The 283,244-nt window shown below is 45.0% G+C and overlaps 7 protein-coding genes and 1 pseudogene across 9 annotated transcripts; 3 read left to right on the top strand and 5 right to left on the bottom strand.

Annotated features, from left to right (window-relative positions):
- Positions 1-11,599: 11,599 nt before the first annotated feature.
- Positions 11,600-11,714, top strand: LOC139326216 (5S ribosomal RNA; annotated as a pseudogene).
- A 2,290-nt stretch (positions 11,715-14,004) lies between these two features.
- Positions 14,005-29,097, bottom strand: SRM (spermidine synthase). Its single transcript, XM_070956161.1, has 8 exons — positions 28,904-29,097; positions 27,063-27,183; positions 24,910-25,002; positions 22,176-22,329; positions 20,418-20,501; positions 18,141-18,286; positions 17,088-17,210; positions 14,005-16,371 (listed from the first exon to the last, which is right to left on the bottom strand). Exons 1-8 carry the CDS (start codon positions 29,053-29,055, stop codon positions 16,354-16,356), a joined length of 891 nt encoding a protein of 296 aa, XP_070812262.1. The 5' UTR covers positions 29,056-29,097; the 3' UTR covers positions 14,005-16,353.
- Positions 29,098-31,267: 2,170 nt separating this feature from the next.
- EXOSC10 (exosome component 10) lies at positions 31,268-57,278 on the bottom strand. The gene is made up of 25 exons (XM_070956119.1): positions 57,075-57,278; positions 53,898-54,034; positions 52,745-52,868; positions 52,521-52,625; positions 51,656-51,824; positions 50,883-50,994; positions 49,345-49,420; positions 49,128-49,238; positions 47,553-47,696; positions 47,041-47,231; positions 45,831-45,987; positions 44,511-44,659; positions 42,879-42,929; positions 42,625-42,736; positions 41,706-41,756; positions 40,602-40,680; positions 39,461-39,570; positions 38,491-38,583; positions 38,054-38,128; positions 37,811-37,895; positions 36,038-36,126; positions 34,989-35,154; positions 34,366-34,427; positions 33,347-33,423; positions 31,268-31,470 (listed from the first exon to the last, which is right to left on the bottom strand). The coding sequence occupies exons 1-25, from the start codon at positions 57,189-57,191 to the stop codon at positions 31,440-31,442; spliced, it is 2,673 nt and encodes an 890-aa protein (XP_070812220.1). The 5' UTR covers positions 57,192-57,278; the 3' UTR covers positions 31,268-31,439.
- A 2,681-nt stretch (positions 57,279-59,959) lies between these two features.
- On the top strand, positions 59,960-148,088 carry MTOR (mechanistic target of rapamycin kinase). Its single transcript, XM_070956221.1, has 59 exons — positions 59,960-60,044; positions 61,343-61,535; positions 63,023-63,131; positions 63,942-64,174; positions 64,767-64,967; positions 65,158-65,292; positions 66,310-66,585; positions 68,539-68,647; positions 69,769-69,955; positions 70,648-70,776; positions 72,367-72,611; positions 72,706-72,921; positions 73,760-73,965; positions 75,005-75,127; positions 76,225-76,314; positions 76,462-76,554; positions 78,723-78,857; positions 79,102-79,231; positions 80,210-80,460; positions 82,636-82,677; positions 83,650-83,736; positions 84,766-84,933; positions 86,261-86,373; positions 86,550-86,712; positions 88,265-88,357; positions 89,878-90,024; positions 92,136-92,278; positions 94,226-94,388; positions 95,551-95,696; positions 109,328-109,403; positions 110,713-110,852; positions 112,906-113,006; positions 114,443-114,558; positions 118,118-118,195; positions 120,309-120,416; positions 122,000-122,125; positions 122,299-122,430; positions 123,542-123,657; positions 124,576-124,693; positions 127,162-127,368; positions 127,474-127,574; positions 127,718-127,814; positions 128,545-128,643; positions 128,741-128,863; positions 130,054-130,236; positions 130,913-131,047; positions 131,158-131,332; positions 132,907-133,042; positions 134,257-134,404; positions 135,902-136,024; positions 136,273-136,355; positions 137,632-137,704; positions 138,506-138,580; positions 140,247-140,382; positions 142,050-142,115; positions 143,159-143,239; positions 144,576-144,656; positions 145,578-145,683; positions 147,603-148,088. Exons 2-59 carry the CDS (start codon positions 61,416-61,418, stop codon positions 147,616-147,618), a joined length of 7,608 nt encoding a protein of 2,535 aa, XP_070812322.1. The 5' UTR covers positions 59,960-60,044; positions 61,343-61,415; the 3' UTR covers positions 147,619-148,088.
- Positions 97,158-105,240, bottom strand: ANGPTL7 (angiopoietin like 7). The gene is made up of 5 exons (XM_070956166.1): positions 104,868-105,240; positions 103,271-103,371; positions 101,848-102,042; positions 99,705-99,903; positions 97,158-97,382 (listed from the first exon to the last, which is right to left on the bottom strand). Exons 1-5 carry the CDS (start codon positions 105,238-105,240, stop codon positions 97,213-97,215), a joined length of 1,038 nt encoding a protein of 345 aa, XP_070812267.1. The 3' UTR covers positions 97,158-97,212.
- A 427-nt stretch (positions 148,089-148,515) lies between the features above and the next one.
- Positions 148,516-153,135, bottom strand: LOC139326099 (F-box only protein 44-like). Its single transcript, XM_070956222.1, has 6 exons — positions 152,864-153,135; positions 151,295-151,472; positions 150,683-150,778; positions 149,796-149,859; positions 149,667-149,735; positions 148,516-149,007 (listed from the first exon to the last, which is right to left on the bottom strand). The coding sequence occupies exons 1-6, from the start codon at positions 153,099-153,101 to the stop codon at positions 148,687-148,689; spliced, it is 966 nt and encodes a 321-aa protein (XP_070812323.1). The 5' UTR covers positions 153,102-153,135; the 3' UTR covers positions 148,516-148,686.
- Positions 153,136-161,106: 7,971 nt separating this feature from the next.
- On the bottom strand, positions 161,107-168,642 carry LOC139326006 (F-box only protein 44-like). Of its 3 annotated transcripts, none has more exons than XM_070956086.1 (6): positions 168,569-168,642; positions 167,201-167,472; positions 166,262-166,442; positions 164,642-164,740; positions 162,991-163,123; positions 161,107-162,248 (listed from the first exon to the last, which is right to left on the bottom strand). In XM_070956086.1, the coding sequence occupies exons 1-6, from the start codon at positions 168,637-168,639 to the stop codon at positions 162,129-162,131; spliced, it is 876 nt and encodes a 291-aa protein (XP_070812187.1). In that variant the 5' UTR covers positions 168,640-168,642; the 3' UTR covers positions 161,107-162,128. The 3 variants fall into 3 exon arrangements, 2 of the variants coding, with proteins under 2 accessions (XP_070812187.1, XP_070812188.1); XR_011601130.1 differs by having other exon boundaries at positions 162,158-162,248; positions 162,882-163,123; XM_070956087.1 differs by lacking the exons at positions 161,107-162,248; positions 162,991-163,123 and adding an exon at positions 163,576-164,189.
- A 1,758-nt stretch (positions 168,643-170,400) lies between these two features.
- UBIAD1 (UbiA prenyltransferase domain containing 1) lies at positions 170,401-181,279 on the top strand. The gene is given in 5 exon segments (XM_070956126.1): positions 170,401-170,564; positions 172,670-172,831; positions 175,765-176,309; positions 177,832-178,133; positions 178,135-181,279. Coding segments are annotated over 3 exon segments (990 nt in total). The 5' UTR covers positions 170,401-170,564; positions 172,670-172,831; positions 175,765-175,807; the 3' UTR covers positions 178,321-181,279.
- The last annotated feature ends 101,965 nt before the right edge of the window (positions 181,280-283,244 follow it).

Raw genomic sequence — 283,244 nt, forward strand, 5'->3', positions numbered from 1 at the left:
TTTTGACTCGTGCAGTAGACAGGTCCTCCATGGAAGGCAGGTTGGTAGCCATTGTTTCTTCTGCAGTTCTAATTATCCTCTGAAGTCTCTGTCTGTCTTGTTGGGTTGCAGAGCCAAACCAGACAGTTATGGAGGTGCAGATGTAGAACTGGATCAGCAGCTCCTTGGGCAGTTTGAACTTTCTGAGTTGTGGAACAGTGATGGGTTTCAAAAAATTTTTACTACTGGTTCTGTGGGTGTGGCTTGGTGGGTGTGGCTTGATGGGCATGCCAGGGGAAGGATACTGTAAAATTTCCATTCCGTCCCCACTCCAGCGGAAGGTTACTGCAAAATCCCCATTTCCTCCCGATCAGCTTGGGACTCAGGAGGCAGAGAATAGATGGGGGTGGTGGGGCCAGTCAGAATTTTTTACTACCGGTTCTCTGAACTACTCAAAATTTCCGCTACCAGTTCTCCAGAACTGGCCAGAACCTGCTGAAACCCACCTCTGTTGCATAAGTAGAAGACTGCCATCATGTCTCCACTGGGCCTTCTCTTCATTAGGCTAAACATACGTACTTTGCTTAGTCATGTATCGGCATGCCAGGACATGTTATGGCAGAAGTCGTGGATGGGAGAGAATAGGGTTTAATGCTTCTCTTCCTTCCATTTCCAACCTTCGCTGCCAAGTTCCAACAAACAAAGGGAATGGGGAAGCCAGCAGGAGGTAACTAACGGCAATCACATGGCCACTGCTGTGATGCGATTGCACACAGGATTTGCCTAAGAGTGACAACTGGGATCTGCGGTCGTATCGGTGCAGTCGCCTGATGGCCTCACTTAGTGAGGGCCAGTCCCAATTACCACAGTTAAGTGAGGATTACCTGTAATAGTTATAATAAATAGTTATGAGCCAGGGTGGCGCAGTGGTTAGAATGCGGTATTCCAGGCTGACTCTGCCCACTGCCAGCAGTTCGATCCTGACCGGCTCAAGGTTGACTCAGCCTTCTATCCTTCCGATGTGGGTCAAATGAAGACCCAGATTGTTGGGGGCAAACAGGCTGGCTCTGTTATCTGCTTAGAGAGGGCTGTAAAGCACTGTAAAGTGGTATATAAGTTAAATGCTATTGCTGCTACTCCTTCCTTCCTTCCTTCCTTCCTTCCTTCCTTCCTTCCTTCCTTCCTTCCTTCCTTCCTTCCTGTTAGAATGCAGTATTGCAGGCTACCCTCTGGAACGAGCTGCCCCCGGAGATACGGCGGATCCCGGATCTGCACACTTTCCGCCGTGCCCTAAAGACGTTTCTGTTTCATTAAGCTGGGCTGACCTGACCTAACTTTTTAAATTGTTTTAATTTTAAACTGTTAAATTATTGGATTTTAATATAGGGGTTTTAACTGTGGGCCAAATTAATTTAATTGGATTTTAATATTGTTTTAAATTTTGTATTTTTTGTATTTTGTCGCCCCGAGTCCTTCAGGAGAAGGGCGGTATACAAATATAATAAACATAACATAACATAACCTAATTCTGCCCACTGCCAACAGTTCGATCCTGACCGGCTCAAGGTTGACTCAGCCTTCCATCCTTCCGAGGTGGGTAAAACGAGGACCCAGATTGTTGGGGGGGGGGGCAAGAGGCTGACTCTGTAAACCTCTTAGAGAGGGCTGAAGCGGAATATAAGTCTAAGTGCTATTCCTAATAACAAAATTACAGGGGAGAGTGTGTATGTATGTATGTATGGAGAGAGAGAGAGAGAGAATGAGAATACAACAATTGAATAGGCTCTGCAGTTCCATACACACACATACACACACACAGAGAGAATACAACCATTTAATAGGCTCTGCACTTCCATGGGGTCCCCAGCCCCCATGGCAAAAGCAGGTTTTAAGTCCTTTTGGGAGGCCCAGCAGGGATGGTGGTGGGTGGTGGTGTCACTCTCCCCTCACAATTTAGAGGCCATTTCCCTCCAAATGACTCTGGCCAGCTGACGCTAAAAAAAGCCGAAACAATCCAAGAGAATGAAATAAGGCGAGGAAAAAAAACACCCCAATGAAGACACGTCGTCGATGCTTTTAAGAGTCTACGAAGCATGCTTTATTGTGGGTTTATTTGTTTTTTTCCTGTTTAGAAAATCACACACACACAAAAAGGGGGAGGGGGGGAATCCCGTGTTCCTCATTTAAGATCCCCAGATCGTGTGGGAAAACAAAGCTGGCGTCGCAGTCCATGAGAAGAGTCGTGCGTGGGAAAGGCAGCATCCGACATCCCACATCGTCAAGCTGATCGGTCGATTTTTACGAGTTCTTCTTCCCCAATTTTTCAGAAATCCATTTGGTGCCTTTAAGTATTGCCTCTTTTCCATAGTTCTTAGTAGCTTCCGCGAAATCTTTTATTTTGGTCCATAGGCTTCTAGGCTTTTAATGGGAAAAAGCCAGGTGTTAAAATTGTATTTCGCAGCCTTCTCAAATTTCAAAACCTTTCAGGTTAAACTTTCCTGCTAGATTTCTCTCTTTGAAACAGACCAATACACAAGAAATAATATGTAATTAAGTCACATTTCGCTTCAATGTAAAACGGTTTTGGGGGGAAGAAAAAAAAACACACCATCGCCCACTTTACTTGTTTTAAAATAAAGAAGAAAAAACCCCACGAACAAATCGTTTTATTTCTCTGGAAGGGAAGAACCAAGTTTTATGGATGTCTTTAACCATCCTGATATAAGTTCCTGGTATTTCTAGGCAGGAGATGACCAAGGATATTATTATTAATAATAATAATAACAGTGATTAGAATGCAGTGTTGCAGGCTAATTGTGCCAGCTGCCAGCGGTTTGAATCTCACCAGGCTCAAGGTTGACTCAGCCTTCCATCCTTCTGAGGTGGGTAAAACGAGGACCCAGATTGTTGGGGGAAAGAGGCTGACTCTGTAAACTGCTTAGAGAAGGCTGCAAAAGCACTGTGAAGCGGTATTCACAGTGTCACAGTATTTACTCACTATTGTCTAAGTGCTATTGCTATTATATGTTTCCCAAATTCTGGTTTTATTGCTGCACATGGATATGAGTGCGTAAACTGGCGCGTGCCAGTTTATGAGATTACAATTTCATGCAGATTCCTTCTACGGTGGGGGTGGGTGGGTTTACCAATGCGTTAGAAAGGTCTATGCAGAGATTACTCACTATTTGTGCACACCAAAAGACCCTAAAGCCAATCCTAAACATGCAACTAAGAAATAAACAAATAAATTAGAGGAATTTGATGAGCGATCTTTCAAGATGGGCTGGGAATTAAAAAGAACCGTTTCTTGCAGACCTGCATTATGACCAACTTAGGTTTTAAATATTGGCTGAGAACAGAGAAAGACATAGACCCATGAACTCAACGAAAAAAGAATACAGCTATTCCTCAACTTACGATCACAATTGAGCCCCAAATGTATGTTAAGTGAGAAATTTGTTAAATTTACAACTTTTCTTGCCACATTTGTTAAGTGACTCGAGGCAGTTGTTAAATTACCGTATTTTTCAGAGTATAAGACGCACCTACCTTTTTTGGTGAGGAAAAGAAGAAAAAAGAAATCTCCCTCCGCCTCTGAGAAATTTTGCCTCGTTGCAGCAAACAGCCTGCTTTACTTTCAGTTTCATTTTCAGCATAGCTTGATTAGCAACAGGGGAAAAAAAAAATTTGCTCCCAGCAATTTACCTCTTTGCAGCAAGCAGCAGAGCCCTGCGCAAAACAGCTGAGAGCAAATCAGCTGAAAGTTGGGAGGCCGATCCAATCAACTTGTGCTAATTAGGCTGTGCTGAAGCTGAAAGGAGCTGTTTTTTCCTTGCTGTTTGCTTGCAAGGAAGTAAATTGGAGAGGCCAAAGGGTGGAGGCCAGTGAGTGGGCGGGGCTACATTCGGTGTATAAGACGCACCTAAATTTTCACCCGCCTTTTAGGGGGGGGGAAAGGTGCGTCTTATACTCCGAAAAATACGGTAGTAATATGATTGTGAAGTGAACCTGGTTTCCCCATTGATTTTGCCTGTCAGAAGGTTGCAAAAGATAACCGTCATATATACAAGTCAATTGCCAAGAATCCAAAGGTTGATTGTGTCACCATGGGGACGCTGTAAGGGTCATAAGTATGAAAAATAGCTATAAGTATTGTACGTTGAGGACTACTTGAAATGCCAGTCTATCTACCTACCTTGTTTTCATCATCATCATCGTCATTTCTCGACATTTCATCAGATTTTGTTTCGGATTGTGCCTCTGTCCCCTCAGTTTCCATCATCAGGACCAAGAAGGCTACTCCTAGGAGTAGAGGCAGTAACTTCATGGCAGATAGGAAGATCTGGAATCTCTCAGGAGAGTGGAAAAAGCCGGCTCAAACAGAACATGTGCAGGGGGCAAGTTCCTTATGTAGTCTTGGCTACACTCCGTTGGCCGACCCTCCGCCTTTTCCTGGACTAGAACCAAATGCAATTTCGGAATACAAACTCGAGTACTTGCTGAGCTCGTTTTATGGAACGTTGGCTGTACTGCATCCCATGTACTGCTCCGTAATGAGTCCATCTTGCAGCCCTTTAGGAACAGATGTAAGATTAGTTGGGGAAATATAGAAACAACAAATGACGAAAGGAATATCTGGATGTGACTTCCCCAGTAAGGACAAGAGTTGATGCAGGGGTGAAATCCAGCAGGTTCTGACAGGTTCTGGAGAACCGGTAGCGGAAATTTTGAGTAGTTCAGAGAACCGGTAGAGGAAATTTTGAGTAGTTTGGAGAACCGGTAGCAGAAATTTTGAGTAGTTCGGAGAACCGGTAGCGGAAATTTTGAGTAGTTCGGAGAACCGGTAACGGAAATTTTGAGTAGTTCGGAGAACCGGTAGCAGAAATTTTGAGTAGTTCGGAGAACCGGTAGCAGAAATTTTGAGTAGTTCAGAGAACCGGTAGAGGAAATTTTGAGTAGTTTGGAGAACCGGTAGAGGAAATTTTGAGTAGTTCGGAGAACCAGTAGCGGAAATTTTGAGTAGTTCGGAGAACCGGTAGCGGAAATTTTGAGTAGTTCGGAGAACCGGTAGTGGAAATTTTGAGTAGTTTGGAGAACCGGTAGCGGAAATTTTGAGTAGTTCGGAGAACCGGTAGCAGAAATTTTGAGTAGTTCGGAGAACCGGTAGTGGAAATTTTGAGTAGTTTGGAGAGCCGGCAAATAACCCCCCTGGCTGGCCCCAGAGTGGGGTGGGAATGGAGATTTTGCAGTATCCTTCCCCTGGAGTGGGGTGGGAATGGAGATTTTGCAGTATCCTTCCCCTGGAGTGGGGTGGGAATGGAGATTTTGCAGTATCCTTCCTCTGCCACGCCCACCAAGCCACGCCCACAGAACTGGTAGTAAAAAAATTTGGATTTCACCACTGGGTTGATGTCTCATTGAACTCCCAACTCTGCTCCCCCGCACCCCTGGAATGTGGTCTTCCACTCTGACTCCCTTCCCATCTAAGAGAAGGGGGAGGTCACAAATTGGGGATCACATGACCAGTGGGTGCTGCAACTGTGCAGGGGTTGCCTAATGATGGCAACTGGGATTGCCACATCTGCCGTCATTAATTGTAGCAGTCCCGTGACCTCATAGCAATAGCAGTAGCACTTAGATTTATATACCGCTTCACAGGGCTTTACCGCCCCTCTCTAAGTGGTTTACAGAGTCAGCCTATGGCCCCCCAACAATTTGGGTTCTCATTGTATCGACCTCGGAAGGATGGAAGGCTGAGTCAACCTTCAGCCTGGTGAGATTTGAACTGCCAAGTTGCTGGCAGCCGGCAGTCAGCAGAAGCAGCCTGCAGTACTGCACTCTAACCACTGCGCCACCACAGCTCATGTTTTATGACTGCATCACTCAGTGAGAGCCAGGCTCAATTATCGAAGTTAAGCAAGGATTACCAATAATAACAAAATTACAGGCGAGAGTGCAAATATATATAAAGTAAAGGTAAAGGTTCCCCTCACATATATGTGCTAGTCGTTCCCGACTCTAGGGCATGGTGCTCATCTCTGTTTCAAAGCAAAGAGCCAGCACTGTCTGAAGACGTCTCCGTGGTCATGTGGCCAGCATGACTCAACACCAAAGGCACACGGAACGCTATTACATTCCCACCAAAGGTGGTCCCTATTTTTCTAGTTGCATTTTTTCGAACTGCTAGGTTGGCAGAAGCTGGGACAAGTTATGGGCGCTTGCGCCGTTACGCAGCACTAGGGATTCGAACCACTGAATTCGATCGACAAGCTCAGCGTCTTAGCCACTGAGCCACCGTGTCCCTTGTGCAAATATATATATACATATATATATATACACACACACACACACAGATTATAAATATAATATAGATTATAATAGATTATATTATAAACTATTCTAAAGACGCTGAGTTTGTCGAGCGAAAGGGAATAAATACAAGCAAAACACAAGCAGAGGAAGGGAGTTTCAGTTTCAGTTTTGAGCAGCAGACTAGTTTGCAGCTTTAGCACAGACTCAGAGCTGCAGACCTAAGTCACGCCCAGGCTCCTTGCTGTCTCCTTTCTTGTTGCTCACACAGCAAATACTGTTTCAGTTTCCAAACAGCCCTCAACTCTCTCACACACTGACAGGACGCTAGCCAGATGGATGCTGGTAGGCAGAGGCAGATTTTTTTTTTCTTATTTTTCTCCCCAAAAACTAAGGTGCGTCTTATACTCCGGAGCGTCTTGTACTCTGAAAAATACGGGGTATGTTGAATATGGGAGGGTCGTTTCTGATATGTTCAACTGTCCACGTGATCAGTTGTACGCTTTGTACTCTTTGTTTACGATCCGTTTGACCAGTAGGTACTTCCTATTGAAAGAAAGAAAGACAAAAATAATAATTACCATGCTTTTTAGTCATGAGTGGGTTTCCAGATGACTTCTTCCTCTTTAAATACAGGCTGTTAATTCTTGCTCTGCTCCATTAAGCATCTCTGATTCAGTTGAAGAAGCAGAAACGGCGTAAAAACGAAGATTCTTCTTTGAGTTGCCCTCTTTGGCGTCATCTCCCCCCCCCCATCCAGGTTCACCTGACAGCTCTTAGACACAGCAATATTACCTAGACTGCTGTTTTTATTTCAAACAATACCGATAAAACTGGAAAAGAAATACTTTGAAAACTTGAACAGAATGATATTGAAATTTATATGGCAGGGGAAAAAAGGTGAGAATTAATATGAAAATGTTAGATGCACGACTAAGGGGAGGATTTGGCCTACCAAACTGGGAATTATACTACCAAACAGCAGCTTTATCTTGGATAAAAGAATGGATTGTGCTAAGAAATACGAGAATATTGGCTTTGGAGGGGCACGATTTACAATTGGGTTGGCAGGCTTTGTTATGGTATGGGAAAAATAAGATGCATAGTTATTTTCAGAGGCATTATGTAAGAAATGCAGTTCTCATTACCCTGTTTCTCCCAAAATAAGACACCCCCTGATAATAAGCCCAATCGCCCAATAAGGCCAAGTGCTTATTTCAGGGTTCAAATATATATATATATATATATATATATATATATATATATATATATATATATAAAACAGGGTCTTATTTTTAGGGAAACAGGGTAGCATGGGAGAAGATTAGAGAAAAAACATTATTTGAAAATACCAACATGGCTTTCAACAAAGGAAGCATTAGTACATCCAAATATTATTAATACGGAAACATTACAAGAAATAAAGATATTTTATCAGCAACAGGAGAATTGAAAGCGAAACAAGAACTAGATGAATAAGAGATTGAAATGGAGTGGTATAGTCAGCTGCAAATACAATCGAGATATGAAAAAGATGCAAAGCTATGTGGTTTTTACTTGGAAATGACAGTATTCGATGAGATACTCACAGGAACAGATGAGAAATTGATTAGGAAATTGTATACCGTGTTTCCCTGAAAATAAGACCTGTCATATTTTTTTTTTTGAACCGTGAAATAAGCACTTGGCCTTATTTTCGGGGGAGGTCTTATTATTTTGGGGTGCGTGGAGCAAGATGGGTCTCCTCTTGCCATCTTACCTGATTTCCAGTTCTGTCTTTAAATATTTTCGGGGAGGGCTTATTTTTGGGGGAAGCTTATTTTAATGCATGCGCCCAAAAGTCCGATTAGGCTTATTATCAGGGGATGTCTTATTTTCAGGGAAACAGGGTAGTTATTTACTTGGGGTAAAGTTGGAAGAAGAACCAGTTAAAGAAACAATGATAGCATGGGCAAAAAATTATGGTTATTCAGTTGAGTTAGATAAATGGCAGCAATTATGGGAAAGAAATTATAAATTAACAATGGCCACAGCATATAAAGAGAACTTGTACAAAATGTTCTATAGATGGCACATGTCACCAGAAAGATTGGCAAAAATGTTTAAAGATAAATCAGCTAAATGTTGGAAATGCCATCAGATATTATCACATGTGGTGGACATGTCCAGAAACGAGAAATTATTGGGCAAAAATTAGAATATGGTTAGAAAAAATGATACACCAACATATTGATTTAAAACCAGAACTGTTCCTGTTGGGTATCCTATCAGAGAAGAATAGTAAAGAAAATATATATTTGATTATACATGTAATAACGGCGGCAAGAATGGTATTTGCACAAAATTGGAAAGCAGAAAAAATTCCTACAAAGGGAGAGGTAATTAAGAAAATATTGGAATGTGCAGAAATGAATAGATTGACATTGGCAATTAAGGGGAAAGAAGAGTCGGAGTATTACAATATATGGGGAAAATTTCATCAATGGATAGAAAGTGAGTACAGATAATAATGTAAAAGTAAGAATTTTGGGAGGAAAATGTTGTAGTACGTTAACATTAAAAGAAAGAGGAAAGATAAATGTATGCATTAAGAAAATGATGATAAATGTTGAAAATGATGGCACAAAAATGTTGTAGTTAGATGATAACACAGATTGATTAATGATGTACGGGAATGATAGAAGAGATGTAATTATAAAGCAAAAAAGGATTTGAAATGAAGATGTATGTAAATAGAAAATTGGGGCTGGAATTGAAAATGGAAACAACAAGGGAGTGGAAAAGGAGAGGGGAGTAGAGAGAGGGAAGGAGGGGAGTAGGGAGGAAAAGAGAGAAGGATAGAAGAGAGGGAAACGGAGAGGAGGAAAAGGGAGGGGAAAGAAGAGTAGGAGAGAGGGTTAGAAAGGGAGGAAGGAGAGAGGAGTGGGGAAAGGGGAGTGGAAGTAGAAAAGGGAAGGATAGGAGGAATGAGGAAAGTAGAAAGAGATAGAAGAAGGAAGAGAAGGGAAGAGGAAAGGTGGTGATAAAATAAAGGAGAGGAAATGGTAAAAGAGCAGTCCCGAACAATTAACAAATGAAAGTAAAAGGATAAGATGAATGATGAGTGATGGATAAGAGACTGTACATTCAAAAATGTTTATGAAAAACAAAAAGAAAAGGCTTAAAAAAGAAAAAGACGCAGCGAGCTGCCCCCTGTGCATGCTTTCTCACTGAAGAGAGCAGTCCAGTCCAGGTCAGGAGGTTCCAGGAAGGAATGGGCTGTTGGAGAGGAAGGTTCCTCCTTGTCCCTTTTCATAGCCATTGCCTCCCAAGTTGACCAAGACCAGAAGCCCTGAACAACTAAAGCCAAATTCTTGCAGGAGGCATAAATAAAGGTAATGGCCCAAGACAAGGAAGGGACACCAAGCCTCCTGATTGACCTTCCTATCCCTGACTCTTGAGTCCTTAATGTTCTCGAGAAAGTGCTCCATGGAAGAGATCACCATGTATCTAGCAGCTTGTTCCCTTGATCAATGAAGAATGGATTCTAAGATCAAGATCTCTTTCTCGGTGTTTTGAGCCATGCTTTCGGACCAGGCTGGGGTGTCCGAAGCTTCTAGGACAGCTGTGACTTTGTACCCCATTGAGGTGCACCAAGAAGTCTCCAGCACCAGCATATTCTTTTCCTGACCTCCTGACCAACTCGTGCTGAACTGCAGCAGCCCCACAACTCAGGCCTGGCTGATCTAGTCCTCAGGAGACCTCCCCACTCCCATGTGGCACTCCTGCATTCCTTTCCCGAGACTCCGTCTATTTCTCACTCAGGGACCCAGGTGCAGGGGTGAAATACAGCAGGTATTGACAGGTTCTGGAGAACCGGTAGCGGAAATTTTGAGTAGTTCAGAGAACCGGCAAATACCATCTCTGGCTGGCCCCAGAGTGGGGTGGAATGGAGATTTTGCAGTATCCTTCGCCCAGGAGTGGGGAGGGAAGGGGGATTTTGCAGTATCCTTTCCCCTGGAGTGGGGTGGGAATGGGGATTATGCAGTATCCTTCCCCTGGAGTGGGGAGGGAATGGAGATTTTGCAGTATCCTTCCCCCAGGAGTGGGGAGGGAATGGAGATTTTGCAGTATCCTTCCCCTGCCACGCCCACCAAGCCACACCCACAGAACCAGTAGTAAAAAAATTTGAATTTCACCACTGCCTAGGTGTTTGGAGTTATGATGTCAGCTGGGACTGCAATGGGTCATGCTTTACAACCATATCGCTTAGTGACAAAACTCTGGTCTCAATTATAGCCCTAAATCAAGGATGACCTGTGCAGTGCAATGGAGCTAGTGAAATCTTGACATTCTTGGAATTCGGCCTGAGGTAATGCATAGGCCTGCCTTTTCTTTTTTCTTTTTTCTTTTTCTTTTTTGTTTCCAACCTTGTGCATACATATCTACAGCTCAGCTTGTATCTATGGAGATTCTCAGTCATCCAGGTCATGGTTGTCCGAAAGGAAAGGAAACGAAAGGAAAGGAAACGAAAGGAAAGAAGGAGGAAGAGGGAAAGGAAAGGAGGAGGAGGGAGAGGAGAGGAGAGAAAATGAAGATAGAAGGACAGAAAGGGAAAGAGAAGGAAAGGAAAGGAAATGAAAGGAAAGGAAACAAAAGGAAAGAAGGAGGAAGAGGGAAAGGAAAGGAGGAAGAGGAGAGGAAAGGAAAGGAGGAGGAGGGAGAGGAGAGGAGAGGAGAGGAGAGGAAATGAAGATAGAAGAAGGACAGAAAGGTAAAGAGAAGGAAAGGAAAGGAAAGGAAAGGAGGAAGAGGGAAAGGAAAGGAAAGGAGGAAGAGGGAAAGGAAAGGAGGAGGAGGGAGAGGAGAGGAGAGGAAATGAAGATAGAAGAAGGACAGAAAGCTAAAGAGAAGGAAAGGAAAGGAAACGAAAGGAAAGGAAACGAAAGGAAAGAAGGAGGAAGAGGGAAAGGAAAGGAGGAAGAGGAGAGGAAAGGAAAGGAAAGGAGGAAGAGGGAAAGGAAAGGAGGAGGAGGGAGAGGAGAGGAGAGGAAATGAAGATAGAAGAAGGACAGAAAGGGAAAGAGAAGGAAATGAAAGAAAAGAAAAGGAAGGAAGGAAAGACAGAAAGACAGAAAGGGAAGAAAGAAAGAAAGAAAAAGAAAGAAAGAAAAGAGAGTCCAGTTGCCTCTTGAACTGCAGGGGAGTCACCCTGATTGGATGTCCCTGCACTGACCTTCCGTATCTTTTCTCCAGCAACACAGAGGCAGCCTCACACTTAGACTCTGCCCCACTTCCGTCACTATTCCTGACCCAGCCAAAGGCTGTTTTCACCTAGCGCTCAACCTGAAAACCCCCGATCCCGTCTGATCTTGGAAGCTAAGCAGGGTCAGGCCTGGATAGTACTTGGATGGGAGACCGCCTGGGACTACCAGGTGCTGTAGGCTTAATTTTTATTTTTTGTCCTTCAAAGGTGGCTCAGTGGTTAAGATGCTGAGCTTGTCGATCAGAAAGGTCAGCAGTTCGAATGCCTAGTATAAATCTGGGTGAGTTGGACTAGATGACTTCCAAAGTCCCTTCCAACTCTGTTGACTGATGACTGAATTATTCTATTGTCTTATTTTGCACAATAGGCACACATAAAAACTAAGCATGTTAGTGTATGCAGCGGTTATTAATTCCCTCTCCTCCCCAATAACTGGTGTTATGCAAACAATTGATTTCTTTTTTGGAGGGTGGAAAAGAAGAGCTGCCTTTCAATCATTCCTTCCAATTCTGTGGTTGGCATCTAAGGATGTTTTTAAAAAAAAAAAAAAAAAGTGACCAGAGGACCAGCAATTTCAATTCCAGTCTGATCCAAAAGGGGGCAGCACCATCTACTAACTAACACGCCCGCCTAGGCCAGGATCTCAACACTCAACTGTTGCAGAATGGCACCCTCTGGTGGTGATCTCATGGGTACTGCCTTTGAAGTAAGGCGTGGGGAGCGGGAATCCTTGATCCAACTCAAAAGTCAAATAGATTTGCATTTTCAAATTGAACATTATCTGTATGTGCCGAGGCCCTCAAAGCTCCGAGCCATGTCTTAAACTTCCTCAAATTATTTCAAGATACCTCCCTTGCTGTGTCAAATTAATTTGGCAATTGGGTTGACAGGCTGAATTGCCTTGAAATTGGTCCTTCAAATCAAATATTTGCATACCCTTAAGAAATGGAAGGTGGGATCGAAAACGATGAAATGGGAGGGGTTTTTCCCCCCCCAGCAATACCACACTAGTTACACAAACAAAAGTTACGCATTGTGCATAATGAATCTTTCTCCCTTCAGTTTTCAAAACGGGGAACAATATCTTCACTCCCTCCCCACTCCAAAATCATTTTATTAAAACACCGGAAGGAAGTCAACGGACACAAAATTGCAGGGGCATTTAAAGGGTTTACTGGGGAAAATAAATACGGCTCTGCTGTTTTTCTGCTTAGAAAAAAAAAATTGTAAGTTAGTTCCATGTTTACATTTTAAAGCCTTTAGTTTCATAGCCACGGAGGCGCAGTGGTTAGAAAGCAGTATTGCAGGCTTATTCTGCCCACTGCCAGCAGGTCGATCCTGACTGGCTAAGGTTGACTCAGCCTTCCAATACACTTGGAGGCTGAGGCTGGTGCCTTCGGCTTCGGGCCTGTGTGAGCAAAGCGTGATCAGAGCTGCCGTCTCTCTATAAATACTGGTGGGGAGGTGTGGGGTGCTGGCTTTGTTGCTGTGAGCGGGTTGGTTGCCTGTTGTTACATCTTGATTAGTTGATGGAGTTGATGTTTGCACAGAGAGACAAAGACAGATATGATTGATTGAGATAATAATGATTGATAGATGAATGCTATGGTAGTGCATTGGTTAGAATGGCATATTGCAAGATAACTCTGCCCACTGCCAGGAGTTCGATCCTGAACGATTGACGGTTGGCTCAGCGTTCCATCTTTCCAGGATCGGTAAAATGAGGACCCAGTTTGTTGGGGGCAATAGACTGACTCTATATATGCTGCTTAGACTGCTGCAAAGCATTTATGAAGCGGTGTATGACTCTTAAACTCTATCGTTTTTGCATGATCAAGGGGGGAAAAAAACAACTTAATCCGAGAGATCAAACCTGTAAAATATTTAAAATAATTGGTCTGTGATTTCCGTACAACCTGACCCCATTTGCCTTGGCCAAAAGACACGAACGACAGTTCTCACCCCACGGAATTCTACAAAGCGTTTGCTAAATCCCAATATTAACACAAAAGGCCACAAGCTTTTCTTTTTTTTTGCTTAAAGGTAAAGGTTCCCCTCGCACATATGTGCTACTCGTTCCCGACTCTAGGGGGCGGTGCTCATCTCCGTTTCAAAGCCGAAGAGCCAGCGCTGTCCGAAGACGTCTCCGTGGTCATGTGGCCGGCATGACTCAACGCCAAAGGCGCACGGAACGCTGTTCCCTTCCCACCAAAGGTGGTCCCTATTTTTCTACTTGCATTTTTTTTTTACGTGCTTTCGAACTGCTAGGTAGGCAGAAGCTGGGACAAGTCACGGGGGCTCACTCTGTTACGCGGCACTAGGGATTCGAACCGCTGAGCTGTCGACTGTTCGATCGACAAGCTCAGCATCTCAGCCGCTGAGCCACCGCGTCCCTTTCTTTGCTTGCTGTGCTCAATTCCCCCACACCCTCAAAAAAAGAGACAAAATCCATGTTAGATATTTTTTTTTTTTTTAAAAAGGAAACAAAATCATACATACAGACAATACCCTGCTGGCCTATACTGTACCTAGGCACAATTTTCCCACAAGGCAGAATGAATGACACGGGGGACTGGCTAAAATCAATGGTCTCCTTTCCTCCCCAGATCTTTTGGGCTGCAGCCCCCAGAATCCCCAGCCCTTGGCCCTTATTTCGAACCAGGAGGACCAAAATCTTATCTCGGTCATTTGAAAGGAAGATGGGCACAGCTGGGTCAAATGGCGCCGGCTTTATCAATCTCAAACTGGGAATTTGGACACTTGTAGCTCAAGACACTCCAAGAACAAGCGGCTCAAGGAAAGGTATATGTCATTTTGCAAACCACGGTTATCTTCTTTAAAAGGGGAGACAGTTCCCCACGTTTGTACAAAACGTGCTTCTGGGAGGGATAGTCATTTTCATTTTCCAGGCTGCCCTGGCTTAACAAAGATGCATGATTACAACAGTTAATTTGGGAGCGGTTTGGTGTGGAAAAGGCCCAGACTTGTTGTCGGTTGGAAATTCTCCGATTATACTGACGTTTCCGGCAGCACAAACGAAGAGAGTTTAAAATGCCTCTTCTCTCTTGATAGCAGGCTGGCAATGTTGTGGTCCGCCAGCAGGCTGTGGAGCTGGCAGTGGAGTCGGACAGTGAGGAAGCTGGGGAGGACAATGGGCCAGTCCTGAAGTCTAGGGAAGGCCCGGACGAGAGCTCTGCGTTGGAGGCAGAGATGGGGCCAGGGCCATCTGGGAGCGATGCGCAGACTCCGGAGCCCCCGGATAGTAGAGAGGCAGAGGAACAGGAGGAGCCTGATCCTAGTGCGTGCATGCGAAGAGCTGCCAGAAGGCAAGAGCAGCTAAAGCAAAAAGGACGACTCGGGAGTAAGGCCAGGAGATGACTGGCCCCTCCCAGAAGGCTTAAAAGAGCAACAACGGCTCTTGGGATCTTTGTAGGAAAGCAACGTTGCTAAATCTGTTTCCAGTCACCGTCTCGTTTCTGAACTTTTGCCAAGAAAAGCCTTTGGCAGGGTGCCAAAGTAGACAAAGGTTGGTGATAAGGCCGAAGGACTGTTTACGAAGAATTTGTTTTGGAATTAATTTGGACTAAGCTGAGAATGAAGTAATTCTCAGCTGTTCTAATAAAATATGTTTAGGACCGATTGTGTCTGGTAATAACTACTTGGGCCTAGGTCACAACAGGCAAAGCTGGCAGATGCTTCTTCGGTCAGCTAAAAAGGGGTTTCTGGGAGCAGAGCCCAAGCCAAGGGAAGGGGCAAAATATCCAAAGCAGTGAAATGGAAGGAATTGCTTCTCCTATGGAAGACGAAGATGGGGGGGGGGGGAGATGAGAAGTGGGCGTTTGCTTTTAAAACATCACTGTTCGGGGGTGGGGGTTGCTGCCAAACCAGGCCCCTCTACTGTTGTGGCCCACCGGCAGAATCAGACAGTGAGGAGGTTGGGGAGGAACTTGGGCCAGTCCTGGAGCCTGGGGAAGGCTGTGATGAGGGCTCTGCGTCGGAAGCAGAGAGGGAGCTAGACAGCAGTGAGGCAGAGGAACAGCTCGAGCCCGTTCCCAGCGTGTGCATGCGGAGAGCTGCCAGGAGACAAGAACAACTCAGAGAGCAGGGTCGACTCGGGAGTAAAGCCACACCTTGGAGGTGATTGTCTCCTCCCACAGGAAATAAAGGAGGAGCGAAGGGGGAGTGGGCTTTTGCAGGATAGAATTCATTCGTTCCGTGACTCTGTGCCAAGTTTGGCCTTGTGCTGCAGTTGGAAACAAGTTACGTGGCAGCTTGCCAAACGAGATAAGGTCTGTGTTGATAAATATTCCTTTGAAAAACTGTTTGGACAGGCCTTGGCTGACTGTGAATGAACATAATTCACAGTCGTGTAAATAAAAGACATTTTGCCGGGATCAATTCCTGCCTCCTGCTTGTTAAGGGAGCCTAGGTCAGAACATCTGCTGAGTTACCAGGAGGGGCGTGTGGGGGGGAGAGGGAGGGGGAGGGGCATCAGAAAAAGAGCCTTTGGGGGAGGGGAAATATTCGTTAGCTATAAATACAGAGCCATGAATCGGGGCAGTTAAAAAGGAAACGCCGACTGGGTTAATGCTCAGTTCTGGAGGAAGGAGCCACCTCCAAGCAACACAGCCTGTAAACAAGGCCTGAGTAGACATTTTGGAGTCTTGCCAGGGGGCCCGAACGCCAAGTCCTTTACATTCAGCAAGAGTGCCCGGACTTGTAGACGGGAGGGCCGAGCCATCGCCGGAGAAAATTTGCTGCTACGGTGGTGCCGCTTCGAGATGAATCAAGGGAAGAGGCCAAGCTGTCCGGTGCCATTTTTACACGGTACTCAGTGCCTGGGGAAGGGAGGGGAAAGAAGGGGGTGGAGAGGAGGAGAAAAATACAGCGGTTACAGGTGGGTAAAGCATGGGAAACATTCTGCCCTGAACGAATAAAATAATTGTGTTAGGTGCTTATTCAACAATTGCTTCTTCTGGGGGCAGCGAAAAAGGGCACACAGCAAAAGGGATAAACCAGGCCCCTCCCACTTTTCCCAGGCTTTTGCTCCCGGAGGAGGGAAGGGACAAGGTGGGAGCCTGAGCCAGCCAGCCAATACACCTAGGGCAGTGATGGTTAACTTTTTTTGTCGTTGTGTGTCCCCACCGTGTGGCCCGTTTTTGGTCACAGGAGGCCTGATAGGCTCAAAAAGGGCCACGGAGGGGGGAGTGTCGCCCCGTGCATGACCCCCCCTGGCTCCCCCTCGCATGCGTGTGCGACCCCTCCACCCCCCGCACATGTGCACCCATCTCCCGCATGTGCCCGCCCAACACATGCACGGCAAAGACCCGAAAATCAGCTGGTTGGCGGGAGGCGCATGCGGGGTGAAGCCGAGCTGGGCAACAGCTCATGTGCCCGCAGAAAGGACTCTGCATGCCATCACGGACCTAGAAGGAGGTTACGGCAACCCGGTGGGCCCGTTCCAAGGAAAGGGAACCACACCGGCAATGGCAGATATATAAATATATATATATATATATATATATATATATATATATCTCCACGCGTGGTTTACCTTTCGTGCAAACTCTGGCAAGACGAAAGCTGCTCGGTGGACGTCCGAGTTGTAATACTTAAGGCTCATGTTTTCCACTTGTTCCTGAGAAAGTAGCTGGATCGGTTCCCTGAAGTTCGTGTTCTGCAGAAGATTTCACACGATGAAATAAATAAATAAATAAATAAAATAAATAAGAACCACACAGCCGGGTTTTATTCGTCCGCGGCCCTTGGAATCAATAAGTGAAGCTTTTCCCCCTCCAGAAGTACTCCTAGACTTCTCTAGCATGGAGTTGTGAGCGGGCAAGACTACACTGGACATTGGAAAGGAAGGCCACCCGAGAAGCCAGAAGCTCCAACTCAAAAGCAAAAGGAGCCATGTTCTGACTTAGGCTTCCCAAGAGCACGAAGCAGACTCTTTGTCCTGACAAGTTACTGTGAATTCCTCTCATTCACATCCAGCAAAGTCTTTCAAGGGTGAATTTACAGTCACCGAGTTTATCTGGCTTGGAGAGCTGCCAGGCCGATATCTTCCAAACGTGGCAAGGAGTCACGAACCAATTAAGTGAACTAATTGTCTCCTGCAAACTCCACTCCCCTTTCGCTCCTCTTTTATTCCCTCTGGGAGTGGCCATTCATCGTCCACCTGGGCTTTACTCCTGAGTCGACCCTTGTTCTTTAGCTGCTCCCTTCGTCTGACAACTCTGTGCATGCGCACACTGGGAACAGGCTCCAGCTATTCGTCTGCCTCACTGATGTCCGACTCCGAAGGCAGCTGATAACTGACATACGGCCCTGGTCCCCTCTCTGCCTCCGATGCAGAGCCCTCATCAGAGCCTTCCCCAGACTCCAGGACAGGCCCATGTTCCTCCCCAACCTCCTCACTGTCCGAATCTGCTGCCAGTTCCACTGGCAGCTGGCGGGCCACAACAAGCCATTTGAGGTCTCCCAAGGACGAACAAGGCCGGCTCGTTCACCTCCTCTTCTACCTCGCCCCATACACAATTACACTGACTCACTCCGTTAATGCAAATTCAGGGAGAGAGGAAAAAAAAAGGCTCTTGGTCCTTACTGGATTTTTGCTGCAAAGCATGAAGCCAATCTGGCCGCTGGGATACGTCGGGATGGTGCAGTAGGCGTACTCGACCACCGGAAAGAGAGATTTACAGAACTGGCGCATCTCCTTAATGAGGTCGAGGTGCAACCATTGGCACTCCCCTGGTGAAGAGAAAGAAAATGAGAGAGGATCAGGGGTGAAATGCTCCCGCTTTGGACCGGATCGCCCGATCCGGTAGCGATGGAGGTGGGTGGTTCGGAGAACCAGTAGCAAAAATCCCTGCCCTCCCCCCCCATGCCCAGCTGGGCCGCACAATCATCAGAGGTTTTTTTTTTTTACTTTTAAAAGCATTTTTTCTACAACCTCCTCGGCCGAAAAAATGCTTTTAAAAGTAAAAAAAATAAAGCCTCTGATGATCGTGCGGCTCAGCTGGGATCGTCAGAGGCTTTTAAAAGCATTTTTTTCTATAACCTCTGAAGAGGTTGTAAAAGCCTCTGACGATCTCAGCTGAGTTGCCTGATGGGCAGAGGCTTTTTTTCTTTTAAATGCCTCTGACAATCCAAGCTGAGTTGCCTGATGGGCAGAGGCTTTTTTTCTTTTAAAAGCCTCTGACGATCCCAGCTGAGTTGCCTGATGGGCAGAGGCTTTTTTTCTTTTAAAAGGCTCTGACGATCCAAGCTGAGTTGCCTGATCGTCAGAGGAATTTAAAAGGAAAAAAAAAGCCTCTGCCGATCAGGCAACTCAGCTGGGATCGTCAGAGCCTTTTGAAAACATTTTTTTACAATCTCTTCACCGAAGAGGTTGTAGGCTTTTAAAAGATAAAAAAATAAATTAAAAAAATTGCCACGCCCACCCAGTCACATTACCCCCCCCAAGCCACACCCACAGAAACGGTAGTAACAAATTTTACATTTCACCACTGGAGAGGATGGTTTTTTCCCCCCGTCTGCCTGGCCCTGGTCTTTTCGCGAGGCAGAATCAGAGACGTCCTTTTCCTGCAAGCCTCATCGTGTTTTTTTCTTGTTTTTATAAAAGCACCGTACCAGTTAATTTGTGACTAAATAAAACCCGTTTTTCTGAGTTTGTACATGCCTCCGGCTCTTAAGCCAACCCAGAGATCTGGGTACGCACAAAACTGAGACCAGCCATAAACCAACCGGCAAAGCAAGATTAAAAATAAATAAATAACCACACTGAACCTATTTGGCAAAGTCGTCCTCGACTTGAGGCCGCAATGGAGCCCAGCATGGATGTTCCTAAACGAGACAGTTGTTAAATGAAATTCGCCCTGTTTTACGACCTTTCTCGCCACGCTTGTTAAGCGAATCCCTCCAGTTGTTAAAAGCCAGCAAGTCGGTTGTTCAGTGAATCTGGCTTCCCCCATTGACGCTGCTTGGCCGGAGGTCGCCAAAGGGGATGGCGTGATCCCCGGGACACTGCAACCGTCATAAATATGAGTCAAAGTGGCCGAGTGTCTGAATCACCTGACCGTGGGAATGCGGCAATGGTCGTGAGCGGAAAATGGTCATAAGTCATTTTCAGTGGGGAAATCCATTTTTTTTTTACTACCGGTTCTGTGGGCGTGGCTTGGTGGGCGTGCCCTGGGAAGGATACTGCAAAATCCCCATTCCCTCCCCACTCCAGGGGAAGGATACTGCAAAATCCCCATTCCCTCTCCCACTCCAGGGGAAGGATACTGCAAAATCCCCATTCCCTCTCCCACTCCAGGGGAAGGATACTGCAAAATCCCCATTCCCTCCCCACTCCAGGGGAAGGATACTGCAAAATCCCTATTCCCTCCCCACTCTAGGGGAAGGATACTGCAAAATCCCCATTCCCTCCCCACTCCAGGGAAAGATACTGCAAAATCCCCATTCCCTCCCCACTCCAGGGGAAGGATACTGCAAAATCCCCATTCCCTCTCCACTCTGAGGCCAGCCAGAGGTGGCATTTGCCGGTTCTCCGAACTACTCAAAATTTCCGCTACCGGTTCGCCAGAACCTGCTGGATTTCACCCCTGGTCATTTTTTTCCCAGTGAGGTGGTAACTTCAAACCTTCGCTAAACGAATTGTTGTAAACCGAGAACTACCTGTGCTCACGTTTGCAACTGACTTGGGTTAACCATGCTGAGAATGCAGAGCCCGGTGGGTTCAGACTGCTTGGGAGGGGTGGGGGGTGTTTCTTTAAGGGGGATCTTAAAAGCAAAACGGCAGAAAAAAACAAGGCCGAAGAGAGGTTTAGCTCAACGAATGGGGAACTGGACAAGACCCGACACTCGGATCAGGAATCACCTTGGCAACACAGAATTCCGTCTTCCCGCAAGGCGGTTTTCATCAGCTGGTAATAGGATTCCTTAAACAGGCTTTCTGCTGGACCTGGGAAGAAAACGGGGGGTATTAAAAGAGCTTTGTAAGGTCAACGCATCAGATTAAAACTGGGGAGATGTGGATCCAAGTCTCCCTGGGCTTGAGTGATCAGAGAAGCTCGGGTGGGCTTCAAAAATTTTAGCAAGGGGTTCTCTGCCTGGTTGCTAGCTGGGCGTGGCCATGGTGGGCGTGGCCAAGTCAGCCTCCTGCACCATAGTGGTGGGGGGGAAAGGGGCGTTTTTGCCCTCCCCGGGCTCTGGAGGCTTTCCTTGAGACTCTGGGAGGGCGAAAACGGCCTCCCCAGGCTCCAGAGGCCCTCCCAAACTTCTGTTAGGCTCGTTTTTTGCCCTCCCTGAGCCTCTGTGCGCCCCCTGCACCAAAAACGGGCTGCGTGGGGGACTCCTGGGAGGGGAGGGGCGGAGTGGGCGGGGCCAGCCAGGAGTGGGATTTGGCGGTTCTCCGAACTGCACAGAATCTTAGCTAGAGGTTCTCCCGAACCCCCAGCAGCCCATCCCTGGTAGCTGTCTATGGAGATTCTCGGTCATCCAGGTCATGGTTGTCCCAAAGGTGCTTTTTCCAAGAGGCACCTGGACTTTCCGGTTTTTTCTTTGAAGACGTTTCACTTCTCATCCAAGAAGCTTCTTCAGCTCTGTCTGGATGGCGGGGAACGGAAGGATTGATGCTCCTTACAGACAGCCGGTCATTTGCGTTCTTTTATAGAGAGCCTTTTATAGGGACACGGTGACTCAGTGGCTAAGACGCTGAGCTTGTCGATCGAAAAGTCGGCAGTTCAGCGGTTCGAATCCCCAGTGCCGCATATAACGGGGTGAGCTCCCGTGACTTGTCCCAGCTTCTGCCAACCTAGCAGTTCGAAAGCACGTAAAAAAAAAAAAAAAACTGCAAGTAGAAAAATAGGGACCCCCTTTGGTGGGAAGGGAACAGCGTTCCGTGCGCCTTTGGCGTTGAGTCACGCTGGCCACATGACCACGGAGACATCTTTGGACAGCGCTGGCTCTTCAGGCTTTGAAGCAGAGATGAGCACTGCCCCCTAGAGTCGGGAACGACTAGCAAATATGTGCGAGGGCAACCTTCACCTGTGATAAGCCATTGACGCCACTTGGAGGTTTATCTGTGTTCACCCTGAGGGACACCCTGCCATTTCCCGCCATCCGGTCAGAGCCGAAGAAGCTTCTTGGAGGAGAAGCGAAACGTCTTCAAAGAAAAAAAACCAGAGACAGTCCAGTGAAAGTCTTGGAAAAAAAAAAAAGCACACCTTTGGGACGATTGGAGTAGCTGCTTTCTCTCAACCTTGGTAGTACAGTGGTCTAAAGCACCCTGTTATTAAGACCAGCTGCCTGCAATTACTGCAGGTTCGAATCTCGCCAAGGCTCAAGGTTGACTCAGCCTTCCGTCCTTTCTAAGGTAGGTAAATTGAGGACCCAGTTTGTGGGGGCAATAAGCTGACTTTGTATAAAATATACAAAAGGATGGAGGCTATTGCTTAGCGCATTGTAAGCCGCCCTGAGTCTCCGGAGAAGGGCGGCATATAAATCAAATCAAATAAAAAAAAACCTGGCAGGGTTCATTGGGAGGATAAAACGGGGAGAAGGAGGCCTTAACACCAAAAGCGGGAAAAAGGCAGATTGGGAAGACTGCAGGTGGGGCCAGGCTCCCCAGATTCACCCATGGGGTCAGACGAATCGGTGATGATCACATCAAAAGCCTCTTGGTTCTGCTTCATAAATTCAAATCCGTCTCCAACGTGGAGCGTCAGCTTGGGGCTGGAGTAGCCCACGGCCATGCCGGGGAGATATTTCTTAGAGGCCTGGATCACGTCCTGGAACAGAGAAAGTCCCTTTTACGTCACATGTCACACCTTTGTGAGAATTTCAAGCCAAAAGTTTTTCCTAGCTCTGCCTGCGGAAGAATCAATCTCAGCCCTTCGAATGGTAGTGGCACAGTTGCTTAGAAATCCTAAGTTGCATGAACAGAGGGAGACAATGAAGATCGAGGGAGGTACTAATACCACTCTATAAAGCCTTAGTAAGACCACACCTAGAGTACCGCATCCAGTTTTGGTCACCACACTATAAAAAAAAAAAAATGTTTACACTCTAGAAAGAGTGCAGAGAAGAGCAAGAAAGATGATTAGGGGATCGGAAGCTAAAATATATGAGGAACGGTTGCAGGAACTGGGCATGTCTGAAGTGAAGAGAAGGACCAGGGGAGACAGGATAACCAGTCTTCCAATATCTGAGAGGGTCAACCTATTTTCCAAAGCACCCGAAGGATGGAAACTGACCAAGGAGAGATTCAACCTGGAGATAAGGGAGAAATTTTCTGACGGGGAGAACGATCAACCCATGGAACAGAAGTTGCCTTCGGAAGTTGTGGGAGCTTCATCCCTGGAAGCTTTCAAGAAGAGACCGGGACTGCCATCGGACGAAAATGGCATAGGGTCTGCGGGGGTGGACTAGATGACCTACAAGGTCCCTTCCCAACTCTGTGCATCTGTATCTACCTGTATCTACCGCTAAACCACAGGCAGCCCTTCTGTTGCTTAATCCTAAGGCATTACTTTTCATATGGTCACAACACAGCGCTAGTTAAGAAGCCCCTCTCTGCGTTTTTTTTCCAATTTACCCCAACCCTACCTGCTTTACTTCTTCCTGCACCCCCCAACACCCCCCCGCCAACCCCATCCCAGGCTGTGCCCTTGAGTCCAATAAGGACTGCATGATATACAGGCTATTCTTCAGCTGACCATAAATTCAGAAGTAAACCGCCCGAGAATAAATCCTAGTAAAGAGCCTTGGTGGCGCAGCAGATTAAGTGACACCAGCTGCCTGTAATTACTGTGAGTTCAAATCTCACCAGGCTCAAGGTTGACTCAGCCTTCCATCCTTCCGAGGTAGGTCAAATGAGGACCCGGATTGTGGGGGGCAATAAGCTGACTTTGTATAAAAAAGAACACTGTTTAGGGGGGGCCGAAAGCCCTACTAAGCAGGTATATACAAAAGTATGAAGGCTATTGCTTAACGCATTGTAAGCCGCCCTGAGTCTCCGGAGAAGGGCGGCATATAAATCGAACCAATAAATAAATAAATATCGTATTAACAAATCGCAAGGGTAACTTTTATAGGAAACGTAATTGGACGGCTTGCTGAGTTTCTCTTTGTTTTTCTGCCTCCCAACATCTGGGAACTGCGAGGTTGTTCGAGGACTCGGGAGGGAGTAAATCCACTTGCCAGAACATTCCTGCCCTGGAGTTTGATTTTCACCGGGGGCATTTTTGGGGAAGAACATTCTGTTCCAGGCTAAGCACTTCAGCCTCCAGTTGGGACAAGCAGAATTTTCTGCCTCTTGGGCCTCACACCTTTGAATTTCCTCTTCCACCCAACTCTGGAAGATTCTGCCAGTCGGAATTCTCCTCCCCTTGATTGAAATCTAACCAGGACAATGTTCCATTAAGGGAAAAACCAGATGCTGCCCCCCCGTTTGTGGGGACAGAGAAGAACTATTTATTTATTGGTTCAATTTATATGCTGCCCTTCTCCGGAGACTCAGGGTGGCTTACAATGCGTTAACCAATTGCCTTCGTACTTTTGTATATACCTGCTTAGTAGGGCTTTCGGCTTAAAAGTCAGTTTATTGTCCCTACAATCCGGGTCCTCATTTTACCTACCTCGGAAGGATGGAAGGCTGAGTCAACCTTGAGCCTGGTGAGATTTGAACTCGCAGTAATTGCAGGCAGCTGGCAGCTAAGTGCTACTTAACAGCACTTTAGTCCGCTGCACCACCAAGGCTCTTAACTAAAGACGACAGTTCTGGTCCCAGATCTGGCTGGCTATTTTTCCCATCCAAACAGGGAAACTTGCGAGGAGGTGGATTTCAGTGAAACAGTGGAATAAACTTCCTAAGGACAATAGACCTCGGCAGTGTCCGGAGATGTATGCAAAACCCGAATCTTGCACAGTTACTGCAAACCTAGACACGAGAAAAGGGATTGGATCTGGCACAGCCGTTGCTGAGAACGTTGGGAGTTGAAGTGCAAACATCTGGAAGGCGGGTTTCAATCATACCCACGCAACCCTGCAATTTTTGCAACTCCGCTTCGTGTTACCCTGTTTCTCCCCAAAATAAGACCCAACCAGAAAATAAGCCCTAGCATGATTTTTTTCAGGATGCTCATAATATAAGCCCTACCCCCAAAATAAGCCCGTTAAAATTGTCAGCCAGATAGATGCATTTAGTACCGTATTTTCCCCAAAATAAGACCTAACCAGAAAATAAGCCCTAACACGTCTTTTGGAGCAAAAATTAATATAAGACCCGGTCTTATTTTCGGGGAAACACGGTCATCTCCCATGAGTTTTAGTTCTACGAGTCCATCAAGTTTTTGCAAATCAAGGCATACCTCGTCGATTTCACACTGTATTACCGACTCAACGGAAGGATGCTTCACCACTTCTCTTAAGACTCCGCCATCGCCACCACCGATAATCAGAATCTGGACAAAAAAAGGAGAAGGTGCTGCCTTAAGCTACAAGCCAAATTTCCATCAAAGCCTTACGTGGATTTAGAGGCCACCCGAATCCCTCAAGAGAACTTACAGTGTTAAAACTGTATTATTATTTGTATTTTTTTTTACTGTAAGCCGCCCAGAGTCCCTTGGGAGTTGGGCGGCATAGAAATTCGATAAGTTAAATTAAATTAAATTAAATGCAGAAAAAAGGCACAGACTGGAGACCAATGCTTGGATGTAATTCTACAGGGCTTGGCACCCACACTCCTTCCAAGGCCTGGGGGAGCAGCCAGAGTTCCCACAACTTTTTAAACATCACCAAGTGTTCTGCCCCAGCTACGGACCCCAAAGAATGCAGCCCACACAAAGTCTGTACAAACCTTAGTTTACTAAATTAAATCAGTTTTTTTTCAAATAAAGGCTGTTAATTAACTTTCTTAACAGCCTACAAGAATCCAAAGAAAAAATAATCGTAATCTTACTAGGGTTGGCAGAAAGCCCAGAAGCAATTTGCAGAGAACTAAGATCAAGACACGAACGAAGTTGTTCCCTGTAAATTGCTTCAGTTGGCGTTCCTCCTTAAATAGGCTAAGGGAGTGGCCAATTAGCCCCAAGCCTTACTCTCGAGGAGACCTCCTCCTGAGGAACCACTCCTGCTTTTTGGCAGCTCTGTGTGCCTGTGCATCAAGAAGAGGCTCCTCCTCTTCGTCCTCTTCACCCATGGGAGCTTCTGAAGGCCTTGGCTGAATCCCAGCCTCTGGCACCACATCTTCTCCAGCCTCCTCATTGTCCGACTCGAGTGCCAGCTGCACAGGCTGCTGGTGCAGCACCACACCAGCCTCCTCACTGTTGGAATCAGCTACTAGCTGCACAGGCCGCTGACGGGCCACAACACCAAGATGGGGACCCTATGGATCTCGTGGGCGGAAGGGGGGGATGTTAATGCTACAGAGTGGGCATTGCACCAGAGATTTCTCTCCATGAAAACTAGATGTCTACGGAGATTCTCAGTCCTCCAGGTCATGGTTGACCCAACGTGCTTTTTTTCAAGAGGCAACTGGACTTTCTGGTTTCTCTTTGAAGACATTTACCTAGAAGCAGCTTCTTGGATGAGAAGCGAAACGTCTTCAAAGAAAAAAAAAAGCTCCTTTGGGACATGAGGACTAGATGCGTGAACACATAATCAAAACGATCGCAATTTATCACTTGTTGCTTGCATGTACACCGAGAGCTTATGCACCGGAGACAAACTCCTTGTGTGTCCAATCCCACTTGGCCAATCAGGAATTCTACAGTCTATAAAAGGGACGCGGCGGCTCAGCGGCTACGACGCTGAGCTTGTCGATCAGAAGGTCGGCAGTTCAGCGGTTCGAATCCCTAGCGCCGCGGAACGGGGTGAGCTCCCGTGACTTGTCCCGGCTTCTGCCAACCTAGCAGTTCGAAAGCACATAAAAAAATGCAAGTAGAAAAATAGGGACCGTCTTTGGTGGGAAGGGAACAGCGTTCCGTGCACCTTTGGCGTTGAGTCATGCCGGCCACATGACCACGGAGACGTCTTCGGACAGCGCTGGCTCTCCGGCTTTGAAACTGAGAGAAGCATCGCCCCCTAGAGTCAGGAACGACTAGCACATATGTGCGAGGGGAACCTTTACCTTTTATAGTCTATATATTCCATTAACGATCATCGGCTGGCATTTGAATGCTTTAAGTGTTTTTCCGGTGTGAGCAATCTATCAGGGCAACCTGGTCTACCTAAATATGGGACGGAGCATACCGCTTTTGCCTTTACCTTTAAATTTAACCTTTTAATGCTTTGTTGACCCCCAATCAGGAGCAACTGTGACGAGAGAAGAAGTCTCCATGTGGAAAGGCTGCCTGCTCCAGGACACAGCAACACCAAGAGAAGATGCTGGGCTCCAGGGACACCATCTCCTGGTATGTCTGTCAAGCATGGCCAGACACCCCGCTGCTGGGGCCGTCCCCCCAACCCAGGTAGCCAACAGCAAGCAAAGCTCCGGCTCCTGGCGGAGCTGAGAAACGCTCACCTTCCGAGGGTTCGGATGGCTGCACAGAGGGAGGTTGGCGATCATTTCCTGGTAGGAGAACTCATCTCTCTCGGTGCACTGGATGACTCCGTCAAGAACCAGGACGTTCCCGTAGGTTTTGCTGGAAAGGAGAGAGGGTCGAAGGATCCCGCTGAAGTTTTAAGCGGGAGGATTCAAAGGGAGGCGATAAGATTTCTAGATAGCCTGGCTAGGCGGCTCAGTGGCTAAGACGCCGAGCTTTGTCGATCAGAAAGGTCGGCGGTCCGAATCCGTAGTAATAGGTCTCCTGCGTGAGCTGGGGGTTGGACTAGATGACCTCCAAGGTCCCTTCCAACTCTGTTACTGTTTAGACTTTGGGCCACCTTTGCTGTCCCCGAGGATAAAACTCACCCACCGCATCTCTCCATCCATCCATCCATCCATCCAACAAACACGTGACGATTTCTGCTTTGATCAGCACTCTCTCTCTCCTTCCCCTCCGCTCATTCTCCCTTCCAAAAACCACTTTTCCCTCTCCATTTTTTTCTCGTCCAGTTTCGGCTGACACTTCTCCCCATCCCAGCTGCCTATATTCCTGGGCGAGGAAGCCTGTCGGTGCCCGGTGGAGGTTTTTTGGCAGCCCGAGCCAACTGGATCGGAGTGCCACCCAACCAACCGGGTTTGGCTCCCCCTTGGGCGAAGGATGCCTGGCAAGCGAGCCCATTGGTTCATTGCATGCAAACGCCAGCCGATCTTCGCTTCTTAGGATCGAGCGCACAGCGGCTCCTTTGGGACCCACGGAGATTCCCATTCGCCCTTTTGAGACCCACGGGACCAAATCCACCCTGCAGATCGTTACCGGGGGGGGGGGGAGGGGGGAGGCAGCTCCTTTCCTGCCCCGATCAGCCTTGCAGGACTAGTTGCAGCTCCTCCCTCCTCCCTATCTTCCTCCCTCCCTCCTTCCTCTCCTCCCTTCCTTCCTATCTTCCTCCCTCCCTTCCTATCTTCCTCCCTCCCTCCCCATTCCCATCTCTCCTTCCTTCCTTCCCTTCCTATCTTCCTCCTTCCTTCCTATCTTCCTCCTTCCTTCCCTCCCTTCCTTCCTATCTTCCTCCCTCCCTCTCTCCCCATTCCCATCTCTCCTTCCTTCCTTCCCTCCCTTCCCTTCCTATCTTCCTCCCTCCCTCTCTCCCTCCTTCCTTTCTCTCTTCCCTTCCTCCCTTCCCTTCCTCCTTTCTTCCTTCCCTCCCTCCTTTCTTCCTTCCCTCCCTCCTTTCTCTCCTCCCTCCCTCCCTTCCTCCTTCCCTCTCTCCCCATTCCCATCTCTCCTTCCTTCCTTCCTATCTTCCTCCCTCCCTCCCTCCTTTCTCTCTTCCCTTCCTCCCTCCCTTCCCTTCCTCCCTCCTTCCTCCCCATTCCCATCTCCTTCCTTCCTTCCTATCTTCCTCCCTCCCTCCCTCCTTCCTTTCTCTCTTCCCTTCCTCCTTTCTTCCTTCCCTCCCTCCTTTCTCTCCTCCCTCCCTCCCTTCCTTCCTCCTTCCCTCTCTCCCCATTCCCATCTCTCCTTCCTTCCTTCCTTCCTATCTTCCTCCCTCCCTCCCTCCTTTCTCTCTTCCCTTCCTCCCTCCCTTCCCTTCCTCCCCATTCCCATCTCTCCCTCCCTTCCCTCCTTCCTTCCCTCCCTCCATCTCTCCCCATTCCCATCTCTCCTTCCTTCCTATCTTCCTCCCTCCCTCCTTCCTTTCTCTTTCCTCCCTCCCTTCGTTCCCTCCTCTCCTTCCTTCCTCCCTTCCCTCCCTCCCCATTCCCATTTCTCCCTCCCTTCCCTTCCCTCCCCTCCCCTCCCTCGGTGGGAGCCTGACCTGCGGAAGACCAGGATCTCCTGGAAGGGCGAGCGCTGGTGATGCAGCACCTCCTCCACCTGCAGGGAGAGCGCCTGGCCGGGCCACAGGCTGCAGGTCTCGCGGAACCAGCCCTCGGGGGAGACGGCTCCTCCGGCCCCCGCCGCCTCCATGGCCGCCCGGCCTCCCTCCCTCCCGGGGCCGCTGCGGAGGCCCACCTGCCCACCTGTCCGCGCCGCAACCCAACCGCGGGCCCCCCGGGAGGCGTGGCCGCAGCCCTTCCCAAAGGGCGGGACCAATGGGAAGCCGCGCCTGCACGGGAAGCCGGGCTCTCATTGGACGGGCCCTTCCGGAGGCGGCGAGTGAAGTCAGCGAGGTAGGTTGCGCGTACCAGGCCTGGCCACGTGGGGCGCGCCGGAGCAGCCGGGCCCTGATTGGCTGGGAGTGGAGGGGGGCGGGAAGGCGGACGCGGAAGCGAGGGGCCGTCCCTCCACGTGGCTTGGCTGGGCTGGCAGCTGCGCTGATCGGAAAGGGCCCTCGGAGGTCATCCAGCCCAACCCCCTGCTCAGGCAGGAGGCCTCTGCCAATTCCATTACCTGCATAGGGACGATTCTTTATACTTGTGTACATGAGGTACAATGACAATAAAGGCTATACTATACTAATACTAATTCTATACTTATACTATACTACACTATACTAATACTTATACTATAGTGATACTATACTAATACTTACACTATAGTATAATAGTACACTATTATAGTACACTAATACTACACTATAGTATAAGTACTATACTATACTTATACTATACACTATACTAATACTTACACAATACTAATACTATACTATATTTATACTATACTATACCACACTATACTAATACTATACTAATACTTATACTTACACTATGCTAATACTATACTAATACTTATACTATACTTACACTATATTACACTATACTAATACTATACTAATACTTATACTATACTCTTACACTATAATAGTACACTATAATAGTACACTAATAGTACACTATAGTATAAGTACTATACTATACTTATACTATACACTATATTAATACTTATACTATACTATACTACTATACTATACTATACTATACCACACTATACTACTAATACTATACTAATACTTATACTATACTTATACTACACTATACTAATACTAAATTAATACTTATACTATACTAATACTTATACTATACTAGTATAGTAATACTATAGTAATACTAATACTATACTACTATTCTAATACTATACTAGGGACGCAGGGGCTCAGTGGCTAAGATGCTGAGCTTGTCAATCAAAAGGTCGGCAGTTCAGTGGTTCAAATCCCTAGTGCCGCGTAACAGGGTGAGCTCCTGTTCCTTGTCTCAGCTTCTGCCAACCTAGCAGTTTGAAAGCACGTAAAAAAAAATGCAAGTAGGAAAATAGGGACCACCTTTGGTGGGAAGGTAACACCTTTGGCATTGAGTCATGCCGGCCACATGACCACGGAGACGTCTTCGGACAGCACTGGCTCTTCGGCTTTGAAATGGAGATGAGCACCGCCCCCTAGAGTCGGGAATGACTAGCACATATGTGCGAGGGGAACCTTTACCTTTACCTTAAAAGTAAAAAGCTGAGGTTTGATGTTATCTTATTCTACTGTACCAAACAGAGTCAGAATTCAAAATCTTTTCTTTCATTTTCCTACGCTTTTCCCTTCCCTTTTTCCTAATCTTTTGTATTGTTGTATTTTATATGATAAACTAATAATATATATATATAAAGCAAAGTCAATGGGGCAGGCCGCGTTCACAACAGGGTTCCTAACTTATCGACTGCGGTGATTCCCTTAACGACTTGTGGCAAGAAGGTAGGTCGTAAAACGGAACAAAACTCACTTAGCGCATTTCTCAACAGCAACTTTGGTCTCAGTGGTGGTTGTAAGTTGAGGACTACCTGTATACGATCCCATTAGCTACTGTGAGTGCCTTTCTTGCCTTCTGAGAGGTTTGCTTGCTTTCCAGTCTTACAGCCATGGGATCACCTGGTGGTATCCCATTCATAACTAGCCAGGCCTTCACTCATGACCTTTTGGAGGTCAGTAGGGAGTGCCAGTTAGTTTAATACTGACTCTTTTAGGGTCAGGTGTCCCTTGGGGAGCACTTTTTATCAATATTTAAGAGGCAGTTGCGCTCTGCACCTGCTCAGAAACTCTGGAACCATCTTAACGCGTTTATATGTTGAATTTTCCTCTCCCCTCCCCGTTAGGTCAACGGACTTGACTGTTAATTTGAATAAAGCTAATTTAAACTATAATAACCGTGCAGTGCATAAAGAAGCAAGAGAAGCAAAGCAGAAGCCAATGAACCATCGCTTAATTTAAACTTGCCTTCCTTTCCTTTTCAGAGGTGAAAGAAAAGCATTTTAATTGTTTTTTTTTTAAAAAACAAAACATCGAAAACAGGTTATCCATACAAAAAGTGGCAGGAGTTTTTTTTTTTGCTCTTCGATTCTCGCGTCTTCCAAGAACTTCCTTGGTCTGTGTGTTATCTTTTTGGCCAGTTGTGCCGAAAACCCCTGCGTGAGGAGGATAAAAAGGTTAAGAAATGGTCAAATGGTCGCCGAATAGTGGCATGACATATTATGGACTAGAGCAGTGATGGCTAACCTTTTTTTGGGGGGGGGGTCGCACGCATGCATGCCCACACCCATAATTCTATGCACCCCGGCCCCCTGCTTTTGGCCCGGTAGGCCTGTTTTTTGCCCTCCCCACGCTCCAGAGCCTTTCTAGGAGCCTGAGGAGGGCGAAAACAGCCTTCCCCACACACACACACACACCCCGGAGGCCGGAAACAGCCTGTTTGCCAACTTCAGGTGGGACCAGAAGGCCCGTTTTTTTTGCTCTCCCCAGGCTCCAGAGCCTTTCTAGGAGCCTGAGAAGGGCAAAAACGGTCTCCCCCCCCGGAGGCCGGAAACGGGTCGTTTGCCAACTTCCGGTGGGACCGGAAGGCCCGTTTTTTTGTTCTCCCCAGGCTCTAGAGGGCCTCCGGGGTGGGATGGGGAAGGCCATTTTCGCCCTCCCCAAGCTCCTAGAAAGGCTCTGGAGCCTGGGGAGAGCAAAAAACGGGCCTTCCTCAACAGCCCTCCCGGACTCTCCGGAGGCAGGAAACAGTCTGCTTCCCTACTTCCGGTGGGGCTCAGAAGGCCCAAAAATCAGCTGGCGGAGCTGAGCTCGCGTGCCCACCAATATGGCTCCGCATGCCACCATAAGTTCGCCATCACGGGACTAGAAGCCTTGTAAGTCTTATCTGCCAGGTACAGGTAGTCGAAATTATAATGGCACTGGAAAAAAAAATGTAACAACCATTTTTCACATTTAGACCTGTGGCAGCATCCCCACAGTTGCAGAATGGGGCAAACCTCACTTAACAAATGTCTCGCTTAGCAACAGAACTTTGGGGCTCTATGGTGACCGTAGGTTGAGGACTATCTGTAGTTCCAATATTCCAGCTGTTTTACTTTATATATACGGTACTTTTTGGAGTATAAGACGCACTTTTTCCCGCCCTTAAAAGACGGTGAAAATTTGGGGGCATCTTATACACCGAATGTAGCCCTGCCCACCCACCGGCCCCCATACTTCGGCCGTTTTGGGCCTCCACGCGCTGTTTTAGACCTGTTCCAGGCGGCGTGGATCGCCACAGCACATCGCCGCCTCCGTGCCTCGTGCTTTTGGCCTCTGCGCATTGTGTTTTTGGCCTCTGCGTGTCGCATTTTCGGCCTCCGAATGCTCTGTTTTAGTCCCGTTCCAGGCTGCGTGGATCGCCACAGCACATCGCCACCGATCGCTGCCTCCGCGCATCGCGTTTTCAGCCTCCATGCGTTTGGTGGCCAAAAACGCGGGGCACGGAGGCAGTGATGGTCTGTGGCAATCCCTGTAGCCTAGAACAGCTGATTGGGGGTATTCTGGGAGGCCGCCAATCAGCTGCTCGTGCTGAATCAGGCTGCGATAATGTGCTGAACCTGACCTAGCTGTTTGCTATTTGCTGCAAGGATACTAGCCAGATGTTTCTTTCTCTCTCTCTCTCTCTCTCTTTCCTCTCTCTCCGTATGTGTGTGTGTGCGTTTCGCCTTTCAGCTCCAACCCAGGAGCCTTCAAGCAGTCGCATTCACGACAAACCATTTTATACCAAATTTATATTGGTATATTTTAATCTCTCCCCTGGCTCAAGCTGATAGAGAGGAGAACTTGTGGCTCAGAGGTTAATACAACTGCTTAACACGCAGGCAGCCCAAGTTCGAATCCGAGTAAGGGTATGGCTAGCTGATGAGAGCTAAAAAGCTTGAAATAGATCTATACTAGTCTCCCTTTATTTCTTTATCAGCAAAATTTGATATATATATGTATGTGTGTATGTATGTGTGTGCGTTTATTTGTTATAACTGTACCTACCTGTTAGATTTTCCAGCTGTGAAAGACATGCTTTTCATTCCTGCTGCCTGCTGTGATTTGCTGGCTCCTGAAAATTTCTGCAGGTTGTTTTTTTTGAGGGGAGGGAGAAAAGAGAACAGGGGGAAAAAAAGGATGAATGGTCTGATTGAAACTCTTGATAATTCTATTTTCCCTTCCATAACAATAATTATTAGAAACCCATCTCCTGCTTACAATACTTGTGTGGCCAAGCATCGCTCTCACCCCCACTGAGCCACCTATCACAACACCCCTCTAGGTTTCCCCACATCTGAAAGAGCCACAAGACAACACAATGCACAACACACAGCAGCCTGATTTTTGTGGTCTATAGGCTGGGCTGAGGAGAAGGACACGGAAAAGCTGCCCAGAGTCGTTGGATACCACATGGCTGGCAAATAAAATTCATTCATTCATTCATTCATTCATTCATTCATTCATTCATTCATTCATTCATTGTTTGTGCTAACTTTCTCCTCTGAAGCAGCAAATGAGTCGAGGAAATGAGCCAGTTGGGTCTAGTGGTTAAGGCACTAGTCTAGGAGTCGGCAAACTTAAATACTCAAAGAGCCACAAAGGTCCTAACCGGGAGCCCCTGTTCAATTCTGGAGCTGACTGGAAGTCCGGTTACCCCACCATAGTGTCTCCTCCTAGCATGGCCTCCTTTTTCTTCTACCTGTCCTAACCGAAAGCCCTATCAAGTGTGGAGCCGACCAGCAACAGAGAGCAGCAGCAGAGGGATGAAAGAGCCACATGCGGCTCCAGAGCTGCAGGTTGCTGATCCCTGCCACTAGGCCAAACACCAGGAGGTGATGAATTCTAGTCCTGCCTTAAGCATGAAAGACAGTAAGTGGTCTTGGGGCCCCTCCCTTTCTTTCACCCCAATCCACCTCACAGGGATGTTGTGGGGAAAACAGGAGGAGGCAGGAAGACGGATGTACGTTCGCTGCCTTGAGTTATTTATAAAAAATAATAAAAAAGTGGAAGGATAAAATACATACCTTGTTGCCAGAGGCCTGGATGGTGGGATTAAATTGTCGTGGCGGCTTGGATTTGCTACTCCCTGAAACGAAAGGAAAAACCGAAAGGGATCTTCTTAGGAAGGAATGTCGGTGCCAAGCTACCGAGTCCAAAAAGTAACAGAAGACAAGAAAAAAAATACCGAAGTTGCTTGGTGTTCAGCAACCAAGGGCACAATTGGGCAGTAGCTGAAGAAGCATGGTAAAAGGTAAAGGTAAAAGTTCCCTTCGCACATGTGTGCTAGTCGTTCCCGACTCTAGGGGGCGGTGCTCATCTCCGTTTCAAAGCCAGAGAGCCAGCGCTGTCCGAAGACGTCTCCGTGGTCATGCGGCCGACATGACTCAACGCCAAAGGCTCACGGAACACTGTTACCTTCCCACCAAAGGTGGTCCCTATTTTTCTACTTGCATTTTTTTTTTTACATGCTTTCGAACTGCTAGGTTGGCAGAAGCTGAGACAAGTCACGGGAACTCCCCCCATTATGCGGCACTTGGGATTCAAACCGCTGAACTGCCGACCTTTCGATCGACAAGCTCGGCGTCTTAGCCCCTGAGCCACCGCGTCCCTTTGAAGAAGCGAAGAAAGGGCGATTTTTTTTTTTTACCGGCGAAGACTCGGAAATCGGATTTGCTGTAGTCGAAGGGCGTGAATTGGCTGGCGGCAGCGTCTGCTTCAGGCTGAGGAGTTTCAGGTTTGGCCTTTTTCCTCTTGGGGGTCTCCGTCGCAGGATTCTGGTCTTCTGCCTCCCGCTTTGGGGTGGCGTGTTCTTGCTGGAAACACAACCAAGGAAGGCATAAAAATCTCCGCATGGTTTCCAAGGAGGCAGGACAAAATCCCGTCCCCAACTTCCAAAGCAGAATCTGGAACGCGACTGCAGCTACTTCCAATTGTAACATAGGAGATCCATGTTGGGGAGGAGTCTTCCCAGAAAGGATCAACGGGTTTCGGATCCTTTCCATCAGTGGTGAAATGTAAAATTTGTTACTACCGGTTCTGTGGGCGTGGCTTGGTGGAGGGCGGAGTAATATGACTGAGTGGGCGTGGCCAACTTTTTTTTTTTTTTTAACTTTTAAAACCATTTTTTTCTACAACCTCTTCGGCTGAAGAGGTTGTAAAAAAAATGCTTTTAAAAGCCTCTGACGATCCCAGCTGACTTGCCTGATCGGCGGATACTTTTTATCCTTTTAAAAAGGTTTTTTTTTATAACCTCTTCGGCTGAAGAGGTTGTAAAAAAAATGCTTTTAAAAGCCTCTGACGATCCCAGCTGACTTGCCTGATCGGCGGATACTTTTTATCCTTTTAAAAAGGTTTTTTTTATAACCTCTTCGGCTGAAGAGGTTGTAAAAAAAATGCTTTTAAAAGCCTCTGATGATCCCAGCTGAGCCGCGCGATCATCAGAGGCTTTTTTTTTTTTACTTTTAAAGGCATTTTTTCGGCCAAAATGGTTGTAGAAAAATGCTTTTAAAAATAAAAAAAAAAGCCTCTGATGATTGCGTGGCTCAGCTGGGCAATGGGGGGTGGGCAGGGATTTTTGCTACTGGTTCTCCGAACCACCCGCCTCCATCGCTACCGGATCAGGCGATCCGGTCTGAACCGGAAGCATTTCACCCCTGCTTTCCATGCTTCCAGATCTCCCCCAGCGTTGACACTCACCGCGGCTAACTGGCGAACAGAGACGGCCTCCGTGTCTTTGATCTTGGGCTCCTTCTCTGCACCTTTCGGGGCTGCCTGGGGAGTGGAGGCTGAGAAGGAAAGGAAGGAAGGAAAGAAAGGAAAGGACGGAGAGATTCAAGCCTCGGCCAAACAAATCTGGACACAGGGAGCTTTGCTGGATCACCGCTCAAGATCATTTCACTCGGCTTTGGTGGAAATGGATCACTAACACAAAGCTTCTCCCCCCCCCCCTTTCATCCTCCCCACCTCACAGGAAGCAACTGCCAAAACCAGAGCTGTTCCTACTGGGAATCCTCCCAGAAAAAATTAGTAAAGAAAATATTTATTTGATTATACATGTAATAACGGCTGCAAGGATTGTTTATGCACAAAATTGGAAAGCAGAGAAAATACTTTTGGAAGGAGAAGTCATTAGAAAATGTTTAGACCGTGCAGAAATGAATAGATTGACTTTGATGATTAAAGAAAGAGAAGATTCAGAATACTTTTAAGATTCGGAATCAAGTTTACCATTAGTTAGAAAAGAGATATAATTAAGTAAATGAATAGTTATGTATAAAAAATGCTACAATTAGAATATTGTGTTAGTGATGAACTGTCGTAATGGATTTGGCGAGAATGAAGATAGAAGAAACACCAAAAAGAAAAAGTTTTGGAGATAACACCGAGATGTCACATGGAAGGAATGATTGATTTATTAAATGTTTGTTTGTCTAAAAAAAAAAAAAAAAAAATTAAAAAAAAAAAAAAGGAAGCAACTGCCTACCGCTTGGTTTGACTGCAGAATTTACTCTTCAAGTAGGATGAGCATTGATGCTCACTTACCTATTCTAGATCAGGGGTTCCCAAACCCCGGGCTGTGGCCTATTCAGAATTGGATCACACAAGTGGCTGGCTGGAGTGCGTATGTACACAGCTCACCTTGTATGAGCGGCGGGCCGGTGGGCACTCACATGCATATGTGCTGGCCTGCCACTCGTGCAAGTTGTTTTGACCTAGGCTTCCCCAGCAGCACGAAGCCGAGTCCTCGTCCTGATAAACCCCTTTTATTTAATTTACAGTGACTTCCTCTCCAACAAAGTCTTTCCTCTCTCACAGTCTTTCAAGATAGTTCACAATTACCGACCTTTATCAGGCTTGGAGAGTGGCCAGGCCGATATCTTTCATTGGCAAGAATGCAGGAATGAACTAATTGTCTCCTGCAAACTCCACTCCCCTGTCGCTCCTCTTTTATTCCCTCTGAGAGGGGTCATTCATCATCCACCTGTGGCTTTACTCCTGAGTCGACCCTTGTTCTTTAGCTGTTCCCTTCGTCTGGCAACTCTCCGCATGCGCACACTGGGAACAGGCTCCAGCTGTTCCTCTGCCTCACTGATGTCTGACTCCAAAGGCAGCTGATAACTATCAGAGGCCCTGGCCCCCTCTCTGCCTCCGACGCAGAGCCCTCATCAGAGCCTTCCCCAGACTCCAGGACTGGTCCATGTTCCTCCCCAACCTCCTCACTGTCCGAATCTGCTGCCAGATCTGCTGGCGGGCCACAACACAAGTCCAGCTGCTCGCCCATCCCAGTTCCCCTATCTCCCAATCCCAGCTGGGCCACAAAGTTGGGGACCCTTGTTCTAGATTACTACCCCTATGAGGTAGGACTTCTGACCTCCCCCTCAGGGGGACTCTGCATCAGAAGAAGGACCGAAAATGCTTTTGGACTCACATTTTTACGAAGTGCCCACCAACCAAGCTACTCAGCCTCACCTGCCTGAAGTTTCTGCTTTGCAGATTCTTTCTTGGCTGCCGCCTGGAGCTGGGCCTGGCTGAGGAGCTTCCACCGCTTACTGATCTGAAAGACACGACGCTGCCATTGAGAAGCCATCTCCCGGTGGCCAAGATCAGCCCTGGCTTCCTCTTAGGGCAGAGAAGGGACAGAAGGCCACTGGAAAGTCCAGGGAGCCTCTCGTCGTGACGGACTGGTCGTTGGTTATATGAAAATGTTCTCACCTCGTAGATTTTTGAGGACGGGTCCGACTTGGCAGCCTGAGAGATGTGAATCGGATTGAGCTCTGCTGGCAAATACTAAGGGAAGTAAAAAACAAACAAACCAGGGACACTTTAGTTAAGGCAAGAGTGTGTGGACACACCAACGGGCTGGGTTATCAATTAAGGCAGCAACTCCCAATCTTTTGGGCACCGGGGAACTGTTCCATGGAGAGAGATTTTTCCACAGACTGGAGGTAGACGCGGTTTCGCGTGCTGCCTGCATCTCGCGGATGGGGCTTCGCTTGTTTGCGCCGCCTGGTTTCTGACATGCCACAGCCCAGTGCCAGTCGACAAACCAGAGGTTGAAGCCCCCTGGATTAAGGGATCTATTTGCATCTTCTTTAAATGCCAAATAGTAACAGCTCGGGGGTGGGGGAAGCGGGGAGAGTGATTTTTACCATTCGAAATGGGTTCTCGAACGACTCCATGATATGTTGAGCTTTCTGCTGGGCCACGGTTAAGTTCTTGCCTTTTTCGTCCTCTTCGGGCTCCTGTGGGAACAGCAGGGGAAGTTGTCATCAGGCCTAACCTGTTTTATGAGCCGCGGTGACGCAGTGGTTAGAGTGCAGTACTGCAGGCTACCTCTGCTGCCTGCCAGCTGCCTGCAATTTGGCAGTTCGAATCTCAGCAGGCTCAAGGTTGACTCAGCCTTCCATCCTTCCGAGGTGGGTCAAATGAAGACCCAGATTGTTGGGGGCAAACAGGCTTAACTGCTTAGAGAGGGCTGTAAAGCACTGTAAAGTGGTATATAAGTCTAAATGCTATTGCTGCTACTCCTTCCTTCCTTCCTCTCATATTTCCTTCCTCATTCTCCTTCCTGGTAGCCCAGTGGGTATTGCAGAGTGACTCTGCCCACAGCCAGGAGTTTGATCCTCACCGGCTCAAGGTTGACTCAGCCTTCCATCCTTCCAAGGTCGGTAAAATGAGAACCCAGATTGTTGGGGAAAAAAGGCTGATTCTGTAAACTGCTTAGAGAGGGCTGTAAAACATTGTGAAGTGGTATATAAGTCTAAGTGCTATTGCTATTTTCCTTCCTTCCTTCCTTCCTTCCTTCCTTCCTTCCTTCCTTCCTTCCTTCCTGTTAGAATGCAGTATTGCAGGCTGACTCTGCCCACAGCCAGGAGTTCGATACTGACCAACTGGCTCAAGATTGACTCAGCCTTCCAGCCTTCCGAAGTGGGTAAAATGAGGAGCCATATTGTTGGGGGCAAAAGGCTGACTCTGTAAACTGCTAAGAGAGGGCTGCAAAGCACTGTGAAGCGGTATATAAGTCTTAAGTGCTATTGCCAATCCTGATGAATCGATCCAGCTCCCTCCCTCTCCTTTCCCCCCGCAGACAAAATCCTTCTCCGCTTGCCCAAAACTCACGTTAAAAACACTGATGCTAGCTCTTAATCGGAGACACAGCGGGGACTGGCCCGTCTGCTCTGACTGAGGCTCCACTTCAGAAAAGAAGTGCTCCAAAGGCAGCACAGGGCCTTCAGGGTGGAAAAGAAGAAAAAGAAAATTAGGCAAAAATAATAATTTACTTTTTAAAAAATATTTTTTTAAAAACAAAAATCCATCTCTTTTTCTCCCAGGAATCTTTGTCCACGATTCCCCACTCCAGCTTTTTTTAAATCGCCACACTTTTGATCAGAGTTTTGGGGAAGATGATATAAAGGTAAGTAAAGGTAAAGGTTCCCCTCGCACATATGTGCTAGTTGTTCCTGACTCTAGGGGGCGGTGCTCCTCTCCGTTTCAAAGCCGAAGAGCCAGCGCTGTCTGAAGACGCCTCCGTGGTCATGTGGCCGGCATGACTCAATGCCAAAGGCGCACGGAACACTGTTCCCTTCCCACCAAAGGTGGTCCCTATTTTTTCTACTTGCATTTTTTTAAGTGCTTTCGAACTGCTAGGTTGGCAGAAACTGGGACAAGTCACAGGAGCTCACCCCCGTTACGCGGCACTCGGGATTCGAACCGCTAAACTGCTGACCTTTCGATCGACAAGCTCAGCGTCTTAACCACTGAGCCACCGCATCCCTTTAAGACTATATACAATTGGCTAATTTTGGGAGGCGGTGGGTGAGAGGGAAAGGGGAGACCACAGGAAAAAAAAATAGGAGGCTCACTCCATCGTTTGGGTTTCTGCCTTGCCCACCAGAGGCTTTGCATCCATGCGTGGTCATGATCTGACCCCCTCCTCGGCAGTGGTGGGTTTCAAAATTTTTTACTACCAGTTCTGTGGGTGTGGCTTGGTGGGCGTGGCAGGGGAAGGATACTGTAAAATCTCCATTCCCATCCCACTCCAGGGGAAGGTTACTGCAAAATCCCCATTTCCTCCCGATCAGCTGGGACTTGGGAGGCAGAGAATAGATGGGGGCGGGGCCAGTCAGAATTTTTACTACCGGTTCTCCGAACTACTCAAAATTTCCGCTACCGGTTCTCCAGTACTGGTCAGAACCTGCTGAAACCCATTTCTGCTTCATGGGCTAATAATGCTTCCTCCCCCTCACTTTCCAGAATTTACCGTGATCCAAATAGTTGAGTTTCTCATCCTGGGCACTGTGGGAGCTGTCATGAGGCCCGAACAGAAGGTTTTCTGGCTTCTGTCAAAACCAAAACACAGAATAACAGAGAGTTGGAAGGGACCATCCTTTGCTTCTTGTCCTGCCTTCAGGTGCTTTGGAGAATAAATTGAACCCCCCCTCTTCTTTGTGGCAGCCCCTCAAATATTGGAGCACGCAGTCATGTCCTCCCTAGTCCCTATTTTCACTAGGCTGGACATATGTACTAGACACTGAATAAGCTCTCAAAAGAAACAAAGGAATAATAAGTTTTTAAAAAATGGGAGTTAGAGATTCTGGGAACTGAAATTATCCAAATTTGGAAGGCCTCAGATTAAAGAAGAGGCAAATCTAGAAATACCAAAGGCATTTAAAAAATCAAAGTCAGGCTTCCGTGGGGCATTTTAATTTTGTTATCTTCCTGGACCTCAAGGCAAGAGGCAAGGCCCCCATTAAAACGACTTAAAATTTCAGTCTCTCTGCAACCAAGGCAATCTTAAATTCAAAAGAGCTTACATGGGGTCAACACAATTAGTTTCCTAATCGTCTGGATGTTTGTGAGGGAACCCAAATCAAGTTACGGAATAATTGGAAAGAAGGCAATCACATAACAGTTTAAAATGATAGCTTTGACTAGCCTATAGGCCATATCAAAAGCACAAGGTGCGAACACATATCGCCAATAAAATCTTATACAAACAATTTAAAATAAGAGTAGGGTAAAATACAATAGTTATAAGATAAGATAAAGGTAAAGGTTCCCCGCACACATATGAGCTAGTTGTTCCTGACTCTAGGGGGCTCCGTTTGAAAGCCGAAGAGCCAGCGATATCTCCGTGGTCACGTGGCCGGCATGACTCAACGCCAAAAGCGCACGGAACGCTGTTGCCTTCCCACCAAAGGTGGTCCCTATTTTTCTACTTGCCTTTTTTTTTTACGTGCTTTCAAACTGCTAGGTTGGCAGAAGCTGGGACAAGTCACGGGAGCTCACCCCGTTATACGCAACGCAAGGGATTCGAACCGCTGAACTGCCGACCTTTCGATTGACAAGCTCAGCGTATACGTACCTCTAAATTCTGAAGAGGCTCTTTCCTTCTCACGCCAACCGCACATTCTGACTAAGAGGGGACCCAAAAATAAATAAATTAATCAATTAATTAATAATAATAAGGAAACTGACCTGGAAAAGAATTCAAACGAAAAAAAGATTGCCTGTATGAAACACTCACTTCCTCCCTCCTTCCCAGTAAAACGCCCATCAACATTGCTCAGAGAAACTGCGCACAAAAACAGTCATTTAGATGACTGTGATGGTGAACCTATGGCATGCCGGAAGTGGCACACAGAGCCATCGCCCGACAGGACTGTGAGGACCAAAAGGGACCGTCCAGCGAAGGGGATATCGGCGGTGATCCTGGAGCTCCAGGATCTTCCGTCCGTGCCGTAGCGACGTCAGCTCCTCCCCGCCCAAGCGTATTCCGGTGCGCATGCTGGGAAGATGATCTACCGCTTTCTGGCGCGCGCATGCACATCAGCCACCTGGTTTTCCAGTTTCTGGCGTGCATGCATGCGCAAAGACCAGCTGCACACTGGAACCCGGAAGATCATCTTCCTGGCGTGCGCATGCGCACCGGGCGGCTGCTCTTCTGGTTTACGGCACGCGCATGCACACGCGGTCCCGAAAGGTTCACCAACACTGATCTAGATCAACACTCCCCAACGTTTTGGGGCACCAGGAAGCGGTTCGGTGGAGAGAGGTTTTCCCGTGGACCGGAAGGGGCGCGGTTTCGCGTGCTGCCTGCATCCCGCGGATGGGGCTTCATTTGTTTGCGCGGCCCCATTTCTGACATGCCGCAGCCCAGCCCCGGTCCATGAACTTAGATAGAATTTAAACGCAGGGTTTCCAAACATTTTTCTTCATTTCGGCCAGCCCCTCCGCTCCGTTATTTCAACGAAAGAGGCTCACCTGGGAGGCTCATCCCTTACCTTTAACAGTGGCATTTCTCGCGCCTGGCATATTAGGAGATGCATTTCATTCAGCTGCTGGCGGACTAGAGGTGGAACTGGGTTACAGCAGGCAACAATTCCCTGGGGTTCTCTAAAGGGGCGGACAAGCAGGAAGAGAAGGTTTGGGTGAAGGAACCATTTTATTTTTTTATTTTACTTACAAAGGGAAGAACATCAGTCTTGAAACCCCTCATCTCCCTCAAAATACCTACTTGTAGAATCAAGAGACTTACTTGGGCAGCTCCTCGGCTATCTTTAACAACATGTGATTGGGAAGGATGTATCTGCAGAAGAAGTCAAGACAATTCGGATTCAGATTCACAGAGTTGGAAGGGACCCTGTAGGTCAGTGATGGCTAACCTTTTTGCCATCACATGCCCAAAGTGGGGGGGGGAGCATGGGGGGGTTGAGCGTGATGTGCCCACACCCATAATTCAATGCGCCCCCCATGCATACACACGCAACCTCCCCTGTGCGACCTCGCTTTTGGCACGTGATGGCACGGTGGGCCCGGTAGGCCGATTTTTTTTGCTCTCCCCAGGCTCCAGAAGCTTTCTAGGAGCCTGGGGAGGGTGAAAACAGCCTTCCCCACTTCCCGGAGGCCAGAAACGGTCCGTTTCCTGACTTCCAGTGGGCCCAAAAGGCCCAAAAGTCAGCTGGCCGGTGCATGCATGCGGGCTGGAGCTGAGCTAGGGCAATGCTCGTGTGCTCAGATATGGCTCCGCGTGCCACTTGTGGCACGCATGCAATAGGTTCGCCATCACGGCTGTAGGTCATCTAGTCCAACCCCATCTAGTCCAACAATAAATAAAGAGTTAGTTGCTTGTCTCGGGTGCCTGTTGAGGTCTTGGTCAGAGTCCACATTTGATCAACTGTGGCTAGAGCAGACATCTTTTAAGCTGGTCCCGATAAAATACAGGTAGTCCTCGATTTATGACCACAGTTGAGCCCCAAAGTGTCTGTTGTTCAGTGAAAGATTTGCTAAAGCGAGTTTTTGCCCCGTTTTACGACCTTTCTGGCCACGGTTGTGAAGCGAATCCCTGCAGTGGATAAGTCAGTAACCCGGTTGTTAAGTGAATCTGGCTTCCCACTTGACTTTGCTTGTGAGGTGGTCGCAAAAGGGGGACCACGTGTCCTCGGGACACAGCGACAGTCATAAATATGAACTGGCTGCCAAGAGGCGGAATTTTGATCCTGTGACCGTGGAGATGCCGCAACGGTCATAACTGAGAAACGGTCATAAGTCACATTTTCAGTGCATTCGCGTGGAAAAACCAGAGCTGGTTTAATGTCAACTGTCCGACTAGCACGTCCAAAACAAATAAACACTCTTGGGAGCTTTGAATTCCCAAAAGTAAAACTTTATTGGGTACACCATTTTGGTACTGAAGAATCAAAACCAGCTCTGATTTTCCCACGCAAAGGCTTGTCTAGTTAAACAATAGCTTCCCTTTCTCCCCACCTCTGGGTGATCACACTGTCCAATTATGAGACGTCCTTTTATTATGGGAACAGTCCGCCTCCTTCTCAAGCACCTGCAGTCGTGACCTTGATGGTTTCCAGGCTCTCACAATCCGTGCACACATTCTCAACGCTCTCTCCCCCCAGTTCATTGGCAAGTCACATAGTGAGAAGGTTTGAAAGAAGCAAAGCGGTTCAAGGTACCGACAGTGCCATCGTAACTTTGGTCGCTAAACGAACTGTTGTAAATCGGGGACTACCTGTATTTGCTCTGCTGGGGGAGCGAGAACCCCAACTCCCCATGGATCTCACCAAGAAACTTTCTCTAATGTAACTAAAAAGTCAAAGCAAAACTGCTGGTTTGGTAGAACCCAAGAGAGGTGCCCAGCGGCCATTCTCCTCACCCTGTGCTCTCATCCTCTTGGCGCGCCATCTTGTCCCTCCAGGCGAAGAGCAGCCGAAAAGCTGTGAGTTGCTGGGTGTTCAGGTGCTTTTTTTGCTTACGATAAAGTTCCAGGTATGAATCGTCTGTGAAGATGGGCTTGGTATATTTCTAATTGTGAAGAGATCAAACACATTTAGTCCGGGAAACATCCATGGTTTTCCGCTCGAGAGAGCAGGCTACTGAATCACAACCCAACCAATCCTCTGGAAAACAAAAAGAGAGAAGGCCTTCTACATACGCACCCAGTATATATATATATACTATCTGATAACCCAGCATTGCCCATGTATTTATAAACCCTTTGTCTGACAGGGAGCCATTGAGAGAGGCCTTTCTTCCCCCTACTCCCATGCCCATCACCCCTGCCCTCTCCCTTCCCCCTCCCATCTGCTCCTCTTTCCAGCCCTGTCTACGATCCTGGCACTTTGCCCCAAATCCATCAGGCGCTTCCCCATTAGTCCACTGGAGGGTGAACCTCATGGCTGGCTTTCCAGAGGAAGCTGCGAAGGAACTGACATCACAAACAATTGCCGCTCTAGGATGCCGCACTCGCTCTCCTTAACAGCCCAGGCTTTCCAGAGTTATGCTAGAACACACACACACACACACACACCCAGGTGTTGTGGTCCGCCAGCAGCCTGTGGAGCTGACAGCGGAGTTGGACAATGAGGAGGCTGGGGAGGAACATGGGTCTTACAGCCCAGTGTTTGTTTCCAGATAGTAAGTCATCTGTGTATCAAGTTTGGTTAAAATTGCTCGAGGCGTTCCAGAGTTATGCTGGAACATACATACATACACATGCACACCCATTTATTTATTTATTTATTTATATATATATAGGTGGCCGTGGCCAGCTGAACATCACTGGTGTTGAGGCCATCTCTGGCGGCCTGAGCACTCTGCCAGCAAAAAACAGGCTCCCAAGCTCTGGTTTCGGCTGCGACAGCCTCCTGCAACACTGCCAGCAAAAACGGAGCTCGGGAGGTCCGCCCATGGCCTTCACGAGCTCCATTTTTGGCTGCGACAGCCTCCTGTGACCCTCTGTTAGCGAAAATGGAGCTCGGGAGGACCGCACACGGCCATCCAGAGCTCCATTTGCGCTGGCAGAGGCACTGCAGACCAGTCCTTCGCTGTTTCCAGGGTGGCACTGCGGGTCAGAACTAAGCACCCCGTGAGCCAGATCCGGCCCGTGGGCCTTGAGTTTGACATCCCTGCTTAAATGCAACGGCTTCTCTCCCCTGCTTGAGCCTAGGGGTAATTCTGCTTTCTCCACCCTCACCTTTAAGCAGATGCCCTGGCTTCGCTGCCAAACCACTTGGAGTTGAGCGGGCTGCTCGTTGGCCATTTCCCAGAGTGCCTCCCTCACTCTGTCGTAGATATACAGCAAGTAGTGGGTGTCCTCGCGGGCATAAAAGACCATTTCCTCCGGCAGCGGACTAGAAAACAAGGCCAGAGAAAAACAGGGTTGCCCCAAGGATCATACATGGATTCTCAAATATTTCTACCCCTGGCCTGTTCCTGAAATACTCATGTCACATTTGAGCCCAACCGTATTGGCCCAGCTGTGGTCCAAGCAAAACAGTGAATTTTGTCCCGTTTTACAACTGTTCTTGCCATAATGTGAATCACTGCAGCCATTAAGTTAGGAACATGGTTGTTCAGTGAATCTGACCCCTCTCCCTCCCCCCACCCCCCGGTTGACTTTGCTTGTCAGAGGGTTGCAAAAGGGGATCATGTGACACACACCCCTTCGGGGACTCTGCAACCGACATAAATATGACTCAGTTGCCAAACGTCTGAATTTTGATCACGGGGAGGCTGCAACGGTCTTGAATATGAAAAAAATGGTCATAAGTATGTGAGGCTGTTTGGATACTGAAGCAGTATTTGCTGTATGAGTAACAAGGAAGGAGACAGCAAGGAGCCTGGGCGTGGCTTAGGTCAACTGTTCTAAAGCTGCATGCTGTGCTGATCTCTGAAACTAAAACTGAAACTCCTCTCCTCTGCTTGGGTTTTGCTTGCTCCTGCAAACAGTCCTTGCATCAAATAGCGAACAGCCAGGTCAGCTTCAGCACATTATCGCAGCCTGATTCAGCACGAGCAGCTGATTGGTGGCTGGATCGGCCTCCCGGAATACTCCCAATCAGCTGTTCCAGGCTGCAGGGATTGCCATAGACCGTCGCATCCTCCGTGCCCCATGTTTTTGGCTACATTTGTTGTATAAGACGCACCCAAATTTTCACCCTCTTTCGGGGGGTGGGGGGGAAGTGTGTCTTATACTCCGAAAAATACGGTAATTCCTGCAACCGTTCTTCATATGTTTTAGTCTCCAGGCCCTTAACCATCTTAGTTGCTCTTCTCTGCAGTTTTTCCCTAAGTCTCAACCATCTTTTTTCTCAGCTAAAAAGAGCAAAAGGGACCGAATGACTTAAGAGGGGACCCTGCATTGGAAAGCCTGCTCCTCCCACAACCACAGGGACAAATATTACCGGATCCTCCAGTCCGCCAGCTGATATTGCTTCTTGGCATCCACGTCGCAATAGAGCTTCAGCAGATGATGCAGAGAGTGGCGTCCGAGGTTAAGCAGCCGAGCCGCCTGGTGAGTGTCGAAGACGTTCACCAGATAGAGGCCAAAGTCCCTCTGAAGCCATTCCACATCTGAATCAGCACCGTGAAGGACCTGCAGAACCCCGTCAAGAGAACATAATCTTAAAAGGCCACATCTCCTCGCCCCGATGAGGAATTGATGTGGAAAGTCAACATCCAGATGTTTGCACAATCAGAAGAAAGGGATGCTGATGTTCCCGGGGGGGCATGAGTTCCCCCATCTTTGCAACCCTGATTTTTGGCCACCTTTGGGCCAAAACTCAGCGGGCTCAGTGGCAGCTTCCCAGGAAGCCCAGAAAGGTTTGATTAACTCCTTAAATCCGGCACTGGAGAGGGAACCTGTCTGCATCAAATCTGCCTCGTTCGCTCATCCCTAACTGCCTTCTCCTTTCACCTTGACAATTGCAGGGTCAGTGAAAGTTTCGTTCAAGATGTACAAGTCGCTGCGTAGCTCTAACGGGTCAATGATGAAGTCTTCCGTTCGGGTAGAAATTTGCATCAGGCAAGTCATCCCCAAGAAACTCCGATAGGAATGGTGCTACGGGACAGCAGGAGAGAAACAAAGTAGGTAATAAGATAATGTACCTATGCTCGACAACGTAGGTAATAAAATAACAGGTGAAACTTTGGCAGCTACGTGCCTCATCATTTCAACTTGCCATTAGGGGAAAGCGGGGAGGTGTTGGTTACAAATGGGCTAACTAGAGAAACGAAACTTCTACAGTTCCACTAAAGCTTGAGAGAGTCTGAAAACCTTTCAAGGACGTCTCAACAGGTGTGAAGAAGAAGGCAGATAGTTCCCATAACAAAGAGAACTTGTTTACATGGTCTGAGGAAGCCTGGGGGGCTTTGGCTGGGAAAACCATTGTTTAATACGATGAATTCAGACCCTGACGATCTCAGAGTTAGTTTTACCTTGACATTACTATGCCATGTATTCAATAAACACTAAGCCAGTGATGGCTAAGCTTTTTGCCATCACGTGCCAGGAGGGCGGGGGGTGGGTGGGGGTGGGGTTCGCGTGCATGTGTGCCCACACCCATAATTCTATGTGCCCTGCCCCTGTGCATGCGCACATGACCCCCCTCGCTACTGGCATGCGATGGCCTGGTAGGCCCGTTTTTCTTTCTCAACTGGCTCTAGGGCCTCTCTAGGAGTCTGGGGAGGGCGAAAACAGCCTTCCCCACCCCCCGGAGGCCGAAAACGGCCCGTTTGACAACTTCCAGTGGGACCGGAATTTGTTAAACGGGCCGTTTTCAACCTCCAAAGGTCCTCCATGGGGGGCGGGGGGGAGGCCATTTTCACCCTCCCCAGACTCCTAGAGAGGCCCTGGAGGCTGGGGACAGCAAAAAACTGGCCTTCCGGTCCCACTGGAAGTTGTTAAACGGGCCGTTTTCACCTCCGGGGGACCTCCGGGGTGGGGGTGGGAAAGGCCATTTTCACCCTCCCTAGACTCCTAGATAGACCCTGGAGCCAGGTGAGAAAGAAAAACAGGCCTTCCCTACCCTCCCAGGCCCTCCGGAGGCAGGAAAGAGCCTGTTTCCCTACTTCTTGGGCCCAGAAGACCCAAAAATCAGCTGGCCGGCGTGTGCATGCGCCGAGCTGAGCTCGCGTGCCCACTGATATGGCTATGTGTGCCACCTGTGGCAGCGTGCCATAGGTTCGCCATCACGGCATTAAGCTTTCCAGAAACGGAATGGTCCTGGACTTTTATTGAGACGTTGACACATACATATCCTGCTTTTTAGAGTAACACCTTTCCCAAAGCAGGGATCTTCCCCGCAAAGGGAAAAAAAATAATGACAAATGGAGCACTTTGAAAACACTTCCTCAGTTTAAAGTCCCGCCAGCATTTCTCAATTTTTGAGAGTCCAACTCACAAGCCTCTCATTTTTATTTTTATTTCTATTTTGCAAGCATCGAAGAAAAAGAAGCCACACCAAAAAAAAAAGAAAAAAAAAAGGCTCACCTCCAAATCCAAAGCGAACTCTTTGCAGCCCGCCAGCTTCTCGTTCAGGTCCACCAACTCCTCCAAGGTGGAAATGAAGTGGCAGGGAGTCTCCGTCAAGGGTCTGAACATCTGGCCGGAGAAAGAAAAAAAATATATGAAAGAAGCGTCGTATAGTTTCAGCTGCAGAGCCCAGAAGGAGCTGGAAGAAGGTGGGAGGACTTGGCCCAACGCTCACCTGGACCTGAGGCTTTTCGAGAAATTCTGCTGGCACTGAAAAATGTTCCAGTTCATACCGATATGGATGAGCAAACCTACAAGAATCCGGAAGGACAGTACGATCAGGAACTAAGGTTGTGATTCTTAACTAATGAAGAAACCAGCAACCGGTAGCACCAACAATAAATAGAAGACAACCGAGGCGGTAGGTTGATCCTCAAACTTTCTATCAGGATGTCTTGAGACTAAAATGTACCGTGTTTCCCTAAAAATAAGACCAGGTCTTATATTACCTTATTTTTCAGAGTATAAGACGCACCTTAGTTTTTGGGGAGGAAAATAAGAAAAAAACTGATTGGCAGGTGGATCGGCCTCCCGGAATACCCCCAATCAGCTGTTCCCAGAGGTGAATTTTAGCAATAGGTTCCTTGGTTGTGAGCTCTGTGCCTTGCTTTTTTTTCTGCCTCTGAAACTTCTGAAACTCTGTTTCAGAAAAAACTTCCTTTTCTGCCTCCGAAACAGCTTCAGAAAAAAAGCCTCTGAAAGCTCTGTTTGGAGGCTTTTTTTCTGAAGCTCCGTTTGGAGGCTTTTTTTTCTGAAGCTCTGTTTGGAGGCTTTTTTTTCTGAAGCTCCGTTTGGAGGCTTTTTTTCTGAAGCTCTGTTTGGAGGCTTTTTTTTTGAAGCTCCGTTTGGAGGCTATTTTTTCTGAAGCTCCGTTTGGAGGCTTTTTTTTCTGAAGCTTCGTTTCTGATGCTTTTTTCAGCCTCTGAAACCTCCGTTTGAGAAGCTGGGCGGGGCCACATTCAGAGTATAAGGCGCACCGAGATTTTCACCCTCTTTTTTGGGGGAAAAAGGCATGTCTTATACTCCAAAAAATACAGTAATTTTTGCTCCAAACGACACATTAGGGCTTATTTTCTGGTTAGGTCTTATTTTGGGGGAAATACGGTACTAAATGCATTTTACCCCACAAAAATATGGGTCATTTTAATCAAACTCCAGATTGTGGGCAGAGTTAGCCTGCAATCTTATATTCTAACCGCAATAGATTATATAGCAATAGCACTTAAGACTTATATATCACTTCACTGTGCTTTTATAGCCTTCTCTAAGCGGTTTACAGAGTCAGCCTATTGCCCCCAACAATCTGGGTCCTCATTTTACCGACCTCGGAAGGATGGAAGGCTGAGTCAACCTTGAGCCAGGATCAAACTATTGGCATTGGGCAGAGTTAGCCTGCAATACTGCATTCTAACCACTGGGATGGAGGATGGATGGGAGGGAGGAAGGAAAGGAAGATAGCAATAGCACTTAAACTTATATACTGCTTCACAGTGCTTTACAGCCCCTCTCGAAGCGGTTTACAGAGTCAGCCTATTGCCGCCAACAATACGGGTCCTCATTTTATGACCTCAGAAGGATGGAAGGCTGAGTCAAGCTTCAGCTGGTCAGGATCGAACTGCCGACAGTCTGCAGTCAGCCAAATTAGCCTGCAATGCTGCCTTCTAAACCGAGTCTCTAACCGATTAAATAAAATTAAAAACTTCCTGTCCTTACATGTCCTGCTCCGACTGCTGGGTTCTCTGCTGGTGGAGGAAGTCAGCCAGGGCAGCAGGGACATCCAGATCTTCCGGACGCTCCTTCCGCTCTTGCCGGCTTTTCAGGAGTGCTGGAGACAGGGAAACCAAGCGGTAAGACCTGTTCTGACCTAGGCTTCCCCAGCAGCACGAAGCCAAGTCGTCGTCCCGATAAACCCCTTTTATTGAATTGACAGTGAATTCCTCTCCAGCAAAGTCTTTCCTCTCCCACCGTCTTTCAAGATTGTTCACAATTGCCGACCTTTATCAGGCTTGGAGAGTGGCCAGGCCGATATCTTTCATTGGCAAGAAAGCAGGAATGAACGAATTGTCTCCTGCAAACTCCACTCCCCTGTCGCTCCTCTTTTATTCCCTCTGGGAGGGACCATTCATCGTCCACCTGTGGCCTTACTCCCAAGTCGACCCTTATTCTTTAGCTGTTCCCTTCGTCTGGCAACTATGCACATGTGCACACTGGGAACAGGCTCCAGCTGTTCCTCTGCCTCACTGATGTCTGATTCCGAAGGTAGCTGATAACTGTCATGCGGCCCTGACTCCCTCTCTGCCTCAGACGCAGAGCCTTCCCCAGACTCCAGGACTGGCCCATGTTCCTCCCTAATCTCCTCACTGTCCGAGCCACAAGACCCACCCACCTTGGTGCTCTCAGGGTAGCCAATTATCCCCAGCCTGTTGGAAACAGCCACAGTGTAGATCTGTCTGTCCAACCCTGCAGTTTTCCCCCTTCCCTCGCACCTTTGGGCAAGGGCCTCAGAGCATTGGGCTTGACGAAGAGTTTGGGCACGAACGGGGTGTTGGAATTGTCCACCTTCTCGCGGAACTTGAGCTGAGGACGGACAATGTTCTTCGCATGGAGAAGGCGGAACGTCTCCAGATTCGACCTCGTGTTGGTGTCCCGGTTTTGCTGGGAAAAGGGAAATGGGAGGCCAAGATGAGACTTTCATCCAGTTAGATGCTCTTGGGAAACTCCCAGCTGGTAAAAGCCTGAATTTCTTTCCCCACTAGCTCAGATTTGAAAATACATGGCTTTTGAATCACAGACCCAATTAACATACCATACTTCATCTAACCCTGTTTTTAAAAAATTCTGCCTGGTCAAATTGTCAGCTTGGATCCCCCGCAGAACTTAAACTTTCCATCTTCCCCGAACTAAAAAGGTAAAGGTTCTCCTCGCACATATGTGCTAGTCATTCCCGACTCTAGGGGGCGGTGCTCCTCTCCGTTTCAAAGCTGAAGAGACAGGGCTGTCCGAAGATGTCTCCGTGGTCATGTGGCTAGCATGACTCAATGCCAAATGCGCACAGAACGCTGTTCCCTTCCCACCAAAGGTTGTCCCTATTTTTCTACTTGCATTTTTTACGTGCTTTCGAACTGCTAGGTTGGCAGAAGCTGGGACAAGTAACAGGAGCTCACCCCATTACGCAGCACTTGGGATTCGAACCGCTGAAAGCGTCTTAGTCACTGAGCCACCGCGTCCCACTAAAGTACCTGGAGATGAACTGTAACCTACAGAGGTTACCTAGAGAGAAGCAGTTTAAGGGAAAGTTGGCCTAGAAGGAAACCCTGCACTTTAATACGCCGAGCAAAAAACGAGTCTCACCTTGCGATTCCAGCTAGAGACGATGGTCTTGGGAGGTTGCAGGCCTGTGGGAAGGACCGGCTGCTGGTTCTTGTTTACTCCGGCAGCTTCGTCCAATAACATGCCCTGAAATTTCAGAGAAGGAAGTTGTGGGGTCTGTCGGGCGGATCACAAGAACGAAAAGGGAGAGAGAACCACGGAGTGATCCCTTGGGAGCCTTCAGGGAAGGGTGCGGCTACGCTCACCACTCGTTCTAAGATGACATCATTGGCGTCAACCAGCAGATCAAATTTGTCCTCCAACTCTGTGACCTTGCTGTGGTCTTGAAGGTGGCTCCGGCACCCGTGGTACTGCATCACTTTACTCATACTAAGGAGAGAGAAAGAGAGAGAGAGAGAGAGAGAGAGACGGAGACAGAGAGCATGAAAGAGAGAGGCAGAGAGCGTGAAAGAGACAGAGAGAGAAGGAGAAAGAGAGAGAGAGAGGCAGAGAGCATGAAAGAGACAGAGAAAGAGACAGAGAGCATGAAAGAGAGAGACAGAGAGAGAGAGGCAGAGTGTGAAAGAGAAACAGAGAGAGAGAAAGAGACAGAGTGCATGAAAGAGAGATAGAGAGAGAGAGAAAGAGACAGAGAGAGAGGGAAGGAGGGCGAGAGAGGGGGGAGGGAGAGAGTGTGAAAGAGAGAGACATAGAGAAAGAGAGAGGGAGAGAGACAGACAGCATGAAAGAGAGAGAAAGAAAGAGAAAAAGAGATAGAGAAGGAGAGAGACAGAGAGCATGAAAGAGAGAGAAAGAGAGACAGGGAGCATAAAAGAGAGAAACAGAGAAAGAGAGAGAGGGAGAATTTAGACAGCCATTAATCACCAGTTAGAACAGGGGTCAGCAACCTGCGGCTCTGGAGCCGCATGTGGCTCTTTCATCCCTCTGCTGCGGCTGTCACTCAAAATATGCATCGCAACCGCCAATATGCGACACCCCCCAGCACACCATTTATTGAGCTTTTCAACCTCCGATAGGCCAACCATGGATAAATCCAAGAAAAGGAAAGTTTCAGAAGAAAACAGAACGTTTAATTCAACTGCATATGCTAGTTTTGTGGCCGCTCAAGAAACAGTCAGGCACGGGAAGGGTTTTGTGGCTCCCGGTGTTTTCTTTTCTGTGGGAAACAGGTCCAAATGGCTCTTTAGAGTGTTTAAAGTTGCCGACCCCTGTGTTAGGAGGAAAGGATGCTCTGTGCAGGAAGACAAATGCTTCCTGAGCCATGCAGGGCAATTTGTCTTCCTCTCTGGATTTCATGATGTCTCTTAATCTGGGCATTAGACCAAATCGCCTGCAGACAGAGCTCCCTTTCTGTCCCTCCTTCGCGTCCGGCGCTGGAAGCTACTTGTAGAGACTCACCACTGCAGCAGCCTTTCTCCTTGCATTTCGCAGTAGGCCTGGAACCCCGAGAAGCTGCGGTAGAAATCGTACTCATCTCCGGGCTGAGGGAGGCCAGACGAAGCCTTGGTAGCCGAGACCACCGTGCCGAGGGCATGCTGGAGAAGAATGGGACAGTTGCAAGAGTCAAGCATGGAATATTTAGAATATAGAATAACAAGAGTTGGAAGGGGCCTTGGAGGTCTTCTAGTCCAACCCCCTGCTTAGGCAGGAAACCTTATAACATTTAGAATTAGAATTAGAATTAGAATAGGGAATAGGAAAGGATAGAATAGAATGGAATGGAATGGAATGGAATAGAATAGATTAGAAAAGAAAATATGGAATGGAATAGAATAGAATAGAATAAGGAATAGGAAAGGATAGAATAGAATAGAATAGAATAAGGAATAGGAAAGGATAGAATAGAATAGAATAGAATAGAATAGAATAGAATAGAATAGAATACAATACAATACAATACAATACAATACAATACAATGAAAAGGAAGAGAATAGATTAGAAAAGAAAATATGGAATGGAATAGAAAGTGGAGTGGAGTGGAGTGGAGTGGAGTGGAGTGGAGAGTGGAGTGGAGTGGAGTGGAGTGGAGTGGAGTGGAGTGGAATGGAATGGAATGGAATGGAATGGAATGGAATAGAATAGAATAGAATAGAATAGAATAGAATAGAATAGAATAGAATAAATAAACAGAGTTGGAAGGGACCTTGGAGGTCTTCTAGTCCAACCCCGTTCTCAGGCAGGAAACCCTACACCTCTTCAGACAAATGCTTATCCAACATCTTCTTAAAAACTTCCAGTGTTGGAGCAATTCACAACTTCTGGAGGCAAGTAGTTCCACTGGTTAATTGTTCTCACTGTCAGGAAGTTTCTCCTTAGTTCTAAGTTTGCTTCTCTCCTTGATGAGTTTCCACCCGTTGCTTCTCCTCCTGCCCTCAGGTGCTTTGGAGAATAGCTTGACTCCCTCTTCTTTGGGGCAACCTCTGAGATATTGGAAGACTGCTCTCATGTCTCCCCTAGTCCTTCTTTTCATGAAACTAGACATACCCAGCCTATTTCACCAACCTGTCTTTTTATCATCATAATCGTTTGGCCTTTTCTTGCGTGCGTGGGTGGACCTACACAAACCAACCTTTCTCCCACCAAGGCAAATCCACCTCCCACAGGAACGAAAGAAACTATAGGCAGTTTTGGACTCACAACCGTTCGTTTAGTGTCCATTCGAAATTACAATGGCACTGGAAAAAAAGTGGCTGAGGACCGTTTTCAACACTTAAAAGCATTGGGCATGTCATCAACATTTAGGCCAGGGGTGAAATTCAGCAGGTTCTGGAGAACCGGTAGCGGAAATTTTGAGTAGTTCGGAGAACTGGCAAATGCCCCCTCTGGCTGGCCCCCGAGTGGGGTGGGAATGGACATTTTGCAGTATCCTTCCCCCAGGAGTGGGGAGGGAATGGGGATTTTGCAGTATCCTTCCCCCAGGAGTGGGGAGGGAATGGGGATTTTGCAGGATCCTTCCCCTGCCACGCCCACCAAGCCACACCCATAGACCCGGTAGGGAAAAAAAACAGAAAAGATGCAGATCGTAGGAATGAAAGTGTGTACACTGTTTTTTATATATGTATATATGTAAATAAATCAATATTAGAATTACATGCATAAAGGATCTGTTGGAAGAAATCTCCTTCTAGGTTCTGCTCCAAGTGGGGAAACAGACACTGGAAACATGGAGACTGCTTGGAAAGATGGTTTAATGGTGGATAGGATCACATGGCTTGAGTTCCTGAACAGAAAAGGGCAGATACAGTAAATCCTCAGGTTTTTATGCTCTTTTTGGCTTTGCATTTCTTGGGGCCCCGAAAGAGTATCCTGATTGGTTGTCAAGACTCCCAGGGGGTGGGGGTCTTAGCTAGCCTTGCTGGCTGATGGTCACATGTGCTTCCCAGGTCACATGTGGTGAGTTTTGGTTGCTAGATGGGGCCCATTGTGTTAGTTTCTGTTGCTATTGTGTTGCAAATGTCCTTTGACAAAGGATTGGGTTTTCTGCCTCTGGTCAATTAACAAAGGGTGGGGAGGGGGGCAGGAAGGTGGGAGCTGCTTTGTCTGTAAAATATGCTTCTCCATTGCTCATCCAGGTGTTGGAAGAAATCTCCTTCTAGGTTCTGCTCCAAGTGGGGAAACAGACACTGGAAACATGGAGACTGCTTGGAAAGATGGTTTAATAGCGGACAGGATCACATGGCTTGAGTTCCTGAACAGAAAAGGGGGCAGATACAGTAAATCCTCGGGTTTTTATGCTCTCTCTGGCTCTACATTTCTTGGGGCCCCGAAAGAGTACTCTGATTGGTTGTCAGACTCCCAGGGGGTGGGGGCCTTGCTGGCTGATGGTCACATGTGCTTCCCAGGTCACATGTGGTGAGTTTCTGCTGCTATTGTGTAGAGGGCTAATCCTATCTTTGTTGGATCTTTGGCAATTCCTACTATGGCTCTGTCTGAAGGAGGTAGATCTTTGTTATGTAGAATAGACTGGCCCAGGCCTTAATGGCCCATTGACAAAGGGTGGGGGGGCAGGAAGGTGGGAGCTGCTTTGTGTTAGAAGATATGCTTCTCCATTTCTCATCTAGGGAAATATAATATTCTGCCTTTTTCATATTTCCTAAAATATTTCACTCTTCCAGGAAAGGGGTGGGTGCTAACTTCCTACAGATCAATTGAAAGAAGGGAGAAAAAATGTTCTGCGTAAGAAACGTTTACTGATACGAAATGGTTGAAAAAGAAGAACATTGTATAAAATTCTTTTTTTTTTTTGCTTTCCAAAAAAAAACAAAACCCGTTTAATAAAAATTATTTTTTTTAAAAAAAAGAGAGATAAGTTTGTCCCAAATTTCCTTATTTCATTGCAGAGGTTTGCAAAAAAAAACAAAACAAAAAAAACAACAACCCTGGTGTGTGTCTGCTTAAGCCCACTCCGTCGGCCCATTTTAAATGTTATTATTATTTTTTTTTTTTACTTTTAACCTACTTTAATTTGGCCCTTTAAAAGTTAAGATTTGTAGCTGCTGGCAGTGTTGAAACTACAACTCCCGGCATGCTCGGAGAGCCAAAGGCGCATGCGCACATCCCTCCCCCTCGCATACCTTCACGAAGGAATCGGCGTCTCTAAACCCCGGGAGCACCGTCGCCGCGCCGCTGTTTTCCACCGCCGGCGCCTCGGAGGAACTTCCTAAGCCCTTGCCGTTCTCCGCAGCCGCCATGGCCCACCGAGGTCGAGGCCCACCGCGCTGACCGTCACAGGCCCCCTGCGCAAGCAGCCACCATACTGGGCAGCGCAGCCACAGCGATTCCCCCCTGCACGGGCGAAATCTCGCGTTCTCTCGCTCTCACTCTCTCTTCCTCTCGCGAGATCTCATCCCGGCTGCGTTCAGAGCGCAAGTGTCTATGGCAGGGGTGGGCAACTGTGGCCCTTTTACAGCCTGTGGACTTCAACTCCCAGAATTCCTGAGCCAGCTTGGGCTATCTCAGGAATTCTGGGAGTTGAAGTCCACAGGTTGTAAAAGGGCCACAGTTGCCCACCCCTGGTCTATGGAGATTCTCAAGTCATCCAGATCCTGCTTGTCCCAATAGTGCTTTCCCCCCCCCCCCCCAAGAGGCAACTGGACTTTCTGGGTATTTTTTTTTTCCTTTGGAAGACGTTTCGCTTCTCCTCCAAGAAGCTTCTTCAGCTCTCAGGATGGTGGGGAATGAACTGAAAAAGCTTCTTGGAGGAGAAGCGAAACGTCTTCAAAGAATAGAATGGAATGGAATGGAATGGAATAGAATAGAATAGAAAATATGGAATGGAATGGAATGGAGTAGAGGAGTAGAGTAGAGTGGAATGGAATAATGAATAGAATAGAATAGAATAGAATAGAATAGAATAGAATAGAATAGAATAGAATAGAATAGAATAGAAAATATGGAATGGAATGGAATGGAATGGAGTAGAGGAGTAGAGTAGAGTGGAATGGAATGGAATAATGAATAGAATAGAATAGAATAGAAAATATGGAATGGAATGGAATGGAGTAGAGGAGTAGAGTAGAGTGGAATGGAATGGAATTAATGTGAATGGTGTAGGAATACTACAGGGTCAGCTATATGAACACTGAAGGACCCTCTTTAGTCACATTATTATAAGGAAGAAATGTGCTTGTTCAGAGATTACACTAAATCAGATAAAATTCCATTCTTGGTAATATATATCTTCTGAGGGGCCTAGTTGTCAAGGATGCAAGGACATCCATATGTAATATATATCTTCTAAGGGGCCTAGCTGTCAAGGATGCAAAGACATCCATCTGAAACTAGAAGTTGTCATGAATCTACGCATCAGCAAACACAGAATTGAGGAAGGTTGTTTAGCTAAGATAATCTTATGAACTAGAAAATAATGAAAGAATTTAGTAATTAGAAAGTGTCAATTATAATGTAACAAATGTATGTTAACCATATATGGAAAACTGCTGTGCCTGCAAAATCCTTTGTCTTGAAGATGTATAAAAGCAGTTGTATCAGAGCTCTTCTTGGTTCAGAATTGCAGATACAAATCTGGTTCTGAAACTGCGCAATAAAACTGTCTCTGGCTGACCCAGGAATGTTGTTTGGTCCCATCATTCCACAACAGAATGGAATAATGAAATGAAGGAATAGAATAGAATAGAATAGAATAGAATAGAATAGAATAGAATAGAATAGAATAGAATAGAATAGAATTCTCTATTGGCCAAAGCAAAAGTTAGAATATTAGAAAATTAGAAAGTTAGAATAGACCCCTCACATTCTGGACATAAACTGTATCAACTCTTTCTTAATAGTTTTTAACTTCTATATGTATTTGTATTTATTATGGCTGTTCACCGCCCTGAGTCCTTCGGGAGTAGGGCGGTATACAAATATGAAAAATAAATAAATAAATAAATAAACTCCTATATCATCTCCTGTATCATCTCCAAAACGAGGCCGTAGAGCACTGCACACCAGACAATTCCAGACAAATGGCTGTATCTCTTTCCTAGAGATACTGGAGGTATTTCAGTTTAATCCATCAGAATAGAGCTGGAAGGGGCCTTGGAGGTCGTCTGGTCCAATCCCCTGCTCAAGCAGGAGATCCTGTACCATTTCAGACAATGGTTCTCCGGTCTCTTCTTAAAAGCCTCCAGTGATGGAGCAGCCACAACTTTCTGGTGGCAAGCCGTCCCACTGGTTAATTGTCCTCACTGCTAGGAAGTTTCTCCTTAATTCCAGGATTGCTTCTCTCCTTGATTAGCTCCCATCCAGTAACAGAGTTGGAAGGGACCTTTGGAGGTCATCTAGTCCAACCCCCCTTGTTCACGCACGAGGGATTCGAACCGCCGACCTTTCTGATCGAGCTCAGCGTCTTAGCCACTGAGCCACTTAGGGAGCCAACCACAATCCCAGGAGAAGGGAGGATTTACTAGTGTTGCACTAATTTCATTACATTTAGCTGAAGAAATGAATGTGGATGGGGACAATTTTTTGTGTGTGCGCGTGAATCTGGTAATTATGGTAAAAACGGGGGTGGTCTGAAAAGCAAAAGGGAGCCGCTCTGTGCCGCCCGATCAACCATTGAGGTGCTTGAGGGAGGGGGGCTCCTCGCGCACGCGCAATCCTAGCCCCGAATGCCATTTGGGCGGAAGCATTGGCGGCGTGACCTCACTCGGCGTCCAACGCTTTTTTTTATCCCGCTCTTGTTGGTCCGCTCCAGGTATCAATCCTCTCCTCCTCTTTCCTGATTGGGTCAATCCTTACGCCCTCCCCTCAACCCCCCTCCCCCGCAGCCGCACCGTAAGGAAAACATTAGAGGGGAAGACGAGGAGAGCGGAAATAACTTCCTGTCATTTCTCCCTTCCCGCCCTTTCTATTGGCTGCGCCCTTGTCCGTCTTTGTGTGCCGGCAAGAGGATTGTCCGGATTCGCCGGCGATCCACAAAAGGCGGGATTAAAAAAAAAAAAGTGGAGGCAAGAAAAAGGATGGCGGAGTCGAGCGGGCCGCGAAGAGGGAAGATGGAGGAGTGAGGCGGAGGAGCCGGTGGAGGATAGGCCCGAGTCGTGAGTGTCAGGAATCCCCCCCCCCTCAGCGCCTTGTGAAAAAAAAACGCCGCTCTGCAGCTTCTGAGGCGGGTTTTGGCGCCTCAGTCGGCGGCAATTAACCTCGCTTCTCCCCTCAGGCAATAGCCCCGCCCACTCCCCAGGCCCCGCCCACTTGTTTTCAACCCCCTCTCGTTTCTTGATAGGCCCCTCCCACTTATTAGGCCCCTCCCCCTCCCAGTTTGAACGGCACCCCTCAATCATGCCCCCCCCTTTCCCAGCTCCCTATACAGGACTAGAAACTTGAGTAGGTGAAACTGGCTAGGAATGACACGGGGGGGGGGAGAGGGGGAGGTGTCATTCCAAGCCAGCTCCACCTACTCAAGTTTCTAGTCCTTCCTGAGGTAGATTTGCCAATAAATAAATTAAGAAAATAAATATATTAAATATAATATATAAATATATTAAGAAAAAGAATGAATGGTTTAAGAATAAAAGAAGACAAATATGTATAAATAGTAAAGTTAGAATTTAGGGATAAATGAAGAAGGTGGTTATGTACGCAAGTATAGAAATACTGAGGTATATTCCAAAAAAAAAAAGAAAAAAAGGAAAGGGGGGGGAGACGATATTGACAAAAATTGTAATTGAGTAAAATGTATTTGAATTTGTCTAATTGTATAAGATAAGAAACGACCAACACTGTTCAAAAAAAAAAAAAGAGAAAGATGTGGCTGAAGGTGGGAGAGGAGAAAAGAAAAAAACCAATAAAACTTGTTTTTTTTTTAAAAAAAGATTAATTCCTCTGTGGAATAATCAAGCTCAAGGGCTGATAATAATTAGTTTCCTCCAATACAGGTAGTCCTTGACTTACAACAGATTGTTTAGTGACCGTTCAAAGCTCCGACAGCATCGGAAGATTTGACTTAACACCCGTTTTTTCACAGTTTACATCCTTTGCGGCATCTCCCGTGATCAAAATTTAGATGCTTGGCAACCGATTCGTATTTATGACCGTTGCTGTGTCCCAGGGTCACGGGACACCCCCCCACACACCCCTTTGCGACCTTCTGACAAGCAAAATCAATGGGGAAGCCAGATTCACTTAACAAGCGTGGCTTCTAATTTAACCCACTGCAGAGATTCACTTAACAACTGTGGCATGGAAGGGTGTAAAATGGAGGCACAACTCGCTGAACCACTGTCTTGCTTAGCAACATAAATTTTTGGGCTCAACTGTGGTCATAAATCGAGGGCTACCTGTGCTGTAGAGGAGATGGGTTGATTTGAATGTTTCTCTTCTCTTTTCTCCTTCCTAGGTTGCTTCCGGATAAGATTTGGCTGTGTCTCCTCCTTCCCCCGACGTCAAAACCAGGAAGACTCAATGCTACCATGTCTGGGACGGTCATTATCCTCCAGCAATTTGCTGGTGGCCTCAAGAGCCGTAATGAAGAGACCCGGGCGAAGGCGGCAAAGGATTTGCAGCATTATGTCACCATGGAACTTCGAGAGGTGAGTTTATTTATTTTGTTCAACTTGTATGCCGCCTTTCTCCAAAGACTCAAGTTGGGAAGACCCTTCATAGCACTGATGATGTTACCTAGATTGGGTCATGAAACGTCTGTAAGAAAACCACCAGGCTCAAGAGAGCACCAAGGACTCCTCATGTCAGCCCTGAGCTACAAATACCCTTCCTTCCTCCCTTCTTTCCTTTCTTCCTTCATTCCTTCCTTCCATACTAGCACTGATGATGTTACGTAGATTGGCTAATGAAACATAAGAAAACCACAGCTCAGAGAGCACCAAGGATTCCTCATGTCAGCCCTGAGCTACAAATACCCTTCCTTCCTCCCTTCTTTCCTTTCTTCCTTCATTCCTTCCTTCCATACTAGCACTGATGATGTTACGTAGATTGGCTAATGAAACATAAGAAAACCACAGCTCAGAGAGCACCAAGGACTACTCATGTCATAGGACCTGGGTATTTGCGGGACCGCCTTCTGCCGCCGATAACCTCCCACCGACCAGTACGCTCCCACAGAGAGGGACTCCTCAGGGGGCCATCAGCCAGGCAGTGTCGGCTGGCGACCCCCCCAGGGGGAGGGCCTTCTCTGTGGCAGCTCCTGCCCTCTGGAACGATTTGCCCCCGGAGATACAAAGGATATCGGATCTCCGGGTCTTTCGCCGTGCCCTAAAAACTTTTCTTTTCCATCAAGCAGGGCTGGCGTGAACCCCCCCCTTTTTTTTTTTAGTTTTTTAGCTTTTTAAATTGTCAGTGGGTTTTAGTTTTCAATGTTTTAAATTCTGGGCCAAAGTCATGTAATTCTTTTAAAAATTTTAAATTTTGTATTGGTATGTGTTTTAGTTCTGGCTGTGCACCGCCCTGAGTCCACTAGGAGAAGGGCGGTATACAAATTGAATAAAATAAAAATAAATAAAATAAATAAATGTCAACCCTGAGCTACAAATACCCTTCCTTCCTTCCTTCCTTCCTTCCTTCCTTCCTTCCTTCCTTCCTTCCTTCCGTACTAGCACTGATGATGTTACCTAGAATGAAATGTAAGAAATTCCTGTCCTTCAGTCTCGGAGAGCACCAAGGACTACTCATGTCAACCCTGAGCTACAAATACCCTTCCTTCCTTCCTTCCTTCCTTCCTTCCTTCCTTCCTTCCTTCCTGTAATGAAACATCTGCAAGAAAACAGCCAAGCTCAGAAAGCACCGAGGACTCCACCGAGCTACAAATATTCTCCTTTATTAGACCCTTTATAGTGTGACTATGGGACGGGGAAGTGATCTACGGCTGGACCTTGAAGCTCATTTTCTGCTCTGAACTTTGCTTTCTTCAAGGGAAGCAAACCAGAACTTTTTTTCCCTCTCTCTCTCCTTGAGTTAAAGATCAGACATATTTCTTACGTGTTTCGTTTCATTCTTTTCCATTAAGGTCTGATAAAAAGGTTTTGGGTAATTCGCACCCTCTTTTTTTTCTCCTGCTGCACAGATGAGCCAAGAAGAATCCACACGTTTTTACGATCAGCTGAATCATCACATCTTTGAGTTGGTCTCGAGTTCAGATGCAAATGAAAGGAAAGGAGGCATTTTGGCTATAGGTGAGTAGCCAGATAGATTCATCTTCTTTTAAAGACCCCTGTAATCCCTTGCATCAGGGTGGAGCCTGGGCAACTGAATGGAGCTGAGTGTTTACTGGCTGGATGCCCTTCCTGTGACCAATGCGGAGTTTTGTTCAGCAGATATATATTCTCATTGTGCCCAGAGAGAGAAATATCAGCCTCTACCTAGGATCGAACTCACAGCCTCCTGATTGTGAGGCAAGAGCTCCACCTCTAGGCCACCGCATCACTCAATAGCCAGATAGATTGCCTAGAGAATATTGGTGGAGAGATCTGTGCCCCTTGTTTGTGAAGTGTCCCCCAAATGTAGCAGGAATACAGGTAGCCCTCGACTTACAACAGTTCCTTTAGTGACCGTTCAAAAATTACAACGGCATTGAAAAAAGTGACAGGACCATTTTTTCACAGTTATGACCGTTGTATCATCCCCATGACTTACTTTCGAATGCTTGACAATTGGTTCATATTTATGACAGTTGTAGTGTCCCCGGGATCATGTGACCATCTTTTGTGAGCTTCTGACAAACAAAGTCAATGGGGAAACCAGATTCACTTAACAACCGTGTTACTAATTTAACAACTGCGGTGGATTCACTTAACAAAATGTGGCAAGAAAACTCGTAAAATGGGACAAAACTCACTTAACAAACTTCTCGCTTAGCAACATAAAGTCTGGGCTCAATTGTGGTCGTAAGTTGAGGACTACCTGTATCCAGTGAATTGCCCCTATTAGTCCTTTAGCAGCTCTGACACTTTTAAGTATTTGCTGGTGTTTTTTCTCTTCCTCAGCAAGTCTCATTGGTGTGGAGGGAGGCAATGCCACACGCATTGGCAGGTTCGCCAACTACCTAAGGAACCTTCTTCCATCAAATGACCCTGTTGTCATGGAGATGGCCTCCAAAGCCATTGGACGTCTTGCTATGGCCGGTGATACCTTCACCGCAGAATATGTGGAATTTGAAGTGAAGCGGGCTCTGGAGTGGCTGGGCGCAGACAGGAACGAAGGACGGAGGCATGCAGCGGTAAGAATAGCTATGATTCAAGCTGCCTATGAGATTCTGGCACTCGGTGGCTTATTTCTGAGAAATACACTGACTTTATTCCTTTTAATTCCTCCCACATCCATCGTGAAGTCACAAATGGATGTTTTTTAAAATGTTGACTCATTGTTAATGCTTTTATATATAACTAATTGTAATGCTGATGTATGTGGGACGTGGTGGCTCAGTGGCTAAGACACAGTTTCTCGATCGAAAGGTCGGCAATTCAGTGGTTCGAATCCCTGGCGCCGCGTAACGGGGTGAGCTCCCGTTCCTTGTCCCAGCTTCTGCCAACCTAGCAGTTCGAAAGCATGTAAAAAACGCAAGGAGAAAAATAGGGACCACCTTTGGTGGGAAGGTAACAGCGTTCTGTGCGCCTTTGGCGTTGAGTTATGCCGGCCACATGACCACGGAGGCGTCTTAGGACAGCACTGGCTCTTCGGCTTTGAAACGGAGATGAGCACCGCCCCCTAGAGTCGGGAACGACTAGCACATATGTGCAAGGGGAACCTTTACCTTTAATACTGATGTATAAAGCTGCTATTATTGGTAATCCCTTTTTTTTTTTACTCAGGTCTTGGTTTTGCGGGAGTTGGCCATCAGTGTTCCCACGTTCTTCTTCCAGCAAGTTCAGCCATTTTTTGACAACATCTTTGTCGCTGTGTGGGATCCGAAGCAGGCCATCCGGGAAGGAGCCGTTTCAGCTTTACGAGCTTGTCTTATCTTGACCACTCAACGCGAGTTCAAAGAGATGCAGAAGCCGCAGTGGTACCGAGTAAGGAAAGGGGCATTTGGGGTTTTCTTTCCGAAGCCATAAACCCATTAGGTCGGTTGAAATAGTGGGAAGGATTAGAATCTGATTTTGAGGCTTTTGAAGATATGTGGGATTATCATAGATCCCATCAAGCACAACTATTTTGAGAGGTTAATATTCCATTCTAAGCAATTAGTCTGTGTTGTTTCAGCAAACCTATGAGGAAGCTGAGAAGGGTTTTGATGAATCTGTGGCGAAAGAAAAGGGTGTGAACCGGGACGACCGAATTCACGGGGCATTACTGATCCTCAACGAACTGGTGCGGATTAGCAGCATGGAAGGAGAGGTGAGCCCCTCAATTGAGGTGGGGGGCATATCGCTGTAAAACATCCCTGTCCTTCAGTGTGGATTAAAAACCTTCAAATAAATAGTGACTTGGACAGCCCGGTGAATGGGACCAGCTGGACTGAGTTTTTCAGAGTAGAATCCCATGAACTGCAGAAAGACATGTGCTTCTACGCCATCATTGTTCCTATATGCTAAAATAAATTTTTGCCCAACAGAATTGGAACAATTGAACAGCTGCTGCCATTAAAGGCTACAAGTGGATGTGATAAGCAGTTGCTTTGATTCCATAAAGCTGTTGTGACCTAGGCCCAAGTACTTATTACCAGACACAAATCAGTCCTAAACAAACATATTTTATTAAAACAGCTGAGAATTACTTCATTCTCAGCTTAGTCCAAATTAATTCCAAAACAAGTCCTTCAGAAAAAGTCCTTCCGCCTTATCACAAACCTTTGTCTTCTTTGGCACCCTGCCAAAGGCTTTTCTTGGCAAAGCCCCACGAAGTTCAGAAACCAGAAGCCAACAAGAAACAAATGTAGCAACGTTGCTTTCCTACAAAGAGCCCAAGAGCCATTGCTGCTCTTTTAAGCCTTCTGGGAGGGGCCAATCATCTCCTGGCCTTACTCCCAAGTCGTCCTTTTTGCTTTAGCTGCTCTTGCCTTCTGGCAGCTCTTCGCATGCATGCACTAGGAACAGGCTCCTCCTGTTCCTCTGCCTCTCTGCTATTCACCTCTGGAGATTCCGGAGTCTGCGCATCGCTCCCAGATGGCCCTGGCCCCATCTCTGCCTCTGACGCAGAGCCCTCGTCCGGGCCTTCCCCAGACTCCAGGGCTGGCCCATTGTCCTCCCCAGCCTCCTCACTGTCCGACTCCACTGCCAGCTCCACAGGCTGCTGGTGGACCGCAACAAAGGCTGCCCTTCTCTACTTCCAATCCTGAGGCACCAGCCTGACCTACAGCTCATTCCCCCCCCCGACCCCCCACATCTTAATTCTCTGCTTCCTCTTTCCATTTAGCGTCTCAGGGAAGAGATGGAAGAAATCACCCAGCAGCAGCTGGTGCATGACAAATACTGCAAGGATCTTTTGGGCTTCGGCACTAAGCCCCGTCATGTCACCCCCTTCTCCAGCTTCCAGTCGGTACAGCCTCAACAGTGCAACCCCTTGATCGGACTGCTGGGCTACAGCCCCCACTCGGGAATCCTGGGATTTGGGGCGTTGCCGGTCCCAGCCAAGTCAACCTTGGTAGAGAGCCGATGCTGCCGAGAGTTAATGGAGGAGAAGTTTGACCAGGTAAATTTTTCCCCTTCCCAATTGCAAGTTAGTTAGTTAGTTAGCTTTATTGATTAGCCTATAGGCCCATGATGGTGAACCTATGGCACACGTGCCACAGGCGGCACACAGAGCCATGTCGCCTGGCACGCCAGCTCAGCTCCGGTGCGCATGTGTCGGAGTCTCTGGAGGCCGGGGACAGCAAAAAAGTCACTTCCTGCCCAACCAGAAGTTGGGAAATGGGCTGTTTCAGCCTCAGAGGGGTGGGGAAGGCTGTTTTCACCCTCCCCAGATGCATAGAGAGGATCTGGAGCCAGGTCAGAAAGAAAAACGGGCCTACCGTGCCATCGTGTGGTAGGAGTGGGGGGGAGGGGGGGGTCGCATGCGCGGGGTAGGGTGCATAGAATTATGTGTGTGGGCATACACACACACGAACCTCCCCCGCTCCCCCCCTTCCTGGCACGCATGGCAGAAAGGTTAGCCATCCCTGCTATAGGCCATATCAAAGCAAAAGGTGCAAACACATATCATCATTAAAATCTTATACAAACAGTTAAAAAATAAAAGTAAAGTAAAATACAATAGTTATAGGATTAGATATAATATACCCTGTTTTCCCGAAAATAAGACATCCCCTGATAATAAGCCCAATCGGGTTTTTGAGTGCATAAGCTTCCCCCTGAAAATAAGCCCTCCCCGAAAATATTTAAATAATGCGCCGAATAAATATTTATTCGGCACATTCTAAAACCTTTTCTATCGCTTCTTCCTCTGTTGGCGTTTTTCCCTGTTTCCAATTTTGTGCCTATGTTATTCGTGCGGCTGTGACGATGTGCCGAATCCAATATTTTATTTCTTTGGCGTACGTTCTTGTGAATATTCCTAATAAGAATGTTTCCGGCTTTCTTTCTTTCGATTGGTCTACTATTTTTTCTCCCCATTTCTTTATATTTGTCCCAAAAATTTTTTTGCTGCCGGGCACGTCCACCATAGATGGTGTCAGCCTCCGCTTCTATATTGCTTGCTTGCTTCGGCTGCCATTGTAATGGGCAAGGAAGAGAGAGCTGTCTGGGTATTTGGGAGGGGGAAAGCGAGCTGGTGGAGATGTCTCCTAACAGGGAGTGAATTGGAGAAAGTTTTTCTCAGTGTTTTCTCTGCAGCTGGGAAGCGTGCTGAGGTCAACCGTACTGGCATACCAGAAGGATGGAGCCATCTGAAGCTGCACCCCACATGACTCCTTGGGGGGATGTGGATTGGATAATCCTGACTGGACCCTTGGAGGGAGGGTTTTGGGGATGCTTTCTATATGTGATTTTCACGCCTATTGCCTCAGCCCTTGCTTTTTTTGGGGTTGCGTTCAGTTCATACTCAGTAAAAGTACCTTTCTCTATGAAAATGGAGTCGGGGTTTTTTCCTTTCTTGAGTTGTGAAAGGAGACATACCTGACAGACGGTATAATATGTTCCATGAGTTTTCTTGCACTTCCAACAGGTTGAGGTATTATTTGGGAACATCTTTGCCAGTCTTTGTTATTTTAAAAGAGAAAATGCTTGGGAAAGCTTTCTCCTTTGGTCTCCCTCCCGGCTTCCAAGCTTTCCTGTCTGTCCCCCAGCTGAGATTTGAAGTGGTTTCCTTGTTGTTTTGGGGGCACTGCCCAGAGGTGGGTTTCAGCAGGTTCTGACCAGTTCTGGAGAACCGGTAGTGGAAATTTTGAATAGTTCGGAGAACTGGTAGTAAAAATTCTGACTGGCCCCGCCCCCATCTATTCTCTGCCTCCCGAGTCCCAGCTGATCGGGAGGAAATGGGGATTTTGCAGTAACCTTCCCCTGGAGTGGGGTGGGAATGGGGATTTTGCTGCATCCTTCCCCTGCCACGCCCACCAAGCCACGCCCACAGAAGCGGTAGTAAAAAAAAATTTGAAACCCTCCACTGGTGCTGCCTCAGCTATTAACGGAACCTCTTTCACTTTTAAAGGTGTGCTATTGGGTCTTGAAGTGCCGAAGCAGCAAGAATACTTTGATTCAAATGACTGTCCTCAGCTTATTGCCGCGGCTAGCTGCTTTCCGCCCTTCCGCTTTCACAGGTAAAGAGCAGGGATTGAGGTTGGTGCTTGGGAATGAGACGCCAGAAATATTTCGTTTCTTTTTGCGTATTGTTTCTTTTCTGTGGAGGATATACAGAAGTATAGAACAAAATGTTCTAATCTACTCTAGATTGGGGGTTTTTTTTCCCCCTCTGTGTAGAGCAGGGGTCTCCGACTTTGGCAACTTTAAGCCTTGTGGACTTCAATTCCCAGAATTCCTCAGCCAGCAAAGCAAAGCTGGCTGAAGAATTCTGGGGGTTGAAGTCCACAAGCCTTAAAGCTGCCAAGGTTGGACACCCCTTGATGTAGAGCATAGGGCAGGGGTCGGCAACCTTAAACACTCAAAAGAGCCACAAAAGTCCTAACTGGAAGCTCCCCATTCAATTCTGGAGCCGACCGGAAGTCCAGTTCCCCCACCATAGAGTCTCCTCCTAGCGCAGCGTCCTTTTTCCTCTTCCTGTCCTAACTGAAAGCCCTATCAATTGTGGAGCCAACCTGCAACAGGGAGCCGCAGCAGAGGGATGAAAGAGCCACATGTGGCTCCAGAGCCGCAGGTTGCTGACCCCTGGCATAGGGGGAAATGAGGTACGTTCAACTGGATGGCAGGTCACTAAGCAGTTGAAAGAATTTGAGGGTCCACTGTGCCAGCACCCAAGAGCCGTGATGGCCCAGGGGTTAGAATACAGTATTGCAGGCTAATTCTGCCCACAACCAGGAGTTCAATCCTCACTGGCTCAAGGTTGACTCAGCCTTCCATCCTTCCCAGATCGGTAAAATTATGAGGACCCAGATTGTTAGGGGGCAAGATGCTGACTCTGTAAACCGCTTAGAGAGGGCTGCAAAGCACTGTGAAGCGGTATATAAGTTTAAGAGCTATTGCTATTTCTGATTAGTTTAATTCAGGAAGCCATTAGAACACATCCTTCTCCAGATTCTTACAATCTTAAAAGGAATGACCTCTTGTCTTGGGCACATGTGAACTGTGTCCCGTTCATCACTAATTATCATGTTGGTACTCTGCATTTTCTTTTGAACATGTCTGAATCCTCTGAATTAGCCAACCGTGTTTTCTTAATGAAAGCGTGTGATTTTTACTCTTCCTGTTGCTGTTGGGTGACCAGCTGACCACTATCTTCCTGATACCATGAGCCACGTCTTGAGCTGCGTGAAGAAGGAAAAGGAGCGAACGGCTGCTTTCCAAGCCCTGGGTTTGCTCTCTGTGGCCGTGCGGTCAGAGTTCCAGGTTTACCTGCCCAAGGTTCTTGAAATTATCAAAGGTGCCCTTCCGTTGAAGGACTTCACCCACAAGTAAGTGAGGGTTTCCAGACATTGCGAGATTTTTCAGGATTATGCATCGCCGTTTTAGTGGGAATGACAGCCCTCTGACCGTTGAAACAATTCCGAACGCTTCTTGAGCGTTGATGGTTAATTAACACAAATGGATGTTCACTCTTCATTTTGGACGGAGTTGAAAGCCATCAAAAAAAGATTCCGTAAGAGCTTTAAGGCTCTCTCCAGCCCTGAGCCCATTGCCCCAAAAAGCTACTTCCTACATCAGGTCTTTGGATGTTGAAGCTCATGAGGTTACAGTCGCAGCTATTTTCCCACGTCTGTCACCTCTAAACTTGGAGCCTTGGTAGTACAGTGGTTTAAAGCACCCTGTTATTAAGACCAGCTGCCTGCAATTACTGCAGGTTCGAATCTCGCCAGGCTCAAGGTTGACTCAGCCTTCCATCCTTTCTAAGGTAGGTAAATTGAGGACCCAGTTGTGGGGGCAATAAGCTGACTTTGTATAAAAATATACAGAAGGATGAAGGCTATTGCTATTGCTTAGCGCATTGTAAGCCGCCCTGAGTCTCCGGAGAAGGGCGACATATAAAATCAAATTAAAAAAAAAAAAAACTTCCTGTTAGGTGGGGCGAGAATTGCTATATGGCTAAGTTGCCATTGTGTATGAAAGGTTTGGCTTGCTTAAAGTAATGTAATCCATGCCTCCTTAGGAGACAGAAATCCGTGCAGGTGGATGCCACTGTTTTTACCTGCATCAGCATGCTGGCACGAGCAATGGGTCCCTCTATTCAGCAAGACATCAAGGAACTTCTGGAGCCCATGTTGGCTGTGGGGCTGAGGTAGGTCTTGCATTCACTCCAGCAGCCTCCTTGTCTTCGGCTTTGGGCCTGCATTTATCTCTCTGAATCACCAGACATTGTTATACTTTCATGATAGCTGAAAGCAGCCTCATGTTCAGTTGTGTAACAAACATTGTAAGGTGTGAGCAGCTGCTAACAGCAGCTTTTAGTGCCTAGAAAGCACTTGAGATTCGAAGCCTGGGAATTGGTTGGGCCAAAATCCACTGCGTGTACCCCCCTGCTGAAATAATAAGATGATCTTTATTGTCACTTTTTCCGTGAACACGCTGGCCCACATTAAAAATGAAATTCTGATGCCCGCATATACACATACATGCATACACATATATGTATAGGAGAAGTAGTGGTGCAGTGGTTAAAATGCTGCCAGCATTTCGGCAATTCGATTCTCAGCGGCTCAAGGTTGACTCATCCTTCCATCTTTCTGAGTTGGTAAAATGAGGACCCAGATTGTTGGGGGTGAGCGGCTGACTCCACACACAGAGTCCATTTTGAACACATAGTGAAAAAAGAGTCTTGAGAGTTAACAAGGTTGATACTTTAAGGTACAAAGCTATGATAGAATCTGGATGTTCTGCTTTGGATCCTCCCAGAAGGTAACAAGGAAAACCAGTCACGGAGAGGATGTGTAGTGTCTGTGACAATACCCTGGTCAAGCATCGCTTATATGCCATGATCCGAACAGAAAGAAATGAACATCCAATAATCTTTTCTGCTGTCCTCACCACTCTCTGCACAGCCTTCCTATCTGAAACGTTAATACATCCAAACCACAAAGTACTGTATTTTTCGGAGTATAAGACGCACTTCACCCCCACCCCCGCCCCCTAAAAGAGGGTGAAAATTTGGATGCGTCTTATACACCGAATATAGCCAAAAACGCGAGGCACAGAGGTTGAGATGGTCTGTGGCAATCCCTGCAGCCTGGAACAGCTGATTGGGGGTATTCCAGGAGGCCGATCCACCCGCCACTCAGCTGCTCGTGCTGAATCAGGCTGCAATAATGTGCTGAACCTGACCTGGCTGTTTGCTATTTGCTGCAAGGACTCAGAGTTTGAGGCAGCAGTCGCATCCAGAAAGCACACACAAGTAACTGTTTCAGCAGGATTCAATAACTTCTCTTTACATATAATATAACGCATAAAGTAAAATATACAATACAAAAAGCAGGTTTTCCAAGCAAAACACAAGCAGAGGAGAGGAGTTTCAGTTTCAGTTTTGAGCAGCAGACTAGTTTCCAGCTTTAGCACAGACTCAGCTGCAGAGCTAAGCCACGCCCAGGCTCCTTGCTGTCTCCTTCCTTGTTGCTCACACAGCAAATACTGTTTCAGTTTCCAAACAGCCCTCAACTCTCTCACACACTAACAGGACGCTAGCCAGATGGATGCTGGTAGGCAGAGGCAGATTTTTTTTTTTCTTATTTTTCTCCCTAAAAACTAAGGTGCGTCTTATCCTCCGGAGCGTCTTATACTCTGAAAAATACGGTAATACAATATCTAGGTAAGGGTCCGGCAAGGATCGCAAGCCCTAACTAACAGTTTATCAATGGCCTCTGTATCTTGTCCTCAGCCCTGCCCTGACAGCTGTCCTGTATGACCTGAGTCGCCAGATCCCACAGCTGAAGAAAGAAATCCAGGACGGGTTACTGAAGATGCTTTCCCTTGTGCTGATGCATCGCCCGCTGCGTCACCCGGGCATGCCAAAAGGGCTTGCCCACCAGCTGGCTTCTCCCAGCCTCACCAACATTCCCGAGGCCAACGACGTGGCCAGCATCACTCTCGCCCTCCGCACCCTGGGCAGCTTCGAGTTTGAAGGTAAGCACGCAGGAGAAAGAGGCAAGCAGACATCCAACATCAGGGTAAGAGAGCTGGACAAACCTCCCCGTATCCCTTTGCCCGCTTTCCTTAGGGCATTCGTTGACTCAGTTCGTCCGGCACTGCGCGGATCACTTCCTCAACAGCGAGCACAAGGAGGTGCGCATGGAAGCAGCCCGTACATGTTCCCGCTTACTCACGCCTTCCATTCACCTGATCAGCGGCCACGCCCATGTGGTCAGCCAGACCGCGGTCCAGGTGGTGGCCGACGTCCTCAGCAAACTCTTGGTGGTTGGGATCACAGACCCCGGTAAGCATCAGGAACCAGGGAAAGGGGGAGGGGGAGTTTCTGGGCACAGGATATAATCGCTCGGTGGTATCTTCCTGGGGAAGGGGATGCTTTTCTAGGAGAATTTGCATAATAGGGGTCCAAACTAGGGGTGAAATCCAGCAGGTTCTGGAGAACCGGTAACGGAAATTTTGAGCAGTTCGGAGAACCGGCAAATGCCACCTCTGGCTGGCCCCCAAAGTGGGGTGGGAATGGAGATTTTGCAATATCCTTCCCCTGCCACGCCCACCAAGCCACACCATGCCCACCAAGCCACGCCCACAGAACCGGTAGTAAAAAAAATTAGAATTCCACCCCTGGTCGAAACATTTATTTCTTGCTATCTGCAATGAAGATAACTTAGCGGCAGATGATGAGAAATACTTGATATAGGTAGTCCTCAATTTACAACCGTTTGTTGAGTGACCATTTGAAGTAACCACAGCACTGGAAAAAGTCACTTATGGTCACATTTACAGCACCCCATTGGTCACGTGATCAAAATTCAAAACGCTTGGCAACTGACTCGTATTTATGATGGTTGCAGAGTCCCGGGGTCACGTGAATTCCCTTTTGCGACCTTCTGACAATCCCAACTCAACGGGGAAGCCAGATTCACTTGGTTGTAAAATGGGGCAAAACTCTTGTCTTGCTTAGCAGCAGAAATGTTGGCTTCCATTGTAGCCGTAAATCAAGGACTACCTGCAGTCCATGCAGATGGCACTGGATCAAGCCAAGGTTCAGTGGACTTGATCATATTGCTCCCTGCTTGAGTTGTCCTTTATTTCCAAGCATCCGCTTACGAATCTGCCCTCTCCAGACCCCGACATACGGTACTGCGTGCTGGCATCCTTGGACGAGCGCTTTGATGCCCACCTGGCGCAGGCGGAGAACTTGCAAGCGCTTTTCGTTGCTCTGAACGACCAGGTGTTTGAAATCCGTGAGCTGGCCATCTGCACCGTGGGCCGGCTGAGCAGCATGAATCCGGCATTTGTCATGCCATTCCTCCGGAAAATGCTAATTCAGGTAATGGTATTGGTTGAAGTATTGAGCCAAACCCTCTCCGCCCTGGCAATGCCCCCAAATGTCACTTAATTGTAGCTCGGAGGTGGATGGGACCGTTTTGGTTTTTATTTTTTGTCTTTGTAAACGGGCTAACAGCTCCAACGTTTATAGGATTTCAGAAATTCTCCCTTTTTTATTTCATATTTCATATTTTATTTCATATTTCCATCTCCCTTGGAGATTCTTTCTGCCCCGAAGCAGAAATTATAGAAAATGGGAGGCAATTCTGAGTGGATTCTTGGTGGCGTAGTGGTTAGAAATGCAGTATTGCAGCTGACTCTGCCCACTGCCAGGAGTTCGATCCTCACTGGCCCAAGGTTGACTCAGCCTTCTGTCCTTCCAAGGTCAGTAAAACGAGGACCCAGATTGTTGGGGGCGATAGGCTGATTCTGTAAACCGCTTAGAGAGGGCTGCCAAGCACTGTAAAGTGGTATATAAGTCTAAAGGTACAGGTTTCCCTCGCACATATGTGCTAGTCGTTCCCGACTCTAGGGGGCGGTGCTTGTCCCTGTTTCAAAGCCGGAGAGCCAGCGCTGTCCGAAGACGTCTCCGTGGTCATGTGGCCGGCATGACTCAATGCCAAAGGCGCACGGAACGCTGTTCCCTTCCCACCAAAGGTGGTCCCTATTTTTCTACTTGGATTTTTTTAACGTTCTTTCGAACTGCTAGGTTGGCAGAAGCTGGGACAAGTCACGGGAGCTCACCCTGTTACGCGGCATTAGAGATTCGAACTGCTGAACTGCCGACCTTTCGATCGACAAGCTCAGTGTCTTAGCCACTGAGCCACCATGTCCCCATATATAAGTCTCAGGGCTACTGCTAATGCGGGTACATCAGTAGTGATAAGTAACAGGTGTAGAAAATTCAGAGGAATATTTTTTGGCCCTTTGAGGAATAAGGACATCAAATTCACACAAATCGGCCTTTCACTTCTGAGCTGAATTTTTTTTTCTCCCTTCTCTTGCTATTAACCTGGAACCCATCCCCTTCTCCCTTCCAGATACTGACCGAACTGGAGCACAGTGGCGTGGGCAGAATCAAAGAGCAGAGTGCCAGGATGTTGGGACACTTGGTATCCAATGCCCCCCGGCTCATTCGCCCCTATATGGAACCCATCCTCAAGGTAAGGCGGCCGTGGAGCATGGGGGTGACTTCCTGAATCCCCAAATAGATCCCTTCGTTACTGCAACGTCCTTCCCTTTGCCCTCCAGAGTCATCAGCCTCCAGTGGCTCTCCTCCGCCATTAAAGATGGATTTAATGATTGCATCCCTTCTCTCTCCTACCGAGGGGAGAGCTTAAAATGTCCTTTCCTCAATAGGATGAGAAAGAAATGTGTACAAGTAGCTCTCGACTTCCAACAGTTCATTTTAGTGACCGTTCAAAGTTTACCAACGGCACTGAAAAATGTGACTTAGGACCAGTGGTGGGATTCACCGGATGTAACAACCGATTCGATTCGCGTGCCCTCCGGAGGCCGGAAATGGGCTTGTTTCAAGACTTCTGGTACTTCCGGTAGGCCCGCTTTTCGCCCTCCCCAGGCTCCAGAGGCTTTTCTGGAGCCTCCAGGAGGGTGAAAATGGCCTCCTCCGGGCACCATTTCTAGACTTTTGGTAGGCCCGTTTCCGGACTACTGGTAGGCCCGTTTTTTCGCCCTCCCAGGGCCTCTGTGCATGCCCTGCACTTACCTGGCATCCAAAACAGGCTGTGCGGAGACTCCTGGGATGGGCGGGGTGGGGTGGGCGGGGTCAGCCAGTCCTTGGAACAACTGGTTCAGCGAACCAGATTAAAATTTACATCTGGTTCTCCCGGTTCAGTGAACCGGCTGAATCCCCCCCCTTTGCGTATGACCGTTTTTCACACTTAAAACCGTTTGCGGCATCCTCATGGTACGTGATCAAAATTCAGATGCTTGGCAACTGACTCATATTTATGACGGTTGCAGTGTCCCGGGGTCACATGATCCCCTTTTGCGACCTCCCGACAGGAAAGTCAACGGGGAAGCCAGATTTGCTTAACAACCAGGTTACTAACTTATCAGCTGCAATGATTCATTCAACAACTGAGGCAAGAAAGGACGTAAGCTGGAGCAAAACTCACTTAACAAATGTCACACTGAACGACAGAACTTTTGGCCTCCATGGCGGTCTTAAGGAGTACCTGTAATTTATGTAATCCTTTTTTCATGTCATTTTTGCCTTGTTTTCTGTGCCATTCGACAGGCATTGATTGTGAAGCTAAAAGACCCAGATCCTGATCCAAACCCCGGTGTGATCAATAATGTCTTGGCTACCATCGGTGAACTGGCCCAGGTAAGTTGTGCTGGTCGTCTTTCAGCAGCCGCTCAAAAAAGAGTGAGAGTCCCTTCTTTCCCACCGCGGCATCATTCACCATCATTCTGCCCTTTGCATTCCGGACTTTGCTATTTTTCATAGATGGATTTTTTCCTCTCCAAATAGGTGAGTGGGCTGGAGATGCGAAAGTGGGTGGATGAGCTTTTCATCATCATCATGGACATGCTCCAGGACTCCTCCTTGCTTGCCAAAAGACAGGTGAGTGGCCTGCGTGTCATGTTTCGTTACTATCTCAAAATAAATGAATTTCCAAACTGCCGATCTTTGAGGAAATTTTCTCTTTATTGAGCATAGTGATCTGTCCCTGGCTCTTTCGCGGTCAGCACTGACCTTTGCCCCCCAATCCCTCCCTTTCCGATCCCCAAATCTCTGCGTCTCTTTGGCTATCTTCCAAGCCACTCTCCTCATCCCACCTCCGTCAGATCACAGGAATGTCCCCCCCTCCTCCCATCTCCGAGGAAACAGAATCTTCAAAGGAATTAAGTAGGCAAAAGTTCAAGCTTCTCCTCTCCTTTCAATATGTCAGTGCTGGAATGCTGACACCGTGGAGGTGATGACCTGGTCCACCTCCTTGAACCTGAGAAATTGTCCCCCCTCTCACACACACACTTTTTACGTCAGGGATAATCTGCTCTGCTTATGAGCCCCCTTGAGATTGAAGGGGAGTTCAAGGCCTATTCTCTCCTCCTGGGCTGAATAACTGAGTTGGAAGGTGTTGTGACCTAGGCTTCCTGAGTCATTAAAGCACACGAGTAGTCCCAAAAACCTCTTTTATTGCAATAGCTGTGAATTACGTTCATTCACAGCTGGGTCCCAATTAGTTGCAAAAAGTTCTTCAGGAGAAGTCCTTCGGGATAATCACCCACCTTTATCTCCCTTGACACGCAGCCAAAGACCTACTTGGCAAAGCCACACGGAGTCCAGAATCAAATAGAGATGCCGACTGGGAACAGAGTTAACAATGTTGCTTTCCTGCAAAGGGCCCACGTGCCTTTGCTCCTCTTTTAAGCCTTATCATCTCCAGGCCTTACTCCCGAGTTGTCCCTTTAGTTTTAACTGTTCTTGCCTTCTGGCAGCTCTGCGCATGCGCGCACTGGGAACAGGCTCCTCCTGTTCCTCTGCCTCCCTGATGTCCGACTCTGGAGGCTCCGGAGTCCGTGCATCACTCCAAGGTGACCCTGGCCCCATCTCTGCCTCCGACGCAGAACCCTCGTCCAGGCCTTCCCCAGACTCCAGGACTGGCCCATCTTCCTCCCCAGCCTCCTCACTGTCCGACTCTGCTGCCAACTCCGCGGGCTAATGGCAGACCACAACAGAAGGGACCTTTGGAGGTCTTCTAGTCCATCTTCCTGTTCAAGTAGAAGACCTATACCATCTCTGTTCACCTGTTGTGAAAGTTCTTAAATCGGTTCTGTTTGTGCGTTGTTCACTTTTTGTTTTTTTTAATTAAACCACTTTTGTGTAGAAATAAAATCGGTGTCTGCTAGAGCAGGGATCACCAACCTTTCGGACCTCAGGGACCACTAAATTCATAATTTTAAATCCCAAAGACCACTAATACGATCTGCCTAATGACCGGCTGGGTGGGCGTGACTAGGTGGTCATGTGACTGGGTGGGCGTGGCCAACTCGATGTCACTCACGTCAAGGGGCGGCTCGCTGGCCTCTACTTGCCCCTCCCTTCCCAGCCACTCCTTGCCTCACCGCCCAGGCTCCTTAGGGCCCCACCAGGAAGCAGTTGTTGGAGCTAAGCAGCCACCACGAGAAAGAGTTGGCAAAACAGCTCAAATTGGATCTGACCAAGAAGGAGGCTCAGCAGAAGCACCTCATTGAGGACTAGGAGCATAGGCTTTCCAAGCAGAGGGAAGACCTGCGGGAGTGCAAGGCCAGGTACCGGCGCCCGGAAGCTCAGCAGGCTGAGATGGTCAGCCAGTTCCAGGCCATGATGCAGTCCCACTGGAACGAGGCCCTCCGGCTCTTCGCCACCAGTGGCACTTCCCTCCAGCCTTCGCCCAAAGCCCCACACCAGGAGGCTGAAGTAGACCCCAAGTCGGAATTTCTGCCCCCCTCCGACCCACACAAAAAGACCCCAAAGGGGGAGACTCTCTGCAGCAACACAAACTTAGCATTGTGCGTATCTGTCCCAGGGGCCATAGTTTGAGGACCCCTGATTTAGCGCAATATAAGAAATGCAAATAATTTTAATAATTTTCTCGCGGACCATCAGTTGGTGACCGCTGTGCTAGAGAAGCTGACCTGCTGTTTTTACTTCTCTCCTAGCCCCTTTAGTCACTGCAGCCGAACAGTTGTCAAACTATTTAGATGGGGGCTGTAATTCTGTTTTCTTCCGTGGTGGATCTTTCCCAGGTGGCTTTATGGACCCTGGGACAGCTGGTAGCCAGCACGGGCTACGTGGTGGAACCCTACAGGAAGTATCCAACTCTCCTTGAGGTGCTGCTGAATTTCTTGAAAACCGAGCAGAACCAGGGTACCCGAAGAGAGGTAGGCCTCTTTGCTCTCTCCGCTTGGCAGGCTGAGAGCGGGGAGGGGGGGGAGAGACGAGCTTTGGAAAGCTCCCTGGAGTGTGTCAAATGAAGATGAATTTGCTTTATCCATCTTTTCACGCCTGCAAGATCCTTTCTCAGGAGAAAGCGTGCCCAAGGAAACCGATTACGCCAAATCAAACCTTCCCCTTAACGTTGTTGTTTTATTTTATTTTTTTTTTTATCCCCATTTTCACTGTTAGGCTATTCGCGTCCTTGGCCTCCTCGGAGCTCTGGATCCATACAAACATAAGGTGAACATTGGTATGATAGATCAATCCAGGGATGCTTCGGCTGTGAGCCTCTCGGAATCCAAATCGAGCCAAGATTCTTGTAAGTGAACTGAGGAACGAACGTTCTGAGTCAGCCTCTTGTCAAAAAAAAAAAAAAAAAAAGTCATGTTATTTAGTAGTTCACTGTTTTAAAAAAAACAGAAAGTAGCTCTGAGCTTGGGTAGCAATAGCAATAGCACTTGGACTTATATACCACTTTACAATGCTTTACAGCTCTCTCTAAGAGGTTTACAGAGTCAGCCTCTTGCCCCCAACAATCTGGGTCCTCATTTTACCGACCTCGGAAGGACCTTGAGCCGGTCAGGGTCGAACTCCTTGCAGTGGGCAGAGTTAGCCTGCAATGCTGCATTCTAACCAGTGGGAGGGGAGGAAGGAAGGAAGGAAGGAAGGAAGGAAGGAAGGAAGAAAGGAAAGGAAAGAAGGAAAGGAAAGGAAAGGAAAGGAAAGGAAAGGAAAGGAAAGGAAAGGAAAGGAAAGGAAAGGAGGAAGGAAAGGAAAGAAGGAAGGAAGGAAGGAAGGAAGGAAGGAAGGAAGGAAGGAAGGGAGGGAGATAGCAATAGCACTTAGACTTATATACCGCTTCACAGTGTTTTACAGCCCTTTCTAAGCGGTTTACAGAATCAGCCTTTTGCCCCCAACAATCTGGGTCCTCATTTGACCCACCTCGGAAGGACGGAAGGCTGAGTCAACCTTGAGCTGGGCAGGATCGAACTCCTCGCAGTGGGCAGAGTTAGCCTGCAATACTGCCATTCTAACCGCCGTGCCACCCTGGCTTTTCGTGTGGCACGGGATGCCTGGAAACAAAACCATTGCATGGCTAAAATTGGATTATCGGAATCTAAATTCAAAAGCAAAAGACCATTCAGGGCTTCCCGTGCATTTGACGATTAGCTCCATCCTTCTTTAAGGTTCTTGCATCTCAGATCCATAAAGTCATTACACACAGTCCAGTTTCAGCTTGCTTTGGATGTTGGTCACCTACTCTGCAGACGTTGAATGGAGGGTCTCTCTTTTCCAGCTGACTACAGCACCAGTGAGATGCTGGTTAACATGGGAAACCTCCCGCTGGACGAGTTCTATCCCGCCGTCTCCATGGTGGCGCTCATGAGGATCTTCCGGGACCAGTCCTTGTCCCATCACCACACCATGGTGGTCCAAGCCATCACTTTCATTTTCAAATCCCTCGGGCTCAAGTGTGTGCAGTTCCTTCCTCAAGTGATGCCCACTTTCCTCAACGTCATTCGGGTTTGCGACGGGGCCATCCGGGAGGTGAGTGCGCCCCTGCGAGGAGTGGCTCCTCTTTCTCCTGTCCCCAGAAAGCAAAAATCGCTTCAAACATATATATATGAAAATGTGGCTCTTTTGAGAAGGGAAGGGACAGAGGCTGGCTGAGTTATCTGTGCTGCCAGCGGGCTGAAGAAGTGAGTGAACGTTTCCATTCCCTGGGGGTGTTTTTGTTTGTTTGTTTGTTCCCGTTGGAACATGGCACGATGCCAACGTTCTTCTCTTCTCCATCCTAAAGTTGGCTGCTCTGTGACTTCCTTTTTAATGGCAAATACTCCCCAGTGGAATCATTCACCTGCCGAGAGAAATGAAACCTGTTCAGCTCAGTCCAGCTGTTCCTGATGTGCTTCAGCCCAGTTGTTGTTCTCTATAACAACTCAAGTGTTTCACATTGTCCTCTTCACAAGAGGAGAATGTGGCCCATCCCTACCGGCTAAAGTTCTCCCAGCTCCTGGCCCACCATTGTTAATTTGCTACCCTTTAAGTATCTTATTTTGCCTAAGGCTCACACATTCTGGGTTGCCCTAGGCCATGGTCAAAGGAGACCTTGATGTAACTCTCCCAAGAAGCCATCATCATCTGCAAAGTTCTGTTGTGCTTCTCATCGTCGGTCATTTGAAGATGTGTGGACTTCAACTCCCAGAATCCCTTGGGAGCTGACGTCCACACATCTTCAAATAGCCCAGTGTTGAGAAACACTGTCCAACAGTGAGTTTATTGTAACTGCAGGTGGAGATCTGTGGGGCAGAGAGAGAGAACACCCCCGTTCCTGGCCAGCCACTAGGTTGATACTGAAAAAACCCAGGTCTCGGTTTATCTCTTTGATCAAACCTTGACTGTAACTGCAAGAGGCAGAATGCAGCCCAGGGAAAGAAAGGGGGGAAAAAAACAAAGAAAAAAAAAGGGACGGAGGGAAGGAAAAGGAGACAGAAGGAGGAGGGAAGAAGAAACAGAAGGAAGAGGGAGGGAGGGAAGAGACAGAAGGAAGAGGGAAGGAGGGAAGAAGAGACAGAAGGAAGAGGGAAGGACGGACGGAGGGAAGAGACAAGGAAGAGGGAGGGAGGGAAGAAGAGAGAAGGAAGAGGGAAGGAGGGAAGGAAAAGGAGACAAGGAAGAGGGAAGGAGGGAAGAGACAGAAGGAAGAGGGAAGGATGGAAGAAGAGACAGAAGGAAGAGGGAAGGAGGGACGGAGGGAAGAGACAAGGAAGAGGGAGGGAGGGAAGAAGAGAGAAGGAAGAGGGAAGGAGGGAAGGAAAAGGAGACAAGGAAGAGGGAAGGAGGGAAGAGACAGAAGGAAGAGGGAAGGAGGGAAGGAAAAGGAGACAAGGAAGAGGGAAGGAGGGAAGAGACAGAAGGAAGAGGGAAGGAGGGAAGAAGAGACAGAAGGAAGAGGGAAGGAGGGACGGAGGGAAGAGACAAGGAAGAGGGAGGGAGGGAAGAAGAGAGAAGGAAGAGGGAAGGAGGGAAGGAAAAGGAGACAAGGAAGAGGGAAGGAGGGAAGAGACAGAAGGAAGAGGCAAGGAGGGAAGAAGAGACAGAAGGAAGAGGGAAGGAGGGACGGAGGGAAGAGACAAGGAAGAGGGAGGGAGGGAAGAAGAGAGAAGGAAGAGGGAAGGAGGGAAGGAAAAGGAGACAAGGAAGAGGGAAGGAGGGAAGAGACAGAAGGAAGAGGGAAGGAGGGAAGGAAAAGGAGACAAGGAAGAGGGAAGGAGGGAAGAGACAGAAGGAAGAGGGAAGGAGGGAAGAAGAGACAGAAGGAAGAGGGAGGGAGGGAAGAAGAGACAGAAGGAAAAGGAAGGGAGGCAAGGAAGGAAGAAGAGAAGGAAGAGGGAGAAAGGAAGGCAATAGAGAGGAAAGGAGGAAGGGAAGAGGAGAAAGAAGGAAGGAAGTCCAATCAGAATCCATCTGGACTCAGCTTCAGCATTTCCTGGAGCCCTGAATAACGTCATAGCTGGGAATCATGGGATCCCTACAGAGCACAAGCTGTGCCCTGGGTGGCAGCCATTCTAAAGAAGTTTTTGTAGACCCACCTTTCTCCCAGAATGAAACCGCCGAGTGGCTGCCAAAACCCACATTTTGGTAATCCGACCTTTGTTGCGTGACCAGACCTGGGCCTGCCTTTTTTGATGCACTTTGCCTACTGTCTTTAAAAATTTGCAGGTAAAAGAAGATGGTGATAGTGTGCTGGGGAGAAGAGCCGAGGTGGGTACGCTTGGCATTTAAGTGCCCCAAAAAGGCACTTCCTGAGTTGGCTACAAAGCTCCTCAAATTCCTAATCAAAGAAATTAAGTGCTCTGGGCACCTTTTTTGCTACTTCTTTTTCACAGCACTCTCTCACTAATTTCCCCCAAACTGGTCCTTTTCTCTCTCTCTCTCTCTCTCTCCTCTCTTTTGCGTTGTCAAGGTGGATGATCAAGTGGATCCTGATTTGCACCAGTCCCATAAAACCTCTCTCTTGAGCACTGGATTCTCAGCCTGAAACTTTAACCGCCTCTCTTTTTTTTTTTTGCAAACTGCCTCGGGTTTCCTGCTGTCACTTTTCCTCTGGGCACACCGAGAGGAAAAGTTCATGGATGACAGGAAAAAGTTGTGTGTGTGTGTGTTTGAAGGAATTGAGAAAGGAGCCTGGATAGCTCAACAGACTAAAAAGCCTGTTATTAACATTCAGCTGTCTGCAATTATTGCATGTTCGAATCTCCCCAGGCTCAAGGTCGACTCAGCCTTCCATCCTTTCTAAGGTAGGTAAATTGAGGACCCAGTTTGTGGGGGCAATAAGCTGACTTTGTATAAAAATATACAAAAGTATGAAGGCTATTGCTTAACGCATTGTAAGCCGCCCTGAGTCTCTGGAGAAGGGTGGCATATAAATCAAATTAAAAAAAAAAAGGGGCAGAGTTGGGAAACTTTGGGGGCTCTTTTGCTTTCTGGTGTTTCTATTTTGCATGCCTGAAACTTCTGCGCTTGCCTAAATGCTCCAGAGTGCTTCTCCCTGATATTCCACACAAGCACACAGCAGCATCGGGAAAGCTGTGGTTGTGAGCCGCTGAAATTAAACGTGTGCTCGTGGAGACATCATAACACCAAAAGCATAAGGAAGACATGAAGGGGAGGCGGGGTGAGGTTTGAAAGCCCCCTCAAAGCGCACCTGCCGTTTTGCTCTCTCTCCCTTTCTAGTTCCTTTTCCAACAGCTGGGAATGCTGGTGTCCTTTGTGAGAAGCCACATCCGACCTTACATGGATGAAATTGTTACCCTCATGAGAGTGAGTGCCAGCCTTGAATATTTACACGAAAAATTCAACTCAGAGGAAATGTTTTAAAAGAGGGAGATCTCTGACTTCTGCGGCCCAGGGGTGGGCTTCAAAATTTTTTAGCAAGGGGTTCTCTAAATGGGCGTGGCCATGGTGGGCGTGGCCTAGTTGACCTCCTGCACCACGACAGGGGGGCCTTTTTGCCCTCCCTGGGCTCCGGAGGCTTTTCTTGAGCCTCTGGGAGGGTAAAAACTGCCTCCCCAGGCTCCGGAGGCCCTCTGGAGGCCGGAAATGGGCCCATTTACGGCCTTCCCGAACTTTTGGTAGGCCCGTTTTTCACCCTTCCAGAGGCTGTGTGGGGACTCCTGGGAGGTGGTAGGCGGGGCCAGCCAGGAGTGGGATTTGGGGGTTCTCCGAACTGCACAGAATCTTAGCTAGAGGTTCTCCCGAACCTCTACGAACCCCCAGCAGCCCCACCCTTGCATCTGTGGTATGAATTTCCTTAATGAAAGGCCAAATGAAAAAGGCAGTGGCACAATGCATATGTTGGGGTTAGTTCATAAATACGGAATCAAGAACAAAATTTGCTCAGCTGATTTGCGATATTTCCCTGGCTCTTCTGTTGAGAAAACAAAATTCCAGCTTTTGGACACATTCATACCCGCCTTGCTGGAAAATGTATTCAAGAAGGGTGTCCAGGAAAGGCAGGAGAGGGGAGGCATTTTAAGGCGGTGTAGAAGTTTAAAAAATAAAAAAAGTGGAAGCTGCTATCAAAGAGAAATTTTTGTTCTCATCTGTGGGGTGGGTGGGTGGGTGGGGAAATCCAGTCTCAGATGTCTGCAGAGATTTGTCTTGGTCCACCGTAAGATTTTGAACATAAAAGAAAAATCTCCAGCTTTCCGAGATGGAACTGAAGCTTCTGATGCTGGCGTTAACCTTCGAACCGCTTTAACCTGTAATGACTGTAATTCTGAGTCAGTTCTTTTTTCAGGCTTTCTGTCCTAACATTGCTCCCTTTCCACCTTTTCCTCCCCCGTCCAGGATTTCTGGGTAGTAAATAACTCCATCCAGAGCACGATTATCCTCCTCATCGAGCAGATCGTGGTGGCCCTCGGTGGGGAATTCAAGCTCTACCTTCCCCAGCTCATCCCGCACATGCTTCGTGTCTTCATGCACGACAGCAGCAGCACCCGCAACGTTTCCACCAAGGTGAGCAGGGGGGGACACGGGTGGTTGCATCCCACACCCTGATCTGATTTAAACGACGGATCAGCCCTCAGAATCCTGGCCTGCTGCAGGCCTGGATAAGTTAATTGTCTTGGATACGTGCAGGAGTGGGCTTCAAAAATTTTAGCAAGGGGTTCTCTGGGGTGGGTGTGGCCATGGTGGGCGTGGCCTAGTCGGCCTCCTGTACCACGGCGGGGGGAGGGGGCCCTTTTCCCCTTCCTGGGCTCCAGAGGCTTTCCTCGAGCCTCCGGAAGGGTGAAAATGGCCTCCCCAGGCTCCAGAGGCCCTCTGGAGGCCAGAAACTGGCCCGTTTCCTGCCTTCCCGAACTTCCAGTAGGCCTGTTTTTTGCCCTGCACTTACCTGCATCCAAAATGGGCCGTGTGGGGAGTCAATGGGTGGGGCAGGGTTGGCGGGGCGGGGCCAGCCAGGAGTGGGATTTGGGGGGGGGGTTCTCTGAACTGCACAGAATCTTAGCTAGAGTTTCTCCCGAACCTCTGCGAACCCCCAGCAGCCCACCCCTGGATATGTGTCTTTTGTTCCCAGGAAGACCTAATTCAAACTCAAGGCCCGTGGGCCAGATGTGGCCTGTGATGTGGTCAGATCCGGCCTAGGGGCTACCCTGATTTACCCAATACGAAGAGGAAACATGCCAGCAGTTTGGGGAGTGGTGTTAAGATGGCCACGTCCACCCACCCGGCCACCTGAGATCAACCACAGCCCTGAGGCGGCCCTCAATAAAATTTGAGTTTTGACACCCTTGACCCTAACGTCATTTGTTTCAGTTCTGCTAAATGTCAAGTTTCGAGGTCGTCTCAAATAAATTGCATTTCAAACAAAGTCTTTGAAGAAAAACTCCTATTTATTAAGCACGACATTCTAACCCGACTCCAATCGAAGCCAACACTTGACGTCCAGCCCCAAAACCCTCCCTTTCCGTTCCCCACTCCCCTGCACTCATTGGCCATCTTCCAAGTCACTCTACCCCTAATCTACTGCTCCAGCTCAAAGGAATTTCCCCCCTCCCATCCCATCTCCTAGGGGATATTATCTCCAGGGAAAATAAGTAGGTGAAAAGTCAAATGTCCCTTTCCAGACGCCTCCGCTTCTCCTTCTTATGCCAGCACTAGAGTAAATGCAGGTTGAAGTGCTGACACTAAAAACATGGAAGTGTGTGTGTGTCCCAATTGCTATATACTCACTTAAATAAATAAATTAGGATTAGAACATATGCCGGTGCTTAAACCCAGAGTGGCTGTTTTGAACCTTGCCCTTGGTTCTTATCGAGTTTGCTTTCCCGTCTCTTTCCAGCTGCTGAATGCCATCCAGTTGTTTGGAGCCAATCTGGACGATTACCTGCACTTACTGCTGCCTCCCATTGTGAAGCTTTTTGATGCCCCCGATGCCCCCCTGTCTGCTCGCAAGTAAGGATGGATGTTGTCCACATATGCATCTTCGCCCTTTTACAGGCTTTTAACAAAAGATGCTTGCCAGCACTATCCAGATACTTAAAAATTTTCTCGCAAGGACATCCAAACTTGTCCCCCGTTTATCAGGGTCCAGTGTGCGTTTGTAATTGCTGTGCTTTGTTTTCTTCCAGAGCTGCTTTGGAAACTGTGGACCGATTAACGGAATCCCTTGATTTCACGGATTACGCTTCGCGGATTATCCATCCCATCGTGCGAACGCTCGACCAGAGCCCAGAGCTTCGCACGACTGCCATGGACACACTCTCCTCCCTGGTCTTCCAGCTGGGGAAAAAGGTAAAAAAAAAAAAAAAAAGCATTTTTTTCCTAAGGAGAGAGATCCTGACTTCGCTGAATTTATTTATTTATTTATTTATTTATTTATTTATTTATTTATTTATTTATTTATTTATTTATTTATTAAATTTATATACTGCCCTATTCCTGAGGGAATCAGGGCGGGGAACAGCGAACGATAAAAATACATGTAATACAAACGTTAAAAAAAAAAAACAATTAAAATATACTAAACACTCTGGTCCTAGATAATTCAAGACATCCCAGTTTAAAATAAAATCAAAAGCAATATAAAGGGAAAGTTAGGCCAGGCCGGCCTGCTGAAACAGGAATGTTTTGAACAGGAATTTAAATCTTTTCCTTTGAAACATACAAAGAACAGTTGCAGGAACTGGGTTATGTCTAGTTTAATGAAGAGAAGGACTAGGGGAGACATGATAGCAATCTTCCAATATTTGAGGGGCTGCCCCAAAGAAGAGGGAGCCAAGCTATTCTCCAAAGCACCTGAAGGCAGGACAAGAAGCAACAGATGGAAACTAATCAAGGAGAGAAGCAACTTAGAACTAAGGAGAAATTTCCTGACAGTGAGAATAATCAATCAGTGGAACAACTTGCCACCAGAACTTGTGGCTGCTCCAACACTGGAAGCTTTTAAGGAGATGTTGGAAAGCCATTTGTCTGGAATGGTATAGGGCCGTGACGGTGAACCTATGGCACGCGTGCCAGAGGTGGCACACAGCTCCCTCTCTGTGAGCATGCAAGCCATCGCCCCAGTTCAGGTGTACTGTGCATGCATATGTGCCTCTCACCAGCCAGCTCGTCTTCGGGTCTCTGCCGCACATGCACGGGGATCGGGATGCATGTGGGGAGGCCGCACATGTGTGGGGCTAGCAGGGGGCGCATGAGGGGGCGGGGTGCATGCGAGGAAGCTGCACACGCATTGCATTTTGGGGTTGGGGCGCATGCGTGCTTTGGGCCCTCGGTCCGGAAAAGTTTAGCCATTAACAAGTTTATAAGGTTTCCTGCCTGCGCAGGGAGATAGACTAGAAGACCTCCAAGGTCCCTTCCAATTCTGTTATTCTGTATTCTGTAAATAGTTCCTTAGGTGGTCAGGGAAGTGACACTGTAAGCCTGAACTTTTATAATGAGACATTAGATCGTATAGGTTTAAATGAAATGTTGGCTATTTCCTCCAGGGGTTTTTTAATTGCAAAATAATGAAACTTACCTCTTTAAACGGATCAGTGGCGCTTGAAAATTTAGAAGGTTGCTTTGGCCTAAAAATGAACACAATGACAAGGAGCTGTAAAAGATTCCACAACTGAAAGAAAAACTCCGTTAAATGTAACCATCTAATTATTTAAAAATTTTAATGATTTTCCTCAAGCTGTTTCCGAAAGAATGTATCAGACGTGATTTGTTGGCTCTCAGGACTGCATCCCTGTGCAGATTTAATTTTTTAAAAATGTCACTCATGGTGTTGGTTCAGAGTTGCTGTTCTCTTCCGTTGTTTTTTAACCCCTGCTAACTCTTCTTCCTCTCACCCCTGCAGTATCAGATTTTTATCCCAATGGTGAACAAAGTATTGGTGCGTCACAGAATAAACCACCAACGATACGACGTCCTCATCTGCAGGATTGTGAAGGTCAGTGACTCCTCAAGAAGCCGAATGAGATGGCAGGATAAAAGCTGTTCATTTGAAGGACACCTGTCTCTCATCTGTGCTCCTACTCTGAGCTTTCACTTTAATTCCATAATGTTCCTTCATTTTTATATACATGTATATATATATATATATATATATATATATATATATAATTTGTTTATTTATTTATTTTTATTTTGTTCTTTTTAATTCATAGGTTCAAATGTATATATATATATATTTGAGAAAGGGGATGGGATGTGGTGGCGCAGTGGCTCAGATGCTGAGCTTGTCGATTGAAAGGTCGGCAGTTCAGCGGTTCAAATCCCTAGAGCTGCGTAACGGGGTGAGCTCCCGTGACTTGTCCCAGCTTCTGCCAACCTAGCAGTTCGAAAGCATGTAAAAAAAAAAGCAAGTAGAAAAATAGGGACCACCTTTGGTGGGAAGGGAACAGCGTTCCGTGCGCCTTTGGTGTTGAGTCATGCCGGCCACATGACCACGGAGACGTCTTCGGACAGCGCTGGCTCTTTGGCTTTGAAATGGAGATGAGCACTGCCTCCTAGAGTCGGGAACGACTAGCACGCATGTGCGAGGGGAACCTTTACCTTTACCTATGAGAAAGGGGGGAAAAAATCACATCCTTCCAGTCAACATCCAGCTTGATAATGCAAATAAAAGTCCAGGATCATTTTCTTTTCTGAAAAACTTTACTGGTTTATTGAATACATAACCTGAGAAGGCTGAAGTAAAACTAACACTGAGTTTCTCAGGCCCCAGTACATAGTTTCTTATTAATCAATGTTTTCCCCAGCCCGACACCTCCCCCACTCCAGGTTTCCATGTAGACCAAGTAAAGTTCCCGTTGTTATGAGAACTATCTGTCTCACTTGCACACCTGCGAAATTGTCCTTGAAAGCTTCCAGTTTCTCACAAACTACAGTGGCATGACAGTTTTGTTTTCTCTAGTTAAGCCTCCTCTAACAGACACCTAAATGGGACGCGGTGGCTCAGTGGCTAAGACGCTGAGCTTGTCGATCGAAAGGTCAGCAGTTCAGCGGTTCGAATCCCTAGTGCCGCGTTAACGGGGTGAGGTTCCATTCCTTGTCCCAGCTTCTGCCAACCTGGCAGTTAGAAAGCACATAAAAAATGCAAGTAGAAAAATAGGGACCACCGTTGGTGGGAAGGGAACGGCGTTCCGTGTGCCTTTGGCGTTGAGTCATGCCGGCCACATGACCACGGAGGCATCTTCGGACAGCGCTGGCTCTTCGACTTTGAAACGGAGATGAGCACCGCCCCCTAGAGTCAGGAACGACTAGCACGTATGTGCGAGGGGAACCTTTACTTTAACTGACACCTCCCCCCCTCTTCCTCTAATGACAAGTTGAAACGATGAGACACATAGATGCCAATGTTTCACTCTGGACTCTTCTATTTGGCCGCAAGTACAAACCACAGCAGTGCTATACCCAAATATAAAGCTAGGTTTGGTTCCGATGAACAGCTGCTCTGCTCTGCCTTAGGGCTACACTCTCGCTGACGAAGAAGATGACCCCCTGATATATCAGCACCGCATGCAGAGGAGCAGCCAAGGAGAGCCCCTCGTCAGCGGCCCGGTCGAAACGGGGCCCATGAAGAAGCTGCACGTCAGCACCATCAACTTACAGAAGGTAAACATTGGGGATGCGCTGGGCAGGGACACGCTTCTCCACATTAGCAGCAGTTTTCAGCAACAGGAGTTTCTGATGCTTTGTGGCATCAACGTTTTCCTGGACCAGCTTGTGATGATCTAGCACAAGGGGTGTCGAACTCGATTTCATTGAGGGTTGCATCAGGGTTGTGATTGACCTTGGGAGGCTGGGGTGAGTGTGGCCAGCTTGACATCACTCCTGTCAATGGCACCTGTGATGGCCAAGTGCTAAGGCAGGACTTCCCTCACTCTCATTATAATCTTCCTTCCCTTCCTTCCTTCCTTCCTTCCTTTTCTTCCTTTTCTTCCCCACTTTATTTTTCCTTCCTTGCTCTCTTCCCGTCTTCCCTTCTTTTTCTTTGCCTTTCCTCGTTCCCTTTCTCCTTTCCTGTCCCTTCTTGCATGCTCAAAAGCAAAAGGGGAAACATTTCTCCTTTTGTTTTAGTTTGTTTCGCTAGCCCTCTGCCAGCGAAAACGGAGCCCAGGTGGCCCCACAAATCCCTCCCCCCAAGCCCCGTTTTCGGCTGCCATGGCCTCCTACAGCCCTCTGCCAGCCAAAATGGAGCTGGTGTTTTTTTTATTATTATTATTTCATTTTTTAAATTTGATTTATATGCTGCCCTTCTCCGGAGACTCAGGGCGGCTTACAATGCGTTAAGCAATAGCCTTCATACTTTTGTATATTTATACAAAGTCAGCTTATTGCCCCCACAAACTGGGTCCTCAATTTACCTACCTTAGAAAGGATGGAAGGCTGAGTCGACCTTGAGCCTGGCGAGATTCGATCTTACTTTAATTGCAGACAGCTGGTGTTAAATTACAGTGCTCTGTCTGTTGAGCTATCCAGGCTCATCATGGTTTTTGCTGGCAAAAGGCTGTAGGAGGTCATGGCAGCCAAAAAGGGGGCCCAGGAAGATGCGCATGGCCCTCTCGGACTCCGTTTTCACTGGCAGAGGCATTGCGGGACGGTCCTTTGCTGTTTCCAGGGCAGCCCTGTGGGCCAGATCTAACCACCCTGTTGGCTGGATTCGACCCGTGGGCCTTGAGTTTGATACCCCTGATCTAGCAGACTTCATGTCACTTTCAAAACGGAGGCAGCATTTGTCAGACTGGTTTTCCCACGTTCGAAGAACTTTAAAAAACGAAGCTTCCAGGCAACTGGAGAAATGGGGATGGCTGTCCCTATGTAGACAGTTTCATGGAGGATAAGGCTATCAATAAAGTATAGAAAGTTATGACCATCTTTTAAACCTCAGGCAGCATTAAAACTTTAAATGGTCGGGAAGCAGCATCAAATGAGCTCTCAGTTCCCACCAATAGCCTCCCACTGGCCAGTATGCTCCCATAGAGAGGGGGTCCTCCGGGTGCCGTTGGCCAAACAATGTCGACTGGCGGCCCCTAGGGGGAGAGCCTTCTCTGTGGGGGCACCTACGATCTGGAATGAGCTCCCCCCGGAGATATGGAGGATCCTGGATCTGCGCACCTTCCGTCGCGCGCTTAAGACTTTTTTATTTCATCAAGCTGGCCTGGCCTAAATCTTCTCCCCTTTTAAATAGAAATTTTAATTTGTTTTAAATTATGGGGTATTTTAAATTCAGCCAAATTATTTAATTCATTTTTAATCTATTTTAAATTTTTGTATTTACGTGTTTTATCTTGTGGCTGTTCACCGCCCTGAGTCTTTCGGGAGAAGGGCGGTATAGAAATTTAATAAAATAAATAAATAAATAAATCAGTGCAAGCTTGTGAAATTCAAATTCATCCAGTTATTCAATATGAGAGCCAGAATGCTTGGCTGGATAGGGCTGAGAACTGGCTGGGGAATTCTGGGAATTGAAGTCCATACACCTTCAAGTGGGTGAGCTTGAGATACCCATACGTACGGTTGTGTGACCATCTTCCAACTCTTCGTGCCATCACAAAGCGGCCCATTAAAACGCCAGACATTTTTCACTGAATTTCAGCAACATGATTTGGGGGGGGGGGGGCTTTCAGGAGTTGGGGTCCCGTGGCCCCCCCATGCTGTCAGTTTCTCTGGCCCTGACGAGTAGCTGATTGCAGCAACCCATAGAAGAGCCCTTTCTATTCTAGGCCTGGGGTGCAGCCCGAAGAGTTTCCAAGGATGATTGGTTGGAATGGTTGAGGCGGCTGAGCCTGGAACTGTTGAAAGACTCCTCATCGCCCTCACTGCGCTCGTGCTGGGCCTTGGCTCAGGCCTACAACCCCATGGCCAGGTAGAAATTCAACATCAATCCAGGGAGAAGACCAAGAAGTGTCCACTTGGTTGTTTAATGCAAGTGTAAAAAAAAAATGTTTAAGGGAAGTGTGTGTGTGATAGGAGAAGTGTTTTGGTTTGGGGTGCGAATCCCAAAAGTGTTTTTTTTTTCAAGAGTCAACTGGACTTCCTTGTGGACTCCCCAAAATCCACAAAGAAGGAACTCCACTCAGATCAGTTGTCAGCGGCATCAATTCTGTCACTTACAACTCTCAGGTGTCCAGTCCCCAGGCCTTACGAACGCCAGAAATGAACAAGCTCTGGAAATGGTTGGTATGTCAGCATTCTAATGCTGCCATAAAGAGAAGACGAGGCTTGACTTTTCACCTACTTATTTTCTCTGTAGATAATATCCCCTAGGAGATGGGATGGGAGGGGGGACATTCCTGTGGGTTGAAGTCAGGAGCTGGGGAGACTGACTTGGAAGATGGCCAATGAGACGCTGAGAATTGGGGAATGGAAAGGGAAGGGTTTGGGGTCAGAGGGTTAATATTGGCTACGACGAAGTCGGGGCCAGATTGTCATACTCAATAAATGGAAGATTTCAGCAAAGATTAATTGTTTGGGAATGCAATTTATTTGAGATGACATCGGAACCTGACATGGTACTTGTTTATTCAAACCTGAGGCCAGGCACAAATGAGTTTTGACAGTTGCAAAGTCAGCGCTGGGAGCAACTGCCTCCCAGTGCTCTCTCTCTATATATATAGGCAAGACCACGCCCCGTCCCACCTAGTAGCATCTGGCATCAGCATTTGGTTTCTCATCAGCAGTCCACCATCTGGTGCCTGCGCTTCCAGTCTCCGTCTGGTCTCCGACCGCCAATCAGCTGGGCTTCGGAGATCTGCCAGTCAGCTGTGTGGGTGGCGGGAGAACGCCGCTATCGGCCTCGTGTTCGTGACTGCTGCGATCAAAGCCGACGACGCTCCAGCCGAACATATTGTTACCGCCAGGTCATTGCTGTGACTTCCCTCTTCACCTGCATTCCACAAGAAAGTCCAGTTGCCTCTTGGAGTAAAAGCATCTTTGGGAAAACCATGACCTGGATGACTAAGAAATCTCGCTAGACCAGGGATCAGCAACCTGCGGCTCTGGAGCCACATGTGGCTCTTTCATCCCTCTGCTGCGGATCCCTATCGCTCAAAATATGTGTCACAACTGCCAATGTGCGACACCCACCGACGCGCAATTTGTTAAGCTTTTCGATCCCCGGTAGGCCAATCATGGATAAATCCAAGAAAAGAAAAGTTTCAGAAGAAAACAGAATCTTTAATTCAACTATATATCCTAGTTTTGTGGTCGCTCAGGAAATAGTCAGGCACGGGAAGAGTTTTGTGGCTCCCGATGTTTTCTTTTCTGTGGGAAACGGGTCCAAATGGCTCTCTTGAGTGTTTTAAGGTTGGCGACCCCTGCTCTAGACAATTGGGATGTGAACTTTTGGAGTCCGATGGTCCTGGGTGTTTGGTTGAGAAGCTAAATGTTTTGCAGCAAAGGTTAAATCGTTTGCATGCTGTGCATTTGAAGGTTAACATATCCAAGAGTAAGTATTTGTGCTTGATGGGAAAAATGGAATGAAGAATAGTGAGTTATGAATCAGTGCTTGAAAGCAAGAGGGAGTAGGTGACGTACATCAGTAAAACGTTCACTGAGGATAGCAAATTGGACAGAAAAAAAGTTGTTTGAACGCTGAAAGAATATTAAGGGGTAGTTTGAGAATGAAGATTTTCTGGTTGCTGGTCAGTTCCCATGTTTGACAATTGTTTCTATATTCTCCCCTGTGCAGTTATGGACTCTTAATGAGATGTGGGTCTGGGTTCAGTTTGGATCAGTGAAGTGGTATGTTCAATGTTGGCAGACTTACTGTTCCATTCTCTGTATCCCCCTTTTGCTCCCCCCCCCACTTCAGAGATCTGTTTAACGCGGCCTTTGTTTCATGCTGGTCTGAGCTGAACGAAGACCAGCAGGATGAGCTGATCCGTAGCATCGAGCTGGCGCTGACGTCTCAGGATATTGCTGAGGTCACCCAGACCCTGCTCAATTTGGCTGAGTTCATGGAGCACAGCGACAAGGTAAAGCACGTTGGGGGTGGAAGTTTTTTGACTTTCTTTATAACAAGTTTGCTCTGATCTCATGAAGAGGCAGGTGACTTTGCTGATTGTGCAGAAATAGCAATAGCGCTTAGACTTATATACCGCTTTGCGGTGCTTTACAGCCCTCCCTAAGCGGTTTACAGAGTCAGCATCTTGGCCCCAACAATCTGGGGCCTCGTTTGACCGACCTCGGAAGGATGGAAAGCTGAGTCAACCTTGAGCGGCTCAGGATTGAACTGTGGGCGGTGGGCAGAGTGAGGCTGCAATATTGCCATTCTAACCACGACACCAAGTGGCGCGGTGGTTCAAATGGCTTAATGATGCTGCAGATGGTCTCGACTCCAGCGGTTCGAGCTCTAGCACTGACTGGCAGGGTGAGCTCCTGTCACTTGCCTCAGCGACTGTCCACCCAAACATTCGAAAGCATGTTCGATGCAAGTAGATAGATAGGTACCACTTCGGTGGGGAGACGAGCTGGTGCTCTATGCAGGCAGTCAGATCCTGGGGTGGCTCTGAACCTTCCCGGTTGCGGTGCCTGTTTGCAAGGCAGCCCCAGGAAAGGGGGGGGGGGGGCTTGGTGATACTGCCGGAACAGCTGCTTGTCTTTCTCTCTGGTGCAAAGCCAGCTCGCCCTCCTGTGCCGCACCTTAAGAAGCAGGCAAGCATTTCCTATAATAGGGTTGGTACCTTGGCAAGCCAAACTACGACTCTGCAGTAGCATTGTGGTCTCCTGGCTACTGAACAATGCCATAACACTAATAATAATAATAATAATAACCACTGCGCCTCCAGGGCTCATGAATAAGCTTGCATTTAATTGCTTACATAATGTTCTCTAGATCTGAGTTCCCCAACCTTTCCGAGTTGGCGGTCCGGGGGGCGGAGGGGATGGTTTCGTGGGAGGGACAGGCACATGTGAGTGTGCTTGCACACGCGCACATCCGTGGCTTGTGCAAGTGGGGTGGTGAGCGCTCATGATGCTTGTGGCGACACTGAAGCGGAGCTGTGCGCGTACAGACATGTGCGTGCATTGGCCAGCTACTCCGGGGCAGTCACAGGTTGGGGACCCCTGCTCTAGATTGCCCCGGAGGCTTGCGCTCCATCCCAGCCCTGATGCTTTTGCCTGGCTTCCTCCATGCAGGGTCCGCTGCCATTGGGAGACGATAACGGCATCGTCTTATTGGGAGAACGGGCTGCCAAGTGCCGAGCCTATGCCAAGGCGCTACACTACAAAGAGCTGGAGTTTCAGAAGGGGCCTACGCCAGCCATCCTTGAGGCTCTTATCAGGTAGGCTGTTTCCCCTTTGCTCTCTCGGTTGGTAAGCCCGTGTGACAGAGGAGGCAGCTCTATGCTTCTCTGGAAGTCCTTTGACCACGGACAATTCCAGAGCAAGGATTGGAGGCACCCCTAGGCTTGGCAACCCCTGCATCTGGTTCTCGCTTGGGGAAATTTGTCTAGAGCCATGATGGCGGAACTATGGCACACACGTGCCGGAAGTGGCATACAGAACCACTCTCCGGCCACACCAGCCGTCGCTCATTGCTCTTCCAGGTTCCGGCGTACACATGCCAGCCAGCTGGTCTTCACATCCGCAGGAGCACCAGAAACCAAGAAGAGCAGCTCCCTGGCGCGCATGTGCATGCCGGGAAGCTGAGCTTCCGGTTTCCGGCACGCGCATGCTCTCCAGCTAGTCTTCACGTGCACATGCGTGCTAGAACCTGGAAGTCCAGGTGACTGACGCACATGCAGACACCGGTAACTGGAAGCTCAGCTTCCCAGCGCGCGCTGGGGAACTGCTCTTCCGGTTTCCAGCGCTCCTGCGCGCGTGCACGCCAGGGAGCTGTTCTTCCGGTTTCCAGTAGTCCCCTGCACGCGCACGCCGCAGGCTCCCCTTTCGGCACTTGAAATCGAAAAAGTTCGCCAACACTGGTCTAAAGGAAGAAAGTGGAGATTTCTTTTTTTTTTTAAACAGGAAACAACATCGTGTGAAAAAATATTCATGCTAACTTCTGTCCTTCCCTATGCATAGTAAGTAGACAGAGCCGAAAACCAAATATCCACCTGATATTATCCAGGGGTCTTTTTTGGGGGGGCTGGAGGACAGTCTCAATGTCTCTTTGTCCCTGAAAGAGTGGCAAAGATTTATAGCTCTCCTCTGCCAGTAACCAAATGACCCTTTTGCAACCTCAGATTCTTCACAGCGTTGACACCAGATTAGACACACACACACACACACCGTGTTGGTTGACATTTCCAGAAATTCTCCTTGACTGGAAACATTTTTGTCCTGAGGACTATATACTTGGCCTCAAACTTCAGTTTTAAAATCAAGAGAATTTTATTATACTATTGGATGGGAAAGAGGTGTTTGGATCGTGCACTATTTTGATTTACAACTGCAAAAAATATATATATATATATATCCTAAGCATCCGATTTCCATAAGTGGAGCAATCCACTATGCAATAAGTTTGGCAAAACTCTGGCGTAGCTTCTTCCCCCCCCAGTCCTCCCCGAGATTCCAGTCCACCAGGGAAATAAACAAAGGCAAATCTACGTTAATTCAGGGGAATAGGTGAGTATCCTGATAGAGAACATTGTCGTCAGAAAAATCCAGAGACGTTCAGGTTGAGGCTGAAAGAGGCGAGCACCTGCCTTGCTACCGATGAAGGGCATTCCCCATATGTAAGCTCATTCTTGACGTCAATGACGGTGCTTCCCCCTTCCTATCTCCCACCCACCCCTCCGGTGCCCCCTCCTTTAGAGGTGAGGCCATCTCTTTACTCGACTCAGTTGGGTCCCTCTAGGCCTTGAAGTCCGTTGACCGGATCTTCATCTCGACCCTCTTCAGCGAATAGAGTTTCCCACGCCAGCTGTACCAGGTGATGCCATCAGTGCTCTTGTTATGTTCATCCTTACGATAGTAAACCCCGTTCAGGTTGGAATCTGTGCAACAGTTGTACCAGTAGCCCCCTGTTGAGAAAGAGGAAGACGAGGGGTTTATGAAATAAAACTTTTAAAATGCCGATATAAGATTGCCGGGAGAAATCTTAACAACCTCAGATATGCAGATGGCAGAAAGTGGAGAGGAACTAAAGAGCCTCTTGATGCGGGTGAAGGAGGAGAGTGCAAAAGTTGGCTTGAAACTCAACATTAAGAAAACTAAGATCATGGCATCTGGTCCTCTCAATTCCTGGCAAATCGATGGGGAAGAAATGGAGGTAGTGACAGATTTTATTTTCCTGGGCTTCAAGATCGCCGCAGATGGGGACTGCAGCCAAGAAATTAAAAGATGCTTGCTCCTGGGGAGGAAAGCTATGGCAAATCTAGACAGCTTACTAAACAGCAGAGACATCACCCTGCCAACAAAAGTGCGTATAGTCAAGGCTATGGTGTTCCCAGTTGCAATGTCTGGCTGTGAAAATTGGACCACAAGGAAAGTTGAGTGCCAAAGAATGGAGGCCTTTGAACTCTGGTGCTGGAGAAGACTCCTGCGAGTCCCTTGGACTGCAAGGCCATCCAACCGGTCAGTCCCAGAGGAGATCAACCCTGACTGCTCTTTAGAAGGCCAAGATCCTGAAGAGGAAACTCAAACACTTTGGCCACCTAATGAGAAGGAAGGACTCCCTGGAGAAGAGCCGAATGCTGGGAACGATGGAGGGCAAAAGAAGAAGGGGACGGCAGAGAACGAGGTGGCTAGATGGAGTCACCAATGGACTCCGGAGGATGGTAGAGGACAGGAAGGCCTGGAGGAACGTTGTCCATGGGGTCGCAATGGGTCGGACACGACTTCGCAACTAACAACAAAATAGTGATCTTTCTGAAAAGGTCCTCATCGTCAACAGATCTCTGCACTGGCACCTGGCCGAGGGTCAACAAATTGCAAAGCATCGGGGAAATGGCCATTGCCGGTGTCTGAACGTTTACTACAAGTCATCCTCGACGTAACAACAGTTCATTTAGGAACCGTTCGAAATTATAATGGCACTGAAAAAAGTGATTTATGGCACACTTTCCACACTTGTGACCATTGCAGCATCCCCGTGGTCATGTGATCAAAATTCAGAAGCTCGGCAACCGCTTCATATTTATGACGGTTACAGTGTCCCGGCGTCACCTGATTCCTCTTTTTGCTGTGTGACTAATTTAACAACTGCTAACAACTTGGGCAAGAAAAGTTGTAAACTCACTTTATAAATGTCTCGTTTAGCAACATAAATGGTGGACTCAATTGTGGTCGTACTTCGAGGACTCCCTGTATTGAAAATGACACCAATTTAACTCATCCCACGTGGCGAAGGTATTTTTTTTTTTGGCCACTGCTAAATAGCTGATGGAGTGTGATGGAGCAGAAAGACTACTCAAAACGCTCTACAGATAGTCCTCGACTTACAACAGTCCATTGAGTGACTGTTGAAACTTACATCATCACTGAAAAAAGTGACTTACGACTGTTTTTCACACACCGTTGCAGCATCCCCATGATCATATGATCAAAATCGAGACGCTTGGCAACTTACATTTATGATGGTTGCAGTGTCGTGGGGTCGTGTGATCCCCCTTCTGACGAACAAAGTCAAGAGGGGAGTCCAGATACACTTAACAGCTGTGCTACTGATTTAAGAACGGCACTGATTCACTTAACAACGGTGGCAAGAAAAATGGTAAAATGGGGCAAAACTCATGTAACAAATGTCTCTCTTAGGAACAGAAATTTTGGGCTCAATTGTTGTGGTCATACGTCAAGGACTACTTGTGCTTACAAGAGAAATGGGGAAATTCAAAGAACAGAGCAATCAACACTTAGGAAGAGTTGCCCTTCTGGAATCTGGGCAAGAGTAGTCAACCGGAAGAACCAGGTGGAATTGGGCTAAGGGACGGACGGATTTTCCTACGAAGAATTTGGGGAGTGTTCTTTAAATACAAAGGTGGATGGTGGTCCTGTTTAACGAACATTGATAACAGGAAGAGGAGGAGTTTTTGGCACACGGCCAATGGTGGGATTCAGCTGGTTCGGGCGAACTGGTAGTTAAATTGCTGGCTGGTCCCGCCCCACCCCTTCCAGGAGTCCCTATGCACCCCATTTTGACTCCCAGGTAAGTGCAGGGAGGCCTACCAGGCCCAAAATGGGACACGGGGGGGCGTGCACCCCCCCACGGCCCATTTTTGCTCCCAGGGCGATGCAGGAGGCCGAGGGCTGCCTGTCACATCCCCTGGCCATGCCTACCCGGCCAGTCATTAGGGCGGAGAAGTGGTTATTAAATTATTTGAAGCCCACCACTGCACACGGCTGACCTTTGCGTAACTCCGCACAGTGATCGACGCACTTGTCGTTGTCTTTGTCCATGGTGCTGAAGGCCGTGTTGTTATGGTACCGCATGGAGTCGCGGGGCGCGCTGCCACTGAAGTTGGCGAGGAAGAGGCGGTAGCTGCTCAACTCGTTGCCCACCGCAAAACGACTGTATTGAGCAAAAACGCTGTTGCCATCCCAGTCCTGCAGGGCAAGAAGAAAATAAAAAGGAGACACCCCCTATTTACCGTCGGTGACAATTCGTCACGGCCAACTCGCCACGGCCAACTCACTGTGGAGAACCTGCCATGGACAAAAGTTACACTAATAACAAAGAAATAGCAATAGCATTTAGATTTATATACCGCTTCACAGTGCTTTACAGCACTCTAAGCGATTTACAGAGTCAGCCTATTGCCCTCAACAATCTGGGTCCTCATTTTACCCACCTCGGAAGGATGGAAGGCTGAGTCAACCTTGAGCCAGGATCGAACTGCTGACAGTGGGCAGAATTAACCTGCAATATTGCATTCTAACCACTGGGAGGGAGGGAGGGAGGGAGGGAGGGAGGGAAGGAAGGAAGGAAGGAAGGAAGGAAGGAAGGAAGGAAGGAAGGAAGGAAGGAAGGAAGGGAGGAATAGCAGTTAAGACTTATATAGTGCTTCACAGTGCTTTACAGCCCTCTCTAAGCGGTTTACAGAGTCAGCCTCTTGACCCCAACAATCTGGGTCCTGATTTTACCCACCTCGGAAGGATGGAAGGTGGAATAGAATCATTAAAGAAAGGATGCAAAAGAAGAAGGGACAGAATGGAATGTGAATGACAAAAATCAAAATCTAGTTTAATTTATTTAAAATAATTAAACTGAATTGTGAAATTGTCCCGCAGCGAGTTGGCCCACTCTGAGTTGAACGTGGCAATGTGTCCCATGGCGAGTTGGCCGTGGCAATTTGGCTGTGGCGAATTGTCCCATTCTGCCTTATTTATGCTTGATTCAGGGAAATATTTACCTGAAATATTGGTGTTTCACCAAGCTCCGAGGAGAGGAAATGAATAGAATAGAATAGAATAGAATAGAATAGAATAGAATAGAATAGAATAGAATAGAATAGAATAGGAGTAACAAAGTTGGAAGGGACCTTGGAGGTCTTCTAGTCCAACCCCCTGCTTAGGCAGGAAACCCTACACCACTTCAGACAAATGGTTATCCAACATCTTAAAAACTCCCAGTGTTGGAGCATTCACAACTTCAGTGCCTCCAGTTAGCCAGGGCTGCCTGTTGTGATCTAGGCTTCCTGAGTCATTAAAACACACAAGTAGTCCCAAAAACCTCTTTTATTGCAACAGCTGTGAATTACGTTCATTCACAGCTGGGTCCCATTTAGTTGCAAAAAGTCCTTCGGGAGAAGTCCTTCGGGATAATGACCCACCTTTATCTCCCTTGACACGCTGCCAAAGACCTACTTGGCAAAGCCACACGGAGTCCAGAATCAAACAGAGATGCCGACTGGGAATAGAATTAACAACGTTGCTTTCCTGCAAAGGGCCCACGTGCCTTTGCTCCTCTTTTAAGCCTCATGGGAAGGGCCAATCATCTCCAAGCCTTACTCCAGAGTCGTCCCTTTTGTTTTAACTGTTCTTGCCTTCTGGCAGCTCTGCACATGCGTGCGCTAAGGAACAGGCTCCCCCTGTTCATCTGCCTCTCTGATGTCCGACTCTGGAGGCTCCGCAGTCCGTGCATCACTCCAAGATGACCCTGGCCCCATCTCTGCCTCCAACACAGAGCCCTCATCAGAGCCTTCCCCAGACTCCAGGACTGGCCCCTGTTCCTCCCCAGCCTCCTCACTGTCCGACTCTGCTGTCAGCTCCGCAGGCGGACCACAACACTGCCCTAGGAAAATAGTTACGCAGCCTAATCATGGTCTACACTGCTCGAGTTTGAAGTGACACATGCCATGATTAAACTGGCATTATTAGACCACCGTTGGCAACCCTTCACAGCTACCCCAGGTCTTCTACAGTACATTGACACTAAGTGCTTCTCATTGCTTTCAAGTTCCTTTTCTCTTGAACGCTGCAACATCCCACAGCCTCTTAACCGAGTGGTTTGTGAAAGGTCAGCCGGACAGGTGAAGCTCTTGTACTTGCCTCCAGCTCCACACGCAACGTGGACGGCCTCTTGGAAAGCCGGTGGATGTGTTCGTTTCCCAGCCAGAAATCTCCCTGCAGATTTCCAAACCCTTCCTTGTACTGCTTCCAATTTTGGCTGAAAGAGATCAAGCCAATTTTCCGCCTTTGGATGACAGTCCAGCCTCCTCCATCTGTCTCCATGTCACAGTATACCTGGGAAAACGAAAAGAAGAGCGATTTCAGACATTCGGAAAGGTTGAGGACCACTCCGGCCTGGTGGTAATTTACCGAGACAGTGAATATCAGCGTAACTTCGTGTTTCAAGCATATGTTCTAGCACAGGGGCCTACAACCTTAAATACTCAAAAGAGCCATTTGGACCTGTTTCCCACAGAAAAGAAAACACCGGGAGTCACAAAACCCTTCCCGTGCCTGACTATTTCTTGAGCGGCCACAAAACTAGCATACGTAGTTGAATTAAACATTCTGTTTTCTTCTGAAACTTTTCTTTTCTTGGATTTATCCACGGTTGGCCTATTGGGGCTTGAAAAGTTCAGTAAATCACATGCTGGTGTGTGTCGCACATTGGCGGTTTTGACGCATATTTTGAGTGACAGGGAGCCGCAGCAGAGGGGTGAAAGAGCCACATGCGGCTCCGGAGCTGCAGGTTGCCGACCCATGTTCTAGCAACTCATCTACCTTTCTTGTGGAGCAAATAGCAAAAGCAGTTTATAGAGTCAGCCTATTGTTCTCAACAATCTGGGTCCTCATTTTACCCACCTTGGAAGGATGGAAGGCTGAGTCAACCTTGAGCCTGGTGAGATTTGAATTGCCAAATTGTAGGCAGCCGGCAGACAGCAGAAGTAGCCTGCAGTACTGCACTCACTGCGCCACTGTGGCTTTGCCTGGAATGGGAAGGCACCGAAAAGTTGCATCTCATTTTGGAAAGGTGCAAATAGCAAATCAAAGTGGCCGAAGCCTAATTCCATCCTGTAGAGTCGTTGCTGTTTGTACACAACTGGGAATCCTCTTAAGATAGGCATAGGTTTTTATGTCTATAGAGGGTCGGCAACCTTAAACACTCAAAGAGCCACAAAAGTCCTAACCGGAAGCCCCCGTTCAATTCTGGAGCCGATCGGAAGTCCGGTTCCCCCATCATAGTCTCCTCCTAGCACTGCGTCCTTTTTCCTCTGCCGACTGGAAGTCCATTCCTCCACCATAGAGTCTCCTCCTAGCGCGGCATCCTTTTTCCTCTACCTGTCCTAATCGAAAGCCCTATCAATTGTGGAGCCGACCAGCAACAGGGAGCCACAGGAGAGAGATGAAAGAGCCACATGCAGCTCCAGAGCTGCGGGTTGCTGACCCCTGGTCTATAGGAATGCTAAACCTTATATAGCTTCCTGCTTTTCCTCTCTTCCCACGGCATGTTGTAACGTCTTACCTGCAATTCTGGACTTCCCAGAAACTCATCAGGGAGAAGTTTGTAGACCCCAGAAGATCTGTAATTTCTCTGATAAAGGGACGAGCAGTCGTACACGGCATCTGAACGAGAAAATAAAAGCGCCGTAGGTTGAATTATTCCCACCTGTCAGGAAAACCTGTGGCCCACCGCGTCCTTCTTTGCCTCCAGAAATTTGATAACGACATATGGTTGCTACGTGCAACTATCCCGTCGACTTTACTGTGTTTTGTGATTTCAGCAAATGAAAGCAAAACCCAGCTGGGAATACAGGTAGTCCTCCTCGACTTAACAACAGTCCGTTTAGTGACCATTCAGTTACAACAGCACTGAAAAAAGTGACTTTTTCACTGTTTTTCATTGCCATAGTGATTCCCCCTTTGTAGCAAAAACGTAGAAACGGGCAATGTGCCGGGAGGATTGGCCCATGGAGGTAAGCCTCCGTTAGATCGATAGATGCCAGGAAGTCGCCCTCCTGAACCCCCTCCAGGATGGATTGGAGGGAGTTCATTTTGAACCTTTTGTAGACCAGATATAGATTCAATTTTTTTAGATTCAGAATTGCTCCCCACCCTCCACCCCGAAGCCTTTGGAACGGAATGGAGTAAAACCCCTGTCCTCTTTGGCTCTCCAGGACCGCCTCGATGGTCTGAATATCCAACAGATGTTGGATGGCGGTCTCCATGAGGCCCTTCTTATCATTGTTCTTCGGGACAGGGCAACGAATAAAGTGATTCGGAAGCGTGGAGAGAATGTCCATGTCAGGTTTCGAGGTTGTCTCAAATAAATTGCATTACAAAGTCTTTGAAGAAAAATTCCCATTTATTAAGCACGACATTCTACCTCCGACTCCTCGAAGCCAACACTGATTTCCAGACCCCAAACCCTCCCTTTCCGTTTTCCCACTCCCCTGCACTCATTGGCCATTTTCCAAGTCATTCTACCCCTAATCTACCGCTCCAGCTCAAAGGAATTTCCCCCCTCCCATCCCATCTCCTAGGGGATATTATCTCCAGGGAAAACAAGTAGGTGAAAAGTCAAACGTCCCTTTCTAGATGCCTTCGCTTCTCCTTCTTATGTCAGCACTAGAGTAAATGCAACTTGAAGTGCTGACAGTCCAGGCTGAGGCCGAACCTCACCGTATTGAGGACAGTGTTTTTCACACTTAACGACCTTTCCAGCATCTGCATGATCATGGGATCAAAATTCAGATGTTTGGCAACTGGTTCATATTTATGACCGTTGTTATGTCCCAAGGTCATGGGATTGCCTTTTGCGACCTTCTGACAAGCAAAATCAGTGGCTATCTCCCTCTCTGCCTCCGACGCAGAGCCCTCGTCCGAGCTTTCCCCAGCCCCCAGGACTGGCCCATGTTCCTCCCCAACCTCCTCACTGTCCGACTCTGCTGCCAGGAGGGCCACAACAAGATTCACCTAAATCTCTTAGTTCTTCCCCTTCCCTTCGTCCCAGTTATATTTTATATATTCCTGGGAGTTTAGCTCTGATGGGTGACGATGGCTGCTCTTTCTGCATTAGCAAGCGATCCCTTCAGGGAAGGCTGGGGGGAGCCTCTCCTTACCTGTGGACGTTTGGGTAACCGTCTGAGCTGCCTGAAGCTGCACGATGCCGAGTTGGGAATTCATCTCCGAGTACTTCCCTTCCACGTCGTTGAGGCGGGCGTCCATCAGCTTGACGCTCCCTTCCAGGGCCATCACCTGCGTGACGGCGTGCCCCAGGACGTCATCCTGCTTCTTGCTCATCTCCTCTAACAAGGAGGAGAGGTTGGCCACTTGGACCTTCAGCTTTTTTAGTTCTTCACAACATCCGGGGTCCTTGCCGTTCTTGCTCGTCGCGGTCTTTTTGGGGAGGGTCTGCAGCCTCGCTGGATATATCGCGAAGGAGAGGGTTAGGGCACATAAGCAAGCCAGTTGGGGGCTGAAGGTGGATTGCATGATCGTGGCGTGCAGTCTCTCTCTCTCTCTCTCTCTCTCTCTCTCTCTCTCTCTCTCTCTCTCTCTCTCTCCTCCCTCTCTTCTCTAGTTCCCAATAACGCCTAAAAAAATTCCAAGCCTCTCTCTTGTCAATTCAGGGTTTCCCCCCCCCCCCCCATATATTGGAATTGCACTGGAACAGAGTTTTTCTCCGAATCAGAACTCTGGTTCTGCAGCGCTGCCTCTTAACAAGTCTCTTGTCCGTGCTTGCTAAAAGAGGCCGTATCTTGTGCGTCTGTGTGTCTCCTCCTTACACCCATTTTAAATATTTGTGGCTCCTGGCTATCCCCACCCCTTGCAGCTCTCCCATTTCATTCTGCCCATCGTGGGCGAAACTAAAGAAACAGAACAGGATGGAATATTTTGTTTTTAATTATACGAAGGGATCCTGAGCTTGAAACGCGCCTTTTCAGTTGGGTTATTTTTTCAGGTGGGAGAAAAGGATTGGCGGGGGGAAGGAAACCACAATTGTTTCCAGGAAGAAAAAAAAATGCCCTGTTGGATTGCTGCCTTCCCAACGATTAATCTCTGGCATGTTGAAGACCATAACAGGATTTTATGTCCTGTCAAAATGAAAGAAGTCCAGCAAATGTCACGGTTTGGCAGTAGTTTGTGACGTCCCGCTTTCCGTTGATCGCATCTCTGGCAATCTTATTGAGCACTTATGAGGTTCCTTTGTGGGGGTGTCTCGCTCTTGATGGATACAAACACCAAGATTGGAAGAAAAAAGACTAATATTGTTCGATGCGTTCACTTGGGGGGAAAAAAAAACCCGCCTACGAGCGCGTAGCTCAAAAGGTATAAATCGCACACCTGAGCCGGATGGGCTTCCTCAACATCTGCCCGTCTTTCGCAAAGCAAGAGCATTACGAAAATAACAGTCGTTTCCACGCAACGTCGACCAATCTAGAGAGCACCAAAAAAAAAAGGATGGTGTATGTTGGAAATGAATTCAACCAGCAAGCATGGGTCGATGAAAACAAAGAGACTTTATTAAAGGAAAATAATAACAACAATTTTGCAAAATAGGGTGGGTATATCCCAGCAGATCTCAACAAGGAGTTTGAGCCCGGAAACCACATCTAAAGTTTCAAAAGCATTACATTTTATAGTTTCCTATCCCGACACCCCCTCCCACCCCCTTTAATGACTGATCATGGCTAATCCGAAGCGCCTTTTAGAGAGAACATCATCTCTTTTCTCTAATTACATGTTCATCAACACCTCCTTATAACTACCCATAAATTTTTTTTGCAAGCATGGCTCTTTCTTATCTCTATTGCCTTGGCATTCAAGAGTGGGCCTCTTTCTAACAGGCCTCCAACCGAAGAAGATCTATTCTAACACAGCATTGTTACATATTGGTATGCTTTCAGCATGTCTTCTCTCCAACTATCTTAAAGCAGAATAACGTCTAACAAATTTATTTATTTATTTATTGGTTCGATTTATATGCCGCCCTTCTCCGGAGACTCAAGGCAGCTTACAATGCGTTAAGCAATAGCCTTCATACTTTTGTATAGACCTGCTTAGTAGGGCTTTCGGCCCCTCCTAAGCGGTGTTCTTTTTTTATACAAAGTCAGCTTATTGCCCCCACAATCCGGGTCCTCATTTTACCTACCTCGGAAGGATGGAAGGCTGAGTCAACCTTGAGCCTGGTGAGATTTGAACTTGCAGTAATTGCAGGCAGCTGGTGCTATTTAACAGCACTTTAGTCTGCTGCGCCACCAAGGCTCTTTAACAGAGCCTTTAAATTTAACAGAGTAGCTGGAAGGGACCCTGCAGGTCATCCAGTCCAACCCCCTGCCCGAGCAAAATCGAATCTTCACTTACATGCGTTTCTAATCTATATACTTACATACTATTTTATTTTTGAATTTTTCTCATATCCTACATGTAGAAATGGCAACATCTTGCTTTTTCTCTCTCTGTCTCTGTCTCTCTCTCTCTCTTCCCTCTCCCTCCCCCTACTTTCCCTGGAATTTGAGAGTAAAATTACTTAAGCTCAGTCAAGTCTGAAGTATATAAAGCATTTCCTCTCCTTCTCCCTTTTGACAAGTTACAAAATGAAAAATCACGCTCTGACAGCCAGCCAGCCAGCCAGCCAGCCCGGGGCAGGGAGCAGCAACAATTGTAGAGAAAAGGATCTTGAGGGGGGGGGGGGGAGAAGGAAGGATAATGGCCTATTTGTCAGAGGAGGTAATGAATCGCCCAACAGGCAAGAGCTTGAGATGCTCCTAGCTGTCGAGCTCAACATGATAGCCATTCGTCATTTTTATAGAAGGTTGTTGATTCCCCTTCTCAAGAAGGAAAGCATCTTTACTCACTCCCAAGGAACCATTGGGGTTTATTGCCCATAGCCATATTTCAGGCAGAACAAACACAACTTGCCGTTTCATCAATAACAAGTCACTAAAAGACAGCTGAGGAACTACAAAAAAAAAAAAAAAAACACCCCGTCTTTCGAATGGGGAGTGGATAACTGAGTTCTTGTCATCTTCATGCTGGCCCCTTCTCTGCGAAGTCTCATCATCTTGAGTTTGTAGATCCGGGCGCTGCTAATAGCAGAACCTGGCTAGCAAAACACAAGAGAGAAAATCTTGGCTCCTCCGAGCTGAACACTGGATGGATTAGACAAAAAAAAGACAATATATCTTGTCTTTTCATGAACACTAAGAGCCTATGCACCAAAGACAAATTCCTTGTGTGTCCAATCATACTTGGCCAATAAAGAATTCTGTTCCGTTCCGTTCTATTATTACCTTCAAATATGAGTGACGAGATCCTTCAGGCAAAGAGGAACTTGATGGGGTCAGAAAGAGGAAAAAGTAGAGTAGGTGGGAACGAGGGACAATGATGTCATTTTTTTTTTAACCTGCTGTCTGCTGTTTACTTGCAGGACAGGTGCTTAATTTAGGAGGGTGTATAGTTGCAGCTGAAACACGCACTCGCTCAAAACAGGTAGTCCTCGACTTACGACTACAACTGAGCCCAAATTTTCTCTTGCTAAACAAGACAGCTCTTAAGCTGATTTCTCCCCCCTCCCCGCTTTTATGTACGACATTTCTTGCCACAGTTGTTAAGTTAGTAACCCGGTTGTTAAGTGAATCCGGCTTCCCCGTTGACTTTGCTTGTCAGAAGTCCACAAGAGGGAATCATATGACACGCCCTCCCCTCTCCCCCCCTCCCCCAGGATATTGCAACCGTCATAAATATGAACCCATGGCCAAGTGTCTGAATTTTGATCCCACGATTGTGGGGATGCTGCAACGGCTGTTTGAAAAACAGCTGTACCTCACTTCTTTCAATTCTGTTGTAACTTCGAACGGTCACTAAATGAACTTGTAAGGTGAGGACTACCTTTGTAGTATTAAGCTGAACTTCTAAATCTTTTGTTGAGAAAAATCTAACTAAGGAGACGCACACATTTGTGGCTTGCGTTTTTGTAGTGGACGACAGACAGGGCCTTCTCAGTGATGGCACCCCGGTAATGGAGAGGGTGGCTTTTCACGCATCATTGTTTTTTCCCTATGCCTTTACAATTTTACCTGTGAGGAATACCCTAAAACAGCTGTTAATTTTCATCTTTTTTGCTTTGCTCCACTGTTGCTGAATAAATACATTGCTTTCCATAATTGTTTCTTAACATGAGAATATGTTGAGGAATGAGTTCCTTTAAATAAAACCAAACATTACAAGAATCCAGCAAACGCAGCTATGTTTCCCAATCTTAAGCAGGGGTGAAATGCTCCCGGATCGGACCGGATCGCCTGATCCGGTAGCGATCTTGGCCGGTGGTTCCACAATCCGGTAGCCCGCCCGGATGTCATTACTTTCTGGTTTTAACCAGGAAGTAATGTGTTTTTTTACCTTCTGTGCATATGCAGAAGGTTTTGCGAATGCACAGAAGGTCACGCACGCACAACATGTGCGCTTCCGAACCGGTAAGGAAGGTAAGTAGATTTCACCCCGACCTTAAGTATTTATAAGTTTTATAACAGAAACGGCTCCTGAGCCTTTTTTTCCCCCTTTTCTTTTCTCTTTGCAGCATAAACAATAAACTGCAGCAACCGGAGGCCGCATCTGGGGTGCTGGAATACGCCATGAAGCATTTTGGGGAGCTGGTAAGTGATCCCTCTTGTTTTTGCCCATCGGCTTTGAGCGTTTGGGAGCCTCCTGTCTCACGTGGAGGAACAGCGTGTAGTGCTTAATCCTGCCTGCAGGCTGGGAAGGAATCCACCGCTTGGCAACAGTCACACCAGGAACTGCCAAAGGGCTAAATCAAAAAGACCAGAGCCCGCATGGGGGCCAGAGAGTCAAAAAAGGAGGGGGGGGAAAAAAAAAGAAAAAGCTTTTGTATTCTTATTCTTTTTATTAGAAGTGAAATTCCTTAAAGTTAGCAGAAACAGGCGGAGTCAGGCAGCGCTTTTTCAAACTCACAAATGGTAAACATGTTGACAAAAGTCTTTATCATTTTATTTTGTGCGTTACTAATGTAGTACTTGAGGGACGCGGTGGCTCAGTGGCTAAGACGCTGAGCTTGTCGATCGAAAGGTCGGCAGTTCGGCGGTTCGAATCCCTAGCGCCGCGTAACGGGGTGAGCTCCCGTTCCTTGTCCCAGCTTCTGTCAAATTAGCAGTTGGAAAGCAGGCAAAAAATGCAAGTAGAAAAAATAGGGACCCCCTTTGGTGGGAAGGGAACAGAGTTCCGTGGGCCTTTGGCGTTGAGTCATGCCGGCCACATGACCACGGAGACGTCTTCGGACAGTGCTGGCTCTTTGGCTTTGAAACGGAACAACTAGAGTCAGGAACAACTAGCACATATGTGCGAGGGGAACCTTTACCTTTACCTTAATGTAGTACTTAATTGTACACAAAAACGTTAACAGATGTGTTGTGCTGATGGGCTCCATCTAAATATTGGAGGCAGTCTGGCTACCCTTTTTCCAAAATTTAGTTGCCTTCTTAAAAAAGGATAAGAAGGTAGGAAGTTTGTTTGTTTGTTTCATTCCAAAAGGGGAGAATTTGGGACTTCTTTTGTGAAAAGTCTGCCTTACTGAATTACAATCTACTTTTAAAAGGAAAATTTTCTGAGATGAGAACAGTGTTTCTCAGCCTTAGCAATTTAGCAATTTTAAGCTGCCTGGATGTCAGCTCCCAGAATTCCCCAGCCATGTTGAAGCCCACCCAGTCTTAAGTCTAAAGTTGCCAAGCCTAAAGTTGTTAAGGTTGAGAAATACTTCGTTTATGGCAGCTAAACAAAATGGCGGGGACTCCATCTCTCTGCGATGTTTCATCACCACTTTAGCTTCAGAAAGATTTTCAACAGGTTCATTATAGTTGGGCTGCCCAACTGCCAATGGTTGCTGTGTGCCAGTTGGGGATGTCTGAGTTTTCTCCCCCCCCCCCACCAATTCCTGGCCCCTCCTTCCAGGAAATCCAGGCCACCTGGTACGAGAAGCTGCACGAGTGGGAAGATGCCCTTGTGGCCTATGACAAAAAGATGGACACCAACAAGGATGATCCGGAGCTGATGCTTGGCCGCATGCGCTGCCTGGAAGCTTTGGGGGAATGGTAAGAGCCCAGTGATATGACAATGTCTGCAGCATTGAAAAAAAAAATATATATAAAATGTTTTATCTTTGGCATTTGCCCCCAGTCAGATTTATTTATTTTATTTATTTATTATTTATTATTGCGATTTATATGCCGCCTTTCTCCCTGGGGACTCAAGGCGGCTTACAAAATGACAAATTCCAATACAAATCACAATGAAATAAAATTAAAATCAGCAACCCTATTAAAACAGTTTAAAATTATGACAGTGTACCCCCAAGCGGATCAGTTGAGTTGACGGAAGAGCCACGTCTTCAGCTCGCGACGGAAGGAAAGAAGGTCGGGGGCTGTCCTGAGCTCGGTGGGCAATCCATTCCAGAGGGTCAGGGCTCCCACAGAGAACGCCCTCCTCCTGGGAGCCTTGATAGTACAAGGGTTTAGTGCACCCTGTTATTAACACAGCTGCCTGCAATTTCTGTTGGTTCGAATCTCTCCAAGGCTCAAGGTTGACTCAGCCTTCCATCCTTTCTAAGGTAGGTGAAATGAGGACCCAGTTTGTGGGGGCAATAAGCTGACTTTGTATAAAATATACAAAAGAATGAAGGCTATTGCTTAAAGCATTGTAAGCCGCCCTGAGTCTCCGGAGAAGGGCGGCATATAAATCAAATTAAAAAAAAAATAAAAAAAAATTGTTTGGCCGACGGCACCCTGAGGAGGCCGACTCTGTGAGAGCGGACAGGATGGTGGGAGAACGGCTGAAGATGGTCCTGCAAGTACCCCGGGCCTAAGCCATGAAAGATACCCAAGTAGACCAGCGGAATGCTGGAAATGTAAAAGGAGGCAAGGAACATTTTGCCACATGTGGTGGCTGTGCCCAGATGCAAGGAAATACTGATTAAAAATAAGAAATTGGCTAAAAGGAAATTACTAAACAACTAATAGATCTAATACCAGACCGATTCTTATTAGGTATATTAAGGGGAAATTATTGTAAAAAAACAAAACAAACCCAGTGATGTGTTTTGTCCTTGGGAACTTCTGATAAGGCCACACTTGGAATCCTGCATCTAGTTTTGGTCGCCACGATGTAAAAAGGATGTGGAGACTCTAGAAAGAGTGCAGAGAAGAGCAATAAAGATGATTAGGGGACTGGAGGCTAAAATATATAAAGAACGGTTGCAGGAATTGGGTATGTCTAGTTTAATGAAAAGAAGGACTAGAGGGGACATGATAGCGGTGTTCCAATATTTGAGGGGCACCCACAAAGAAGAGGGGAGGGGGATTATTTCAGTGGTGAAATCTAAAATTTGTTACTACCGGTTCTGTGGGTATGGCTTGGTATGTGTGTGGGGGTAATGTGACTGGGTGGGCATGGCCAACTTTTTTTTTTTTAACTTTTAAAACCATTTTTTCTACAACCTCTCCGGCCGAAGAAATTGTAAAAAAAATACTTTTAAAAACCTCTGATGATCCCAGCTGAGTTGCCTGATCGTCAGAGGCTTTTAAAAGAAAAAAAGCCTCTGACGATCAGGCAATTTAGCTGGAACTGTCAGAGGCTTTTAAAAGCATTTTTTCTACAACCTCTTCAGCCGAAGAGGTTGTAGAAAAAAATGCTTTTAAGAGCCTCTGACGATCCCAGCTGAGCCGCGCGATCATCAGAGGCTTTTTAAAAAAAAACTTTTAAAAGCATTTTTTCAGCCTATGCTTTTAAAAATAAAAAAAAAAGCCTCTGACGATCGCACAGCTCAGCTAGGCATGGGTGGGTGAAAGGATTTTTGCTACCGGTTCTCTGAACCACCCACCACCATCACTACCGGATCGGGCGATCCGGTCCAAACCGAGAGCATTTCACTCCTTAAAGTCTCTTTCCAGGGGCTCTTTTATTTCACACAATATAGCAGTTTCTCTCCTCCACCCCCCCATTTAAAACGTGTTTGATTTCAGCTCGCCAGAATCGCTTTGAACAGCGAGATGGGCGAAATATACATTGAATAATAAACTTAAAATGATGGGCAGATAGTGAGTTTTCTGCCAGGTTTCTAACTCTCGGCTCTTGTGTCTTGGGCCCTAGGGGACAGCTGCATCAGCAGTGCTGTGAGAAATGGACCTTGGTGAACGACGAAACGCAAGCCAAAATGGCAAGGATGGCAGCGGCAGCCGCTTGGGGTTTAGGTGACTGTCTACTCCACCCTTTGCTCTTTGGGGGAGAAATCCCTGGGAGTTCCGGTTTGGCCAAGGGAGCCTTGCAGAGGCAGTCCCACATCTGACTATGCCAAAGGGGCTCTCTCAGACTTCAGATGTTCTGCTTGCACCATCCCGAGCAGTGGTGATATGTAAAAATTTGTTACTACCTATTCTGTGGGCGTGGCTTGGTGGTGGTGGGGGTTAATGTGACTGGGTGGGCGTGGCCAACTTTTTTAAAAAAACTTTTTAAAGCATTTTTTAACAACCTATTCGGGCAAATAGGTTGTAAAAAATGCTTTTAAAAGGTTAAAAAAAAGGTTAAAAAAAGGCGCTGACGATCGCACGCCACAGCTGTGATCATCAGAGCATTTTCTTTTTTACTTTTTAGAAGCAGGAACTAATGACACCTGAGTGGGTGGGCGGAGCCTTGCGCTACTGGTTCTCTGAACCACCTGCCACAATCGCTACTGGATCGCCCGATCCGGTCCGGACCAGGAGCATTTCACCCCTGATCCCGAGCCATGAAATCAAACAATATCCCAGGTTCCCTGTTCGGCTGGCATAAAATGGTCATTCCCAGCCCCTACCCCTCTGTAGTCACATACTATTTTGGCCCCATTTTGCAAAGCCTTCCAGAATCGGTGGTGGCTGCAAGATCCTAAATTTTGCAGGCGAAGGTGAAAAGTCTGAACCAACCAATGTCGGCATGAACCAAGCTTAGGATGCGGCGTAATTTTCCGACCTAGGCTTCCCAAAAGCACGAAGCCGACTCCTCGTCCCAATGAAACGCCTTTTGTTTAGTTTAAAGGGAATTCCTCTTCCCGCAAAGTCCCGGCCAACAGTCTTTCAAGAGATTTCACAACTACAGGCCTTTATTAGGTTTGGAGAGCTGCCAGGCCGATACCTTCCAAACGCCACTCTGTAGCAGACAATACTTGGCAAGAAGTCAGGAACAGATCGTCCCTCTAATGAATTGAACTAATTGTCTCCTGCAAACTCCCCTCCCCTTTCGCTCCTCTTAATTCCCTATGGGAGGGGCCATTCACCGTCCACCTGTGGCCTTACTCCTGAGTCGACCCTTGTTCTTTAGCTGTTCCCTTCGTCTGGCAGCTCTGCACATGCGCACACTGGGAACAGGCTTCAGCTGTTCCTCTGCCTCACTGATGTCCGACTCCGAAGGCAGCTGACAACTGTCAGACAGGGCCCTGGCCCCCTCTCTGCCTCCGATGCAGAGCCTTCCCCAGACTCCAGGACTGGCCCATGTTCCTCCCCAACCTCCTCACTGTCTGAGTCTGCCACCAGCTCGGCTGGCGGGCCACAACACATAAATACAGCTGCGAGATTTTGACCCGGCCTCTTGCTCTGGCCAAACCAGATCCTCTCATTGTCTCAAGCTGGGCTGCTTTCTTTCTTTCTTTCCTCAGGGCAGTGGGACAGCATGGAAGAGTACACCTGCATGATCCCAAGGGACACCCATGACGGCGCCTTCTACCGGGCTGTCCTGGCTCTCCATCAGGACCTTTTCTCTCTGGCCCAACAGGTATTTCCTAAAGGTTGCCAGCCCTGTTTGGGATTCGGGGACCTTCCTTCTTTTGAACCCCATCCTAACCTGTCATGTGTCTGTACTTGGCAACCTGCAATTGTTTTCTTTTTTTTAACTAGCCACCTGCTTTATACCAGTATAATGAGCCACCAAGATCATAATGGCCTACTTACCCAGAGATACAGATCATTGAACTTGATAGCACTCAAGAAACATTAGACAACTGCAGTATTCATCTGTCACTTAGCATCTGAATGCTCTCTTGTATTTTGCTGAGGCAGACCATCCATCCATCCATCCATCCATCCATCCATCCATCCATCCATCCATCTGATTAACAGAATAACAGAGGTGGAAGGGACCTTGGAGGTCCTCTAGTCCAACCCCATTCTCAAGCAGGAGACCCTACACTATTTTAGACAAATGGTTGTCCGATCTCTTCTTAAAAACCTCCAGCGATGGAGCATTCACAACCTCTGAAGGCAAGTTGTGCCACTGATTAGTTTAGTTTAGTTAGTTTATTTGATTTGTATACCGCCCTACTCCCGAAGGACTCAGGGCGGTGAACAGCCAACAATAAAATACATAGATACACAAAATTTAAAAACCAGATAAAATCAAATTAAATCATTTTGGCCCAGACAGATTAAAACACCCCAATAATTTAAAAACAGATTAAAATTTAGATATTTAAAAAGGGAAGAGATTAGGCCAAGCCCGCCTGATGGAATAAAAAGGTCTTCACAGCGCGGTGGAAGGTGCGCAGATCCGGGATCCTCCGTATCTCCGGGGGGAGCTCATTCCAGATAGTAGGTGCCCCCACAGAGAAGGCTTTCCCCCTAGGGGCCGCCAGTCGACACTGTTTGATTAGTTGTTCTCACTGTCAGGAAATTCCTCCTTAGTTCTAAACTGCTTCTCTCCTTGATTAGTTTCCATCCGTTGCTTCTTGTCCTGCCCTCAAGTGCTTTGGAGAATAGCTTGACTCCCTCTTCTTTGGGGCAGCCCCTGAGAGATTGGAAGATTGCTATCATGTCTCCCCTAGTCCTTCTTTTCATTAAACTACACCAGGGGCCTGCAACCTTAAACACTCAAAGAGCCATTTGGACTCGTTTCCCACACAAAAGAAAACACCGGGAGCCACAAAACCTGGGTGGGCGTGGCCAACTCGATGTCACTCACTTCTACCAGTCATATGACCCCCCCCAGCCATGCGTACCCAACCAGTCAGTAGGGCAAAGAAAAAAAAAATCAAGATGCTCCAAAGTGACTCCGTCAAAATCCTTCAGCTGCTAGCAACGCAAACAGGACAGCACACTCGGGCACTCCAAGGACATTTCCTTGGACGTGACACTTTTTCATCAAAGGTTATGTAATTCACCGTTCTGCAGCTGCATTGCAGCTTTGGGCTGGATGACGACCGGTTCATATTCCACCACCAAAGGCTCGGTTGCGTAATCCCTAGAGAGAACGTGTGGCTTGTCCTCCTGCAAGTAGGAAGCCGGGTCCCTTCAGGGGAAATTCTTTCGGTGGCGGGGGTGGTGGTGGGACGGACACGACGACTTCTTTAGTACGGGAGCCCAGCTGAGGTTTTAAGAAGTTGGCCTTTTGCCTGGCAAGAGCGTTCCCAAGATCGGAGCCGTACTGTCTTGGAATATTTATTCATCAGATTTGTAAAGACCGCCTGATTTAAATCACTGAAAATAAACCTACAATAAAAAAAAAAAGAGAGAGAGAGAGAGAGGATGGGGACCATCTGGGTGAAATCAAACCATCTCAGGCATATATTTTTCTTACCCGGCCCACCACTCTTATCTAGCTCAAGGCCTGGTAGGGAAGAGCCACAAAAAGTATCTTCATAAGGTCTTGAAGTTTTAGATCACACTGATGGTTGTGCTTGCCTAAACCTTTTCCTTCTCCTTTCAGTCTTGTTGTGGCATTCAGAGCTGCTGTTTCTTGTACTTTCTTATTTGGATTTCAAATGTTTTTCCCCCCCTCTGATATTAACTGTCTTGTTATATCCTGCTTTCCCTCTCTTGTCTCCAAAGCTGTCTTATCTTTGGCTTCCCTGCCACAAAAACTGTTTTCACTGGACCACCGAGTAACTCTTCTTTCTTTGCTTCTCCAACTCCTCTAAGGTTCCCTCTGGCTTTATATTGGTTCAATAAATTCATCTTAAATCCCTTAATCCCAATATCTCAGGGGCTGCCCCAAAGAAGAGGGGGTCAAGCTATTCTCCAAAGCACCTGAGGGCAGGACAAGAAGCATCGGGTGGAAACTAATCAAGAAGAGAAGCAACTTAGAACTAAGGAGAAATTTCCTGACAGTCAGAACAATTAACCCGTGGAACAACTTGCCTCCAGAAGTTGTGAATGCTCCAACGCTGGAAGTTTTTAAGAAGATATTGGATAACCATTTGTCTGAAGTGGTGGAGGGTTTCTTGCCTAAGCAGGGGGTTGGACTAGAAGACCTCCAAGGTCCCTTCTAACTCTGTTATCCTATCCTATCCTATCCTATCCTATCCTATCCTAATCCTATCCTATCCTATCCTATCCTATCCTATCCTATCCTATCCTATCCTACCCTACCCTACCCTACCCTATCCCATTCCATTCCATATTTTCTATTCTATTCTGTTCTGTTCTGTTCTGTTCTGTTCTCAGTAAAGATTCTATTCTATTCTATTCTGTTCTCAGTAAAGATTCTATTCTATTCTATTCTATTCTATTCTATTCTATTCTATTCTATTCTATTCTATTCTATTCTATCTTATCCTATCCTATCCTATCCTATCCTATCCTATCCTATCCTATCCTACCCTACCCTACCCTACCCTACCCTACCCTACCCTATCCCATTCCATTCCATATTTTCTATTCTATTCTGTTCTGTTCTGTTCTGTTCTGTTCTCAGTAAAGATTCTATTCTATTCTATTCTGTTCTCAGTAAAGATTCTATTCTATTCTATTCTATTCTATTCTATTCTATTCTATTATCCTATCCTATCCTATCCTATCTTATCCTATCCTATCCTATCCTATCCTATCCTACCCTACCCTACCCTACCCTACCCTACCCTACCCTACCCTACCCTACCCTACCCTACCCTACCCTACCCTATCCCATTCCATTCCATATTTTCTATTCTATTCTGTTCTGTTCTGTTCTGTTCTGTTCTCAGTAAAGATTCTATTCTATTCTATTCTGTTCTCAGTAAAGATTCTATTCTATTCTATTCTATTCTATCCTATCCTATCCTATCCTATCCTATCCTATCCTATCCTATCCTATCCTATTCTATTCTTCTTTTCCTTTTACATGACTTGGGTTTTTTTTAATCTAGCACCTCTTTTTATATACTGTACTGGCTTAGCTCATTCATTAACTACAAAGTTAATGACGAGAAAAGCAAACAAAACGCTGGGATTCCGGAGACAAAAATCAGGATTCAGCCTCCTGGGAAAAAAAAAAGCAAAAAGCTATTTTATCCCCCCTGATTCTGTTCGGAGAGCTTTTCCTCGGCGGGGGTGTTCATTTTGCTTCATCTTTTCTCCCTCAGTGCATCGACAAAGCCCGAGATCTCCTGGATGCAGAGCTCACAGCCATGGCAGGAGAGAGTTACAGTCGAGCTTACGGGGTGAGTAGTTCATCTCCTCACCCAGCATTGCAATCCTTCCTTGGGGGATCTACAGGCAGTCCTTGACTTACAACAGTTCGCATAGCGAAAGTTCGAAGTTACAACAGCCCTATGGCCATTTTTCACAATTACGACTCTTTGCAGCATCCCCATGGTCGCTTGATTTACATTTGGATGCTTGGCAGCTGACTCACATTTATGACGGTTGCGGTGCCCTGGAGTCACATGATCCCCGTTTGCGACTTTCTGATAAGCAAAATCAATGGGGAAATCCAGATTCACTTAACAACCGTGTTACGAGAGTAGAGTAGAGTAGAGTAGAGTAGAGTAGAGTAGAGTAGAGTAGAGTTGAATAGAATAGAATAGAATAGAATAGAATAGAATAGAATAGAATAGAATAGAATGAAGAATGGAATAGAATAGAATAGAATAGAATAGAATAGAATAGAATAGAATAGAATAGAATAGAATAGAATAATGGAATGAAGAATGGAATGGAATGGAATAGAATAGAATAGAATAGAATAGAATAGAATAGAATAGAATAGAATAGAATAGAATAATGGAATGAAGAATAGAATGGAATGAAGAATGGAATGGAATAGAATAGAATTGAATAGAATAGAATAATGGAATGAAGAATGGAATGGAATGGAATGGAATGGAATGGAATAGAATAGAATAGAATAGAATAGAATAGAATAGAATAGAATAGAATAATGGAATGAAGAATGGAATAGAATGGAATGAAGAATGGAATGGAATGGAATGGAATAGAATAGAATAGAATAGAATAGAATAGAATAGAATAGAATAGAATAATGGAATGAAGAATAGAATGGAATGAAGAATGGAATGGAATGGAATAGAATAGAATAGAATAGAATAGAATAGAATAGAATAGAATAATGGAATGAAGAATGGAATGGAATGGAATGGAATAGAATAGAATAGAATAGAATAGAATAGAATAGAATAGAATAGAATAGAATAGAATAGAATAATGGAATGAAGAATAGAATGGAATGAAGAATGGAATGGAATAGAATAGAATTGAATAGAATAGAATAATGGAATGAAGAATGGAATGGAATGGAATGGAATGGAATGGAATAGAATAGAATAGAATAGAATAGAATAGAATAGAATAGAATAGAATAGAATAGAATAGAATAGAATAATGGAATGAAGAATAGAATGGAATGAAGAATGGAATGGAATGGAATGGAATAGAATAGAATAGAATAGAATAGAATAGAATAGAATAGAATAGAATAGAATAGAATAGAATAGAATAGAATAGAATAGAATAGAATAGAATAGAATAGAATTTTTTATTGGCCAAGTGTGATTGGACACATAAGGAATTTGTCTTGGTGCATAAGCTCTCAGTGTACATAAAAGACAAGATACGTTCGTCAAGAATCATAAGGTACAACACTTAATGATAGTCATAGGGTACAAATAAGCAATTAGGAAACAATATCAATATAAATCGTAAGGATACCAGCAATAAGGTTACAGTCATACAGTCATAAGTGGAAGGAGATGGGTGATGGGAACGATGAGAAGATTAATAGTAGTGCAGACTTAGTGAATAGTTTGACAGTGTTGAGGGAATTATTTGTTGAGCAGAGTGATGGCGTTCGGGGAAAAACCTGTCCTTGTGTCTAGTTGTTCTGGTGTGCAGTGCCCTATAGCGTCGTTTTGAGGGTAGGAGTTGAAACAGTTGATGTCCAGGATGTGAGGGCTCTGTAGATATTTTCCCAGCCCTCTTTTTGACTCGTGCACTATACAGGTCCCCCATGGAAGGCAGGTTGGTAGCCATTATTTCTTCTGCAGTTCTAATGATCCTCTGAAGTCTGTGTCTAATTTGACAACTGCAGCGATTCACTTAACGAATGTGGCAAGAAAAAGTCATAGAATGGGGCAAAGCTCACTTAACACATGTCTCGCTTAACAACAAATAATTTTGGGCTCAATTGTGGTCAATTACACAATTGTGTGTAAGTTGAGGACTACTTGTATTCCGGAGTAGTGATGATGATGATGATGATGATGATGATGATGATGATGATGATGATGATGATGGTGTCAACCCCTTTTTCTGCAGGCGATGGTCTCCTGCCAGATGTTGTCCGAGCTGGAGGAAGTCATCCAGTACAAGCTGGTGCCGGAACGGCGAGAGATCCTTCGCCAGATCTGGTGGGAGAGACTGCAGGTAAGGCTACCCTGGAAGCCACAGCTCTGAAAAAGCAGGTCTGATATTCCAGAATTTAGACTAGAACTTCCCAGCATTCCCCTGGAGCGCTTTCTGGAGCCAACGTGTCAATGATTAAGAAGCTTTTTTTATTTTGAAGGGTTCTTAACATCTAATATTTTGATTGGAAAATTACCAAACTAGGATTCTGCAGGACATTTTGCCATTGACACCAATCAGCCTGCTGGCCTGCCCGGTTTTATCCCCTGTATCCAGAACTTCCAGGTCTTTATCTTTGGTTTTCTCCCCATCCAGCCTTCTCACAAGCAGAGTACAGGATCCCAGCTTGGTCTTCCTTCCTTCCTCCCTCCCTCCCTCCCAGTTCCCTTCTCCCTCCCTTCCTCCCTTGCCTTCCTGCCTTCCCTCCCCATTCCCATCTCCTCCCTCCCTCCCTTCCTCCTTCCCTCCCTCCCCATTCCCATCTCCTTCCTCCCTCTTTCCCTTTCTTTCCTTCCTTCGCTTCACTTCCCCTCCCCTCCCCTCCCCTCCGCATCTTCTTTCCTTCCTCCCTTCCCTTCCCTTCACCTTCCCTCCCTTTTCTTCCCATCCCCATCTCCTTCCTTCCTTCCTCCCTTGCCTTCCTGCCCTCCCTCCCCATTCCCATCTCCTTCCTCCCTCTCTTCCCTTCCTTCCTTCCCTTCCCTTCACCTCCCTTTCTTTCCCTTCCCTTCCCTTCCCTTCCCTTCCCTTCCCTTCCCATCCCCTTCCTTCCTTCCTTCCTTCCTTCCTTCCTTCCTTCCTTCCTTCCTTCCTTCCTTCCTTCCTTCCTTCCTGTCTGTTGTGCCTCTTCCTTGGTCCGCCCAGCCTAAGCCCTGAGTACGTGTCACTGCCAGCCGCGGCCTTCTTGCTTCCTGTGCCATCTGGGAAGCATTTCGCCTCCAGAGCTGCATTCCTGTCTGAAAGAGCTCAGAGAACATTCCACCGGCGAAGGAAAAGCCGATAGGGGAAAGTCTGCAGACGGAGCTGTTTATCCCCCCGAAAAGAGGGGAAACAGGGCAAAGGAAGGACAAATACTTCTGACTCTTACTCATCACATTCTTCTGGATTGTTTAGTGGAAAGTCGGTTTCAAAAAAAAAAAGCTTCAAGCAGCATCACGTTTCCCCTAATTTTAGATGAGTGGGAAAGTTGCCTCAAGTGATCCCGGCTCATTCCAACCCAGTTTTTAGGGAAAAATAAAACAATTTGAAGAAGGCACAGAAAACTCTCTAGACAGCTTCTGGGTTCCCTCCTAGATGGCTTAAATAGTTAAAAATCAGATGCAGTTGAATCTGTACATCTCCGGCCGTGAATGCATTTAATATTGTGCCCAAAGGAAACCCAGTTTTCCTGACATGAAAATACAAATTTCACACACAAAACGCGAACATGCCGAAAGGAGGCCCTTCCCAGATCCGTAGAGATGCCAGCTCTCTATTTACTACTTGGAGCTGTGGGTAGGTGGTTTTTCCCAACATCCGGGGCCCTTCCCGATGCCCCTTTCCATTCCAAGAAACCGGGCGTGCCAAAAGAGAGAAGGCTATTGAGAAAATCCCTTTCTCCCTAGGGTTGCCAGCGGATCGTGGAGGACTGGCAGCGGATTCTCATGGTCCGATCGCTGGTGGTCAACCCCCACGAGGACATGAGAATGTGGCTCAAGTACGCCAGCTTGTGTGGCAAGAGCGGCAGGCTGGTGAGTAACTCTGGCCTCCGCTTCCTTCAGCCTGAGCAGTTGCTCAGACCTCCCTCCGTAGCTTTTCAGAAGGGTGGACTTCAACTCCCAGAATTCCCCAGCCAGCCCGCTGAGGAAAAGGCCAGGATGTGAGCTCTGCGTTTACTTGTCTCTCCTTTTGTTCCTCGACGAAGGCTTTAGCCCAAAAAACCTTGGTGTTGCTCCTGGGGGTCGACCCATCCCGACAGCTGGACCATCCCTTGCCCACTCTTCATCCTCAAGTGACCTACGCATACATGAAGCACATGTGGAAAAGCGCCCGCAAGGTAGGGCAGGGCTACTCTCTTAAGGATGGCTTCCCTTTCTTGCAGAACTCTCTCTGTCATAGAGTCGTTGCAGTGCTGTCAGATAAAACCAAGCCAAAGATTCCTTTCCTTCTTTGCCGCCTTTCCCCCTCCACAATTTTGAAGAGAATATGTCTTCTCCACTCCCTTTCTAGCGTCGTGTCTGTTTCCTACTGGATCTGGATGCTGAAGAAAGGAGACTTTTATGCACAAACTTCGTTACGCACTACAATTCCTTGCAGAACTTAATGTCCAGTGCGAAATGCAGCTAGTCCTCTCTTTACAACTACCATTGAGCCCAAAATTTCGGTTGCTGAGCGAGATATTTTTTTTAATTGAGGTCTGCCCCATTTTATGACCGTTCTTGCCACAATGCTTACGTGAATCACTGCAGCTGTTCAGTCAGCCACAGGTTTTTTTTAAATTATTTTTTTATTATTTATTTATTTTTTAAATTTGATTTATATGCCGCCCTTCTCCGGAGACTCAGGGCAGCTTACAATGTGCTAAGCAATAGCCTACATCCTTTTGTATATTTATACAAAGTCAGCTTATTGCCCCCACAAACTGGGTCCTCAATTTACCCACCTTAGAAAGGATGGAAGGCTGAGTCAACCTTGAGCCTGGGGAGATTCGAACCTGCAGTAATTGCAGGCAGCTGGTCTTAATAATGGGGTGCTTTAGACCACTGTACTACCAAGACCCTTAACAAGGGTTGTTAAGTGAATCCGGCTTCCCCATTGTTGGAAGGTTGCAAAAAAGTGATCACACAACCCCAGGACACCGCAACTGTCATAAATATGAGTCAGTTGTCAAACACTTGAATTTTGATCACGAGGATGCTGCAATGGTCATAAATGTGAAAAACAGTCATAAGTCACTTTTTTTCCAGGACCGTCGTGACTTCAAATGGTCACTAAACAAATTTTTGCACCACCTGTATTTAGAACGGCACGTTGGGCAAATGGCTTGTCAGAGTAGAGGAGAAGATGCCCCACGTGGTCCCTAAGGGGGAGGGAGGGAGAGAGGCAGTTTCCTTAGCAACCCACCGGTGACGCCTCGCAACCCCTCCGCTTCGCTTCCTGTCTTGCAGATCGAAGCCTTTCAGCACATGCAGCATTTTGTGCAGATGATGCAGCAGCAAGCTCAGCATGCCATCGCCACCGAGGATCAGCAGCACCGACAGGAGCTTCACAAGCTCATGGCCCGGTGAGCGACTGCCTTGCCGAACCCAGGAGCGGCAACAGCCCTAACGCAACAGCCCCCGATTTTTGGGGGCACCAGGGACTGGTTCCGTGGAGAGAGGTTTTTCCGCAGACCGGAGGGGTGTGTGGTTTTGTGTGGTGTCTCCATCCTGCAGATAGAGCTTTGCTTGTTTGCATGGACCGGTTTCTGGCATGCGGCGGCCTAAGGCTGGTCTACAGACTGGGGAGTTGGGGACTGTCAAGAGTTTGTTGCAGAAATAATCAAATCCAGAAAGCACACACAGATAACTGGTTCAGCTGGATTCATTAACTTCTTTATATACATATAACACATGAAGATAAATGTACAATACCAATAGCTGATTCTTCCAAAGTGGTAGAAATTACAGGCAGAGGAGAGAATAGTTCTTAGTTTCAATTCAGCAGAGCAGACAAGCCCAGACTGTGTCTCAGCACAGAGCTTAATACAGACAAAGAGAACCTCCTATACAGGGAAGTTAAACTAAGCCTAAGCCATGCCCAGGCTCCTTCCAGTTTCAGTTTCCAAAACAGCTCCCATTGGCTGATCTTGCCTATACACTGGCTAACCTTGTTACCATGTCTTCCCAGTCATGAACTATATGCACTGACAGAGACCCCTGATCGAAGGGGAAGAGTCTTATTTTTTTTTTTTATTATTTATATACCGCCCTTCTCCGGAGACTCAGGGCGGCTTACGATGCGTTAAGCAATAGCCTTCATACTTTTGTATATTTATACAAAGTCAGCTTATTGCCCCCACAAACTGGGTCCTCATTTCACCTACCTTAGAGTCGGATTTGACTTAGTGAATAGCCTCCTGCTCCTGCTCCTCCTCCTCCTCCTCCTCCTCCTCCTGCTGCTGCTGCTGTTGCTAACCCAGATTTCTTTGTCCTATTCTCAGGTGTTTCCTGAAACTGGGAGAGTGGCAGCTGAATCTGCAGGGCATCAACGAGAGCACCATTCCCAAGGTCCTTCAGTACTACAGCGCCTCTACGGAGCATGACCGCAACTGGTACAAAGTAAGTCAAGGGAGAGGGACGCGGTGGCTCAGTGGCTAAGATGCTGAGCTCGTCGATCGAACGGTCGGCAGTTCAGTGGTTCGAATCCCTAGTGCCGTGGAACGGGGTGAGCTCCTGTGACTTGTACAGCTTCTGCCAACCTAGCAGTTTGAAAGCACGTAAAAAAAAATGCAAGTAGAAAAATAGGGACCATCTTTGGTGGGAAGGCAACAGCGTTTTCCGTGCGCCTTTGGCGTTGAGTCATGCCGGCCACATGACCACGGAGACGTCTTTGGACAGCGCTGGCTCTTCGGCTTTGAAATGGAGATGAGCACTGCCCCCTAGAGTCAGGAACGACTATCACATATGTGCGAGGGGAACCTTTACCTTTTAAGTCTAGGAGCCTTGGTAGTACAGTGGTTTAAAGCACCTTGTTATTAAGACCAGCTGCCTGCAATTACTGCAGGTTCGAATCTTACCAGGCTCAAGGTTGACTCAGCCTTCCATCCTTTCTAAGGTAGGTAAATTGAGGACCCAGTTTGTGGGGGCAATAAGCTGACTTTGTATAAATATACAAAAGTAGGAAGGCTATTGCTTAGCGCATTGTAAGCCGCCCTGAGTCTCTGGAGAAGGGCGGCATATAAATCAAATTAAAAAAAAAAAAAGTCAAGGGAGAGGTCAGGTCAGGCAGGTCCCTTAGTGGCTTTGGTGCTGGCATTTGTGCTGCTGGTGTAAGAAACCAGGAACCAGGTTTCCTCACGAAGAAGGACTCACTCTGGTCTGAAACTCTGGAGGGAAAGCAATGGCATTGCTAAAGGAAGTCAGTCAAGGGCTGAGCAGCCTTTGGAGCGAGAGGAAGGTTCTGAAATGAAGAAACGACATCCCTATTTTCATTTGGATTGCTAACGGTGCGGCTGGAACTGACTTTCGATGACTACCAGTTGGCGAAGTGAAACAGAACAAAACGTTAAAAAGTGATGATACTTAATGTCATTACTTAACCAAGCCCGTCTAAATTATATTAAAGTAACCAAAATATCTTTACAATCCCCAAGATGTGTCACAACTTTTGAACACCCCTAATATTTGGAAATTGAAGGTTGAAAAATTGGACACGCCCTACGTAAACAGCGAAGGTGAATATACGTGTCCCAGGATAAAGTTGCAGGATCCAATCTGGGTCGGTCACCAGGACCAGAGGTTATGTCTTCCGAGCTAAAGAGAAGTTAATAGCAATAGCCCTTAGACTTATATACCACTTTACAGCCCTCTCTAAGCGGTTTACAGAGTCAGCCTTTTGCCCCCAATAATCTGGGCCCTCATTTTACTGAATGTGGAAGGATGGAAGGCTGAGACCACCTTGAGCCTGGTGAGGTTTGAACTGCCAAATTGCAGGCAGCTGGCAGGCAGCAGAAGTAGCCTGCAGTACTGCACTCTAACCATTGCGCCACTGTGGCTCCCTGAAGATGGGCTCCAGCACTATGAAAGCTCAGAAGACAGACGAAACCTCTGATCCCAATGACCGACCCAGATTGGATCCTGTTGTGGCTACGTTACCTGAGCCTGTGTCATCGGCAGGAGAGGACTCCCAAGAGTGAAGGAGAGGAGTTGGCAAGGCCTCCCTCTCCAGGACCCTCCTCTCTGGCAATGCCTTCGGTGTCCGCCGAAGGGCAAGAGATAGGGCCGGGGCCAAGCACGTCCATGCAGCCACAGATGGACAGCGATGAGGGTAATGAGTCTTGGCTGGATCCACGCCAGCGTCGTAGAGATAAGCGCGCGCAACAGAAGAAAAGGCGTGCCCGAGATTAGGCTGAGTCACTGGACCACACCCCACAGGATATAAAAGGGAGCGTGGTGGCCAGTCAAACCTTGTGACAAACAAAGCTAAAAGCTTCCACGCCATTCTGCATTGCCGGACTTTTTGCTATAAACTTTGCTGGATTATCTCTGGACTTGATTGACTCCGTAATTATTGAGCTGTTTCTTTTGATGTACCAGGAGTGGGCAGAAGTTATCTCTCCTCTTCGTAAATAATAAACTCTTGGCAGGCAGCCACTAGGTTGTTGCCAAGTTCCGTTATCATAAGGAAAAAGATTCTGCCGGCTGGTTTGGTCTTTAACTCTTGAACGTCTGTTGGTGTGTGCGCGTGTGGTTGGGGACAGAACAGATCCCGGCTAAGCATACACAACATTTAAGAAAGCAGGTGTGGTCTGCGTAGTTAAGTTTTCAAGCGAACAACTGTAAGTTTGAGAGAAAAGCAAAGTGGGGAAAAAGGGGGATTGATCAGGGGAAACCAGATTGCATCATTGTCCTCGAAAGAGAAAATTTAGAGAAGGGAGGAGATAAGTCCATATAAGTTTTGTTTCTGGGGGGAACGAGCTGTGGAACCTAAAAGGCGAAGAAATGACTCAAGGACTGAACTGGTGCCTCAGTCACTGCCTTACCGGAGAGAGCCAAATCATACCAGCGGTGCCTCTTTCTCTTTCCAGGCTTGGCATGCCTGGGCAGTGATGAACTTCGAAGCGGTCCTGCACTACAAACTCCAGAATCAGGCCCGGGACGAGAAGAAGAAGCTGCGTCACGCCAGCGGGACCAGCGTCACCAGCGCCAACACGGAAGGCAGCAACAGCGAAAGCGAGGCCGAGAGCGCTGACAACAGCCCCGCCCCTTCACCCGTGCAGAAGAAGGTCGCTGAGGTCAGGCTGCTCCCACCGAGTCAGAGCCTCCTCCTTCTCCAAGAAATCCTCGACTCCCCTTTACTTGTGAGGATACTCATCCCTCCTTCTCTCTTCCCGTGACAGGACTTGTCCAAAACCCTCCTCATGTACACCGTGCCGGCAGTTCAGGGCTTCTTCCGATCCATCTCTTTGTCCCGGGGAAACAACCTGCAGGATACGCTCAGGTGCCTTTTGATTCGAAACCTTTAATCATCATCAGGTTTCGGGGTGGCGTTAGCGGGAGGGTTAAACCCAGGAGCAAAGTCGTGTGCCTCCCCTCCCTTGTGCTGCTTCAGAGCTCATGGAATCGGTTTGTTTTTTTCTCCAGGGTTCTTACATTGTGGTTTGATTATGGTCACTGGCCAGAAGTCAATGAAGCCTTGGTGGAAGGGGTCAAGGCCATCCAGATAGACACCTGGCTCCAGGTAAGGGGGGCTGGTTTGAAAGTACGACCCCCCTGTCTGTCAGAGTTCGTTGCAGGAATCGCATCCAGAAAGCACTGCTTCAGCAGGATTCACTACCTTCTCTTTATATACAATATAACACATGAAGATAAATATACAATACCAACGGCAGATTTTCCAGCTTGGTAGTAGTTACAAGCAAACACAGACAGCAGAGATGAGTTTCAGTTTCAATTCAGCAGAGCAGACTAGTTTGCAGCTTTACAGCTCAGAGCTTAATACAGAGCCACACCCAGGCTCCTCCCAGTTTCAGTTTCCAAACAGTCCTCACTGGCTGACTTAGTTGCTATGCCTGTTCATTGGCTGACCTTGTTACCATGCCCTATTCCAGGTCATGAATATTCTGACACTCTCTTACTCTTAAGTGAGTGTTTCTCAACTTGGGCAAGGTGGGTGGACTTCAACTCCCAGAATCCTCCAGCCAGCATGCCCCCCTCCATATGGGCATCATGTGATGTCAGCAAAAAATATTATTTTTCCTTCTTGGTCATTTTTGTGGGGCAGGGGCCATTCTCCAGCTAACAGCCTGGTTCTGACATGGAGCTCTGGATTTTAAAATAGGAAGCTCTGCCTCCTGCAGGGGATAGTAGAATTTGTTGAGTGGCAGCTGCCTGTTTATACAGCTTTAAGAAGGGGTCAAGTAATTCCTCCCTCCTTATCTCTCCTCCTCTTGCTTCCCCTGAAAAATCAGGTGATCCCACAGCTGATCGCAAGAATTGACACACCTCGGCCATTGGTGGGACGGCTCATTTACCAGCTGCTCACTGATATTGGAAGGTACCATCCCCAGGTGAGACCACCCTACACACAGACACACACACACCTCTCAGACTCCAAATCATCAAAGCTTTGATGAATTGCTCCTTATGTTTTGGTCCCTCCGATAGGCTCTGATCTATCCATTGACGGTCGCCTCAAAGTCGACGACAACAGCTCGGCACAATGCTGCTAACAAGATCTTGAAAAATATGTGCGAACACAGCAACACGCTCGTCCAACAAGCTGTGATGGTGGGTAATATACAGGGATGGGCTTCTAGGGCTTCGGGAGAACCTCTAGCTAAGATTCTGTGCAGTTCGGAGAACTCCCACTCCTGACTGGCCCCGCCCACCCCACCCCTCCCAGGAGTCCCCACGCGGTCCATTTTGGATGCAGGTAACTGCAGGGCGCACGCAGAGGCTCGGGGAGGGCGAAAAACAGGCCTACTGGAAGTTCCAGAGGGCCTCCGGAGCCTGGGGAGGACAACAATGCCCTCCCCATGCCGTGGTACAGGAGGCTGACTAGGCCACGCCCACCATGGCCACGCCCATCCAGCAATCAGGCAGAGATTGCTAACATTTTTGAAGCCCACCCCTGATAATATATACAACTCCCTGCCATCCTTTTTTACCACATGCGAAACCACAGGGAAGAAGCCGGTTCGTTCTTTTATACCCCCACTCTGATCTTCGTCGATTTATATCATTTCAATTAACTTAACTTTCCCAGTTCACTCCCAATTACCAGCTTTGCCTTTATTTTATTCAGTTTTGCAAACACTGATGCCTTTTGTGTGTGTGTGTGTGTGTACATATTTATAGTACGCTCAGTTTGAAAGAATTCGATCAGGGCTCTGAAAGAGTGGATTTTTAAAAAAGTTTTATATTTAAAGAAACCCTGTTTCTCCACCAATCTGTCTGTTCATGGCACATATGGTTCTGCTCTGGCTTATTAACTTTTATAATCCTTATTTGGATAATCTCTTTCAAGCTGTTGCCCCTCCTCAGAACCGTAACTACTATATACCGGTTCCCTAAACTCCACTTAAAGCAAGCTTAGGCAGAAAATGAGATCCTTTCCCAAAATCTGGGGAAACTGCCAATCTGTTGAAGCTCCCTGGCCTCCGTGTACACTCTCTGCTGTTGTTAAGAGAAGAAATGGGAAAGGGAGCTTGCTAAAGGCGGCAAAGGATCCCTTTTGTTACAGATGCTGGAATTGTGTAAGAAGCAGCTTGATGCATCCCTTGAGAACAATTGTGTGACTCCCTGTAGCAGTCAGTCTGGGTTAGATCTCTGATGTTGTGGCTATAGCTGCTTCCGAACATAGGGATGCTTCAGTGAAGAGACTGAGACTCCCACACAGTTGAATGCCAGCACACACCCCTCCCTCTCCCTTTGCCCTTTAATCTCTCTCCGGGGGCCTTCCTCTTCTCTGCCACCAGGTGAGCGAGGAGCTGATCCGCGTGGCCATCCTGTGGCACGAGATGTGGCACGAAGGGCTGGAGGAAGCATCTCGCCTTTATTTCGGGGAGAGGAACGTGAAGGGGATGTTCGAAGTGCTCGAGCCGCTGCATGCCATGATGGAGCGTGGGCCTCAGACTCTCAAGGAAACCTCCTTCAATCAGGTAGCAATGAAAGAGAGAAAGAAATCATGTTCCAAGGCTGCCCATAAAAAAAGAAACCCCAAGAATTTGAGCTAGATATAGGAATACTAAGGGATGTGGTGGCTCAGTGGTTAAGACACTGAGCTTGTCGATCGAAAGGTCGGCAGTTCAGCAGTTCGAATCCCTAGTGCCGCGTAACGGGGTGAGCTCCCGTTGCTTGTCCCAGCTGCCAACCTAGCAGTTCGAAAGCACGTAAAAAATGCAAGTAGAAAAATAGGGACCATCATTGGTGGGAAGGTAACAGCATTACCATGCCAGCCACATGACTACGGAGATGTCTTCTGACAGCGCTGGCTCTTCGGCTTTGAAACGGAGATGAGCACCGCCCCCTAGAGTCAGGAACGACTAGCACATATGTGCGAGGGGAACCTTTACATTTACCTTATAGGAATACTGGCCTAAAGGAACAGCCTCCATCTGGCATAATGAATTACCAGATGCCACATCAGGGGCCTCTTAATGGTCACCCAGAAGCCACAAGCAATATCTCTGGTTGACGATCAGGAATGAGAAAAGTCCAAATTATTGCTGTTTTAAATTGATTTTCCAAAGGGGAAGGCATTTGCAGGTGGCTGATCCACACAATCTGCCTTTGATCTGCCCATAAACCCAGAGCAACTCTTTTCCTTTCCCGCAGGCTTACGGCAGAGATCTGATGGAGGCCCAGGAATGGTGCCGGAAATATATGAAATCAGGAAACGTCAAGGATCTCACCCAGGCTTGGGATCTGTATTACCACGTCTTCCGGCGCATCTCCAAGCAGCTGCCTCAGGTTTGGGAAGGGAGGATCCTCATTCCCTGTGGGGATTTTTGTTCCCATCTGTCCTTCAGAATGTGTCCTAAACTGCTTCGTTTGCTTGCTTCCCCTCTTGCCAACAACAGCTGACTTCCTTGGAGCTCCAGTACGTTTCCCCCAAACTCCTGATGTGCCGCGATTTGGAGCTGGCTGTCCCGGGGACATATGATCCGAATCAGCAGATCATCCGCATTCAGTCCATCGCACCCTCCCTGCAAGTCATCACCTCCAAACAGAGGCCGAGGAAGTTGACCTTAATGGGTGAGAAATTGGCTCTGGACAAGCAAAGAAGCTTTTGGGGGCTTCTCGGAGGCCTCCGACTTTGCTTGGCTTCTCTTGGTTACGACCGAGTTGCCCGATTCCAGATGTATCAATTACCGGGTTCTCTCGTGCAGAACGGCATCCAATTAAAAAGACATCGCGTTCGGATGAGGCAAGCCGATGCAATGATTCCTTGGGCAGCCATATCCCATTCATGTACCTCTCAGGATGCAGAACAAATCAATTTCTCGTAGCTATCCAGTTCACGAGGCAGATCCTTTAAGGAGGCCAATCAGTCCAGCAATGAAATGCATCCTGGCTAAGAAAGGAGAAGCGTTAAATTAATGGGTGTAGTGACAATTGAAGAAGCTCGGGAAGGATCAGCGAATGTTTGGCCTACGGGATTTTGTTTTATTCTAGTATATTTTCCCTTAACAAGGGCAGTGCACGCTTATTATTTGACTGTATTTGACTGTAGGAACTTAACCAATGGCAAGAGCACTTAGACTTAACTGTATTTTTCTGAGTATAAGGCACATTCCACCCCCCCAAAGAGGCTGAAAATTTGGGTGCATCTTATACTCCGAATGTAGCTTTTTTGAAGCTTTTTTCCAGCCCTAATGAAGCAGTAGCAAGTGAAGCGATCTTCCGTGCTTTGCCTGCTCCCTCCGACTCTCAAGTTGTGCTTTAGAAGCTTTTTTTCAGCCCTAACAAGGCACTAGTGAGTGAAGCGATCTCCGTGCTTTGCCTGCTCCCTCTGACTCTCAGCTGTGCTTTAGAAGCTTTTTTTCAGCCCTAACGAGGCGCTAGCGAGTGAAGCAATTTCTGTGCTTTGCCTGCTCCCTCTGACTCTCAGCTATGCTTTAGAAGCTTTTTTCAGCCCTAACGAGGCGCTAGAGAGTAAAGCGATCTTCCGTGCTTTGCCTGCTCCCTCCGACTCTCAGCTGTGCTTTAGAAGCTTTTTTCAGCCCTAACGAGGCGCTAGCAAGTGAAGCAATCTCATTGCTTTGCCTGCTTTTCTCATTGCTTCTCTCCAAAGATCAGTTGTTCTTTAGAAGCTGTTTTTTATCCCCAAGCGGGATAAAAAGCGCATGCGCGTGCTCAAAACCAGCAAACTAATATGCTGAAGCTGACCAGCCTAAGGACGCTAACCAGATGAATACCTGGTAGGCAGATCCCCCCCCCCATTTTCCTCCCCCAAAACTAAGCTGCATCTTATACTCTGGTGCATCTTATACTCTGAAAAATGCAGTATATACCATTTCATAGTGCTTTACTGCCCTCTCTAAATGGTTCACAGTGTCAGCCTTTTGCCCCCAACAATCTGGGTCTTCATTTTACTGACCTTGGAAGGATGAAAGTTTGAGTCAACCTTGAGCCGGTGAGACTTGAACTGCTGGCAGCCGGCAGTCAGCCGAGGTAGCCTGCAGTACTGCATTCTAACCACTGCATTCTAACCACTGCGCCACTAAAGCAACATAATACTACACCTTCTGATTTGCCTCGGATTACAAGTCCTTTCTTGGCGTCATCAGTTTCACACACCTCAAGAGATCTTTTCCTCTCTTTTACAGGAAGCAACGGGCACGAGTTTGTGTTTCTTCTGAAAGGACACGAGGATCTTCGCCAGGACGAAAGAGTAATGCAGCTCTTTGGCCTTGTGAACACTCTCCTCGCCAACGATCCCACGTCCCTCCGTAAAAACCTCAGGTGCCTCCTCTGCCTTCATCCCAGCCAGCATAAATGGCTTGTTAGAAAGGATGGGTGGCAAGGTCTCCTTCGGCACACAAGGGAGAAACTACAAATGCATCAGTTTGGTGGAACGATAAAGTGGAATATAGAAGCAGAATATGGAGGTGTTGTAAGAGAGAGAAGAGGCCTTTGGTGGAGTTGCCATAACTTTACTAGATGCTTTTTTGAATGCTGCAATAGTTAGTACCGTGTTTCCCCGAAAATAAGACCCTGTTTTATATTTTTTTAAACCCTGAAATAAGTTCTTGGCCTTATTGCCATGTGCTCAAAAGCCCGATTGGGCTTATTATCAGGGATGTCTTATTTGGGGGGAAACAGGGTAATCCCATTTTAAGAAATGGGAGGAAGTAGCATGAAGTTGCCAATGCCAGCAGGTGTTTTGACCTAGGCTTCCCAAAAGCACGAAGCAGACTCCTTGTCCCAACAAAACCCCTTTTTATTAAGCTAATGTGAATTCCTCTCATTCACATCCAGCAAAGTCCCGGCAAACAGTCCTGCCAGGGTGAATTTACAACCACAGACCTTATCAGGCTTGGAGAGCTGCCACGCCGATATTTTCCAAACGCAATGCTGTACAAGAAAATAGTTGGCAAGGAGTCTCTGAGAGTCACGAACAGAATTTCACACTAATGAATTGAACTAATTGTCTCCTGCAAACTCCACTCTCCTTTCACTCCTCTTTATTCCCTATGGGAGGGGCCATTCACCTTCCACCTGTGGCCTTACTCCTGAGTCGACCCTTGTTCTTTAGCTGTTCCCTTCTCCTGGCAGCTCACACTGGGAACAGGCTCCAGCTGTTCTTCTGCCCCACTGATGTCTGACTCCAAAGGCAGCTGATAACTGTCAGAGGCCCTGGCCCTCTCTCTGCCTCCGACGCAGAGCCCTCATCCGAGCCTTCCCCAGACTCCAGGACTGGCCCATGTTCCTCCCCAACCTCCTCACTGTCCAAGTCTGCCGCCAGCTCCGCTGCTGGCAGGCCATAACAGTAGAGTCTTTGTGTGACGCCCAATTCGGCCATGATTACAGGCTGCTCCAGCTAAGCCAACAGATTGTGCAAATTCATTAGGACAGCGTGTACTGTCTGCAAGCACATTTTTTAAATCCCATTTGTCCGTGAGCACAAATCCCAGCCTTTTCAACACGTATTCTCCTCGTCCTTTCTCCTCCTCTAGCATCCAGCGCTACGCGGTGATCCCTCTGTCCACCAACTCCGGGCTTATAGGCTGGGTGCCTCACTGCGACACCCTGCACGCTCTGATTCGAGACTACCGGGAGAAGAAGAAGATTCTGCTCAACATTGAGCATCGCATCATGCTGAGGGTGAGCTCCTGCCACCTGTTCAATCTTCAGAGTTTTGCAGTTCATGTGTTCTGTCCCTGAGGAAACACGGCTTGGTAGCCATATGCAGTTCTCCCAAAGGTGCTTTTTGAAGACTTTCTGGTTTTTCTTTGAAGACGTTTCGCTTCTCATCCAAGAAGCTTCTTCAGCTCTTGACTGGATGATGGGGAATAATGGAAGGATTTATATTCCCTGCAGGCAGCTGGTCATTTGCATCCTTTTTAAGAGAGTTGTTGAGGCCACTTGGACACACTTTATCTGTGTCCTCTGGGTCACTAGAGTAGTACAAATGGGTGTGGAGCCTTCTTGGAACTGCTGAGAGGACCGTGTTGTAGACTGGAGATAGAGGATGTTGTATCCTCCCCCCTCTGTTGAGAGAGGGCTGTTCTTTCAAACCAATCTCTATCCAAAACGTGGACTTTTCAGTCTTCAAAAGAGTGGCTTTTGTCTTTTAAATGAAGATGGACTGCTGAATCCTTCCATTTCCCACCAACCAGTCAGAGCTGAAGAAGCTTCTTGGATGAGAAGCGAAGCATCTTCAAAGAAAAAAAAACCTGAATATGCCACCTGAAAAATTGGCAAAAACGTTTCAAGATAAATCAGCTAAGTGTTGGAAATGTCATCAGATACCAGGATCTTATTATCATATGTGGTGGACATGGCCAGAAGCGAGAAATTATTGGATCAAAATTAAAACATGGTTAGAAGAAATACTACAACAACATATCGATTTAAAACCAGAGCTGTTCCTATTGGGTATCCTACCAGAGAAAATTAGTAAGGAAAATATATATTTGATTACACATGTAATAAGTGCAGTGAGGATAGTATTTGCACAAAGATGGAGAGCAGAGAAATTCCCTACAGAGGGAGAAGTAATTAAGAAAATATTGGATTGTGCAGAAATGAATAGATTGACTTTACAAATGAAAGAAAGAGAGGAATCGGAATATTATAAGATATGGGGGCAATTTTATTATTGGCTAGAGAAGAGATTTATATATAGGGAAATATTGCAAAAAGATGAGCGAAGAGAAGATAGATAAATGGATTAATAGGAAAACAAGAAATGTGGGAGCAATGTTACAATAAATGTAATGAAAATATCGAGATAAGATAAATATTGGAGGAGTAAGAAAAAGACACAAAAGATGCACCCAGATGATTCACTGAATGGTTGATTATGTATTGTATGTTTGTTTGTCTATAAAATTAAAAAAAACTTTTATTAAAAAAAAAAGAAAGAAAGAAAAAAAACCAGAAAATCCAGTTGCCTCTTGAAAAAAAAAACATGACCTGAATGACCGAGAATTTCCATAGACATAATGCCGTTCATTTTGCTCTCTGGAGCAGCGGTCACACTCAGTGCTCAGAACGGTTCCTGCGTTTCTTTCCTACCTGTTTGAATTTTTTTTTTCTCCTCCCTGAAAAAAAAAAACATCAACGGCTAATGGATGTCATTAATCTAATTATTCTTAGATGGCTCCTGATTACGATCATCTCACCCTAATGCAAAAGGTGGAAGTGTTTGAACACGCGGTCAACAATACAGCCGGTGATGACTTGGCCAAGCTTCTGTGGCTGAAGAGTCCCAGCTCAGAGGTACAGCTGAGGCCCGTTCCTGGTCCTTCTTACGAACCCTGAAAATGTTTCTTAGTCTACCAGAACAAAAACATGGATAAATTGTCACACGGATAAAACGACCCACTCGGTGGTTACATCCCATTTTCAAATATCTTGTGTTAAGAGCGGAAGGAGCTGCTGTTCCACGTTCTTTTCTAAAAGAACAAAGAAAATACGTCCCAATTGGGCATAAATCACCCGCTTTTGGATTTCCTCTTTCTCCGTAGGTGTGGTTTGACCGAAGAACGAATTACACTCGTTCGTTAGCTGTGATGTCGATGGTTGGCTACATTTTAGGTCTTGGCGACAGGCAAGTGAAACTAAACCTATTTCAAAAAAAAAAAAAAAAATGTAACAGAATTGGAAGGGACCTTGGAGGTCATGTAGTCCAACCCCCTGCTCACACAGGAGACCTGTGCTAGGGATTCGAACCGCCAAACTGCCGACCGTTCTTTTTTTTTTTTTCAATTTAAAAACAAACTTTATTGAATTTAAAAATATTAACAAACAAAAACGAAAAGAGAGAATATACAAATTTTCTCTCTCTTAAAATTTACATTTACAATCCCTGCTCTGTTCATAGACATCAGATGACAATAAAGCATAATTAATAAGAGAGATGCAAGCCAATTTGCTGAATTGTAATGCAGTGCCCATAGGGACGTGGTGGCTCAGTGACTAAGATGCCGTGCTTGTCAATTGAAAAGTTGGCAGTTCGGCGGTTCGAATTCCTAGTGCCGCGTAACGGGGTGACCCTGAGGACAGAGATAAAACCTCCAGGTGGCCTCAATGACCGTCCAAAAGGATGCAGATGATCAGCTGTCTGCAAGGAATATAAATCCTTCCGTTCCCCCCTGCCATCCGGTCAGAGCTGAAGAAGCTTCTTGGATGAGAAGCAAAATGTCTTCAAAGAAAAAAAATAGAAAGTCCAATTGCCTCTTGAAAAAAATGGTTGTCTTTGGGACAACCATGACCTGGATGACTGAGAATCTCCATAGGTATGATAAGATGCTTCATTCCAAGGAAAGATTGTGGTCCAGTAAACATCTATAAACATAAAAAGGGATGTGGTGGCTAAGACGCTGAGCTTGTCGATCGAAAGGTTGGCAGTTCAGCGGTTCGAATCCCTAGCGCCGTGTAACGGGGTGAGCTCCCAGCTTCTGCCAACCTAGCAGTTCGAAAGCACGTAAAAAAAAAATGCAAGTAGAAAAAATAGGGACCCCCTTTGGTGGGAAGGTAACAGCGTTCCGTGCTCCTTTGGCGTTGAGTTACACCGGCCACATGACCACAGAGACGTCTTCGGACAGTGCTGGCTCTTCGGCTTTGAAAGGGAGATGAGCACCGCCCCCTAGAGTCAGGAACGACTATCACAAATGTGCGAGGGGAACCTTTACCTTTATGCAGTGCCCATAGATAAATATGAACTAAAGTTTGGAAAGAAAAGGGAATCAAAGAACTGAGCCGAGCAGAATTATGCTTTATTTAATAGTTTGGGGGGCAGGGGGCGAGGAGGGTTAAGTATAGGATGCGACATCCTGAGTTCCTGCCACCAATTGTCCAGTAAATAGTGTTGTTCCTTCAAACAGGCATCCCTCCAACCTTATGCTGGACCGACTGAGTGGCAAAATCCTGCACATCGACTTTGGAGATTGCTTCGAGGTAAGGTGGTGGGATTTGCTTTTTAGAAAATGAAGCACTCAGTTAAGATAAAGACAAAGAAAGAAAAAAATCACTCCTTATTTCATATCCACTCGGGGCCGCAGCAACAAGACACACAGAGAGAGACCTGATCGCTCTCTTTTAGCGTTAACTTAAACGTGGGTCCTTCAGGGTTTTCTGCTTTGGGAAAATAGGAGCTGACCCCAAAGAGGAATGAAGATCAGGAAAGGCATTGAATAGAAGATTAGGCAGAACAGAACAGAATAGCAGAGTTGGAAGGGACCTTGGAGGTCCTCTAGTCCAACCCCCTGCTCAGGCAGGAAACCCTACACCACTTCAGACAAAGGGTTATCCAACCTCTTCTTAAAAACTTCCAGTGTTGGAGCATTCACAACTTCTGGAGGCAAGTTGTTCCACCAATTGATTGATTGTTCTCACTGTCAGGAAATTTCTCCTTAGTTCTAAATTGCTTCTCTCCTTGGATTAGTTTTCACCCATTGCTTCTTGTCTGGTGTTTTGGAGAAGAGCTTGACTCCCTCTTCTTTGGGGCAGCCCCTGAGATATTGTAATGCTGCTATCATGTCACCCATAGTCCTTCTTTTCATTAAACTAGACATACTCATTTCCAGCAACCGTTCTGCCGTCCTTTTGCTCCCCACTACCATGGCCCTGAAATCAGTTTGGGCAACTTAAATTAAAGCCTCAGGAACCCGAACCACAATCCTTCCCTGCTTTGATACCTTTCAGCACTCACCTTTCCCTATTTGGAAGCCTCTCTTCATTTGTTTGCCTGGATTTTAGGTGGCGATGACCCGAGAGAAATTCCCTGAGAAGATCCCTTTCAGGCTAACCCGGATGTTGACCAACGCCATGGAGGTAAGCCAGATCCTACAACAGGGGTGTCAAACTCAAGCCCGGGAGCCGAATCCAGCCTGCAGGGTGCTTAGATCTGGCCCACGGTGCCTCTGCCAGCGAAAAATGGCTCTCCCGACCTCCGTTTTTGTTGGCAGAGGGTTGCAGGAGGCCATTGCAGCCGAAAACGGAGCTCGGGAGCCCGTTTTCGCTGGCAGAGTGCTCGGGCCACCACAGGCACCCCGACACGAATGAGGTTGAGCTGGCCACACCCACCCTGCCCCCCTGAGGTGAAACCAGTGGTGGGTTGCTACCAGTTCGCCCCGGTTCAGACGAGCCAGTAGAGGTGGTGGCAGGAAGCTCTGCCCACCCGCCCGGATGTCTCTGCATATGCGCAGAAGCGTCGTGCGCGCGTGTGAGCACGCACACGCCCGCAAGCAAACCAGTATCAACCAAAATTGAAATCCACTATTGGGTCAAACACAACCCTAATGCTGCCCTCAATGAAATCAAGTTTGACACCCCTGTCCTACATCATTTGAAACTATTTCCTAGGACAGAACCAGGCACTATTTTGCCTCCCCCACACTTCTCGTCCTTCCCTTCCTTGGCTGCTGCTCCCTGTGAACTGACCCGGCATTTCAGAAACCATCCTATCCTAAAAATGTTTTTGAAACTGGAGGCTCAAAGTGTGCTCCATCCCCCACTATTTTGATGGGATTGCATTGCTTCCCCCCTTCCCCCCCCCCACCCACACACATCATCATAAGGTATTCTGGACACTCCCTCCAGGAAGCTGTTGCCTTGGACTTAACACCACCATTATTTCTGGTTAGTAACGGACCAGAAGTCCTATTTACGTACCGGATTGGTTTCTCAAGTTTGGCCCGTCAGAAGAGGGACGTCCCACCTACATCAAACTAGGCCCCGCACAGCTTTTGAAAAGCCCACCAGGATGCCAACAGAGCCTTCCTGGCCTTCCACACCTTGAATTCTGTCAGATTATTCATGAAATGGCAGAGACATGGTAACAAGGTCAGCCAAGGAATAGGCATAGCAACTAAATCAGCCAATTGGGAGCTGAGATAGACTGGAACCAGGGCGTATTCTTATTCTGCAGCTTCTGAGTCTGGGCAGAGAAACGAAACTGAAACCAGAGTGTGAACTTGTCTGCTCTGCTGAAATGAAACTAACTGTTCTCTCCTGCCTTGTGTTCTGCCTGTAACTTCTACCACGTTGAAGAATCAACTATTGGTATTGTAAATACCTCACCTGTTATTATGTATATAAAGAAATTATTGAATTCAGCCGAATCAGTGATCCGTGTGTGCTTCTGGATTTGATTTTGGCAAGAAACTCTGATAGATTCTATGTCTTGGAGGTTTTGTGAGTCAGACCCCTTTGCTGACTCTTCCCACCCACCCTCCTTTTCCCAAAGGTGTTTTTTCAAGAGGCAACTGGATTTTCTTTGAAGACGTTTCGCTTCTCACCTAAGAAGCTTCTTCTGCTCCGAAGTTTCCATTTCTTGGATGAGAAGTGAAAAATCTTCAAAGAAAAAAAACCCAGAAAGTCCAGTTGCCTCTTGGAAAAAAAAGCACCTTTGGGACAACCAGTCCCTGGATGACTTGAGAATCTCCACTGACATTTCCTCCCGCCCCCCCCCCTTTTTTTTCCCCCTTTCCCCACCTAGGTCACTGGCTTAGATGGAAACTACCGGATCACCTGCCACACCGTGATGGAAGTCTTACGAGAGCACAAAGACAGCGTCATGGCCGTATTGGAAGCCTTCGTATACGACCCCTTGCTCAACTGGAGGCTGATGGACAGTAGGTTGGCCGGAAGTGAAAAGATTGTGGCTGGAGGACCCAGCACACCTGAACCGCTTTTCTCTCCCAGGCGGTAGCCCCCAAATCAGCCTAGAACCGTGATGGCGAACCAATGGCACGTATGCCAGAGGTGGCACGCAGATCCTACTCTGTGGGCATGCGTGCCGTCACCAGCTGCTCTTTTGGTTTCCAGCATGCACATGCATGCCAGCCAGCCGGTCTTCATAGACGCCAGAGTGCCGGAAAACATTTAAAACTGGCCAAAAAGCCACTTTTGGGGCAGTTTTTCAGGCCGAAAAACGGCCTGGAAACAGCCCAAAAAACAGGCATGTGCACGCCAGCCAGCTGGTTTTTGGGTTTCCGGTGATCCGGCGTGCACGACGACCAGCTGGCCAGCGCGCATTCTCGTGCGGGAAACCCAAAGATGAGGTGGCGGTCAGCTCATCTTTGGGTTTCCAGCGCTCCAGTGCGTGCACATGCACACACATGCACACGTGTTCCAGTTTGGGCACTTGGTGCCAAAAAGGTTCGTCATCACTGGCCTAGAATACAGATTAGTCTAAAAATCAAGAGTCTGACTGCAAGTTACCTGACTCACCCATTTTTTAAAAAAGCATACGTTTTTGTGAGTTGTAGCTCACTTGTCAGGTGCCCGTCTGAGCCGTAGCTTAGGGAAACTTCTGCTTTCTAATCAATTCTGTTCATTGGAAAAGGGGGTTACCCGATCCCTGGTTTTGGCTAGCATAGAACTAACACAGCCGTCCTCTTAACAATGCCTAATTTAGGTTGTTGTTTAATGACAGGTAGTCCTCAACGTATGCCCACAATTGAGCCCAAAGTTGATGTCGCTAGGTGAGAAATTTGCTAAGTGAGTTTGGCCCCATTTTACAACCTTTCTTGCTACAAATTGTTAAGTGAATCATGGCAGTTGTCAAAATTAGTCGCACGGTTGTTCAGGGAATCTGGCTTCCCCCATTGACTTTGCTTGTCTGACGGTCGTAAAAGGGCATCACATGACCCCACGACACTGCAAGCGTCATAAATGCGAGTCAGTTGTCAAGCATCCGAATGTGAATCAGGTGACCATAAGGTCACAAGTGTGAAAAATGGTCCTAAGTTGCTGTTTTCAGTGTCGTCGTAACTCTGAATGGTCACGAACTGGACTGTTATAAGTCGAGGACTACCTGTACGTGGGGTGGTTAGGTAAAAGAAACAAAAGCTTCTTAGGATTTACATAAGTCCTCCACTTCAGAACTACCGTGTTTCCCCAAAAATAAGAGCTCCCCTGAAAGTAAACCCTCCCCGAAAGTAAATCCTTCCCTGAAAATAAACCCTCCCCGAAAATAAACCCTGAAAATATTTAACTTCATGCGCAGCCGGTACCCACCATTTCCTCTGGTTAGGGTTAGGGAGACAGAGCTGGAAATCAGGTAAGATGGCAAGGGGAGCCCCGTCTTGCTCCACACGCCCCAAAATAATAAGACCTCCCCGAAAATAAGGCCAAGCGCTTATTTCGGGGGTTCAAAAAATATAAGACAAGGTCTTATTTTCTGGGAAACACAGTAGTTGAGTCTTACAAGAAGAGATGTTGTTTTTCCATGCTCCTGTCATGGGGGGCGTGGGGGAAGGAAACCTGGAATGACCCCAGTTTCTTTTTTTCTTTGCAGCAAACACCAAAGGTAATAAGCGCTCTCGGACCCGGACAGATTCGTACTCTGCTGGCCAGTCTGTCGGTGAGCAGGGACCATCGTGTCCTCTGTTTTTCTCTACGTTGCGTTGAATGGGCACAATATTTGAGTTACCTCTCCTTTCTCTGATTTGGATTAAGCTTTGGCAAGAGGGAAGCATGAACGAACGAGCCAACATTTCTTTGCAAAGCTCTTCTTTTGACCCCTTGACCTTTTCCTCTCCGTTGGAAGGGGAAGGGAGGGCAGGCCCTTGGAGCCCCATGAAGGCTTTCTCAGGGGGTTAGACCACATCTCATTATTCCCCCTAGAAAGGTAAAGGTTCCCCTCACACATATGTGCTAGTCGTTCCCAACTCTAGGGGGCGGTGCTCATCTCTGTTTCAAAGCCAAAGAGCCAGCGCTGTCCGAAGACATCTCCGTGGTCATGTGGCCGGCATGACTCAATGCCAAAGGCACACAGAACACTGTTCCCTTCCCACCAAAGGGGGTCCCTATTTTTTCTACTTGCATTTTTTTACGGGCTTTCGAACTGCTAGGTTGGCAGAAGCTGGGACAAGTCACGGGAGCTCACCCCATTATGCAGGGCTCAGGATTCGAACCGCTGAACTGCCGACCTTTCGATCGACAAGCTCAGCATCTTAGCCACTGAACCACCACGTCCCCCTAAATACCCTAAATTCCCCCTGTCTTTTACCATCTTGGAACACAGTGACTAAATACCCTGTTTCCCCGAAAATAAGACATCCCCTGATAATAAGCCCAATCGGGCTTTGGAGCACATGCGCTAAAATAAGCCCTCCCTGAAAATATTTAAACGCAGAGCTGGAAATCAGGTAAGACGGCAAGAGGGGCCCCATCTTGCTCCACGCGCCCCAAAATAATAAGACCTCCCCAAAAATAAGGCCAAGCACTTATTTCAGGGTCCAAAAAAAATATAAGATAGGGTCTTATTTTGGGGAAAACATGGTACTTAAGTTCTCTCTCTCTCTCTCTCCCAAGCAGCCTATATCTCTTTGCCTGCTTGAATCCAGGAGAAAGTCAGGAGCAGAATATTTTGTCTTAATCTAACCGCTTTCCTCCTTTTTAAAGAAATGTTGGACAGCGTGGAACTGGGTGAAACGGCCCACAAGAAAGCTGGAACAACAGTGCCTGAATCTATCCATTCCTTCAGTAAGTCAGAGGGCCTATTTTTTTCCTCTTCGGGCTCCAGACATTTTTTTTTTTACAGCTTGATGCCTCTAAAATGAATGTTCTGCTTCAAAATGTACAACACAAAACTTTTAATAATAAGATGAGTGATCACATTCATAAGCGGCTCGATTACCCCTTTATAAAGTTGTTCTGCACGAAGGGCCGTCACAACGTTTCATGGTGGCAGGTTCCTCATTCCATCTTTGCATATAAAAGTATCTTATTCTGTCCTCAATTTACTGTTGCAGTTCCTGTGAGGTAAACTGAAGTTGTGAGAAGAAACAATGTTGTTGTGGTTACAATCACAAAACTCCCTCCCCATCCCCTTTGGCCTACAATTCAAAAGCCTCAAGGACCCCCAATCTTGTCTTTCAAAAAAAATTATCTGGTTCCTCTTTGCTTCGTTAATATACAAGGTTGGGGTGTTCAGAACTGGACCGAGGAGCCTGTTATGGATAGGATCATTTCCAGAGGTGGTATTCAGCCGTTTCGGGAAAATTGGTAGCATAGATCATGGTTGGGCCTTCCCACCCACCCCGGCTCTATGCTGTCCTATTTAGACACGGTTTTGAGGCCGGGCGCATGCGCAGAAGACATGCGTGCGTGCAAAGCACATGCGTGGAACACGGTGCAGGCGCAGAAGGTGTGGGCACCCGGTGAACCAGTAGCACAAAATGTGAAACCCACCACTGATCATTTCCCCCTTTAATCAGAATCCAGAAAATGACTTTTAAGGAGTCTAGTCAGGATGTAAATAAGTACCGTATTTTTCAGAGTATAAGACGCACCTTTTTCCCCCCAAAAAAGAGGGTGAAAATCTGGGTGCGTCTTATACTCCGAATGTAGCCCCGCTCAGCTTCTCAAACGGAGGTTTCAGAGGGCTGAAAAAAAGCATCAGAAACGAAGCTTCAGAAACGAAGCCTCCAAACGGAGCTTCAGAAAAGAAGCCTCCAAATGAAGCTTCAGAAAAAAAAGCCTCCAAACAGAGCTTCAGAGGCTTTTTTTTCTGAAGTTGTTTTGGAGGCTTTCAGAGGCAGAAAAGAAAGTTTTGTCTGAAACAGTGTTTCAGAAATTTCAGTGGCAGAAAAAAAAGCAAGGCACAGAGCTCACAACCAAGGAACCTGTTGCTAAAATTCAATGCTGGGAACAGCTGATTGGGGTATTCCGGGAGGCCGATCCACCCAAAAAATCAACTTTTTTCTTATTTTCCTCCCCAAAAACTAAGGTGCGTCTTATACTCCAAAAAATATGGTAACTACAGATGGTAACTACAAATACAATTTAACAATGGCTTACTTTTTTTCTTTCTTTTTAGTTGGGGATGGCCTTGTGAAACCAGAAGCCCTAAACAAGAAAGCCATTCAGATTATCAACAGAGTCCGGGATAAACTCACAGGTGAGTAACCAACCTGTGCATCGGCTTGTATACAGGACCCGCCCTGTCACAAAGAATTTGAAATCTTTACCTATCGTCCAGGGGGATAATAGTGAAAAGTGGAGCAGAGTGTTGTGACCTAGGTGTTCCCAAACCACGAAGAAGACTCCTTATCCCGACAAAAATCCCATATTTATTAAGTTACTGTGAATTCCTCTCATTCACACTCAGCAAAGTCTTTCAAGGGAGAATTTACAAGTCACAGACCTTATCTGGCTTGGAGAACTGCCAGGCCGATATCTTCAAAACTTGGCCAGGAGTCTCGGAGAGTCACAAACCAATTAGGCGAATGAATTGTCTCCTGCAAACTCCACTCCCCTTTCGCTCCTCTTTTATTCCCTCCGGGAGGGGCCATTCATCTTCTACCTGTGGCTTTACTCCTGAGTCGACCCTTGTTCTTTAGCTGTTCCCTTCGTCTGGCAACTCTGCGCATGCGCACACTGGGAACAGGCTCCAGCTGTTCGTCTGCCTCACTGATGCCCGACTCCGAAGGCAGCTGACAACTATCAGACGGCCCTGGCCCCCTCTCTGCCTCCGACGCAGAGCCCTCATCAGAGCCTTCCCCAGACTCCAGGACTGGCCCACGTTCCTCCCCAACCTCCTCACTGTCTGAGTCTGCTGCCAGCTCCGCTGAGAGAAGGCAGAAATAGTTGCACTTAGGTGATGTAAAGATCAGAAGAGAAAATGAGGGAGCCAGTCAGGACTTGATGGCAAAGGTTGAATTCTAAGCCCTCACATCCAGCAAGCGCGAAAAATCCTTCGTCCAGAAAACCTTGATGAAATAGTTCTATTGGTTAGTCTTTGTGTTGGTTACAATCCCTGTCTTGCCGAGAAAGCGCCATGTCCTCTAACCTCACCCCCCACTTGTTCTTCCTTGCCAAGGCCGAGATTTCTCCCACGACGAAACCCTGGACGTGGCCACCCAGGTGGAGCTGCTCATTAAGCAGGCCACTTCCCACGAGAACCTTTGCCAGTGCTACATCGGATGGTGAGTGTGTGTGTGTGTGTGTGTGTGTGTGTGAGTGGGAAACGGGACTTTTCAGCCCAGCCTGGGAAAGGGCTTTGTGGCTGGCTCACTGAAGAGAACCGAATTGGCCACTGTTACGGATAGCATAAGACAGGGATGGCTAACCTTTTTGCAATCGTATGCCAGGAGGGGGGGAGGAGGGGTAGTGTGCACGCGTGCCCACACCCATAATTCTATGCGCCCCGCCCCCGTGCATGCACGTGTGACACACACACACCCCGTTTCCCCCCTGCTCCTGGTATGCGATGGCCCGGTAGGCCCATTTTTTCTCTCTCCCCAGGCTCCAGAGCCTTTCTAGGAGCCTGGGGAGGGCAAAACTGGCCTTCCCCACCCCCCACCCCCGGAGGCCCTCTGGAGGCCAGAAACGGCCCGTTTGCCGACTCCCAGTCCCGCCAGAACTGAGCTCGCTGTGCCCACCGATATGGCTACACGTGCCACCTGTGTCACGCGTGCCATAGGTTCGCCGTCATGGGCATAAGATCTCCAGCTCAAGCAGGAGGTTGGACTAGAAGACCTCCAAGGTCCCTTCCAACTCCGTCACTCCGTTTACAAGTAATCCTCGGCTCTTACGACCACAATGGAGCCCGAAGTGTCTGTGGTTAAAGTTGAGACATTTGTTCAAGTGAGCTTTGACCCGTTTTACGACCTGTCTTGCCACAGTTGTTAAAAGTGGTGAATCGCTGCAGCGGATAAGTTGGTAGCCCTGGTGGTTAAGTGAATCCAGCTTCCCCCTGGACTTTTACTCGTCGGTAGGGCGAAAGAAGAGATTGCCGCCTCTCGTTTGAGAGGAAGCTTCTAATCAGTCAGCCTTGCTGCGGAGTCTCTGCGTTCAAGCCATCTCTCTGTCATTTGTCATGTCATGTCATAACAAATCCCATGGTTCGTGACCTGGGGCACAAGGGAAGATATTTTACTTCTTTTTCACTGTTGGAGAGCCAAAAGCACTTTGAGTGCCAAAAAACCCTTGGAATTTAAAAAAAAATTCTTTTCCTCATCTCGTATAGCCTTCTAGCCTGCCTGCTTGCCTTCCCCTCCCTCCTCCTTCCTTCCCTTTCTCTCTCTTTCCTTCCTTCCTTCTTTCCTTCCTTCACGGCTGCATCTCTCCTAGCCAAGCTTCATGAGTTGACAGTGGGATGATTGATCCTTTCCTTTCCTTCTTTCCTTTCCTTCCCTTCTTATATTTTCCTTTCCTTTCCTTTCCTTTCCTTTCCTTTCCTTTCCTTTCCTTTCCTTTCCTTTCCTTTCCTTTCCTTTCCTTCTATCTTCCTTTCCTTTCTTTTACTTTCCATTCCTTTCCTTCTTTCCTTTAACCTTCCCTTCTTATATTTTCCTTCCCTTCCCTTCTTATATTTTCCTTTCCTTTCCTTTCTGTCCTTCTTCTATCTTCCTTTCCTTTCCTTTCCTTTCCTTTCCTCTTCCTTTCCTTTCCTCTTTCCTTTCCTTTCCTTTCCTTTCCTTTCCTTTCCTTTTTCCTTTCCATTCCTTTCCTTTCCCTTCTTATATTTTCCTTTCCTTCCCTTCTTATATTTTCCTTTCCTTTCCTTTCCTTTCCTTTCCTTTCCTTTCCTTTCCTTTCCTTTCCTTTCCTTTCCTTTCCTTTCCTTTCCTTTCCTTTCCTTTCCTCTCCTCTCCTCTCCTCTCCTCTCCTCTCCTCTCCTCTCCTCTCCTCTCCTCTCCTCTCCTCTCCTCTCCTCTCCTCTCCTCTCCTCTCCTCCCCCTCCCCCCTCCCCTCCCCTCTCCTTTCCCCACTTATTCCATACCTTCCTCACAAATCCCCAGGGAAAGCTCAGTTGGACATCAAAAGTAAATCTGTCCCAGTTCTGTAGGATCTCCCCGCCAGGTTGTTTTGACTGCTTGATGACTGCTCTCTTCTCCTCCAGGTGCCCTTTCTGGTAACCGAAGACCTGTGTCCAACCCTTTCCCTGGCTCCCTCTCTAGGCTCTGCTATCCCCATGGGACTCTTTCCCGGAAGCGATGGGGAGTAAAGATGGACTCTGGCTTGAGGGTGGAAGGAAAACAACTTTTTCTCAAAAGTTTGGGAGTTGTGGAGGAGGGGGGAAAAACAAAAGGAAAGCTTCTTTTACAAGACACAACTTCTAAGACACGGCTAGGTAATGTAGTCCAGCCATTTCTGGGCCCCAGATCACCTTGTTTCAGGTGTGGGGAAAATGAAGAATGCCTTACGAATCGGCCATTAGTTCACCTGACTGGCCAATACATAGGCCAGCCAGGCTGCGGTTGAAGTTTGTGAAGCCACAATTAGAAACATTTTTTTTTAAGACTGCATGGAATGGCAATTGTTGTAGAAGCGATGAGCTGGCGCGAATAGAGGCCTCGCAGAAGATTTTATTATCCAGGCCGTTGTCATAACAGCCCAGAAAATGAAGGGACAATAAAATACTTAACATTCAACGTTTACAACAGTTGCAGAGACGGTGGAAGAAAATAGATCCGTTCGGAAGGAAAACAGAATTCAACCTCTGGTAGAATATCCATCCACCCGTTTCCCTACTATTTTTGCTTGGGTTCTTACTCCTTGTGCACTTGGCGGGGGGGAGGGAGACCAAAACGTAATGGTGAGGCGTTCCAAAGCTTTGGAGGGCAGTGGTTTTCCCAACGCGAGCAAACTGCGCAAATCGGGTTTTTTTGTGTGTGTGTTTCAATGCTTTGGGGTAAGCCTAATTATTTTTTTTCCCCGTGCCCAATAAAAGTCCATCCTGTCGTACGGTCTGGATTCTGGATGTGCTTTTCTTTTAAAAACGCCTCTTGTTTCAGAGGGGAATGTGAAGGAGATAACGACCTCTGGGCCGCTTCACTTCGCTCCGGCTCTGTTTCCGGTACCGCTACTTGACTTTCAAACTTTTCTGGCAGGGAGGAAAAGGTATGCAAGAACGCACCTCTGTTTTTGTGTCTGCTCTTTTTCGTACGCGACTTAAAAGACGAGCGGAGAGCATTGGAACCTGGTCAGCGGCAGGCACCCAATCTGCACTTTGGCGCCAGTGACCAGTGGATGTAATTCCCCCGGCAGGGACATTGGTTGAAGTGACAGTGTCTAATGTCTCGGCCGTGTCGGCGGTACATGGTCTTGTCTAGGGAAAACGGTCCGACAGTGACGCTCGTTTTGGTAATCCTCATTCTTTGGGATTTCCCCCTCTCTTTGGCCATCTTCAAGCACTTCATGAGTTTGGTGCCACAGCTCGACTGCTGCCAGTTGAAATGCAGGCCTTGGTGCTGGAAAAATATGTGACGGATTCCAGGAGGGATGTTGTGAAAAGCGTGTGAGACCTGCCGAAGAGAAGAGGAAGAGAAGAGAAGGAAGGGAGGGGAGGGGAGGGGAAAAGAGAGGAGAGAAGAGAAGAAGGAGAAGGAGAAGGAGAGGAGAGGAAGGAGAAGGAGAAGAGAGAAGGGGAGAGGAGAGAAGTAGGGGAGGGGAAAAGAGAAGAGAAGGAAAGGAGAGGAAGGAGAAGGGGAGGAGAGGAAAGGAAAGAAGGAGAAGAGGAAGAGAAGAGTGGGAGGGGAGGGGAAAAGAGAGAAGGAGAGGAAAGGAAAGAGAAGGGGAGGAGAGAAGAGAAGGAGGGGAGGGGAAAAGAGAAGAGAAGGAGGAGGAAGGAGAAGGAGAGGAAAGAAGGAGAAGAGAAGGGGAGAGGAGAAAAGTAGGGGAGGGGAAAAGAAGAGGAGAAGGAAAGGAGAGGAAGGAGAAGGGGAGGAAAGGAAAGAAGAAGAGGAAGAGAAGAGTAGGAGGGGAGGAGAGGAGAAAAGAGAGAAGAGAAGGAAAGGAAAGAGAAGGAGAAGAGAGAAGGGGAGAGAAGAGAAGAGAAGAGAAGAGAAGAGAAGAGAAGAGAAGAGAAGAGAAGAGAGGGAGCCATGGTGAGTTGGCTTTGAGACGAACCTCACCGCAGGGTGGGAAGGAGGACAGCCATTCCAGGAGATTCCCCTTCTCTTACCTGACGCCATTCATCACTGTATTCGGAGTCGTATTTGTATTTGTTCTCGGAGTCATACTCTCGGATGACCTTGAAATCCTCGGACGAGTCGTATTTGTATTTGTTCTCGGAGTCATACTCTCGGATGACCTTGAAATCCTCGGACAACAGCTTCACGCACAATTTGTAATGGCTGTTGAAGCTGCTGTAAAACCTATTGGGGTGGGGGGAAAGCGAGAGAGACAAGGTTTGAACCCGGCACACCCTGGTCTCAGGATGGCCAGGCAAGCTTTGGCCAAGAGCTTTCTGGAGGAGAAGCAGCTTGGAGACAGAACAACACAACAGAGAAGAGCTCCTTTGCCAATACTGACCAGCGTTCCTGGTCTCCGAACCCCTGCCATTTGACTTGGTTATGGAATAGCAACAGCACTTAAGACTTATATATCACTTCACGGTGCTTTTACAGCCCTCTCTAAGCGGTTTACAGAGTCAGCCTCTTGCCCCCAACAATCTGGGGTCCTCATTTTGCTGACCTCGGAAAGATGGAAGGTTGAGTCAACCTGCAGCCGGTCAGGATCAAACTGTTGGCATTGGGCAGAGTTAGCCTGCAATACTGCATTCTAACCACTGGGAGGGAGGATGGCTGGGAGGGGAGCAGAGAGTAGAGGCCGACGAGACGCCCCTTGACGTGAGTGACATCGAGTTGGCCACGCCCACCCAGTCACATGACCACTTACCGACACCCACCCAGCCAGTCGTTAGGCAGATCATATTAGTGGTCCGCGGGATTTAAAATTATGAATTTAGTGGTCCCTGAGCTCCGAAAGGTTGGGGACCCCTATCTAGAGCTCAACCTGGGTCTAGCAGTTTGTTGCCTTAGGAAGGTAACGCTTTTCAGAGCCTGCCTTGCAGTCCAGATCTAAGCAGGGAGGCTACCTCAAGCCCATATTTTTATAGTATCTCTCAAGACTTTTAACGTCCGGTTGCATACGTTTCCTGCTCCCCTTATAACCAGGAGCTGATGTTCTGGCCCTTACCAATCCTTCACCACAATTGTGGGTCTCCCATCATCCATCAGCTGGTCCCAGTAACCTTCATCCTTCAACGTGATGAGCTGAGATTTCGTGCAGAGCCTACCAGAGAAATTAACCACAAATTCAAAAACACAATCCTGCACTTCTGGAGGTTGGAGAGCCTCCGAAGCTGGGTCTAAGGAGACTTCGAATACATTGGAGTGGAGGGAACTGGGGGGGGTCTAATTGGGCGAGACCGGTCTTTTTCAGTTCCTAAGCACCGAACAGGAGCAAAAGACATGGGAAATTATTTTCAACCGTAGCGTTTAATGAACTGAAAAAAATCAGAAGAAAGCACACAAGCCATTTGGGATAGAGCAGAATCCACACCGCCCGATTTAAATTAAATTAAATCAAATCCTCCTCCTCCGGCTCGGAAAACTATTTCTGTGGACTAATCTTAAAATCAAAATTCTGGCTCGACGGAATAAATCCATATCAAGCGAAACTCCCCTTTGTATCGTTTTGAGAGCAGGCAGATTAGCTTGCCTGCAGAACGCCGCGAATTCCCACGGGTCCGTCCCTTCCCCCCCCCGTCAATTAAATGTCAGAATAAGCGTCACGATAATCGCTCACCCGTTGTACGCAGCAAAACATTTTTCAACTTCTTGGTAGGGTATCCATTCATCTTTGATATAAATATTCCTCTGAAGGAAGTCCCAGGCCTGCAGCTTTGCCGAGTCTTTTTCAAAAATATCTTTAACTTTCCACTGTCCGTTGGAAGGCGTGGCCGTATCCCAGAAGTCTAATCCTTCTGTGAAAAAAGCCACAGGAAGTCAAAGGAGAAGCATCGTGCCCCTCCCTGCACATCTGTATTTCTCTTTAAAAAGGATTTTCTTAAATGTTGCTGCTTTGTTGAATGAGCTGCGAATTTGACCTCCGAGGTTGAGTTTACAAAGCGCACAATTTACGTTCACCCTTCCTGCTAAATCGGATCCATACGGAGAAGAGTCAAAACAATCACAACGGTACAGCAGTTAGGCAGCTTTTGAGGAATGACCAGACAGACAGAATGAATCAGGCGAAATCCAGCAGGTTCTGGAGAACCGGTAGCAGAAATTTTGAGCAGTTCGGAGAACCGGTAGTGGAAATTTTGAGCAGTTCGGAGAACCGATAGCAGAAATTTTTGAGTGGTTCGGAGAACCGGCAAATACCACCTCTGGCTGGCCCCAGAGTGGGGTGGGAATGGAGATTTTGCAATATCCTTCCCCCCCCCCCAGGAGTGGGGAGGGGAATGGGGATTTTGCAGTATCCTTCCCCTGCCTCACCCACCAAGCCACACCCACAGAAACGGTAGTAAAAAAAATTGGATTTCACCGCTGGAATGAATATTAACTTTATTATTTATACAAGGGTCTCTTAATTCATATCAGTCCCCAGGGCGATAGAAGACCCCGGTCAACATGTAAAAAGGCCTATCCTCAATGGTAAAAAGATCTATAATTTGTTATTAGCACGGCCGCTGCTTTTATTTAAAAGTTAATTTTTTCCCCCCGCAGCCCTACAGACTCAACTGTCAAGCTGTAGAAAGAGAGAGACAAAGAAGGAAAGACATATCTATGGAGATTCTCAGTCATCCAAGGTCACGTTTTTTTTCAAGAGGCAACACGACTTCCTTGTTTGTTTTTTTTTCTTTGAAGACATTTCGCTCCTCATCCAAGAAGCTTCTTCAGCTCTGGCTGAATGGTGGGGGAATGGAAGGATTTATACTCCTTGCAAACAGCTGGTTGTTAGAAGGGTATGACATCATCGTATCTCACAGTCCTTTCAGCCGTTCCAAGAAGCTCCCAGACCCACTTGCATCACTCGGGTGACGCTGAGGACGCAGATAAAACCTCCAAGTGGCCTCAATGACTCTCTATAAAAGGATGCCAATGACCGGCTGTCTGCAAGGAGTATCAATCCTTCCGTTCCCCACCATCCAGTCAGAGCTGAGGAAGCTTCTTGGGTGAGAAGCGAAACGCCTTCAAAGAAAAAACCAGAAAGTCCATTTGAAAGACAGTTACTCGGGCTTTTCGTCCACCAGGATGGCCTTTTGCTAGAGCAGACCTGTCATCCTCCGTTGGTCTTCGAAAGCTATCTCAGAACCCCCCCACCCCCCAGGGTGGTTGTTGCAAACCCCCCCTGGTTGCAGTTGGGACTCACCTTCGCCACAAGGGTTCTTGATTAAGTTCTTCTCCAAGTGGCAGAAAATGTAGAAGGTCTTCGGCATCTTCAGGTCGGCGTCCTCCTCTTGGTACTTGTGCTTCCACAGGAAAGGGGTGTCCAGGACATCTCGCCAACGGGAACAAACCAGCCGGCAGTTCCAGATCAGCTCGTTGATGGGGAGCAGGCGCAACACCGCCAGCAAAACGTCATCGGGCAGGTCTTGAATGCTTGCCATGTTTTGGCCAAGGAGGACTAGAGACGGGTGGACACGGGAGGCGAGGAAACGCTTGAGTTGGGCCGGTGGAGAGCAGAACCCAACCTAGACGTGGTAGACAATCCCAACCATCAATCCCAATCCTTTTTCGGCCCTATCAACACTGGCCTTCGCGTCGTCTCTCTCTCTCTTCCTCCCTCCAACCTTCCCCCACTTTCCTTCAGCCCCCCCCCCCCCAAAGCTTCTTATTTCTAAGTTCCTTCTCTCCTTAAACTAATTTCCATCCATTGTTTCTTGTCCTCCCTTCTGGTGTTTGGGAGAAGTAAGTAAGTAAGCTTTTATTACGGTCAGAGACCAAATTAAAATACACATAGAAAGGGAGTATATTTTACAAATATAGATAGATCATGTGACAGTACACTATCTACTGCCTCAGATACAATCTGTACTGTCAATACTAGTGATCCTCTGCCGTAGGGCTTACCCGTCTCTTCCCCCATTTTTTTTTTCCAGCCACGACTGCAGCAAAAAATTTTGCCACCTTTAGAGTTATATTGGGGTCTGCGTCCTGGAGTGGGAAATAAAGGCTGAACGAATCAGGTGAACCAGGGAATCTCTGGGAAATAGGAGAAATGAATCTTGATCTTATGTCCCGGTAGTGGGGACATACGAATGTAATATGGAACAGAGATTCCGGGGATCGGCCGTCACATGTACAATAGATGGATTTTACTCCCCCCGAGAGTCTACTGTCGAGGACATTTGAGGGGATCACATTAAATCGTGCCTTCATAAATGCGAGCCTGTGTTTGATAGAGTGTAACGCGGAGAGGTAAGGCAGAGGGTGAGGCGAGAGAGGTAGCCTGTACCTTCCTCCCACCTCTTCCTTTTTGGCAGCCCTTTAAGCTGAGCTCTTGTCTGCAAAGAAAGAAAAGCTTTGACAGCTCTTTAGAAGGCCGGATCCTGAAGAGGAAACTCAAATCCTTTGGGCCGCCTAACGAGAAGGAAGGAGAAGAGCCGAATGCTGGGAACGATGGAGGGCAAAAGAAGAAGGGGACGGCAGAGAACGAGGAGGCTGGATGGAGTCACCGAAGCAGTCGGCGTGATCTTAAATGGACTCCAGAGGATGGTGGAGGACAGGAAGGCCTGGAGGAACGTGGTCCATGGGGGTCGCGATGGGTCGGACACGACTTCGCGACTAACGACAACAAATATCTCTGGGGAGGAAGATCCAAATTTTGGATTAAGGCGGCCCACCCACTTGGCTTGCCCGATTGGGGGGGGGGGGATTCCAGCTCTCGGGCTGAGAAAGGCTGGGGAGGGGAGAGGGGGGTTTACCTGGCTTGCAAGGAAGAGGCAGGAAAGGAACTCGTGCCCCACCCCTGGGGCAGGCAAACGGCCGCCACCTCCCGTCCCGATCAGCAACAGGGTGTCGTAACTCAAGTATAACTTTGCAAAGATGCGGAGGAGAGGAAGGCGTTTCCCTGCTTTGCTGTTTTAAGAGGCCGGGGTGGGTGGGACACGGGGGTGGGTGGGTGGAGAGCTGTAGGAGCGTGAGTGAGCCTGTCAGGCGAAGCTCCCTGCTCGCTCAGTGACGCATCTCCCGTCTCCCATCCTGGTCCAAAAGCTTCCCGGATGCTGTGGAAATTTACTAGGCGATGACCGCTACTCGCTCCCGTTGGGGCATCCTTCCAGATGTTTAACGTCTCAGCTTGTGAGCAGCGCCAGATCGTAAAGCGGAAAGCGTCCATTAGAGAGAGAGAGAGACAGGGAGGGAGGGAGGATGATGATGCCAAGGGACCCTCCCTCCTTCCCTGCCTCTTGATTCCCCCTTGCGGCCACAGCAGGAGGATGAGAGGGGGGATAGGGGAGCCTGGGAAATAGTTCAAACCCCCACCCCCCACCCCACTCATGGCCCTCCCAAGCTTTGCCCTAACCAAGCTGTGGAAGCAGGCATGGAAAAGAGAAAAGAGTGGCTGTGGAACATGGGCGGAGGGCAGGATGTAGCTCTCTCACTCCACATCTGTACGATCCTCTGGCCTCAGCTTCTCCAGTCCCCGTCCCCAGTCCATTTGGGGTTCTCAACGGTGTGAATTAAGCTAAGGGCCTCCCACCCACCCCCCTTCGGTGGCTTTAAGACACCGCTTCCTTGAGGGATCCCCTTCCCCCCCCCCAAAAAAAATCTGGGTGTCAGAATCATAGAAGGATAGAGTTGGAAGGGACCTCGGAGGTCATCTAGTCCAACCCCTCTCCTCTCCCTGGCTAGAGTTCAGGAAGAAAAGGAAGAAAATACACCCCCCTCCCCAAGGGAAGATAATCAGCTAGCCCTGGTCCCTGTTCGTTTTTCGGGTATCTGTAAACTTCCCAGATGCTTTCCAGACCCAGAAAACTACAGCTCCCATCATTCCCAGCATGGTTTCACCCTCTCCTAAACAGAGATGCGAACAGCACAGATATATAATAGATATATAGATGAGAACCCCCCCCCCTTTCCTTTCCAGGGCAAGGAGAGAGGTATCCCGGTTCTGCAGAGGGAGGGAGGGAGGGTGTGGCTTGTGGTGAGAAAAGCTCTCCCAGTTGAATTTCAGCCTGCTACATAGTCCTCCCCTTCCCCCCGCCTCCAGGGTTCAGGATGCATGATGCTTTAAGTGAAGGATATTTTTTTGAGTTACACCCGGAAGTTGTGGCTTATAAAGCAGAGTACCATTAGAGTTTTTCGCACGGAAACTGTTTGAGAGTAATTGTGAACAACATATAGACAAATTGAGTTTTATAGTATTTTACTTTTAGGGAAAAGCAAAATCATATTCCTTTAACAATCCAAGTCTTAGCCATATAAAGTGCAATATAAGATCAATCCAGGGATATAAAATCTTCTTACCAGTTTGTAGAAAAATACAAGGAACAGTCAGGAACATTATGAAAACAGTTCAATAAATATCAGAAAGCAGTAAATGGATAATCATGATCTACATGGGGCTCCCCTTGAGGAGCACCCGGAGGCTCCAACTGGCGCAGAGTGAGGCCGCGCGGGTGGTTATGGGAGCGACGTGGCGCTCCCATGGAACACCTCTCGTGCGCGAGCTGCACTGGCTCCCGGTGGTCTTCCGTGTGCGCTTCAAGGTCTTGGTTACCACCTTTAGAGCGCTCCATGGCTTAGGACCTGGTTATCTACGAGACCGCCTGCTGCTACCAGTAGCCTCCCACCGGCCGGTACGCTCTCACAGAGAGGGGCTCCTCCGGGTGCCGTCGGCCAAACAATGCCGACTGGCGGCCCCCAGGGGGAGGGCCTTCTCTGTGGGGGCACCTACTATCTGGAACGAGCTCCCCCCGGAGATACGGAGGATCCTGGATCTACGCACCTTCCGCCGCGCTCTTAAAACCTTTTTATTCCATCAGGCTGGCCTGGCCTAATTTTTCCCTTTTAAAACACAAATTTTAATTGGTTTTAATTTATTGGGGTGTTTTAAATCTGTCTTCGGCCACATTGTTTAATTCGGTTTTATTCTGTTTTTAAATTTTGTATTTATGTGTTTTTCTCTTGTGGCTGTTCACCGCCCTGAGTCCTTCGGGAGTAGGGCGGTATACAAATCAAACTAAACTAAACTAAACTAAACTAAACTAAACTAAACTAAACTAAACTAAACTAAACTAAACTAAACTAAACTAAACTAAACTAAACAGTTGACCAGAGAGAGATCAAAAATAGTTACAGCATAGCAGCAGGTAAAATGGTGTAGTGTCCACACTAACCATAATTTAGCTCTCCTTAAATACATTGGCTACAGAGCTCAGCCGATCAGGATGCAGAATGACTCAGCACAATTCTTAAAGCTGGAAAATTCTGGAGGGCTGTAAATTCTGGAGATCAGCTTGAAATAGTAAAAATCGAGAGAGAAATCTCCAGAGTCGGGATTCAAATGTAAAGAGGATCTGGGGATTTGCAGCAGAGTTGATCTTCCCTGGGAGAAGGATACTGCAAAATCCCCATTCCCACCCCATTCCTGGGGCAAGGATATTGCAAAATCCCCATTCCCACCCCACTCCTGGGGCAAGGATATTGCAAAATCTCCATTCCCTCCCCACTCTGGGACCAGCCAGAGGTGGTATTTGCCGGTTCTCCAAACTACTCAAACTTTCCGCTACCGGTTCGTCAGAACCTGCTGGATTTCACCTCTGGTCCAGGACCACTGAAGGGCGCGAGGAAGCTGGGCAGCAAAAGCTAGCTTAGCTTTCCGGTCCGCCTTGAGCTTCAATTTTCCATTGCTGATGCCTCTCCGCCCACAATTTTTTTCCCAAAACACGTGACGAGGAAGTAGGGAATGGCTACCCTAGGACTTCTCGTTCTGGTGTGTCAACATTCAGGCCACCACCAGTGGGCAAGGATGAGTCAGGATCTCACTCCGTGCATCTTTCTTTCTTGGACCCTTGCTTCTTGATCCAGTAGCTCTTAATTTTGCAGATTTTTTAGGGAGACCCTGACCGGCTCCTGTCTGATTGCAAATCTCTTCCAAAACTCCACTCTCCCAACCCCAGGTTCCTGATACTTCCCTGCCGAAAGGTAGAAAGGTGCAAAAATAAAAAGACACAAAGAGAAAGTATTGGAGATGTTGGTACCCACGAGCCAGTTCTCAAAGATCTGTCTGGCCAGGGAGGAGGAGGAGGAGGAGGAAGAGAAAGAGGGAGGGTGGGAATTCCTGATTCATTTGCATAGAATGACGCAGCTTCTTTGATGTCATGTGGACCCTGGACACAACAGTGGAGCTGTTTGTTTGATTCCTGCATGTTGACGCCCTCTTGAAGGACTCCAAAAGAGCTAACAAGCCACTATGATGGACTTTGGATTTATTTTGCATTTACGGCTTTTGGCTTTTCCATGGATTTATAAAAGGCTTCTATGCACAGCTGGGAACGAGGGAAGGAGCTTCTAAATAGCAGCCCCCAAAGAGGAAGAGGGACTCTCTGCTTCAAAGTTTGAAGGAGCTTTAGCCACTTTCCCTGAGCATTAAAACTTGGTTTGCGAGCGAACAAACAAGCATATGTTTGTTCTTTCAAACATAGGCAGAATGCTGCCTTCCCTCGGAAATAAAAGCTGGGCTGGCTTGCTAGGAATTAAAATTTAGATCTGATTTGTTGCGTAGCTTTCAGCCCTTGGAGGACCCACATACAGTACAGGTTGGCCTCGACGTACGACCACAATTGAGCCCCAAATTTCTGTCGCTGAGTGAGTTTTGCCCCATTCGATGACCTTTCTTGCCACAATTGTTAAGTGAATCACCACAGTTAATAAATTAGTAACCCCGGTTCAGGGGTGAAATTCAGCAGGTTCTGGAGAACCGGTAGCGGAAATTTTGAGTAGTTCGGAGAACCGGCAAATGCCACCTCTGGCTGGCCCCAGAGTGGGGTGGGAATGGGGATTTTGCGGTATCCTTCCCCTCAGGAGTGGGGTGGGAATGGGGATTTTGCAGTATCCTTCCCCTGGAGTGGGGTGGGAATGGGGATTTTGTAATATCCTTCCCCCAGGAGTGAGGAGGGAATGGGGATTTTGCAGTATCCATCCTCTGGAGTGAGGAGGGAATGGGGATTTTGCAGTATCCTTCCCCTGGAGTGGGGTGGGAATGAGGATTTTGCAGTATCCTTCCCCTGTATTGGGATGTGAATGGGGATTTTGTAATATCCTTCCCCCAGGAGTGAGTAGGGAATGGGGATTTTGCAGTATCCTTCCTCTGGAGTGAGGAGGGAATGGGGATTTTGCAGTATCCTTCCCCTGGAGTGGGGTGGGAATGAGAATTTTGCAGTATCCTTCCCCTGTAGTGGGATGGGAATGGGGATTTTGTAATATCCTTCCCCCAGGAGTGAGGAGGGAAAGGGGATTTTGCAGTATCCTTCCCCTGGAGTGGGGTGGGAATGGGGATTTTACAACATCCTTCCCCTGGAGTGGGGTGGGAATGGAGATTTTGCAGTTTCCTTCCCCTGCCACACCCACCAGGCCACACACCACACCCAGCAAGCCACGCTCACAGAACCGGTGGTAAAAAAAAAAATGAATTCCACCACTGCCCCGGTTGTTAAGTGAATCTGGCTCCCCCCTTGATTTCGCTCGTCAAAAGGTCACAAAGGGGGATCCTATGACCTTTGGACACAGCAACGGTCGTAAGCATGAGTCACTTGCCAAGCACCTGCCTTGTGATCACACGATCGTGGGGATGCTAGAAAGGTCCTAAGTAGGAAAAATTTTCAGCGCTTTGGTGACTTTCAACGGTCACGAAATGAAGTCGAGAACTACCTGTGCTGAAGATTAGACAGTAGGCTAAAGTTTATGAGCTCTGAAAAATTATGTCTGTCTTTAGAAGGGATCTAAATTATTTCCTTCTGCGGCCAATGGTTGAGTCAACTTTTAACTGTTTCCTCTTTTGATAAAGCCTCAAAGTACAACTCGAGTGATGAGGTCACAGACAGATAAGGCACAGAAACAAACAGAGTTCCTGATTTATCCAAACATCGCCATTTTTTCACCTAGAAAAAGGAAGTTTTTTTCCCCTTTAATTTTATACCCATTTTCACGGACTTCAAAGAAGGCATTCATTAAAAAAAAAAAGAAGTATTTTTTAAATGTATATTTAAACAACATAACGGGATTATATAAATCTGATTAATGTGATAGAGATCATTAATAAGGTCAATGTGAATTGGATCAACATGAATGATATCTATTTAAATTGGTTCATACTGTTATTGTGAATTGGATTAATATGAAAAAAAACCGGATAAGAATTGAAGTACTAAAGAGGAGATGTATAAATGAGGATTGTATAAATTCGATAAATGTGACAGAGATTATTAACAACGTTAGCGTGACTTGGATCAATATAAATGAAATTTCATTAAATTTCTTCAGACATAAGAGAAATGTTTAGATAGAACAAGAAAGATATAGATGAAGGTAGAGATGAGGAGCTAGACATTTTTTGAATATGTATGAACAATATAACGAGGATTATTTGGATCAATATAAATGAAATTTCGTTAAATTTGTTCAGACATAAGAGAAATGTTTAGATAGAACAAGAAAGATATAGATGAAGGTAGAGATAAAGATGAGGAATTAGGCATTTTTTGAATATCTATGAACAATATAACGAGGATTACTTAAATTTGAGAAATTGTGATAGAGATCAATAATATTGTTATTGATATACCCAGAACCAACTCTGTTCACACACAATATAAATGTATAATTAAACAAATAATAATAATAAATATATTACAGAAAGAAGGCATTCAAAGCAGTCTGGATCACAGTTTTGTTTTTTTTTTTAAGAAAATCCCAAGTGACTTTAATTTTACAAAATAATTCAAAAGCATCAAATAGCAATAAGAGACATGAGACATTTACAAAGAGTTTTCAACGGTGGAAAACTGAGAATTAGAAGGCAGCCTGAGCAGGCATTCCTGGCAAGGAAATTCTACATACAATATAGTTTCTTTCCACATTTTTTTTAAATATACCACATTAAACTACATCCTGTTCTCTGCAAGAGAGGATCGGATCACCCTTCCTTGGACTTGTTCAGACAACTACAAATAACCTTTGACAATTTGGCCTGGAATTTCAGAGGTTTTACTTTTAATACCCCGTTTCCCCCAGAATAAGTCACCCCCTGATAATAAGCCCAATCGTGCTTTTGAGCGCATGGCAATAAGGCCAAGCGCTTATTTCAGGGTTCAAAAAAATATAAGACAGGGTCTTATTTTTGGGGAAACAGAGTATCTATCATCTATCAATCGTCTAGCTATCCATCTAATTATCCATCTATCATCTATTTATCCATCTAATTATCCATCTATCATCTATCATCTATCTATCTATCAATCATCTATTTATCATCTATCTATCATCTATTTATCTATCCATCTAATTATGCATCTATCATCTATCATCTATCTATCATCTATTTATCTATCTATCATCTATCATCTATTTATCATCTATCTATCATTTATCCATCTAATTATCCATCTATCATCTATCTATCATCTATCCATCTATCATCTATTTATTTATCTATCTATCTATCTATCTATCTATCTATCTATCTATCTATCTATCTATCTATCATCTAACCTGTTTTCCCCAAAATAAGACATTCCCTGATGATAAGCCCAATCGGGCTTTGAGCGCATGGCAATAAGGCCAAGCGCTTATTTCAGGGTTCAAAAAACTATAAGAGAGGGTCTTATTTTCAGGGAAACAGAGTATCTATCATCTATCAATCATCTATCTATCTATCTATCTATCTATCTATCTATCTATCTATCTATCTATCTATCATCTATTTATCTATCCATCTAACAATCCATCTATCATCTATCTATCATCTATCTATCCATCCATCTATCTATCATCTAACCTGTTTCCCCCAAAATAAGTCATCCCCTGACTCAATTAGGCTTTTGAGCGCAGGGCAATAAGGCCAAGCGCTTATTTCAGGGTTCAAAAAAATATAAGACAGGGTCTTATTTTTGGGAAATACAGTAATATTTTGGATCAAACCCGCCTTTAAATTTGCCTAAAAGAAACAGTATGGGAGAAAGGCAAAGTACAAATATTGGATATCGATAATTAGCAAGTCGCAATCAAGGCATTTAACACATTTTTTTTTAAAAAAAATCAAATTTCCCTCTTGCCTGCATGTGTTCCGGCTTCATATTTGTTCTCGCTTGTCCCAACGTGGCTTGTGAAGTGCGTTTCTTTGGTCACAGAATGTGTGTATGCAAAAGAACCATTTGTGCTCTCCCAAACTTTTAACGGGAAACTTTAATATGGAAGTGACTTCCAATAATCCATTCTACTTGCTACTCCTCCCACCCCTTCCCCGTGATTTGAAAATATTGCCATCGTCCCGTAAAATGACCACAGCAGCATTTATGGTTGGTATGCAAGTGTAAACATACAACTTCGGAGAATACTTCAAAGCAGAGAAAATTCCTCCCTTCTAAAACGATATCAAGGCATGAAAGTGCTAAATAAAGAGCCCTGCCCCCTCGTCATACTAAATCCACTGCAATACTGCTGTTGGTTACTTTCACTGCCGACCGCCAGCCCACTCGATGTTCAAAATCCACATAGCGCACTCCAGACGGATAATTTTCAAAGACGTACGAAACCTACAGAGGAGAGAAATGCATACAGAATAATAAGAGTTGGAAGGGATCTTGGAGGTCATCTAGTCCAACCCGGAGACCCTATACCCGTGATGGCGAACTGGTGGCACACATGCCACAGGTGGCACGCGGAGCCATATCTGTGGGCACGCGAGTGTTGCCCTAGCCGGCCAGCATGCACAGAGCTGCCAGAAGGCAAGAGCAGCTAAAGCAAAAGGGACGACTAGGGAGTAAGGCCTGGAGATGATTGGCCCCTCCCGTAAGGTTTAAAAGAGGATCAAAGGCACGTGGGCCCTTTGCAGGAAAGCAACGTTGTTAATTTTGTTCCCAGTCGGCATCTCTGTTTGATTCTGGACTCCATGTGGCTTTGCCAACTAGGTCTTTGGCAGCGTGTCGAGGGAGATAAAGGTTGGTGATTATCCCAAAGGAATTCTCCCGAAGGACTTTTTGCAACTAATTGGGACCCAGCTGTGAATGAACGTAATTCATAGCTGTTGCAATAAAAGAGGTTTTTGGGACTACTCGTGTGTTTTAATGACTCAGGAAGCCTAGGTCACAACAGTTACCAACTTATCCACTGCAGTGATTCACTTAACAGCCGTGGCAAGAAAAGTCGTAAAACGGGACAAAACTCACTTGACAGATGTTTCGCTCGGCAACGTAAATTTTGGGCTCGATTGTGGTCGTACATCGAGGACTACCCTGTACCATTTCAGACAAAAGGGATGTCCATGTTTTGTTTTACCTCCCGCCATTCTTCCACAGTAGGCACTCGTTCTCGGACTTCAAACATCTTGCAGTAATTTTGGAGGACTTCGCAATTGGCAGAGAGCAGATTCACCGTCAGCTGGTAGTGGGAATTGTCCACATTAAAATACCTGTGTTTACAAGGGAGAAAAACGGGACAGAAAACAGCCAGCATCAGCTGGCTGCTTCCCAAGGCCATTTTGTGCCTCAAATAACGTCGAGGGTATTGAAGGAGGCAACGTAAAACCAGTGATGAAATTCAAATTTCTTTACTATCGGTTCTATGGGCGTGGCTCGGTGGGCATGGCAGGGGAAGGATGCTGAAAAATCTCCATTCCCACCCCACTCCAGGGGAAGGATGCTGCAAAATTCCCATTCCCTCCCCTCTCCAGGGGAAGGATACTGCAAAATATCCATTCCCACCCTGCTCCAGGGGAAGGATGCTGCAAAATCTACATTCCCACCCTGCTCCAGGGGAAGGATGTTGCAAAATCCCCATTCCCACCCCACTCCAGGGGAAGGATGCTGCAAAATCTACATTCGCACCCCCCTCTGCACCCAGCCAGAGGTGGTATTTGCTGGTTCTCCAAACTACTCAAAATTTCCGCAACTGGTTCTCCAGAACCTGTCAGAACCTGCTGGATTTCACCCCTGCGTAAAACCATCCCTTTGGACAGCCTAATGTTAGAAGAAGAAAAACCTTTACTCCAGCCTAACTTACATCCTCTAAATCAGGTGTCTCCAACCTTGGCCACTTGAAGACTTGTGGACTTCAACTCCCAGAATTCCCTAGCCAGCCATGTCCACAAGTCTTCAAGGGGCCAAGATTGGAGAACCTTGTTTTAGAATGATAAAAGTGTCAATCTCATTTTAACCAGCTATCTTGCTCTCCGAGTTTTGGGCATGAAGAATCCAAAACCTATTTGGCATACATAACTTGATTTCCCCCCCCTCCTAATGTTGTGGCCCGCCAGTGGCCAGCAGAGCTGGCAGCAGATTTGGACAGTGAGGAGGTTGGGGAGGAACGTGGGCCAGTCCTGGAGTCTGGGGAAGGCTCGGATGATGGCTCTGAGTTGGAGGTAGAGAGGGGGCCAAGGTCATCTGGTAGTTCTTTGCTGCCTCCCGAGTCTCCGGAGTCTGACATCAGCGAGGCAGAAGAACAGCGGGAGCCTGTTCCCAGTGTGAACAAAAGCAGAGCTGCCAGGAGACAGGAACAATTAAGGAAACAGGGTCGACTTGGGAGTAAGGCTTAGAGATGATTGGCCCCTCCCATAAGACATAAAAGAAGAGCGAACGGGACATGAGCTTTTGCAGGAAACAGTTCATCTGGCCGATTCAAGATTTGAAAATTCTGTTTGTGACTCTGTGCCAAGTTTGGCCTTGCCCTGCGTCTGGAAATTAGCTCTTTGGCAGCATTCCAAGGGAGATAAGGTGGGTGTTGATAAACCTTCCTCTGAAAGACTGTTTATCAAGCCTTGCGGGCTGTACGTGAACGTAATTTACCGCCGTATGAATTAAAGAGGTTTGCCGGGACTAAGTTATACACCATTTAGGGAACCCGAGTTCTCTTCTCAAGAGAATATTTGGGGCCTTTTGAAGAAAGAGAACCCGTTCATCATTGTACAATTCGCCCCCACTCCAGTACTCACCAATCCTTCACCGTGATTTGGGGCTTCATTTCATCCATTACCCAGTTCGGGATCCCTTTGTCCTTCAAGGTGACTCGTTGTTTCTTCTTCACAAAAAACCTAAACAGAGGCAGAAATGAAGACAGGCCATCCTCGTCTACAGAAAAGACACTGGAGCCGGAGAGGGTTAGAAGCTGGAAGCTCCTGTGGGAAATCCACCTTCAGCAGACATATACAGGTGGTCCTCGTCTTACCGCAATTCACTTAGTGACTGTTTGAAGTTACAACGGCATGGAAAAAAGCGTCTTGGCGAGGGTTTTTCCACACCACCTTTGTACCATCTCCAGGGTCACATGATCAAAACTCAAACCGTTTTGGCCACTGACTCATATTTATGACGCTGTTGTGGCCCGTCAGTGGCCTGTGCGGATTGTAGCTGATTCCGACAACGAGGAGGCTGGTGTGGTGCAGCTGGCACCCGAGTCAGACAGTGAGGAGGCTGGAGAAGATGTGGTGCCAGAGGCGGGGATTCAGCCAGGGCCTTCAGAACCTCCAGAAGCTTCCATGGGTGAAGAGGAAGAAGAGGAGGAGCCTCTTCTCGATGCAGGGGCACGCGCAGAGCTGCCAAAAGGCAGGAGTGGCTCCTCAGGAGGAGGTCTCCTCGAGAGTAAGGCTTGGGGCTAATTGGCCACTACCTTAGCCTATTTAAGGAGGAACACCAACTGAAGCAAATTGTAGGGAACAACTTTAGTTCATTCTCCTTCGGTCTGGATTCTCTGCAAATTGCTTCTGGGCTTTCTGCCAACCTTAGTAAGATTGTGATTACTTTATCTTTGTTTTCTTGTAGGCTGTTAAGGAAGTTTATTAACAGCCTTTGTTTGGAAAAGACTGAATTATTTTAGTAAATTTAAGTTTTGTACAAACTTTGTGTGTGCTGTGTTCTTTGAGGTCCACAGCTGGGGCAGAACAGATGCTCACAGCATCCCGGGATCATGCAATGCCCCTTTTTGCGACCTTCTGACAAGCAAAGGAAATGGGGAAGCCAGATTCACTTAACAACCGTATTACTCAGTTTAACAACTGCCGTGATTCACTTAAACCCGTGATGGCGAACCTATGGCACGCGTGTCACAGGTGGCACGCAGAGCTCTGACAGTGGGCACGTGAGCTCCGCTCTGGCCCACATGCACACGCTGGCCAGCTGATTTTCAGGCCTTCTGGTCCTACTGGAAGTCAGCAAACGGGCCGTATCTGGCCTCCGGGGGGTGGGGAAGGCTGTTTTTGCCCTCCCCAGGCTCCTAGAAAGCCCCTGGAGCCTGGGGAGGGCAACTGTGGCCCACTGCGCCATCGCGTGCCAAAAGCGTGGGGAGCACGCAATGGCAAAAAGGTTAGCCATCACTGACTTAAACCAATGTGGCAAGGAAAGTCGTAAAATGGAGCACAACTTACTTAACAACGCTCTCACTTAGCAACAGAAATGTTGGGCTCCATTGCGGACGTAAGTCGAGGACTACCTGTACAATCTCAAGACTCTTTTGCAGAGGCCTGGTTTCGACTTGGGGGAGATCACCGGGGACCATGCCAAACGTCCCAATTCCCGGATGAGCTCCCTAACTCTTTGCGATCAAAATTTAAAAATACCTCAGGCCGCCATCTTGGTGCCAGGTTGGTACGAAGACCGTCCAAACGGTGTCTGGAAGAGGGGATTTGCGTTTCTTTTTAAATATCTTGAAGAAACGCCTCTTGAACCCACTGGGAATATCCTCAGGCATCCAGTCGGCCATCCAGTCCGCGGGATGCAGTTCCCAGTATCTCAGCCCCGCTGCAGGAAAGAAGCAAAAAGAAAGAAAAAAAAAAGGCAAATTAACAAGAAACGACTGGGTGTTGGAATTTGAATAGAACAGAACCGTGATGGCTAACCTTTTTGCCATCGCGTGCCAAAAGTGTGGTGGTGGGAGGGTTCGGGGGGTCGCGCACGTGCATGCCCACACCCATAATTCTATGTGCCGCAGCCCCCCACACATGCATGTATGACCCGCCCCCCCCACGCTCCCCACACCTTTGGCACGCGATGGCACAGTGGGCCTGGTAGGCCTGTTTTTTGCCCTCCCCAGACGCCAGAGGCTTTTCTAGGAGCCTGGGGAGGGCAAAAACAGCCTTCCCCACCCCACCCCGGAGGCCAGAAACGACCCGTTTGCTGACTTCCAGTGGGACCAGGAGGCCCGAAAATCAGCTGGCCAGCGTGTGCATGTACGCCGGAGTGGAGCACGCGTGCCCACCGATATGGCACCGCGTGCCACCTGTGGCACGCTAGGTTTGCCATCACGGGAATAGAATTAACAAGAGTTGGAAGGGACCTTGGAAGTCTTTTAATCCAGGGATCTCCAACTTTGGCAACTTTTAAGACTTGGGGACTTCAACTCCCAGAATTCCTCCCAGAATTCCTCAGCAAAGCCGGCTGAGGAATTCTGGGAGTTGAAGTCCGCCAGGCTTAAAGTTGCCAAGGTTGGAGACCCCTGTTCTGGAAAGACTCCGGGAATTGTCGTCCGGCTCCGAACAGCCTGTCAAGCAAGGACCAACCTCTTCCGCAAACGTTCCTCAGGAGATTCCTTTTGCTCAAGTTGAAGAAAAACGTCCTCCAATCCGGAAGGCTGCCTTCCAGCGGCTCCAGGTGGAAGCCGAGCCGCTCGCATTTCCTCTTCCAGACCACGGGAAGGTCCACTAGGTAACGCCACCGTTTGCAGACCAGCCGGCAGTTGTGGATCAGGTCCCCCTTGGGAACCCAGGAGAGGACGTCCAGCAAAGTGTCCTCCGGCAAATCCTGCAGGGTCAGTTCCTTCCTCTGGAGAGAACTGAGCGTTGAGCAAACATCATGAGGACTAGCGCCCTCCAATCCCAAGGACACAGAAGTGTTGCAACAGGAAACGGGGCCAAAAAAAAAAAAAAAGCCAAAAGCTACACGGTATTATATAGAAAGTGGGCAAAAAGCCATCTGGCTCCTAAAGCTACAGGGCGCAACTCTGGACATGCTCAGAGACACTCTTGTTCCAGGGGTGCTATTTCAGCAGGTTCTGGAGAACGGGTAATGGAAATTTTGAGTAGTTCGGAGAACCGGCCAATACCACCTCTGGCTGGCCCCCGAGTGGGGAGGGAATGGGGATTTTGCAGTATCCCTCCCCTGGAGTGAGGAGGGAATGGGGATTTTGCAGTATCCTTCCCCCAGGAGTGGGGTGGGAATGGGGATATTGCAGTATCCCTCCCCCCTGGAGTGAGGAGGGAATGGGGATTTTGCAGTATCCCTCCCCCAGGAGTGGGGTGGGAATGGAGATTTTGCAGTATCCCTCCCCCAGGAGTGGGGTGGGAATGGAGATTTTACAGTATCCTTCCCCCAGAAGTGGGGAGGGAATGGGGATTTTTGCAATATCCTGGTGGGGAATGGAGATTTTGCAGTATCCTTCCCCCAGGAGTGGGGTGGGAATGGAGATTTTGCAGTATCCTTCCCCCGGGAGTGGGGTGGGAATGGGGATTTTGCAATATCCTGGTGGGAATGGAGATTTTGCAGTATCCTTCCAGGAGTGGGGAGGTAATAGAGATTTTGCAGCATCCTTCTCTTGCCACGCCCACCAAGCCACGCCCACAGAACAGGTAATAAAAAAAATTCAATTCCCCCTCCGTCTTCCTCCTTTTGCTACAACTCTGGACATGCTCAGAGACACTCTGGCTCCTTTTGCTCTTTTGCCAGGATCTTGGGGGAAGGAGGGGCATTTGGCCTGGCTGACCTCCCACCCTGGGGTGCTTTTAAGGATCCCCAATTGCTTGCATGTGCTGCTGCAGGGACGGGGGGGGGGCAGGAGCGACGAGACCCCCGGGCTTCTCCGCTTGGCCTCCTTTCCTTTCGAATTGGGCTGCTCCCCTCCCCGCCCGCTGCTCCTTAACTTCGGGGTTTACCTGGCCCGGGAAAGCGGCGGCGGGCGGCGGCTGGAGCAGCAACAGCAGGCGGCGGTGACCAGGGGGGACATGGGTCGCTCGGTGGCGGTCAAGGAAATGGGTGGAAGCTTCCCTGTTAATGCCAGGCAGCCCAGCTGATGTCAGGGTGGGCGTGGCTAGCGGAGGGGCGTGGCTAGCGGAGGGGCGTGGCCTGCAGCCAGGAAGGCGTGTCTGATTGCAGACTTGAGCTCCGCAGCCAAGAATTGAGGGGGTGGGGGGGGTAGTTTCTCCCCATACCCTGGTTGGACTCCAGCTCCCATCGTCCGCCGCCGGCCCAGTCTTTCCGCATAGAAAGCCCAGGTGGCTCAGTGGCTGAATCAGAAAATCATCAGAAAAGATCAGAAAAGGTCGGCAGTTCGGCGGTTCGAATCCCTAGTACAGGTCTCCTGCGTGAGCAAGGGGGTTGGGATAGATGACCTCCGAGATCCCTTTCAGCTCTGTTACTGTTAAAGCCACCAGGACTGGGTGGGTGACCAAGCCTGTGGGGGGGGGGGGGGGCGGGCGAGAGGCGATTGCTCCCGATCCCTCTTTTTTGCAAAGCTAACTAAAGCGCCGGGAGTGGGGAAAGGGGCTTGGTTTGCCGAGCCTCTGAGCATGTGCAGAGTGCCCAGGAGCTACAAATACTCCTGGGCACTCTTTACGCGTTTCGGGAGGGGGAAAAAAAAAAGGACTCGAGGCAATGTAAGTTTTTTGGACGGCGAGTGGGAAGTGGTGGGTGGGAGTAGGAGTTAATCAGAATTAATTAGATTAATAAATGATATTTCCCTAAAGTCTCTCCATCCCAACTAACAACTTTGTTGAAAGTTCGGGATAGTGCAAATCTTTTGACAATCAGCTCTGACCGTTTTGCAAGAGGGTTAAACAAGGAAAGGGTTGGTTTTGGCGTTTGGAGGGAGGTCAGTAACAGTAACAAGAGTTGGAAGGGACCGTGGGAGGTCATCTAGCCCAACCCCCCTGCTCAGGCTGCACTAGGGATTCGAACCGCCGAACTGCCGACCTTTTCTGATCGACAAGCTAAGTCTGACTAGGCCTGTGTACCTAAATTTAAATTTAAAAAACGAACTCGTGTTAAATTAGCTAAAAAAAAAAAAAAAACCCAGTAACACAAGTGATCACAATCGATATTGATCAAAGTTTTGTTTTTGTTTTGCTTTTTGAAAGTTTCCTTCTCTCCCGCCTCCGTAGCAAATCAGCCAATCGGCTTCCTCGAACCGAGCAGATAGGCAACGGCGTTAGCCAATAGCAACGGCAAGCGCTTTTTTTTTTTTTTTTTTGATCCTTGGCCCCGCCTTTGCCAGTCGTCCTTGGCCCGCCCACAAAAAAAGGCGGGGCTCTCCGATATGAATAGCAAGGCGAGGAGACGAGCGTTCGGCCCGCCTCTTGAAAAGGCAAACGTTAAGATTGCGCATGTGCAAGCGTCTAGCGGCCCGTCTCTATGGTTGAACGTACGTTGCCGAAAACTTTCCCCTCTTAAGAATCCGCAACGTCTCGCCGACGTGAAGGTCACGTAATACCCTCTACCGTAATACCCAGAATAGGCGCGCGCGTTTTTTTTTTTTTTTTTTTTTTATTAAATCCTTCATAGGCGTCCATGGCGGCAAAGGAAATAACGGTGATCGCCCATTTAGTTCCAGTAGTGAATGATTGACCGTCGCTACCGTATTTCCTAGAATAGACGCCCCCCATGCTTTGTTAATTTTTTTAAAAAAAATTTCCTAATTCGGGGCTAGGCTTCTTTTTCTGAGGCATTTGCGGGGGGTGGGGGTGTTGTTTTATTCCGGGGTTCGGGAGAATGAAGCGCGTTGCCCTTGAGGAGAAGCGGAACCACGGGCTGCGGGGTCCGGATTCCGGCCTGGAGCCTTTGAGAGGCCCACGCCAAGGCCCTCCCTCCCCGGCCAGGGGCGGAGGCGGCAGGGGAGAAAGCTTCCCGGGCAAAGAGCCGCGCCGTCCCGCCTGGGTGAGTCCTGACTGAGGAGACGCCCCCGGCCTCGCACCCCGAGCCCCATGGTCCACAGCCGGCCTAGGCCGCGGAGAGGCCCCGGAGGGGGAAACGGAGGCGGGAGGCTGGGGGGGGGGGCTTCCAACTGTCATCCCAGCCCTTCCTTCTCAGGGGAGGAGGGGGCTCCTGGGACCCCCAAACCAGGGGGAAGCTGGGGGGGGGCTTACAACTGTCATCCCAGCTCTTCCTTCTCAGGGGAGGAGGGGGCTCTTGTGACCCCCAAACTAAAGGGAAATGGGGGCGGGGGGCTTCCAACTGTCTTCTCAGCCCTTCCTTCTCAGGGGAGTGGGGCTCCTGGGACCCCCAAACCAGGGGGAAGCTGGGGGGGGCTTACAACTGTCATCTCAGTTCTTCCTTCTCAGGGGAGGAGGGGGCTCTTGTGACCCCCAAACCAGGGGGAAGCTAAGGGGGGCTTCCAACTGTCATCCCAGCCCTTCTCAGGGGAGGAGGGGGCTCTTGGGACCCCCAAACCAGGGGGAAGCTAAGGGGGGCTTCCAACTGTCATCCCAGCCCTTCTCAGGGGAGGAGGGGGCTCTTGGGACCCCCAAACCAGGGGGAAGCTGGGGGGGGCTTACAACTGTCATCTCAGTTCTTCCTTCTCAGGGGAGGAGGGGGCTCTTGGGACCCCCAAACCAGGGGGAAGCTGGGGGGGGCTTACAACTGTCATCTCAGTTCTTCCTTCTCAGGGGAGGAGGGGGCTCTTGGGACCCCCAAACCAGGGGGAAGCTGGGGGGGGCTTCCAACTGTCATCCCAGCCCTTCCTTCTCAGGAGAGGGGGGGGCTCCTGGGACCCCCAAACCAGGGGGAAGCAGGGGGGGCTTCCAACTGCTATCCCAGCCCTTCTCAGGAGAGGGGGGGCTCCTGGGACCCCCAAACCAGGGGAAAGTAGGGGGGGCTTCAACTGTCATCCCAGCTCTTCCTTCTCAGGGGAGGGGGGCTCCTGGGACCCCCAAACCAGGGGGAAATAGGGGGCCCCGGGGGCCTTACAACTGTCATCCCAGCCCTTCCTTCTCAGGGGAGGAGGGGGCTCTTGGGACCCCCAAACCAGGGGGAAGCTGGGGGGGCTTCCAACTGTCATCCCAGCCCTTCCTTCTTAGGGGAGGAGGGGGCTCCTGGGACCCCCAAACCAGGGGGAAGCTAAGGGGAGCTTCCAACTGTCATCCCAGCCCTTCCTTCTCAGGAGAGGGGGGGCTCCTGGGACCCCCAAACCAGGGGAAAGTAGGGGGGGCTTCCAACTGTCATCCCAGCTCTTCTCAGGGGAGGGGGGCTCCTGGGACCCCCAAACCAGGGGGAAATAGGGGGGCCCGGGGGGGCTTACAACTGTCATCCCAGCCCTTCCTTCTCAGGGGAGGGGGAGGGACCCCCAAACCAGGCCTCAGGCTGTGCCTTTTGGGCCTTGGGGTCCCTTTCAGGGTTTCTGATAAAGGGAATACATATTTAATTCTACATGTGTTAACAGTAGCGAGAATTGTATTTGCACAACAGTGGAAAAATGAAGAAATCCCGACAGATGAACGTGTAATAATAAAAAAAAACCAGAATGCGCAGAGATGGATAGATTAACACTCAGAATAAAGGAGAAGGAAGAAACAGAATATTTTTTAACATGGGACTTATTCTACCAATGGTTAGTTAACAGAAACAGAAGTTGGAAACTTAAAAGCTTAAAAGAATGAAGGTTACTAGTATGGATAAGCAAATATGATTATTATTTACTTGTTATAATTATAATAATTATTATTACTATGTGATTATCAGTGATATTATTATTACTATTATTACCTTTCAAAACCAACTGTACTCAGACAACACACTGATCATGTAGATACTGAGTTTTTATGTCTACTAAAGAAAAATGTATAAATAAAACATATAAAACAAAAAAACTCTGCATGCTAGCAGTAGTGAGGGGGAGAAAAAAACCTGGTCTGCCTTCTTACTGGGAGGGTGCTTTAATTGCAACTCAGCCAGCCTCGGATGACACCGGGAATTAGTCCATCCAGTTGGATCCTTTATGTCTTGCCACTAATCTATCCGGTTCTACCTCGCCGTGTTTCTCCCAGATTTGGAGTTAAGAACTGTCCTGATTACGTGATCCAGTTGTACTACTAGAAAATGTCTGGCTTCGGATACAGAGCCTGTTGGTTTGCATAATTTCAACCCCACGCCTCTGCAATTCCGGAGAAAACGTCTGATCTGCGCAGAATAGATCCCAGCCCCTCCAGGTAAGGCTGCTAGGGCTCCGGTTTGGGATTTGGGAAACGCTGCTCCTGGTCTGTGGAAGAACGCAGTAGTGGCCTTTGAGATGTTTTGATCCTCAGCTCCCATCCTCCAAGCCAGCATGGCCAGAGGTGAAAGAGTGATGAAGTTGTCCCCAGCAGTTGGAGAGTGTCAGCTTACCTGTCTCTGCCAAACGATTTGGTAGAAGGTTGTTTTTTTTTAAAAAAAGGGAAACTTGTACTTTTTGTAGGGCTTGATCTTTGATTAAAAGCGTTTTTGCTCAGGAAATTCTTTGGTTGAGTTTCAACAGGAAAAAAAAAAAGATTGATAGCCTTCCTGTTGCTATGGAAATACCCCACTTTCCCCCCCCCCCCATTAGCTGTGCTGAGTGGCTGCTGGGAATTGTAGTCCTACCACTTCTGGAGACCTCTTACTATTTTTAAAAAGACATGATTTTTTTTTCTCCCCCCCCCCCCCCTCCATCCACTTGGAATTCTTGGAGCAGAATTCTCGCCCACATTTGAGAGCGGGATTCAGGGTGAAAGAGACTGCTGCGCCCTTGAGTTGGCTTTCTGAGCCTGAAACAAAGTAAAGGCTTTATGAGCATGAGTGAGATTTCATCGGGGAGCCCATTTTGGGGTCATCTCTTAAACGGGGTGAAATCAGACTTCTAAATGAACAAGGCAGCTATTTCTCTCCACTGAGGGTCAATGAAGGAAAACAATTCTCTCGCTTTCTCTCTCTCTCTCCCTTTCTCTCGCTTTCTTTCTCCTCTCCCCCTCTCTCCCTTTCTCTCTTTCTCTCTCTCCCTTTCTCTCTCTCTCCCCCTTTCTTTCTTTCGCTTTCTTTCTCCTCTCCCCCTCTCTCCCTTTCTCTCTTTCTCTCTCTCCCTTTCTCTCTCTCTCCCCCTTTCTTTCTTTCGCTTTCTTTCTCCTCTCCCCCTCTCTCCCTTTCTCTCTTTCTCTCTCTCCCTTTCTCTCTCTCTCCCCCTTTCTTTCTTTCTCTTTCTTTCTCCTCTCCCCCTCTCTCCCTTTCTCTCTCTCCCTCTTTCTTTCTCTTGCTCTCTCCCTCCTTCACTCCCTTTATTTCTTTTTTTTAAAAAAAATATTACTTTTTTTTGATACGAACAAACAACAAAACACACAAATAAAAATCTATCTTTACATCTTCTTTTCAACATGTCGCATCAGTAGTCTATATTCATATTTATAACATTTTCTCTTTCTTACTTTAACTTATCCCTTATCCCTATATTCCTAATATATCATCTATATGTGTTCTCTTAATCTACATATTTGATTTACCATTAACATAAATTGGTACTTAATTTCCTATCCAAATTTATATCTTCTCATTTATTTCCATATCTTTTTTCCTTTTTCTCCTCCAACCATTTATATCATTTCTCCCATACTAAATAGTAATCCGTTTCATCTTTTTCTTGTATCTCTTTGTGAGCTTGTCCATTTCCATCTCTTTGTGAGCTTGTCCATAATTTTACTAATCACCTTATCCTCTGATGGTATATCATTGCTTTTCCAATTTTGAGCGAAAACTATTCGTGCTGCTGTCAATATATGAATGATTAAATATCTTATTTCTTTTTCATATGGCCTGATAATTATTCCCAATAAGAAGATTTCTGGCCTTATTTCTATTTGTTGGTTTATAATTTCTTCTATTTGTATTCTAATTGATTGCCAAAATTGTTTTGCTTTCTGACAAGACCATCACATGTGGTAATAGGTTCCTTTTTGGTGTTTTCATTTCCAGCATAGCGGGGAGGTGTTCGGGAAGATCTTTGCCAATCTGGCAGGCAGAAGGTGCCACCTATAAAACATCTTGCACATGTTTTCTTTATAGGATACGGACATTGTTAGTTTATAATTTATATTCCATAATTTCTCCCATTTTTCTAATTCAATATTGTATCTGAAATTTTTCACCCAAATTATCATATGATAATTTGGGCCTTCACTCCTTTTCTCTCTCTCTCTCTCTCTCCCCTTTCTTTCTTTCTCTTTCTGTCTCTCAGTCTGTGTCTGTTTCTCTCTCTCTCTTTCTCTCTCTCTCCCTTTCTCTTTCTTTCTCCTCTCTCCCTTTCTCTCTCTCCCACTTTCTTTTTCTTGCTGTCTCCCTCCCCTCCTCCTCTCCCTTTCTTTCTCTTTCTCCCCTTTCTCTTTCTGTCTGTCTGTCTGTTTCCTCTCTCTCTCTCTCTCTCTCTCTCTCTCTCTCTCTCTCTCTCTCTCTCCTCTCTCTCTCTCTCTCTCCAAACTGATCATTTAACACAGTCATTTAGCAGGTAAGGGCTTACTATCAGTTGCATTGTGGATGCACAGCTTCAGATATATTACAGCAATTATTTAGCTAAATTGGGTATTTAGTTAGCTATCTCTATTTCTATGCCTGCCCAGAGTCATTGACTGAGATGGGCGGCCATAAAAATTGAATAAATAAATATTTTTTTTATTGTTTAGTTGTCTTAATTTTTCCACTTGCTTTCTTGGGGTTTTTTTCTTAGCTCTTTCAGGTCAGTCCCTGGACTTTGAAAAGCATGTCCTCTCACCTGAGGAGGCTCTCATTCCTCTTTTCCTTCTCACCCTGTTTTCCCAATTTTTCCTTGTCCAAATACAGTCCGTAAAGTGTCTCCTTTCTTTCCTAAAGCATCTTCCAGGTTAAAAAAAAAAAGGGGGGGGGAAACCATTAAAGAAATTAGCAATTGCACAAACTAACTTTCTTTCTTTCTTTCTTTCTTTCTTTCTTTCTTTCTTTCTTTCTTTCTTTCTTTCTTTCTTTCTTTCTTTCTCTTTCCTTCCTTCCTTCCTTCCTTTCCTTTCTTCCTTCCTTCTTCCCTTCCTTCCTTCCTTTCTTTTTCTTTCTCTCTTTCTTTCTCTTTCCTTCCTTCCTTCCTTCCTTCCTTCCTCACTTCCTTCCTCAGGTCAGTTTTCAGCACCTACCCCTTAAGAGGCGCGTGTTCAGCCATGGAAATGGAAGACGAGATGGAGAAGATCAGCATTGGGACCGAAAGTCTACAGAGCAGCGAGACAACCGAAGAAGGAATTCCATCCAACAGGTGGCCGCATAAATGTGCCTCATACGTCCTGGCTCTCCGGCCCTGGAGCTTCAGTGCTTCCCTCACCCCGGTGGCTCTCGGGAGCGCCCTGGCTTACCGCTCCCAGGGTACTCTTGACCTGGGGCTTCTGCTGATTGGCAGCGCTGTCACCGTCTTGGCAGTCCACGGAGCCGGCAACCTCGTGAACACATACTATGATTTTTCCAAAGGCATCGACCACAAGAAAAGTGACGACCGGACCCTGGTGGATCAAATCTTGGAGCCTCAGGATGTGGTCCGATTTGGGGTCTTCCTATACACTTTGGGTTGCATCTCGGCAGCATGCCTCTATTGCTTCTCCACCCTCAAATTGGAACACCTGGCCTTGATTTACTTCGGAGGACTCTCCAGCTCTTTTCTCTACACGGGAGGTAAGCAGGGCTTCTCTGTGTGGTCTCCCTTCCGCGCTGTGGAATACGGGAAAGGGGAAAAAAAAAAACAAAGCAAAACCCTGCATCCCATTAAAATGCTGCCCGTTTAAATGTTAGAAACCAGGCCCAGAAATGGAGTTATACGGCCTGTATGTCTGAATCAATTAAACTTGGGAAAGAAACCCCCAACATTTGCCTTAACCTCCGTGATGCTATCCTGCTTCCAGGAATAAAGGAGCAAATGGCAGTCAGGTTAGATGGATGGATCCTGCTTCTGGTGTTTCACAGAGCTCTTTCTGTGCTTTTTGTGAATACAAATATGGCTTGGACAGTTGCTAAATAGGGGTTGTTCTTCTAGATCTAGACTCACATCCAGTAGGGATTCTCCCTGCCTTCACTAGGGATACGGTGGCTCAGTGGCTAAGAGGCTGAGCTTGTCGATCGAAAGGTCTGGCAGTTCAGCGGTTTGAATCCCGAGCGCCGTGTCATGGGGTGAGTGCCCGTGACTTGTCCCAGCTTCTGCCAACCTAGCAGTTCGAAAGCACGTAAAAAAAATGCAAGTAGAAAAATAGGAACAACCTTTGGTGGGAAGGGAACAGTGTTCCGTGCGCCTTTGGCGTTGAGTCCTGCCGGCCACATGACCACGGAGACGTCTTCGGACAGCGCTGGCTCTTCAGCTTTCAAATGGAGATGAGCACCGCCCCCTAGAGTCAGGAATGACTAGCACATATGTGCAAGGGGAACCTTTACCTTTTACCTTCACTGGGGAAAATACTTCCCATCACCTCTTCCTGGAAATTCTTTAAACTGCAGGAGCCATTAATCCTGCAGGGAAAACATACCCAATAGCACTTAGACTTATATACCATTATATACCGTTTACAGAGTCAGCCTGTTGCCCCCAACAATCTGGGTCCTCATTTTACCGACCTCGGGAGGATGGCAGGCTGAGTCAATCTTGAACCAGCATTGAACTGCTGGCAGTGGGCAGAGTTAGTCTGCAATACCGCCTTCTAACCATTGTGCCACCACGATGCTCTAAGGCAGTGAATTGAATTTTCCTCAGTGGAAAGAGCCTGGAGAAGGGAAGAATTGGGGTGGGGTAGTCTCAGATCCAGCAAGCATGTTCTTAAGTTACCCCAGGACTCTAGTCTTATACAGCTGTTTTTGGTAGAATATTAGGAGATTCTTCCTTAGCAGGAGCTGTTTTGTCAGTGTGGAATGGGCCAACTCGCCCAGGACAACTCAACAAATTAAAGTGAAATGAATTTCAATGGAACCATGGCCAATAATAATAAAAGAAAGAAAGTCAATCCAGAAATACCAGAGTTAATTTCAACAAAAATGCGGTGGCCACTAATAAAAGTAACTGAACGAAATGATGAATACAGCATTGACTTGTCCTGTGGCAAGTTGGCCGTGGCATCCCCGGCCCTTTGTCTGTGGAACCTTCTGCCTCAGGAGAAGTCAAGATCTCCTCTGCTGAATTTATTTTAATTTCTCTTCCTTGTTGTTACTGCAGGCATCGGATTTAAGTACGTTGCGCTGGGTGACGTGGTCATCCTGATCACCTTTGGGCCCCTGGCTGTGATGTTTGCCTATGCCCTCCAGGTAGGCTACCTGTCCATCTCACCCTTGCTCTACGCCGTGCCCTTGGCCCTCAGCACGGAGGCCATCCTGCACAGCAACAACACCCGGGACATGGAGTCCGACCGGCAGGCGGGCATTGTCACACTGGCCATTCTCATCGGCCCCACGCTCTCTTACGTCCTCTACAGCAGTTTGCTGTTCCTGCCGTACCTCATCTTCTGCGTCCTGGCTACCCCGCTACACCGTCAGTATGGCTCTACCACTCCTCACCCTGCCCATGGCGTTTTCCTTAGAACGGCAGTTCCGGAGCCAAAGTTTCCTCAAAATCCCGCAAAGGACAGCCAAGCTCAACCTCCTGTTGGGACTTTTTTATGTCTTCGGCATCCTTCTGGCTCCCCCTGGCTCCCTCCCCAAACTCTAGTCTAGGGAGACGTCAGGTTCCCTGAAAATAAAAAGCTTTCACAGAATACACAAACACACACACACACACACACACACACACACACACACATATACATATACATAAATGTGGATATATTTATATATATAAATATATGCATGTATATATATACACACATGAGTTTATAATCTTCACCAAACCGCATAAGGTTGGGGTTTTTTTTCCTGATCCGCGAACGTCAGATTTCCTGAAATATTTCTTTTTCATGAAGGGAGAAATCATCTTTATAAAATTCTCAGTTCTCTGAGTTTTGGTTCCTGCTTTTTGCCGTTGTTTCTTCTATCGTCTGCGTTTCATAAGTCGAAAGGTTCGCACTCCGAGTTAGAACTCCCCCCTCCCTCCAAGGCCACGTAATAAAATTCCCTTTTTAAAATAGATTTTTTTGGGGGGAGAAAAAAAAAAACACTGGCAAGAAAAAAAAATCAAAAGCACTAAAGCAAGTTAATCATCGCATCTAATGCCTTTTTCCCCCCAATGTCTACTTTCTGGTCTTAAAAGTTTCTATTGGAAGAGCTCTAGAGATTTCTTGTGGTATTCTAGGAAAAATGACTTTGGATCATTTCCCAGCTGTTCTCAGCACGGGAGACTGAACCCGGTACCAGATTGTCTTTAGAGTTCAGGTGCTGACACCATCTTCTTTGAGTAAGAAATGCCTCACCTTACACAACAGAGTGTGTATATGGAGTGATAACTATAAATTGTGCAATCGTTCACATCCTCTCTGAACATCGCTGTCCACGTTGGATTACAGCATCAATTTGCATATTCCCTCTGCCACCCATCATCACATTGCTGGCAACAGAGTCCATGAGAAGAGTCAGATAAGATCTGGCAATCATCGTTTCCCAAGAGGCTCCCTTTGTCAACTTGCAAAGCTTTCAAACACCCTTGCTCAAACGCCAGTGGCCTGAACGAGAAGCTCAAGGGAGTCCAAATGTCCCATTTGGTGATAATTTTGAACAACGGGCATCGCATCCTTTGGGGAGGGAGATGTGCCCCCAAATGGACACAAAACCCAACCAGATTTCTTGGCCTTTCGCTGTCTCTTAATGACGAGAACAACGGTGCTTATCTGGATGGAGCTTCGTAATGCTTTGGGCTGGAGATAAGATGTTCCATGGTTATACCGAAGCAAACAAACGTGTGGTCAGAGATGACTCCATTCATTTCATGCAGGTGTTTCGATGAGCATTGAAGAGGTGCTGCTGGTTTATGGTGGCTTTGGATGGCACCTCTCCAAGTGGCAGTATCGGGAGGATTTGAGAGCAATTCATGGATACGGTTCATCCATACCGAGGTTTGGTACCCGCTAGACCCATGATGGCGAACCTATGGCACACTTGCCACAGGTGGCACCCGGAGCCATATTGGTGAGCACACAAGTTCAGCTCTGGCGTGCATGCACGCGCCGGCCAGCTGATTTTTGGGACTTCCGGTCCCACTGGAAGTCAGCAAACGGGCCATTTCTGGCCTCCGGGGGGAAGGGGGGGAAAGCCGTTTTTGCCCGCCCCAGGCTCCTAGAAAGCCTCTGGATCCTGGGGAGGGCAAAAAACAGGCCTACCGGGCCCACTGTGCCGTCATGTGCCAAAAGCGTGGGGGGGGCCCACATAGAATTATGGGTGTGCGTATGCGCACGCCCCCCCCGCACTCCCTCCACTTTTGGCACGCGATGGCAAAAAGGTTAGCCATCACTGCTCTATACTGAAGCACACTGGCATTTGAAAGGGATTCTCCTGATGCTTGCAGCTGGGCACCAGAAACTTGAGCCTTGTTTGCTGTGGTTTTCAAGCAAGGGTGAAATGCTACCGTTTTGGACCGGCTCGGTTGAATTGGTAGTAAAAAAAATGCTACCGGTTCAAGCGAACCGGTATTTCCGATGATCAGCTATGACATGCAATTTATATTAGCTAGAGTCGTGGGATTTCCGGCTTTCTAGCTAATCTAAATCGCGTGGCACAGCGGATTCTCCCTTCCGTCACTGTTCTACTTACCTTTGCAGACTTGGAAGGTTTCAAAATGTTCCTTTTTTAGCACTGTGCAGGTACGCCTCAGATAGCGGACTCGCAGATCCGGTAGTTGAAGTCTAGGATTTCACCGCTGTTTTCCCTGCTTCCCTCTTTGTGCTGGCCCACCCTCTTGTTCGCCCACCCTCACACCTGTGATATCACACAAGAATTGCCTCCCATTTCAGGGTCCTGAGTCAGGTTTCTGTCCCACCAGACCCTTGCCACCCAGATTCTAGCTTCCTTTACAATTTGGGGGGGGTGGGCAAGGCAAGGCAGTTTTATGAGAATTGAATATGCATTCTGAAGATCTCAGAGAAGTAGGTGTTTGTTGGGTTGTCACTGTCAGGCACTGACCTCAGACAGTTGGTTGTCCATTGGCCACCAGACCAAAGTATACTTCACAGACAGCAGAAAAAATGTGTTCCTATTGCAGGATGTGAGAAAGGGAAGGAAGGAAGGAAGGAAGGAAGGAAGGAAGGAAGGAAGGAAGGAAGGAAGGAAGGAAAAAAAAGTAAAGAAAGGGAGACAGAGAGAAAAAAGGAAAGAAAGAAAAAGAAAGAAAAAGCTGTTTTCCAGGCTCACATTCTCTTTGTGTAAATTTGCTCTGATTCAATTTGTGCCCTGTTTTTTTCTCTACGCTGCCTGGAGTTTTTCTGAGGCTCCGTTCGCCGCAGCTGGTTTAATATGTCAAAATATCTCTTGTGTCTTTGCCCAGCCACCCCACGGAGGGCTGGCAGAAGAATAAAGCTGTCTTGGCAAATGCTAAGCCTCGCCGGAATCTCTGGAGCCTGATCTGGCCCAAGGACTTAACGCCGCACAAAGATTTAAAAAGAACATCTGGGACTCCCGCTCGAGCACTGTTTGTTTTTATTGACACCTCCATCATTTTCAATAATAAAAAAAATCCTGATTAACTTGTCTTTCCTTTTCATTGCTCGCTTAGATTTGGGGGAAACGAAAGCTTTTGTGTGTCTTCAGCTTGCGCACACAGTGGCCGTGAGCAGCAAGGACTGTGCCAGTAACATCTGAAACATCAATGCTTGCTTCCAGTCGCAGGACATGAAAAACGAGCTGGCTTTGATCACACTGTCGTAGCCAACATCCCTGTCGGATACCTCCTGTTCCAATTTTAACTTTCCATCTTTTCAACCCCGAGTGGCTTTTTCTTCTGCAGAGCCCCATCCCCCACCCCACAACAACCCAGCTCTGATTTTGTACATCCTGAAGAGGGCAGCATTTTGCCACTCATGCCAATAAGGACACAGACAGGTTGAATATAAACTATTCAAAATTTTATAGACGATCACCTAAGCCCTGAGCCTGCATGGAGCAGTTCAATGGCAGCATCTCCAAGTAGGATTTTTTTTTTTAAAGAGAAGAGTAGATGTTTAAAGCTAAAATTTCCCCTTGCACATATGTGCCAGTCGTTCCCGACTCTAGGGGGGCGGTGCTCATCTCCGTTTTAATGCCGAAGAGCCAGCACTGTCCGAAGACGGTCTCTGTGGTCATGTGGCCGGCATGAATCAACGCCAAAGGCGCACGGAACGCTGTTACCTTCCCACCAAAGGTGGTCCCTATTTTTCTACTTGCATTTTTTTTTACGTGCTTTCGAACTGCTAGGTTGGCAGAAGCTGGGACAAGTCACGGGAGCTCACCCCGTGACATGGCACTAGGGATTCAAACCGCTGAGCTGCCGACCTTTCGATTTACAAGCTCAGCGTCTTAGCCACTGAGCTTCCACATCCCTTTTTATGTTTATAGATGTTTACTGGACCACAATCTTTCCTTGGAATGAAGCATCTTATCATGCCTATGGAGACTCTCAGTCATCCAGATCATGGTTGTCCCAAAGACAACCATTTCTTTCAAGAGGCAATTGGACTTTCTGTTTTTTTTTTCTTTGAAGACATTTTGCTTCTCATCCAAGAAGCTTCTTCAGCTCTGACTGGATGGCAGGGGAGAATGGAAGGATTTATATTCCTCGCAGACAGCTGGTCATTTGCATCCTTTTAGATGGTCGTTGAGGCCACCTGGAGGTTTTATCTCTGTCCTCAGGGTTACCTGAGTGGTGCAAATGGGTGGGGAGCCTTCTTGGAACTGCTGAAAGGACTGTGTTGTAGACGGGATGATGATGTATCCTTCCCCCTCTGTTGAGAGAGGGCTGTTCAATTTGGACATACAGTGTTTCCCCGAAAATAAGACCCTGTCTTATATTTTTTTTTGAACCCTGAAATAAGCGTTTGGCCTTATTGCCATGCGCTCAAAAGCCCGGTTGGGCTTATAATCAGGAGATGTCTTATTTTATTTATTACATGTATTTATATGCCGCCATTCTCCCGAAGGACTCAGGGCGGCGAACACAAGTTTAGAAACAAGTACAATAAAATCCCGTTTTAAACCAAATAACTAATTAACAGTAAATAATAAAGCCCGGAATCAGAGTCAGCCTATTTGTTTGAATAGCCAAGCCTTCAGGTCCCGACGGAAGGAACGGAGATCAGGAGCCGTCCGGTTTTGATTTTGAGGGAAACAGGGTAGATGGCCTCTTTGTGCCCTCTTCCCAAGAAGTCCCAAGAAGGCACCACAAAATTGGCAGTGCTACATGGCTCAGAACAGGAAGCCAGCAAGTCGAAGTGGTTTGAATACTCTTGTCTGCTCTGGATGAATTCATATCACTGTGATCTGACAGATTGCACCCCAGAGTTCTGAAGGAGCTGGCGGATGTGATCTTGGAACCATTGAACCATATCTTTCAAAGATCCTGGAGCACCGAGGGAACTACCAGAAGACTGGAAAAGAGCTGATGTGGTTCCCATCTTCAAAAAAAAAAAAAAAAAAGGGGGGGGGGGACCAGATCCAGAAAACAACAGACCCACCAGCGCCAAGTTCAGTTTTATGCCTAGTACTCTTCAAAATCTTCATAAAAGAACTTGACAGACTTGAATGGTGGGTCCTACTTAAAAGGAAAGTCAATGGTGAAAGTAGGCAAGAAAAACCATACGGATTAGGCAAGAAAATCCAAATTACAGGAATGGATTAGGCAGGAAAAACCAAATTACGGGGATGGATTAGGCAAGAAAATCCAAATTACAGGTTTGGATTAGGCGGGAAAAACCAAATTACAGGTCTGGATTTGGCAGGAAAAACCAAATGTACAGGTACAGATTAGGCAAGAAAAAATAAATGTGCAGGTACGGATTAGGTGAAACTTGGCTCAATAGCAGTTACCGCAAGAGGGCTCTTGGAGCCCTAGTGGATAATCACTTAAATATGAGCCAGCAGTGTGCAGCAGCCCGCTCCCAAAAGCCAAGCTGCTTGGATGAGAAGCGAAAGATCTCCAAAGAAAAACATATATATATATATGTAGGGTTGAGTTTTGCCCAGTTGTACGATCTTCCTTGCTACAGTTGTTAACTGAATCCCCGCAGTCGTTTTAAGTTAGGAACACGATTGTTAAGTGACTCTGCCTTCCCTCCTTTGACTTTGCTTGTCAGAAGGCCACACACGAGATGACTGTCAGCTCTGGCGCGCCTGGCGGCCCGGGGCTGCCATTCCAGCAGGGGAAGCTGCGACGGGCCAATGCAACTGCCGTCCGCCATCCGGGACTGACCTTCCGCCTCCTGCTTGGCTTCCTAATGGAACGACAGAGCCGCAGACGCGGCATCAACAGCTGAGAGGCGGCAAACAGCTGCGAGACCAACTGGGCAGCAGCCGTCTGCGCACAGGACGGTTCCGGGGTCACATGGGGGCAGGCCTACACGCATGATAGGGCAGGGAGGCGAGAAGCATTCAAAAGGTGATGGGGAGCACTGGGTGGTTAACCCTGACTGATTTCATTGTTTTGCTGAAGCATTCCTTGTTAGTCAATTCATGCCGGAGCAGAGATAAAACTCTACAAACCAGAACTGTCTTTCCTGACTTTCCGGAACCTGACAATGACGACGTGACTCCAGGATCGTACGACTGTCGTAAATATGAGTCAGTCATCAACCCTGGAGACGCTGCAGCGGTCGTAAGTGTGAAAAACGGTCATAAGTCACTTTTTAGTCCCGTTGGTGAACGGTCACAAAAAGCAACTGTTGTAAGCGGAGAACTAGCTGTAAAAGCTGTAAAAGATTCGAATGATCGCTAAACGAACTGTTGTAAGTGGAGGACTAGCTGTAAAAGATTCAAACAGGCACTAAAGGGCCTGTTGTAAGTCAAGGACTACCTGTAAAAAATTCAAGCGGTCACTAAATGAACTGTTCTAAGCCGAGGACTGGCTGTAAAAGATTCGGTCACTAAACGAACTGTTTTGTAAGTCAAGGACTACCTGCAAAAGGTAGTTTCTAAATCCCCGTTTGGAGTACTCCAGTTAAGAATGCCTAGGTGGTAAGAGAAAGAGTAATAACATCAAGCCATCCACTTAAAAAAGCCCACACACGCATACACACAACAGCCCGGAGCCAGAATAAACTAATTTAAAGCACAGCAATTAATAAAATGCAATGAAACCAAAAAGTCTTCAGGCAGTTTGAAAACCCCAGTAGTAATTAGGATGCCGTGTGTCATTTCGGGGAGAAGAGGGGAAGCCGGGGTGCTGCGTTCAGAGGTAATTCCAGTGGGAACACGTTTTGGTGGCTCGAAGCACAGTTCCTGCCGTCTCCCAGCTCTTCATTTCAATTTCAATTTTGTTTCGCTCCCTTTTATCTTCCCCTCGTTAAAAAGCCAATTGGGCGGGCCCAGTAAATGGGACGCGGCGGCTGCGGCTGTCCGTTGTGCTTGGAAGAAGAACTTGTCTGTCCGGCCATCGGGCGTGGGAAAGCCTCCAAGGGCGTCCGGCAGAACGAGAAGGACAGGCAGCTCCAGAATATAACCGGACCGGTTATCTGGCTATCTTCACTGCTGCAACATTCCCATTGGTAGGAGGCCCAAAATTGTGATGCTATGTGCGGAAAGGCCTCGGACCGCACCTTGGCTGCTCACCAGGAGTGGGATTCAGCCGGTTCCGACCGGTTCGGGAAAACCGGATGTTAATTTTAATCTGGTTCGCCGAACTGGTTGTTCCAAGGACTGTTTGACCCTGCCCACATGGCTCGTTTTGGATGCGAGGTAAGTGCAGGGACCGCACGGAAGCTCTGAGAGTGTGAAAAATGGGCCTACCGTTTTTCACATTTCCAGCCTCCGGTGCCTGGGGAAGGCTGTCTTTGCCCTCCTGGAGGCTCGAGAAAAGCCTCCGGAGCCTCGGGAGGATGAAAACGCCCCCCCCATGCCCACTCAGCAACCGGGCAGTGAACCAGTTGTTAAATTTTTCAATCCCACCACTGCCGCACACCTGTGGAAGTTGATGGGGAGAGGAACATCCAGAGATGAAAATATCCATCCTTTAGGGACCTCTGGAGGGCGAGGAGGAGGAGGTCCTTAGCGGTCTGTCTTAATTGTTTTCCTTGGTTTTCTTGTTTCACCATCCCTGGTGTAACCAGTTTCATGGCCTTCGGGTTTTTAATTCAGATGACTCTATACAGAAGAGCTCACTTAGTGACTCTTTGAAGTTACAACGGCACTGTAAAAAGTGACTTGGGACCGTTTTTCACATGACTGTTGCAGCATCCCTATGGTCACGTCGCAGTGGTGGGATTCAGCCGGTTCGGGCCAGTTCTGGCAAACCGGTTGTTAAATTGCCTGCTGGCTCCTCCCCATCCCTTCCAGGAGTCCCCATGTGCCCCGTTTTGGCTCCCAGGTAAGTGCAGGGAGGCCTACTAGGCCCAAAACGGGGGTGGGGGGGGCGGGAGTGTGTGGTGCAGCATCCCCCCAAGGCCCGTTTTTGCTCCTAGCAGGCTGCAAGGAGGCCTACTAGGCCTAAAACGTGGAGCAGGTGTGTGTGGTGCAGCCCGTTTTTGCTCCCAGGAGGCTGCAGGGAGGCTTACTAGGCCCAAAACGGGGGGCGGAGATGTATGGTGCAGCCTCCCCCACGGCCCATTTTTGTTCCCAGGAGGCTGCAGGGAGGCCTACTAGGCCCAAAACGGGGGGCAGGTGTGTGTGATGCAGCCCCCCCCCACAGCCCATTTTTGCTCCCAGGAGGCTCCTCCAGAAGGTCCCATAAGTGATGAGGAAGAAGAGGAGTAGCCTCTTCTTGATGCACAGGCGCGCAGAGCTGCCAAAAGGCAGGAGTGGTTCCTCAGGAGGAGGTCTCCTCGAGAGTAAGGGTTGGGGCTAATTGGCCACTCAGCCTATTTAAGGAGGAATGTTGACTGAGGCAATTTGCAGGGAACAACTTTGTTCACTCCTTCGCGTCCTGATCTTAGTTCTCATCAGTTTCCTGCAAATTGCTTCTGGGCTTTCTGCCAACCATAGTAAGATTATGATTATTTATGCTTTGGATTCTTGTAGGCTGTTAAGAAAGTTAATTAACAGCCTTTATTTGAAAAAGACTGATTTAATTTAATAAACTAAGGTTTGTACAGACTTCGTGTGTGCTGCGTTCTTTGGGGTCCGTAGCTGGGGCAGAACAAGGACTCTCTTGGGCCATCCCAGACATTCAGTCCATAAATCGCTGGTCCCACACTTCTCTTCCCCCCCCCCCGTCCCCTTTCCCCCCAGCCCTTTCCTATTTTTATTTTTGTATTTTGTATCTTATAACCTAATAAAATGTTTAAAACACACTCCATAAATTGCTGGAGAACGGAGAGTCGGAGGCTGAGAACGGAATGAAATCACGATTAGGGAAACAATAAAAAATGAATGATCTTTTTCTCTTCCTAACATGCTTTTTTAAGGAAGCCCACAGATCAATTTTTTTAAAAAAAATATATGAACCCCCTGAATTCCTTCCCCCTCTCCCTGCCCAGAATTGCCTGCCTTAAGAAATGAATTGTTTCCCCAGCTTTACAAAATTGTTTTTCTCTTGAAGGTGGAATGAAATACCCGCCTGGTTTCTTCCTTTCCCCCTCTCCCCGCCTCCGTGCCCCCTTTTAAAATATCCATAGCTCCGAGCCATGCTAAAAAATTCACGAGGCTGGATCCAACTCCGGGTTTGTTCTAGCAGAGAGGGAAGCCGCAATCCAGTTGCCGCTTTGGAGTTAAGCCCATCTGTCACCAGTTCGACAAGCAAAATTAAGGGTGGGTTGGGTTTTTTTTTTTTTGGCCCAGCTGGCTTTCCGTTCTGATCCGTCTGTTGCGCCCACACGTACCTGCCCTGTCCGTGGCCCGAGTCTCCCGGGAACCTAACCATGTCAAGCACTGGGAAATCTTGTTGGAACAAGGAAAGCATCACATGTAACAAGCTGGCTGCATCTGTTTCCGTGGAAACCGCCGCCCGAGATAACGGTTCCCTCTTGCAAATTCTCTCCTCCATCCTGATGGCAGAGGATGAAATGAAACAGCTGTTGGTGTGTGGCTGGGATAAAGGGGGAGGATTAGCATCTGTAAAAAATAAAAAATAAAAATAAGTCTACTTTTCCCCAGGTTTTTTTTTTTTTGTTTGTTTGTTTGCTTATTGTGCTTTGTGAGGTTTTGAAACGGGGACACGTTTGAAGCATCTTTCTTTCCGTTCTGAAGTTTTGTTTTATTTAGCGGCCATCCGTGCTGGGTGACTCCAGCTGTTGCAGAGTTTTTCAGGTGTTTTTTTTTTTTTTAATTTGATTTATATGCCGCCCTTCTCCGGAGACTCAGGGCGGCTTACAAGGCGTTAAGCAATAGCCTTCATCCTTTTGTATATTTATACAAAGTCAGCTTATTGCCCCCACAAACTGGGTCCTCATTTAACCTACCTTAGAAAGGATGGAAGGTTGAATCAACCTTGAGCCTGGTAAGATTCGAACCTGCAGAAATTTCAGGCAGCTGTGTTAATAACAGGGTGCATTAAACCACTGTACTACCAAGGCTCTTTTCCCACCGAATCGATCGTTTCAGATCCTTTCTGCCTGTGGTGAATTGTGGTTATGGCCCTTCTCTTAAAATAGGTACGTGTAAGTCAGAGGTGGTATAGACCGGTTTGCACAAACCGGGTAATGGCGACCTACTGGCTGGGATGCAATCCCGTCCTCTATCGCTGGAAAGTATGTTGATCAATGGCCTGATCCATTGATGAAAAGCCAGGCAATTCATCAAAAGGCGGTGGCCTTTTCAGGCAGAAGCAGGTTTACGTACTTTTCCGCTCCGGCCTGAAGGTGATTTTTCTCCCAGTTAATCAGTTGGCTTTGTTGCTATTGTGCAACGCTGGTCGTGATGACAGGATTGGGTGAACGAGGACTGAGTTAGCACTTTTGCCCAGAAATGAGCTGGAACGCCAGCAAAAGAAAAGCAGGGTGTGTGTGTGTGTGGGGCGAGGGAAACAGCAAAAACATTATTTCGACTTTTACAGATTTTTCTTTTTTCCATTCAGGGTTACCCCTCCAGCTGTCTGTCAATCTGCCTGCCTGTCTCTCTCGGACCCACTGTCAGAAAATCTAAGAGTTTTCCCCGTTGGAGGGGGAGGAGGAAGGAGATGGGAATGGGAAGGAAGGAATAAGGAAGGTAGGAAGGAGATGGAAAGAAGGAAGGAAGGAGATGGAAAGAAGGAAGGAAGGAGATGGAAAGAAGGAAGGAAGGAGACGGGAAGGAAGGAATAAGGAAGGTAGGAAGGAGATGGAAAGAAGGAAAGTAGGAAGGAGATGGAAAGAAGGAAGGAGATGGGAATGTGAGGGAAGGAAGGAATAAGGAAGGTAGGAAGGAGATGGAAAGAAGGAAGGAAGGAGATGGAAAGAAGGAAGGAAGGAGACGGGAAAGAAGGAAGGAATAAGGAAGGTAGGAAGGAGATGGAAAGAAGGAAGAAAGGAGATGGAAAGAAGAAAGGAAGGAGACGGAAAGGAAGGAATAAGGAAGGTAGGAAGGAGATGGAAAGAAAGAAGGAAAGAAGGAGATGGGAATGGGAAGGAAGGAAGGTGGGAAGGAGATGGAAATGAGAAGGAAAGGAAGGAAGGAAGTTGACAGAACCAGTGAAGTTTTCTGGTGCATCCTGGAACCCGTTTCCTGCAGACTTCTGAAGCTGCCCAGTCACTTTGATCCTTGGAAAGGTAATCACGATTTCCAACATCTGGCTGGAGGCAGGAAGCAGGAAAGAGCCATAAATCGTCCTGCCATTTCTTATTAAGTAAAAGGAGCTGGCATCTGCTTGGAACAAGTTTGTAATTGGTGTAATGAGGATGGAGCCGGTTACCACATGGCCTGTTGAACTATGCAGATGAGCGGGAAGAAAAGGGGTGCAAATGGATGCGGAGCTTTCCTTCTTGGAACTGTTGAAAGGACTTGTGTTGCAGACTGGAGACAGATGATGTCACATCCCTCCCCCTCTGTTGAGGGAGGGCTGTTCAATTTTGACATAAATGGCCTCTTCGATCCCTCAGGCGTTCTGCCCCAGCTACAGACCCCAAAGAACACAGCACACACAAAGTCCGTTCAAACCTTAGTTTACTAAATAAACCAGTTTTTTACAACAACGGCTGTTAATTAACTGCATTAACAGCCACCAAGAATTCAAAGAATAATACTGTAAGCTTAGTGTGGTTGGCAGAAGCAATTTGCAGGAAGCTGATAAGATAAGCAAGGCAAGACACGAAGGTATGTGAATGAAGTTGTTCCCTGCAAATTGCTTCAGTCAACATTCCTCCTTAAATAGGCTAAGGGAGTGGCCAATTAGCCCCAAGCCTTACTCTTGAAGAGACCTCCTCCTGAGGAGCCACTCCTGCCTTTTGGCAGCTCTGCGTGCCCGTGCATCGAGAAGAGGCTCCACATGCGCAGAAGCGTTCTGATGATGATGGGGCGGAGCCTCCAGCCGGTTTTACTACCAGTTCTATATAACCGGTGCAAACCGGGGACAGCCCACCACTGATGTACAATGACAATAAAATTATTATTATTATTATTATTATTATTATTATTATTATTATTATTATTATTATTATTATGTGCCCAGCACCATGGACCACTATAGTACTAACTACTGTGTTGCCCCGAGTGCCACAGTTTTGTTTCGGAAGCTTTGAGCCTTCGTCTGGTGTCAGAGATCCCAACCCCCGAGCCGTGCCGTGCCGAATCCAGCGCCCCAGACTTGTTTAATGCACATTGCTGGCTCCCGAAAGTGGATCAGGGGGAATCAGACAATGTGTGAGTAAGCCCTGGGATGATTGATAATGAGCAGGAGCCGAGAAATCAATGGTGTTAATTCCTACCCTGTCAGAGGGAGAGAAAATTAATGAGAAAATCTGTCTCACTTAATGGTATTTGCACATTTTTCCGAGGGTGATAAAATTGTTTCCAGGTGCAGCGTAGGGCCTGCCGTTGCATACTTGACTTAGTTTGAAGGGTGCAAAAAAGTGAAAAGGGGAGAGGGAGATAGCCTGGAAGTGGGGGTGGGAGTTGGCAGACAGAGCTAACCATCGCTTGTGGGGACAAAGGCCCCCTCCCGCATCATTCCATAAAAACAAGTACAAGGCTTTGTACTTTGAGTAAATCAATAGGGCTGCCGTTCCCCAGCTGCAAAATTTGCTAGAGGATCTTGTTGGCTTGTCTTGTAGGCCTACTTCACAGGAGCGTTGTGAATATAATGGAGGAAGAGTAAAGGGAAAGGAATCCTTGATGATTTTACTCCACTAATCGTTGCCGACCCTAGTGAATGGTGCTCGTCTCTGTTTCAAAGCTATTGAATCAGCGCTGTCTGAAGACATTTCCGCGGTCATGTGGCTAGCGTGATGTCACGGCTAGCGTGATGTTATCTTCCCATCGAATTGGTGCCTATTTATCTACTCGCACATTCATGCTTTCGAATTGCTAGGTTGGCAGGAGCTGAGGCGAGGACATGAGCTCACTCTGTCGCATGGCGCTCGGGTCTCGAACCTGGCCTGCCAGCTTTCTAGCCAACAAACCCAATGGCTTAACTGATGAGTCACCGTGCTGTTCCCAATGTTTCAAGGCCATTGAGCTAACTCTGTCCATTCCATGATCATGTGGCCAACATGACGTCACAGAGCACTGTTATCTTTCCACCAAAGTGGTGCCTATTTATCTACTCGCACATTCATGCTTTCAAACTGCTAGGTTGGCAGGAGCTGAGGCAAGGATGGGAGCTCACCCTATCACGCAGTGCTTGGGTCTTGAACCTGGGATGCCAGCTTTCTAGCCGACAAACCCAACAGCTTAACTGCTGAACCACCGTGCCTCCCCCCTCCCAATATACCACCTTCCTAGGAATCTTAAGAGAGGAGAAAGAATTTTGAATTATTTATCCTTTAGGGAACCAAACTGGCAAGTAATGCTCCCAATACCTCCAGGAAATTAAAGCATTAAAAAAAAAATCGCACCCTGGAACCATCCAAGCCATTTAAGAAATGGATAAGCAATACAGTCTCTCCATCTTGTGTACAGCTCAACTTGCGACCACAATTGAGCCCAAAACCCCTGTTGTTAAGTGAGACATTTTTTAAGTGAGCTTTGCCCCATTTTACGACCTTTCTGGCCACCGTTGTTAAGCGAATCACTGCAGTCATGCAATTATTGTCATTCATAGTCCGCAAGGCTTCACAAACAGTCTTTCAGGGGAATGTTTATAAACACCCACCTTATCTCCCTTGGAATGCTGCCAGAGAACTAATTGCCACACGCAAGGCAAGGCCAAACTTGGCACAGAGTCAAACAGAACTTTTCAAAGCTTGAACCGACCAGATGAACTGATTGCTTCCTGCAAAAGCTCACGTCCCGTTCGCTCCTCTTTTAGGTCTTATGGGAGGGGCCAATCATCTCCAAGCCTTACTCCCAAGTCGACCCTGTTTCCTTAATTGTTCTTGTTTCCCGGCAGCTCTGCACATGGGCACACTGGGAACAGGCTCCCGCTGTTCTTCTGCCTTGCTGATGTCAGACTCCGGAGGCTCCGGAGGCAGCAAAGAACTACCAGATGGCCTTGGCTCCCTCTCTGCCTCTGATGCAGAGCCCACGTCCGAGCTTTCCCCAGCCCCCAGGACTGGCCTAAGTTCCTCTCCAACCTCCTCACTGTCCGACTCTGCTGCCAGCTCTGCTGGCTGCCGGCGGGCCACAACAATATCCTCCACAGCATTTTTTTTCCAGAGAGTTTTCCCAAGCATGGGAGGCAGCCAGACTTAAAATAGGTGCCTGTGATCTTGGGGTGGACTAACTGACTCAAGGGGCGCGACCTCATTGCTTAAAATCAAAGTCCGGGGGGGGGCACGAAGACAAGGGATGAGGGGGCTTGTTATTTCTCTGTATGATGCCCTGGTCACCCTGGGCCACTGAGAAGAGGGATTAGCTTTTCATTTCTGCTCAATAATCCTGAACCTTCCGAGGTAATTATTAAGAACTGTCAACCAGGGCTTTTGGCCGGGGCTTAAATTGCCAGCTTTCCGAGTTTCCCCCCTTGAGAAGCAAAAGGAACTTCGTTGCCCTTTATCCGATCATTTCTTCTTCTTCAAAAAAAATAATAATAATAATGGCAACGTCTCTCTTTCAAGGACTTGGAAGAGAATGTTGTTCTCGTTTTTAGCCCAGGGTGAGATTCGCTTTGCTTTTCTGTGGGATTATCTCCTAGAATTCAGTGCTGCGTGATAAGACTTTGAGAGAGAGAGGGTGGGGGGGGGGAAATGATGTGGCTCTAAGACCCTTAAAGAGTAAAAAAAGGATTAAAATCTAAAAAGGCTCATGTGTCTGGCTTTCCTAAGCCGGCAAAGTCCAGATCTTGGTGGAACAGGGTTGATGAGGAGACCTCTTTATTAGCATCAAGGAGAAGGCGGTGTCTTTATTAGCAAGCGGGAGATTCTCCGTCTAGCCGTGGAAGTCTTTTCTTGGAAGTGGCATTCGTTCTTTCTTTCTTTCTTTCATTCATTCATTCTTCTGGCCTTTAGCCCAGAATTCCCCAAGAGTCAAGCAACAAATGCTAGGAAGGCCTGCCTGGGAACAAGCCCTGGGAATTCCTGCTCTTTGGGGAAAGAAACTTGGGAATTCTCCAATATATGTGCCGGAGGGGGATACGGATCTTTCCTTCCTTCCTTCCTTCCTTCCTTCCTTCCTTCCTTCCTTCCTTCCTTCCTTCCTTCCTTCCTTCCCAGTGGTTAGAATGCAATATTGCAGGTTAATTCTGCCCACTGCCAGCAGTTTGATCCTGGATCAAGGTTGACTTCCTTCCTTCCTTCCTTCCTTCCTCCCTTCCTTCCTCCCTCCCTCCCTTCCTCCCCTCCTTCCTTCCTTCATACCTGCCTTCCCTTCCCTTTCCTTCCTTCCTTCCCTTCTTCTTCCTTCCTTCCTTCCTGCCTGCCTGCCTGCCTCCCCTTCCCTCCCCTCCCCTTCCTTACCCTTCCTTTGTCCCTGCCTCCCTCCCCTCCCTCCCTCCCTTCCCTCTCCCTCTCTATCACCCTCTCCCTCCCTCCCTCCCCATTCCCATCTCTCCTTCCTTCCTTCCTTCCTTCCTTCCTTCCTTCCTTCCTTCCTTCTTGCCTTCCTGCTTTCCTTCCTTTCCTTTTTCTTCCTTCCTCCCTCCCTTCCTCCCTCCCTCCCTTCCTTCCTTCATGCCTGCCTTCCCTTCCCTTCCCTTCTCTTTCCTTCCTTCCTTCCTTCCTGCCTGCCTGCCTGCCTTCCTCCCCTCCCCTCCCCTCCCCTTCCTTACTCTTCCTTTGTCCCTGCCTCCCTCCCCTCCCTCCCTTCCCTCTCCCTCTCTCTCCCTCCCTCCCCATTATCTCTTCTTCCTTCCTGCCTTCCTGCCTTCCTTCCTTTCCCTCTCCTTCCTTCCCTTCTCTTTCCTTCCTTCCTTCCTTCCCTTCTTCTTCCTTCCTCCCTTCCTTCCTCCCTTCCTCCCTCCGCCTTGTCTTTATAGCTACTTCTCCCCTGCCCCCAATCCTTTCTCGGGTATTTATTACATCTGTCACCGTGACAGTCAGCAGTGATGGATTGTCAGGCAGACCGAGTTCCTCTAGTAATTGTTTTCCGCTGCCTTTCTGGCAACTGGGTGAGCTGCTCACTTTCATGACCTAGGCAGGAAGAGATGCAGTAACAAAGCTAACCTCCGAAACCCCATGGCCTCTAACCGCCTCGGTGCAGGAAGAGATGGACTTGAGGGCCAGCAGAAATCTGGACTACGTAATCCATCTTGGTTAGAGTTGTTTGGTAGCTTTGTCTGGGATACAAACCCAGCTAAAGGTTGGCTTACCCTGTTCAGTGAATTGAACCTGACATGGTGGGTGTAATCCTACCGTATCATACCGGTTCCCACTTAGGGTATTTGACTGGGACCAACTCTCGTCCTCCTCCATGTGGGCTAAAAATGCTTTAATTCACCGTTGCAGATCCGAACTCTTGTATTGGAGAGAAGCAAAGGAGGAGTAAAAGGAGCTGTGAACAATTCCAGAGCAATTCCACAGCTTAGTAAGTTTTAACCTTCTTGCTAACTTGGCCAGATCGGTGGGAGGGATATTCCTTTGATCCGGCTGGCTAAATCTGCCGAGCGGTTTTATCTCTTCCCCGCCTTCCTCTTCCACCATCTCAGTATTTATTTATTTATTTTTAATTGGGAACGACCCTATAAAAACAATTCGTATTTGGGAAGCTTACTAAATAAGGTTTATGTCTTTTTCTGGATGACCGCAGGACGTTTCCTCTCCCTGCCCTTCTCCAAAGCCGGACGCCCTTCTCCAAAGCTGGACGCAACGGTCTGAGAATTCAGTTGGAAACTGTTGGAAGAAATGTCCATCTGGGTTCAGTTCCAAGTGGGGAGAAAGATCCTGGAAACCTGGAGACTGCTGGAAAAGATGGTTTAATGGTGGACAGCAGGACCACATGGTTTTGAGGTCGTGGGCAAAAAAGGCACGTGGGAGAGAGAGAGAGAGAGAGAGAGAGAGAGAGAGAGATTTATACCCTCTGTTGGGCTTTGAATTTGAGCTTGTGTTCTGATTGGTTGTCAGACTCCCATGGGGCCATGCAAGGGGTAATTTTGTAGGTTCTTTGAGTCCCAGGCTTGGTTGAGCCTAGCTGGGTGATGCAGTCTCCCCAGGTGCCATGTGATGAATTCTGTTGCTAGGATTAGCTAGAGGGCTAATCCTATCTTTATTGGATCTTGAGTGAGGGCATTTGCTTATGAATAGACCTAGCTATCTCTTTATCTCTTAAGTGCTGACATCGGCTGTGGGCTATTGAGAGTGTGGGGGCTATTAAGAGCGAGTCTGCTTCCTGCCTAAAAAACATGTTTCTTCATTTCTCATCCAGAGAGCAGGGGTGAAATCTACTTACCTTCCCAACCGTTTCGGAAGTGAACTCACCCTGCGCGCAGACTCTCTGCGCATGCACAGAGGGTAAAAAACAGGTTACTTCCTGGTTAAAACCAGGAAGTAATGACGAACGAGAGGATGGGCGGAGCCTCATGGCACCATCGCTACCAGTTCTCCGACCCACCAGCCGCCATCGCTACCGGTTCTCCGGCCCACCAGCCGCCATCGCTACCGGTTCTCCGACCCACCAGTCGCCATCGCTACCGGTTCTCCGACCCACCAGTCGCCATCGCTACCGGTTCTCCGACCCACCAGTCGCCATCACTACCGGTTCAGCTGAACCGGTCTGAACCGGGTGCATTTCACCCCTGCCAGGGACGTATAATATTCTTTTTAATATTTCCTGGAATATTACATTCTTCTAGGAAAGGGGTAAGTGCTAACTTCGTAGAAAACTAAGGAAATTTACGGTGGGGTTGGGGGGTGGAGGGGGCTTTCCTTGATGGCCATGGTGAAGGTAAACAAGAGCACCATTCGGTTTATTAGGGGAAATGCTGTCATTGTACAGACGGGCCATAAATACTGCAATTAGTGGCAGCTCCTGGTTGGCAGATGGTCTAACCAAGCCCCCTCCTGGAACGATAATGGCATTGTTTTCCTCGCAGTGAATCCGTTTCTCCCATGAAGGCAGTTGGCCAACAGGTCAATTGGAGCTCAGGAGAGGGCAGTGGAAGATTTCCTGGTCCGCTCGTTCCTACAACCCGTTTGGGTTGGGTGTTTGGTGGCTCGGCGGCATGTAGGTGGGGATCCTGGCCTCTTCCTTGGCCTTCTGTGTGAAACTCAACTCTTACATTTTGCCCTAGGAAGCCATAATTCAGGTTATGTGAGAGGAGCAGTAGCTTTTTAAAAAAAAAAACGGTTGGGGCTTTGCGTGCTGTGTGAACCCACCCTCTGAGACATGAACTAGGCAATTTCGTGAACTAGTTTCAGGAGTGATACCAGGTTCTGATGATGAGGAGGAGGAGAAGGTCCTGAGGAGGAGGAGGAGCAGAAGAAGGTTCTGTTGATGGAGGAGGAGGAGACAGTCCTGATGAGGAGGGGGAAAAGGAGAAGGTCTTGATGATGAGAAGGAGGAGGAGGAGGTCCTGATGTGGAGGAGGAGGAGGAGACGCTCCTGATGATGATGATGATGATGATGATGAGAAGGAGGAGGAGGTCCTAATGATGATGAGGAGGAGAAGGTCCTGAGGAGGAGGAGAGGAGCAGGAGAAGGTTCTGACGATGAAGAGGAGGAGGAGGAGATGGAGGAGAAGGTCCTGATGATGACGATGATGAGAAGGAGGAGGTTCTGATGAGGAGGAGGAAGACAAAGTCCTGATGAAGATGATGATGATGAGGTCCTGATGAGGAGGAGGAGGAGAAGGAGGAGAAAGTCCTGATGATGAGGAGGAGAAGGTCCTGAGGAGAAGGAGGAGGAGCAGGAGAAGGTTCTGATGATGAAGAGGAGGAGGAGGAGGAGATGGAGGAGAAGGTCCTGATGATGACGATGATGAGAAGAAGGAGGAGGTTCTGATGATGATGAGGAGGAGAAAGTCCTGATGAAGATGATGATGATGATGAGGTCCTGATGAGGAGGAGGAGGAGAAGGAGGAGAAGGTCCTGATGATGAGGAGGAGAAGGTCCTGAGGAGAAGTAGGAGGAGCAGGAGAAGGTTCTGACGATGAAGAGGAGGAGGAGGAGACAGAGGATAAAACCTCCAGGTGGCCTCAACGACCCTCTAAAAGGATGCAAATGACCAGCTGTCTGCAAGGAGTATCAATCCTTCCCTTCCCCACCATCCAGTCAGAGCTGAAAAAGCTTCTTGGAGGAGAAGCGAAACATCTTCAAAGAAAAAACAAGAAAATCCAGTGGCCTCTTGAAAAAAAAAACACACACCTTTGGGACAGTAAGTCTTATTTTTCTAGGCCTCCCTGATCTTTTGCTCCGCAGGTCTGGCTAGCTAGCTGAAGGAGTCCATTGCTTGTCTTGACGGCTACCTGACAAGGAATCAAATTGTTCTGTCTCCGGTAGCATTGGAGGCCTCGCAGCTGCCCAATCGTGCAGCTGTCCTTGCGGGGTTTTGTTTTTTTTTTCAATTGGCTGTTCTCCTGCTTTGGCGACACATTGCATTACCGATTATGATGACAAATGAGTTTAATTTACTTGGGAGCAGGAGCGCGACAAGGATCCGGGGCCGAGAATCCCATCAGAAGGGTTGTGTTAGGGCCAAAGGAAATCTGTCACCCAGAGGTTTTGATTTCCTGAGCATTAGCTGAAAGATGGGTTTCTTTCTCAGCAACCCATTAGCGGGATCAGACACATTCCTGTCTCTGGAGGGAAATCCCGCCCGCCTCTCTTACTTGTGTTTTCTTGAACGGCTAGTCGTAATGTCTCCTTGGCAGACCGAGACACATTCTGGCTCTTACCAGAAGTGTTGTTGTTCCCAAAACGGGTCCTAGCCTGGTGCCAAAGCCAATAAAGACTACCAGACACGAAGAATGTCATTTTCAGCTTCTTTTATTGGAATACTCCTGCAAAAAGGGTCTCGACAGCTAAAGGAGCCGAGACCTCGAGCTGTCAGGTTCCGGATGCTCTAATTAAATCATGAGCCTTAAGCCAAGCTTCAAAAGAAATCCAGTTATTTATTAGGAGCTTCATGTCAAGTGAAGCCAACTCTGACCCCATGTAATTTATGACCCTGTTTCCTCCCTTCCCCCCAGGGTGTGTCATCAGTCACATTCGCCAACGGAGCAATTTCGCGGGTTGTAGAAATCACTCCCCTCCGGCCGCTGTGGGTAGCCCTGGGAGACAGCCTTGAGAGAGAGATGTCTTCGCCGTTTTCCCATCTCCCTTGCCTATGGCAACTCGAGAGCAGGCCAGGGATGCTTTGCGAGTTGACACGAACGATGCACAATTACAGCAGCTCATTTAGTGACCGTTCAAAGTTGCAACGGCACCGAAAAAAGTGACTTATGACCGTTTTTTACACTTGCGACCTTCGTAGCATCCTCATGATCACGTGATCCAAATTCAGATGCCGGGCAACTGGTTCATACTTGGCAAAAGGTCTCACCTAACAAATGTCTCACTTAACCACATAAATTTTGGGTTCAATTTGTGGTCATAAGTCAAGGACTACCTGTACAAATTTCATGCAGCTATGATTAAAGAAGCGAACACTCTAACAATCGGTCCTTGTTTCCTCAACACGTCTCCCTTTTGATTGGATTCTTCTGCTTTACACTCCTCCTGCATACAATCGCATGTTTACGTTAATAAGTTTTCATGTCAAAACAGGGGTGCCTTTTACTATGATGATAAGCTAGACTCTAGCTTGCTAGAAAGACACTTGCTAGAAAGACGAATGGGAAGGCTGTGTTTGATTTTGGGGTTCAAATCCTCTATTAATGTTGCCCTAATGTATTTGGGGACAGAGCTGCCATCGGCAAGATTCCCTCTTTGAGGGAGATGGGCAATTCAGAAATGTAAAAACATAATAACATTTATGGTTGAGGTGGGCCCGAAATTGTAAATATCATAAGTTCTTTGCATCATTGAAAGTTCTGTTATTATGTTTTTCTTTTAAGATAAAAGATGTTAATGTATGAGTTGCTTTTTCTAAACTAAAACCCAGTGGTGGGTTGTAACAACTAATTTGCTTCGTGTGCCCTCCAGAGGCCGGTAATAGGCTCATTTCCGGACTTCCGGTATTTCCAGTAGGCCAGTTTTCACCCTCCCCAGGCTCCAGAGGCTTTTCTTGAGCCTCCGGGAGGGTGAAAACGACTTCCCCCAAGCACCGGAGGCCCTCCAGAGGCCAGAAACAGGCCTGTTTCTGGACTTCTGATAGGCCCGTTTTTCGCCCTCTCAGAGCCTCCACGCATGCCCTGTATCCAAAATGGGCCGTGTGGACACTCCTGGAAGGGGCAGGACGGGGTCAGCCAGTCCTTAGAACAACCGTTTTGCCGAAGCAGATTAAAATTAACGTCCGTAAAATTAGCGAACCGGCTGAATCCCATCCCTGCTAAAGCCTCAGTATTCAGGTTAAATTGCCGTGTTGGCACTTTACGATAAATAAGTGGGTTTTGGGTTGCAGTGTGGGCCCTCGGTCTCTAAAAGGTTCGCCATCCCTGAACTAAAGCTTCCCAAAGTTTGTAGATCTATGTGCCTTAGCTAGCATCCTTCTAACATGTCCTTCTCACTTGCAACCTTCTTGTTGCTAGGCGAGCGGTGTCCCACCGTTCGTTGCTGCGACCTTCTGCCTCGGCAATTTCTTTAACACACTGTCCTAATTCCAGCCTGAGACCACCAGTGGTTGGAGAAACAGGCAGAAATGCCACTCGGGAGCACCAAACGATGCTGCTGAAGAGTGAACACCGCCCCCCACCAATATCCTTCAAAACCTGCAATTCTGCTTGTCAGGCAGCAGATGTTCTGCTAAACCATCATAGAAGAGAGCAGCAGCTTCCCAGAAGAATCTCGGATTTCTCATTTTCTCTCCAGAAGAAGAAGAGGAAAAAGACAAAGAAGAAAAAGATGAAGAAGACAATGAAGAAGGAGAAGAAGAAGAAAAAGATGATGAAGAAGAAAAAGAAGAAGAGAAGAAGACAAAGAAGAGGAAGAGGAAGAAGAAGAGAAGACGACGATGAAGAAGAGAAGAAGACGAAGAAGGAAGAGGAAGAGGAAGAAGAAAAGAAGTCAAAGACGAAGAAGATGAAGAAGAAGAGTTGTAGAAGAAGAGGAAGAAGAAGAGGAAGAAGAAAAAGGCGAAGAAAACAACAAAGAAGAAGAAAAGAGAAAGATGAAGAAGACGATGAAGAAGAGAAGAAGATGAAGAAGACGAAGAAGAGAAGAAGACGAAGAAGAAGAAGAGGAAGAGGAGGAAGAAGGAAAAGGAGAAGGAGAAGGAGAAGGAGAAGGAGGAGAAGGAGGAGGAGAAGGAGAAGGAGAAGGAGAAGGAGAAGGAGAAGGAGAAGGAGAAGGAGAAGAAGCCATGTTTCTAGGTCAACAAACAGAGATCATGGCTTACATCAGTTGGGTTTTAGCCCGTATTTATCCCTCATTTGCTCACTTGCCCTGTGGGGTTAACAGCTTGTCCAAACCCAACTCTTACGGGCTTATTCCGTCGTCTCTGGTTAAGCAAACCATCACTTAAGCACAGAGAATCAGGCCCTTGGCTCAGTTCCAAGTTGTCTCTGCAGGCTTGGAGAGAATAAATTGGCTTGCAGGAGGGAAGAACCTCTGACCTCTCCAATGATGGGTAAGCAAGCAGGGAAGAGAATCCAGAAGCTGGTTATCCAGGGTCATCTAGCTCTGAATTATTGGCAGCAAGAATTTGGCACCGTGGAAGAGGAATTGGTGGTTGGGCTTGAAGGCATCTGAGGTTTTGTAATGGATGAGGACGTCCTCTTAAATGTGACTCCATGCAAGTGAAAACATTGGTACTACTTTTCGGTTGATTGTTCCCACTGCCAGGAAATTTCTCTATTTCCAGGTTGAACCTCTTCTTGTTCAGTTTCTACCCATTGTTCCTTGTCTGGCCTTCGGCTGCTTTGGAAAATAGCTTTGACCCCCTTCCTCCTCTCTGGTTGTTCCCCCAAATTCACATCCCAGGGATGGACCACGGCTGCCCGTTTGCGTGGGTGGGTTTCAGAGTAGCCGCGTGGCATTCTGTGCGGTCCTCGGATGCTTAATAACAAGAAGAGGCACAAAAGATAAACAAAAAGATAATCTTAAGCCGCCTCTTATTAATTTCCACCCCTCCCTTGAGAGCCGGGCTCTAAGAATAATCACAGCTTCATCAGAATTATCATTGAAAATGTTCCCCTTTGGAAAAAAATGGTTTTTAAGTCTCGAGAGTGTTCAGCGAGGAAAGATTGTATTAAGATAAAGTCGATTATAATACCAGCGGACATTAAAGCTTGTCATGGTATAGTAAATCACACTGGGAACTCCCAAAGTGCCTTTTTAAGCACAGCCAGGGCGGGGAAGGATTAGCTATTGCCGTCTTCAGGCCTGCTCCAGAGAACTGAGACTGGGGGGGTTGGGGGGGGCAAATCAGGACAGTCCTTTTTCGTAATTTAGAAAAAAGCGATGGGATTAAAAGCTGGACAAAATAAACCAGCGGGCATCAGGGTTTTAATGCCCCTCAGTGGGTCTGAGACAGGGGTCTCCAACCTTAAACACTCAAAGAGCCATTTGGACCCGTTTCCCACAGAAAAGAAAACACCGGGAGTCACAAAACCCTTCCCGTGCCTGACGATTTCTTGAGCGGCCGCAAAACTAGCATATGTAGTTGAATTAAACGTTCTGTTTTCTTCTGAGACTTTTCTTTTCTTGGATTTATCCATGGTTGGCCTACCGGGGGTTGAAAAGCTCAATAAATCGCGTGCCGACAGGTGTCGCACATTGGCGGTTGTGACGCATATTTTGAGTGACAGGGAGCCACAGCAGAGGGATGAAAGAGCCACATGCTCAGCCACAGGTTGCTGACTCCTGTTCTGCTCCAACCCCAAGAGAGCTGTTGATCATCCTAGTGGGGTGGGGGTGGGGGGGGGGGAATTCCAGGCCGATTAAAAAAGGCAGGAGGCCAAATTGGGTAGTGCAACATGGGTAGGAAGTTCAAGGGAGAGGAAGAACAGATTTTGTTTTATGCCCTCAGGGGACGCCGGACTTGAAATGGTTAAAACCAGGCAGTGAAAGGGACAATTTTCAGCAGGTGTTTGTTTCTCCTTTTTTCATAATTCATCATCATCTTTTAACGACCCCATAATCCCTTGCGGGGTGGAGTCTGGGCAACTGAATGGAGCTAGAGGAGTGTTTTAATGGCCAGATGCCCTTCCTGTCACCAGTGCTGAGTTTTGTTCAGCAGATATATTCTCAGTGTGCCCTGAGAGAGAAATATCTGCCTCTAGCTAGGATCGAACTCACAACCTCCTGATTGTGAGCTGAGAGCTCCACCTCTAGGTCACCGCACCACTCTGCTCTCCTTTTTCATAATTGAAGCTCTAAAATTAAGACTTTTGGTTTAATAACAAAAGGGATTCCCAGATCCAAAATTTCAGACATATTTACTCCAGTGGAGTAACTGCTGAGTGACCTCCAGAGGAAGAAGAATTTCCTCCTCCTCCTCTCCTCCTCCTCCCTCTTCTTCTCCCTCTCCCTCTTCCTCCACTTCCTCCTCTTCTCCTCCTTCTCCTTCTCCCTCCCTCTCCTCCTCTTCTCCTTCTCTTTCTCCCTCTCCTCCTCCTCTCCTTCTCCTTCTCCTTCTCCTTCTTCTTCCTCTCCCTCTCTTCCTTTGCTTCCACCTCCTCTCCTCCTTCTCCTTCTCCTCCTCCTCCCTCTTCTTCTCCTCCCCCCTCCCCTCTCCTCCTTCCCTAGCATCATCATCATTTCCACCAAGTGCTGGAAAAAGCTCCCTGCTTCTTTTGTGAAAGCAAATTGGTCACTTTGGGGTTTTCCTTCCCCCCGCCTCCTTTTACGCAGCCCCCAACACCCCTTCCATCTTCCAGATTTTATGATTCCTGGTGAGCGAGTATTGTAAGACGCTGCCGTTCTCCAATCGAATGTGCTTCTGCAAAATTAATAGCATTGGGGAAGGTGGGCCCAGCTGTTGGGCTGGCTGTTCTGAGCACCTCTGGCAAGCGATCTGCCAGGGATGGGAGATAGGGTTGCCAAGTCTGCTCCCAAAAAATAGCGGACAAGCGGGGGAAGGGGGGGTATAGTAGTAAAAAATTAAAAAAAATTACAATTCAATTATATATTTTCTTACAAACATTTTAACAGGTATTAAAATAATCACTTCAAAACTTTACTTAAAATTCAAAACATCAAATATATTATAATAATATGTAAAATATTAAATTACATTTTACTTTGCTGTCGTGTGTATTTTTTATTTGACTGCACAGCTTTGATCAATTCTTTGTGTTTAAGGAATAATTCTTTAATTTCAGTACAACGTTGAGAAATATTAAAAAATATACAAAGTTCACTTTGAACTGATGGTACAAGCAGTCGGCTACCTTCGTCAGTCCACAAATTTCCCATGACACTGAAAATTTGTACTCGTTTGTTCGCAGAATTCGAAAATTCGGCAAAAACCTTCAGCACTACATTTTTGATATCAAAAGATAACTGCTTTAATGCATTTTTTGTGCTGTTGTGTAAAATGTGATTATTGCAATGAGCAGCCACAATATTGTCATTTTCCAGCAATAATTTTTGGTAAACAGATTTGTTCACACCATAATTGACCAATGCATTATCTGCTCAGTAAGCTGAAACATTATTTATTTCCAATTCGTTATCATTAAGATCTCGACAGCTGATTTTTTATTGATGTAGAATCTTCGAAAGGACCCATTCGGAAAAAAATCCTGGTGTCCATTTTTGCATTTGGCTTAAAAAAAAACAAATTTGGCACCAAAAAACATTTTGGTTCCTGGGTAGCATTTTTCCTGACCGCGAAGTCACGCCTTTTCTTCCCCAGGCACCAAAAAGGCTTGATTTTTAAAAAGTGGAAGCAACACCATTTTTAGACATGGAATTTCATCCCGAAACTCATCCTGGTGTCCATTTTTGCATTTGGTTTAAAAAAAACAAATTTGGCTAAAAAAACATTTTGGTTCCTGGGCAGCATTTTTCCTGACCGCGGGGTCAGGCGTTTTCTTCCCCAAGCACCAAAAAGGCTCGATTTTTAAAAAGTGGAAGCAACACCATTTTTAGACATGGAATTTCATCCCGAAACTCATCCTGGTGTCCGTTTTTGCATTTGGTTACAAAAAAAAAAAATTGGCTTCAAAAAACATTTTGGTTCCTGGGCAGCATTTCTCCAGACCATTAAGTCACGTGTTTTCTTCCCCAGGCACCAAAAAGGCTCGATTTTTAAAAAGTGGAAGCAACACCATTTTTAGACATGGAATTTCATCCCGAAACTCATCCTGGTGTCCGTATTTGCATTTGGTTTCAAAAAAAAAAATTGGCTTCAAAAAACATTTTGGTTCCTGGGCAGCATTTTTCCTGACCATTAAGTCACGCGTTTTCTTCCCCAGGCACCAAAAAGGCTCGATTTTTAAAAAGTGGAAGCAACACCATTTTTAGACATGGAATTTCATCCTGAAACTCATCCTGGTGTCCGTTTTCGCATTTGGTTTCAAAAAAAAAAATTGGCTTCAAAAAACATTTTGGTTCCTGGGCAGCATTTTTCCTGACCGCGGATTCAGGCGTTTTCTTCCCCAGGCACCAAAAAGGACCGATTTTTAAAAAGTGGAAGCAACACCATTTTTAGACATGGAATTTCATCCCGAAACTCATCCTGGTGTCCATTTTTGCATTTCGTTTAAAAAAAATAAATGTGGCTTCAAAAAACATTTTGGTTCCTGGGCAGCATTTTTCCTGACCGCGGATTCAGGCGTTTTCTTCCCCAGGCACAAAAAAGGATCGATTTTTAAAAAGTGGAAGCAACACCATTTTTAGACATGGAATTTCATCCCGAAACTATCCTGGTGTCCGTTGTTGCATTTGGTTTCAAAAAAAAAAAAATTGGCTTCAAAAAACATTTTGGTTCCTGGACAGCATTTTTCCTGACCATTAAGTCACGAGTTTTCTTCCCCAGGCACCAAAAAGGCTCGATTTTTAAAAAGTGGAAGCAACACCATTTTTAGACATAGAATTTCATCCCGAAACTCATCCTGGAGTCCGTTTTTGCATTTGGTTTCAAAAAAAAAAAAAAAATTGGCTTCAAAAAACATTTTGGTTCCTGGACAGCATTTTTCCTGACCATTAACTCACGCGTTTTCTTCCCCAGGCACCAAAAAGGCTCGATTTTTAAAAAGTGGAAGCAACACCATTTTTAGACATGGAATTTCATCCCGAAACTCATCCTGGTATCCGTCTTTGCATTTGGTTTCAAAAAAAAAAATTTGGCTTCAAAAAACATTTTGGTTCCTGGGCAGCATTTTTCCTGACCATTAAGTCACGCGTTTTCTTCCCCAGGCACCAAAAAGGCTCGATTTTTAAAAAGTGGAAGCAACACCATTTTTAGACATGGAATTTCATTCCGAAACTCATCCTGGTATCCGTTTTTGCATTTGGTTTCAAAAAAAAAAAATTGGCTTCAAAAAACATTTTGGTTCCTGGACAGCATTTTTCCTGACCATTAACTCACGCGTTTTCTTCCCCAGGCACCAAAAAGGCTCGATTTTTAAAAAGTGGAAGCAACACCATTTTTAGACATGGAATTTCATCCCGAAACTCATCCTGGTATCCGTCTTTGCATTTGGTTTCAAAAAAAAAAATTTGGCTTCAAAAAACATTTTGGTTCCTGGGCAGCATTTTTCCTGACCATTAAGTCACGCGTTTTCTTCCCCAGGCACCAAAAAGGCTCCATTTTTAAAAAGTGGAAGCAACACCATTTTTAGACATGGAATTTCATTCCGAAACTCATCCTGGTATCCGTTTTTGCATTTGGTTTCAAAAAAAAAAAATTGGCTTCAAAAAACATTTTGCTTCCTGGGCAGCATTTTTCCTGACCATTAAGTCACGCGTTTTCTTCCCCAGGCACCAAAAAGACTCGATTTTTAAAAAGTGGAAGCAACACCATTTTTAGACATGGAATTTCATCCCGAAACTCATCCTGGTGTCCGTTTTTGCATTTGGTTTCAAAAAAAAAAATTTGGCTTCAAAAAAAATTTTGGTTCCTGGGCAACATTTTTCCTGACCATTAAGTCACGCGTTTTCTTCCCCAGGCACCAAAAAGGCTCCATTTTTAAAAAGTGGAAGCAACACCATTTTTAGACATGGAATTTCATTCCGAAACTCATCCTGGTATCCGTTTTTGCATTTGGTTTCAAAAAAAAAAAATTGGCTTCAAAAAACATTTTGCTTCCTGGGCAGCATTTTTCCTGACCATTAAGTCACGCGTTTTCTTCCCCAGGCACCAAAAAGACTCGATTTTTAAAAAGTGGAAGCAACACCATTTTTAGACATAGAATTTCATCCCGAAACTCATCCTGGAGTCCGTTTTTGCATTTGGTTTCAAAAAAAAAAAAAAATTGGCTTCAAAAAACATTTTGGTTCCTGGACAGCATTTTTCCTGACCATTAACTCACGCGTTTTCTTCCCCAGGCACCAAAAAGGCTCGATTTTTAAAAAGTGGAAGCAACACCATTTTTAGACATGGAATTTCATCCCGAAACTCATCCTGGTATCCGTCTTTGCATTTGGTTTCAAAAAAAAAAATTTGGCTTCAAAAAACATTTTGGTTCCTGGGCAGCATTTTTCCTGACCATTAAGTCACGCGTTTTCTTCCCCAGGCACCAAAAAGGCTCGATTTTTAAAAAGTGGAAGCAACACCATTTTTAGACATGGAATTTCATTCCGAAACTCATCCTGGTATCCGTTTTTGCATTTGGTTTCAAAAAAAAAAAATTGGCTTCAAAAAACATTTTGGTTCCTGGACAGCATTTTTCCTGACCATTAACTCACGCGTTTTCTTCCCCAGGCACCAAAAAGGCTCGATTTTTAAAAAGTGGAAGCAACACCATTTTTAGACATGGAATTTCATCCCGAAACTCATCCTGGTATCCGTCTTTGCATTTGGTTTCAAAAAAAAAAATTTGGCTTCAAAAAACATTTTGGTTCCTGGGCAGCATTTTTCCTGACCATTAAGTCACGCGTTTTCTTCCCCAGGCACCAAAAAGGCTCCATTTTTAAAAAGTGGAAGCAACACCATTTTTAGACATGGAATTTCATTCCGAAACTCATCCTGGTATCCGTTTTTGCATTTGGTTTCAAAAAAAAAAAATTGGCTTCAAAAAACATTTTGCTTCCTGGGCAGCATTTTTCCTGACCATTAAGTCACGCGTTTTCTTCCCCAGGCACCAAAAAGACTCGATTTTTAAAAAGTGGAAGCAACACCATTTTTAGACATGGAATTTCATCCCGAAACTCATCCTGGTGTCCGTTTTTGCATTTGGTTTCAAAAAAAAAAATTTGGCTTCAAAAAAAATTTTGGTTCCTGGGCAACATTTTTCCTGACAATTAAGTTACGCGTTTTCTTCCCCAGGCACCAAAAAGGCTCGATTTTTAAAAAGTGGAAGCAACACCATTTTTAGACATGGAATTTCATCCCGAAACTCATCCTGGTGTCCGTTTTTGCATTCGGTTTCAAGAAAAAAATTTGGCTTCAAAAAACATTTTGGTTCCTGGGCAGCATTTTTCCTGACCATTAAGTCACGCGTTTTCTTCCCCAGGCACCAAAAAGGCTCGATTTTTAAAAAGTGGAAGCAACACCATTTTTAGACATGGAATTTCATCCCGAAACTCATCCTGGTGTCCGTTTTTGCATTTGGTTACAAAAAAAAAATTTGGCTTCAAAAAACATTTTGGTTCCTGGGCAGCATTTTTCCTGACCATTAAGTCACGCGTTTTCTTCCGCAGGCACCAAAAAGGCTCGATTTTTAAAAAGTGGAAGCAACACCATTTTTAGACATGGAATTTCATCCTGAAACTCATCCTGGTGTCCGTTTTCGCATTTGGTTTCAAAAAAAAAAATTGGCTTCAAAAAACATTTTGGTTCCTGGGCAGCATTTTTCCTGACCATTAAGTCACGCGTTTTCTTCCCCAGGCACCAAAAAGGCTCGATTTTTAAAAAGTGGAAGCAACACCATTTTTAGACATGGAATTTCATCCCGAAACTCATCCTGGTGTCCATTTTTGCATTTCGTTTTAAAAAAATAAATGTGGCTTCAAAAAACATTTTGGTTCCTGGGCAGCATTTTTCCTGACCGCGGATTCAGGCGTTTTCTTCCCCAGGCACAAAAAAGGATCGATTTTTAAAAAGTGGAAGCAACACCATTTTTAGACATGGAATTTCATCCCGAAACTATCCTGGTGTCCGTTGTTGCATTTGGTTTCAAAAAAAAAAAATTGGCTTCAAAAAACATTTTGGTTCCTGGGTAGCATTTTTCCTGACCATTAAGTCACGCGTTTTCTTCCCCAGGCACCAAAAAGGCTCGATTTTTAAAAAGTGGAAGCAACACCATTTTTAGACATAGAATTTCATCCCGAAACTCATCCTGGAGTCCGTTTTTGCATTTGGTTTCAAAAAAAAAAAATTGGCTTCAAAAAACATTTTGGTTCCTGGACAGCATTTTTCCTGACCATTAAGTCACGCGTTTTCTTCCCCAGGCACCAAAAAGGCTCCATTTTTAAAAAGTGGAAGCAACACCATTTTTAGACATGGAATTTCATTCCGAAACTCATCCTGGTATCCGTTTTTGCATTTGGTTTCAAAAAAAAAAAATTGGCTTCAAAAAACATTTTGCTTCCTGGGCAGCATTTTTCCTGACCATTAAGTCACGCGTTTTCTTCCCCAGGCACCAAAAAGACTCGATTTTTAAAAAGTGGAAGCAACACCATTTTTAGACATGGAATTTCATCCCGAAACTCATCCTGGTGTCCGTTTTTGCATTTGGTTTCAAAAAAAAAAATTTGGCTTCAAAAAACATTTTGGTTCCTGGGCAGCATTTTTCCTGACCATTAAGTCACGCGTTTTCTTCCCCAGGCACCAAAAAGGCTCGATTTTTAAAAAGTGGAAGCAACACCATTTTTAGACATGGAATTTCATCCCGAAACTCATCCTGGTGTCCGTTTTTGCATTTGGTTACAAAAAAAAAATTTGGCTTCAAAAAACATTTTGGTTCCTGGGCAGCATTTTTCCTGACCATTAACTCACGGGTTTTCTTCCCCAGGCACCAAAAAGGCTCGATTTTTAAAAAGTGGAAGCAACACCATTTTTAGACATGGAATTTCATCCCGAAACTCATCCTGGTGTCCGTTTTCGTATTTGGTTTCAAAAAAAAAAATTGGCTTCAAAAAACATTTTGGTTCCTGGGTAGCATTTTTCCTGACCATTAAGTCACGCGTTTTCTTCCCCAGGCACCAAAAAGGCTCGATTTTTAAAAAGTGGAAGCAACACCATTTTTAGACATGGAATTTCATCCCGAAATTCATCCTGGTGTCCGTTTTTGCATTTGGTTTCAAAAAAAAAAAATTGGCTTCAAAAAACATTTTGGTTCCTGGGTAGTATTTTTCCTGACCATTAAGTCACGCGTTTTCTTCCCCAGGCACCAAAAAGGCTCGATTTTTAAAAAGTGGAAGCAACACCATTTTTAGACATGGAATTTCATCCCGAAATTCATCCTGGTGTCCGTTTTTGCATTTGGTTTCAAAAAAAAAAAATTGGCTTCAAAAATCATTTTGGTTCCTGGGTAGTATTTTTCCTGACCATTAAGTCACGCGTTTTCTTCCCCACGCACCAAAAAGGCTCGATTTTTAAAAAGTGGAAGCAACACCATTTTTAGACATGGAATTTCATCCCGAAACTCATCCTGGTGTCCGTTTTCGCATTTGGTTTCAAAAAAAAAAATTGGCTTCAAAAAACATTTTGGTTCCTGGGTAGCATTTTTCCTGACCATTAAGTCACGCGTTTTCTTCCCCAGTCACCAAAAAGGCTCGATTTTTAAAAAGTGGAAGCAACACCATTTTTAGACATGGAATTTCATCCCGAAACTCATCCTGGTGTCCGTTTTTGCATTTGGTTTCAAAAAAAAAAATTTGGCTTCAAAAAACATTTTGGTTCCTGGGCAGCATTTTTCCTAACCATTAAGTCACGCGTTTTCTTCCCCAGGCACCAAAAAGGCTCGATTTTTAAAAAGTGGAAGCAACACCATTTTTAGACATGGAATTTCATCCCGAAACTCATCCTGGTGTCCGTTTTTGCATTTGGTTTCAAGAAAAAAAATTGGCTTCAAAAAACATTTTGGTTCCTGGGCAGCATTTTTCCTGACCATTAAGTCACGCGTTTTCTTCCCCAGACACCAAAAAGGCTCGATTTTTAAAAAGTGGAAGCAACACCATTTTTAGACATGGAATTTCATCCCGAAACTCATCCTGTTGTCCGTTTTTGCATTTGGTTACAAAAAAAATATTTGGCTTCAAAAAACATTTTGGTTCCTGGGCAGCATTTTTCCTGACCATTAAGTCATGCGTTTTCTTCCCCAGGCACCAAAAAGGCTCGATTTTTAAAAAGTGGAAGCAACACCATTTTTAGACATGGAATTTCATCCCGAAACTCATCCTGGTGTCCATTTTTGCATATGGTTTAAAAAAAAACAAATTTGGCTTCAAAAAACATTTTGGTTCCTGGGCAGCATTTTTCCTGACCGCGGATTCAGGCGTTTTCTTCCCCAGGCACCAAAAAGGCTCGATTTTTAAAAAGTGGAAGCAACACCATTTTTAGACATGGAATTTCATCCCGAAACTCATCCTGGTGTCCGTTTTTGCATTTGGTTTCAAGAAAAAAATTTGGCTTTAAAAAACATTTTGGTTCCTGGGCAGCATTTTTCCTGACCATTAAGTCACGCGTTTTCTTCCCCAGGCACCAAAAAGGCTCAATTTTTAAAAAGTGGAAGCAACACCATTTTTAGACATGGAATTTCATCCCGAAACTCATCCTGGTGTCCGTTTTTGCATTTGGTTACAAAAAAAAAATTTGGCTTCAAAAAACATTTTGCTTCCTGGGCAGCATTTTTCCTGACCATTAAGTCACGCGTTTTCTTCCCCAGGCACCAAAAAGGCTCGATTTTTAAAAAGTGGAAGCAACACCATTTTTAGACATGGAATTTCATCCCGAAACTCATCCTGGTGTCCGTTTTCGTATTTGGTTTCAAAAAAAAAATTGGCTTCAAAAAACATTTTGGTTCCTGGGTAGCATTTTTCCTGACCATTAAGTCACGCGTTTTCTTCCCCAGGCACCAAAAAGGCTCGATTTTTAAAAAGTGGAAGCAACACCATTTTTAGACATGGAATTTCATCCCGAAACTCATCCTGGTGTCCGTTTTTGCATTTGGTTTAAAAAAAAAAAAATTGGCTTCAAAAAACGTTTTGGTTCCTGGGCAGCATTTTTCCTGACCATTAAGTTACGCGTTTTCTTCCCCAGGCACCAAAAAGGCTCGATTTTTAAAAAGTGGAAGCAACACCATTTTTAGACATGGAATTTCATCCCGAAATTCATCCTGGTGTCCGTTTTTGCATTTGGTTTCAAAAAAAAAAAATTGGCTTCAAAAATCATTTTGGTTCCTGGGTAGTATTTTTCCTGACCATTAAGTCACGCGTTTTCTTCCCCACGCACCAAAAAGGCTCGATTTTTAAAAAGTGGAAGCAACACCATTTTTAGACATGGAATTTCATCCCGAAACTCATCCTGGTGTCCGTTTTCGCATTTGGTTTCAAAAAAAAAAATTGGCTTCAAAAAACATTTTGGTTCCTGGGTAGCATTTTTCCTGACCATTAAGTAACGCGTTTTCTTCCCCAGTCACCAAAAAGGCTCGATTTTTAAAAAGTGGAAGCAACACCATTTTTAGACATGGAATTTCATCCCGAAACTCATCCTGGTGTCCGTTTTTGCCTTTGGTTTCAAAAAAAAAAAATTTGGCTTCAAAAAACATTTTGGTTCCTGGGCAGCATTTTTCCTAACCATTAAGTCACGCGTTTTCTTCCCCAGGCACCAAAAAGGCTCGATTTTTAAAAAGTGGAAGCAACACCATTTTTAGACATGGAATTTCATCCCGAAACTCATCCTGGTGTCCGTTTTTGCATTTGGTTTCAAGAAAAAAAATTGGCTTCAAAAAACATTTTGGTTCCTGGGCAGCATTTTTCCTGACCATTAAGTCACGCGTTTTCTTCCCCAGACACCAAAAAGGCTCGATTTTTAAAAAGTGGAAGCAACACCATTTTTAGACATGGAATTTCATCCCGAAACTCATCCTGTTGTCCGTTTTTGCATTTGGTTTCAAAAAAAATATTTGGCTTCAAAAAACATTTTGGTTCCTGGGCAGCATTTTTCCTGACCATTAAGTCACGCGTTTTCTTCCCCAGGCACCAAAAAGACTCGATTTTTAAAAAGTGGAAGCAACACCATTTTTAGACATGGAATTTCATCCCGAAACTCATCCTGGTGTCCGTTTTTGCATTTGGTTTCAAAAAAAAAAATTTGGCTTCAAAAAAAATTTTGGTTCCTGGGCAACATTTTTCCTGACAATTAAGTTACGCGTTTTCTTCCCCAGGCACCAAAAAGGCTCGATTTTTAAAAAGTGGAAGCAACACCATTTTTAGACATGGAATTTCATCCCGAAACTCATCCTGGTGTCCGTTTTTGCATTTGGTTTCAAGAAAAAAATTTGGCTTCAAAAAACATTTTGGTTCCTGGGCAGCATTTTTCCTGACCATTAAGTCACGCGTTTTCTTCCCCAGGCACCAAAAAGGCTCGATTTTTAAAAAGTGGAAGCAACACCATTTTTAGACATGGAATTTCATCCCGAAACTCATCCTGGTGTCCGTTTTTGCATTTGGTTACAAAAAAAAAATTTGGCTTCAAAAAACATTTTGGTTCCTGGGCAGCATTTTTCCTGACCATTAACTCACGGGTTTTCTTCCCCAGGCACCAAAAAGGCTCGATTTTTAAAAAGTGGAAGCAACACCATTTTTAGACATGGAATTTCATCCCGAAACTCATCCTGGTGTCCGTTTTCGTATTTGGTTTCAAAAAAAAAAAATTGGCTTCAAAAAACATTTTGGTTCCTGGGTAGCATTTTTCCTGACCATTAAGTCACGCGTTTTCTTCCCCAGGCACCAAAAAGGCTCGATTTTTAAAAAGTGGAAGCAACACCATTTTTAGACATGGAATTTCATCCCGAAATTCATCCTGGTGTCCGTTTTTGCATTTGGTTTCAAAAAAAAAAAATTGGCTTCAAAAAACATTTTGGTTCCTGGGTAGTATTTTTCCTGACCATTAAGTCACGCGTTTTCTTCCCCAGGCACCAAAAAGACTCGATTTTTAAAAAGTGGAAGCAACACCATTTTTAGACATGGAATTTCATCCCGAAACTCATCCTGGTGTCCGTTTTTGCATTTGGTTTCAAAAAAAAAAATTTGGCTTCAAAAAAAATTTTGGTTCCTGGGCAACATTTTTCCTGACAATTAAGTTACGCGTTTTCTTCCCCAGGCACCAAAAAGGCTCGATTTTTAAAAAGTGGAAGCAACACCATTTTTAGACATGGAATTTCATCCCGAAACTCATCCTGGTGTCCGTTTTTGCATTTGGTTTCAAGAAAAAAATTTGGCTTCAAAAAACATTTTGGTTCCTGGGCAGCATTTTTCCTGACCATTAAGTCACGCGTTTTCTTCCCCAGGCACCAAAAAGGCTCGATTTTTAAAAAGTGGAAGCAACACCATTTTTAGACATGGAATTTCATCCCGAAACTCATCCTGGTGTCCGTTTTTGCATTTGGTTACAAAAAAAAAATTTGGCTTCAAAAAACATTTTGGTTCCTGGGCAGCATTTTTCCTGACCATTAACTCACGGGTTTTCTTCCCCAGGCACCAAAAAGGCTCGATTTTTAAAAAGTGGAAGCAACACCATTTTTAGACATGGAATTTCATCCCGAAACTCATCCTGGTGTCCGTTTTCGTATTTGGTTTCAAAAAAAAAAATTGGCTTCAAAAAACATTTTGGTTCCTGGGTAGCATTTTTCCTGACCATTAAGTCACGCGTTTTCTTCCCCAGGCACCAAAAAGGCTCGATTTTTAAAAAGTGGAAGCAACACCATTTTTAGACATGGAATTTCATCCCGAAATTCATTCTGGTGTCCGTTTTTGCATTTGGTTTCAAAAAAAAAAAATTGGCTTCAAAAAACATTTTGGTTCCTGGGTAGTATTTTTCCTGACCATTAAGTCACGCGTTTTCTTCCCCAGGCACCAAAAAGGCTCGATTTTTAAAAAGTGGAAGCAACACCATTTTTAGACATGGAATTTCATCCCGAAATTCATCCTGGTGTCCGTTTTTGCATTTGGTTTCAAAAAAAAAAAATTGGCTTCAAAAATCATTTTGGTTCCTGGGTAGTATTTTTCCTGACCATTAAGTCACGCGTTTTCTTCCCCACGCACCAAAAAGGCTCGATTTTTAAAAAGTGGAAGCAACACCATTTTTAGACATGGAATTTCATCCCGAAACTCATCCTGGTGTCCGTTTTCGCATTTGGTTTCAAAAAAAAAAATTGGCTTCAAAAAACATTTTGGTTCCTGGGTAGCATTTTTCCTGACCATTAAGTCACGCGTTTTCTTCCCCAGTCACCAAAAAGGCTCGATTTTTAAAAAGTGGAAGCAACACCATTTTTAGACATGGAATTTCATCCCGAAACTCATCCTGGTGTCCGTTTTTGCATTTGGTTTCAAAAAAAAAAATTTGGCTTCAAAAAACATTTTGGTTCCTGGGCAGCATTTTTCCTAACCATTAAGTCACGCGTTTTCTTCCCCAGGCACCAAAAAGGCTCGATTTTTAAAAAGTGGAAGCAACACCATTTTTAGACATGGAATTTCATCCCGAAACTCATCCTGGTGTCCGTTTTTGCATTTGGTTTCAAGAAAAAAAATTGGCTTCAAAAAACATTTTGGTTCCTGGGCAGCATTTTTCCTGACCATTAAGTCACGCGTTTTCTTCCCCAGACACCAAAAAGGCTCGATTTTTAAAAAGTGGAAGCAACACCATTTTTAGACATGGAATTTCATCCCGAAACTCATCCTGTTGTCCGTTTTTGCATTTGGTTACAAAAAAAATATTTGGCTTCAAAAAACATTTTGGTTCCTGGGCAGCATTTTTCCTGACCATTAAGTCATGCGTTTTCTTCCCCAGGCACCAAAAAGGCTCGATTTTTAAAAAGTGGAAGCAACACCATTTTTAGACATGGAATTTCATCCCGAAACTCATCCTGGTGTCCATTTTTGCATATGGTTTAAAAAAAAACAAATTTGGCTTCAAAAAACATTTTGGTTCCTGGGCAGCATTTTTCCTGACCGCGGATTCAGGCGTTTTCTTCCCCAGGCACCAAAAAGGCTCGATTTTTAAAAAGTGGAAGCAACACCATTTTTAGACATGGAATTTCATCCCGAAACTCATCCTGGTGTCCGTTTTTGCATTTGGTTTCAAGAAAAAAATTTGGCTTTAAAAAACATTTTGGTTCCTGGGCAGCATTTTTCCTGACCATTAAGTCACGCGTTTTCTTCCCCAGGCACCAAAAAGGCTCAATTTTTAAAAAGTGGAAGCAACACCATTTTTAGACATGGAATTTCATCCCGAAACTCATCCTGGTGTCCGTTTTTGCATTTGGTTACAAAAAAAAAATTTGGCTTCAAAAAACATTTTGCTTCCTGGGCAGCATTTTTCCTGACCATTAAGTCACGCGTTTTCTTCCCCAGGCACCAAAAAGGCTCGATTTTTAAAAAGTGGAAGCAACACCATTTTTAGACATGGAATTTCATCCCGAAACTCATCCTGGTGTCCGTTTTCGTATTTGGTTTCAAAAAAAAAATTGGCTTCAAAAAACATTTTGGTTCCTGGGTAGCATTTTTCCTGACCATTAAGTCACGCGTTTTCTTCCCCAGGCACCAAAAAGGCTCGATTTTTAAAAAGTGGAAGCAACACCATTTTTAGACATGGAATTTCATCCCGAAACTCATCCTGGTGTCCGTTTTTGCATTTGGTTTAAAAAAAAAAAAATTGGCTTCAAAAAACGTTTTGGTTCCTGGGCAGCATTTTTCCTGACCATTAAGTTACGCGTTTTCTTCCCCAGGCACCAAAAAGGCTCGATTTTTAAAAAGTGGAAGCAACACCATTTTTAGACATGGAATTTCATCCCGAAATTCATCCTGGTGTCCGTTTTTGCATTTGGTTTCAAAAAAAAAAAATTGGCTTCAAAAATCATTTTGGTTCCTGGGTAGTATTTTTCCTGACCATTAAGTCACGCGTTTTCTTCCCCACGCACCAAAAAGGCTCGATTTTTAAAAAGTGGAAGCAACACCATTTTTAGACATGGAATTTCATCCCGAAACTCATCCTGGTGTCCGTTTTCGCATTTGGTTTCAAAAAAAAAAATTGGCTTCAAAAAACATTTTGGTTCCTGGGTAGCATTTTTCCTGACCATTAAGTAACGCGTTTTCTTCCCCAGTCACCAAAAAGGCTCGATTTTTAAAAAGTGGAAGCAACACCATTTTTAGACATGGAATTTCATCCCGAAACTCATCCTGGTGTCCGTTTTTGCCTTTGGTTTCAAAAAAAAAAAATTTGGCTTCAAAAAACATTTTGGTTCCTGGGCAGCATTTTTCCTAACCATTAAGTCACGCGTTTTCTTCCCCAGGCACCAAAAAGGCTCGATTTTTAAAAAGTGGAAGCAACACCATTTTTAGACATGGAATTTCATCCCGAAACTCATCCTGGTGTCCGTTTTTGCATTTGGTTTCAAGAAAAAAATTTGGCTTCAAAAAACATTTTGGTTCCTGGGCAGCATTTTTCCTGACCATTAAGTCACGCGTTTTCTTCCCCAGGCACCAAAAAGGCTCGATTTTTAAAAAGTGGAAGCAACACCATTTTTAGACATGGAATTTCATCCCGAAACTCATCCTGGTGTCCGTTTTTGCATTTGGTTACAAAAAAAAAATTTGGCTTCAAAAAACATTTTGGTTCCTGGGCAGCATTTTTCCTGACCATTAACTCACGGGTTTTCTTCCCCAGGCACCAAAAAGGCTCGATTTTTAAAAAGTGGAAGCAACACCATTTTTAGACATGGAATTTCATCCCGAAACTCATCCTGGTGTCCGTTTTCGTATTTGGTTTCAAAAAAAAAAATTGGCTTCAAAAAACATTTTGGTTCCTGGGTAGCATTTTTCCTGACCATTAAGTCACGCGTTTTCTTCCCCAGGCACCAAAAAGGCTCGATTTTTAAAAAGTGGAAGCAACACCATTTTTAGACATGGAATTTCATCCCGAAATTCATCCTGGTGTCCGTTTTTGCATTTGGTTTCAAAAAAAAAAAATTGGCTTCAAAAAACATTTTGGTTCCTGGGTAGTATTTTTCCTGACCATTAAGTCACGCGTTTTCTTCCCCAGGCACCAAAAAGGCTCGATTTTTAAAAAGTGGAAGCAACACCATTTTTAGACATGGAATTTCATCCCGAAATTCATCCTGGTGTCCGTTTTTGCATTTGGTTTCAAAAAAAAAAAATTGGCTTCAAAAATCATTTTGGTTCCTGGGTAGTATTTTTCCTGACCATTAAGTCACGCGTTTTCTTCCCCACGCACCAAAAAGGCTCGATTTTTAAAAAGTGGAAGCAACACCATTTTTAGACATGGAATTTCATCCCGAAACTCATCCTGGTGTCCGTTTTCGCATTTGGTTTCAAAAAAAAAAATTGGCTTCAAAAAACATTTTGGTTCCTGGGTAGCATTTTTCCTGACCATTAAGTCACGCGTTTTCTTCCCCAGTCACCAAAAAGGCTCGATTTTTAAAAAGTGGAAGCAACACCATTTTTAGACATGGAATTTCATCCCGAAACTCATCCTGGTGTCCGTTTTTGCATTTGGTTTCAAAAAAAAAAATTTGGCTTCAAAAAACATTTTGGTTCCTGGGCAGCATTTTTCCTAACCATTAAGTCACGCGTTTTCTTCCCCAGGCACCAAAAAGGCTCGATTTTTAAAAAGTGGAAGCAACACCATTTTTAGACATGGAATTTCATCCCGAAACTCATCCTGGTGTCCGTTTTTGCATTTGGTTTCAAGAAAAAAAATTGGCTTCAAAAAACATTTTGGTTCCTGGGCAGCATTTTTCCTGACCATTAAGTCACGCGTTTTCTTCCCCAGACACCAAAAAGGCTCGATTTTTAAAAAGTGGAAGCAACACCATTTTTAGACATGGAATTTCATCCCGAAACTCATCCTGTTGTCCGTTTTTGCATTTGGTTACAAAAAAAATATTTGGCTTCAAAAAACATTTTGGTTCCTGGGCAGCATTTTTCCTGACCATTAAGTCATGCGTTTTCTTCCCCAGGCACCAAAAAGGCTCGATTTTTAAAAAGTGGAAGCAACACCATTTTTAGACATGGAATTTCATCCCGAAACTCATCCTGGTGTCCATTTTTGCATATGGTTTAAAAAAAAACAAATTTGGCTTCAAAAAACATTTTGGTTCCTGGGCAGCATTTTTCCTGACCGCGGATTCAGGCGTTTTCTTCCCCAGGCACCAAAAAGGCTCGATTTTTAAAAAGTGGAAGCAACACCATTTTTAGACATGGAATTTCATCCCGAAACTCATCCTGGTGTCCGTTTTTGCATTTGGTTTCAAGAAAAAAATTTGGCTTTAAAAAACATTTTGGTTCCTGGGCAGCATTTTTCCTGACCATTAAGTCACGCGTTTTCTTCCCCAGGCACCAAAAAGGCTCAATTTTTAAAAAGTGGAAGCAACACCATTTTTAGACATGGAATTTCATCCCGAAACTCATCCTGGTGTCCGTTTTTGCATTTGGTTACAAAAAAAAAATTTGGCTTCAAAAAACATTTTGCTTCCTGGGCAGCATTTTTCCTGACCATTAAGTCACGCGTTTTCTTCCCCAGGCACCAAAAAGGCTCGATTTTTAAAAAGTGGAAGCAACACCATTTTTAGACATGGAATTTCATCCCGAAACTCATCCTGGTGTCCGTTTTCGTATTTGGTTTCAAAAAAAAAATTGGCTTCAAAAAACATTTTGGTTCCTGGGTAGCATTTTTCCTGACCATTAAGTCACGCGTTTTCTTCCCCAGGCACCAAAAAGGCTCGATTTTTAAAAAGTGGAAGCAACACCATTTTTAGACATGGAATTTCATCCCGAAACTCATCCTGGTGTCCGTTTTTGCATTTGGTTTAAAAAAAAAAAATTGGCTTCAAAAAACGTTTTGGTTCCTGGGCAGCATTTTTCCTGACCATTAAGTTACGCGTTTTCTTCCCCAGGCACCAAAAAGGCTCGATTTTTAAAAAGTGGAAGCAACACCATTTTTAGACATGGAATTTCATCCCGAAATTCATCCTGGTGTCCGTTTTTGCATTTGGTTTCAAAAAAAAAAAATTGGCTTCAAAAATCATTTTGGTTCCTGGGTAGTATTTTTCCTGACCATTAAGTCACGCGTTTTCTTCCCCACGCACCAAAAAGGCTCGATTTTTAAAAAGTGGAAGCAACACCATTTTTAGACATGGAATTTCATCCCGAAACTCATCCTGGTGTCCGTTTTCGCATTTGGTTTCAAAAAAAAAAATTGGCTTCAAAAAACATTTTGGTTCCTGGGTAGCATTTTTCCTGACCATTAAGTAACGCGTTTTCTTCCCCAGTCACCAAAAAGGCTCGATTTTTAAAAAGTGGAAGCAACACCATTTTTAGACATGGAATTTCATCCCGAAACTCATCCTGGTGTCCGTTTTTGCCTTTGGTTTCAAAAAAAAAAAATTTGGCTTCAAAAAACATTTTGGTTCCTGGGCAGCATTTTTCCTAACCATTAAGTCACGCGTTTTCTTCCCCAGGCACCAAAAAGGCTCGATTTTTAAAAAGTGGAAGCAACACCATTTTTAGACATGGAATTTCATCCCGAAACTCATCCTGGTGTCCGTTTTTGCATTTGGTTTCAAGAAAAAAAATTGGCTTCAAAAAACATTTTGGTTCCTGGGCAGCATTTTTCCTGACCATTAAGTCACGCGTTTTCTTCCCCAGACACCAAAAAGGCTCGATTTTTAAAAAGTGGAAGCAACACCATTTTTAGACATGGAATTTCATCCCGAAACTCATCCTGTTGTCCGTTTTTGCATTTGGTTACAAAAAAAATATTTGGCTTCAAAAAACATTTTGGTTCCTGGGCAGCATTTTTCCTGACCATTAAGTCATGCGTTTTCTTCCCCAGGCACCAAAAAGGCTCGATTTTTAAAAAGTGGAAGCAACACCATTTTTAGACATGGAATTTCATCCCGAAACTCATCCTGGTGTCCATTTTTGCATATGGTTTAAAAAAAACAAATTTGGCTTCAAAAAACATTTTGGTTCCTGGGCAGCATTTTTCCTGACCGCGGATTCAGGCGTTTTCTTCCCCAGGCACCAAAAAGGCTCGATTTTTAAAAAGTGGAAGCAACACCATTTTTAGACATGGAATTTCATCCCGAAACTCATCCTGGTGTCCGTTTTTGCATTTAGTTTCAAGAAAAAAATTTGGCTTTAAAAAACATTTTGGTTCCTGGGCAGCATTTTTCCTGACCATTAAGTCACGCGTTTTCTTCCCCAGGCACCAAAAAGGCTCAATTTTTAAAAAGTGGAAGCAACACCATTTTTAGACATGGAATTTCATCCCGAAACTCATCCTGGTGTCCGTTTTTGCATTTGGTTTCAAAAAAAAAATTGGCTTCAAAAAACATTTTGGTTCCTGGGCAGCATTTTTCCTGACCATTAAGTCACGCGTTTTCTTCCCCAGGCACAAAAAAGGCTCCATTTTGAAAAAGTGGAAGCAACAACATTTTTAGACATGGAATTTCATCCCGAAACTCATCCTGGTGTCCGTTTTCGCATTTGGTTTCAAAAAAAAAAATTGGCTTCAAAAAACATTTTGGTTCCTGGGTAGCATTTTTCCTGACCATTAAGTCACGCGTTTTCTTCCCCAGGCACCAAAAAGGCTCGATTTTTAAAAAGTGGAAGCAACACCATTTTTAGACATGGAATTTCATCCCGAAACTCATCCTGGTGTCCGTTTTTGCATTTGGTTTCAAGAAAAATATTTGGCTTCAAAAAACATTTTGGTTCCTGGGCAGCATTTTTCCTGACCATTAAGTCACGCGTTTTCTTCCCCAGGCACCAAAAAGGCTCGATTTTTAAAAAGTGGAAGCAACACCATTTTTAGACATGGAATTTCATCCCGAAACTCATCCTGGTGTCCGTTTTTGCATTTGGTTACAAAAAAAATATTTGGCTTCAAAAAACATTTTGGTTCCTGGGCAGCATTTTTCCTGACCATTAAGTCACGCGTTTTCTTCCCCAGGCACCAAAAAGGCTCGATTTTTAAAAAGTGGAAGCAACACCATTTTTAGACATGGAATTTCATCCCGAAACTCATCCTGGTGTCCATTTTTGCATATGGTTTAAAAAAAAACAAATTTGGCTTCAAAAAACATTTTGGTTCCTGGGCAGCATTTTTCCTGACCATTAAGTCACGCGTTTTCTTCCCGAGGCACCAAAAAGGCTCGATTTTTAAAAAGTGGAAGCAACACCATTTTTAGACATGGAATTTCATCCCGAAACTCATCCTGGTGTCCGTTTTCGCATTTGGTTTCAAAAAAAAAAATTGGCTTCAAAAAACATTTTGGTTCCTGGGTAGCATTTTTCCTGACCATTAAGTCACGCGTTTTCTTCCCCAGGCACCAAAAAGGCTCGATTTTTAAAAAGTGGAAGCAACACCATTTTTAGACATGGAATTTCATCCCGAAACTCATCCTGGTGTCCGTTTTTGCATTTGGTTTCAAGAAAAAAATTTGGCTTCAAAAAACATTTTGGTTCCTGGGCAGCATTTTTCCTGACCATTAAGTCACGCGTTTTCTTCCCCAGGCACCAAAAAGGCTCCATTTTTAAAAAGTGGAAGCAACACCATTTTTAGACATGGAATTTCATCCCGAAACTCATCCTGGTGTCCGTTTTTGCATTTGGTTACAAAAAAAATATTTGGCTTCAAAAAACATTTTGGTTCCTGGGCAGCATTTTTCCTGACCATTAAGTCACGCGTTTTCTTCCCCAGGCACCAAAAAGGCTCGATTTTTAAAAAGTGGAAGCAACACCATTTTTAGACATGGAATTTCATCCCGAAACTCATCCTGGTGTCCATTTTTGCATATGGTTTAAAAAAAAACAAATTTGGCTTCAAAAAACATTTTGGTTCCTGGGCAGCATTTTTCCTGACCGCGGATTCAGGCGTTTTCTTCCCCAGGCACCAAAAAGGATCGATTTTTAAAAAGTGGAAGCAACACCATTTTTAGACATGGAATTTCATCCCGAAACTCATCCTGGTGTCCATTTTTGCATTTCGTTTAAAAAAAATAAATGTGGCTTCAAAAAACATTTTGGTTCCTGGGCAGCATTTTTCCTGACCATTAAGTCACGCGTTTTCTTCCCGAGGCACCAAAAAGGCTCGATTTTTAAAAAGTGGAAGCAACACCATTTTTAGACATGGAATTTCATCCCGAAACTCATCCTGGTGTCCGTTTTTGCATTTGGTTTCAAAAAAAAAAATTGGCTTCAAAAAACATTTTGGTTCCTGGGCAGCATTTTTCCTGACCATTAAGTCACGCGTTTTCTTCCCCAGGCACCAAAAAGGCTCGATTTTTAAAAAGTGGAAGCAACACCATTTTTAGACATGGAATTTCATCCCGAAACTCATCCTGGTGTCCGTTTTTGCATTTGGTTTCAAGAAAAGAATTTGGCTTCAAAAAACATTTTGGTTCCTGGGCAGCATTTTTCCTGACCATTAAGTCATGCGTTTTCTTCCCCAGGCACCAAAAAGGCTCGATTTTTAAAAAGTGGAAGCAACACCATTTTTCGACATGGAATTTCATCCCGAAACTCATCCTGGTGTCCGTTTTTGCATTTGGTTTCAAAAAAAAAAATTGGCTTCAAAAAACATTTTGGTTCCTGGGCAGCATTTTTCCTGACCATTAAGTCACGCGTTTTCTTCCCCAGGCACCAAAAAGGCTCGATTTTTAAAAAGTGGAAGCAACACCATTTTTAGACATGGAATTTCATCCCGAAACTCATCCTGGTGTCCGTTTTCGTATTTGGTTTCAAAAAAAAAAATTGGCTTCAAAAAACATTTTGGTTCCTGGGTAGCATTTTTCCTGACCATTAAGTCACGCGTTTTCTTCCCCAGGCACCAAAAAGGCTCGATTTTGAAAAAGTGGAAGCAACACCATTTTTAGACATGGAATTTCATCCCGAAATTCATCCTGGTGTCCGTTTTTGCATTTGATTTCAAAAAAAGAAATTGGCTTCAAAAAACATTTTGGTTCCTGGGCAACATTTTTCCTGACAATTAAGTTACGCGTTTTCTTCCCCAGGCACCAAAAAGGCTCGATTTTTAAAAAGTGGAAGCAACACCATTTTTAGACATGGAATTTCATCCCGAAACTCATCCTGGTGTCCGTTTTTGCATTTGGTTTCAAGAAAAAAATTTGGCTTCAAAAAACATTTTGGTTCCTGGGCAGCATTTTTCCTGACCATTAAGTCACGTGTTTTCTTCCCCAGGCACCAAAAAGGCTCCATTTTTAAAAAGTGGAAGCAACACCATTTTTAGACATGGAATTTCATCCCGAAACTCATCCTGGTGTCCGTTTTTGCATTTGGTTTCAAGAAAAAAATTTGGCTTCAAAAAACATTTTGGTTCCTGGGCAGCATTTTTCCTGACCATTAAGTCACGCGTTTTCTTCCCCAGGCACCAAAAAGGCTCGATTTTTAAAAAGTGGAAGCAACACCATTTTTAGACATGGAATTTCATCCCGAAACTCATCCTGGTGTCCGTTTTTGCATTTGGTTTCAAAAAAAGAAATTGGCTTCAAAAAACATTTTGGTTCCTGGGCAACATTTTTCCTGACAATTAAGTTACGCATTTTCTTCCCCAGGCACCAAAAAGGCTCGATTTTTAAAAAGTGGAAGCAACACCATTTTTAGACATGGAATTTCATCCCGAAACTCATCCTGGTGTCCATTTTTGCATTTGGTTTCAAAAAAAAAATTGGCTTCAAAAAACATTTTGGTTCCTGGGCAGCATTTTTCCTGACCTTTAAGTCACGCGTTTTCTTCCCCAGGCACCAAAAAGGCTCGATTTTTAAAAAGTGGAAGCAACACCATTTTTAGACATGGAATTTCATCCCGAAACTCATCCTGGTGTCCGTTTTCGTATTTGGTTTCAAAAAAAGAAATTGGCTTCAAAAAACATTTTGGTTCCTGGGCAGCATTTTTCCTGACCATTAAGTCACGCGTTTTCTTCCCCAGGCACCAAAAAGGCTCGATTTTTAAAAAGTGGAAGCAACACCATTTTTAGACATGGAATTTCATCCCGAAACTCATCCTGGTGTCCGTTTTCGCATTTGGTTTCAAAAAAAAAAATTGGCTTCAAAAAACATTTTGGTTCCTGGGTAGCATTTTTCCTGACCATTAAGTCACGCGTTTTCTTCCCCAGGCACCAAAAAGGCTCGATTTTTAAACAGTGGAAGCAAAACCATTTTTAGACATGGAATTTCATCCCGAAACTCATCCTGGTGTCCGTTTTTGCATTTGGTTTCAAAAAAAAAAATTTGGCTTCAAAAAACATTTTGGTTCCTGGGCAGCATTTTTCCTGACCATTAAGTCACGCGTTTTCTTCCCCAGGCACCAAAAAGGCTCCATTTTTAAAAAGTGGAAGCAACACCATTTTTAGACATGGAATTTCATCCCGAAACTCATCCTGGTGTCCGTTTTTGCATTTGGTTTCAAGAAAAAAATTTGGCTTCAAAAAACATTTTGGTTCCTGGGCAGCATTTTTCCTGACCGCGGATTCAGGCGTTTTCTTCCCCAGGCACCAAAAAGGATCGATTTTTAAAAAGTGGAAGCAACACCATTTTTAGACATGGAATTTCATCCCGAAACTCATCCTGGTGTCCGTTTTTGCATTTGGTTTCAAAAAAAAAAATTGGCTTCAAAAAACATTTTGGTTCCTGGGCAGCATTTTTCCTGACCATTAAGTCACGCTTTTTCTTCCCCAGGCACCAAAAAGGCTCGATTTTTAAAAAGTGGAAGCAACACCATTTTTAGACATGGAATTTCATCCCGAAACTCATCCTGGTGTCCGTTTTCGTATTTGGTTTCAAAAAAAAAAATTGGCTTCAAAAAACATTTTGGTTCCTGGGTAGCATTTTTCCTGACCATTAAGTCACGCGTTTTCTTCCCCAGGCACCAAAAAGGCTCGATTTTTAAAAAGTGGAAGCAACACCATTTTTAGACATGGAATTTCATCCCGAAACTCATCCTGGTGTCCGTTTTTGCATTAGGTTTCAAAAAAAGAAATTGGCTTCAAAAAACATTTTGGTTCCTGGGCAGCATTTTTCCTGACCATTAAGTCACGCGTTTTCTTCCCCAGGCACCAAAAAGGCTCCATTTTGAAAAAGTGGAAGCAACACCATTTTTAGACATGGAATTTCATCCCGAAACTCATCCTGGTGTCCGTTTTCGCATTTGGTTTCAAAAAAAAAAATTGGCTTCAAAAAACATTTTGGTTCCTGGGTAGCATTTTTCCTGACCATTAAGTCACGCGTTTTCTTCCCCAGGCACCAAAAAGGCTCCATTTTTAAAAAGTGGAAGCAACACCATTTTTAGACATGGAATTTCATCCCGAAACTCATCCTGGTGTCCGTTTTTGCATTTGGTTTCAAGAAAAAAATTTGGCTTCAAAAAACATTTTGGTTCCTGGGCAGCATTTTTCCTGACCGCGGATTCAGGCGTTTTCTTCCCCAGGCACCAAAAAGGATCGATTTTTAAAAAGTGGAAGCAACACCATTTTTAGACATGGAATTTCATCCCGAAACTCATCCTGGTGTCCGTTTTTGCATTTGGTTTCAAAAAAAAAATTGGCTTCAAAAAACATTTTGGTTCCTGGGCAGCATTTTTCCTGACCATTAAGTCACGCTTTTTCTTCCCCAGGCACCAAAAAGGCTCGATTTTTAAAAAGTGGAAGCAACACCATTTTTAGACATGGAATTTCATCCCGAAACTCATCCTGGTGTCCGTTTTCGTATTTGGTTTCAAAAAAAAAAATTGGCTTCAAAAAACATTTTGGTTCCTGGGTAGCATTTTTCCTGACCATTAAGTCACGCGTTTTCTTCCCCAGGCACCAAAAAGGCTCGATTTTTAAAAAGTGGAAGCAACACCATTTTTAGACATGGAATTTCATCCCGAAACTCATCCTGGTGTCCGTTTTTGCATTAGGTTTCAAAAAAAGAAATTGGCTTCAAAAAACATTTTGGTTCCTGGGCAGCATTTTTCCTGACCATTAAGTCACGCGTTTTCTTCCCCAGGCACCAAAAAGGCTCCATTTTGAAAAAGTGGAAGCAACACCATTTTTAGACATGGAATTTCATCCCGAAACTCATCCTGGTGTCCGTTTTCGCATTTGGTTTCAAAAAAAAAAATTGGCTTCAAAAAACATTTTGGTTCCTGGGTAGCATTTTTCCTGACCATTAAGTCACGCGTTTTCTTCCCCAGGCATCAAAAAGGCTCGATTTTTAAACAGTTGAAGCAACACCATTTTTAGACATGGAATTTCATCCCGAAACTCATCCTGGTGTCCGTTTTTGCATTTGGTTTCAAAAAAAAAAATTTGGCTTCAAAAAACATTTTGGTTCCTGGGCAGCATTTTTCCTGACCATTAAGTCACGCGTTTTCTTCCCCAGGCACCAAAAAGGCTCCATTTTTAAAAAGTGGAAGCAACACCATTTTTAGAAATGGAATTTCATCCCGGAACTCATCCTGGTGTCCGTTTTTGCATTTGGTTACAAAAAAAGAAATTGGCTTCAAAAAACATTTTGGTTCCTGGGCAGCATTTTTCCTGACCATTAAGTCACGCGTTTTCTTCCCCAGGCACCAAAAAGGCTCCATTTTTAAAAAGTGGAAGCAACACCATTTTTAGACATGGAATTTCATCCCGAAACTCATCCTGGTGTCCGTTTTCGCATTTGGTTTCAAAAAAAAAAATTGGCTTCAAAAAACATTTTGGTTCCTGGGTAGCATTTTTCCTGACCATTAAGTCACGCGTTTTCTTCCCCAGGCACCAAAAAGGCTCGATTTTTAAACAGTGGAAGCAACACCATTTTTAGACATGGAATTTCATCCCAAAACTCATCCTGGTGTCCGTTTTTGCATTTGGTTTCAAAAAAAAAAATTTGGCTTCAAAAAACATTTTGGTTCCTGGGCAGCATTTTTCCTGACCATTAAGTCACGCGTTTTCTTCCCCAGGCACCAAAAAGGCTCCATTTTTAAAAAGTGGAAGCAACACCATTTTTAGACATGGAGTTTCATCCCGAAACTCATCCTGGTGTCCGTTTTTGCATTTGGTTTCAAGAAAAAAATTTGGCTTCAAAAAACATTTTGGTTCCTGGGCAGCATTTTTCCTGACCGCGGATTCAGACGTTTTCTTCCCCAGGCACCAAAAAGGCTCGATTTTTAAAAAGTGGAAGCAACACCATTTTTAGACATGGAATTTCATCCCGAAACTCATCCTGGTGTCCGTTTTTGCATTTGGTTTCAAAAAAAAAAATTGGCTTCAAAAAACATTTTGGTTCCTGGGCAGCATTTTTCCTGACCATTAAGTCACGCGTTTTCTTCCTCAGGCACCAAAAAGGCTCCATTTTTAAAAAGTGGAAGCAACACCATTTTTAGACATGGAATTTCATCCCGAAACTCATCCTGGTGTCCGTTTTCGCATTTGGTTTCAAAAAAAAAAATTGGCTTCAAAAAACATTTTGGTTCCTGGGTAGCATTTTTCCTGACCATTAAGTCACGCGTTTTCTTCCCCAGGCACCAAAAAGGCTCGATTTTTAAACAGTGGAAGCAACACCATTTTTAGACATGGAATTTCATCCCGAAACTCATCCTGGTGTCCGTTTTTGCATTTGGTTTCAAAAAAAAAAATTTGGCTTCAAAAAACATTTTGGTTCCTGGGCAGCATTTTTCCTGACCATTAAGTCACGCGTTTTCTTCCCCAGGCACCAAAAAGGCTCCATTTTTAAAAAGTGGAAGCAACACCATTTTTAGACATGGAATTTCATCCCGAAACTCATCCTGGTATCCGTTTTTGCATTTGGTTTCAAAAAAAAAAATTGGCTTCAAAAAACATTTTGGTTCCTGGGCAGCATTTTTCCTGACCATTAAGTCACGCGTTTTCTTCCCCAGGCACCAAAAAGGCTCGATTTTTAAAAAGTGGAAGCAACACCATTTTTAGACATGGAATTTCATCCCGAAACTCATCCTGGTGTCCGTTTTTGCATTTGGTTTCAAAAAAAAAACATTTGGCTTCAAAAAAAATTTTGGTTCCTGGGCAACATTTTTCCTGACCATTAAGTTACGCGTTTTGTTCCCCAGGCACCAAAAAGGCTCGATTTTTAAAAAGTGGAAGCAACACCATTTTTAGACATGGAATTTCATCCCGAAACTCATCCTGGTGTCCGTTTTTGCATTTGGTTTCAAAAAAAAAAATTGGCTTCAAAAAACATTTTGGTTCCTGGGTAGCATTTTTCCTGACCATTAAGTCACGCGTTTTCTTCCCCAGGCACCAAAAAGGCTCGATTTTTAAACAGTGGAAGCAACACCATTTTTAGACATGGAATTTCATCCCGAAACTCATCCTGGTGTCCGTTTTTGCATTTGGTTTCAAAAAAAAAAATTGGGCTTCAAAAAACATTTTGGTTCCTGGGCAGCATTTTTCCTGACCATTAAGTCACGCGTTTTCTTCCCCAGGCACCAAAAAGGCTCCATTTTTAAAAAGTGGAAGCAACACCATTTTTAGACATGGAATTTCATCCCGAAACTCATCCTGGTGTCCGTTTTTGCATTTGGTTTCAAGAAAAAAATTTGGCTTCAAAAAACATTTTGGTTCCTGGGCAGCATTTTTCCTGACCGCGGATTCAGACGTTTTCTTCCCCAGGCACCAAAAAGGATCGATTTTTAAAAAGTGGAAGCAACACCATTTTTAGACATGGAATTTCATCCCGAAACTCATCCTGGTGTCCGTTTTTGCATTTGGTTTCAAAAAAAAAAATTGGCTTCAAAAAACATTTTGGTTCCTGGGCAGCATTTTTCCTGACCATTAAGTCACGCGTTTTCTTCCTCAGGCACCAAAAAGGCTCCATTTTTAAAAAGTGGAAGCAACACCATTTTTAGACATGGAATTTCATCCCGAAACTCATCCTGGTGTCCGTTTTCGCATTTGGTTTCAAAAAAAAAAATTGGCTTCAAAAAACATTTTGGTTCCTGGGTAGCATTTTTCCTGACCATTAAGTCACGCGTTTTCTTCCCCAGGCACCAAAAAGGCTCGATTTTTAAACAGTGGAAGCAACACCATTTTTAGACATGGAATTTCATCCCGAAACTCATCCTGGTGTCCGTTTTTGCATTTGGTTTCAAAAAAAAAAATTTGGCTTCAAAAAACATTTTGGTTCCTGGGCAGCATTTTTCCTGACCATTAAGTCACGCGTTTTCTTCCCCAGGCACCAAAAAGGCTCCATTTTTAAAAAGTGGAAGCAACACCATTTTTAGACATGGAATTTCATCCCGAAACTCATCCTGGTATCCGTTTTTGCATTTGGTTTCAAAAAAAAAAATTGGCTTCAAAAAACATTTTGGTTCCTGGGCAGCATTTTTCCTGACCATTAAGTCACGCGTTTTCTTCCCCAGGCACCAAAAAGGCTCGATTTTTAAAAAGTGGAAGCAACACCATTTTTAGACATGGAATTTCATCCCGAAACTCATCCTGGTGTCCGTTTTTGCATTTGGTTTCAAAAAAAAAACATTTGGCTTCAAAAAAAATTTTGGTTCCTGGGCAACATTTTTCCTGACCATTAAGTCACGCGTTTTCTTCCCCAGGCACCAAAAAGGCTCCATTTTTAAAAAGTGGAAGCAACACCATTTTTAGACATGGAATTTCATCCCGAAACTCATCCTGGTGTCCGTTTTTGCATTTGGTTTCAAGAAAAAAATTTGGCTTCAAAAAACATTTTGGTTCTTGGGCAGCATTTTTCCTGACCGCGGATTCAGGCGTTTTCTTCCCCAGGCACCAAAAAGGATCGATTTTTAAAAAGTGGAAGCAACACCATTTTTAGACATGGAATCTCATCCCGAAACTCATCCTGGTGTCCGTTTTTGCATTTGGTTTCAAAAAAAAAAATTGGCTTCAAAAAACATTTTGGTTCCTGGGCAGCATTTTTCCTGACCATTAAGTCACGCGTTTTCTTCCTCAGGCACCAAAAAGGCTCCATTTTTAAAAAGTGGAAGCAACACCATTTTTAGACATGGAATTTCATCCCGAAACTCATCCTGGTGTCCGTTTTTGCATTTGGTTTCAAAAAAAAAACATTTGGCTTCAAAAAAAATTTTGGTTCCTGGGCAACATTTTTCCTGACCATTAAGTTACGCGTTTTGTTCCCCAGGCACCAAAAAGGCTCGATTTTTAAAAAGTGGAAGCAACACCATTTTTAGACATGGAATTTCATCCCGAAACTCATCCTGGTGTCCGTTTTTGCATTTGGTTTCAAAAAAAAAAATTGGCTTCAAAAAACATTTTGGTTCCTGGGCAGCATTTTTCCTGACCATTAAGTCACGCGTTTTCTTCCCCAGGCACCAAAAAGGCTCCATTTTTAAAAAGTGGAAGCAACACCATTTTTAGACATGGAATTTCATCCCGAAACTCATCCTGGTGTCCGTTTTCGCATTTGGTTTCAAAAAAAAAAAATTGGCTTCAAAAAACATTTTGGTTCCTGGGTAGCATTTTTCCTGACCATTAAGTCACGCGTTTTCTTCCCCAGGCACCAAAAAGGCTCGATTTTTAAACAGTGGAAGCAACACCATTTTTAGACATGGAATTTCATCCCGAAACTCATCCTGGTGTCCGTTTTTGCATTTGGTTTCAAAAAAAAAAAATTGGCTTCAAAAAACATTTTGGTTCCTGGGCAGCATTTTTCCTGACCATTAAGTCACGCGTTTTCTTCCCCAGGCACCAAAAAGGCTCCATTTTTAAAAAGTGGAAGCAACACCATTTTTAGACATGGAATTTCATCCCGAAACTCATCCTGGTATCCGTTTTTGCATTTGGTTTCAAAAAAAAAAATTGGCTTCAAAAAACATTTTGGTTCCTGGGCAGCATTTTTCCTGACCATTAAGTCACGCGTTTTCTTCCCCAGGCACCAAAAAGGCTCGATTTTTAAAAAGTGGAAGCAACACCATTTTTAGACATGGAATTTCATCCCGAAACTCATCCTGGTGTCCGTTTTTGCATTTGGTTTCAAAAAAAGAAATTGGCTTCAAAAAACATTTTGGTTCCTGGGCAACATTTTTCCTGACAATTAAGTTACGCATTTTCTTCCCCAGGCACCAAAAAGGCTCGATTTTTAAAAAGTGGAAGCAACACCATTTTTAGACATGGAATTTCATCCCGAAACTCATCCTGGTGTCCATTTTTGCATTTGGTTTCAAAAAAAAAATTGGCTTCAAAAAACATTTTGGTTCCTGGGCAGCATTTTTCCTGACCTTTAAGTCACGCGTTTTCTTCCCCAGGCACCAAAAAGGTTCGATTTTTAAAAAGTGGAAGCAACACCATTTTTAGACATGGAATTTCATCCCGAAACTCATCCTGGTGTCCGTTTTCGTATTTGGTTTCAAAAAAAGAAATTGGCTTCAAAAAACATTTTGGTTCCTGGGCAGCATTTTTCCTGACCATTAAGTCACGCGTTTTCTTCCCCAGGCACCAAAAAGGCTCGATTTTTAAAAAGTGGAAGCAACACCATTTTTAGACATGGAATTTCATCCCGAAACTCATCCTGGTGTCCGTTTTCGCATTTGGTTTCAAAAAAAAAAATTGGCTTCAAAAAACATTTTGGTTCCTGGGTAGCATTTTTCCTGACCATTAAGTCACGCGTTTTCTTCCCCAGGCACCAAAAAGGCTCGATTTTTAAACAGTGGAAGCAACACCATTTTTAGACATGGAATTTCATCCCGAAACTCATCCTGGTGTCCGTTTTTGCATTTGGTTTCAAAAAAAAAAATTTGGCTTCAAAAAACATTTTGGTTCCTGGGCAGCATTTTTCCTGACCATTAAGTCACGCGTTTTCTTCCCCAGGCACCAAAAAGGCTCCATTTTTAAAAAGTGGAAGCAACACCATTTTTAGACATGGAATTTCATCCCGAAACTCATCCTGGTGTCCGTTTTTGCATTTGGTTTCAAGAAAAAAATTTGGCTTCAAAAAACATTTTGGTTCCTGGGCAGCATTTTTCCTGACCGCGGATTCAGGCGTTTTCTTCCCCAGGCACCAAAAAGGATCGATTTTTAAAAAGTGGAAGCAACACCATTTTTAGACATGGAATTTCATCCCGAAACTCATCCTGGTGTCCGTTTTTGCATTTGGTTTCAAAAAAAAAAATTGGCTTCAAAAAACATTTTGGTTCCTGGGCAGCATTTTTCCTGACCATTAAGTCACGCTTTTTCTTCCCCAGGCACCAAAAAGGCTCGATTTTTAAAAAGTGGAAGCAACACCATTTTTAGACATGGAATTTCATCCCGAAACTCATCCTGGTGTCCGTTTTCGTATTTGGTTTCAAAAAAAAAAATTGGCTTCAAAAAACATTTTGGTTCCTGGGTAGCATTTTTCCTGACCATTAAGTCACGCGTTTTCTTCCCCAGGCACCAAAAAGGCTCGATTTTTAAAAAGTGGAAGCAACACCATTTTTAGACATGGAATTTCATCCCGAAACTCATCCTGGTGTCCGTTTTTGCATTAGGTTTCAAAAAAAGAAATTGGCTTCAAAAAACATTTTGGTTCCTGGGCAGCATTTTTCCTGACCATTAAGTCACGCGTTTTCTTCCCCAGGCACCAAAAAGGCTCCATTTTGAAAAAGTGGAAGCAACACCATTTTTAGACATGGAATTTCATCCCGAAACTCATCCTGGTGTCCGTTTTCGCATTTGGTTTCAAAAAAAAAAATTGGCTTCAAAAAACATTTTGGTTCCTGGGTAGCATTTTTCCTGACCATTAAGTCACGCGTTTTCTTCCCCAGGCACCAAAAAGGCTCCATTTTTAAAAAGTGGAAGCAACACCATTTTTAGACATGGAATTTCATCCCGAAACTCATCCTGGTGTCCGTTTTTGCATTTGGTTTCAAGAAAAAAATTTGGCTTCAAAAAACATTTTGGTTCCTGGGCAGCATTTTTCCTGACCGCGGATTCAGGCGTTTTCTTCCCCAGGCACCAAAAAGGATCGATTTTTAAAAAGTGGAAGCAACACCATTTTTAGACATGGAATTTCATCCCGAAACTCATCCTGGTGTCCGTTTTTGCATTTGGTTTCAAAAAAAAAATTGGCTTCAAAAAACATTTTGGTTCCTGGGCAGCATTTTTCCTGACCATTAAGTCACGCTTTTTCTTCCCCAGGCACCAAAAAGGCTCGATTTTTAAAAAGTGGAAGCAACACCATTTTTAGACATGGAATTTCATCCCGAAACTCATCCTGGTGTCCGTTTTCGTATTTGGTTTCAAAAAAAAAAATTGGCTTCAAAAAACATTTTGGTTCCTGGGTAGCATTTTTCCTGACCATTAAGTCACGCGTTTTCTTCCCCAGGCACCAAAAAGGCTCGATTTTTAAAAAGTGGAAGCAACACCATTTTTAGACATGGAATTTCATCCCGAAACTCATCCTGGTGTCCGTTTTTGCATTAGGTTTCAAAAAAAGAAATTGGCTTCAAAAAACATTTTGGTTCCTGGGCAGCATTTTTCCTGACCATTAAGTCACGCGTTTTCTTCCCCAGGCACCAAAAAGGCTCCATTTTGAAAAAGTGGAAGCAACACCATTTTTAGACATGGAATTTCATCCCGAAACTCATCCTGGTGTCCGTTTTCGCATTTGGTTTCAAAAAAAAAAATTGGCTTCAAAAAACATTTTGGTTCCTGGGTAGCATTTTTCCTGACCATTAAGTCACGCGTTTTCTTCCCCAGGCATCAAAAAGGCTCGATTTTTAAACAGTTGAAGCAACACCATTTTTAGACATGGAATTTCATCCCGAAACTCATCCTGGTGTCCGTTTTTGCATTTGGTTTCAAAAAAAAAAATTTGGCTTCAAAAAACATTTTGGTTCCTGGGCAGCATTTTTCCTGACCATTAAGTCACGCGTTTTCTTCCCCAGGCACCAAAAAGGCTCCATTTTTAAAAAGTGGAAGCAACACCATTTTTAGAAATGGAATTTCATCCCGGAACTCATCCTGGTGTCCGTTTTTGCATTTGGTTACAAAAAAAGAAATTGGCTTCAAAAAACATTTTGGTTCCTGGGCAGCATTTTTCCTGACCATTAAGTCACGCGTTTTCTTCCCCAGGCACCAAAAAGGCTCCATTTTTAAAAAGTGGAAGCAACACCATTTTTAGACATGGAATTTCATCCCGAAACTCATCCTGGTGTCCGTTTTCGCATTTGGTTTCAAAAAAAAAAATTGGCTTCAAAAAACATTTTGGTTCCTGGGTAGCATTTTTCCTGACCATTAAGTCACGCGTTTTCTTCCCCAGGCACCAAAAAGGCTCGATTTTTAAACAGTGGAAGCAACACCATTTTTAGACATGGAATTTCATCCCGAAACTCATCCTGGTGTCCGTTTTTGCATTTGGTTTCAAAAAAAAAAATTTGGCTTCAAAAAACATTTTGGTTCCTGGGCAGCATTTTTCCTGACCATTAAGTCACGCGTTTTCTTCCCCAGGCACCAAAAAGGCTCCATTTTTAAAAAGTGGAAGCAACACCATTTTTAGACATGGAGTTTCATCCCGAAACTCATCCTGGTGTCCGTTTTTGCATTTGGTTTCAAGAAAAAAATTTGGCTTCAAAAAACATTTTGGTTCCTGGGCAGCATTTTTCCTGACCGCGGATTCAGACGTTTTCTTCCCCAGGCACCAAAAAGGATCGATTTTTAAAAAGTGGAAGCAACACCATTTTTAGACATGGAATTTCATCCCGAAACTCATCCTGGTGTCCGTTTTTGCATTTGGTTTCAAAAAAAAAAATTGGCTTCAAAAAACATTTTGGTTCCTGGGCAGCATTTTTCCTGACCATTAACTCACGCGTTTTCTTCCTCAGGCACCAAAAAGGCTCCATTTTTAAAAAGTGGAAGCAACACCATTTTTAGACATGGAATTTCATCCCGAAACTCATCCTGGTGTCCGTTTTCGCATTTGGTTTCAAAAAAAAAAATTGGCTTCAAAAAACATTTTGGTTCCTGGGTAGCATTTTTCCTGACCATTAAGTCACGCGTTTTCTTCCCCAGGCACCAAAAAGGCTCGATTTTTAAACAGTGGAAGCAACACCATTTTTAGACATGGAATTTCATCCCGAAACTCATCCTGGTGTCCGTTTTTGCATTTGGTTTCAAAAAAAAAAATTTGGCTTCAAAAAACATTTTGGTTCCTGGGCAGCATTTTTCCTGACCATTAAGTCACGCGTTTTCTTCCCCAGGCACCAAAAAGGCTCCATTTTTAAAAAGTGGAAGCAACACCATTTTTAGACATGGAATTTCATCCCGAAACTCATCCTGGTATCCGTTTTTGCATTTGGTTTCAAAAAAAAAAATTGGCTTCAAAAAACATTTTGGTTCCTGGGCAGCATTTTTCCTGACCATTAAGTCACGCGTTTTCTTCCCCAGGCACCAAAAAGGCTCGATTTTTAAAAAGTGGAAGCAACACCATTTTTAGACATGGAATTTCATCCCGAAACTCATCCTGGTGTCCGTTTTTGCATTTGGTTTCAAAAAAAAAACATTTGGCTTCAAAAAAAATTTTGGTTCCTGGGCAACATTTTTCCTGACCATTAAGTTACGCGTTTTGTTCCCCAGGCACCAAAAAGGCTCGATTTTTAAAAAGTGGAAGCAACACCATTTTTAGACATGGAATTTCATCCCGAAACTCATCCTGGTGTCCGTTTTTGCATTTGGTTTCAAAAAAAAAAATTGGCTTCAAAAAACATTTTGGTTCCTGGGTAGCATTTTTCCTGACCATTAAGTCACGCGTTTTCTTCCCCAGGCACCAAAAAGGCTCGATTTTTAAACAGTGGAAGCAACACCATTTTTAGACATGGAATTTCATCCCGAAACTCATCCTGGTGTCCGTTTTTGCATTTGGTTTCAAAAAAAAAAATTTGGCTTCAAAAAACATTTTGGTTCCTGGGCAGCATTTTTCCTGACCATTAAGTCACGCGTTTTCTTCCCCAGGCACCAAAAAGGCTCCATTTTTAAAAAGTGGAAGCAACACCATTTTTAGACATGGAATTTCATCCCGAAACTCATCCTGGTGTCCGTTTTTGCATTTGGTTTCAAGAAAAAAATTTGGCTTCAAAAAACATTTTGGTTCCTGGGCAGCATTTTTCCTGACCGCGGATTCAGACGTTTTCTTCCCCAGGCACCAAAAAGGATCGATTTTTAAAAAGTGGAAGCAACACCATTTTTAGACATGGAATTTCATCCCGAAACTCATCCTGGTGTCCGTTTTTGCATTTGGTTTCAAAAAAAAAAATTGGCTTCAAAAAACATTTTGGTTCCTGGGCAGCATTTTTCCTGACCATTAAGTCACGCGTTTTCTTCCTCAGGCACCAAAAAGGCTCCATTTTTAAAAAGTGGAAGCAACACCATTTTTAGACATGGAATTTCATCCCGAAACTCATCCTGGTGTCCGTTTTCGCATTTGGTTTCAAAAAAAAAAATTGGCTTCAAAAAACATTTTGGTTCCTGGGTAGCATTTTTCCTGACCATTAAGTCACGCGTTTTCTTCCCCAGGCACCAAAAAGGCTCGATTTTTAAACAGTGGAAGCAACACCATTTTTAGACATGGAATTTCATCCCGAAACTCATCCTGGTGTCCGTTTTTGCATTTGGTTTCAAAAAAAAAAATTTGGCTTCAAAAAACATTTTGGTTCCTGGGCAGCATTTTTCCTGACCATTAAGTCACGCGTTTTCTTCCCCAGGCACCAAAAAGGCTCCATTTTTAAAAAGTGGAAGCAACACCATTTTTAGACATGGAATTTCATCCCGAAACTCATCCTGGTATCCGTTTTTGCATTTGGTTTCAAAAAAAAAAATTGGCTTCAAAAAACATTTTGGTTCCTGGGCAGCATTTTTCCTGACCATTAAGTCACGCGTTTTCTTCCCCAGGCACCAAAAAGGCTCGATTTTTAAAAAGTGGAAGCAACACCATTTTTAGACATGGAATTTCATCCCGAAACTCATCCTGGTGTCCGTTTTTGCATTTGGTTTCAAAAAAAAAACATTTGGCTTCAAAAAAAATTTTGGTTCCTGGGCAACATTTTTCCTGACCATTAAGTCACGCGTTTTCTTCCCCAGGCACCAAAAAGGCTCCATTTTTAAAAAGTGGAAGCAACACCATTTTTAGACATGGAATTTCATCCCGAAACTCATCCTGGTGTCCGTTTTTGCATTTGGTTTCAAGAAAAAAATTTGGCTTCAAAAAACATTTTGGTTCCTGGGCAGCATTTTTCCTGACCGCGGATTCAGGCGTTTTCTTCCCCAGGCACCAAAAAGGATCGATTTTTAAAAAGTGGAAGCAACACCATTTTTAGACATGGAATCTCATCCCGAAACTCATCCTGGTGTCCGTTTTTGCATTTGGTTTCAAAAAAAAAAATTGGCTTCAAAAAACATTTTGGTTCCTGGGCAGCATTTTTCCTGACCATTAAGTCACGCGTTTTCTTCCTCAGGCACCAAAAAGGCTCCATTTTTAAAAAGTGGAAGCAACACCATTTTTAGACATGGAATTTCATCCCGAAACTCATCCTGGTGTCCGTTTTTGCATTTGGTTTCAAAAAAAAAACATTTGGCTTCAAAAAAAATTTTGGTTCCTGGGCAACATTTTTCCTGACCATTAAGTTACGCGTTTTGTTCCCCAGGCACCAAAAAGGCTCGATTTTTAAAAAGTGGAAGCAACACCATTTTTAGACATGGAATTTCATCCCGAAACTCATCCTGGTGTCCGTTTTTGCATTTGGTTTCAAAAAAAAAAATTGGCTTCAAAAAACATTTTGGTTCCTGGGCAGCATTTTTCCTGACCATTAAGTCACGCGTTTTCTTCCCCAGGCACCAAAAAGGCTCCATTTTTAAAAAGTGGAAGCAACACCATTTTTAGACATGGAATTTCATCCCGAAACTCATCCTGGTGTCCGTTTTCGCATTTGGTTTCAAAAAAAAAAAATTGGCTTCAAAAAACATTTTGGTTCCTGGGTAGCATTTTTCCTGACCATTAAGTCACGCGTTTTCTTCCCCAGGCACCAAAAAGGCTCGATTTTTAAACAGTGGAAGCAACACCATTTTTAGACATGGAATTTCATCCCGAAACTCATCCTGGTGTCCGTTTTTGCATTTGGTTTCAAAAAAAAAAATTTGGCTTCAAAAAACATTTTGGTTCCTGGGCAGCATTTTTCCTGACCATTAAGTCACGCGTTTTCTTCCCCAGGCACCAAAAAGGCTCGATTTTTAAAAAGTGGAAGCAACACCATTTTTAGACATGGAATTTCATCCCGAAACTCATCCTGGTGTCCGTTTTTGCATTTGGTTACAAAAAAAAAATTTGGCTTCAAAAAACATTTTGGTTCCTGGGCAGCATTTTTCCTAACCATTGAGTCACGCGTTTTCTTCCCCAGGCACCAAAAAGGCTCGATTTTTAAAAAGTGGAAGCAACACCATTTTTAGACATGGAATTTCATCCCGAAACTCATCCTGGTGTCCGTTTTTGCATTTGGTTTCAAGAAAAAAATTTGGCTTCAAAAAACATTTTGGTTCCTGGGCAGCATTTTTCCTGACCATTAAGTCACGCGTTTTCTTCCCCAGGCACCAAAAAGGCTCAATTTTTAAAAAGTGGAAGCAACACCATTTTTAGACATGGAATTTCATCCCGAAACTCATCCTGGTGTCCGTTTTTGCATTTGGTTTCAAAAAAAAAAATTTGGCTTCAAAAAACATTTTGGTTCCTGGGCAGCATTTTTCCTGACCATTAAGTCACGCGTTTTCTTCCCCAGGCACCAAAAAGGCTCCATTTTTAAAAAGTGGAAGCAACACCATTTTTAGACATGGAATTTCATCCCGAAACTCATCCTGGTATCCGTTTTTGCATTTGGTTTCAAAAAAAAAAATTGGCTTCAAAAAACATTTTGGTTCCTGGGCAGCATTTTTCCTGACCATTAAGTCACGCGTTTTCTTCCCCAGGCACCAAAAAGGCTCGATTTTTAAAAAGTGGAAGCAACACCATTTTTAGACATGGAATTTCATCCCGAAACTCATCCTGGTGTCCGTTTTTGCATTTGGTTTCAAAAAAAAAAACATTTGGCTTCAAAAAAAATTTTGGTTCCTGGGCAACATTTTTCCTGACCATTAAGTTACGCGTTTTGTTCCCCAGGCACCAAAAAGGCTCGATTTTTAAAAAGTGGAAGCAACACCATTTTTAGACATGGAATTTCATCCCGAAACTCATCCTGGTGTCCGTTTTTGCATTTGGTTTCAAAAAAAAAAATTGGCTTCAAAAAACATTTTGGTTCCTGGGCAGCATTTTTCCTGACCATTAAGTCACGCGTTTTCTTCCCCAGGCACCAAAAAGGCTCCATTTTTAAAAAGTGGAAGCAACACCATTTTTAGACATGGAATTTCATCCCGAAACTCATCCTGGTGTCCGTTTTCGCATTTGGTTTCAAAAAAAAAAAATTGGCTTCAAAAAACATTTTGGTTCCTGGGTAGCATTTTTCCTGACCATTAAGTCACGCGTTTTCTTCCCCAGGCACCAAAAAGGCTCGATTTTTAAACAGTGGAAGCAACACCATTTTTAGACATGGAATTTCATCCCGAAACTCATCCTGGTGTCCGTTTTTGCATTTGGTTTCAAAAAAAAAAATTTGGCTTCAAAAAACATTTTGGTTCCTGGGCAGCATTTTTCCTGACCATTAAGTCACGCGTTTTCTTCCCCAGGCACCAAAAAGGCTCCATTTTTAAAAAGTGGAAGCAACACCATTTTTAGACATGGAATTTCATCCCGAAACTCATCCTGGTATCCGTTTTTGCATTTGGTTTCAAAAAAAAAAATTGGCTTCAAAAAACATTTTGGTTCCTGGGCAGCATTTTTCCTGACCATTAAGTCACGCGTTTTCTTCCCCAGGCACCAAAAAGGCTCGATTTTTAAAAAGTGGAAGCAACACCATTTTTAGACATGGAATTTCATCCCGAAACTCATCCTGGTGTCCGTTTTTGCATTTGGTTACAAAAAAAAAATTTGGCTTCAAAAAACATTTTGGTTCCTGGGCAGCATTTTTCCTAACCATTGAGTCACGCGTTTTCTTCCCCAGGCACCAAAAAGGCTCGATTTTTAAAAAGTGGAAGCAACACCATTTTTAGACATGGAATTTCATCCCGAAACTCATCCTGGTGTCCGTTTTTGCATTTGGTTTCAAGAAAAAAATTTGGCTTCAAAAAACATTTTGGTTCCTGGGCAGCATTTTTCCTGACCATTAAGTCACGCGTTTTCTTCCCCAGGCACCAAAAAGGCTCAATTTTTAAAAAGTGGAAGCAACACCATTTTTAGACATGGAATTTCATCCCGAAACTCATCCTGGTGTCCGTTTTTGCATTTGGTTTCAAAAAAAAAATTGGCTTCAAAAAACATTTTGGTTCCTGGGCAGCATTTTTCCTGACCAATAAGTCACGCGTTTTCTTCCCCAGGCACCAAAAAGGCTCGATTTTTAAAAAGTGGAAGCAACACCATTTTTAGACATGGAATTTCATCCCGAAACTCATCCTGGTGTCCGTTTTCGCATTTGGTTTCAAAAAAAAAAATTGGCTTCAAAAAACATTTTGGTTCCTGGGTAGCATTTTTCCTGACCATTAAGTCACGCGTTTTCTTCCCCAGGCACCAAAAAGGCTCGATTTTTAAACAGTGGAAGCAACACCATTTTTAGACATGGAATTTCATCCCGAAACTCATCCTGGTGTCCGTTTTTGCATTTGGTTTCAAAAAAAAAAATTTGGCTTCAAAAAACATTTTGGTTCCTGGGCAGCATTGTTCCTGACCATTAAGTCACGCGTTTTCTTCCCCAGGCACCAAAAAGGCTCCATTTTTAAAAAGTGGAAGCAACACCATTTTTAGACATGGAATTTCATCCCGAAACTCATCCTGGTGTCCGTTTTTGCATTTGGTTTCAAGAAAAAAATTTGGCTTCAAAAAACATTTTGGTTCCTGGGCAGCATTTTTCCTGACCGCGGATTCAGGCGTTTTCTTCCCCAGGCACCAAAAAGGATCGATTTTTAAAAAGTGGAAGCAACACCATTTTTAGACATGGAATTTCATCCCGAAACTCATCCTGGTGTCCGTTTTTGCATTTGGTTTCAAAAAAAAAAATTGGCTTCAAAAAACATTTTGGTTCCTGGGCAGCATTTTTCCTGACCATTAAGTCACGCTTTTTCTTCCCCAGGCACCAAAAAGGCTCGATTTTTAAAAAGTGGAAGCAACACCATTTTTAGACATGGAATTTCATCCCGAAACTCATCCTGGTGTCCGTTTTCGTATTTGGTTTCAAAAAAAAAAATTGGCTTCAAAAAACATTTTGGTTCCTGGGTAGCATTTTTCCTGACCATTAAGTCACGCGTTTTCTTCCCCAGGCCCCAAAAAGGCTCGATTTTTAAAAAGTGGAAGCAACACCATTTTTAGACATGGAATTTCATCCCGAAACTCATCCTGGTGTCCGTTTTTGCATTAGGTTTCAAAAAAAGAAATTGGCTTCAAAAAACATTTTGGTTCCTGGGCAGCATTTTTCCTGACCATTAAGTCACGCGTTTTCTTCCCCAGGCACCAAAAAGGCTCCATTTTGAAAAAGTGGAAGCAACACCATTTTTAGACATGGAATTTCATCCCGAAACTCATCCTGGTGTCCGTTTTCGCATTTGGTTTCAAAAAAAAAAATTGGCTTCAAAAAACATTTTGGTTCCTGGGTAGCATTTTTCCTGACCATTAAGTCACGCGTTTTCTTCCCCAGGCACCAAAAAGGCTCGATTTTTAAACAGTTGAAGCAACACCATTTTTAGACATGGAATTTCATCCCGAAACTCATCCTGGTGTCCGTTTTTGCATTTGGTTTCAAAAAAAAAAATTTGGCTTCAAAAAACATTTTGGTTCCTGGGCAGCATTTTTCCTGACCATTAAGTCACGCGTTTTCTTCCCCAGGCACCAAAAAGGCTCCATTTTTAAAAAGTGGAAGCAACACCATTTTTAGACATGGAATTTCATCCCGGAACTCATCCTGGTGTCCGTTTTTGCATTTGGTTACAAAAAAAATATTTGGCTTCAAAAAACATTTTGGTTCCTGGGCAGCATTTTTCCTGACCATTAAGTCACGCGTTTTCTTCCCCAGGCACCAAAAAGGCTCGATTTTTAAAAAGTGGAAGCAACACCATTTTTAGACATGGAATTTCATCCCGAAACTCATCCTGGTGTCCGTTTTTGCATTTGGTTTCAAAAAAAGAAATTGGCTTCAAAAAACATTTTGGTTCCTGGGCAACATTTTTCCTGACAATTAAGTTACGCGTTTTCTTCCCCAGGCACCAAAAAGGCTCGATTTTTAAAAAGTGGAAGCAACACCATTTTTAGACATGGAATTTCATCCCGAAACTCATCCTGGTGTCCGTTCTTGCATTTGGTTTCAAGAAAAAAATTTGGCTTCAAAAAACATTTTGGTTCCTGGGCAGCATTTTTCCTGACCATTAAGTCACGCGTTTTCTTCCCCAGGCACCAAAAAGGCTCGATTTTTAAAAAGTGGAAGCAACACCATTTTTAGACATGGAATTTCATCCCGAAACTCATCCTGGTGTCCGTTTTTGCATTTGGTTACAAAAAAAAAATTTGGCTTCAAAAAACATTTTGGTTCCTGGGCAGCATTTTTCCTGACCATTGAGTCACGCGTTTTCTTCCCCAGGCACCAAAAAGGCTCGATTTTTAAAAAGTGGAAGCAACACCATTTTTAGACATGGAATTTCATCCCGAAACTCATCCTGGTGTCCGTTTTTGCATTTGGTTTCAAGAAAAAAATTTGGCTTCAAAAAACATTTTGGTTCCTGGGCAGCATTTTTCCTGACCATTAAGTCACGCGTTTTCTTCCCCAGGCACCAAAAAGGCTCAATTTTTAAAAAGTGGAAGCAACACCATTTTTAGACATGGAATTTCATCCCGAAACTCATCCTGGTGTCCGTTTTTGCATTTGGTTTCAAAAAAAAAATTGGCTTCAAAAAACATTTTGGTTCCTGGGCAGCATTTTTCCTGACCAATAAGTCACGCGTTTTCTTCCCCAGGCACCAAAAAGGCTCGATTTTTAAAAAGTGGAAGCAACACCATTTTTAGACATGGAATTTCATCCCGAAACTCATCCTGGTGTCCGTTTTCGCATTTGGTTTCAAAAAAAAAAATTGGCTTCAAAAAACATTTTGGTTCCTGGGTAGCATTTTTCCTGACCATTAAGTCACGCGTTTTCTTCCCCAGGCACCAAAAAGGCTCGATTTTTAAACAGTGGAAGCAACACCATTTTTAGACATGGAATTTCATCCCGAAACTCATCCTGGTGTCCGTTTTTGCATTTGGTTTCAAAAAAAAAAATTTGGCTTCAAAAAACATTTTGGTTCCTGGGCAGCATTTTTCCTGACCATTAAGTCACACGTTTTCTTCCCCAGGCACCAAAAAGGCTCCATTTTTAAAAAGTGGAAGCAACACCATTTTTAGACATGGAATTTCATCCCGAAACTCATCCTGGTGTCCGTTTTTGCATTTGGTTTCAAGAAAAAAATTTGGCTTCAAAAAACATTTTGGTTCCTGGGCAGCATTTTTCCTGACCGCGGATTCAGGCGTTTTCTTCCCCAGGCACCAAAAAGGATCGATTTTTAAAAAGTGGAAGCAACACCATTTTTAGACATGGAATTTCATCCCGAAACTCATCCTGGTGTCCGTTTTTGCATTTGGTTTCAAAAAAAAAAATTGGCTTCAAAAAACATTTTGGTTCCTGGGCAGCATTTTTCCTGACCATTAAGTCACGCTTTTTCTTCCCCAGGCACCAAAAAGGCTCGATTTTTAAAAAGTGGAAGCAACACCATTTTTAGACATGGAATTTCATCCCGAAACTCATCCTGGTATCCGTTTTTGCATTTGGTTTCAAAAAAAAAAATTGGCTTCAAAAAACATTTTGGTTCCTGGGCAGCATTTTTCCTGACCATTAAGTCACGCGTTTTCTTCCCCAGGCACCAAAAAGGCTCGATTTTTAAAAAGTGGAAGCAACACCATTTTTAGACATGGAATTTCATCCCGAAACTCATCCTGGTGTCCGTTTTTGCATTTGGTTTCAAAAAAAAAACATTTGGCTTCAAAAAAAATTTTGGTTCCTGGGCAACATTTTTCCTGACCATTAAGTTACGCGTTTTGTTCCCCAGGCACCAAAAAGGCTCGATTTTTAAAAAGTGGAAGCAACACCATTTTTAGACATGGAATTTCATCCCGAAACTCATCCTGGTGTCCGTTTTTGCATTTGGTTTCAAAAAAAAAAATTGGCTTCAAAAAACATTTTGGTTCCTGGGCAGCATTTTTCCTGACCATTAAGTCACGCGTTTTCTTCCCCAGGCACCAAAAAGGCTCGATTTTTAAAAAGTGGAAGCAACACCATTTTTAGACATGGAATTTCATCCCGAAACTCATCCTGGTGTCCGTTTTCGCATTTGGTTTCAAAAAAAAAAAATTGGCTTCAAAAAACATTTTGGTTCCTGGGTAGCATTTTTCCTGACCATTAAGTCACGCGTTTTCTTCCCCAGGCACCAAAAAGGCTCGATTTTTAAACAGTGGAAGCAACACCATTTTTAGACATGGAATTTCATCCCGAAACTCATCCTGGTGTCCGTTTTTGCATTTGGTTTCAAAAAAAAAAATTTGGCTTCAAAAAACATTTTGGTTCCTGGGCAGCATTTTTCCTGACCATTAAGTCACGCGTTTTCTTCCCCAGGCACCAAAAAGGCTCCATTTTTAAAAAGTGGAAGCAACACCATTTTTAGACATGGAATTTCATCCCGAAACTCATCCTGGTATCCGTTTTTGCATTTGGTTTCAAAAAAAAAAAATTGGCTTCAAAAAACATTTTGGTTCCTGGGCAGCATTTTTCCTGACCATTAAGTCACGCGTTTTCTTCCCCAGGCACCAAAAAGGCTCGATTTTTAAAAAGTGGAAGCAACACCATTTTTAGACATGGAATTTCATCCCGAAACTCATCCTGGTGTCCGTTTTTGCATTTGGTTACAAAAAAAAAATTTGGCTTCAAAAAACATTTTGGTTCCTGGGCAGCATTTTTCCTAACCATTGAGTCACGCGTTTTCTTCCCCAGGCACCAAAAAGGCTCGATTTTTAAAAAGTGGAAGCAACACCATTTTTAGACATGGAATTTCATCCCGAAACTCATCCTGGTGTCCGTTTTTGCATTTGGTTTCAAGAAAAAAATTTGGCTTCAAAAAACATTTTGGTTCCTGGGCAGCATTTTTCCTGACCATTAAGTCACGCGTTTTCTTCCCCAGGCACCAAAAAGGCTCAATTTTTAAAAAGTGGAAGCAACACCATTTTTAGACATGGAATTTCATCCCGAAACTCATCCTGGTGTCCGTTTTTGCATTTGGTTTCAAAAAAAAAATTGGCTTCAAAAAACATTTTGGTTCCTGGGCAGCATTTTTCCTGACCAATAAGTCACGCGTTTTCTTCCCCAGGCACCAAAAAGGCTCGATTTTTAAAAAGTGGAAGCAACACCATTTTTAGACATGGAATTTCATCCCGAAACTCATCCTGGTGTCCGTTTTCGCATTTGGTTTCAAAAAAAAAAATTGGCTTCAAAAAACATTTTGGTTCCTGGGTAGCATTTTTCCTGACCATTAAGTCACGCGTTTTCTTCCCCAGGCACCAAAAAGGCTCGATTTTTAAACAGTGGAAGCAACACCATTTTTAGACATGGAATTTCATCCCGAAACTCATCCTGGTGTCCGTTTTTGCATTTGGTTTCAAAAAAAAAAATTTGGCTTCAAAAAACATTTTGGTTCCTGGGCAGCATTTTTCCTGACCATTAAGTCACGCGTTTTCTTCCCCAGGCACCAAAAAGGCTCCATTTTTAAAAAGTGGAAGCAACACCATTTTTAGACATGGAATTTCATCCCGAAACTCATCCTGGTGTCCGTTTTTGCATTTGGTTTCAAGAAAAAAATTTGGCTTCAAAAAACATTTTGGTTCCTGGGCAGCATTTTTCCTGACCGCGGATTCAGGCGTTTTCTTCCCCAGGCACCAAAAAGGATCGATTTTTAAAAATGGAAGCAACACCATTTTTAGACATGGAATTTCATCCCGAAACTCATCCTGGTGTCCGTTTTCGCATTTGGTTTCAAAAAAAAAAATTTGGCTTCAAAAAACATTTTGGTTCCTGGGCAGCATTTTTCCTGACCATTAAGTCACGCGTTTTCTTCCCCAGGCACCAAAAAGGCTCCATTTTTAAAAAGTGGAAGCAACACCATTTTTAGACATGGAATTTCATCCCGAAACTCATCCTGGTGTCCGTTTTTGCATTTGGTTTCAAGAAAAAAATTTGGCTTCAAAAAACATTTTGGTTCCTGGGCAGCATTTTTCCTGACCGCGGATTCAGGCGTTTTCTTCCCCAGGCACCAAAAAGGATCGATTTTTAAAAAGTGGAAGCAACACCATTTTTAGACATGGAATTTCATCCCGAAACTCATCCTGGTGTCCGTTTTTGCATTTGGTTTCAAAAAAAAAAATTGGCTTCAAAAAACATTTTGGTTCCTGGGCAGCATTTTTCCTGACCATTAAGTCACGCTTTTTCTTCCCCAGGCACCAAAAAGGCTCGATTTTTAAAAAGTGGAAGCAACACCATTTTTAGACATGGAATTTCATCCCGAAACTCATCCTGGTGTCCGTTTTCGTATTTGGTTTCAAAAAAAAAAATTGGCTTCAAAAAACATTTTGGTTCCTGGGTAGCATTTTTCCTGACCATTAAGTCACGCGTTTTCTTCCCCAGGCACCAAAAAGGCTCGATTTTTAAAAAGTGGAAGCAACACCATTTTTAGACATGGAATTTCATCCCGAAACTCATCCTGGTGTCCGTTTTTGCATTAGGTTTCAAAAAAAGAAATTGGCTTCAAAAAACATTTTGGTTCCTGGGCAGCATTTTTCCTGACCATTAAGTCACGCGTTTTCTTCCCCAGGCACCAAAAAGGCTCCATTTTGAAAAAGTGGAAGCAACACCATTTTTAGACATGGAATTTCATCCCGAAACTCATCCTGGTGTCCGTTTTCGCATTTGGTTTCAAAAAAAAAAATTGGCTTCAAAAAACATTTTGGTTCCTGGGTAGCATTTTTCCTGACCATTAAGTCACGCGTTTTCTTCCCCAGGCACCAAAAAGGCTCGATTTTTAAACAGTTGAAGCAACACCATTTTTAGACATGGAATTTCATCCCGAAACTCATCCTGGTGTCCGTTTTTGCATTTGGTTTCAAAAAAAAAAATTTGGCTTCAAAAAACATTTTGGTTCCTGGGCAGCATTTTTCCTGACCATTAAGTCACGCGTTTTCTTCCCCAGGCACCAAAAAGGCTCCATTTTTAAAAAGTGGAAGCAACACCATTTTTAGACATGGAATTTCATCCCGGAACTCATCCTGGTGTCCGTTTTTGCATTTGGTTACAAAAAAAATATTTGGCTTCAAAAAACATTTTGGTTCCTGGGCAGCATTTTTCCTGACCATTAAGTCACGCGTTTTCTTCCCCAGGCACCAAAAAGGCTCGATTTTTAAAAAGTGGAAGCAACACCATTTTTAGACATGGAATTTCATCCCGAAACTCATCCTGGTGTCCGTTTTTGCATTTGGTTTCAAAAAAAGAAATTGGCTTCAAAAAACATTTTGGTTCCTGGGCAACATTTTTCCTGACAATTAAGTTACGCGTTTTCTTCCCCAGGCACCAAAAAGGCTCGATTTTTAAAAAGTGGAAGCAACACCATTTTTAGACATGGAATTTCATCCCGAAACTCATCCTGGTGTCCGTTTTTGCATTTGGTTTCAAGAAAAAAATTTGGCTTCAAAAAACATTTTGGTTCCTGGGCAGCATTTTTCCTGACCATTAAGTCACGCGTTTTCTTCCCCAGGCACCAAAAAGGCTCAATTTTTAAAAAGTGGAAGCAACACCATTTTTAGACATGGAATTTCATCCCGAAACTCATCCTGGTGTCCGTTTTTGCATTTGGTTTCAAAAAAAAAATTGGCTTCAAAAAACATTTTGGTTCCTGGGCAGCATTTTTCCTGACCAATAAGTCACGCGTTTTCTTCCCCAGGCACCAAAAAGGCTCGATTTTTAAAAAGTGGAAGCAACACCATTTTTAGACATGGAATTTCATCCCGAAACTCATCCTGGTGTCCGTTTTCGCATTTGGTTTCAAAAAAAAAAATTGGCTTCAAAAAACATTTTGGTTCCTGGGTAGCATTTTTCCTGACCATTAAGTCACGCGTTTTCTTCCCCAGGCACCAAAAAGGCTCGATTTTTAAAAAGTGGAAGCAACACCATTTTTAGACATGGAATTTCATCCCGAAACTCATCCTGGTGTCCGTTTTTGCATTTGGTTTCAAAAAAAAAAATTGGCTTCAAAAAACATTTTGGTTCCTGGGCAGCATTTTTCCTGACCATTAAGTCACGCTTTTTCTTCCCCAGGCACCAAAAAGGCTCGATTTTTAAAAAGTGGAAGCAACACCATTTTTAGACATGGAATTTCATCCCGAAACTCATCCTGGTGTCCGTTTTCGTATTTGGTTTCAAAAAAAAAAATTGGCTTCAAAAAACATTTTGGTTCCTGGGTAGCATTTTTCCTGACCATTAAGTCACGCGTTTTCTTCCCCAGGCACCAAAAAGGCTCGATTTTTAAAAAGTGGAAGCAACACCATTTTTAGACATGGAATTTCATCCCGAAACTCATCCTGGTGTCCGTTTTTGCATTAGGTTTCAAAAAAAGAAATTGGCTTCAAAAAACATTTTGGTTCCTGGGCAGCATTTTTCCTGACCATTAAGTCACGCGTTTTCTTCCCCAGGCACCAAAAAGGCTCCATTTTGAAAAAGTGGAAGCAACACCATTTTTAGACATGGAATTTCATCCCGAAACTCATCCTGGTGTCCGTTTTCGCATTTGGTTTCAAAAAAAAAAATTGGCTTCAAAAAACATTTTGGTTCCTGGGTAGCATTTTTCCTGACCATTAAGTCACGCGTTTTCTTCCCCAGGCACCAAAAAGGCTCGATTTTTAAACAGTTGAAGCAACACCATTTTTAGACATGGAATTTCATCCCGAAACTCATCCTGGTGTCCGTTTTTGCATTTGGTTTCAAAAAAAAAAATTTGGCTTCAAAAAACATTTTGGTTCCTGGGCAGCATTTTTCCTGACCATTAAGTCACGCGTTTTCTTCCCCAGGCACCAAAAAGGCTCCATTTTTAAAAAGTGGAAGCAACACCATTTTTAGACATGGAATTTCATCCCGGAACTCATCCTGGTGTCCGTTTTTGCATTTGGTTACAAAAAAAATATTTGGCTTCAAAAAACATTTTGGTTCCTGGGCAGCATTTTTCCTGACCATTAAGTCACGCGTTTTCTTCCCCAGGCACCAAAAAGGCTCGATATTTAAAAAGTGGAAGCAACACCATTTTTAGACATGGAATTTCATCCCGAAACTCATCCTGGTGTCCGTTTTTGCATTTGGTTTCAAAAAAAGAAATTGGCTTCAAAAAACATTTTGGTTCCTGGGCAACATTTTTCCTGACAATTAAGTTACGCGTTTTCTTCCCCAGGCACCAAAAAGGCTCGATTTTTAAAAAGTGGAAGCAACACCATTTTTAGACATGGAATTTCATCCCGAAACTCATCCTGGTGTCCGTTCTTGCATTTGGTTTCAAGAAAAAAATTTGGATTCAAAAAACATTTTGGTTCCTGGGCAGCATTTTTCCTGACCATTAAGTCACGCGTTTTCTTCCCCAGGCACCAAAAAGGCTCGATTTTTAAAAAGTGGAAGCAACACCATTTTTAGACATGGAATTTCATCCCGAAACTCATCCTGGTGTCCGTTTTTGCATTTGGTTTCAAGAAAAAAATTTGGCTTCAAAAAACATATTGGTTCCTGGGCAGCATTTTTCCTGACCATTAAGTCACGCGTTTTCTTCCCCAGGCACCAAAAAGGCTCAATTTTTAAAAAGTGGAAGCAACACCATTTTTAGACATGGAATTTCATCCCGAAACTCATCCTGGTGTCCGTTTTTGCATTTGGTTTCAAAAAAAAAATTGGCTTCAAAAAACATTTTGGTTCCTGGGCAGCATTTTTCCTGACCAATAAGTCACGCGTTTTCTTCCCCAGGCACCAAAAAGGCTCGATTTTTAAAAAGTGGAAGCAACACCATTTTTAGACATGGAATTTCATCCCGAAACTCATCCTGGTGTCCGTTTTCGCATTTGGTTTCAAAAAAAAAAATTGGCTTCAAAAAACATTTTGGTTCCTGGGTAGCATTTTTCCTGACCATTAAGTCACGCGTTTTCTTCCCCAGGCACCAAAAAGGCTCGATTTTTAAACAGTGGAAGCAACACCATTTTTAGACATGGAATTTCATCCCGAAACTCATCCTGGTGTCCGTTTTTGCATTTGGTTACAAAAAAAAAATTTGGCTTCAAAAAACATTTTGGTTCCTGGGCAGCATTTTTCCTGACCATTGAGTCACGCGTTTTCTTCCCCAGGCACCAAAAAGGCTCGATTTTTAAAAAGTGGAAGCAACACCATTTTTAGACATGGAATTTCATCCCGAAACTCATCCTGGTGTCCGTTTTTGCATTTGGTTTCAAGAAAAAAATTTGGCTTCAAAAAACATTTTGGTTCCTGGGCAGCATTTTTCCTGACCATTAAGTCACGCGTTTTCTTCCCCAGGCACCAAAAAGGCTCAATTTTTAAAAAGTGGAAGCAACACCATTTTTAGACATGGAATTTCATCCCGAAACTCATCCTGGTGTCCGTTTTTGCATTTGGTTTCAAAAAAAAAATTGGCTTCAAAAAACATTTTGGTTCCTGGGCAGCATTTTTCCTGACCAATAAGTCACGCGTTTTCTTCCCCAGGCACCAAAAAGGCTCGATTTTTAAAAAGTGGAAGCAACACCATTTTTAGACATGGAATTTCATCCCGAAACTCATCCTGGTGTCCGTTTTCGCATTTGGTTTCAAAAAAAAAAATTGGCTTCAAAAAACATTTTGGTTCCTGGGTAGCATTTTTCCTGACCATTAAGTCACGCGTTTTCTTCCCCAGGCACCAAAAAGGCTCGATTTTTAAACAGTGGAAGCAACACCATTTTTAGACATGGAATTTCATCCCGAAACTCATCCTGGTGTCCGTTTTTGCATTTGGTTTCAAGAAAAAAATTTGGCTTCAAAAAACATTTTGGTTCCTGGGCAGCATTTTTCCTGACCGCGGATTCAGGCGTTTTCTTCCCCAGGCACCAAAAAGGATCGATTTTTAAAAAGTGGAAGCAACACCATTTTTAGACATGGAATTTCATCCCGAAACTCATCCTGGTGTCCGTTTTTGCATTTGGTTTCAAAAAAAAAAATTGGCTTCAAAAAACATTTTGGTTCCTGGGCAGCATTTTTCCTGACCATTAAGTCACGCTTTTTCTTCCCCAGGCACCAAAAAGGCTCGATTTTTAAAAAGTGGAAGCAACACCATTTTTAGACATGGAATTTCATCCCGAAACTCATCCTGGTGTCCGTTTTCGTATTTGGTTTCAAAAAAAAAAATTGGCTTCAAAAAACATTTTGGTTCCTGGGTAGCATTTTTCCTGACCATTAAGTCACGCGTTTTCTTCCCCAGGCACCAAAAAGGCTCGATTTTTAAAAAGTGGAAGCAACACCATTTTTAGACATGGAATTTCATCCCGAAACTCATCCTGGTGTCCGTTTTTGCATTAGGTTTCAAAAAAAGAAATTGGCTTCAAAAAACATTTTGGTTCCTGGGCAGCATTTTTCCTGACCATTAAGTCACGCGTTTTCTTCCCCAGGCACCAAAAAGGCTCCATTTTGAAAAAGTGGAAGCAACACCATTTTTAGACATGGAATTTCATCCCGAAACTCATCCTGGTATCCGTTTTTGCATTTGGTTTCAAAAAAAAAAATTGGCTTCAAAAAACATTTTGGTTCCTGGGCAGCATTTTTCCTGACCATTAAGTCACGCGTTTTCTTCCCCAGGCACCAAAAAGGCTCGATTTTTAAAAAGTGGAAGCAACACCATTTTTAGACATGGAATTTCATCCCGAAACTCATCCTGGTGTCCGTTTTTGCATTTGGTTTCAAAAAAAAAACATTTGGCTTCAAAAAAAATTTTGGTTCCTGGGCAACATTTTTCCTCACCATTAAGTTACGCGTTTTGTTCCCCAGGCACCAAAAAGGCTCGATTTTTAAAAAGTGGAAGCAACACCATTTTTAGACATGGAATTTCATCCCGAAACTCATCCTGGTGTCCGTTCTTGCATTTGGTTTCAAGAAAAAAATTTGGATTCAAAAAACATTTTGGTTCCTGGGCAGCATTTTTCCTGACCATTAAGTCACGCGTTTTCTTCCCCAGGCACCAAAAAGGCTCGATTTTTAAAAAGTGGAAGCAACACCATTTTTAGACATGGAATTTCATCCCGAAACTCATCCTGGTGTCCGTTTTTGCATTTGGTTACAAAAAAAAAATTTGGCTTCAAAAAACATTTTGGTTCCTGGGCAGCATTTTTCCTAACCATTGAGTCACGCGTTTTCTTCCCCAGGCACCAAAAAGGCTCGATTTTTAAAAAGTGGAAGCAACACCATTTTTAGACATGGAATTTCATCCCGAAACTCATCCTGGTGTCCGTTTTTGCATTTGGTTTCAAGAAAAAAATTTGGCTTCAAAAAACATTTTGGTTCCTGGGCAGCATTTTTCCTGACCATTAAGTCACGCGTTTTCTTCCCCAGGCACCAAAAAGGCTCAATTTTTAAAAAGTGGAAGCAACACCATTTTTAGACATGGAATTTCATCCCGAAACTCATCCTGGTGTCCGTTTTTGCATTTGGTTTCAAAAAAAAAATTGGCTTCAAAAAACATTTTGGTTCCTGGGCAGCATTTTTCCTGACCAATAAGTCACGCGTTTTCTTCCCCAGGCACCAAAAAGGCTCGATTTTTAAAAAGTGGAAGCAACACCATTTTTAGACATGGAATTTCATCCCGAAACTCATCCTGGTGTCCGTTTTCGCATTTGGTTTCAAAAAAAAAAATTGGCTTCAAAAAACATTTTGGTTCCTGGGTAGCATTTTTCCTGACCATTAAGTCACGCGTTTTCTTCCCCAGGCACCAAAAAGGCTCGATTTTTAAACAGTGGAAGCAACACCATTTTTAGACATGGAATTTCATCCCGAAACTCATCCTGGTGTCCGTTTTTGCATTTGGTTTCAAAAAAAAAAATTTGGCTTCAAAAAACATTTTGGTTCCTGGGCAGCATTTTTCCTGACCATTAAGTCACGCGTTTTCTTCCCCAGGCACCAAAAAGGCTCCATTTTTAAAAAGTGGAAGCAACACCATTTTTAGACATGGAATTTCATCCCGAAACTCATCCTGGTGTCCGTTTTTGCATTTGGTTTCAAGAAAAAAATTTGGCTTCAAAAAACATTTTGGTTCCTGGGCAGCATTTTTCCTGACCGCGGATTCAGGCGTTTTCTTCCCCAGGCACCAAAAAGGATCGATTTTTAAAAAGTGGAAGCAACACCATTTTTAGACATGGAATTTCATCCCGAAACTCATCCTGGTGTCCGTTTTTGCATTTGGTTTCAAAAAAAAAAATTGGCTTCAAAAAACATTTTGGTTCCTGGGCAGCATTTTTCCTGACCATTAAGTCACGCTTTTTCTTCCCCAGGCACCAAAAAGGCTCGATTTTTAAAAAGTGGAAGCAACACCATTTTTAGACATGGAATTTCATCCCGAAACTCATCCTGGTGTCCGTTTTCGTATTTGGTTTCAAAAAAAAAAATTGGCTTCAAAAAACATTTTGGTTCCTGGGTAGCATTTTTCCTGACCATTAAGTCACGCGTTTTCTTCCCCAGGCACCAAAAAGGCTCGATTTTTAAAAAGTGGAAGCAACACCATTTTTAGACATGGAATTTCATCCCGAAACTCATCCTGGTGTCCGTTTTTGCATTAGGTTTCAAAAAAAGAAATTGGCTTCAAAAAACATTTTGGTTCCTGGGTAGCATTTTTCCTGACCATTAAGTCACGCGTTTTCTTCCCCAGGCACCAAAAAGGCTCGATTTTTAAAAAGTGGAAGCAACACCATTTTTAGACATGGAATTTCATCCCGAAATTCATCCTGGTGTCCGTTTTTGCATTTGGTTTCAAAAAAAAAAAATTGGCTTCAAAAATCATTTTGGTTCCTGGGTAGTATTTTTCCTGACCATTAAGTCACGCGTTTTCTTCCCCACGCACCAAAAAGGCTCGATTTTTAAAAAGTGGAAGCAACACCATTTTTAGACATGGAATTTCATCCCGAAACTCATCCTGGTGTCCGTTTTCGCATTTGGTTTCAAAAAAAAAAATTGGCTTCAAAAAACATTTTGGTTCCTGGGTAGCATTTTTCCTGACCATTAAGTCACGCGTTTTCTTCCCCAGTCACCAAAAAGGCTCGATTTTTAAAAAGTGGAAGCAACACCATTTTTAGACATGGAATTTCATCCCGAAACTCATCCTGGTGTCCGTTTTTGCATTTGGTTTCAAAAAAAAAAATTTGGCTTCAAAAAACATTTTGGTTCCTGGGCAGCATTTTTCCTAACCATTAAGTCACGCGTTTTCTTCCCCAGGCACCAAAAAGGCTCGATTTTTAAAAAGTGGAAGCAACACCATTTTTAGACATGGAATTTCATCCCGAAACTCATCCTGGTGTCCGTTTTTGCATTTGGTTTCAAGAAAAAAAATTGGCTTCAAAAAACATTTTGGTTCCTGGGCAGCATTTTTCCTGACCATTAAGTCACGCGTTTTCTTCCCCAGACACCAAAAAGGCTCGATTTTTAAAAAGTGGAAGCAACACCATTTTTAGACATGGAATTTCATCCCGAAACTCATCCTGTTGTCCGTTTTTGCATTTGGTTACAAAAAAAATATTTGGCTTCAAAAAACATTTTGGTTCCTGGGCAGCATTTTTCCTGACCATTAAGTCATGCGTTTTCTTCCCCAGGCACCAAAAAGGCTCGATTTTTAAAAAGTGGAAGCAACACCATTTTTAGACATGGAATTTCATCCCGAAACTCATCCTGGTGTCCATTTTTGCATATGGTTTAAAAAAAAACAAATTTGGCTTCAAAAAACATTTTGGTTCCTGGGCAGCATTTTTCCTGACCGCGGATTCAGGCGTTTTCTTCCCCAGGCACCAAAAAGGCTCGATTTTTAAAAAGTGGAAGCAACACCATTTTTAGACATGGAATTTCATCCCGAAACTCATCCTGGTGTCCGTTTTTGCATTTGGTTTCAAGAAAAAAATTTGGCTTTAAAAAACATTTTGGTTCCTGGGCAGCATTTTTCCTGACCATTAAGTCACGCGTTTTCTTCCCCAGGCACCAAAAAGGCTCAATTTTTAAAAAGTGGAAGCAACACCATTTTTAGACATGGAATTTCATCCCGAAACTCATCCTGGTGTCCGTTTTTGCATTTGGTTACAAAAAAAAAATTTGGCTTCAAAAAACATTTTGCTTCCTGGGCAGCATTTTTCCTGACCATTAAGTCACGCGTTTTCTTCCCCAGGCACCAAAAAGGCTCGATTTTTAAAAAGTGGAAGCAACACCATTTTTAGACATGGAATTTCATCCCGAAACTCATCCTGGTGTCCGTTTTCGTATTTGGTTTCAAAAAAAAAATTGGCTTCAAAAAACATTTTGGTTCCTGGGTAGCATTTTTCCTGACCATTAAGTCACGCGTTTTCTTCCCCAGGCACCAAAAAGGCTCGATTTTTAAAAAGTGGAAGCAACACCATTTTTAGACATGGAATTTCATCCCGAAACTCATCCTGGTGTCCGTTTTTGCATTTGGTTTAAAAAAAAAAAAAATTGGCTTCAAAAAACGTTTTGGTTCCTGGGCAGCATTTTTCCTGACCATTAAGTTACGCGTTTTCTTCCCCAGGCACCAAAAAGGCTCGATTTTTAAAAAGTGGAAGCAACACCATTTTTAGACATGGAATTTCATCCCGAAATTCATCCTGGTGTCCGTTTTTGCATTTGGTTTCAAAAAAAAAAAATTGGCTTCAAAAATCATTTTGGTTCCTGGGTAGTATTTTTCCTGACCATTAAGTCACGCGTTTTCTTCCCCACGCACCAAAAAGGCTCGATTTTTAAAAAGTGGAAGCAACACCATTTTTAGACATGGAATTTCATCCCGAAACTCGTCCTGGTGTCCGTTTTCGCATTTGGTTTCAAAAAAAAAAAATTGGCTTCAAAAAACATTTTGGTTCCTGGGTAGCATTTTTCCTGACCATTAAGTCACGCGTTTTCTTCCCCAGTCACCAAAAAGGCTCGATTTTTAAAAAGTGGAAGCAACACCATTTTTAGACATGGAATTTCATCCCGAAACTCATCCTGGTGTCCGTTTTTGCCTTTGGTTTCAAAAAAAAAAAATTTGGCTTCAAAAAACATTTTGGTTCCTGGGCAGCATTTTTCCTAACCATTAAGTCACGCGTTTTCTTCCCCAGGCACCAAAAAGGCTCGATTTTTAAAAAGTGGAAGCAACACCATTTTTAGACATGGAATTTCATCCCGAAACTCATCCTGGTGTCCGTTTTCGTATTTGGTTTCAAAAAAAAAAATTGGCTTCAAAAAACATTTTGGTTCCTGGGTAGCATTTTTCCTGACCATTAAGTCACGCGTTTTCTTCCCCAGGCACCAAAAAGGCTCGATTTTTAAAAAGTGGAAGCAACACCATTTTTAGACATGGAATTTCATCCCGAAACTCATCCTGGTGTCCGTTTTTGCATTAGGTTTCAAAAAAAGAAATTGGCTTCAAAAAACATTTTGGTTCCTGGGTAGTATTTTTCCTGACCATTAAGTCACGCGTTTTCTTCCCCAGGCACCAAAAAGGCTCGATTTTTAAAAAGTGGAAGCAACACCATTTTTAGACATGGAATTTCATCCCGAAATTCATCCTGGTGTCCGTTTTTGCATTTGGTTTCAAAAAAAAAAAATTGGCTTCAAAAATCATTTTGGTTCCTGGGTAGTATTTTTCCTGACCATTAAGTCACGCGTTTTCTTCCCCACGCACCAAAAAGGCTCGATTTTTAAAAAGTGGAAGCAACACCATTTTTAGACATGGAATTTCATCCCGAAACTCATCCTGGTGTCCGTTTTCGCATTTGGTTTCAAAAAAAAAAATTGGCTTCAAAAAACATTTTGGTTCCTGGGTAGCATTTTTCCTGACCATTAAGTCACGCGTTTTCTTCCCCAGTCACCAAAAAGGCTCGATTTTTAAAAAGTGGAAGCAACACCATTTTTAGACATGGAATTTCATCCCGAAACTCATCCTGGTGTCCGTTTTTGCATTTGGTTTCAAAAAAAAAAATTTGGCTTCAAAAAACATTTTGGTTCCTGGGCAGCATTTTTCCTAACCATTAAGTCACGCGTTTTCTTCCCCAGGCACCAAAAAGGCTCGATTTTTAAAAAGTGGAAGCAACACCATTTTTAGACATGGAATTTCATCCCGAAACTCATCCTGGTGTCCGTTTTTGCATTTGGTTTCAAGAAAAAAAATTGGCTTCAAAAAACATTTTGGTTCCTGGGCAGCATTTTTCCTGACCATTAAGTCACGCGTTTTCTTCCCCAGACACCAAAAAGGCTCGATTTTTAAAAAGTGGAAGCAACACCATTTTTAGACATGGAATTTCATCCCGAAACTCATCCTGTTGTCCGTTTTTGCATTTGGTTACAAAAAAAATATTTGGCTTCAAAAAACATTTTGGTTCCTGGGCAGCATTTTTCCTGACCATTAAGTCATGCGTTTTCTTCCCCAGGCACCAAAAAGGCTCGATTTTTAAAAAGTGGAAGCAACACCATTTTTAGTCATGGAATTTCATCCCGAAACTCATCCTGGTGTCCATTTTTGCATATGGTTTAAAAAAAAACAAATTTGGCTTCAAAAAACATTTTGGTTCCTGGGCAGCATTTTTCCTGACCGCGGATTCAGGCGTTTTCTTCCCCAGGCACCAAAAAGGCTCGATTTTTAAAAAGTGGAAGCAACACCATTTTTAGACATGGAATTTCATCCCGAAACTCATCCTGGTGTCCGTTTTTGCATTTGGTTTCAAGAAAAAAATTTGGCTTTAAAAAACATTTTGGTTCCTGGGCAGCATTTTTCCTGACCATTAAGTCACGCGTTTTCTTCCCCAGGCACCAAAAAGGCTCAATTTTTAAAAAGTGGAAGCAACACCATTTTTAGACATGGAATTTCATCCCGAAACTCATCCTGGTGTCCGTTTTTGCATTTGGTTACAAAAAAAAAATTTGGCTTCAAAAAACATTTTGCTTCCTGGGCAGCATTTTTCCTGACCATTAAGTCACGCGTTTTCTTCCCCAGGCACCAAAAAGGCTCGATTTTTAAAAAGTGGAAGCAACACCATTTTTAGACATGGAATTTCATCCCGAAACTCATCCTGGTGTCCGTTTTCGTATTTGGTTTCAAAAAAAAAATTGGCTTCAAAAAACATTTTGGTTCCTGGGTAGCATTTTTCCTGACCATTAAGTCACGCGTTTTCTTCCCCAGGCACCAAAAAGGCTCGATTTTTAAAAAGTGGAAGCAACACCATTTTTAGACATGGAATTTCATCCCGAAACTCATCCTGGTGTCCGTTTTTGCATTTGGTTTAAAAAAAAAAAAAATTGGCTTCAAAAAACGTTTTGGTTCCTGGGCAGCATTTTTCCTGACCATTAAGTTACGCGTTTTCTTCCCCAGGCACCAAAAAGGCTCGATTTTTAAAAAGTGGAAGCAACACCATTTTTAGACATGGAATTTCATCCCGAAATTCATCCTGGTGTCCGTTTTTGCATTTGGTTTCAAAAAAAAAAAATTGGCTTCAAAAATCATTTTGGTTCCTGGGTAGTATTTTTCCTGACCATTAAGTCACGCGTTTTCTTCCCCACGCACCAAAAAGGCTCGATTTTTAAAAAGTGGAAGCAACACCATTTTTAGACATGGAATTTCATCCCGAAACTCGTCCTGGTGTCCGTTTTCGCATTTGGTTTCAAAAAAAAAAAATTGGCTTCAAAAAACATTTTGGTTCCTGGGTAGCATTTTTCCTGACCATTAAGTCACGCGTTTTCTTCCCTAGTCACCAAAAAGGCTCGATTTTTAAAAAGTGGAAGCAACACCATTTTTAGACATGGAATTTCATCCCGAAACTCATCCTGGTGTCCGTTTTTGCCTTTGGTTTCAAAAAAAAAAAATTTGGCTTCAAAAAACATTTTGGTTCCTGGGCAGCATTTTTCCTAACCATTAAGTCACGCGTTTTCTTCCCCAGGCACCAAAAAGGCTCGATTTTTAAAAAGTGGAAGCAACACCATTTTTAGACATGGAATTTCATCCCGAAACTCATCCTGGTGTCCGTTTTTGCATTTGGTTTCAAGAAAAAAATTTGGCTTCAAAAAACATTTTGGTTCCTGGGCAGCATTTTTCCTGACCATTAAGTCACGCGTTTTCTTCCCCAGACACCAAAAAGGCTCGATTTTTAAAAAGTGGAAGCAACACCATTTTTAGACATGGAATTTCATCCCGAAACTCATCCTGTTGTCCGTTTTTGCATTTGGTTACAAAAAAAATATTTGGCTTCAAAAAACATTTTGGTTCCTGGGCAGCATTTTTCCTGACCATTAAGTCATGCGTTTTCTTCCCCAGGCACCAAAAAGGCTCGATTTTTAAAAAGTGGAAGCAACACCATTTTTAGACATGGAATTTCATCCCGAAACTCATCCTGGTGTCCGTTTTTGCATTTGGTTTCAAAAAAAAAATTGGCTTCAAAAAACATTTTGGTTCCTGGGCAGCATTTTTCCTGACCATTAAGTCACGCGTTTTCTTCCCCAGGCACCAAAAAGGCTCCATTTTGAAAAAGTGGAAGCAACACCATTTTTAGACATGGAATTTCATCCCAAAACTCATCCTGGTGTCCGTTTTCGCATTTGGTTTCAAAAAAAAAAATTGGCTTCAAAAAACATTTTGGTTCCTGGGTAGCATTTTTCCTGACCATTAAGTCACGCGTTTTCTTCCCCAGGCACCAAAAAGGCTCGATTTTTAAAAAGTGGAAGCAACACCATTTTTAGACATGGAATTTCATCCCGAAACTCATCCTGGTGTCCGTTTTTGCATTTGGTTTCAAGAAAAAAATTTGGCTTCAAAAAACATTTTGGTTCCTGGGCAGCATTTTTCCTGACCATTAAGTCACGCGTTTTCTTCCCCAGGCACCAAAAAGGCTCGATTTTTAAAAAGTGGAAGCAACACCATTTTTAGACATGGAATTTCATCCCGAAACTCATCCTGGTGTCCGTTTTTGCATTTGGTTACAAAAAAAATATTTGGCTTCAAAAAACATTTTGGTTCCTGGGCAGCATTTTTCCTGACCATTAAGTCACGCGTTTTCTTCCCCAGGCACCAAAAAGGCTCGATTTTTAAAAAGTGGAAGCAACACCATTTTTAGACATGGAATTTCATCCCGAAACTCATCCTGGTGTCCATTTTTGCATATGGTTTAAAAAAAAACAAATTTGGCTTCAAAAAACATTTTGGTTCCTGGGCAGCATTTTTCCTGACCGCGGATTCAGGCGTTTTCTTCCCCAGGCACCAAAAAGGATCGATTTTTAAAAAGTGGAAGCAACACCATTTTTAGACATGGAATTTCATCCCGAAACTCATCCTGGTGTCCATTTTTGCCTTTCGTTTAAAAAAAATAAATGTGGCTTCAAAAAACATTTTGGTTCCTGGGCAGCATTTTTCCTGACCATTAAGTCACGCGTTTTCTTCCCGAGGCACCAAAAAGGCTCGATTTTTAAAAAGTGGAAGCAACACCATTTTTAGACATGGAATTTCATCCCGAAACTCATCCTGGTGTCCGTTTTTGCATTTGGTTTCAAAAAAAAAAATTGGCTTCAAAAAACATTTTGGTTCCTGGGCAGCATTTTTCCTGACCATTAAGTCACGCGTTTTCTTCCCCAGGCACCAAAAAGGCTCGATTTTTAAAAAGTGGAAGCAACACCATTTTTAGACATGGAATTTCATCCCGAAACTCATCCTGGTGTCCGTTTTTGCATTTGGTTTCAAGAAAAAAATTTGGCTTCAAAAAACATTTTGGTTCCTGGGCAGCATTTTTCCTGACCATTAAGTCATGCGTTTTCTTCCCCAGGCACCAAAAAGGCTCGATTTTTAAAAAGTGGAAGCAACACCATTTTTCGACATGGAATTTCATCCCGAAACTCATCCTGGTGTCCGTTTTTGCATTTGGTTTCAAAAAAAAAATTGGCTTCAAAAAACATTTTGGTTCCTGGGCAGCATTTTTCCTGACCATTAAGTCACGTGTTTTCTTCCCCAGGCACCAAAAAGGCTCGATTTTTAAAAAGTGGAAGCAACACCATTTTTAGACATGGAATTTCATCCTGAAACTCATCCTGGTGTCCGTTTTCGTATTTGGTTTCAAAAAAAAAAATTGGCTTCAAAAAACATTTTGGTTCCTGGGTAGCATTTTTCCTGACCATTAAGTCACGCGTTTTCTTCCCCAGGCACCAAAAAGGCTCGATTTTTAAAAAGTGGAAGCAACACCATTTTTAGACATGGAATTTCATCCCGAAATTCATCCTGGTGTCCGTTTTTGCATTTGGTTTCAAAAAAAGAAATTGGCTTCAAAAAACATTTTGGTTCCTGGGCAACATTTTTCCTGACAATTAAGTTACGCGTTTTCTTCCCCAGGCACCAAAAAGGCTCGATTTTTAAAAAGTGGAAGCAACACCATTTTTAGACATGGAATTTCATCCCGAAACTCATCCTGGTGTCCGTTTTTGCATTTGGTTTCAAGAAAAAAATTTGGCTTCAAAAAACATTTTGGTTCCTGGGCAGCATTTTTCCTGACCATTAAGTCACGCGTTTTCTTCCCCAGGCACCAAAAAGGCTCCATTTTTAAAAAGTGGAAGCAACACCATTTTTAGACATGGAATTTCATCCCGAAACTCATCCTGGTGTCCGTTTTTGCATTTGGTTTCAAGAAAAAAATTTGGCTTCAAAAAACATTTTGGTTCCTGGGCAGCATTTTTCCTGACCATTAAGTCACACGTTTTCTTCCCCAGGCACCAAAAAGGCTCGATTTTTAAAAAGTGGAAGCAACACCATTTTTAGACATGGAATTTCATCCCGAAACTCATCCTGGTGTCCGTTTTTGCATTTGGTTTCAAAAAAAGAAATTGGCTTCAAAAAACATTTTGGTTCCTGGGCAACATTTTTCCTGACAATTAAGTTACGCATTTTCTTCCCCAGGCACCAAAAAGGCTCGATTTTTAAAAAGTGGAAGCAACACCATTTTTAGACATGGAATTTCATCCCGAAACTCATCCTGGTGTCCATTTTTGCATTTGGTTTCAAAAAAAAAATTGGCTTCAAAAAACATTTTGGTTCCTGGGCAGCATTTTTCCTGACCTTTAAGTCACGCGTTTTCTTCCCCAGGCACCAAAAAGGCTCGATTTTTAAAAAGTGGAAGCAACACCATTTTTAGACATGGAATTTCATCCCGAAACTCATCCTGGTGTCCGTTTTCGTATTTGGTTTCAAAAAAAGAAATTGGCTTCAAAAAACATTTTGGTTCCTGGGCAGCATTTTTCCTGACCATTAAGTCACGCGTTTTCTTCCCCAGGCACCAAAAAGGCTCCATTTTTAAAAAGTGGAAGCAACACCATTTTTAGACATGGAATTTCATCCCGAAACTCATCCTGGTGTCCGTTTTCGCATTTGGTTTCAAAAAAAAAAATTGGCTTCAAAAAACATTTTGGTTCCTGGGTAGCATTTTTCCTGACCATTAAGTCACGCGTTTTCTTCCCCAGGCACCAAAAAGGCTCGATTTTTAAACAGTGGAAGCAACACCATTTTTAGACATGGAATTTCATCCCGAAACTCATCCTGGTGTCCTTTTTTGCATTTGGTTTCAAAAAAAAAAATTTGGCTTCAAAAAACATTTTGGTTCCTGGGCAGCATTTTTCCTGACCATTAAGTCACGCGTTTTCTTCCCCAGGCACCAAAAAGGCTCCATTTTTAAAAAGTGGAAGCAACACCATTTTTAGACATGGAATTTCATCCTGAAACTCATCCTGGTGTCCGTTTTTGCATTTGGTTTCAAGAAAAAAATTTGGCTTCAAAAAACATTTTGGTTCCTGGGCAGCATTTTTCCTGACCGCGGATTCAGACGTTTTCTTCCCCAGGCACCAAAAAGGATCGATTTTTAAAAAGTGGAAGCAACACCATTTTTAGACATGGAATTTCATCCCGAAACTCATCCTGGTGTCCGTTTTTGCATTTGGTTTCAAAAAAAAAAATTGGCTTCAAAAAACATTTTGGTTCCTGGGCAGCATTTTTCCTGACCATTAAGTCACGCGTTTTCTTCCCCAGGCACCAAAAAGGCTCCATTTTTAAAAAGTGGAAGCAACACCATTTTTAGACATGGAATTTCATCCCGAAACTCATCCTGGTGTCCGTTTTCGCATTTGGTTTCAAAAAAAAAAATTGGCTTCAAAAAACATTTTGGTTCCTGGGTAGCATTTTTCCTGACCATTAAGTCACGCGTTTTCTTCCCCAGGCACCAAAAAGGCTCGATTTTTAAACAGTGGAAGCAACACCATTTTTAGACATGGAATTTCATCCCGAAACTCATCCTGGTGTCCGTTTTTGCATTTGGTTTCAAAAAAAAAAATTTGGCTTCAAAAAACATTTTGGTTCCTGGGCAGCATTTTTCCTGACCATTAAGTCACGCGTTTTCTTCCCCAGGCACCAAAAAGGCTCCATTTTTAAAAAGTGGAAGCAACACCATTTTTAGACATGGAATTTCATCCCGAAACTCATCCTGGTATCCGTTTTTGCATTTGGTTTCAAAAAAAAAAATTGGCTTCAAAAAACATTTTGGTTCCTGGGCAGCATTTTTCCTGACCATTAAGTCACGCGTTTTCTTCCCCAGGCACCAAAAAGGCTCGATTTTTAAAAAGTGGAAGCAACACCATTTTTAGACATGGAATTTCATCCCGAAACTCATCCTGGTGTCCGTTTTTGCATTTGGTTTCAAAAAAAAAACATTTGGCTTCAAAAAAAATTTTGGTTCCTGGGCAACATTTTTCCTGACCATTAAGTTACGCGTTTTGTTCCCCAGGCACCAAAAAGGCTCGATTTTTAAAAAGTGGAAGCAACACCATTTTTAGACATGGAATTTCATCCCGAAACTCATCCTGGTGTCCGTTTTTGCATTTGGTTTCAAAAAAAAAAATTGGCTTCAAAAAACATTTTGGTTCCTGGGCAGCATTTTTCCTGACCATTAAGTCACGCGTTTTCTTCCCCAGGCATCAAAAAGGCTCCATTTTTAAAAAGTGGAAGCAACACCATTTTTAGACATGGAATTTCATCCCGAAACTCATCCTGGTGTCCGTTTTCGCATTTGGTTTCAAAAAAAAAAAATTGGCTTCAAAAAACATTTTGGTTCCTGGGTAGCATTTTTCCTGACCATTAAGTCACGCGTTTTCTTCCCCAGGCACCAAAAAGGCTCGATTTTTAAACAGTGGAAGCAACACCATTTTTAGACATGGAATTTCATCCCGAAACTCATCCTGGTGTCCGTTTTTGCATTTGGTTTCAAAAAAAAAATTTGGCTTCAAAAAACATTTTGGTTCCTGGGCAGCATTTTTCCTGACCATTAAGTCACGCGTTTTCTTCCCCAGGCACCAAAAAGGCTCCATTTTTAAAAAGTGGAAGCAACACCATTTTTAGACATGGAATTTCATCCCGAAACTCATCCTGGTGTCCGTTTTTGCATTTGGTTTCAAAAAAAAAAATTGGCTTCAAAAAACATTTTGGTTCCTGGGCAGCATTTTTCCTGACCATTAAGTCACGCGTTTTCTTCCCCAGGCACCAAAAAGGCTCGATTTTTAAAAAGTGGAAGCAACACCATTTTTAGACATGGAATTTCATCCCGAAACTCATCCTGGTGTCCGTTTTTGCATTTGGTTACAAAAAAAAAATTTGGCTTCAAAAAACATTTTGGTTCCTGGGCAGCATTTTTCCTAACCATTGAGTCACGCGTTTTCTTCCCCAGGCACCAAAAAGGCTCGATTTTTAAAAAGTGGAAGCAACACCATTTTTAGACATGGAATTTCATCCCGAAACTCATCCTGGTGTCCGTTTTTGCATTTGGTTTCAAGAAAAAAATTTGGCTTCAAAAAACATTTTGGTTCCTGGGCAGCATTTTTCCTGACCATTAAGTCACGCGTTTTCTTCCCCAGGCACCAAAAAGGCTCAATTTTTAAAAAGTGGAAGCAACACCATTTTTAGACATGGAATTTCATCCCGAAACTCATCCTGGTGTCCGTTTTTGCATTTGGTTTCAAAAAAAAAATTGGCTTCAAAAAACATTTTGGTTCCTGGGCAGCATTTTTCCTGACCAATAAGTCACGCGTTTTCTTCCCCAGGCACCAAAAAGGCTCGATTTTTAAAAAGTGGAAGCAACACCATTTTTAGACATGGAATTTCATCCCGAAACTCATCCTGGTGTCCGTTTTCGCATTTGGTTTCAAAAAAAAAAATTGGCTTCAAAAAACATTTTGGTTCCTGGGTAGCATTTTTCCTGACCATTAAGTCACGCGTTTTCTTCCCCAGGCACCAAAAAGGCTCGATTTTTAAACAGTGGAAGCAACACCATTTTTAGACATGGAATTTCATCCCGAAACTCATCCTGGTGTCCGTTTTTGCATTTGGTTTCAAAAAAAAAAATTTGGCTTCAAAAAACATTTTGGTTCCTGGGCAGCATTTTTCCTGACCATTAAGTCACGCGTTTTCTTCCCCAGGCACCAAAAAGGCTCCATTTTTAAAAAGTGGAAGCAACACCATTTTTAGACATGGAATTTCATCCCGAAACTCATCCTGGTGTCCGTTTTTGCATTTGGTTTCAAGAAAAAAATTTGGCTTCAAAAAACATTTTGGTTCCTGGGCAGCATTTTTCCTGACCGCGGATTCAGGCGTTTTCTTCCCCAGGCACCAAAAAGGATCGATTTTTAAAAAGTGGAAGCAACACCATTTTTAGACATGGAATTTCATCCCGAAACTCATCCTGGTGTCCGTTTTTGCATTTGGTTTCAAAAAAAAAAATTGGCTTCAAAAAACATTTTGGTTCCTGGGCAGCATTTTTCCTGACCATTAAGTCACGCTTTTTCTTCCCCAGGCACCAAAAAGGCTCGATTTTTAAAAAGTGGAAGCAACACCATTTTTAGACATGGAATTTCATCCCGAAACTCATCCTGGTGTCCGTTTTCGTATTTGGTTTCAAAAAAAAAAATTGGCTTCAAAAAACCTTTTGGTTCCTGGGTAGCATTTTTCCTGACCATTAAGTCACGCGTTTTCTTCCCCAGGCACCAAAAAGGCTCGATTTTTAAAAAGTGGAAGCAACACCATTTTTAGACATGGAATTTCATCCCGAAACTCATCCTGGTGTCCGTTTTTGCATTAGGTTTCAAAAAAAGAAATTGGCTTCAAAAAACATTTTGGTTCCTGGGCAGCATTTTTCCTGACCATTAAGTCACGCGTTTTCTTCCCCAGGCACCAAAAAGGCTCCATTTTGAAAAAGTGGAAGCAACACCATTTTTAGACATGGAATTTCATCCCGAAACTCATCCTGGTGTCCGTTTTCGCATTTGGTTTCAAAAAAAAAAATTGGCTTCAAAAAACATTTTGGTTCCTGGGTAGCATTTTTCCTGACCATTAAGTCACGCGTTTTCTTCCCCAGGCACCAAAAAGGCTCGATTTTTAAACAGTTGAAGCAACACCATTTTTAGACATGGAATTTCATCCCGAAACTCATCCTGGTGTCCGTTTTTGCATTTGGTTTCAAAAAAAAAAATTTGGCTTCAAAAAACATTTTGGTTCCTGGGCAGCATTTTTCCTGACCATTAAGTCACGCGTTTTCTTCCCCAGGCACCAAAAAGGCTCCATTTTTAAAAAGTGGAAGCAACACCATTTTTAGACATGGAATTTCATCCCGGAACTCATCCTGGTGTCCGTTTTTGCATTTGGTTACAAAAAAAATATTTGGCTTCAAAAAACATTTTGGTTCCTGGGCAGCATTTTTCCTGACCATTAAGTCACGCGTTTTCTTCCCCAGGCACCAAAAAGGCTCGATTTTTAAAAAGTGGAAGCAACACCATTTTTAGACATGGAATTTCATCCCGAAACTCATCCTGGTGTCCGTTTTTGCATTTGGTTTCAAAAAAAGAAATTGGCTTCAAAAAACATTTTGGTTCCTGGGCAACATTTTTCCTGACAATTAAGTTACGCGTTTTCTTCCCCAGGCACCAAAAAGGCTCGATTTTTAAAAAGTGGAAGCAACACCATTTTTAGACATGGAATTTCATCCCGAAACTCATCCTGGTGTCCATTTTTGCATTTGGTTTCAAAAAAAAAATTGGCTTCAAAAAACATTTTGGTTCCTGGGCAGCATTTTTCCTGACCTTTAAGTCACGCGTTTTCTTCCCCAGGCACCAAAAAGGCTCGATTTTTAAAAAGTGGAAGCAACACCATTTTTAGACATGGAATTTCATCCCGAAACTCATCCTGGTGTCCGTTTTTGTATTTGGTTTCAAAAAAAGAAATTGGCTTCAAAAAACATTTTGGTTCCTGGGCAGCATTTTTCCTGACCATTAAGTCACGCGTTTTCTTCCCCAGGCACCAAAAAGGCTCGATTTTTAAACAGTGGAAGCAACACCATTTTTAGACATGGAATTTCATCCCGAAACTCATCCTGGTGTCCGTTTTTGCATTTGGTTTCAAAAAAAAAAATTTGGCTTCAAAAAACATTTTGGTTCCTGGGCAGCATTTTTCCTGACCATTAAGTCACGCGTTTTCTTCCCCAGGCACCAAAAAGGCTCCATTTTTAAAAAGTGGAAGCAACACCATTTTTAGACATGGAATTTCATCCCGAAACTCATCCTGGTGTCCGTTTTTGCATTTGGTTACAAAAAAAAAATTTGGCTTCAAAAAACATTTTGGTTCCTGGGCAGCATTTTTCCTAACCATTGAGTCACGCGTTTTCTTCCCCAGGCACCAAAAAGGCTCGATTTTTAAAAAGTGGAAGCAACACCATTTTTAGACATGGAATTTCATCCCGAAACTCATCCTGGTGTCCGTTTTTGCATTTGGTTTCAAGAAAAAAATTTGGCTTCAAAAAACATTTTGGTTCCTGGGCAGCATTTTTCCTGACCATTAAGTCACGCGTTTTCTTCCCCAGGCACCAAAAAGGCTCAATTTTTAAAAAGTGGAAGCAACACCATTTTTAGACATGGAATTTCATCCCGAAACTCATCCTGGTGTCCGTTTTTGCATTTGGTTTCAAAAAAAAAATTGGCTTCAAAAAACATTTTGGTTCCTGGGCAGCATTTTTCCTGACCAATAAGTCACGCGTTTTCTTCCCCAGGCACCAAAAAGGCTCGATTTTTAAAAAGTGGAAGCAACACCATTTTTAGACATGGAATTTCATCCCGAAACTCATCCTGGTGTCCGTTTTCGCATTTGGTTTCAAAAAAAAAAATTGGCTTCAAAAAACATTTTGGTTCCTGGGTAGCATTTTTCCTGACCATTAAGTCACGCGTTTTCTTCCCCAGGCACCAAAAAGGCTCGATTTTTAAACAGTGGAAGCAACACCATTTTTAGACATGGAATTTCATCCCGAAACTCATCCTGGTGTCCGTTTTTGCATTTGGTTTCAAAAAAAAAAATTTGGCTTCAAAAAACATTTTGGTTCCTGGGCAGCATTTTTCCTGACCATTAAGTCACGCGTTTTCTTCCCCAGGCACCAAAAAGGCTCCATTTTTAAAAAGTGGAAGCAACACCATTTTTAGACATGGAATTTCATCCCGAAACTCATCCTGGTGTCCGTTTTTGCATTTGGTTTCAAGAAAAAAATTTGGCTTCAAAAAACATTTTGGTTCCTGGGCAGCATTTTTCCTGACCATTAAGTCACGCGTTTTCTTCCCCAGGCACCAAAAAGGCTCGATTTTTAAAAAGTGGAAGCAACACCATTTTTAGACATGGAATTTCATCCCGAAACTCATCCTGGTGTCCATTTTTGCATTTGGTTTCAAAAAAAAAATTGGCTTCAAAAAACATTTTGGTTCCTGGGCAGCATTTTTCCTGACCTTTAAGTCACGCGTTTTCTTCCCCAGGCACCAAAAAGGCTCGATTTTTAAAAAGTGGAAGCAACACCATTTTTAGACATGGAATTTCATCCCGAAACTCATCCTGGTGTCCGTTTTTGTATTTGGTTTCAAAAAAAGAAATTGGCTTCAAAAAACATTTTGGTTCCTGGGCAGCATTTTTCCTGACCATTAAGTCACGCGTTTTCTTCCCCAGGCACCAAAAAGGCTCCATTTTTAAAAAGTGGAAGCAACACCATTTTTAGACATGGAATTTCATCCCGAAACTCATCCTGGTGTCCGTTTTCGCATTTGGTTTCAAAAAAAAAAATTGGCTTCAAAAAACATTTTGGTTCCTGGGTAGCATTTTTCCTGACCATTAAGTCACGCGTTTTCTTCCCCAGGCACCAAAAAGGCTCGATTTTTAAACAGTGGAAGCAACACCATTTTTAGACATGGAATTTCATCCCGAAACTCATCCTGGTGTCCGTTTTTGCATTTGGTTTCAAAAAAAAAAATTTGGCTTCAAAAAACATTTTGGTTCCTGGGCAGCATTTTTCCTGACCATTAAGTCACGCGTTTTCTTCCCCAGGCACCAAAAAGGCTCCATTTTTAAAAAGTGGAAGCAACACCATTTTTAGACATGGAATTTCATCCCGAAACTCATCCTGGTGTCCGTTTTTGCATTTGGTTTCAAGAAAAAAATTTGGCTTCAAAAAACATTTTGGTTCCTGGGCAGCATTTTTCCTGACCGCGGATTCAGACGTTTTCTTCCCCAGGCACCAAAAAGGATCGATTTTTAAAAAGTGGAAGCAACACCATTTTTAGACATGGAATTTCATCCCGAAACTCATCCTGGTGTCCGTTTTTGCATTTGGTTTCAAAAAAAAAAATTGGCTTCAAAAAACATTTTGGTTCCTGGGCAGCATTTTTCCTGACCATTAAGTCACGCGTTTTCTTCCCCAGGCACCAAAAAGGCTCCATTTTTAAAAAGTGGAAGCAACACCATTTTTAGACATGGAATTTCATCCCGAAACTCATCCTGGTGTCCGTTTTCGCATTTGGTTTCAAAAAAAAAAATTGGCTTCAAAAAACATTTTGGTTCCTGGGTAGCATTTTTCCTGACCATTAAGTCACGCGTTTTCTTCCCCAGGCACCAAAAAGGCTCGATTTTTAAACAGTGGAAGCAACACCATTTTTAGACATGGAATTTCATCCCGAAACTCATCCTGGTGTCCGTTTTTGCATTTGGTTTCAAAAAAAAAAATTTGGCTTCAAAAAACATTTTGGTTCCTGGGCAGCATTTTTCCTGACCATTAAGTCACGCGTTTTCTTCCCCAGGCACCAAAAAGGCTCCATTTTTAAAAAGTGGAAGCAACACCATTTTTAGACATGGAATTTCATCCCGAAACTCATCCTGGTATCCGTTTTTGCATTTGGTTTCAAAAAAAAAAATTGGCTTCAAAAAACATTTTGGTTCCTGGGCAGCATTTTTCCTGACCATTAAGTCACGCGTTTTCTTCCCCAGGCACCAAAAAGGCTCGATTTTTAAAAAGTGGAAGCAACACCATTTTTAGACATGGAATTTCATCCCGAAACTCATCCTGGTGTCCGTTTTTGCATTTGGTTTCAAAAAAAAAACATTTGGCTTCAAAAAAAATTTTGGTTCCTGGGCAACATTTTTCCTGACCATTAAGTTACGCGTTTTGTTCCCCAGGCACCAAAAAGGCTCGATTTTTAAAAAGTGGAAGCAACACCATTTTTAGACATGGAATTTCATCCCGAAACTCATCCTGGTGTCCGTTCTTGCATTTGGTTTCAAGAAAAAAATTTGGATTCAAAAAACATTTTGGTTCCTGGGCAGCATTTTTCCTGACCATTAAGTCACGCGTTTTCTTCCCCAGACACCAAAAAGGCTCGATTTTTAAAAAGTGGAAGCAACACCATTTTTAGACATGGAATTTCATCCCGAAACTCATCCTGGTGTCCGTTTTTGCATTTGGTTTCAAAAAAAGAAATTGGCTTCAAAAAACATTTTGGTTCCTGGGCAACATTTTTCCTGACAATTAAGTTACGCGTTTTCTTCCCCAGGCACCAAAAAGGCTCGATTTTTAAAAAGTGGAAGCAACACCATTTTTAGACATGGAATTTCATCCCGAAACTCATCCTGGTGTCCATTTTTGCATTTGGTTTCAAAAAAAAAATTGGCTTCAAAAAACATTTTGGTTCCTGGGCAGCATTTTTCCTGACCTTTAAGTCACGCGTTTTCTTCCCCAGGCACCAAAAAGGCTCGATTTTTAAAAAGTGGAAGCAACACCATTTTTAGACATGGAATTTCATCCCGAAACTCATCCTGGTGTCCGTTTTCGTATTTGGTTTCAAAAAAAGAAATTGGCTTCAAAAAACATTTTGGTTCCTGGGCAGCATTTTTCCTGACCATTAAGTCACGCGTTTTCTTCCCCAGGCACCAAAAAGGCTCCATTTTTAAAAAGTGGAAGCAACACCATTTTTAGACATGGAATTTCATCCCGAAACTCATCCTGGTGTCCGTTTTCGCATTTGGTTTCAAAAAAAAAAATTGGCTTCAAAAAACATTTTGGTTCCTGGGTAGCATTTTTCCTGACCATTAAGTCACGCGTTTTCTTCCCCAGGCACCAAAAAGGCTCGATTTTTAAACAGTGGAAGCAACACCATTTTTAGACATGGAATTTCATCCCGAAACTCATCCTGGTGTCCGTTTTTGCATTTGGTTTCAAAAAAAAAAATTTGGCTTCAAAAAACATTTTGGTTCCTGGGCAGCATTTTTCCTGACCGCGGATTCAGACGTTTTCTTCCCCAGGCACCAAAAAGGATCGATTTTTAAAAAGTGGAAGCAACACCATTTTTAGACATGGAATTTCATCCCGAAACTCATCCTGGTGTCCGTTTTTGCACTTGGTTTCAAAAAAAAAAATTGGCTTCAAAAAACATTTTGGTTCCTGGGCAGCATTTTTCCTGACCATTAAGTCACGCGTTTTCTTCCCCAGGCACCAAAAAGGCTCCATTTTTAAAAAGTGGAAGCAACACCATTTTTAGACATGGAATTTCATCCCGAAACTCATCCTGGTGTCCGTTTTCGCATTTGGTTTCAAAAAAAAAAATTGGCTTCAAAAAACATTTTGGTTCCTGGGTAGCATTTTTCCTGACCATTAAGTCACGCGTTTTCTTCCCCAGGCACCAAAAAGGCTCGATTTTTAAACAGTGGAAGCAACACCATTTTTAGACATGGAATTTCATCCCGAAACTCATCCTGGTGTCCGTTTTTGCATTTGGTTTCAAAAAAAAAAATTTGGCTTCAAAAAACATTTTGGTTCCTGGGCAGCATTTTTCCTGACCATTAAGTCACGCGTTTTCTTCCCCAGGCACCAAAAAGGCTCCATTTTTAAAAAGTGGAAGCAACACCATTTTTAGACATGGAATTTCATCCCGAAACTCATCCTGGTATCCGTTTTTGCATTTGGTTTCAAAAAAAAAAATTGGCTTCAAAAAACATTTTGGTTCCTGGGCAGCATTTTTCCTGACCATTAAGTCACGCGTTTTCTTCCCCAGGCACCAAAAAGGCTCGATTTTTAAAAAGTGGAAGCAACACCATTTTTAGACATGGAATTTCATCCCGAAACTCATCCTGGTGTCCGTTTTTGCATTTGGTTTCAAAAAAAAAACATTTGGCTTCAAAAAAAATTTTGGTTCCTGGGCAACATTTTTCCTGACCATTAAGTTACGCGTTTTGTTCCCCAGGCACCAAAAAGGATCGATTTTTAAAAAGTGGAAGCAACACCATTTTTAGACATGGAATTTCATCCCGAAACTCATCCTGGTGTCCGTTCTTGCATTTGGTTTCAAGAAAAAAATTTGGATTCAAAAAACATTTTGGTTCCTGGGCAGCATTTTTCCTGACCATTAAGTCACGCGTTTTCTTCCCCAGACACCAAAAAGGCTCGATTTTTAAAAAGTGGAAGCAACACCATTTTTAGACATGGAATTTCATCCCGAAACTCATCCTGGTGTCCGTTTTTGCATTTGGTTACAAAAAAAAAATTTGGCTTCAAAAAACATTTTGGTTCCTGGGCAGCATTTTTCCTGACCATTGAGTCACGCGTTTTCTTCCCCAGGCACCAAAAAGGCTCGATTTTTAAAAAGTGGAAGCAACACCATTTTTAGACATGGAATTTCATCCCGAAACTCATCCTGGTGTCCGTTTTTGCATTTGGTTTCAAGAAAAAAATTTGGCTTCAAAAAACATTTTGGTTCCTGGGCAGCATTTTTCCTGACCATTAAGTCACGCGTTTTCTTCCCCAGGCACCAAAAAGGCTCAATTTTTAAAAAGTGGAAGCAACACCATTTTTAGACATGGAATTTCATCCCGAAACTCATCCTGGTGTCCGTTTTTGCATTTGGTTTCAAAAAAAAAATTGGCTTCAAAAAACATTTTGGTTCCTGGGCAGCATTTTTCCTGACCAATAAGTCACGCGTTTTCTTCCCCAGGCACCAAAAAGGCTCGATTTTTAAAAAGTGGAAGCAACACCATTTTTAGACATGGAATTTCATCCCGAAACTCATCCTGGTGTCCGTTTTCGCATTAGGTTTCAAAAAAAAAAATTGGCTTCAAAAAACATTTTGGTTCCTGGGTAGCATTTTTCCTGACCATTAAGTCACGCGTTTTCTTCCCCAGGCACCAAAAAGGCTCGATTTTTAAACAGTGGAAGCAACACCATTTTTAGACATGGAATTTCATCCCGAAACTCATCCTGGTGTCCGTTTTTGCATTTGGTTTCAAAAAAAAAAATTTGGCTTCAAAAAACATTTTGGTTCCTGGGCAGCATTTTTCCTGACCGCGGATTCAGGCGTTTTCTTCCCCAGGCACCAAAAAGGATCGATTTTTAAAAAGTGGAAGCAACACCATTTTTAGACATGGAATTTCATCCCGAAACTCATCCTGGTGTCCGTTTTTGCATTTGGTTTCAAAAAAAAAAATTGGCTTCAAAAAACATTTTGGTTCCTGGGCAGCATTTTTCCTGACCATTAAGTCATGCTTTTTCTTCCCCAGGCACCAAAAAGGCTCGATTTTTAAAAAGTGGAAGCAACACCATTTTTAGACATGGAATTTCATCCCGAAACTCATCCTGGTGTCCGTTTTCGTATTTGGTTTCAAAAAAAAAAATTGGCTTCAAAAAACATTTTGGTTCCTGGGTAGCATTTTTCCTGACCATTAAGTCACGCGTTTTCTTCCCCAGGCACCAAAAAGGCTCGATTTTTAAAAAGTGGAAGCAACACCATTTTTAGACATGGAATTTCATCCCGAAACTCATCCTGGTGTCCGTTTTTGCATTAGGTTTCAAAAAAAGAAATTGGCTTCAAAAAACATTTTGGTTCCTGGGCAGCATTTTTCCTGACCATTAAGTCACGCGTTTTCTTCCCCAGGCACCAAAAAGGCTCCATTTTGAAAAAGTGGAAGCAACACCATTTTTAGACATGGAATTTCATCCCGAAACTCATCCTGGTATCCGTTTTTGCATTTGGTTTCAAAAAAAAAAATTGGCTTCAAAAAACATTTTGGTTCCTGGGCAGCATTTTTCCTGACCATTAAGTCACGCGTTTTCTTCCCCAGGCACCAAAAAGGCTCGATTTTTAAAAAGTGGAAGCAACACCATTTTTAGACATGGAATTTCATCCCGAAACTCATCCTGGTGTCCGTTTTTGCATTTGGTTTCAAAAAAAAAACATTTGGCTTCAAAAAAAATTTTGGTTCCTGGGCAACATTTTTCCTGACCATTAAGTTACGCGTTTTGTTCCCCAGGCACCAAAAAGGCTCGATTTTTAAAAAGTGGAAGCAACACCATTTTTAGACATGGAATTTCATCCCGAAACTCATCCTGGTGTCCGTTCTTGCATTTGGTTTCAAGAAAAAAATTTGGATTCAAAAAACATTTTGGTTCCTGGGCAGCATTTTTCCTGACCATTAAGTCACGCGTTTTCTTCCCCAGGCACCAAAAAGGCTCGATTTTTAAAAAGTGGAAGCAACACCATTTTTAGACATGGAATTTCATCCCGAAACTCATCCTGGTGTCCGTTTTTGCATTTGGTTACAAAAAAAAAATTTGGCTTCAAAAAACATTTTGGTTCCTGGGCAGCATTTTTCCTAACCATTGAGTCACGCGTTTTCTTCCCCAGGCACCAAAAAGGCTCGATTTTTAAAAAGTGGAAGCAACACCATTTTTAGACATGGAATTTCATCCCGAAACTCATCCTGGTGTCCGTTTTTGCATTTGGTTTCAAGAAAAAAATTTGGCTTCAAAAAACATTTTGGTTCCTGGGCAGCATTTTTCCTGACCATTAAGTCACGCGTTTTCTTCCCCAGGCACCAAAAAGGCTCAATTTTTAAAAAGTGGAAGCAACACCATTTTTAGACATGGAATTTCATCCCGAAACTCATCCTGGTGTCCGTTTTTGCATTTGGTTTCAAGAAAAAAATTTGGCTTCAAAAAACATTTTGGTTCCTGGGCAGCATTTTTCCTGACCGCGGATTCAGGCGTTTTCTTCCCCAGGCACCAAAAAGGATCGATTTTTAAAAAGTGGAAGCAACACCATTTTTAGACATGGAATTTCATCCCGAAACTCATCCTGGTGTCCGTTTTTGCATTTGGTTTCAAAAAAAAAAATTGGCTTCAAAAAACATTTTGGTTCCTGGGCAGCATTTTTCCTGACCATTAAGTCACGCTTTTTCTTCCCCAGGCACCAAAAAGGCTCGATTTTTAAAAAGTGGAAGCAACACCATTTTTAGACATGGAATTTCATCCCGAAACTCATCCTGGTGTCCGTTTTCGTATTTGGTTTCAAAAAAAAAAATTGGCTTCAAAAAACATTTTGGTTCCTGGGTAGCATTTTTCCTGACCATTAAGTCACGCGTTTTCTTCCCCAGGCACCAAAAAGGCTCGATTTTTAAAAAGTGGAAGCAACACCATTTTTAGACATGGAATTTCATCCCGAAACTCATCCTGGTGTCCGTTTTTGCATTAGGTTTCAAAAAAAGAAATTGGCTTCAAAAAACATTTTGGTTCCTGGGCAGCATTTTTCCTGACCATTAAGTCACGCGTTTTCTTCCCCAGGCACCAAAAAGGCTCCATTTTGAAAAAGTGGAAGCAACACCATTTTTAGACATGGAATTTCATCCCGAAACTCATCCTGGTGTCCGTTTTCGCATTTGGTTTCAAAAAAAAAAATTGGCTTCAAAAAACATTTTGGTTCCTGGGTAGCATTTTTCCTGACCATTAAGTCACGCGTTTTCTTCCCCAGGCACCAAAAAGGCTCGATTTTTAAACAGTTGAAGCAACACCATTTTTAGACATGGAATTTCATCCCGAAACTCATCCTGGTGTCCGTTTTTGCATTTGGTTTCAAAAAAAAAAATTTGGCTTCAAAAAACATTTTGGTTCCTGGGCAGCATTTTTCCTGACCATTAAGTCACGCGTTTTCTTCCCCAGGCACCAAAAAGGCTCCATTTTTAAAAAGTGGAAGCAACACCATTTTTAGACATGGAATTTCATCCCGGAACTCATCCTGGTGTCCGTTTTTGCATTTGGTTGCAAAAAAAATATTTGGCTTCAAAAAACATTTTGGTTCCTGGGCAGCATTTTTCCTGACCATTAAGTCACGCGTTTTCTTCCCCAGGCACCAAAAAGGCTCGATTTTTAAAAAGTGGAAGCAACACCATTTTTAGACATGGAATTTCATCCCGAAACTCATCCTGGTGTCCGTTTTTGCATTTGGTTTCAAGAAAAAAATTTGGCTTCAAAAAACATTTTGGTTCCTGGGCAGCATTTTTCCTGACCGCGGATTCAGGCGTTTTCTTCCCCAGGCACCAAAAAGAATCGATTTTTAAAAAGTGGAAGCAACACCATTTTTAGACATGGAATTTCATCCCGAAACTCATCCTGGTGTCCGTTTTTGCATTTGGTTTCAAAAAAAAAAATTGGCTTCAAAAAACATTTTGGTTCCTGGGCAGCATTTTTCCTGACCATTAAGTCACGCTTTTTCTTCCCCAGGCACCAAAAAGGCTCGATTTTTAAAAAGTGGAAGCAACACCATTTTTAGACATGGAATTTCATCCCGAAACTCATCCTGGTGTCCGTTTTCGTATTTGGTTTCAAAAAAAAAAATTGGCTTCAAAAAACATTTTGGTTCCTGGGTAGCATTTTTCCTGACCATTAAGTCACGCGTTTTCTTCCCCAGGCACCAAAAAGGCTCGATTTTTAAAAAGTGGAAGCAACACCATTTTTAGACATGGAATTTCATCCCGAAACTCATCCTGGTGTCCGTTTTTGCATTAGGTTTCAAAAAAAGAAATTGGCTTCAAAAAACATTTTGGTTCCTGGGCAGCATTTTTCCTGACCATTAAGTCACGCGTTTTCTTCCCCAGGCACCAAAAAGGCTCCATTTTGAAAAAGTGGAAGCAACACCATTTTTAGACATGGAATTTCATCCCGAAACTCATCCTGGTGTCCGTTTTCGCATTTGGTTTCAAAAAAAAAAATTGGCTTCAAAAAACATTTTGGTTCCTGGGTAGCATTTTTCCTGACCATTAAGTCACGCGTTTTCTTCCCCAGGCACCAAAAAGGCTCGATTTTTAAACAGTTGAAGCAACACCATTTTTAGACATGGAATTTCATCCCGAAACTCATCCTGGTGTCCGTTTTTGCATTTGGTTTCACAAAAAAAAATTTGGCTTCAAAAAACATTTTGGTTCCTGGGCAGCATTTTTCCTGACCATTAAGTCACGCGTTTTCTTCCCCAGGCACCAAAAAGGCTCCATTTTTAAAAAGTGGAAGCAACACCATTTTTAGACATGGAATTTCATCCCGGAACTCATCCTGGTGTCCGTTTTTGCATTTGGTTACAAAAAAAATATTTGGCTTCAAAAAACATTTTGGTTCCTGGGCAGCATTTTTCCTGACCATTAAGTCACGCGTTTTCTTCCCCAGGCACCAAAAAGGCTCGATTTTTAAAAAGTGGAAGCAACACCATTTTTAGACATGGAATTTCATCCCGAAACTCATCCTGGTGTCCGTTTTTGCATTTGGTTTCAAAAAAAGAAATTGGCTTCAAAAAACATTTTGGTTCCTGGGCAACATTTTTCCTGACAATTAAGTTACGCGTTTTCTTCCCCAGGCACCAAAAAGGCTCGATTTTTAAAAAGTGGAAGCAACACCATTTTTAGACATGGAATTTCATCCCGAAACTCATCCTGGTGTCCATTTTTGCATTTGGTTTCAAAAAAAAAATTGGCTTCAAAAAACATTTTGGTTCCTGGGCAGCATTTTTCCTGACCTTTAAGTCACGCGTTTTCTTCCCCAGGCACCAAAAAGGCTCGATTTTTAAAAAGTGGAAGCAACACCATTTTTAGACATGGAATTTCATCCCGAAACTCATCCTGGTGTCCGTTTTCGTATTTGGTTTCAAAAAAAGAAATTGGCTTCAAAAAACATTTTGGTTCCTGGGCAGCATTTTTCCTGACCATTAAGTCACGCGTTTTCTTCCCCAGGCACCAAAAAGGCTCCATTTTTAAAAAGTGGAAGCAACACCATTTTTAGACATGGAATTTCATCCCGAAATTCATCCTGTTGTCAATTTTTGCATTTGGTTTAAAAAAAAAACAAATTTGGCTCCAAAAAAGATTTGGTTCCTGGGCAGCATTTTTCCTGACCGCGGGGTCAGGCGTTTTCTTCCCCAGGCACCAAAAAGGATCGATTTTTAAAAAGTGGAAGCAACACCATTTTTAGACATGGAATTTCATCCCAAAACTCATCCTGGTGTCCATTTTTGCGTTTGGTTTAAAAAAAACAAATTTGGCTCCAAAAAACATTTTGGTTCCTGGGCAGCAATTTTCCTGACCACGGAGGGAGGCGTTTTCTTCCCCAGGCACCAAAAAGGCTCGATTTTTAAAAAGTGGAAGCAACACCATTTTTAGACATGGAATTTCATCCCAAAATTCATTCTGGTGTCCATTTTTGCATTTGATTTAAAAAAAACAAATTTGGCTCCGAAAAAGATTTTGTTTCCTGGGCAGCATTTTTCCTGACCGCGGGGTCAGGCGTTTTCTTCCCCAGGCACCAAAAAGGATCGATTTTTAAAAAGTGGAAGCAACACCATTTTTAGACATGGAATTTCATCCCAAAACTCATCCTGGTGTCCATTTTTGCGTTTGGTTTAAAAAAAACAAATTTGGCTCCAAAAAACATTTTGGTTCCTGGGCAGCAATTTTCCTGACCACGGAGGGAGGCGTTTTCTTCCCCAGGCACCAAAAAGCCTCGATTTTTAAAAAGTGGAAGCAACACCATTTTTAGACATGGAATTTCATCCCAAAATTCATTCTGGTGTCCATTTTTGCATTTGATTTAAAAAAAACAAATTTGGCTCCAAAAAAGATTTTGTTTCCTGGGCAGCATTTTTCCTGACCGCGGGGTCAGGCGTTTTCTTCCCCAGGCACCAAAAAGGATCGATTTTTAAAAAGTGGAAGCAACACCATTTTTAGACATGGAATTTCATCCCAAAATTCATTCTGGTGTCCATTTTTGCATTTGGTTTTAAAAAAACAAATTTGGCTCCAAAAAACATTTTGGTTCCTGGGCAGCATTTTTCCTGACCGCGGGGGTCAGGCGTTTTCTTCCCCAGGCACCAAAAAGGATCGATTTTTAAAAAGTGGAAGCAACACCATTTTTAGACATGGAATTTCATCCCAAAATTCATTCTGGTGTCCATTTTTGCATTTGGTTTAAAAAAAACAAATTTGGCTCCAAAAAACATTTTGATTCCTGGGCAGCATTTTTCCTGACGGCGGGGTCAGGCGTTTTCTTCCCCAGGCACCAAAAAGGCTTGATTTTTAAAAAGTGGAAGCAACACCATTTTTAGACATGGAATTTCATCCCGAAACTCATCCTGGTGTCCATTTTTGCATTTGGTTTAAAAAAAACAAATTTGGCTCCAAAAAACATTTTGGTTCCTGGGCAGCATTTTTCCTGACCGCGGGGTCAGGCGTTTTCTTCCCCAGCCACAAAAAAGGCTCGATTTTTAAAAAGTGGAAGCAACACCATATTTAGACATGGAATTTCATCCCGAAACTCATCCTGGTGTCCATTTTTGCATTTGTTTTAAAAAAAACAAATTTGGCTCCAAAGAACATTTTGGTTCCTGGGCAGCATTTTTCCTGACCGCGGAGTCAGGCGTTTTCTTCCCCAGGCACCAAAAAGGCTCGATTTTTAAAAAGTGGAAGCAACACCATTTTTAGACATGGAATTTCACCCCAAAATTCATTCTGGTGTCCATTTTTGCATTTGGTTTAAAAAAAAACAAATTTGGCTCGAAAAAACATTTTGGTTCCTGGGCAGCATTTTTCCTGACCGCGGGGTCAGGCGTTTTCTTCCCCAGGCACCAAACAGTATCGATTTTTAAAAAGTGGAAGCAACACCATTTTTAGACATGGAATTTCATCCCAAAATTCATTCTGGTGTCCATTTTTGCATTTGGTTTAAAAAAAACAAATTTGGCTCCAAAAAACATTTTGGTTCCTGGGCAGCATTTTTCCTGAACGCGGGGTCAGGCGTTTTCTTCCCCAGGCACCAAAAAGGATGGATTTTTAAAAAGTGGAAGCAACACCATTTTTAGACATGGAATTTCATCCCAAAATTCATCCTGGTGTCCGTTTTCGTATTTGGTTTCAAAAAAAAAAATTGGCTTCAAAAAACATTTTGGTTCCTGGGTAGCATTTTTCCTGACCATTAAGTCACGCGTTTTCTTCCCCAGGCACCAAAAAGGCTCGATTTTTAAAAAGTGGAAGCAACACCATTTTTAGACATGGAATTTCATCCCGAAACTCATCCTGGTGTCCGTTTTTGCATTAGGTTTCAAAAAAAGAAATTGGCTTCAAAAAACATTTTGGTTCCTGGGCAGCATTTTTCCTGACCATTAAGTCACGCGTTTTCTTCCCCAGGCACCAAAAAGGCTCCATTTTGAAAAAGTGGAAGCAACACCATTTTTAGACATGGAATTTCATCCCGAAACTCATCCTGGTGTCCGTTTTCGCATTTGGTTTCAAAAAAAAAAATTGGCTTCAAAAAACATTTTGGTTCCTGGGTAGCATTTTTCCTGACCATTAAGTCACGCGTTTTCTTCCCCAGGCACCAAAAAGGCTCGATTTTTAAACAGTTGAAGCAACACCATTTTTAGACATGGAATTTCATCCCGAAACTCATCCTGGTGTCCGTTTTTGCATTTGGTTTCAAAAAAAAAAATTTGGCTTCAAAAAACATTTTGGTTCCTGGGCAGCATTTTTCCTGACCATTAAGTCACGCGTTTTCTTCCCCAGGCACCAAAAAGGCTCCATTTTTAAAAAGTGGAAGCAACACCATTTTTAGACATGGAATTTCATCCCGGAACTCATCCTGGTGTCCGTTTTTGCATTTGGTTACAAAAAAAATATTTGGCTTCAAAAAACATTTTGGTTCCTGGGCAGCATTTTTCCTGACCATTAAGTCACGCGTTTTCTTCCCCAGGCACCAAAAAGGCTCGATTTTTAAAAAGTGGAAGCAACACCATTTTTAGACATGGAATTTCATCCCGAAACTCATCCTGGTGTCCGTTTTTGCATTTGGTTTCAAAAAAAGAAATTGGCTTCAAAAAACATTTTGGTTCCTGGGCAACATTTTTCCTGACAATTAAGTTACGCGTTTTCTTCCCCAGGCACCAAAAAGGCTCGATTTTTAAAAAGTGGAAGCAACACCATTTTTAGACATGGAATTTCATCCCGAAACTCATCCTGGTGTCCATTTTTGCATTTGGTTTCAAAAAAAAAATTGGCTTCAAAAAACATTTTGGTTCCTGGGCAGCATTTTTCCTGACCTTTAAGTCACGCGTTTTCTTCCCCAGGCACCAAAAAGGCTCGATTTTTAAAAAGTGGAAGCAACACCATTTTTAGACATGGAATTTCATCCCGAAACTCATCCTGGTGTCCGTTTTCGTATTTGGTTTCAAAAAAAGAAATTGGCTTCAAAAAACATTTTGGTTCCTGGGCAGCATTTTTCCTGACCATTAAGTCACGCGTTTTCTTCCCCAGGCACCAAAAAGGCTCCATTTTTAAAAAGTGGAAGCAACACCATTTTTAGACATGGAATTTCATCCCGAAATTCATCCTGTTGTCAATTTTTGCATTTGGTTTAAAAAAAAAACAAATTTGGCTCCAAAAAAGATTTGGTTCCTGGGCAGCATTTTTCCTGACCGCGGGGTCAGGCGTTTTCTTCCCCAGGCACCAAAAAGGATCGATTTTTAAAAAGTGGAAGCAACACCATTTTTAGACATGGAATTTCATCCCAAAACTCAT

Source organism: Pituophis catenifer, unplaced genomic scaffold, assembly GCF_029215685.1.
Source record: "Pituophis catenifer annectens isolate HBS135680 unplaced genomic scaffold, rPitCat1.0.hap2 SCAF_18, whole genome shotgun sequence".
Classification (NCBI taxonomy): Eukaryota; Metazoa; Chordata; class Lepidosauria; order Squamata; family Colubridae; genus Pituophis; species Pituophis catenifer.

Bases quoted from the DNA above. Each gene is read 5' to 3' on its own strand.
- SRM (XM_070956161.1), bottom strand. From the start codon at position 29,055: ATGGAGGCGGCGGGGGCCGGAGGAGCCGTCTCCCCCGAGGGCTGGTTC. The intron at 27,184-28,903 runs GTCAGGCTCCCA...TCTCCTTTCCAG, and splicing joins GAGATCCTGGTCTTCCGCAG to CAAAACCTACGGGAACGTCC. The intron at 18,287-20,417 runs GTGATTCCTGAT...TCTCTTCACCAG, and splicing joins CGGAATTCTGTGTTGCCAAG to GGGAGTGCCAATGGTTGCAC.
- EXOSC10 (XM_070956119.1), bottom strand. From the start codon at position 57,191: ATGGCGGCTGCGGAGAACGGCAAGGGCTTAGGAAGTTCCTCCGAGGCG. The intron at 49,421-50,882 runs GTAAGGACAGGA...GGATTCTTGTAG, and splicing joins CAGCAGTCGGAGCAGGACAT to GTTTGCTCATCCATATCGGT. The intron at 33,424-34,365 runs GTATGTATTTTA...AACAACCTGCAG, and splicing joins TCCAGGCCTCTGGCAACAAG to AAATTTTCAGGAGCCAGCAA.
- MTOR (XM_070956221.1), top strand. From the start codon at position 61,416: ATGTCTGGGACGGTCATTATCCTCCAGCAATTTGCTGGTGGCCTCAAG. The intron at 64,968-65,157 runs GTAAGGAAAGGG...GTGTTGTTTCAG, and splicing joins AGAAGCCGCAGTGGTACCGA to CAAACCTATGAGGAAGCTGA. The intron at 118,196-120,308 runs GTGAGTAGTTCA...CTTTTTCTGCAG, and splicing joins GTTACAGTCGAGCTTACGGG to GCGATGGTCTCCTGCCAGAT.
- ANGPTL7 (XM_070956166.1), bottom strand. From the start codon at position 105,240: ATGCAATCCACCTTCAGCCCCCAACTGGCTTGCTTATGTGCCCTAACC. The intron at 103,372-104,867 runs GTAAGGAGAGGC...TTTCTCGTTCAG, and splicing joins GGTTACCCAAACGTCCACAG to ATGCCGTGTACGACTGCTCG. The intron at 97,383-99,704 runs GTCAGCCGTGTG...CTTTCTCAACAG, and splicing joins CTGTGCGGAGTTACGCAAAG to GGGGCTACTGGTACAACTGT.
- LOC139326099 (XM_070956222.1), bottom strand. From the start codon at position 153,101: ATGGCAAGCATTCAAGACCTGCCCGATGACGTTTTGCTGGCGGTGTTG. The intron at 149,736-149,795 runs GTCATCCGAGAG...GAGGATTTCAAG, and splicing joins TGTTGTCCGAGGATTTCAAG to GTCATCCGAGAGTATGACTC. The intron at 149,008-149,666 runs GTAAGAGAAGGG...TCTCTTCGGCAG, and splicing joins ACAGTGATGAATGGCGTCAG to GTCTCACACGCTTTTCACAA.
- LOC139326006 (XM_070956086.1), bottom strand. From the start codon at position 168,639: ATGTCCCCCCTGGTCACCGCCGCCTGCTGTTGCTGCTCCAGCCGCCGC. The intron at 167,473-168,568 runs GTAAACCCCGAA...CTCAACGCTCAG, and splicing joins CCGCCGCTTTCCCGGGCCAG to TTCTCTCCAGAGGAAGGAAC. The intron at 163,124-164,641 runs GTGAGTACTGGA...TTGTAAACACAG, and splicing joins CAAATCACGGTGAAGGATTG to GTATTTTAATGTGGACAATT.